Genomic DNA, 250,585 nt, shown 5'->3' on the forward strand with positions numbered 1-250,585 from the left:
CTCATTTGGGGGAGACGGATGATAAACAAATAAACATATAAAAAACTTCGGACAGCAGTAAGTGCAATAAGAGAAATAAAGCGGAGTGAAAGGGATAGAGCAGTAGGGGAGGCTATTTTAGATAAGGGATTTGGGGAAGATCTCTCTGGGGGAGGTGAGACTGAAACCAAGACCAGGAAGAAGTGAGTGAGTGAGCCAGGCCAAGCTCAGTAGCTCACGCCTGTAATCCCAGCACTTTGGGAGACCAAGGCAGGAGGATCACTTAAGTCCAGGAGCTTGAGACCAGCCTGGGCAACATAAGGAGACCTCATTTCTACAAAACATTTTTTTTTAAAATTAGCTGGGCATGATGTTTGCACCTGTGGTCCCAGCTACTTGGGAGGCTGAGGTAGGAGGATCATTTGAGCCAGGGCAGTCGAAGCTGCAGTGAGCTGTGATTGCGTCATTGTGCTCCAGCCTAGGTGACAAAGCAACACCCTTTCTCAAAAACATATGTATAGGCCGGGTGTGGTGGCTCATGCCTATAATCCCAGCACTTTGGGAGGCCAAGGCAGGTGGATCATGAGGTCAGGAGTTTGAGACCAGCCTGACCAACATGGTAAAACCCTGTCTCTACTAAAAATACCAAAATTAGCCAGGTGTGGTGGTGCACACCTATAATCCCAGCTACTCAGGAGGCTGAGGCAGGAGAATTGCTTGAACCCAGCAGGCGGAGGCTGCAGTGAGCCCAGATCAGACCACTGTACTCCAGTCTGGGCGACAGAGCGAGACTCTGTCTCAAAACAAAACAAACAAAAAAATGTATAAATAGGCCAGGTGCAGTGGCTCACGCCTGTAATCGCAGCACTTTGGGAGGCAGGTGGATCACTCGAGGTCAGGAGTTTGAGACCAGCCTGCCCAACATGGCGAAACCCTGTCTCTGCAAAAAATGCAAAAATTAGCCAGGCATGGTAGTGCGCACCTGTAGTCCCAGCTACTCAGGAGGCTGAGGCATGAGAACTGTTTGAACCCAGGAGATGGAGGTTGCAGTGAGCCAAGATTGTGTCACTGCACTCCAGCCTGGGCAACGGAGCGAGACCCTGTCTCAAAAAATATATCTATCTAAAAATAAGTAAAAGATAAAGAGAGAGTGAGCCAGGTGGTATCTGGGAAAGAGCGTTCCTCGCAGACGGAACAGCAAGTGCAGCAGGATGGGATCACATGAGACAATGAATATGACAGCCCTGGGCTGTCATGTAAACACAAGGACCCTCCAAGCTCGCCACTCCTCACTGGCCTCCTGACCCTCTGACAGCTAGCAAAGAAGTGACCAATTACAGAAACCTAAGTATTACACTTTACATTTCCAAAGGTCCTGGGTCCCCTCCCATGAGCACCACTCCAGGAACAGGCAGAAAGAGAATGGAAACAACTTTCCTCATGCCTCTATTACAGCACTTACGTCTCATGACCTCTTAACAAATCAGTCTCACCCCTGGGACATGGGCTCCTGCAGGCAGGACTGCTTCTCACTTCTTAGGGACCCTGAGGGGCACTGGCGAGCCACACTACCTTTGGAATCCTGGGTTGGAACGCTGGTTCTGTCATGTTCTTGCTGCGTGAGTTCAGGCATGTTTTTTTGCCTTTCTGAGCCTGAGCTTCCTCATCTGTAAGATGGGGGCATTTTTATAGCTAACTCCCAGAGCTGTTTTGAGAATCAACTGGGCCCAGCATATTGTAAGTGCAAAAGTGTAGGTTACTTATTGTCATTGCTCACATTCTGAATGCCTGACAGTAAGTGCTCAAAAAATTTGGTAGAATAGAACTCAAGAGTAAGAAAATCCTCCAGGAAGAATTTCATGTTTAGAGCTACTGCTGTTTCGAGGGGATGTGCTTACCCTGCAAGTACCCAGGGAAGGATATAGTCATCCGTCTGAGAACACCTGTGAGACACAACATTGACTCAAGTCTCTAATCTGATCCCTTGCTCCAGAGCCTGTTTTGATGTCCTGTTCTCAGGTAGAAACCTTGTCAAGCCATTAACATGGTATGAACAGATACAGTGTCTGATCTTCGCTGGAAGCTAAGAAGCAGCATTCACTCCTCGCATATCTTTAGCTGCCTTCCTGCTCCCACTAGCCTCCTCTGGAGCCATGTATGGGCCTTGCACTCACCCCACCCTGCCACTGGCACTGTGTTGAAGCCACCTCTGAGATGTGTGGAAAGCAGTCTTAGAATAAGGTGAGCTGGGCAGAAGATAAAGCAGGAATCTCAGGATTTAGCCTTAAGTTCTCACGTCCTGGAGGTGAGACCCGCAAGAACCATCTTGGCAATGTAATTGTGTGGGCTGGAAAAATGGAAAGAAGCAGCTCATCATCCTGGATAAGGGAGGATTTGCGGAAAAGGGAAGGAAGCGCTTGGGGCTTGGATTCTGACAGTAGGCTGATGGCTGGAGGCGGCTGGGCAGTGGAAGTGGATTCCCAGCAGCTGGCAGGAGTATATGGCAGATGGGGCTGAGGAAGGTGTCTCCCTGGGGATAGCTTCCTTGCTTGCTCAGATTCCAAGTGACCGTCAGCATTTTGTTTGCTTTCCTGAGACCCAGCCCTGGCAAGAAGAAATAATGGTGACCTTGACACCCTCAAGAAGCTGAATTACTAACCTTTGGTTAATCAATGCCAGGAATTGAGAGTGTTTAGCTCAAGTGGACAGCAGACCTAGGCCAAAATGGCATTACCAAAACATGGAGGTCACTGTTAACACTGTGCACATGAAGTTAAAGTGAAAGTAAGCTATTAAGATCTTAGTATGAGTCAAAAAGGGCCAGCTGACAGTCCTTGGCTATATGACTGTGAACAAGTGCCTTAACCTTTCTCAACATCACTTTTCTCATCTATAAAACAGGAATAATAATTCCTGCCACACCTGACTCATAGGGTTCTCATGAGACTCACATTTGAGCAAATTTAGAGCACATGATATCAAGTGATAGTACATGGCTTCCTTTATGTTTCCCGCAGAGAGTGGTTGTGAGGCTCACCTGAGCAGCTACCCGCAATGATCAGCGCATAATAGATGTGCAAGAATTATAATTCAATTGTTGCTTGTAAAAAATGCTACATGTGAAAACGTGATATAAGTGCACAGAGTGTTATAAAGTGTCAATTCTTATTTTCATCTTTTATTCATCTGCTAGTAGATAGGATTAATACACGATCCCACAGTCACCTGTCCAGCCAGGTAAATTTTTCTATCCCTGGTCCCAGGGGACCTCAGTAACTTCTTGCCATCCTCCTTACTCCTCAAGTCAGCCCCACACACGATCTCTTTCTCCTGAAGAACAATGCCTCTTACAGGCATAGGACTCCAGTCCCCTCCAATTTGGTCTTTGAAGCAAGACCTCCCTTTTCTGCTCTCAGGGTCAAGCTGCCTCTCCTCCATACCTCCGCTTCTTCCTTGAGCCATGACTGCCAGATGGAATGCCCTTGTCTCACCTCTTTTCTTTTTTCAGGCTCAACTCTTCTTCAAAATTCATACCCCTCCTTCCTCTGGGAGCTTCCTCTGATTTACCCCACCCCACAGATCACTCAGCCAGTGTGGGCTCGGTTTGTGTTGTACAATTTGGCTTTTGCTCACACTTGATTTTCTAAACGTTCTTTCAGCCCTGTGGCAGGGACTGCATCTTCTTCTGTCTTTACCTGCGCTTAGTGGAACGTACTGTTTAAAGGAGGCAATCCAGGGAGAATATTCCTTGACCAAGAGTCCCTCACCTTATTATTTGCCTTCCTAGGCCCCTCTCTAGCAGCAGAAGCTCCCCGAGGAGCAGTGCCACCCTTCAATGAACCATCTTGTTTTAGATGTCAGTGGGGGTCCCTACCTCCCACTATACCCAGGGAAAGCTTTCAGTTAGTGCCTGCAGGGGACTAATTCTTCATGACTCATGGCTTTTCTATTCAGGTATAATTGCTCTTGTTCTCCAATTTGGCAGAGGCCTTGCAGCCAAAAGAAACCTGTGCAGGGAGTAAATCAGAGCACTGGGTCAGTATCTTTGCAATGAACTGGGGTTTTTCTTCTAGTTTCTTTTTCTTTTTCTGTCTTTCTTTCTTTTCTTTTTTTTTTTTTTTTTGAGACAGAGTCTTGCTCTGTCGCCCAGCCTGGAGTGCAGTGGCGCGATCTCGGCTCACTGCAACCTCTGCCTCCTGGGTTCAAGCGATTCTCCTGCCTCAGCCTCCCGCGTAGCTGGGATTACAGGTGCATGCCACCACGCCCGGATAATTTTTGTATTTTTAGTAGGGACAGGGTTTCACCACATTGGTCAGGCTGGTCTCGAACTCCCCACCTCAGGTGATCCGCCCGCCTCGGCCTCCCAAAGTGCTGGGATTACAGGTGTGAGCCACCACGTGCCCAGCCTAGTTTATTTTTCTTTTCTTTTCTTTTCTCTTTTTTTTTTCTTTTTTTGAGATGGAGTCTTGCTCTGTGCCCTAGCTGGAGTGTGGTGGTGTGATCTTGGCTCACTGCAATCTCCGCCTCCGAGGTTCAAGCAATTCTTTGCCTCAGCATCCTCAGTAGCTGGGATTAATTACAGGCACCCGCCACCATGCCCAGCTACTTTTTTTGCATTTTTAGTAGAGACAGGGTTTCACCATCTTGGCCAAGCTTGTCTTGAAGTCCTGACCTTGTGATCCACCTGCCTTGGCCTCCCAAAATGCTGGGATTACAGGCGTGAGCCACCGCACCTGGCCTAGTTTATTTTTCTATGTATGCCTATAGACAGATGCCCAGGCTGTGTCCCCACCCACACTGTGGTGTGGTTCTAGGCATGCCCTGGGAGGCCCAGAATCTAAGACGTCTGAGCTGATGTCACTGGTGGGGAAATGCTTAGAAAGAAAGAGCAATCCTGAGTTTGCTTCAAGGTACAGATTTGCTCCCACATTTCTCTTTTATTTTCCTTTGGTTTCTGTTCCCTCTGCATTTATGTGCATGCTCAGGAGTGGAGATATAAGATAAGATCCTGTCTGTCCTGAGAGTCTCACAGTCTGGCAGAACTTCCTACCCCACTAGTGGGAAGCCTCTTAGAGGGTCCCTGGATTCCTGCTCTTCTCTATTGCGCTCCTAAATTTTGAGGTTAAAGACCATTTTAAGAATCTTATGAAAGTTATGGATTCTCTACCCTTGCTCCAAAGGCAGACATATTCAATATTTTGCATAAAACTCCAGGGGGTTTACAGATCCGGTGAATCCCATCCACAAAATCCACAAGCTCCATTAAAAAAAAAAATAGTCAACAAGGATGAGAAGGGGGAAGAAACTTAGAATGGAATACAAATAGAAACAAATGCATCCTTTTGTAGCCCATGAACATGATGATTTGGGTTTTCACACACATGTGAGATGTGCCTCTTTCAAACCTTAAGACATCAGCATGTTACCTGACGTGAAAAAAAAGAAATGAGCTTAACTCATTTTAAATAACTCTATTTTAAACAAATAATATTGTGATGCTGAAGGGAGGATAAAACCAAACAAGCCCAACAAATATTTAATTCTAGTTAGAAGGAGTTTTTTCTGTAGTGATATGGGTCAGCAATTCTGAAATACCTTTTGTGTGCTGTAGAGTTGGGCAAATGAGTAAATGTACTGAGGATATTGGAAGCTAGTACTTGCAGTTGGAGAGGAGAGTTATAAATATGGAGAAAGGGAGGACTAAAATGAATTTTGTGGTGTTGACTTGGAACTGGAGGTATCTATATGAATCCATGATTGTGTGTGTGTGTGTGTGTGTGTGTGTCTGTGTGTACAGATGTAGAAATTAAGATAAAATATGTATATTTCTTAGCTCTGTGGGCTAAAGGGCTTAGAAGTAGACACTACAGTAGCATTGAGTATACCTGGCACTCGGATCTTGGTTTCTCAATACCATTTTGTACTGAAAAAAAAAAAACTAGGGCTCCTTGGAGAAATGGCTAATTCTAGGACTGAGAGGGGGAAAGTACAAGATAAGCTTAGAATATCGTGTTGCGCCAGAAAGCAAGGAAGTGCTTTTTAAAAAATGGAGATATAGAAAAAGAACACAGGAATCAGAAGGGACCCCCATTGGCCAAATCTGGGACTATTCGAACATCAGAATAAATAATGGTAATTATTTATTATCATCACAGTAGTATTATACCACAATATTACAGTGGTAATATCACTATAGAATAGCCATAGAATAAAATAATCTATGAGCTCATACGAATATAATAAAAGAGAAGGGATAGCTCTCTCTTATAGTAGAAATGATAGCATCAGAATATCATCTTTGTGCAACCATGATTTAGACAAGAATTATCAATGGATGCTAAAACTAGTGGGTAGAAGTTTGATGAAGAAGAGGATATGTACATAGATTCAGAGCACCTCCATGAAAATAACTTATTGATTACAAAGGGAAAATTAGTAACTCCATGGTGAGTTCATCTGATGAACACAACCATAACCATTTAATCACAGTTAACAATACCAATAAAGGGATGCACTGACCTCACTGCCTTGAAAAGGACTCCATATCATTTCTATGGTACACCTGCCAAAACTGTATAACCTTAATCTAATTATGAGGTAGCATCAAACAAACCAAACTGAAAGGCATTCTACATAACAACTGGCCTGTAATCTAAAAACAAAAAAAAAAAAAATCAAGTTCATGAAAGATAAGGGAAGGCTGAGAACCTGATCTAGATGAAAGACGATTAAGGAGATATGAACAGTAAATGCAATGTGTGATCCTGAATTGGATGCTGGATCAGAAAAAAAAAACAGCTATGAAGAACACTATTGGAGCAATTGGTGAAATTTAAATATAAACTATAGCTCAGATAAGCATTTTGTATCAATGTTACAAATTCCCTGATTTCCATAAATGTATTGGGGTTATGTAAGAGAAAATTCTTTTTTTTTTTTTGAGACAGAGTCTCGCTCTGTCACCAACGCTGGATGGAGTGCAGTGGCGCGATCTCAGCTCACTGCAAGCTCCACCTCCCGGGTTCACACCATTCTCCTACCTCAGTCTCGCGAGTAGCTGGGACTACAGGCACCCGCCACCACGCCCGGCTAATTGTTTAGTATTTTTAGTAGAGACGGGTTTCACCGTGTTAACCAGGATGGTCTCGATCTCCTGACCTCGTGATCCGCCCGCCTCGGCCTCCCAAAGTGCTGGGATTACAGGCGTGAGCCACCGTGCCCGGCTGCTAAGCTGGAACTCTTATACATTGCTGGAGGGAATTCAAATTGCTACAACCTCTTTGGAACTTTGGTAGTGTCTTCTAAGGCTAAACACATATATCTCTGTCACCCATCAAGTTTGCTTTCATATTTAACCAATGGAAAAGAGTGCTTCTTTCCACTAAAGGACAGGTACAAGAATGTTTATAGTAGTAAAAACTGGAAATAGTGAAACACTGGAAGCAACCTGTGATGGTTAATTTTATGTATACTTGGCTAGGCAATGGTGCCTAGTTGTTTGGTCAAATATTAGTCTGGATGTTATTGTGAAATATTTTGTAGAGGTGATTAACATTTACAATCAACTAACTTTAGGTAAAGGGAATTATCCATAATGGCCTCATCCAATCTGTTGAAGGCCTTAAAAACAAAAACTGAGGTTTCCCAGAGAAGAAGGAATTCTGCCTTAAGACTGTGACATAGAAACTCTGCCTGAGTTTCCAGCCTGCTGCTCTACAGAGCAGCAGGATTTTTGGACTTGCCAGCCCCCCACAACCATGTGAGTCAATTTCTTTAAAAAAAAAATATCCCTCCTCTTTCTCTCTCATACATACATATAATTGGTTATATATAACATATATAATTGGTTCTGTTTCTCTGGAGAACCATGACAAATATACAACCCAAATATATTTGGGTTGTGTATTAGTCAATGAGAGAATGGATACATAAAATGCATAAATATTCAAACTACACAGCAATGGAAAAGAACAAATTGCTATATGCACATGCATAGATGAATCTTACAGACATAATGTTGAGCCAGACACAAAAGAATATATACTGTATGAATTAATTTTTACAAAGTTCAGGAACAAGCAAGACTAATCTATAATGACAGAAATCAGAATATTGGTTACCTTTGAGGGATGATATTAACTATGAGGGGACACAAAGGAGTCTTCTGGGGTTTTGGAACTGTTGTGTGTCCGCGTGGTAGTTACGCAGGAGAAAATATATGTCAAATTTCATCCAGCTGTGCATTTTATGTGTGTGTTTTTTAAAGAGGTTAAAAGAGTACTTATTTTAAATGCTCACTTTCTCTATCCCCTCTATGGCTAAGCTGTAACCTCTATACTGTATATTTCTACATCCATATTGCAGATCCTGAAAATCTACTCAGTCCCCAAATACATGTTCATAACTATATTTCTTATTCCTATCCAAAAAACTGGTTTTCCTTTTAAAATTTGCAAGCCATCCAAGAATCCTCCTTCTCTGTAACCCTAAGTACATCTGATGGCCAAGTGCAGTTGATCAACTTCCTAAATATCCCTCCACTTTGTCTCTTCCTCTCCTTTCCATCACTGCCTTTGTTTAGGCACCATAATTTCTGCTTGAGTTGCATCATCACCTAGGTGACACCACCACCTAAATTAGTGTTTAAATAACTGAGGACTGTAGCTTTGCCATACTGATGCATAAAACTGATCATCACATAGGCCTAGCCTCTACTCCAGTGCCCCCATCTGCTCAATCTATGTTTGTGAAATGAAACGGCTCATTTCTAACCCCAGTACCATCACGTTCCAGACAAGTCTTGGTGTCTGACCATGGGAAGCAAGTAGTTATCGTGCATCCATTATGTGCAGTGCAGACAGAGGGTGATTCCAGAAATACATGATTCTGGATTTTAATCTAGAGAGACAAAACAGTCAGATGAGTGCAAGACAACCTACAGGTAAGTTCCCACATGAATGTCTAAACCATCGCCAGGTGCTTTTCATCTTGTAACAATTTTTCTCAGGTTCGTCTTTGTTTAAATGATGACAGTAGCCCCTCTGCTAGAGTCCCTGTCTCTAGCTCAGGCTCTCCCTGTTCCAGGGTCTCCTGTATCTGGGCTGCTGGTTGAACTGTCCTCAGATATTACTTTAGTTATGTCCTTCCCTGCTCAAGAACCACAAGAGCTCCTCATTAGCTGCCAAGTCAAGTCTAAACTCTTTTGCCTAGCTTTCAGGATCTCCATGCTCTGACCCCTCCCAGGGTGATATGACAGCTCTCTTAATATTTTTGAAGGGCTGTCAGAGAGAAGGATTAGTCTGATTCTGTGCTGCCCCAGCAAGCAGAAGGTACTATCGCAGGTGGAAATTACAGAAAGATTTAAGTGCCTCGAAGTGTAAACATTTTCCTTTCTACTTAGGGTGGCAGAGGTGATGGTGGCAGTGGTGGCAATGCGGGGAATACTGTGTGTGACTCCAACAGAACTTATTCTCCACTTACCAGTCTAAGATTCCAGAAAATAACAAAATACTGCACATCCAGTATGTTGATGTATATATCATTATTTTTTCTATGTATAATTTTTTTGTAATTTTCAAAAATATCTCACTATAACCAATTTCTTTCACGTAACAGAATACAGTGTTTATCTTTCCACATTAAATTTTCTTCCATCATCTCAGTATAAATGGCATGCCACATTTCATTGTATGAATGTTCAATAATATCAATAGCTTATTCAATAAGTCCTCTGTGGCACTTTTTTTTTTTTTTTTTTTTTTTTGAGACAGAGTCTTGATCTGTCACCCAGGCTGGAGTGCAGTGGCACCATCTTGGCTCACTACAACCTTCGCCTCCTAGGTTCAAGCGATTCTTGTGCCTCAGCCTCCCGAGTAGCTGGGACTACAGGTGCATGCCACCACCCTTGGCTAATTTTTGTATTTTTAGTAGAAATGGGGTTTCACTATGTTGGCCAGGCTGGTCTCGAACTCCTGGGCTCAAGTGATCTGCCTGCCTTGGCCTCTCAAAGTGCTGGGATTACAGGCTCGAGCCACCATGCCCGGCCCCCTGTGGCACCTTTATAATATCAGAAACATTGCCATGGGTAGGTAGAATCTGAATGATCAAAAGGAGAGTAGATAGGTTGGTGGAGAGAGAAAGTTCAGAGTGGTGAGACAGTCTGGCACCATCTCCTGACAGGCACTGAAGAGATCTGGCCTGGAGACCAGGATGCAGGTTACAGGATAGTGGGGCTGAGGCTGGCCCTGAGAACATCTAGAACTAGGAGGCTTCTTAGAGGTCATCTTGCTTTGCAACCCTCCAGGAGCTCAACTTCACTATATAGCATCCCTGGCAGGGCTGACCAGCCCCAGCTCCTGTATTTGAGAGCTCGCTGCTGTGCAAGGCTATCCATGTCATTGCTGCAAAGCTCTGTCTGTTAGAAGGTCTTCTCTGGGTAATGGGATTCGAAGTATTTTCTTTTTATCTATGCTTTCTAAATTTTTTAAAATTAGCATGATTCAACTTTTATTGGCTTTTACCAAAGTATTTTTTAATTCTATTCATCAAAGCCAACTTCTTCTCTGTTTACTCTGACCTACACTTATCTTTCCTGTCTCTAAATCTCATTGTTAATTTCTGTATAATCCAGTACATGTCTATATACTGTCTTGTGTTATTATAAGTTTGTTTCACTCATGTTGGTCTCAGCTCTCCAATGAAGAACATTTTCCTCTGGCCAAATTGTGACTTATTTTCTCATTTTCCCTGACACATAGCACTGTGCAGGAATTGGCCACTTGATGATGGCTTGGTACTGGATTCTTCAGGTGTCACATGAACTACCTGCCTTTCCACAGAGGCTCTGGACCTGGGGATGCCCCCAAACACCCACAGTTCTCCTGGGTCTGCTGAGCCCCTTGGAAATGACCCAGGTATCCAGTCACTGGCATTGCTAATGTTCAACCTGTCACATTATTCTGCCTCTATCTCCTCTTTGACCTCTAGTGACTGGGCCAAGAGACTTGCAGAACCTAGTGTCCTGTCCAGATTCCAAACTAAATGTCCTCCAGTAGCTACAGCACAACTGGAGGCTGGAAGATCACTTTTGTATTCTTTTCTCATTATTTGTGAACAGCATTAGAGCTGAAGTGGTCTCTAGCGGCTACCAATCTTTAAGAAATTACCCCACATTCTATTCTTGAAAAACAAGCCTTATTGCCATCGTGCCTACTGTGTGTCAGATACCATGCCAGACAGTTCTGTAAAGCCAACTGCAGAGACTAGGTCCTGACAGCCATCCCTTTGCTCTCTTGCTCAGTCCATACTGGGAGGCAGCTACTCAATTACATTTTTACTAGCAAACCCTCTGAAATGACCTTTACAATGATATCATCACACTCTTTTTACTCAGCAACCACCGCTTAGCACTATTAATATCTCTCCTCTCCACGCTAAATCAGAGGGGCAGCATAGCCTACTTAAATAAAGCTTAGGAGACCCTGCTGGTTTCTCGACAGTTTTTTTTCAAGTGCATTCAGACATGATTCTCCATAGATATTGAAGGACTGTCAGGTGGGAGGAGGACAAGAGCTACTCTGTGACCAAATCGTATTGCTTCTACAATCCTAACGTGGCTCCCGGCTCCATGCCACAGTCCTGCTTCAGACCACCATGCACTTGCCTGGATTGCCTTAGCAGCCTCCTAACCAGTTGGCCTGCCTGTCCAGTCTTGCTCCTCTAATCCTTTCTCCAGAGAGCCTAAGTGATCTGTTTAAATTGTAAATCTGATCACACCACACCTCTGCTTAAAACTCCATAATGCTTCTGCATGGCCTTCAGGATAAATCTAAACTCCATAGCATTGCTTTGAAGACCCAGTGTCTGCTTGGCTCTCAGGCTGCATGTCTTGCCCAGATTGTTTCAGTCCTACCAAACCACTTGCACACCGAATCCCAAATATTTTTTAATTCTCTTACCTCCAGGTCTTTGCCCAGAACATAACCCCTCCCCTCTTCACCAAGTTAGCTCATTTGCCTTCCAGGTGTCACCTCAGATGTCACTTCCTCCAAATGTCTACCCTGGTCACCCAAGGCTATGCTGGGTATCCTTCTGTCTTCTGAGTATTCTAGGTTTATTCTATCTTCTGTCCTGTCATTTTATCTTGTAATTGCCTGTTTCCATGTATCTTCCTCTCCAGACAGTAAGCTCCTTGAGGGCTGGGATTGTTTTATCTATCATTGTATTTCCAACACCAGTGCTTGCCACAGAGACACTCAATAGTTAATGAATGAATGGCAGATGACCTAACAAGGATAGGTGGAAGACTCAGAGGGGTATATTTCTATGTACTGAAGAACTTGCTAATAACTGGTGATATTAAAAAAAAAAAAAAAAGGAACACACTGACCCACCAAGCACAGGGAAAGCCCCGTCTCCGAAAAGTCTCCAAGCAGAGCCCAACTGGTCATCAGGCAGGGAGCTTCCTCAGCAGATGGCCGTAGATGTGAGATGCCCTCCACTCACTTCCCATCTGTAGGAAGCCACGCTTAGATTCATTTGTGAGGTCAAAAGACTTGGGCTGGGGTCCCACTTCTGCACTGACTATGAGGCTCTGGACTAGTCACAGCCTCTGAGCTTTCTTGCTTGTGAAATAGAAATGACACCTGCACTGCCTACTTCAGAGATTTTGTGAGGTTCAAATGAGATCACACATGCTCAAGTACTCTGTGAAAGCCTTAAAATGAAATGTATTATTTACCATGTAATCTTCAGGACTTGCAGCTTCACTGAATAATTTGAGTTTCACAACTAAAATGGAAAACCAAGTGCCACATCGTAAAGCACTGCTGCAGGCAGAGCTGCGAATTAGAGCAGAGATCTGCCTCTTCTGTGCTGCGCTACCGCCCTAGGGAAGATAGTGGGGATCTGGAGCGTCTGGTTGGTTGGGATCTGTCAAGGGCTTGTTGTTCTAGCCATCAGGGAGATTGCTTGGGGCCTACCACTAATGTCTTAAATTGTCATGAAAATCAGCAGAAAACAAAAACTACAGACATACTCAATAAACCTTTCCTTTGGGTCCCTTGATTTATGCTTAAAGGAAAGTCAAGAACAGTTAACAGCATTTCACTTCCCCTTTAGCAAGACAAACCCAATGAAACCATTTAATTTAAAGGCTTTTTATTAGGAACCAGGGGAATGAGCTGCTTATCCCTCTATAACAGTCTAGAGCAGGTCATCAGGCCCAGGATGGAGAGAGGTTATCAAAGGTGCTGTGGTGTGCTTTGCTGCACGTGCTTAGGGCCTGGAAGGAAAGGTGGTAGCAACAGAGGTTGGCAGGAACTGGTGTTAGTCAAAACACCAAAATCCTGGGGGAGAGCCCCTCTACCTTCCTTCTAACTCCACTTGAGGTGGGAGCACTCCAGGAGACAGAGAATGTGAGCAGGATGCAGCAGTGTCATCTGAACCCCTGGCTTCGTTCAGTGCTACTTCACTTGCCAGCCCTCCACTCTTCTTGCCGTTTAGTGATTAGGTATTTGAAGAACTCATACACAGACCATGCGATGGCTGTGGAGGGGATCTGGTAAATTACTCTAGCCTGCACCCCTCGGAAGTAGGCGGTCACCCCACCTACTTGATATACCGTCCTGAAGGCACTAGCCATGCCTGTGATATGTCCTGTAATGTGTGAGTTCAAAGCCAAGGACTCCTGGGTGTTGAGCAGTGTTTTGCAAACGTCCAGTGGGGTTGTGGCTGCGGCAGCTACAGCTCCTGCGCAAGCTCCAGAGAGGACGTGGGAGCTTGGGTTGTACCGTCTCTGGGGGTTAAAGTGCTCCTGCAGGAATTCATAGGTCATGAAGTGAATGGCTTGGAACGGAACGTTCATGGTCAGCTGGGTGGTGTAGCTGCGGTAAAAGGCCCCGGCCCCTTCATTTTGCCACACTGCCCGTACACAGTCTGTCACCCGGTGGTATGGTGAGTTGTACATCTGCATCCTCTGCTTGACCACTAGCAGTGCCATCAACAGGGAAGGAAATGGTGACAGCAGCCAACCGGTGATGGAGAGTATCCAGATTCAGAGTCCCAAGTCAGCAGATCAGCCAATGGAATAGAGAGAGAAAAAAGTTTGAGTGAGCTGCTGGCTAACCTGAGAAGTCAGCTTCCCTTTTTTGAGGGGAAGGAGTAGGCAGACAGTTGGTAATGAGTCAAAAAACAATAAACCCACTTCCATCAGGACTTCTGTAAAGCCAGCCAGTTCACACACAGGACATATCTACGGTTTGGGAGCTTCAGAGAGTCTTCTTGAACTAAGTACCTATCTCTGATCTTACCCTCTAACAATTCCCAACAAGAAATGACTCCATGATAGTGATCACTATGAACACAGGCCCCTAAGAATCCCAATCCTCACATACAAAGAGCACCTAACTTTTAAAATGTGAGATGGTGATCCTCCTAGAGGGGAGGAAACAGAAGTTCTACCAAAAAGATTCTTAGCCAAAAATAGTTGGCTTTAGTCTTCAAACACCTCCCACTCTCTCAAGTAGATAACATGGTGTGAACTCTGAGGAGCTTCAGCTTAGCTTTGGCTCTTTCCACCCCATGGCCTTGCCCAGACAGAAAATGAATGTGGCAACGATGCTGTCCCCTCGTATTCGCTCATCCTCACATGGAGAATGTTTTTGGAGAATTTTCCTCCGACTGAAAAGCCAAGATCCCAGCAGAAATGCAGGGACTGAGTTCTACAATTTAACCTTTCATTCCTATCCCAACTAGCTTCATCCCAATAAGAAAGGCAATATATTTAAGTGTCAATTCCTGCAAATCATAAGGGGGAAAAAAAAGTCAGAATCCATCTTCACCTCTTTGAAGAAAAATGAATCTGCTAAACTTTCAGGAAAGATCAAATCTACTACAAAGGAGACTCCCAGGAAAGCCCAAAAACAGGCCACATGGAGACATCTTTTTCTAGGGAAGCCCCAGGGATTAGTAAAATCCCAGTGAATCTGCTTCCTGTCCAAGAGGGTGCCTCCTAGGTACCAAAAACATGGAGGGAGCACCCTCTAGTGGTAAAACAAGGTAACAGACTTTCCCACCAAAACTGATGTGCTCTTTCTTCTGCAAACTGGAAAGAAATACAGGTGCAGCTGCCCACAGAGTGATAGGTTGAGGAATCATTACCTTCCACAGGGTTCATGGCTGCATCATGAAGTAATGTTGCCACACACCCGGCCGCACCTGCAAACAAGAAAACAACTGCCACATGTAAGGCCAAGAGAGCTGACTAACTCATTGAGGTCCCCCAGTGAAGGGGAGTGGCTGTGCTACACTACAGCGGGGAAAAGTAACGTTAAGAGCTAGTCCAAAAGATGGGGACCCACTGCTCCTAAACTCCTGTTTAAGAAGGTAAGATATCTGTTCCCACCAACTTTGTAAGGTCACTAATGTATTCCACATCCATGATAGGAAGGCCAGCTCAAGTCTTATCAATAAAGATCATTCTGAGAATAAATGCAGCTCACGCCCCAGACAGGAAGCAGATACACTGCTGCCTAGGGATGCCAGCACATCACCTGCCACCAGTGGAGGGAGATACGGGGGCCAGGTGGTCAGATCTCACAGAACCTCACCACAGAATCTCACCTCTGTCCTGCTGCAGAACCCATTTGCAGAGCCTAACATTTGTCTACAAAGATCTTTTGTTCAGGTCCTGAACTATTCTGCCCCTCATCCTCTCCACACTCAACTTGGTTTCCAGCCAGTCCTAAAGCCCTAGGCTGCTATCCTTTCTCTTACTTCCACACAACCTTCTGGTTTCTTCATGCAGTTCCTTGGCCCCACCCCCATTCACTTTGTCATGAGGCTTTGTCATGTTCTCAACACAAACTGCCTCTGGTGAGTTGGGATCCTGAAAAGGTGAGGCGAAAAGCAGGGGCTTCATTAGTATCTTCCTTGGGTGGCTGGCTGGGTCGCCTCCAATCCTGCCCTAAGGAGCAGGACACCACCCAACTATCAAACATACACTGGGGGTAGTTCAGTGTGTCTCCACATTACCAGGGCATTAGAAGTTGATGCCAGGGAGATGAGAGGAACAAGTCAAGCTGGTAGGTAAGGGAGGATACTGTAACCCTTTGTTGAGGTGCCCCAAAGGAAAAGGCAGGGTTGAAGCGGCCCGTTGTCTGAGAACATCAGGTTTGGAAGTCCCTCCCTTATAATCTGGCCTATCCCAGCCCAAAGCTTCAGCTCCAAACCATGCTGAGACTGGAAAGCACTGACAGCAGCAAAGCCCAAAGAGTTGGGAAAGTGGGGGAACCAGCACAGGAAGGCTCAATACCATTGGCAATATGGCTATTGCCCCCAGGGTGGATTACATCACTCAATGTCTTTTTTAACTTTTCGTAGCAGGCAAAATAAAGGGCGTGGGCAGGCCCTGCGCCTGTTGCTGTGACGTTCAGCCCCCTCATGGGCCTCCATAGGCCCTCCGTTCTTATAATCCTCCAGAGGGCCTCCAACACATTGCGATAGCGGGCAGCTGGGTCAGGCTGTAGACTCTGCATCCGGGTCTGAAATTACAGCAAGGAGAAGCGCAATGTCAGCAATGCCAACTTCTCGCCCCACCTCAACACACTGGGCAGACCTTCTACATGGAGCTGTGCCAATCTGTGAGAGGGATATCTGGCTTTCAGCTTATTTCCAATCTATAGCTGATCTTTCTTCTAAGCCTTGGACCTTTCTTTTTCTAGTTATCTATGACCCTAAGAATGGAACACCATTATTTTCCCTGAAAAAATAATCCGACCAATTGCTAAGTGTCCTGATACTCCAAAATGATTCAGAGCCCCAGCAACAAATATCAAGCCTGTGTTTCAGAAGTTGCTTTTGTGCCTTAATACACTCAAGCTGACAGTTCTTTACAAATGGATTCTAAATTCAAGTATTTACTGTCTATGACATACTTTATGCTTTATACCTAAAGAGTGCCCTTGGCCCTGCTTCATGACCACACACTGAGGGGCGGCTAATTTTTTAATATTTTTTCAGACTATCTGGCAATGGTGGCTGGGTCTACACAGAGTCTTGGCAGAAGTAGCATTCTTAATAGATGCTTTTATTTCTTGGGAAAGAAAGTTTACCCTGAAACTGCAAAGGTGGGAGTGTCTAGTTAGAAACCACTCTAGTCTCCAATATTGAAAGGCCCTTCCAGATTTCTAATCTAAATTGATTGAATCCCAAAATTGGCATTAGCAAATAAAATCAGTCTCAGTGAAACATAATCCTTGGAATCTCTCTAAAAGATTCAATGATTGGAATAAAAGCATAGGGTAGACACTTCATATGATGTTCCTGGACAAAGTTTTGTTGAAATTTGGGAAATTAATCTTATTCGAAACACCTCCCTAAATTAGACCTTTTCTGAAGAGTGTGTCTCCCCAGGAAAATTTCTCATCTACTGACCCAATTCAAGGTAAAGTAACATGGAAACTAGTAGTTAATATAAAATCAATATCTAAAAAGAAAAATCAATGTCTGGTGCCTGACACACAATAAGCACTTCTGATTTGTTTGCTGAATGAATGAATCTTTTGTCACATAACTGTATCAGCTACAATCACTGGTGAGCCAATGGGAGCAAGTGATGCCCAAGTACAGTTTAAATTTCTGCATCAATCTAATCACTAGATTCTATTTGGATTTAAAAGCTTGAACCTTCGGCCAGGCACGGTGGCTCACGTCTGTAATCCCAGCACTTTGAGAGGCCGAGGCGAGCAGACCACCTGAGGTCAGGAGTTCGAGACCAGCCTAGCCAACAAGGTGAAACCCCATCTCTACTAAAAATACAAAAAAATTAGCCGGGCATGGTGGTGTGCACCTGTAATCCCAGCTATTCAGGAGGCAGGAGAATCGCTTGAACCTGTCAGGCGGAGGTTGCAGTGAGCCTTCGCTGGTTTGAGCCACTGCACGGCAGCCTGGGCAACAAGAGCAAAACTCCATCTCAGAAAAAAAAAAAAAAAAAAAAAAAAAGCTTGAACCTTCCTCTTGTCCAACTGGAATCCAAGAGTAATACCTTTCCTCAAGAGCATGGGAGAAAAGAAACTAACCAGACGAACAGGTCCCAATTAGCTGCAAGCAATCCACATTCCTCTGGTTATTTTCTCCTGCCTGCTACCAACAAAAAACTGGAAGCTTAAAAGGTTAGTTACTGGATGTTCAATCAGAAATACTCTATACAGTATCACTTATCACAATTTGACACATTCTTTCCTACTTCCCCCCACAAAACCTCATGTATTTCCAATAAAGGGTTTGTTTACTGATCTTTCACATCACACAAGGCATATAAAATCCATCAGAAGAGTTGTTCATAGAGACTACGGGTCAAATGCTGGCTAGAGCTACTAATAAGCAAAGATAAATTGAGCCTCTTAGCTTATCGTGTTTCCATGCATTTATTCAAAACTGATCTTGTATAGGGGGAATGTTCAGCAATTGCATTGCTCTGCTGCAGTCAATGGTGTATTTGGCTACCAATTCTGAACGGTTTGGCTTCGGAGGCCTGGAACTCCTCACCCCCAAGAGAAAACCGGACTGTGGGAAGCTACTTTGAACATTCTATATACACATCTAAATCTAACTCAACAATTCTAACTCCATAAAAATACATCCTTATGGAGAGGACCTGGGCATAAGCTATGCCAAATATAAAAATGAATATGGCTCCCCATATTTGTGGGCCAATAAATCTGCCTTTTACAGAAAGATGAAATATCTAAGTAAAAATTTCTGAAAAGCCTCAATATGAAAAACCTCTACCGGGCTTTGGAGAAAAGCCAAACGACCCAGTAGAGAAGTAAGTGGTTTGGTAAAAGACAAGCCACATTTGAGTCAAAAAGCCTGAGTCTGAGCCTCAGCTTTGCTAGTTGTGTGATCTTGGGTATGTCACTTAACCTCTTTAAGCTTCAAAATTGTCATCTATAACATGAGGCCAAGAATGACTGGCTCATAGGGCTGTTGTGGGGATTAAAAGAGAAAAGGTATGTAAAAGCCATTGGTAATTTGTAAGGTGCTAGAAATACAAAGATTTTTATTGTATTCAAAATGATTCTATATTTGTTCATATCTAAGAATTTACAGATCATGGTAGCATTGCCTCCTGTATAAGTCATTTCACAAATATACGTGGGCAACTAACTGTCCATAGCCACCAATAAATCAGGGTTAATTTTGTATTTTTTGTTTTCCTTTTAAAGTTTCTCTGTGGCTATAATGATTTACATGTCCCACTATTAATCTGAAGGTCATATGTTCAGGGACAAGCTTTACTGTGAAATTCTGTGCCTTGCCTGGTTCTTGTAATCTGCTTTTGGGAAGCTATATGGAAGACTTGAGAGTCTGATACACTGAGTTCAAATCATAAGTGTGCCACTTAAACTGTGTGACCTTGGACAAGTTATATAACTGTTCCCTAAGCCTCCTTTCAACTGTAAAATAATGAAAATGGTTTCTACTTCATGAAGTTGCTTCACAGATTAAATGAATAAATGTATGTAAGGTACTTCAGATAGTGCTTGGCACACAAGATCACTGAATACTTATTACTAGATGCAAGAAAATCAAATAAGCTAATGTTTCCATTTCCTAATCTTTCACAGGTGAATATGTATAGATACCACTGACATCTGGAAATTGGAGATTTATCTCCCTCTGCTCTTCCCCTCTTTATTATATAAGTGGATATTTGCTTTACCACTTCAGAGCCAACAAGAAGGATAGCTGCCGGGGACAAGCAAACTGGGAAGTCTTTTCTGAAGGAAGAGATTTGAATTTTACTTTCATGCCTGCACAAAAGCGTTTAACATACTCACTGACACTAAATCATACTGGCCTCACCTAGTTCTTCCCTCTAAGTCATTTAAATCCCAGCATTAAGTGCAAGTGAAAATGAGCCTTCTAAAATAAGCTTTCATATTGTTGACAACTCCTGAGCATTTTTTTCTCAAATCATTATTTCCTTAATGGAGGGCTTTCAGGCATAACTGCAATGTTGTATGACTAATTTTTAAAAAACAAAAATTCCAAAGCTTATGTAAATGAGTAAGAACTGTTCTTCAAAATAGTTACCTTGGAAGGCTACAATTGACTTATTCCAGCAATGCTGTGGTTATGCAAAACCTTTCTGGAACTTCTCTTTCAGAGGTGTTTCCTCAACGGGTTTATAGGCCTCAGAAGTAAAGCAGTCTCCTTGCTTTCCAGTCCCACCTTATTTTCACGCCAAGCAGTATTACCCATTTTGACCTCCCACTTTATTCACCATATTTGATTCTGAATAGTTTTTGTTCCTGCAAAATCAATCCCATCTTGTCACAGGGCAAAGATTTGCCTCCCTTAAGGACATGCACCCAAATATTCTAGAAGCATTTTTAACAGGGATTTATAAAATGTTTATTGCAACAATAGCACTATGTAAATATATGGAGTAAGGAGATAACCTCCCATTATGTTATAATGGAACAGTGGTTAAATTGATAAGTTACAGTAATATTTCTAAGACAAATTATTACACTGTATTTTTCAAGCCATTAAATAATTTTCACTGTTTTCATTGATCTGTTTTCCATTCAATACCCATCCAGAAAAACAGCATCCTAAACCCTGCACTCTACTCACAGTCTAAGTCTAGGGAGGTTACTCTGCAGCTAGATTATATTAACTTTTGGATATACGGCATTATTAACTCAAGTCATTCAACCTAGAGTCTATACATATAATGTGTGCATCTTTTTTATTTGTACTTACTTGTTTTACATTTCAATGTTGTTACTTCTCTCTCATGGATTTTACTGTTTATTTCTATTTCTCGCAATTGACAAGCGCATTTAACATTCTAATGTCCATTTTAGTCAAGTGCATTTACCCCGTTTTCAATGGATATGGCCCTTGTTAGGAGTTACCTTGTGTTAAAATACTCCTGCCAGTTTGCTGTCATTCACAAAGCTTAATGAGCGTTCCCCCCATTTCCTTATCCACATTCTAATGAAAACATGAAACAGTACCGGAACCAAAGGGAAGTAAAAGGGATCTACTTTGCCTTTCCCAAGTTGATTCTCTCCTCCTTTTGAATACGTAACACTTTCCTGATTTGAAGAGAAAACATACATCAAAAAGCTGCCAGGTTACTGTTTGACTATCACCCTTCACATGTAAAGGAGGCATCGGTCTTTGTCATATCAACAGTCCCCTCTAGTTTACCTCTCCCTCAATTCAGTCCTCACCTTTAATGGCTGGCACCTTTACTAATGTACAAGAATAAGAACTGTAAAGAACAATAATCTGTTTCTTTCTTCACCCAGCTTTCTTCAGAAGGACCCGACTTCAGTACACATAAATCATCCTGCTTGGTTGTGAATGCAATTAGTTTTACTTTCACAAGAATCGTGTCCTCTTGTTGATCTCATTCCATTTTCTTCATACTTACATCTACTTTCTAATACCGTCACACTTCCTTTCTAGACAACTTCTCCCTTTTTGTCAACTTCAGGTGGCCAAAGAAATACGCTATCAGTTTCATCTCTCTTGTTTGGAGGCTGATGTGCTCCCTGAACATACAGTCCTAATCCCAGCTCAATTTTCATGTTCAGGAAATAGGTGGGGTATCATGCTTGCTTCACAGAGAAACTGAAACCTTTTCCTGAATACGATCTTTCCCATATTACTTCCAGTCTGGAATTCTGCATTCTCACTGCACAATGATTTCCAATCACTCATGTGTTAAGATTTAACATGTAAGTCCTTTATCTAGCTGAGAGATCCCAGATTCGGGTTCCTGCCCCGTCAGTAAGGGAAGACACAGTAAGGAGTTTGTAAAAGCACTAGCCCAGAAAACATCTCAAGCCGTTAGATCCATTTCAGGGTCTGGTTCACGCCAGTTGGCTTCACCTTAATCGAGTTAGTAGCACTTACCTGAGCTTCGGGATACCCCATCCCACCCTATTCCTGTTTAGTCCCAGGTGGGGTCCAGGGCTTTGGCTGACAGATTTTCGATCCTGAGTCCCGATTCAGATTTCACTGACGGTTAGAAATAGGTCCTGGTTCCTGACTGGGATCAACTCCCAGCTGGGACCTTGCTTGAATGGAGTGTCGGTTCGAATCATGTGGTAGTGGCAGGAGCCAGGAAGGAACCCATGTCGGCTCCGGCTCTCAGCCGGGATCCTGGCTCCGGACAAGACCCAGGGGTCGGGTCAGCCCCAGGTCGGGTTCGAAGCCGGGTGCAGGTCTCACCTTGACGCAGTCGATGGGGTACATCACGCAGTGCTCCAGGATCCCTGCCACGGCGCCTGCCACCATGTGCGTGGTGACAGTGGCTCCAGCCGGCAGCGCCTCGTAGTCCGGGCCGGAGTCCGCATCTTGTCGTACCGGGGGCCTGCAGGCCCCGGCCTCCCCGCCGCCGGCCCCCCGGCCCACGCCCCGCTGCAGCCACCCGTCCAGCAGCGCCGACTCCCCGGGGCTCCGCCCGGGCCCTGCTGCCGGCCCCCCCGCCACACCGCCAGCACCCCGCCCCTCCAACTCCATCCACCCGGGCCAGCTGCGGCGCCCACCCCCGCCGCCGCTGCCACCACTGCCGCCGCCGCCCCCCGGCCCCGTAGTGTCCGCCTCAGGCGCGGCCCAGAGAGCCCGGGGCCTCCGGCTCCCGCTTGGCCCCGCGGACACGCCCCCCAACGAACCATTGGTGGAGACGCCAAGTTAGACCCACCCCTTTCCTTACGTAGGAAAAATCAGCCGGTAGTATTAGCGAAGTCGCCTGTCATTCCTCAGCCCTGAGGCGTTGCTAGCGCCTACATCCCACCTTTTCCCCTTTGATCTTGGAAGCTTCTTGTTTATTGGTCACTGATTGGCCGACATGTGCGATCAACCCGCCTCTGACTTTTTAGAAGGGCGGGAGAAACTTAAGGCTGAACTTTGATAGGCTCAACCACTCTTGATACTTTGACCGCGGCCATTGGCCCGCACCACGTCGGGCCCCGATTGGCTACAGAAAGAGCGACGCGCCCAGGGACTCTAGGGGCCGACTTCGGGCCCCTCACTAGCGCCTGCAGAGTTGTGGTCCCTGTGCGCGGGATCGCGTCGGGGGCGGGGCGGTGACAGGCCTTCAACGTCAAACTGCTGACGGGCGCCGTTACGACCCGCGCTCCAGTGCGCTCCTCAAATTCTGAGACGCGTGGCTGGAGAGCGGGCGGCCCTGGCCCCGGAGAGCCGTGTTCCCGCGGGATCTCGTCGCGGGCGTGAGGCGGGGCTGGCCTGGGCCGGTCATCCCCTGGCTGGCGCGACCCGCAGCCTGTCCGGGAAGCCGTTGCGACATGCGGGTCGGGAACCGCCTCACCGACAGGGGGGACTACGGCGGCCCGCTAGACTCTGGTCGGGTCTGGAGTATTGGGCCCCCTGGCCGGAGCCGGTGCTCCTCAGGCCCCAGCGCCCGGCACTGAGCCTGGCATCCACATTCGCACAGTAAACCCAGCAAGTGTTGAATGAATGAGGTTCCCCGGGCCCCGGCTGTCACTGGGCTCTGCGCCAGGCCGAGAGCCGAAGGCGGGGAAGGAAGATGTCGAAATGGGCGGGATGATTCGCAGATGACGGCCGGTGGCGAGGCGGGGCTGGAGACCGCATCCCAAAGGCAGCAGGGAAGTGCGGCGGCTGTGGGGAAGCTCGGACGCACGGCCTGGCCGAGTCTGAAGCATCAGTATCTTGTCCCTGAGCCGGCGCGCTGATGGGTCCCCCGCCTGGCGATGAGGGCTTCTCCCTCCCTCGGGTCAGCCCCGGTCCTGAAAGGCAAGGCCAGCGATTCCCGGCCTTAGGACCTCCTGCGCCAGGGAGCACGGGCGTCTTCTTCCGTTTGCCTTCCCTGAGCGTGTTGGCACAAGCCGCCCGCGGTTTCCAGCTGTGTCTTCTCTGTTTTACCCAAATGATGCAACTGTGGACTTCTCCATCTGTTTATAGGTTTTCCTGGAATAGGAAAGATGTTTTCCTTTTTTCTTTCTAAAGTTTAGCCCTTCTCTGGGCTTCCTTTTTAAAAACTTTTTCTACTCTCTTCAGCAGTTGTTATTAACCTTTGGGTCGTGACCGTTTGGAAAATAATAAAGCTACGAATTCTCCTCTCCTACTTCCACCTCCCATCTCCTGTGTGCACCCCAAATTTTGCATATCATTTCTGCGTTTCAGAGTCCCTGAAGGTGCCATGTGGACACCCTAGGGGTCCATTAACCTGGGTAACCTCTCCCTGGCCGGCGCAGTGGCTCATGCCTGTAACTCCAACACTTAGGCCGAGGTGGGACGATAATTGAGCTCAGGAGTTCGAGACCAGCCTGGACAACATGGCAAAACCCCGTCTCTACAAAATAATAATAAATACAAAAAAGTACAAAAATTCAAAAATTAGCTGGGTATGGTGGTGTGCACCTGTAGTCTCAGCTACTTGGGGGAGGATTGCTTGCGCCAGGGAGGTCGAGGCTGCAGTGAGCCTTGTTCACGCCACTACACTCCAGCCTGGGTGACAAAGCAAGATTTTGTCTCAAAAAATTTTTTTAAAAGGAACTTCTCCCCCACAGCATGTTCAGTCTCTCCTTTTCTCTAGCATATTTAACTTAAGAAATGAATAGGTCTCACAAAAACCCATTCAATCCTGCTAGAGTACTAATTCCCTTTACTGCCAGATTACTCCAGTAATGACCTATCCACCTCTATGTCCTTTCTCTCCTTAAGCTTTTTACATTTTTTACTTTTATTCATTGGTCATAAATGACCTTTCCAAATCCATCGGTCTTTTTCCTATTCCCATTTTTCTTAACACAGATAACACTTGCCGCCACCCCACATTGGCACTTTTTACTAGCTTCAGAAACCACTCTACCTTTTAGACTTCTCAGTCGCTTACACTTCTCTAGCCATTGAAGTGGAACATCCCTAAACGTTTAATGCTTCTTGGTCATCTTTAATACCTTAGAGAACTTTGCCATTCCAAACCAGTTGTCCTCATTGGAACCCTATCTTTATTTCCCTTATTGCATACTTTTAACTGAAATTTCCATGGGAACATTCAGTAATGTTTATTGAGTACCAATTGTGTACTTGAAGCTGGGGATACAGGACAGACATAGTCCATGTTCTCATGGAGCTTTTTAATGATGAGGGTGGGGAGGTGGGACAGAGAAAAACACACAAAAAATGTCAGCTCTGGATCCTATGCTGATCTTTGAAATAGGGTGGTATGATATAGTGTGACTGGGTGGCTACATTTTTATGGCCAAGGAAGGCCTTTCTGAGGAGACATGTTTGGTGAGTTCTGAATGATAGACAGGAGCCAGTCATGACAGACTTGGAGAAGGGCATGCCAGCAGAAGGAACAGTAGGTACGGCAACCCTAAGGTGAGAACGAGGTTGGTGCATGAGGAACAGAAAGAAGACCAGTGTGGCTGGAGCATGGTGAGTGAGTGGGGAGGGGCTACAACATGAGGTTGGAAAGATAAACAAGGGGTGAATATCCACCTTGATTTCTGACTTAGCATGTCCATTCCAAGCTCAGCCTTTCCACTCCCCACCCCAACCCATTCCTCCAAAATGTTCGTTTTCCATGAAAGTCTTCATTATTTGCCCAATAAATGAGACTCTAAAGCTGGAGTCTTCCTTGACTGCCCATTCAGAATCATCATCATTCTGAACTGTTTCTTCTGTTTATGCTCTCCTTTTCCTTCGTATTGATATACTTTCCCTGAATCTGATTACATCTGTATTGTCATAACCCTTTGGAAGGCCTGCCTGCCTTGAGGATCCCCTAGCTTCAGCAGTATTTTGATTCTCCTCCTTCCAGGTACACAGTAAGATGTTTTTTTCCACCTCCTTGAAGATAGGCATGGCCGTGGGATTTGCTTTGGCCAGTGAAATACGAGGGAAGCACAAAAGTCACACTTTTCCTCCTCTGCCACATGACTAGTGATTGTTCAAATGGTGGAGACTCTGTCAGCCTGGGGCCCTGGTGAGAATGACATGAAGCAGAGTTCCCTACTTGCTGCCTACTTGCTCCCAGACAGACTTCAGCATCAGTGAGAAATAAATCTTAGTTGTTTCAAGACACAGAGCTTTTAGGATTATTCCACACCATAGCATAAACTAGCCCAGTACTTCTGAGACTTTAATGTGATGATAAATGATGTTACCTGAAGAATTTGTTAAAATGCAGATTGCAGTTCTGTAGGTCTGGTTGGGGCCTAAGATTCTTCCTTCCCTCCCTCCCTCCCTTCTCTTTCTTTCTTCCTTTCTTCTCTTTCTTTCTCTTCTTTCTTCCTTTCTCCTTCCTTCCTTTTTTCCTTCCTTCCTTTCTTCTCTTTTTCTTCTTTCTTTCTTCCTTTCTCCTTCCTTTTTCCTTTTTTCCTTCCTTCCTTCTTCTCTTTTTCTTCTTTCTTTCTTTCTCTTCCCTTCCTTCCTTCTCTTTCTTTGTTTCTTTTTTCCTTCTTTCTCTCTTTTTTCTTCTTCCTCTCTCTTTCTTTCTTTTGTAGAGACAGGGTCTTGCTATCTTGCCCAAAATGGCCTTAGAACTCCTGGGCTCAAGCAATCCTCTTGTCTCAGCTTCCCAAAGTGCTGAGATTACAGGTGTGAGCCACCATTCCTACCTAGATTCTGCATTTTTGACAAGCTCTCAAGTGATGCTGATGCTACTAGACCTTGGACCACACTTTGATAGTAAGCACCTAACCTGCACACAAACCCATACACACTGTCGTACATCTCACCAGCACTAAACCTGCCTAAAAAATTATAAAAGTAAGCAGGCCAGGCGCGGTGGCTCATGCTTGTAATCCCAGCACTTTGGGAGACCGAGGCAGGCAGATTACTTGAGGTCAGGAGTTTGAGATCAGCCTGGCCAACATGGTGAAACCCCGTCTCTACTAAAAATACAAAAATTAGCCAGGCTTGGTGGCGTGTGCCTGTAATCCCAGCTACTCAGGAGGCTGAGGTGGGAGAATCACTTGAACCCGGGATGCAGAGGTTGCAGTGAGCCAAGATTGGGCCACTGCACTCCAGCCTTGGTAATAGAGTGAGACCCTATCTCAAAGAAAAAAAGTAGGCAAGGAACTTTATTGGTGATATTCTTCACAAACCCTCGTTTCCTGCACCTGCAACTCCTCAGGTACTATAGTCATGTTTTCTTGTATTCCAGTGTCTGGAATTTATTCCTTCTGGTGGATTCTTGGTCTCGCTGACTTCAAGAATGAAGCCACGGACACTCGCGGTGAGTGTTACAGTTCTTAAAGATGGTGTGTCCGGAGTTTGTTCCTTCAGATGTTCAGATGTATCCAGAGTTTCTTCCTTCCAGTGGGTTCGTGGTCTCGCTGACTTCAGGAGTGAAGCCGCAGACCTTTGCAGTGAGTGTTACAGCCTTAAAGGTGATGTGTCCGGAGTTGTTTGTTCCTCCCGGTGGATTCGTGGTCTCGCTGACTTCAGGAATGAAGCTGCAGACCCTTGCGGTGGGTGTTATAGCTCATAAAGATATTGTGGACCCAAAGAGTGAGCAGCAGCAAGATTAATTCTGAAAAGTGAAAGAACAAAGCTTCCACAGCGTGGAAGGGTACCTGAGCAGGTTGCTGCTGCTGGCTCGGGTAGCCAGCTTTTATTCCCTTATTTGGCCCTGTCCCCCCACATCCTGCTGATTGGTCCATTTTACAGAGCATTCATTGGTCCATTTCATAGAGTGCTGATTGGTCCATTTTACAGAGTGCTGATTGGTGCATTTACAATCGTTTAGCTGGACACAGAGTGCTGATTGATATGTTTTTACAGAGTGCTGATTGGTGTGTTTACAATCCTTTAGCTAGACACAGAGCGCTGATTGTTGTGTTTACAATCCTCTAGCTAGACAGAAAAGTTCTCCAAGTCCCTACCTGACCCAGAAGCCCAGCTAGCTTCACCTCTCATTCCCAGTACAATTGTTTTTTCACATTCTCCCTTCTATCTTGTAATTTTCTACATCTCTCTATGAGACCACTCATTTTTTTTCTTTAGTAACAGAAACCTCAAGTTTCACTTTGGGCGTGTGGCTTCCCAGCTAAAGCCCATATATTTTTCCCCAGCTTCCCTGGCAATCAACATTGGTGGTGTGACTAAGTTCTAGTTAGTGGGATGTGAAGGAAAGTGATGTTTGAAACACCTGGGTTGTACCTTTAAAAGAAAAGGGTATGTTCTCCTCTTGCTCATTTTCTCCCTTCTCGTCAGAACATAGACCCAGAAGATAATTATTTTTGGCCATGAGGACAAGGCCTATACCTTAGCTGGTGGCAGAGCAAAAGTTAGAAGAAACCTGTGTCCTTAACACCATGAGGCATCCTATCACCTCAGACCACTTGTGCTCAGACATGAGAGAGCTTGTTAAGTAATTGCTGTTAATGGGAATCTTTGTTACAGCAGCTGAATTTATATCCTAGAGAAGCTGCTCTTCCTTAGAATGCATTCCCCCTTTGTTCTTATCAAATTTCTCATTATTGAGGGTTCAAAACAGGTCCTACTGCTGCCTCCAGCTTACACTACCCTCCTTCTCTGAACTGCCATCATACCTGGGCATGTGATATGAGTGTAGTATAAAATGAGATTGATTCCAGCAGCCACACATGAAAATAAGACTGCTAACCTTACAGTCACTTAAAAAGAAACTGATTCCTAAATGGTGAAGAAACAGAACATAAGAGCTACAGGAATTCAGAGTTGGGGTAAGCAGTGAGGACTGAAAGGATCAGGAGATATCATTATTTATCTCATTAGTTTTCGTACTGGAGACTGCGTACAGGAAGACTTTCCAAGGGTTATTTAGGAAACATTGTTTCAAGGGAATCAATTTGCTACGCCTCATCTGGATTAATTCTTTCCTAAAATTCCTCTTCCTGAAAAAGCCGTTGAAACAATTCTTCTTTCCTTTCTCCCCTTTCTCAATCTGTCCTTTTATCTTACAAAAGAAAAGTGTGACCTGACTCACTTTTCATCTTATTATCATTTATTCGCTGGGTGCATAAAAACACCCAGGTTGTCAAACAATCCTTGTGCTGGCAAAGCCTTCAATCAAGATATAACAGTAGACTTCATGTCTTTCCCTGACTCACATATATTCCAGTTAAGGGCAAAACATGGCTTTAAGAATGGATATTTCAGCCCATGTGGGATATTCTGTGTACATAAATGTCGTACAGTGGAGCAGTGTTTTTTTTTTTAATTTGTAATTCTCATTTATTGAGGAAAATATAAGTAGAGGGCAGTTTTCTATCCCAATGTTAGTCCTTCTTCCCCAGATTTCTTATTCCACTTTTGTCTGTCTGATGAGTCACTTTCATTCTTTAACCCTGCTCTTTGTATTTTTTTTTAAAAAATAATTAATTTTATGGCCAGATATGGTGGCTCACACCTCCCAGCACTTCGGGAGGCCACAGCGGGCAGATCACTTAAGGCCAGGAGTTTGAGACCAGCCTGGCCAACATAGTGAAACACTGTCTATACTAAAAATGCAAAAATTAGCCGGGCATCGTGGTGCATGCCTGTAATCTCAGCTACTTGGGAGGCTGAGGCATGAGAATGGCTTGAACCAGGGAGGCAGAGGTTGCAGTGAGCCAAGATCATGCCACCACACTCCAGCCTAGGCGACAAACCGAGACAATCTCAAAATAAAAAAAAAAAAGTTTTTTTTTTGGATACATAGTAGGTGTATATTTATAGGGTATGTGAGATATTTTAATATAGGCCTGCAATATGAAATAATCACATCATGGAGAATGGGGTATCCATCCCCTCAAGTATTTATCCTTTGAGCTATAAACAATCCAATTACACTCTTTATTTATGTATTTGTTTATTTATTCATCTTGTTTTTTTTTTTTTTGAGACAAGATACTGCTCCGTCACCCAGGCTAGAGTGCAGTAGCGCGATCATGGCTCACTGCAGCTTCGACCCCCCGGGCTCAAGCGATCCTCTTGCTTCTGTCCCCCAAGTAGCTGAGACTATAGTCATGCACTAATACATCCGGCTAATTTTTTTGAATTTTAGTAGAGACAAGGTCTCATTATGTTGCCCAGGCTAGTCTCAAACTCCTGAGCTCAAGTGATCCTCCCACTTCAGCCTCCCAAAGTGATGGGATTACAGGCATGAGCTGCCGTACCCTGCCCACTTTTAAGTTATTTTAAAACGTACAATTAAGTTATTATTAACTATAGTCACCCTATTTTGCTATCAAATAGTAGGTCTTATTCATTCTTTCAATTCTTTTTTGGACCTATTAACAATTCTTACCCCCCACCCCCACCCCCGCCGCCCTGCAAGTTCCCTGCCACCCTTCCCAGCCTCTGGTAACCATCCTTCTACTCTCTATGTCCATGATTTCAATTGTTTTTATTTTTGATCCCACAAATAAGTGAGAACAGAGCAGTGAGTTTTTGATTTACATCACCGATTCCAATCTCTGACTATTATCAAAGAATACATTGCTTCTGGAGGGAGATTCTCCTGAAAGCAAAGTAAAGAGAGCGTAATTAAATATTAAAGGTGAGAGAGCCTTATTTCATTTAAGTGGCACATTTATGGCAAGGTTTGTGGCTTATCTCTCTTGGGACTATGATATTCAAGACTTACAATTTTTATTTTTATGCTGGGATGTAATAAAGGGCAATGATCCCTCTCAGGTCAGAAACAAGAAAAAGCTGAGTAATACTGCTCATTTACTCTTGTCTCAACTTGAGTTTCAGTTTTATATTTTGCATTACTTCTAGGAGAAGTATGGGGAAAGTACATGTTTACATGTTTTCACAGATCAACATTATGCCATCAGGTAAAAGGAAAATATGTCAAAAACAAATTTGTCTTTTATATTTTCTTGAATGTTTATTCAGGCTTGCAGTAAAAATGTTTTCATTTTCCTTTGTCAAAAGATTATTGACTATGCCACTTCATACCTATACGGATGGCTATAAGAATAAACACAATCATTGGGCGGCCGCAGTGGCTCACGCCTACAATCCCAGCACTTTGGGAGGCTGAGGTGGGTGGATCACCTGAGGTTGGGAGTTCAAGACCAGCCTGACCAACATGGAGAAACCCTGTCCCTCCTAAAAATTAATTAGCCGGGTGTGGTGGCACATGCCTGTAATCCCAGCTACTCAGGAGGCTGAGGCAGGAGAATCGCTTGAACTCGGGAGGCAGAGGTTGCAGTGAGCCGAGATCACGCCATTGCACTCTAGCCTGGGCAAAAAGAGCAAAATTCTGACTCAAAAACAAAACAAAAAAACCCACCACAATCGTTGTTGAAAATAACAACGATTGGCAAGAAAATAACAACCAATGAGGAAATTGGAACCCTCATACGTTGCTGGTGAGAACGTAAAATCATTCAGCCACTATGGAAAACAGTTTGGCAGTTCCTCAAAAAGTTAAACATAGAATTACTATATGACCCAGCAATTCCACTCCTAGGTATATGACTGCTGTAATTTGGATGTCTGTCCCCTCCAAATCTCATGATGAAATTTGATCTCCAGTGTTCCAGGTGGGCCTACTGGGAGGTATTTGAGTCATGGGAATAGATCTCTCATGAATAGATTAATGCCCTCCATGGTGGATAGGTGTGAGTGAGTTCTCATTCTATTAGTTTCAGTGAGAGCTGGTTGTTAAAAAGAGCCTGGCACCTCCTGCCCCATGCCCCTTGCCTCATCTCTTGTCATATGATCTCTGCAGAAGCAGCCTGAGGCCCTCCCCAGAAGCTGGGGAGATGCTGGTTCCCTGCTTTTTGTATAACCTGCACAACTGTGAGCCAAAAAACCTCTTTTCTTTGTAAATTACCCAGCCTCAGGTATTCCTTTATAGCAACACAAGACTAAGACAATTTCTAAAAGAATTGAACACAGGTACTCAAGCAAGTACATGCATGTTCACAGCAGCACTTTTCACACTAGGCAAAAGGTGGAAACAGTCCAAATGACCATCAGACAAATAATGGATAAACAAATTGTGTATACATGAAATGAATATAATTCAACCATAGAAAGAAACAAAGAACTGATACATGCTATAATGTGAATGAATCGTGAAAGAAGCCAAATTGAAAAGGTCACATACTATTCCACTTACATGAAATATCCAGAATAGATAGCTCTATAGAGACAGAACACAGATTGGTGGTTACCAGTTGCAGCAGGCAGAGGAGAATGAGAATAACTGCTTAATGGGGATGGGGTTTCCTATCAGGGTGATGAAATGAGTCAGAACTAGGTAGATGTAGTGGTTGTACAACATTGTGAATGTACTAAATGCCACCGAATAGTCCACTTTAAAATGGTTAATTTGGCCAGGCACAGTGGCTCACGCCTGTAATCCCAACCCTTTGGGAGGCCGAGGTGGGTGGATCACTTGAGCCTAGGAGTTCAAGACCAGCCTGGGCACCATAGGGAAACCCCCATCTCAAAAAAGAAGAGGGAAAAAAAAGGGTAGTGAGACTGTAAAGCAGTTTCTTCCTCTTCTTTCCTTTCTTTCCTTCCTTTCGTACCAGTGGCTCTCAAATCATCCAGGGGAGCTTGGATGCAAACTTTTTCTTTTCTTTTTGAGACAGAGTCTCATTCTGTCCCCCTGGCTGGAGTGCGGTGGTACAGATCTCAGCTCACTGCAAACTCTGCCCCCCAGGTTCAAGCAATTCTCCTGCCTCTGCCTCCCAAGTAGCTGGGATTAACGATGCGCACCACCACCCCCTGCAAATTTTTAAAAAATATTTTTGGTAGACACAGGGTTTCAACATGTTGGTGAGGCTGGTCTCGAACTCTTGACTTCAAGTCATCTACCCACCTAAGCCTCCCAAAGTGCTGGGATTACAGGCATGAGCCACCATGCCCCGCCTATGCAAAATTTTTGACCCTAACATAGGCCTAAAAATCATCTTTCAGAGTAAGGCATGAGAATCTGCATTTTATAAGCAGGTCATTCTGACACAGGAGGTCCCTGGACCACATTTTGAAAAATACTGCTATGATATCACCATACTAGTTCCGAACATCCAATTGGTGCTAGTTTAATAGGCTAAAAGCCATGACTCAGCAGGGGGCAGCAAAGCTTAATAGTGCTAGCCAATTCATTTATTCTCTCAATATGTGCCAGGCCTTAAACGAAGTCCTAGGGATAAAAGATGCATAAATCCATGCATGGTCTCTTCTCTGGTGGAGCTTAAAGTCTTCTGGGGAAGACAGGCATTAACCAAAGATTCATGAATGTAAAATTACAATTGGGATGTGTGAGATGAAGGAAAGGCACATGATATACTAAAAGCATATGTTAAGGGGACCTAACTTAGCCTAGGGGGTTATGTCACACAAGGAAAATGACATTTGAAGTAATATTTTAAAGATAAGAAGAGTTAATTAGGTTACATCAGATGGAGGGGTAGTGGAAGGAGTAAGGGAGGTAGTGGAAGGAGTAAGGGAAGGAGTAACTTTCTGGACAAAGAAAACATAATAGCAGGAGTCCTGTGGTCACAGGACAAGAACAGTGTTTGTGAGGCCAGATGAAACATGTCTGAGTCCTGGGAAGTAAGTAAGGAGCAGTCCTTGAGAGGTTTTGAAAGTCATGTTTCAAGGGATTGGTTTATATTTTAAGAACAATGGGATTCCATTGTGGAATTCTAAGTTGAAGTTGGGCAACATGGTCAATTTTGCAATTTGAAAAGGTCACTAGTTTCTGTGAAAAAAGATTGAGGGCAGCAACCCTAGAAGCTGGGCTATTATTCATATTTTATAGATAAGGAAATGAGCTGTAAGAAACATAGCTTCCTCAAGGTAACGCAGCTGGTAAGTGGTGAAGCCAGCTTTCAGACACTGGTCTCCTGACTTCGTTTATTTAATTTAATTTTATATTATATCTTATTTTAAATTTTTATTTATTTTTCTTTCTCAGAAATCCTTGCTCTGATCTGCCTGACTTCAGAGTGTAAACTCTTAAATACACAGTCTGCTGCCTCTCCAGATCAAGGTAATAAACTAACAAAACAGAGTTAGTAAAAATGATTTTTAAAAAGTATAAACAGAAAGCCTCATCTCTGACTCATCCCATCTTTGCTTTGGTCATGACTCCTCATCAGAAAATGAGAATGGGAAGGGTAGCCCAGGGTAGCTGAAGTTCCCTTACTTGACCTAAGCTTCACTTTTCTCATCTGTAAAGCAGTAATAATACTCTAATAGCCTGCATAGAATGCCCTCCGTATCCATGGGTTCTGCATTCGTGAATTCAACCAACTGGGACAGAAAATAATGGGAAGAAATGCATCTGTACTGAAAACGCTCAGTATGTTATTTTTTAAGCAATAAAGTATAATGACTATTTACATAGCATTTACATTGTACTAGGTATTATAAGTAATGTAGAGATTATTTAAAGTAGCTGAGAGGATGTGTGTAGGTTATTTGCAAATACTATGCCACTTTACATTAGTGACTTGAGCATCTGCAGATTTTGATATCTGTGGAGGCTGGTTGGGGGTGGGTGTGTGTCCTAGAACCAGTCCCCCATGGATACTGAGGGACAACTGTACTTCACTGGATTGTTTAAGGATTAAATTACAAAAAGAATGCTAAATGGTTAGTATACTATCAGGCATACTATATACTATGTTAGAACTCAACAAATGTGGATTATTACTATTATTATAATGATTACTTATTTTTTCCTTTATATCTGTCCATCCACCATCACTTTGGGACTAGGTCATATGTGACCTTAGTTATTGCATGGACTTTGTATCATAAATAGTAGACCAAATTCTTAAGTGAAATGGCTAGAATTACAAAGCTTTCCTTGAATGTTATCAAATAACATAATGGTCTATCATCCTTGACATACAAAAACGATAAGCTATCAGCATGGGATAAATTTTGAGTTGTTTATGGAAGTAGATGTGATGTATTTTTAGTGCTCTATAGTATTGAATACTTTATACATATGGAATGCATTATCAAAGCAACTAGCCAGTTATGAAGGCAGCAAACATGGACACAACATTTTCATTAAAAAAAAAAAAAAGTTGACCTCAACCCCATAAGCCTTGAATCCCCAAGTTATCTGTGTGCGTGATTTTCCTGGCTGTTCTCCAGGTCCTATTCCAATTTCTTACTACATTTTTATTACAGGCACATTCCCAACACTCATACCTGGTCTTCTGCCTTATCCAATGCTGATTTCTTCATTGCCTCCTTTTAATCAACCAGCTCTTTTCTCTTTATTACTTAGCCTTTCTTGGCTTCACAACTTACTCATTACAAACTAGCATATAAAAGCCTAGGCAGGCCAGGTGCAGTGGCTCACATTTGTAGTCCCAGCACTTTGGGAGACTGAGGCAGGTGGATCACCTGAGGTCAGGAGTTCGAAACCAGCCTGGACAACATGGCAAAACCCCATCTCTACTACAAATACAAAAAATTAGCTGGGTGTGCTGGTGTGTGCCTGTAATCCCAGCTACTTGGGAAGCTGAGGCAGGAGAATGGCATGAACCCGGGAGGCGGAGGTTGCAGTGAACTGAGATTGCGTGCCATTGCACTCCAGCTTGGGCGACAGAGGGAGACTCTGTCTTAAGAAAAAAAAAAAAAAGCCTAGGCTGACCTATGAGTCTTCCCTATCCACCCTAGTAGCTGAAGACAAAGGGCAAAAACTTGGGAGTTCTAGGGCACCACTCACTGCAGGTTCCTCTCCATACTACCACAGCTGATGCTCTCTGGAAAGCACCAGCTCCCAGCAGGAGGCCAACCAGCACAAAAATAAAGCACTAAACCACCAAAGCTAAGAATCCTTACAGAGTCCATTTCACCCCCCTGACACCTCCACTGGAACAGGTGCTGGTATCCGTGGCTGAGAGACCAATAGACAGTTCCCATCACAGGACTCTGTGATAACTCCCAGTACCAGCCTGGGGCTGGGTAGACTTGCTGGGTGGCAAGACCCAGAAACGAGATAATAATCATTGCAGCTTGGCTCACAGAAAGCCAGATCCATAGGAAAGGGGGACAGTACTACATCAAGGGAATGCCTTGTGTGACAAAAGAATTTGAACAACAGCCTTCAGCCCTAGACCTTCCATCTGACAGAGCCTACCCAAATGGAAGGAACCAGAAAACCAAGTCTGGTAATATGACAAAACAAGGCTCTTTTACACCCTCAAAAAATCACACTAGCTCACCAGCAATGGATCCAAACCAAGAAGAAATCCCTGATTTACCTGTAAAAGAATTCAGGAGGTTAGTTATTAAGCTAATCAGGGAGGCACCAGAGAAAGGTGAAGCCCAATGCAAGGAAATCCAAAAAACGATATAAGAAGTGAAGGGAGAAATATTCAAGGAAATAGCATTAAAAAAAGCAATAAAAATTTTAGGAAATATTGAACACACTTATAGAAATGTAAAATATTCTGGAAAATCCCAGCAGTAGAATTGAACAAGTAGAAGAAAGAAATTCAGAACTCAAAGACAAGGTCTTTGAATTAACTCAATCAAACAAAGACAAAGAAAAAAGATTAAGAAAATATGAACAAAACCTCCAAGAAGTCTGGGATTCTGTTAAATGACCAAACCTAAGAATAATCAGTGTTGCTGAGGAAGATGAGAAATCTAAAAGTTTGGAAAACATATTTGGGGAAAATTGATGAAAACTTTCCTGGCCTTGGTAGAGACCTAGACATCCAAATACAAGAAGCACAAAGAAAACCTGGGAGATTCATCACAAAAGGATCATCGCCTAAGCAACATTGCCATCAGGTTATCTAAAGTTAAGATGAAGGAAAGAATCTTAAGAGCTGTGAGACAAAAGCACCAGGTAACCTATAAAGGAAAACCCATCAGATTAACAGCAGATTTCTCAGCAGAAACCCTACAAGCCAGAAGAGTTTGGGGACCTATCATCAGCCTCCTCAAACAAAACAATTATCAGCCAAAAATTTTGTATCCAGCAAGACTAAGCACCATATATGAAGGAAAGATACAGCCTTTTTCAGACAAACAAATGCTGAGAGAAATCGCCACTATGAAGCCACCATTACAAGAACTGCTAAAAGGAGCTCTAAATCTTGAAACAAATCCTGGAAGCACATCAAAACAAAATCTCTTTAAAGCATAAATCACACAGGACCTATAAAACAAAAATACTAGTTAAAAGGCAAAGCCAAAAACAAAAAAACCAAGGTACACAGACCACAAATAGCACAATGAATGCAACGTTACCTCACATCTCAATACTAACATTGAATGTAAATGGCCTAAATGCTCCACTTAAAAGATACAGAGCTGCAGAATGGATAAGAACTCACCAACTGCTGGGCACGATGGCTCACACCTGTAATCCCAGCACTTTAGGAGGCCGAGGTGGGCGGATCACAAGGTCAGGAGATTGAGACCATCCTGGCTAACATGGTGAAACCCTGTCTCTACTAAAATACAAAAATTAGCTTGGTGTGGTAGCACACACCTGTAGTTCCAGCTACTCAGGAGGCTGAGGCAGGAGAATCACGTGAACCTGGGAGGTGGAGGTTGCAGTGAGCAGGGATCACGCCACTGCACTCCAGCCTAGGCAACAGAGCATGATTCCATCTCAAAAAAAAAAAGAACTCACCAACCAACTATCTGCTTCCTTCAGGAGACTCACCTAACACATAAGGACTCACATAAACTTAAAGTAAAGGGGTGGAAAAAGGCATTTCATGCAAATGAACACCAAAAACAAGTAGGAGCAGCTATTCTTATATCAGACAAAACAAACTTTAAAGCAACAGTGGTTAAAAGAGACAAAGAGGGAGATTGTATAATGGTAAAAGGCCTTGTCCAACAGGAAAATATCACAATCCTAAACATATATGCACCTGACACCAGAGCGCCCAAATTTATAAAGCAATTACTAATAGACCTAATAAATGAGATAGACACCAGCACAATAATAGTGGGAACTTCAATACTCCACTGACGACACTAGACAGGTCATCAAGAGACAGAAAGTCAACAAAGAAACAATGGAGTTAAACTATACCTTGGAACAAATGGACTTAACAGATATATACAGAACATTTCATCCAACAACCTCAGAATACACATTCTATTCAACAGCGCTTGGAACTTTCTCTAAGATAGACCATATGATAGGCCATTAAACAAGCCTCAATAAATTTAAGAAAATTGAAATTATATCAATCACTGTCTCAGACTACAGTGGAATAAAACTGGAAATCAACTCCAAAAGGAACCTTCAAAACCATGCAAATATATGGAAATTATATAACCTGCTTCTGAGTGAGCATTGGGTCAAAAATGAATGGAAATTTAAAAATTCTTCAAACTCAACGACAATAATGACACAACCTATCAAAACATCTGGGATACAGCAAAGGTGGTGCTAAGAGGAAAGTTCATAGCCCTAAATGCCTACATCAAAAAGACTGAAACAGCACAAACTGACATTCTAAGGTCGCATCTCAAGGAACTGGAGAAACAAGAACAAACCAAATGCAAACCCAGCAGAAGAAAGGAAATATCCAATACTGACACTGCTGAAATACAGAAGATCATTCAAGGCTACTATGAACACATAAACTAGAAAATGTAGAAGAGATGGATAAATACCTGGAAAAATATAACCCCCTAGCTTAAGTCAGGAATAATTAGGTGCCCTGAACAGATCAATTACAAGCAGTGAGATTGAAATGGTAATTTAAAAATTACCGACAACAAAAAAGTCTAGGACCAGACGGATTCACAGCAGAATTCTATCAGGCATTCAAAGGAGAATTGGTACCAATCCTTTTGACACTATTCCACAAGATAGAGAAAGAGAGAACCCTCCCTAATTCATTCTATGAAGCCAGCATCACCCTAATACCAAAACCAGGAAAGGATGTAACCAAAAAAGAAAACAACAGACCAATATCCCTGATGAACACAGACACTAAAATCCTTAACAAAACACTAGCTAATTGAATCCAACAACATATCAAAAAGATAATACACCATGAGCAAGTGGGTTTCATACCAGGGATGCAGGGATGATTTAACATACACAAGTCAATAAATGTGATACACCACATAAACAGAATTAAAAGCAAACCACATAATCATCTCAATAGATGCAGAAAAAGCATTTGAAAAAATCCAGCCTCCCTTTATGATTAAAACTCTCAGCAAAATCGGCATACATGGGACATACCTCAATGTAATAAAAGCCATCTATGACAAACCCACAGCCAACATTATACTGAATGGGGAAAAGTTGAAAGCATTCCCTCTGAGAACTGGAGCAAGACAAGGTTGCCCACTCTCACCACTCTTCTTCAACATAGTACTGGAAGTCCCAGCCAGAGCAATCAGACAAGAGAAAGAAAGGACATTCAAATCGGTAAAGAGGAAATCAAACTGTCACTGTTTGCTGACAATATGATTGTTTACCTTGAAAACCCTAAAGACTCCTCCAGAAAGTTCCTAGAACCAATAAAAGAATTCAGCAAAGTTTCTGGATACAAGATTAATGTACACAAATCAGTAGCTCTCCTATACACCAACAGCGACCAAGTGGAGAATCAAATCAGGAACTCAACTCCTTTTACAGTAGCTGCAAAAACAAAAACAAACAAACAAAAAAACTTAGGAATATACCTAACCAAGGAGGCGAAAGACCTCTACAAGGAAAACTACAAAACACTGCTGAAATAAATCATAGATGACACAAACAAATGGAAACACATCCCATGCTCATGGATGGGTGGAATCAATATTGTGAAAATGACCATACTGCCAAAAGCAATCTACAAATTCAATGCAATTCCCATCAAAATACCACCATCATTCTTCACAGAATTAGAAAAAGCAATTCTAAAATTCATATGGAACCAAAAAAGAGCCCGCATAGCCAAAGCAAGACTAAGCAAAAAGAACAAATCGGAGGCATCACACTACTGATTTCAAACTTTATTAAAAGGCCATAGTCACCAAAATAGCACAGTACTGGTATAGAATGGCACATAGAGCAATGGAAAAGAATAGAGAACCCAGAAATAATCCCAAATACTTACAGCTAACTGATCTTCGATAAAGCAAACAAAAACATAAAGTGGGGGAAAGGATACCCTTTTCCACAAATGGTAATAATTGGCTAGCCACATGTAGGAGAATGAAACTGGATCCTCATCTCTCACTTTATACAAAAATCAACTCAACATGGATTAAGAATTTAATCTAAGACCTGAAACTATAAAAATTATAGAAGATAACATTGGACAAACCCTTCTAGACATTGGCTTAGGCAAGGATTTCATGACCAAGAACAGTAAAGCAAATACAATAAAAACAAAGATAATTGGCTGAGACTTAATTAAACTAAAGAGCTTTTGCAGAGCAAAAGGAACATTCAGCAGAGTAATCAACAACCCACAGAGTGGGAGAAAATATTCACAATCTATACATCTGACAAAGGACTAATATCCAGAATCTACAATGAACTCAAACAAATCACTAAGAAAAAAACAATCCTATCAAAAAGTGGGCTAAGGACATGAATAGACAATTCTTGAAAGAAGATATACAAATGGCCAACAAACACATGAAAAATGCTCAACATCACTAATGATCAGGAAAATGCAAATCAAAACCACAACGTGATACTACCTTACTCCTGCATGAATGGCCATAATCAAAAAATTAAAAAACAGTAGATGTTGGCATGGATGCAGTGATCAGGGAACAAACACTTCTACACTGCTTGATGGGAATGTAAACTAGTACAGCCACTATGGAAAACAGTGTGGAGATTCTTTAAAGAACTAAAAGTAGAGCTACCCCTTGATCCAGCAATCCCACTATTGGGTATCTACTCAGAGGAAAATAAGTCATTGTATGAAAAAGATACTTGCACACACATGTTTATAGCAGCACAATTTGCAATTGCAAAATCATAGAACCAACCCAAATGCCCATCAATCAACGAGTGGATAAAGAAACTGTGATATATATATATATTTCTCAACATATATAAATATATATATTTCTCAATCATATATATATGATGGAATATTACTCAGCCATAAAAAGGAATGAATCAATGGCATTTGCATCCACCTGGATGAGATTGGAAACCATTATTCTAAGTGAGGTAACTCAGGAATGGAAAACCAAACATTGTATCTTCTCACCGATATGTGGGAGTTAAGCTATGAGGATGCAAAGCTGTAAGAATGATACAATAGATTTTGGGGACTTGGGGGTAAGGGTGGGACGGGGCCGAGGGATAAAAGACTACAAATAGGGTGCAGTGTATATTGCATGGGTGATGGGTGCACCAAAATCTCACAGATCACCACAAAAGAACATATGTAACCAAATACCACCTGTACCCCAATAACCTATGGAAAAATTTTTAAAAAGTAAAATAAATCCCATTTTCTCAATTTCAAGGAATGCCCAATTTTAAACTCAACCTAAAAAAAAATTCCGTGGAGAGGACCAAGCTTGATCCACTAGGTAATAACTCTTACTCGACCTCATTACTTCATGAAATCTCATTGACTCCCTGCCCCCCCATCCCCCTACTCTGCCCCAGGCTACCTTCTTGGCACTGATCTTATTCCAAAGACTGGGCCAGGCCCATGGGTACACACACACACACACACACACACACACACACACACACACACACACAGCCTAGGCATTTACATCAACTGCATCAAAAGAGATAATCCCATATTTTGGGAAATGGAAAGTTATTCTCATAGTGACAAAGGTAAATCACTTAACCTTTGGATTTAATTCACTTACTTCATGACTTACTTATCAGGCTTCAGTTATGTGTGTACCCAGCAGTATGTTAAGGGACTGAGAAGGATGAGGAGGGGCAAAGAGTACAAAAAAAGAAAAAAACAAAAAAGCTAGGAAGCTATAGTCCTGCTTTTCAAGAAACTTGAAATCTCTGGTGAAAAAAGACATGCATGTGTTATACAGCAATGGTAACTGACAGCCAACATTTATGAGCGGCTCACTATGTGCCGGCCAATGTAGACATTATTATTTTCTAATCCTATATTGTTGTATATTAGTTATCCATCACTCCATAACAAATTACCACAAAACTTGGTAGCTTAAAACAATAAATATTAATTATAAGGTTCTGTGGATGTGGCATTTGATATAATTGGCTAAGGCTACAGATACCTGAAAGATTGACTGGGGATAGAGAATGCACTTCCACAATGGCTCACTCAGACAGCTGGCAAGTTGATTATGGCTGTTGGCAGGAGGCCGCAGTTTCTCCCCATGTGGGCATCTCCAGAGAGATGATTAAGTGTCTTCATGACATGGTAGCACGTGGTACCACATTCTAAGCAAATTATTGTATGTCTTTTGATTGTATCCATTCTAGAGGATATGTAGTATCTCATTGTGGTTTTATTTTTTACTCTTAAAATTTTGTTTTAATGTTTATATATTTACGGGATACAAGTGCAGATTTCTTCTTTTTTTATTATACTTTAAGTTCTAGGGTACATGTGCACAATGTGCAGGTTTGTTACATATGTATACATGTGCCATGTTGGTGTGCTGCACCCATTAACTCATCATTTAGCATTAGGTATATCTCCTAATGCTATCCCTCCCCACTCCCGCCACCCCATGACAGGCCCCAGTGTGTGATGTTCCCCTTCCTGTGTCCAAGTGTTCTCATTGTTCAAGTCCCATCTATGAGTGAGAACATGTGGTGTTTGGTTTTCTGTCCTTGTGATAGTTTGCTCAGAATGATAGTTTTTCCAGCTTCATCCATGTCCCTACAAAGGACATGAACTCATCCTTTTTTATGGCTGCATAGTATTCCATGGTGTATACGAGCCACATTTTCTTAATCCAGTCTATCACTGATGTACACTTGGGTTGGTTCCAAATCTTTGCTATTGTGAATAGTGCTGCAATAAACATACATGTGCATGTGTCTTTATAGCAGCATGATTTATAATCCTTTGAGTATATACCCAGTAATGGGATGGCTGGGTCAGATGGTATTTCTAGTTCTAGATCCTTGAGGAATCGCCACACTATCTTCCACAATGGTTGAACTAGTTTACAGTCCCACCAACAGTGTAAAAGTGTTCCTATTTCTTCACATCCTCTCCAGCATCTGTTGTTTCCTGACTTTTTAATGATCACCATTCTAACTGGTGTGAGATGGTATCTCATTGTGGTTTTGATTTGCATTTCTCTGATGGCCAGTAATGATGAGCATTTTTTCTTGTGTCTGTTGGCTGCATAAATGTCTTCTTTTGAGAAGTGTTTGTTCATATCCTTCGCCCACTTGTTGATAGGGTTGTTTGGTTTTTTCTTGTAAATTTGTTTGAGTTATTGTAGACTCTGGATATTAGCCCTTTGTCAGATGGGTAGATTGTAAAAATTTTCTCCTATTCTGTAGGTTGCCTGTTCACTCTGTTGGTAGTTTCTTTTGCTGTGCAGAAGCTCTTTAGTTTAATTAGATCCCATTTGTCTATTTTGGCTTTTGTTGCCATTACTTTTGGTGTTTTAGTTGTGAAGTCCTTGCCCATGCCTGTGTCCTAAATGGTATTGCCTAGGTTTTCTTCTAGGGTTTTTATGGTTTTAGGTCTAACATTTAAGCCTTTAATCCATCTTGAATTAATTTTTTATAAGGTGTAAGGAAGGGATCCAGTTTCAGCTTTCTACATATGACTAGCCAGTTTTCCCAGCACCATTTATTAAATAGGGAATGCTTTCCCCATTGCTTGTTTTTGTCAGGTGTGTCAAAGATCAGATGGTTGTAGATGTGTGGTATTATTTCTGAGGGCTCTGTTCTGTTCCATTGGTCTATATCTCTGTTTTGGTACCAGTACCATGCTGTTTTGGTTACTGTAGCCTTGTAGTATAGTTTGAAGTCAGGTAGCATGATGTCTCCAGCTTTTTGTCTTAGGATCTACCTGGCAATGCAGGCTGTCTTTTGGTTCCATATGAACTTTAAAGCAGTTTTTTCCAATTCTGTGAAGAAAGTCATTGGTAGCTTGATGGGGATGGCATTGAATCTATAAATTACCTTTGGCAGTATGGCCATTTTCACAATATTGATTCTTCCTATCCATGAGCATGGAATGTTCTTCCATTTGTTTGTGTCCTCTTTTATTTCGTTGAGCAGTGGTTTGTAGTTCTCCTTGAAGAGGTCCTTCACATCCCTTGTAAGTTGGATTCCTGGGTATTTTATTTCCTTTGTAGTAATTGTGAATGGGAATTCACTCATGATTTGGCTCTCTGCTTGTCTGTTATTGGTGTATAAGAATGCTTGTGATTTTTGTACATTGATTTTGTATCCTGACACTTTGCTGAAGTTGCTTATCAGCTTAAGGAGGTTTTGGGCAGAGACGATGAGGTTTTCTAAATATACAATCATGTCATCTGCAAACAGGGAAAATTTGACCTCCTCTTTTCCTAATTGAATACCCTTTATTTTTCTCTTGCCTGATTGCCCTCACCAGAACTTCCAACACTATGTTGAATAGGAGTGGTGAGAGAGGGCATCCCTGTCTTGTGCCAGTTTTCAAAGGGCATGCTTCCAGTTTTTGCCCATTCAGTATGATATTGGCTGTGGGTCTGTCAAAAACAGCTCTTATTATTTTGAGATACGTCCCATCAATACCTAGTTTATTGAGAGTTTTTAGCATGAAGGGCTGTTGAATTTTGTCAAAGGCCTTTTCTGCATCTATTGAGATAATCATGTGGTTTTTGTCTTTGGTTCTGTTTATATGATGGATTACGGTTATTGATTTGTGTATGTTCAACCAGCCTCACATCCTAGGGATGAAGCCAAGTTGATCATGGTGGATAAGCTTTTTGATGTGCTGCTGGATTTGGTTTGCCACTATTTTATTGAGGATTTTTGCATGGATGTTCATCAAGGATATTGGTCTAAAATTCTCTTTTTTTGTTGTGTCTCTGCCAGGCTTTGGTATCAGGATGATGCTGGCCTCATAAAATGAGTTAGGGAGGATTCCCTGTTTTTCTATTGATTGGAATAGTTTCAGAAGGAATGGTAACAGCTCCTCTTTGTACCTCTGCTAGAATTCAGCTGTGAATCCGTCTGGTCCTGGACTCTTTTTGGTTGGTAGGCTATTAATTGTTGCCTCAATTTCAGAGCCTGTTACTGGTCTATTTAGGGATTCAACTTCTTCCTGGTTTAGTCTTGGGAGGGTGTATGTGTCCAGGAATTTATCCATTTCTTCTAGATTTTCTAGTTTATTTGCACGGCAGTCTATCAATTTTGTTGATCTTTTCAAAAAACCAGCTCCTGGATTCATTAATTTTTTGAAGGGTTTTTTGTTTCTCTATCTCCTTCAGTTCTGCTCTGATCTTAGTTATTTCTTGCCTTCTGCTAGCTTTTGAATGTGTTTGCTCTTGCTTCTCTAGTTCTTTTAATTGTGATGTTAGGGTGTCAATTTTAGATCTTTCCTGCTTTCTCTTGTGGGCATTTAGTGCTATAAATTTCCCTCTACACACTGCTTTAAATGTGTCCCAGAGATTCTGGTATGTTGTGTCTTTGTTCTCGGTGATTTCAAAGAACATCTTTATTTCTGCCTTCATTTCATTATGTACCCAGTAGTTATTCAGGAGCAGGTTGTTCAGTTTCCATGTAGTTGAGCGGTTTTGAGTGAGTTTCTAAATCCTGAGTTCTAGTTTGATTGCACTGTGGTCTGAGAGACAGTTTGTTATAATTTCTGTTCTTTTACATTTGCCGAGGAGTGCTTTACTTCTAACTATGCAGTCAATTTTGGAATAAGTGCGATGTGGTGCTGAGAAGAATGTATATTCTGTTGACTTGGAGTGGAGAGTTCTGTAGATGTCTATTAGGTTCACTTGGTGCAGAGATGAGTTCAATTCCTGGATATCCTTGTTAACTTTCTGTCTTGTTGATCTGTCTAATGTCGACAGTGAGATGTTAAAGTCTCCCGTTATTATTGTGTGGGAGTCTAAGTCTCTTTGTAGGTCTCTAAAGACTTGCTTTATGAATCTGGGTGCTCCTGTATTGGGTGCATATATATTTAGGATAGTTAGCTCTTCTTGTTGAATTCATCCCTTTACCATTATGTAATGGCCTTCTTTGTCTCTTTTGATTTTTGTTGGTTTAAAGTCTGTTTTGTCAGAGACTAGGATTGCAACCCCTGCTTTTTTTCGTTTTCCATTTGCTTGATAGATCTTCCTCCATCTCTTTATTTTGAGCCTATGTGTGTCTCTGCATGTGAGATGGGTTTCCTGAATATAGCACACTGACTTTTTATTCAATTTGCCAGTCTGTGTCTTTTAATTGGAGCATTTAGCCCATTTACATTTAAGGTTAATATTGTTATGTATGAATTTGATCCTGTCATTATGATGTTAGCTGATTATTTTGCTCGTTAGTTGATGCAATTTCTTCCTAGCATCGACGGTCTTTACAACTCGGCATGTTTTTGCAGTGGCTGGTACTGGTTGTTCCTTTCCATGTTTAGTGCTTCCTTCAGGAGCTCTTGTAAGGCAGGCCTGGTGGTGACAAAATCTCTCAGCATTTCCTTGTCTGTAAAAGATTTTATTTCTCCTTCACATATGAAGCTTAGTTTGGCTGGATATGAAATTCTGGGTTGAAAATTCTTTTCTTTAAGAATGTTGAATATTGGCCCCCACTCCCTTCTGGGTTGTAGAGTTTCTGAGAGAGATCTACTGTTAGTTTGATGGGCTTCCCTTTGTGGGTAACCTGACTTTTCTTTCTGGCTGCCCTTAACATTTTTTCCTTCATTTCAACTTTGGTGAATCTGACAATTATGTGTCTTGGAGTTGCTCTTCTTGAGGTGTATCTTTGTGGCATTCTCTGTATTTCCTGAATTTGAATGTTGGCCTGCCTTGCTAGGTTGGGGAAGTTCTCCTGGATAATATCCTGAAGAGTGTTTTCCAAGTTGGTTCCATTCTCCCTGTCACTTTCAGGTACACCAATCATATGTAGATTTGGTCTTTTCACATAGTCCCATATTTCTTGGAGGCTTTGTTAGTTTCTTTTTACTCTTTTTTCTCTAAACTTATGTTCTTGCTTCATTTCATTCATTTGATCTTCAATCACTGATACCCTTTCTTCCACTTGATCGAATCAGCTACTGAAGATTGTGCATGTGTCACAGTTTTCATGCCATGGTTTTCAGCTCCATCAGGTCATTTAAGGTCTTCTCTATGCTATTTATTCTAGTTAGCCATTCGTCTAATCTTTTTTCAAGGTTTTTGGCTACTTTGCGATGGGTTCGAACATTCTCCTTTAGCTTGGAGAAGTTTGTTATTACCAATCGTCTGAAGCCTTCTTCTCTCAACTCGTCAAAGTCATTCTCCATCCAGCTTTGTTCCATTGCTGGCGAGGAGCTGCTTTCCTTTGGAGGAGAAGAGGTGCTCTGATATTTAGAGTTTTCAGCTTTTCTGCTCTGGTTTCTCCCCATCTTTGTGGTTTTATCAACCTTTGGTCTTTGATGATGGTGACGTACAGATGGGGTTTTGGAGTGGATGTCCTTTCTGTTTGTTAGTTTTCCTTCTAAAAGTCAGGACCTTCAGCTGTGGGTTTGTTGGAGTTTGCCGGAGGCCCACTCCAGACCCTGTTTGCCTGGGTATCACCAGCAGAGGCTGTAGAACAGCAAATATTGCAGAATGGCAAATGTTGCTGCCTGATCCTTCCTCTGGAAGCTTCGTCTCAGAGGGGCACCCAGCCATATGAGGTGTCAGTCGGCCCCTACTGGGAGGTGCCTCCCAGTTAGGCTACTCAGAGGTCAGGGACCCACTTGAGGAGGCAGTCTGTCCATTCTCAGATCTCAAACTCCATGCTGGGAGAACCACTACTCTCCTCAAATCTGTCAGACAGGGATGTTTAAGTCTGCAGAAGTTTCTGCTGCCTTTTGTTCAGCTATGGCCTGCCCCCAGAGGTGGAGTCTACAGAGGCAGGAAGGCCTCCTTGAGCTGCAGTTGGCTTCACCCTGTTCGAGCTTCCTGGCCACTTTTTTTACCTACTCAAGCCTCAGCAATGGCGGACGCCCCTCCCCCAGCCTCACTGCCACCTTGCAGTTCGATCTCAGACTGCTGTGCTAGCAGTGAGGGAGGCTCTGTGGGAGTGGGATATCTGAGCCAGGTGTGGGATATAATCTCCTGGTGTGCCATTTGCTAAGACCATTGGAAAAGTGCAATATTAGGGTGGGAGTGTCCTGATTTTCCAGGTACCATCTGTCATGGCTTCCCTTGGCTAGGAAAGGGAATTGCCAAACCCCTTGTGCTTCCCAGGTGAGGCGATGCCCTGCCCTGCTTCGGCTCACGCTCCATGGGCTGCACCCACTGTCCGACAAGCTCCAGTGAGATGAACCCAGTACCTCAGTTGGAAATGCAGAAATCACCCATCTTCTGTGTTGCTCACGCTGGGAGCTGTAGACTGGAGCTGTTCCTATTCGGCCATCTTGGAACCTCCCCAGAAGAGACAAGTGCAGATTTCTTACATACATATATTGCATAGTTGTGAAGTCTGGGCTTTTAGTGTACCCATCACCCAAATAGTGAATATTGTACCCAACAGGTAATTTTCCAACCCTAACCCTCCTCCTACCCTCCCGCCTTCTGTAGTCTCCAGTGTCTAACAGTCCACTCTGTATATCCATAGGTACCCTTTGTTTAGCTCCCACTTATAAGTGAGAACATGCTGTATTTGACTTTCTGAGTCATTTCACTTAGGATAGTGGCTTCAAGTTCCACCAATGTTGCTGGAAAAGATATGACTTTATTCTTTCTTATGGCTGACTAGTATTCCATGCTATATGTAAAATACATTTTCTTAATCCAACCTTCTGTTGATGGACACAGTTTGATTTCATCTTTGTTATTGTGAATAGTACTGCAATAAAGACATTAATGCAGATATCTTTTTGATATAATCATTTCTTTCCATTTGGATATATATGCATTGGTGGGATTGTTGGATCGAATGGTACTTCTATCTTTAGTTCTTTAAGAAATCTTCATACTGTTTTCCATAAAGGTTGTACTAATTTACATGCCTACCAACAAAGTATAATTGTTCCCTTTTTTCCACATCCTTGCCAACATTTGTTGTTTTGACTTTTTAGTAATAGCCATTCTGACTGGTGTAAGATGGTATCTCATTGTGGTTTTCAGTTGCACTTCTCTGATGATTAGTGATGTTGAACACTTTTTCTTATATTCTTTGGCCACTTGTATGTTTTCTTTTGAAAAATGTCTGTTCATGTCCTTTGCCCAATTTTTAATGGGATTATTTGCTTTTTTCTTGTTGAGTTCTTTGAGTTCCTTGCAGATCATGGATATTAGTCCTCTGTTGTATGCATAATTTGCAAATATTTTCTCCCATCCTGTAAGTTGTCTGTTTACTCTGTTCTTTTGCTTTGCAGAAGGTTTTTTGTTTAATCAAGTCCCATTTGTCTATTTTTGTTCTTGCTATGTTTGCTTTTGAGGACTTGGTCATAAATTCTTTGCCTAGGCCAATGTCTAGAAGAGTTTTTCCCAGATTTTCTTTGAGGATTTTTATAGTTTTAGGCATTACATTTAGGTCTTTAATCCATCTTGATTTAATTTTTGTTTATGGCAAGAGTTATGGGTCTAGTTTCATTCTTTTGCATATGGCTATCCAATTTTCCTAGCACCATTTGTTGAATAGGGTGTCCTTTCCCCAGTGTTTATTTTTGTTGAGCTTGTCAAAGATCAGTTTGTTATAGGTATGTGGCTTTATTTCTGGGTTCTTTATTTTATTCCACTGATTTTTTTTTTTTTTTTCAGACAGAGTCTCACTTTGTCACCAGGCTGGAGTGCAGTGGAGTGACATCGGCTTACTGTAGCCCCAGCCACCCAGGCTCAAGCAATTCTCATGCCTCAGCCTTGCAAATAGCTGGGATTATAGGTGTGCGCCACCATGCCCAGCTGATTTTTTTTTTTTTTTTTTTTGTAGTAGAGATGAGGTTTCACCGTGTTGACCAGGCTGTTCTCCAACTTCTGGCCTCAAGTAATCCACCCTCTGTCTTCCAAAGTGCTGGAATTACAGGCATGCACCACCACACCCAGCCTATTCCACTGATGTATGTGTATATACTTATACCAGTACCACACTACTTTGGTGACTATAGCCTTGCAGTACAATTCAAAGTGAGTAATGGATGCCTCGAGCTTTGTTCTTTTTGCTTAGGATTGCTCTGGCTATTCAGGCCCTTTTTTGGTTACATATGAATTTTAGGATTTTTTTAATAATTCTGTGAAAAATGACATTGGTAATTCGATAGGGATTGCATTGAATCTGTAGATTACTTTGGGGACTATGGTCATTTTAACAATATTGATTCTTCCAATCCATAAGCATGGGATGTTTTTCCATTTGCTTAATCTATGATTTCTTTCATCAATGTTTTGTAGTTCTCCTTATAAAGATCTTTCACTTCCTTGGTTAAATATATTCCTAGGTTTTTGGTTTTTTTTTTTTTTTTTGTAGCTATTGTAAATAGGATTGCCTTCTTGATTTGGTCCTCAGCTAGATTGTTATTGTTGTATAGAAACACTACTGATTTCTGTACATTAATTTCGTATCCTGAAACTACTGCATTCATTTATCAAATCTAAAAGATTTTTGGAGGAGCCTTTGGAGTTTTCTAGATAGAAGATCATATCATCAGCAAACAGGAATAATTTGACTTCCTCTTTTCCAATTTGGATGCCTTTTATTTTTTTCTCTTGCCTGATTGGCTTGGTGAAGACTTCCAGTATTAAGTTGAATAAGAGTGGTGAAAGTGAGCATCCTTGTATTGTTCCAGTTAGAGGAAATGCTTTTAATTTTTCTCCACTAAGTGTGATGTTGGCTGTGGGTTTGTCATATATGACCTTATTATGTTAAGGTATGTTTCTTCTATGCCTAGTTTGTTGAGGATTTTTATCATGAAGGGATGTTGAATTTTATTGAATGCTTTTTCTGTATCTATTGAAATGATCATATAGGTTTTTGTTCTTAATTCTGATTATGTGATGTATCACATTTATTGATTTGCATATATTGAAACATCCTTGCATTCCTGGGATAAATCCTACCTGATCACGGTGTATTATCTTTTTGATATGTTGTTGGATTTGATTTGCTAATATTTTGTTAAGGATTTTTGCATCAATGTTCATCAGGGATACTGGTCCTTTTTGTCCTGTCCTTGTCTTGTTTTGGTATTAGGGTGATACTGGCCTTGTAGAATGAATTAAGGAGACTTCCCTCTTCCTCTATTTTTTGAAATAGTTTCAGAAGAATTAGCAATAGTTCTTCTTTGTATATTTGGTAGAATTTGGCTGTGAATCCATATGGTTCTGGGCTTTTGTTGTTGTTGTTGAGAGATTTTTTATTACTGATTCAATCTCACTACTCATTATTGTTCTGTCTGTTCAGGAGTTCTGTTTCTTCCTAGTTGGATCTCAGAAGATTGTTATGTTTCTGGAAATTTACCCACTTCTTCTAGGTATTCTAGTTTGTGGGCATATAGTTGTTCATAATAGTCTCTGATGATCTTTTGTATTTCTGTGATATCATTTTAATGTCTCATTTTTCATATCCATTTGTTTATTTGGATCTCCTCTCTTCTTTCTTGGTCTAGCTAGTGGCTTACCAATTTTGTTTACATTTTCAAAGAAGCAACTTTTCATTCATTGATTTTTTTTGGTCTCTATTTCATTTAGTTATGATCTAATCTTTATTATATCTTTTCTTCTGCTAACTTTGGGTTTGGTTTGTTCTTGTTCTAGCTCCTTGAGATGTGACATTAAGTCGTTATTTTGTAAACTTTCTACTTTTTGGATATAGATATTTAATGCTGTAAACTTCCCTCTTAGGATTGTTTTTGCTGTATCCCACAGGTTTGGATATGTTGTGCTTTCATTTTCATTCATTTCAAAAATTTTTAAAATTTCTATCTTAATTTCTTTCTTTCTTTTTCAGACAGGGTTTCACTCTGTCACCCAGGCTGGAGTGCAGTGGTGCGATCACAGCTCACCATAGCCTCAACCTCCTGGGCTCAAGCAATCCTTCTGTTTCAGCCTCCTGGGTAACTGGGACTACAGATGCACATCACGATGCCCAGCAAATTTTTAAAAATTTTCTGTAGAAATTGGGTCTTATTATGTTGTCCAGGCTGGTTTTGAACTCTCACAGGGCAGTGGGAATTGTTCTATGTATGTGTAGGAGAGCCTGGTTTCCCTGTCTGTTCTTGGCTGGGCAGCAGCTGCAGCTGCATCAGTCTGAACTCAGCCTAAGGGCAGGATGTAGCCCAACATTAAACTCTCAAAATGGTGCCTTGGGCCTGGGACCAGAGAGGGTAGGGCGCGTTCCAGGCAAGCAGTGTGGGCAAGAAGCTGTGGGGAAATACAGTCCGCTCACATCTCAGTCACACAGCAGCCCACTGCAAGGCAGTGGTATTGTCTTAGATATGTATAGGAAAGCCCGGTTTCCCTGATCCTCCTTGACTGGGTTCATGTCTCAGTCTCAACGGCAGCCCACAGAAGAGTGGTAGGGACTCTCCCAGGGGTGTGTGAGAGCACTTGGTCTCCCCTCTCCCTTTTTGGAGCAGGACAACAGCCACAGCCATGTCTGTAGATCCCCAGTATCTAGACTATCAAAATAATGCCTGGCTGAGGCTGCTGTAGTCTCAGATGCCTGTAGGATTCCATGTGGATTTCTTTTCTGGGGCAACATATCTGTGCAATTTTAGGCAGCTTCATATATCAGGCCTGAGGTCGTAAGCTGGTTGGGGTTTTCTTGCATAGCCAAGATCATAAAAGCTCTTTTTGGAGTGTGGAGCCCTAGGGATTTCTCTCTTATTGTTTCCCCGCATCCAGGAGCCTCCTGGGGCTCTCAGTCAGTCCCCAAACCCTCTCCTTATTTACTTCTGGTGCTTCCCATCACTTCTCTGGTGAGTCCTAGCATTCTCTACTAGACAATCTCTTTAAAATATATCTACTTACTCTTCCGGTTCCTCTCCATGAAGGAGGCACATACTACCTGTGTCTAGACAGCCATCTTCTCATTGTAGTTTTAATTTGCATTTCTCTAATGACTAATGATTTTGATCATCTTTTGAACAGATTGCTTATTTGCCATCTGTATATCTTATTTGGTGAAGCGCACAAATCTTTCGTCTATTTACACCTGGGTTGTTTGCTTTCTTATTATTTAATTTTGAGAATTCTTTTCATATTCTAGATACAAGTCCTTTATCAGATATGTGATTTGCAAATATTTTCTTCCACAGAAGGATAACACACTGTGTGGCTTATCTTTTCATTCTCTTAGTAGTATGTTTTGAAGAGGAGTAGATCTTAGTTGCCCTTTTCTTTTCTTTTCTTTTTTTTTTTTTTTGAGGTAGTGTCTCACTCTGTCACCCAGGCTGGAGTGCAGTGGCACAGTCATAGCTCACTGCAGCCTCGAGCTCCTGGGCTCACATGATCCTCTCACCTCAGCCTCCTGAGTAACTAGGATGAGAGGTCCATGCCACCATGCCTGGCATATATTTTTATTTTTAAATTGTTTTTAGAGACGGAGTCTGACTGTGTTGCTCAGGCTGGCCGTGAACTCCTCCCACCTCAGCCTCCCAAAGAGCTGAGATTACAGGCATGAGCCATCATGCCTGGCCTAGATCTTAGTTTCAATGGAGACCAATTTATTAAGGTTTTCTTTTGGTGTGTGAGTGTGTATCTTGCTTTTGCCGTTGAATCTAAGAAATTTCAAGGCTACCAAGATTTTCTCCTCTATTTTCTTTTACAAGTTTTATTGTTTGAGCTCTTGCATCCAGAACTATGATCTATTTCAAGTTAGTTTTTATACGTGATGTTAGATTTTTTTTGGCACTGTCAGTTTTTACTTATTAATATTTCTCTGCGATCTTATCGTATGTGTACATAAAGAGCTTCCTTTTGTTTTTCCAGGTACAACAGCAGGTTCTTTTCTGATTCCTCAAAGTCCTGCATGGGGTGGAGGCAGAGACAGAAGAGAATGTAAACACTGGGTTCCACCCCCTGGAGCTTAAGGGAAGACCCCTTACCCAGATAGGGACTGACTGGAGAGGTGGAAGGGAACAAGGTGAAAGGTAGGGGTCCTGGTGAGAGAAAGCAGGGGGGCCTGAGAACACAGAGGAAGGTGGTTGAGAAATGTTCTCTCGTATGCTCTTTAAGAAAAGCAAATGCCCCTTTTTTTGTCCCAGAAAGCATGTCTCTTTACCTAGAATTAGGCCGTGTTCCCACTCCTGAAACAGTAGCTATGACCAAGGGATGAGATTTTGCCCAATACCTCAGGCCTGGCTTGCATGTGCCATTCCTAGGGCCAGGGGTGGAGTCAGAATCCTCAAATGACATGCTACACATGAGGAGGGTGTCCATACTCAAGTAAAATTGGGATGGATACCAAGAGAAGGGGTTACGTTCCCTTCTCACAATGCCTCTGTTCAAGTACTACGGGCTTTTAGAGTTTGCCATACTGTACCCCCACCCCAGCCTCCCTCACCCTGGTCTCTCTGAGGAGGGGCCTTTTACTTCTCTGAATGACCTGTGGTATTGGTTTTCTGCATTTTTCAAATTTTCAATCATCCTATTTGTTAATTTACTTTCTGCAGATGCTGTCATCTCCCTGCTCTGCTATGTCTTCATTCCTCACAGTACCCGAACACAAAGCTGTGGTGTTATCAGACTTTTACTGAAGGTTTGGGGTCCTGAAGAGGATTATAACATAGCACAAAACTCAAAATTGAACTTTGATGATGTCATTATCAATATCCAAAAGTTCCCTGACCAAACTCATTTTAAGGACTGCGGTAATTTAAAAGTATGTCTACAAATTAGTTGATACTTCTTTATTCAAAAGGTGGAGCCTAATTCCCCTCCCGTTGAATGTGGGCTAGGAGTTAGTGACTCACTTTTAACAAATAATGTGTGGCAGAAGTGAAGATATTTGACTTCTGAGGCTAGGTCATACAAAGGATAAAGTTTCTACCTGGCTCATTCTCTTTAGGATCACCCTGGGGGAAGCCAGCTACCATGTAATGAAGGTACTCAAGCAGCCCTGGGAAAGAATCATGTGAAAAGAAACTGGGGCCTCCCACCAATAGCCAGCATCAACTTGCCAGCCATGCATGCCATCTTGGAAAGATATCCCCTAGTTCCAGCTAAGACTTTAGCCGCCTATAACCCCAGCTGACATCTTGATTGCAACCTCATGAGAAGATCCTTAGTTGAGGGGCAACCAAACTCCTGACCCACAGAAATTGTGAGAGATAATAATGCTATTGTTATTTTAAGCCACAAAGTTTTAGAGTAATTTGCTATGTAGCAACAGATAACTAATACAGAGAGTCTCTCATGGGCTGTTTTCTTCCGTCTTATCTGCCATCTTGCCTTGATCCTTCCTCTTTTTTCATCTCTTTTTCTTTTTTCTTTGCCAGAGCTCCCCAAACCCAGTCTCTAGAGGGAATGCTCAAAATTACTGTATTTCACTTTGCAGAGTAATTTAAGTCTTCTTGATCTAAACATCTCCCATGTAGATTAAGCCCAAGGGATTCCATCTTTTCGGACCAAACATACCTGTTAAGGTCCAAAACAGATATTCTGTCTTCCTGCTATGCCCAGTGGCATCAGGTCCAATCAGACAGCTGCCAGCTTGCCCTAATAGAAGTAGATACAGGCAAAGTACTATAAGAGCAAAAAATAAGAAGCATGTAAGCTGACTTGGGGGCTCATGGAGGAGGTAATATTTGAGCTGAGTTTTTAAGGATATGTAGGAGTTCATTTGGTAGAGAAGTGAATGAAAGTTAGTTATGCAGAGTAACAGCAAGTAAAAAGGCTCAGAGGTGAGAAAAGTTATAATCAATGCTGAGAACTTTAAATATGTAAGGGTTCTGGGTGACAACATCTATTAGTGAGCTTGGAAGCTGTTGGGGGCTAGATAATATCAGACATTGAAAGCCACATGTATCAGGAGACTACAGACAACATAAATCCCTGATTCACTGACTTAAAAATAAGAACAATAAGGAATTTAGTATTTCAAATAATAAGCCCAAGGTAAGACTGCTCCAATGTCTTAATTTAGCAGCTTGATGATGTTATCAAGAACCCAGTTTGCTTCTGTATTTCTATTCTGTTATCCCCAGTCTTGTACCCTCATGATTATAAGATGATTACAGCAGCTCCAGGCATTATGTCCTTAAGATTACACCTGGACAGCCTGGGCAACATGGTAAAACTCCATCTCTACCAAAAATACAAAAAACTAGCCAGATGTGGTGACGTGTGCCTGTAGTCCCAGTTACTCAGGAGGCGGGAGGATCGCTTGAGCCTGGGAGGCAGAGGTTGCAGTCAGCTGAGATTGCACCACCACACTCCAGCCTGGGAAACAGAGTGAGACCCATCTCAATAACAACAACAACAACAGAAAGATCACACCTGGAAGTAGAAAGGGGGCCTTCTCTTCTTTTTCTCTCATTATATAAATTTTTTTAAAAAGAAATGGGATCTTACTATGTTGCCCAGGCTGGAGTACGGTGGCTACTGATAGGCACAATCATAACATGCATCCAGAGAAAATTGCAAATATAATTGTAAGGCAAGCCTTTAAAGAGCAGTTAAAAACTTGTTTTGAAATATGGGTTTCTAGAATTTGTTTCAACATGTTGAGTCACAGCAAATGAAATAGAGAAATAGTCTCAATGCTTTTTAATTTGCCCTGCTGACTGGAAACCTTAGAACTCAGCCTTATGAGCTCTTAATCAGATAAGCACTGCAGGTTTTTGCAAAGAATCATGCTTGACAAATGCTTGAGGGCATATGGATTTATTGAATGAAGTATTGTCCAAACCAGACTGACAAAATTTTACGAAGAAAATAGAATTTTAAAATGTTGGGATTAAAATGTAGATCTTATCTGAGCATGGCGGAGTGCGCCTGTAATCCCAGCTACTCGGGAGGCTGAGGCAGGAGAATCACTTGAACCCAGGAGGCAGAGGTTGCAGTGAGCTGAGATGACACCACTGCATTCCAGCCTGGGGGACAAAGCAAGACCCCTTCTCAAAAAAAAAAAGGTAGTTTTTTTTCTGTTTTGAGATGTAGTTATGAAATGTAAATTAGAGGATGTTTCAATGAACTTTTGAGTTATAAGTTAATATAGTTTATAAACCATATGAATTAAGTACTATTTTAAAAATAGATAGGAATTATACTTCCACTTAAAAACACCTTGAACTCCTGGCCTCAAAGGATCCTCCTACCTCAGCTTTCTAAGTAACTGGGATTACAGCTGCATGCCACCATGCCTAGCCCCATTATGAAAAGTTTTCATTGACTTATACCTGTATTGTTTTTTTCTTTCAATAACTTTGGTATGAATGTATCTCTTTTTAAGATGAAGAAAACTTTGCCTAGAAATGTCTTCCCTCCCTGGGCATTCTTCTCAACAGCTGACTTCCCTTTCATATTATTAGCTAAAATTGTATCATATGCCCATTTAAACCAATATTTTGTGAGGGTATGGGCCCACCATGATTGACTTAGACAATCACAATTTACCTCCTGGGACTGAGGTTGGAGCCTAGCACCCTTCAAGCACATGGCCAAGCATATTCAGTGTGGTTACTTGTCAAGTTAACAAGGTAGAAGAGAGAGCCTACTTCTGGAATAGGCTATCAGCGGGATCTCCCACACCATGCTAAGGAATTTGGACCATATCTCATTGGAATAAGAAACTACTATGGGATCACAGGATGGGCTAAAAAAAATAATAAGGAACTTCTGGAATAAGGTACTTCTGGAATAGGCTGTCAGTGGGATCTGCCACACCATGCTTAGGAATTTGGACTATACGTCATCAGAATAAGAAACTACTATGGGACCACAAGATGGGCTAAAAAAAAAAAAAAAAAAAGGAACTAGTGAAGGATTTTAGATCAGGAAGTAGCATGATGAGATTTCCCAATGGTAACAGAATCAAGGGGCACTCAGGAGGGGCATGGGTCTGGAGGCAGGGCCACCAGTTGGAAGGCTTCATTAGAAGATCTTCGAGAGGATTTTAGGCACTTGAATTAAGCACCCCTAATGACTTGTTGGATGGAAAGGGAGAAAGAAAGTTAGAAGGAAGATATTCTAGGATGACTCCCATACAGGTTCCTGCTCTGGTGAATCACAGGGTATTTTGTCAAAATGGAGAATATGGACGGAGGAGGTTTGGGTGGATATGATGAGAGTAGAGAGATAATGAGTTTATTTGGGACAATGGGGTGCCTGAAAGACAGGTGAAGAGAGGTGGGTAAACTTGGAAGGGAGAGTGTAGACCACATGACACTCCTCCAAATTACTTTAGAGGGAAGGGTAGGATGGGGTGTGGAGGGAAGGAGAATCCATAAGGGGAAATGAAGCAAAGCAAACAACTATCACCTAATATGGGACCTGTTGGGCTGATTTTGCTCAGGGCTGGGCATCAAGCACATCTGGAGAAAAATTGCAAATCTAATTGTAAGGCAAGCCTTTAAAGAGCAGTTAAAAACCTGTTTTGAAACATAGGTTTCTATAATTTGTTGCAACATGTTTAGTTACAGCAAATGAAATAGAGAAATAGTCTCAGTGCTTTTTAATTTGCCCTGCTGACTGGAAACCTCAGAACTCAGCCCTATGAGCTGTTAACCAGATAAGCATTGCTGGTTTTTGTAAAGAATTACGTTTGACAAATGCTTGAGGGCATATGGATTTATTGAAGGAAGTATTGCCCAAACCAGACTGACAAAGAAAGTTTTACAAAGAAAATATAATGAAAAAATGTTGGGATTAAAATGTAGGTCTTTTCTGTTTTATGATGTAGTTATGAAACGTAAATTAGAGGATGTTTCAATGAACTTTTGAATTACAAGTTAATATAGTTCATAAACCATATGAATTAAGTACTATTTAAAAAATAGGAATTATACTTCCACTCAAAAACACTTATTTTGTGGAACACTAAAGTTTGAAATATATATATAGATTAGACTGAGAACTCACAGAAGGCAAATTCAAGAAATTTTTAAAAATTACTCCAAAACATTATTTTAGTTCTTTCCATATCTATTTTGTTCTAGGAACTGAACTGGGTTCTGAAATAATAAAAATAACTGGTATCTGTATAATGTTGTGGTTAATCCCAACTTTATGCAACTATTCTATTCGATGTGGTTTCTGGGGGTCCAGATAAAATATAACACTTGAAGCAGAGTGGGGATTGAGGGACAGAGAAAAAAAAAACTGAGAACTGAGAATTGAAGAAGAAAGGCAAATTAGGAAGTTCAACAAGGTTAGGAGAGTAGTGGAGCCAAAAAAACAATAGTCATGAGAACTGAATATAGAAACTGGACAATGGCTAGATCTTATATGACAATTAGAACTCTGACCCACAACCTCTACAGCAACCAGCCCAGAATAATCAGGACTTGGTCAATGACTCAGTTTCCCTGTTTTTTGCCACCTCCTTTCTTCAACTCAGGACCCACTAAAGACAGCCAAATATGCTACCTACCCCAAACCAATCACCGAAGAGACACTACTTTTGTTAGCCCACCTCCAGCTTTCCCATACTAATATCCTCAAGTCAGAGCATACATGAAACCTTCCCTTTTTGTTCACTACTAAGCTTTCCTGGCCAGGTGCAGCTGCTCATCCCTGTAATCCCAGCACTTTGGGAGGCTGAGACAGGAAGACTGCTTGAGCCCAGGAGTTCAAGACCAGCCTGGACAACGTAGTGAGACTCCATCTCTACAAAGAATTAAAAAAACATAAGCCGGGCATGGTGGCACGTGCCTGTAGAGCCTGCTACTCAGGAGGTTGAGGTGGGAGGATCGTTTGCTCAGGGGGTCGAGGCTGCAGTGAGCCATGATCGCGCCACTGCACTACAGCCTGGATGACAACAGAGTGAGACCCTGTAGGTAAGTAAGTAAGTAGTTTTCCTGACAGGCTTTGAGTCGGCCAAATGCAAGTGATGGTGACTGACTCCCTTGTCATAGCAAATTTTGAATAAATAAAGCATTTGGGTGGTCTTCCTCCCCGACCCCCCCCCACATTCATTTATTTGCTTATTAATTATACACTAGTTGTTTTTTATCTGCCAGGCAGTGGCCAGTATTGGTAATATGTGGAAGCAGATAGTCCCTGCCTTCAAGGATATTCTGTCTAGTGGGACAGACGGACAGACAGACACATACGTATAATAGTAATTCAATGTGCTAAGTGAAACAATAGGCATGTATAAAAAAGGTGTAGTAGGTCAAGTAGGGCTTTAAGGGGAAGGTGACCCTTAAGATGGGTGGTAAGGGATGAGTAGGAGGTGATTTGGCTAAGAGGCCCGGACGGTTATTCAAGGCAGGTGGAGCGGCAGAATGAGCAAAACAGGAAGCGTTGCTGGAGTGTGGTAAGGAAGGCAAGTAGCCGCAGAGGACTCGGTAGGGCGGATCGTGGGGCGCAATGGATGTGCCACGTTGGAAAGAGCTTGGACTTTATGCCATCCTCCTGGAAATGAGATAACGGCTGGTGTAAGCAAGAAAGAAACACACACACACCCACGCGCGCGCTTCGTTTCCTTTGTGTTATGTAAGGTCAAGGAGAGCGGCGACACAGAAATTCATGATGATTGGCATAAGTAGACATTCAATGAATGAATGAATGGACATAAGCACTTTGGTGTAAACGTCATTGTCTTCGATTTATGTTTTTCTCACGGGGCAAGACAGTGAGGTCGGGGCATCAGTTTGGGAGGTGACAGGGAAGGTTTAAGTTGGGAAAACTGCCATTCTGGTAGGGAGGGTCAGCGGGCACAAAACCAACAATAGGTTATGGGCAAGGGATGCGCTTCGGTCGCGAACACCCCGAACCCACCCACCGGAGCTACTCTGTCCCGGGAGCGGCCGTGGAGAAAGCAACCGGCCGAGAGTTCGCGCCCCTGGGAGGGAAGCGGGCGCAAGGCCGTCCAGCGCCACTCACCTGTGAGCTCTCCGCGGGCCCTGCAGGCGGAGCCTCGGTACGCCGCCTTTCCGATTGGGCGCGGCTCAAAGTCCCGGGGCGGGCATTAGAGGCCGAGCGCTCTAGGGGATTGGCCACCCTGGCGGACGGACGTGCTGCTGACGGAGCTGGTTCGCCCCCGGTTTCGGCTCGTGGAGAGCCGGCCCCTCTCCGTGGGTCTTCTGTCAGTCATTGGCTCCCTGCGGTTTCCTTGGGGACGTGGCGCCGCCGCCGGCCCGGGCCCTCCTTCCGGCTGGGCAAGGGGCCGCGGGGAGCAGCTCGGAGCTGAACCGAGCGGTGCCGAAGGAACCGGCGGGCCGCTTGATCCCGTGAGTGTGGGCGCGAGAGGGCTGTGGGACCCGAAGGGACGGGGAGAGGAAGCGGGACCCACACCCCGCCACCTGGGGACGACCGGTTCCTAGAGGGCAGAGCTGGCCCACGAGAACGCCCCGCTCCCAGGATGCCCGGGTAGGGTCCCCTGGGCCTGAGGAACCAGAGCAGACGGAGTGGGAGCCTGGGGAGGAGGTGGGAGCCGTGGAATTCCCGTGGAGGTTTGTCTCGTGGGCTCAGTCGGACAGAAGCCTGAAATCAAATATTTCTAGGCTGCAGACGTAGGAGATGCCTCGGACAAGGAGGCCACCTTCTCAGGGCAAAAGAAAAAGAAGGTGACAGGCGTTGAGACCACCGAAGGGAACCCATGGCTAGGTAAGGCTGCACACTTTCTCTCTTGGCTGGGTGCACGGCAGAGGATGGCAGGCAGGTTTTGGGGCCCTGGGAGGCTGTCCCAAGTGAGGTTTGCCCTGGAGCTGCGCTTGGACTTTGTATCCTGGTTAGTTGGATGCAGAGACGATCAAAGTTGTATTATTTCGAGGGCTGATAAATAATAGTTTCTAGCCCATAGCCCAGGGGTAGTGGAGTGAGTCGGCTTGCTCAGCTCTGTAAAGTGCAAGGTTGTAACATTGATTCAGATTTGCATCTGAGCAAGGCTAGGTGCCACTTGAGGAGGTTAAACAAAGAAGTTTTTTGTTTTTTTGTTTGCAATGAACTTTAAAAGCAGACAGACCGAGGTCCTTTTGAATCAATATACAAAGTGAACTTCACAGATGAATATACTTATCCATACATTATAATACCCTGAAGCTTTTAAAAAATATTAATGTGGATCTACATGCACCAATAAGGGACAGTTATAAAATAAAGTGGGAGAAAGATGCAGAACAGCAGGTATGGTGGACTACCATTTGTGTAAAACCGAGGGAATGGATACCCACACACACACACACACACACACACAGATATATTACTGTAAATATATTAGTGTATATTTATGCTTGTGTATCCATAGAATATCCCTGGAAAAAATACACAGCAATGGCCGGGTGCGGTAGCTCACGCCTGTAGTCCCAGCACTTTGGGAGGCCAAGGCAGGCGGATCACCTGAGGTCAGGAGTTCGGGACCAGCCTGGCCAAGTAGAAACCCGGTCTCTACTAAAAATAACTAAAAATACGAAAATTAGCCGGGCGTGGTGGCAGGCACCTGTAATCCCAGCTACTGGGGAGGCTGAGGGAGAAGAATCGCTTGAACCCAGGAGGTGGAGGTTGCAGTGAGCCGAGAATGCGCCACTACACTCCAGCCTGGGCAACAGAGGAAGACTCCATCTCAAAAAAAAAAAAAAAAAAAAAAAAAAAAAAAAAAATCACACAGCAACTGGGTAGCAATATTTGCCTCTGAGAGAGAGATTGTGGGGTCAGGACAAGAATCACTTTTCACTATACAATATATCCTTTTAAACTGTTTGATTTGTCTTTTACTATGTGCATATATAATCTGGTAAAACATTTTTAAAATCAGTTAAATAAATTTTCTGACCATCCCGTTTCTTGACAGCATTTTTGGTTGGGAATATTGTAGTTGCTCTGATTATCCAATGTTACGAGGTTGCCCAGGGAGACTAGTGATCTTTTCACTAACATGAGATTAAGTCTTTGAATTGCACTCAAAAGAGCAGTTTGGAAAAAGGGCAGATAAGGCTTTTCTGATTTATATAGTAGAAGCACCATGAGCTTCTTCTAAAATTAGAGACGACAAGAACATTTAGACTTCTGTTGGCATGGATTTTTGCCTTTATTAGGAGGGCTTTTATCCAATTTTAAAATGATATTTAAGCACTCAATTGTAGAAATGTTTCAGACTTACTAATGTTTGTCTAATTGCAGGATCAGTTTTTCCTACCTCTGCCCAGCCTCCTGGTACTTCACTGTGCCCACAGTGAGTCCATTTCTCCGTCAGCGGGTGGCATTCCTGGGACTCTTCTTCATATCCTGTCTCCTTTTACTTATGTTAATCATAGACTTTCGACATTGGAGTGCTTCATTACCACGAGATAGGCAATACGAAAGGTGAGTCAGCTTTAGATTTTGGCACTCAAGTCATAAATATTTTTATAAGCTGTTTAACACACTACTAACTTTGACCCTTTTGGGTAATACTGTACTTTTATTAGTAAAATTGCATGCCATTTATTACATAAAGAAGATCTTAAGCCCTATTTTGGCAATGCTCAGTTTGGTAGAGGAATACTGATACTGCATGAAAGGCATCTTTCTGTTTTCTTGTTTTGGTGGGCTGAAACTTATTGTGTGTATAAATGTTTAGGACTGTAATATACCCTTATGAATCGACCCCTTTATCATTATTAAATGATTTTCTTTATCCTTGATTATATACTTTGCTCTGAAATCTACTAGTCTGGTATTAATATAGCTACTCCAGCTTTCTTTTGATTAACATTAGCATGACAGATATTTCTTCTATAGTTTTAGTTTTAGCCTATTGGTGTCTTTATATAAGTGGGCTTCTTGTAGTCAGTGTTTGGTTGAGTCTTGTTTTTTTTATCCAATCTATCTCTGCAGTTAATTGGGGTGTTCAGGCCATTTACATTTAATCTGATTATTTAGTATGTGTAGTTTTAATCTTGCTATGTGTTTTTCATTTGTCACATTTGTTCTTGTTCTTTTTCCTCTTTTTCCCTCTTCTCTTCAGTTGAGCACAGTTTTTATGTTTCCATTTTATCTCTCATGTTGGCTTATTAGATATAAGTTTTTCTTTTTTTAGTGGTTACTTTAAAGTTTATAGTGTCATCTTTAATTATCACAATCTTCCTTCAAGTAATATTACTCCTTTTCACATCTAGAACAAGAACCTAACAACAGTATACTTTCATTCCTCCCTTCCCCTTGGTCTTTGTGCTATTGTCATATATTTTATTTCTACATGTTATAAGCTCCACAATGTATTGTTATTATTTTTGTGTTAGATAGTCAATTATCTTTTGAAGAGATTTTCAATGTAAGAAAAAAAGGCTTATGTATTTAACCATATTGTTGCCTGAAAGGGTCATATAAGCAAAGTGACCCTTGAATGCTGAAGGGACGGAGAAACCAAAGGAGGAGGCAGACAAAGTGTTCGTTGGTATTGATTGATTTATTGAGGGAACTTGCAGACAGAAGCAAGGTCCTGGGTAGTTGCAAGACAGGTAGATCTCCATACTGTTACTCCCGAGACCCAGGGCTTATATAGTACAGGGAGATGGGATATGCACCCTGTGCAAGACAATTAAAGACAGCCCTCCAGAACAGGTAAGAATGCTGCATGTGGCATATCCTGTCATTTGTGTGCCAACACCAAGGTTGACATGTTCTTACACTAGTAAATAAAGCAGGAATCAAGAGGCATTTACGGGACTGGGGCTAGTCAGACGTCAACGTGGCAGATTAGCATCCAAGATGGAGTCACTTTTGTCTGTATTTACCATTTCTGGGCTGCTTCATTCCTTTGTGTAGATCCATATTTCCATCTGGATCCATATTTCCATATTTGCTTTTACCTCAAGAACATTCTCTAGCATTTCTAGTAGAGCAAGTATGCGGTGATAAATTCTTTCAACTTTTATATGACTGAAAAAGTCCTTATTTTGCTTTCCTTTTGAAAGAAATGTTCATTGGGTATAGAACTCTAGGCTGATCATTTTTTTCCTTTCATTACTTTAAAGATGATGCTTCACTGTCTTTTGGCTTGCATTCTTTCTGAGATGTCTGCTGTCTTTTTAATCTTTGTTCTCTCTGTATAGAATGTATCTTTTTCCTCTGAATACTTTTAGAAGTTTCTGTTTATCACTGGTTTTAAGCAATTTGATTGTGATGTGCTTTGATGTTGTTTTCTACATGATTTTATTTGTTTATTTTTTTTTTTGAGACTATCTCACACATCTCCCAGGTTGGAGTGCAATGGTGCAATCATAGCCTGCTGCAGCCTCAATCTCCTGGGCTCAAGCTATCTTCCTGCCTCAGCCTCCCGAGTAACTGGGACTACAGGCATATGCCATCATACCTGGCTAATTTTTTTGATTTTTAGAAGTGAGGTCTCGCAGTGTTGCTCAAGCTGTTCTCAAACTGCTGAGCTCAACCTGTCCTCCTGCCTCGGCCTCCCAAAGTGCTGGGATTACTGGCATGGGTCACCATGCCCTGCTTACGTGATTCTTGTGCTTGTGATTTGTTGATTCTAGGATCTATGGATTTGTAGTTTTAATCAAATTTGGAAACATTTTGTCCATTACTTCTTCAGATTTTTTTTGTTGTTGTTCTCCCCTGCTTTTCCTCTGGGGACTCCAGTTACATGTATATTGAGCTATGTGATGTTTTCCCACAGCTCACTGATGTTCATTTTTTTTCCAGTCTTTTTTCTCTTTGTGTTTCATTCGGATATTTTTTTGCTGCTTTCAAATTTGTTAGTATTTTTTTTCTGCAGTCTTTAATCTACTGTTCCATCCAGTGAAAGTTTGACATCTTTTTTCACAGGTAGTACATCTGAATTATTTTATATACTTTTAGCTATACCAATTGCACAGAAGGTCTATATTTCTTTATAGCAGTGATTCATTTTGCTATTTTTTTGAGATTAGTTTTTGATGAAGCTATAAAATTAAATAATGGCATGTTATGTTCATCATCTTCAACATGATTTTCTTATTAAAAAATTTTTTTCTTTAGAGACAGAGTCTCACTCTGTCACCCAGGCTGGAGTACAGTGGTGTGATCATAGCTCACTATAACCTTCAACTCCTGGGTTCAAGCAATTCTCTTGCCTTGGCATCTCAAAATGCTGGGATTACAGATGTGAGCCACTGTGCCTGGCCTCATTTTTGAAATATTTACATTTTCTTTCTTTCTTTTTTTTTTTTTTTGAGACAGAGTCTCGCTCTGTTGCCCAGGCTGGAGTGCAGTGGCGCTTTCTCAGCTCACTGCATCCTCTGCCTCCCGGGTTCAAGTGATTCTCCTGCCTCAGCCTCCTGAGTAGCTGGGACTGCAAGCACATGCCACCATGCCTGGCTAATTTTTTGTATGTTTAATAGAGATGGGGTTTCACCATGTTAGCCAGGATGGTCTCGATCTCCTGACCTTGTGATCTACCCACCTTGGCCTCCCAAAGTGCTGGAATTACAGGCGTGAGCCACCATGCCTGGCCTAAATTTTCTTTTTATTGCTTCTCAGGTATGTATTAGTTAAGAGGCTTTGGGCTGCAAATAACAGCCTACATTGACTTAAACAATAAGAATGCTCACATACCTGGAAGTCCAGGGGTAGAAGGACTACAAGTTCAACTGACAGGATGAGAGGCTCTGTCTCTCCTGTCTGTTGTCCACAGTGTCAGTTTACTTAATGGTTGAAAAACAGCAGACTGCCGGGCATAGTGGCTCACGCCTGTAATCTCAGCACTTTGGGAGGCGGAGGCAGGTGGATTGCACAAGCTCAAGAGTTCGAGACCAGCCTGTGCAACATGGTGAAACCCTGTGTCTACAAAAAAATACAAAAATTAGCCAGGCATGGTAGCACGCACCTCTAGTCCTTGCTTCCCAGGAGGCTGAGGCGGGAGGATCACTGGAGCCTGGGGAGGTAGAGAATGCAGTGAGCTGAGATCACACCATTGTACTCCAGCCTGGGGGACAGAGTGAGACCCTGTCTCAAAGAAAAAAAAAGAGAAGAAAAACAGCAGACAGTAGCAACCAGGGCAACATATATATTCACTTATGTTCCGTAGGAGACAGAAAGGCTTTCCATGACTCTTTTCTAAGAATGAGAAGAGCCTTGCCAGAAACCTCTAACAACCACTTCCTGGAATCTTTTTTGGTCAGAATTGGGACACATGCCTACCCTCCTTTTTATTTCTGGATTCTGTCCCCAGATTTTCTCATTTCCCATTCACTTTGGTCATTCATTCATTCATTCATCATTCATTCATTCATTCAACAAAAATTTGAGCAGCCACTGTGTGCAGACGATAATAGGCATCAGACACCAGATACAGAGACTTTGGTGCGTTTTCTCAAGAAGCTTACGTTTTCAGCCTTGCCTTCTTCTAGCAGCCCTATTCATTCGTATTTTTGGCTTTCTTTTCTTTTTTTTTTTTTTTTTCTCTTTAAATGTTACTGAAAGAGAGATGGAGGTCTCACTATGTTGCCCAGGCTGGTCTTGAACATCTGGGCTCAAGCAATCCTCCTGCTTTGGCCTCCCAGAGTGTTGGGATTGCAGGCATGAGTACCATGCCAGCCTCAACTTTCTCTTCCTTTCCAGAAGAGGAAACACTGTTTGGATGATTATAGTAATCAACAACTGCCCTTAAGAAATATACTAAATTTGGAGACCTAAATCCATAATCTGAGTTTGTTTAATGCTTATGGAATTTTCTTGACAGACCTGCGCATAGTTTCTCACTTGAAGACGACATGGTCTAATTATGGACTTTCATGTAGGTTAGTTAATATGGCTAAAGACAATTAGGGAGTGAATGGTGAGCTGTATGGCTGGAGAGCTAGATCAAGCTGAGTCTGTTAAGCTATTTTAGAGGGTTTAGGCATTACTCTCAGGGCAGAAGGAAGGCTTTGAAAGGTTTTGAAGAATGAAAAGTTTGGAACTGCTTTTTAATTTTTTTTTTTTGAAACAGAGTCTCACTCTGTCACCCAGGCCGGAGTGCAGTGGCGCTATCTCGGCTCACTACAACCTCCGCCTCCCAGGTTCAAGCAATTCTGCCTCAGCCTCTCAGGTAGCTGGGATTACAGGCATGTGGCACCATGCCCAGCTAGTTTTTGTATTTTTTAGTAGAGACGGGATTTCACCATGTTGGCCAGGCTGGTCTCAAATCCCCGGCCTCAAGTAGTCCACCTGCCTCGGCCTTTCAAAGTGCTGGGGTTACAGGCATGAGCCATCGCGCCCAGCCAGAACTGCTTCTTGAAGAAAGCTCACTTTGGTGGGACTGTGGAAAAAGAATTGGAGAGGAATAAAAAAAGAAAGCAGGAAGAGTAATTGAACTAGAGATGCTCCTTGACTTATGATGGGTTATGTAAATTGAAATATCATAAGTTGAAAATGCATTTAATACACCTAACCTAACAAATGTCATAGCTTAACCTAGCCTACTTTAAAGGTGCTCAGAACATTTACATTAGCCTACTGTTGTGCAAAACCACCTAACAGAAGGCCTATTTTATAATAAAGTATTGAATATCTCACGTAATTTATTGAATACTGTACTCAAAGTGAAAAACAGAATGGTTGTATGGATACTCAGGGTATACTTTTTACTGAATGTGCATCACTTTTGCACCATCATAAAGCGGAAAAATCATAAGTTGTACCATTGTAAGTCAACGACTGTACCTCAATAGAGAGATGGTTGTGGCTGCAAGAGGATGGAGAGAGGTAAAAGCATTTAAATGTATGTGGGAGGCAGAGCGATCTGATAATTCTTGTCTATCACTGTATCCCAAGTGGTCAGAGCCAATAAATACTTGGTAGGTTGAATTAATTGAAACAAGTTAGCAATAGAGCTGAGGAACACGTAGACTGTGCCATTGTGGCGACTTCACCAAAGTCCTAACACCCTGGAATGCTGTGGCTCAGAGCTCATTGTTACTTAATGAAAGGTTCTGTATATATTGCCACAAATGACCATTTATCATCAAACTTCACTCAGGGCAGCCTCCATGAGTCATTTAAGAGGCAAACATTTATTGAGGGCTTGCTGTGTCCATGACTCTATGATAGCACTGGCGTACAAAGATGACTAAACATAGCCCCTGAACTCAAGGAGTTCGTAATCTAGTTAGAGAGGCAGGCATAAAGGAAAAATTATTTCCCAGTGAGATAATAGTTTAGATACGGTTGTATAGAATCAGGAGTGAAGAATCAGGAACTATGTACAAGGTTAAGAATTAGCAACAAAGTTAAGAATCAGAAATTAAACAGAAGAAGTTCTTGAGCAACCAAATTTGATATCACTAAGTTCATGTGCTAAAAGCACCTGTACTTGACTGATAAGATAGGCTCTCACATAAAGCCTGTTAGCTTTTATTTTACACACTTTCTCATTTGCATGGTTCTCACTTGTCTCAGAACACAGTAGATAACAGCAAATTGGAATGGTGGGTGGGGTGTGTTGTTAGATGTGGGCACATTATGACAATAATCAGTTATATCTGGCATCTTGACAGTGAAGCAGGAGAGAGGAAATTTAATAAAGATAGACTCAATAACTCAAAATTTCTACAGACAGTTTCTATAATGGTAAACAGTTCTACATATGTTGTTAAAACTGTTTTATTACATAGTCTAAAAATTTATGTTAATGAAATGGTAATCTCTTTTTTTTTTTTTTTTTTTTTGAGACAGAGTCTCACTCTGTTGCCCAGGCTGGAGTGCAGTGGCACGATCTCAGCTCACTTCAACCTCCACCTCCCAGATTCAAGCGATTCTCATGCCTTAGCCTCCCGAGTAGCTGAGATTACAGGTGCGCACCACCATGCCTGGCTAATTTTTGTATTTTTAGTAGAGACAGGGTTTCACCATGTTTGCCAAGCTGGTCTTGAACTCCTGGCCTCATGTGATCCACCCACCTCAGCCTCCCAAAGTGCTGGGATTACAGGCATGAGCCACCACGCCTGGCCATTAATGATAATTTTAAATCAGAGGTTTTCAACCTTTGTGTATCTAAATCACTTGGGGACCTTTAAAAAAATGCAAATGATTGGGACTCTTCTCAAGGTGAATCTAATATACCACCCGGGTTGAGAAAAACTGCTTTAAGATTCGGTTACATTTACTTAAGGAGGTATTGTGAGGTAAGGGAAAGAATATTAATTTTAGAGTTAATCAGCCCATCATTTGCTAGTTGGGTAATCTTGGGCAGGTTTCTTAATATCCTGGAATTTTATATTCTTTATATATAAAGTGAGAATAAAAATAGCTGTCTTTTAGTCTTGTCATTTGCATAAGAAGAGTAGAGCATCTAGGAATGTCAGGTGCATTGATTGACTAATCAAATGTCAATCTATTATTTGAAATAATCTTGATTTTTCTGTTTTCCAATTCTCTTCTCTGCCTGAAAATATACATTGAAGATAATGGGCATTATAATCTCTATTTAAAATTTTCATGAAATGATTAAGCAAGTAACTGGGAATTGGTAGAAACACTTACTACCTTAGTTTAACAGCTTAAAAAACTTTTAAGACAAGTGCCTGTAGTTGTGATTTTTTATATTATATTCATATATAGACATATTTTTTCTACTTAAATTGTTCCTAATTCACACAGTGATTACATCAGTACTTTGTGGTGTCCCTCAGAAAGTGTGCTGTCTTCCAGGAACCCACTTACATGTGTCTTCATGGGAGCAAGTTTGGAAACCTTTGATCAGGAAAATGTGCCTAGAGGAACACTACATTCATTCTTTATTTTATTTTATATATCTTTTTTTTTTTTCTGTAGAAACAGTGTCTCCCTATGTTGCCAAGGGTGGTCATCAACTCCTAGGCTCAAGCAATCCACCTGCCTTGGCCTCGCAAAGTGCTGGGATTACAGATGTGAGCCACTGTCCCAGGCCCATTCATTGTTTTATGGTCTTGACAAATAAGGCATTGCTTTAATTAGAAATGATAGTCTCTCTTGCACATTGCATCTTTGTATTTTAATATATATGAAAGCAGTTAATGTTTAAAATATTTTAATTACTTTTGCATTGAAAACAGATATTTCAATGTGAACTTTTTCTAGGCATTGGTGGAATTTAACATATCACTTCTCAGGGGATATTAACCAGGACTTTAGAAGCCTGTCAAGGGGTTTTCTCTCAGTAGTTCCAGAACTAAATATTTACATTTTTTTTCTTTATTGTGAACACGTATCCATATTGCTTCTGGAAAGAGAAAGTAGGAGGTTTGTATCAAAACTAGAATTTATTTGATACAAAAAAAGTAAATTTAGAGAGATGGGGTGTCAGTAAGGATAGAATCCAAAACTGTGTTTTTTTAATAAACTTTTTTTAGAGCCATTTTAGTTTTATAGCTCATTTGAACTGAAGGTGCAGAGATTTAGCACATATCCCCTGACCCTACACATGCACAGGAGACCTGTTTTTGAGAATAATACTTGTGTTAGATGTGTGTGTGTTTTTTTGTTTTTTTTTTTTTTTTGAGACAGAGTCTCACTCTGTCATCCAGGCTGGAGTGCAGTGGCGTGATCTCGGCTCACTGCAAGCTCCGCCTCCTGTGTTCACGCCATTCTTCTGCCTCAGCCTCCCGAGTAGCTGGGACTACATGCGCCTGCCACCACGCCCAGCTAATTTTTTGTATTTTTAGTAGAGACAGGGTTTCACCGTGTTAGCCAGGATGGTCTTGATCTCCTGACCTCATGATCCACCCGCCTCGGCCTCCCAAAGTGCTGGGATTACAGGCGTGAGCCACTGCGCCCGGCCGAGATGTGTGTTTTAATCAACTATTTTTCTGGCATGTGCCACATAAGACATGCTCCAATATTTTCTTCAGACTTAATACATATCTAATATCCATTTATTCATTTATCTGTTTACTTATTCAATAATTATCGAGTGTCTACACTGTGGTATCAAATAGGGTAGTCACTACCCACAAGTGGGTAATTAAATTTAAATTAATTAAGACTAAATGAAACAAAATTCAGTTCCTCACTTGGACTGGGCACGTTTCAAATGCTCAGTGGCCACATGTGGATATATGGGACAGTGCAGATACAGAACATTTTGATCATTTCACAGAGTTCTGTTGACAGTGCTAAGTGTACCATGTTTTAATTTCTGCTGTGGATGCTGGGTAATTGTTAAAATTTATTAATTTTTCATTCAGTCATGTGTTATATAATGATTGGGATATGTTCTAATAAATGCATCAGTAGGTGATTTCATCATTGTGTAAACATCATAGAATACTTACACAAACCTAGATGGTACAGCCTACTACACACCTAGGCTGTGTAGTGTATATGCTCCTAGCCTACAAACCTGTACACATGTTACTGCACTGAATACTATAGGCAACTGCAACACAATGGTAAGTATTTGTGTATCTAAACATATATAAACATAGAAAAGGTACAGTGAAAATATGGTATAAAAGATAAATTGGATCTGGTATGGTGGCTTATGCCTGCAGTTCCAGTACTTTGGGAGGCTGAAGTGGGCAGATCTCTTGAGCCCAGGAGTTCCAGACCAGCCTAGGTAACATGGTGAAACCTCATCTCTACAGAAAATTTAGAAATTAGCTGGGTGTGGTGGTGCATGCCTGTAGTCCCAGCTACTTGGGTGGTGGAGGCGGGAGGATCACTTGAGCCCAGGAGGCCAAGGCTTCAGTGAGCCATGATTGCTCCGCTGCACTCCATCCTGCGCGACAGAGCAAGACCCTGTCTCAAAAATAATAATAATAATAATAATAATAAAATAAATTGTACACCTGTATAGGGCACTTACCATCAATGGAGCTCACAGAACTGGAAGTTTCTCAGAGTGAGTGAGTGGTGAGTGAAGGCCTAGGACATTATTGTAGACTTTATAAACACTGTACATTTAGGCTACACTAAATTTATTAAAAAGTTATTTAAAAATTTTTTTCTTCAATAATAAATTAACCTTAACTTACTGTAACTTTTCCACTTTCTAAGCTTTGAAATTTTTAAAAACTTTTTGACTGTTTTGGACTAACACAACTTGAAACACAAACACATTGTAAAGCTGTAGGGAAATATTTTCCTTATAATATTCTTATTCTATAAGTTTTCTTCTATTTTTAAAAATTTAAAAATTTTTTTCCTTTTAAAACTTACTTGTTAGAAATAAAAACAGCAACACACACATTAGCCTAAGCCTGCACAGGGTCAGGATCATCAAGACGTCATTAAGTAATAGGAATTTTTTCAGTTCCATTATAATCTTATGGGACCACTGTTGTACATGTGGTTTGCTGTTGACTGAAACGTCATTATGCAGTGCATGACTGTGTAAGAGGAACTTCTAGCATGTATACATAGTGTACAAGACACTATGGTAAACTGTTCTTAAATGTTCTATTTAATACCTTTCCTTTTTCACATTCATGTTTAATATTGTTCACTTTTTGGTAGCCTCACTGTTATCTTCATTAGTGGGTAAAATTTTGTCTGGTTGAACTATTGTCTGAAGAATGTCTTTTGTAGCTATTGAAAGGTGGCGGCGCCTTCATGTTCCTTTACCATCTGGAAATAACTGAATGAGAGGTTCTGTGTCAGCAATTGGCTTGGTACTGGCCTTCCATAGGTGTTTCAATTCTGTTTAATTAAAGCGAGTCAAAGAGAAGCATTACTTTTGGTTAGAATGCTCTTTAGCATTACAGATGAAATGATTAGGTTCTTATGTGCAGTAGAACAGTTCAGAGATTTTTGATGGTGAAATTGAAAGCATTTATTCACGTTTATTTTATTATTTATAGAGTGACTCAAGCCATCCTCCTGCCTCAGCCTTCCTAGTATCTGAGATTATAGGTGCGTGCCACCGTGCCTGGCTAAATTTCTTTTTTTATTTTTAGAGACAGGGGTCTCACTATGTTGCCCAGGCTGGCCTTGAACACCTGACCTCAAGCAGCCCTTCCACCTTGGCCTCCCAAAGTGCTGGGATCAAAGGCATGAGCCACTGTGTCTGTCCCACATTTACTCAGTTACTTGATCTTTTTTTTTTGGAAACAGGGTCTCACTTTGTCACCCAAGCTGGAGTGCAGTGGTGTGATCATAGCTCACTGCAGCCTCAACCTCCCAGGCTTAAGGCAATCCTCTCACCTTAGTCCCCCAAGCAGCTGAGACCAAAGGCAAGCACCACCACACCCGACTAATTTTTATATTCTTTGTAGAGATGGGGTTTTGCCATGTTGCTCAGGCTGGTTTCAAACTCCTGAGCTCAAGCAAGCCACCCACCTTGGCCTCCCAAAGTACTGGCTTATAGCCATGAACCACCACACCCAGCCCATTTATTTGATCTTAATGGTGTTTTGAGCAGGACTTAAAATTATAGATGTTCCTGACTGCTCTGATTAATCTTGTTAGGAAGTAAGCAGTAATCTTACAATATACTTTTCTGGGTATGTATTACTATCATCAGTCATGCACAGCTACTTTAACTATAATATCATTATATTTGGTTCTGAGCTTTGAACAGAGTTGAGGAGTATGATGACATTCAGCAAAGAATTACTAGCCCCATACTCATGGGGGCTACTTTAATTGACTTTTGGCCCATCACTGAGCTCTGTTTGAACTCTAAAGTGGTATAATTAGTTTTGATTTTGTAAGCTAGGTAATGGTTTGCTTAGTTACAGCTCTAATGCTGTTAATGCTTTCAGGATAATGGCAGTGAAAAGCCATTGTCTTCCAATTCCACCTTGGGTGATATATTTGTGGGTAACTTTCTTTTCATTGACTCAGCAGTGACTAGAAGGAAACCATATTTCTTAAACAGAGGCGGAGTGTGTGTGGGTATGGTATTGGGGTGAGTATGTGTGATAGTGAATCAGACCTCTTTGGGGAAGGTGGATGTGAGGGATGCCAAGGCTTCTGAGACTTTTCTCTTGGGCTTTTGGTCCTCTTTAGAGATTGGCTAGTGTGGCATCAGCAAAACAGGAGGGTCCAGCAATGCAAGTAATTGACCATGATGGCTAAGGCCATGGCTACAAATTATATATGACAAAAAACAAAAAATTATATATGAAAAAATGCAGGAAAGGTTTAGTGATCCATTCATGTTAGGAGCCTAAATAGAGGAAGGCTTCTAGTTGGTTGAAAGTGTAAGAAGCCTGATTAGGTCATAAGAGGTCAGAGTTCCAGAAAAAGGTAATATGGTTACTGCCCAGAGGGGAAAACTGTTCTTTAGTTACTCGTTTATATACACAATGAGAAAAATGGAGACTTTCCACTGCATAAATGCCATTTAGGCCTATCTTCCTCTTTAGTGATCTAAGGTCAGCTGACATTTTAGCCAAAGCACACATGGAGACTTCGAAAGGAAGAGAAAGAAAAGTTGAGTTGCACCAAAACTGGAGCTGTAAGGTTGCTTATTTTGGCAGGAATCAGAGAGGATAACAAGATACTTTATTTGTAAAGCAATTAAAACTTTCTAAGAAAGAGACCAGTTGATTTTGGGTAGAGCTGTACAAAGACATGGAGGAGTTAACAGACCAACAGCTCCATTTTGTGAGCTCTAGGACCAAACCAGTCAATACTATTTGATACATCTTTTGGGCGGAGAAACATGAGAAACTCTGTGACAATATCAAGGTACTATAGATAAGGTAAATGTTCTTGAGAAACTTATGGTCTAAACTGGTAGAGCAAGCAAATATGAAAGAAATCTTAGGGGCTCATACTGAAATATAAACAGGGAATATTGACGTCCACATTTTAGAACAGAAGGAAGAGGCCTTTTCAAATCATTCTGGGTATTACTAGTCAGCATTGTTGAGTAGAGGCTTTTTAAGAACTGAGAAGCCATGTCCAAGGAGACAGGAGAGGGGAAGGAGTAGGTAGAGAAGCAGATGGGTGTTAAAGAGAAAAGGAAGGTTGTATTAGAACAGTGGTTCTCAAGAGTGTTTAGTGGCCTTTGGAGGGTCTCTGAGACCCTTTTGGGAGTCTGTGAGGGTGAAACTATTTTTATAATAATACTAAAATGTTATTTTGCCTTTTAAAACTATGGTTCAAACATATACAATTTACCATTTTTAAGTGTACAGTCAGTAGCATTAAGTATATTTACATTGTTGTGACACAGATCTCCAGAATTTTTTCATCTTGCAGATCATAACTCTGTATCCATTAATGAACTCTCCTTTTCTCTCTTTCCAGCAAGCCGCTGGTAACTACCACTAAATTTTCTGTTTCTACTTTAGATACCTCATATAGGTGGAATCATACAGTACTTGTCTTTTTGTGCCTGGCTTACTTACTTAGCATAATATCCTGAAGATTCATCTGTGTAGTAACATGTGACAGGATTTCCTCCTTTTTAAGGTGGAATAATATATCATTGTATGTATATACCACATTTTGTAGATCCATTTATCTGTTGATGGACATTTGGGTCGCTTCCATCTCTTGACTGTTGTCATGTTTTTTACCTTTTTCACTGAGTTGATTGATACTTGCTTTGATGGTGCAAAAGCAATGGCAGGTAAAACTGCTAATAATGCCTTAGTGCAAATCAAGATAGAGGCACCACATTGTACGAGTAGTTACTATATTCTTCATTGTCACACGATTGCATTGGAAGAAAAGATTCAGTTCCACTTATGAATATCTTTTCAATATTCTATGTGATGAAAGGGGAAATAGGTATTAAGCACTTTTGCTGTATACTGAAGTTGTCTAGAGTAAAAGCACTTGGGCAGTTTTTTGAATTATGAGGTAAACCCAGCTGCTTTTATCATGGAACACTATTTTTAGTTAAAAGAATGACTGCCAGAAAAACTAAGGTTTCAGACTTGCGTATTTTATAGACATTTCCTTGAAAATGAATGAAATAAATCTGTCACTTCATGAACAACAGTTTTCAGTATTTATTGCCAATGTTAAAATTTGAACTTCCAAGTGAAAATTAGTATTTTGGAAAACTATATCTGCCACTGTGAATTGGATAGCTTCGCAATACTTAAAAGACTTTTTGAGTAAGATTGGTAGTGATATTAATGAATGTGTGTGTTTTTTTTAAGGATTGTAGAATGAAATGTATCAATGTTAGGAAGATTTGCATAACTCAGTGAACCAATTATTTTCTAATAGATGATGTTATGAAATCATGCTTGGATAACAGCCATTCAAAGTGCATGGTAAACCTGTTTTTTAATGGATTTTAATGTAACGGAGTATGAAAAGTTTTTAGATAGGGTTTTAGATTCCAATTGCAACTCATCTTTTTTTTGGGGGGTGGGGTGGGGTTTAGATTCCAATTGCAACTAATCTTTTTTTTTTTTTTTTTTTGATATGGAGTCTCGCTCTGTTAACCAGGCTGGAGTGCAGTGGTGTGATCTCGGCTCACTGCAAGCTCCGCCTCCCGGGTTCATGCCATTCTCCTGCCTCAGCCTCCTGAGTAGCTGGGACTACAGGCGCCTGCCACCACGCCCGGCTCATTTTTTGTATTTTTAGTAGAGACGGGGTTTCACCATGTTTGCCAGGATGGTCTTTATCTCCTGACCTCATGATCCACCCGCCTCGGCCTCCCAAAGTGCTGGGATTACAGGCATGAGCCACTGTGCCCAATCGCGACTAATCTTTAAGAAACGCTACTTGTTGAGTTTTAGTATGGTATCAAAGAAGAGTATTCAGAATGATCTGAAAGGGCTGTTTAATACTCCTCCTGTTTCCAACAGTGTGTCTGTGTGAGGCTGGATTTTCACACAAATACTTCAATTTGTGTGAAAATTGAAAATGAAAATTTTCAATATTGTTTTGATATATTGTAACAGATTGAATATGGAAGTAAATGCGAGAATCTAGGGTCTTCTGTTAGTTTGGCTACTAAAGATATTTGCAAAATTATAAAACAATGCCACTCTTCTATTTTTTTGTTTTAGGAGATATGCTTATTTTTATAAAAATATATTTATATGTAATGAGTTTATTTAAATGAAATGATAAATACTTAACATTTTTATGTTTTATTTTCTAATATAGTAAATATAGATAGATATAATCTATGTCTATGAAAGCTCATTGGGTTTCAATAAGTTTTAAGACTATAAAGGAGTCCTAAGGCCCCCAAATTTGAGAACCAGTGCACTAGAGAAAAAGTTATTCATTATGCCGAAGGGGATGGGATCCAGAATCTTTCAAGAGACAAGCAGAGTGGGTGGTTTTCAGAGAAGCAAAGCAGGAAGATTATCTGAAGCATGTGAAATAGAAAGATTGCTATGATTGGAAATGAAAAGTCACTTTGGAATGGGGGTGGATTATCTTGCCTGTTTCTTTTTTATCTTTGGCCTTTTGTGAGGTCAGTATTTGCAAGAGTTCTGTGACTTGAACCCAGACTTTTGCCCAGCTCTCATATGATAGAAGTGAGCTGTTGCTAGTTGATTGATGGATTCTAGCCCAGTTCAGCTCAGTGATTTGATTTATGGGAAGATATGTGGTGAAATGGAATCTTTAGGATTAGAAACTTTCTGTTATGTAACAGATTTTTACCATCTGCTTCATTTCCCTCAACTCACTACCATTTCAGATCCAGAAAAAAAGTTCTACCTACCCCTACTCGCAGTAATAATTTACAACATTATATTGAAGCTCAGTTCCCTGTTCTTCTCTTTTTAAAAAAAATGCATTTTGCATTGTAATATAGGAAAGGTACTCTACTTTTTTATTTCAGAATTATTTCTACATGCACTTCTTTTTATCAAGTTTGCTTTTCTGCCCAAATAAGGAACAGTGTGGTTTGTCTAACAATGTGAAATCACCAATAAACACTGGGATTACAGGCATGAGCCACTGCACCTGGCCTGGGTGGTGATATTTTTGATTGGGCTTTTTGGTTTTGCTTTTTTGCTTTTTGTTTTGTATTTATATTGCTAGAATTGCATTAACTAAAAATGTAATTCATAAAAACAATAATTATTCTTTTCTACAATTTTTATATATATACATATATATATTTTTTTCTTTTTTTTTTGTATTTTTTTGGTTTCAGGAGGGTGATGCGTGGTTTATTGTTCTGATTGGGGGTGGGTTTACTGTGAAGCTAATGATCCCTATACCTTAAAGCCTCTCACTTACATGGGCTTTTTTTTTCTATTTGTAATGCTGAATCTTGTTTTTAAAAGAAGGCTTTCCAAATTCCGTTAGCTTCAGACATCACAAAAGCTGGTTCTGAGAGGTTCTGTGTAAGAGCCTTGGAGATCTAGGAGTTGGCTTTAAAGACAATGTTGGATGAGCGGGCAGATAGCTTTTTTTTTTTTGGGACGGAGTCTCACTCTGTCACCCAGGCTAGAGTGCAGTGGCACAATCTCAGCTCACCGAAACCGAAACCTCCGCCTCCCGGGTTCAAGCGATTCTCCTGCCTCAGCCTCCTGAGTAGCTGGGACTACAGGCTCCCACCACCATGCCTGGCTAATTTTTGTATTTTTAGTAGAAATGGGGTTTCACCATGTTGGCCAGGCTGGTCTCCAATTCCTGATCTCAGGTGATCCGCCCACCTCAGCCTCCCAAAGTGCTGGGATAACAGGCGTGAGCCACTGCGCCCGGCCAAGTGCTCAGAAGTATTTTAATCAACTTTTAGTCTTTATTTTCTGAACTTTTAAGCCTTTTTCCTCAGAGTCTTCTACTATTTGCTTTCCCAATGATTATTCTGTTAACAGTGGCAGCACAGTTCTGCTACGTGTATGATCTCTGTGAGTGTAGATACCCTTCACTCTCCTTGTTCTACAGATGAGGAAACAGTCTGAGAGAAGTTGATTAACTTGCCTAAGGTCACACAGCATAGAAAGCAATAGAGCTGAGATTCAAACCTTGATATGTTTCATGGAACACCTTTACTTATTTCATCTTCCTAATGTCAGCCAGCCAGATATCTTGGAATGAGAATCTGAAAAAATTCCAACACAAAATACTAATGTCCTAGGGGCCAAGAAGAATTATTATTATTTTTAAAAAGTATAATTTATTTTTTAAACTTGGTGGTAGGTACACAGGCGTTTGTTTTATTGTTATTCTTTATACCCTATACATATTTTATTATCATTATCATTCTTTTTATGTTTATAAAATATTTAGGCCGGGCGCGGTGGCTCATGTCTGTAATCCCAGCACTTTGGGAGGCCGAGGCAGGCGGATCACAAGGTCAGGAGATCGAGACCATCCTGGCTAACATGGTGAAACCCCGTCTCTACTAAAAATACAAAAAATTAGCCAGGCATGGTGGCGGGTGCCTGTAGTCCCAGCTACTCGGGAGGCTGAGGCAGGAGAATGGCACGAACCTGGGAGGCGGAGCTTGCAGTGAGCTGAGATCACGCCACTGCACTCCAGCCTAGGAGACAGAGTGAGACTCCATCTCAAAAAAAAAGAGAAAAATATATATATGTATATATATATAATATTGTAGAAAAGAATAATTATTGTTTTTATGAATTACATTTTTAGTTAATGCAATTCTAGCAATATAAATACAAAACAAAAAGCAAAAAAGCAAAACCAAAAAGCCCAATCAAAAATATCACCACCCAGGCCAGGTGCAGTGGCTCATGCCTGTAATCCCAGCAGTTTGGGAGGCTGAGGCAGGAGAATTGGTTGAATTTGGGAGGCAGAGGTTGCAGTGAGCTGAGATCGTGCCACTGTGCTCCAGCCTGGGTGACAGAATGAGACTCCGTCTCAAAAAAAAAAAAAAATCACCTCCCAGAAACACATTAAATGAGAAATCATTTCACAATATTCTGGATGCATCTATACAGAAAGATAGAAAAGAAGTGATTAAGATTGTCTCAGTTATCTAGTGTGTGTAACAAGCTACCCCAAAACTTAATGGCATATAACAAAAAACCAGTTATTTATTCAGGGCTACAAGCTCTAATGCTTGAAAAAAGATTGCTACCTCAGCCAGTTTCAGAGCTGCCCCCACATGTGGGGACATCTTTTAGTCATCTAATTTCAGTGGCCTCTAGGCAAGTGAACCAGCTATTGTCTCAAGCACATCAGTAAATCTGTCAATATTGCTTCACTCATTGGTTAGGACTGGTAGTCCCATGTGTTTGGCACATGTAGGCACTTAATGAAGATTCATGAACAAATGAAGTAAGTGAGGGTGCCTTTCATGGACCTGACTGCTTAGCACTGATTTCTCTTTTTGCCTGACTTAGGTATTTGGCTCGAGTAGGGGAGCTTGAAGCTACTGATACTGAAGACCCAAATCTGAATTATGGACTTGTTGTTGACTGTGGCAGCAGTGGTTCCCGGATTTTTGTTTATTTCTGGCCAAGACATAATGGGAACCCCCATGACTTGCTGGACATCAAACAGATGAGAGACCGCAACAGCCAACCAGTGGTTAAAAAAATCAAGCCAGGTACTAATCAGAATATATTTTGTTGTCAATCTCTTTTAAGGCATGAAAGAGGAGAGAAAAGAAGGAGAAAGCAAGCCACCCTTTTCTTCTCGAGAGTCTGGGTAATGGGAGGGATACCTCATACATTGTCACCCCCTACCTCTCAAATAAATAAATGTTTAGGACCTTAAGGAGAACCTTATAGGGTATCAGTTTCCTGAGTCTTACGTGAGCCGCTTTTTAAAGAAACTTTTGTCTGTTTGTTTGTTTTAACTTAAGGAATCTCTGCAATGGCAGACACTCCAGAACATGCCAGTGATTACCTTCGTCCTCTGCTGAGCTTTGCTGCTGCTCATGTGCCCGTGAAGAAGCACAAGGAGACCCCTCTTTACATCCTCTGCACAGCAGGCATGAGGCTTCTCCCTGAGAGGTGAGATGCAGGGTCCAGGAAACACAGGAAAACGGTGGCACAAGAGATGAAAGGCCAGTTGCATGCACTGTCCTCTGTGGTTCCCTGGTCTATACCCCTAAACCCAATTATGACACAATCATTCATTCCCAACTTCTTGTCAGTTGCTGCTTTGGGATCAATATCTATCTGGGATGACTATAGTGATTCTTAGTTTGGATTGAGGGTTGGGAGTAGTGGTGATGGTATTAGATTTGGATCATCGGGCACATAGAGAACATAATTACAGAATAAATTAGGAAGAGGGTCACCTGATGACCTGGATACCTAGGGACTAGTCGGAGAGCTCTGGTAGGAACACTACCTTTTCTGTAACTCTGCCTAGAACCCTGGCAATAACTGGGGAGTCCCTCTTCTTGCTGCTACTGCAAAGCTCAGTCTCCATTGCCTTAGGCCTGTTTTCTCAGCCCCAGCCAGTCACATCATTTCCACTTGACCTTGGCAATTCAGCCTGACACCTTGCCATCTGATCCCTCTTCCTGCATTAGAGGAAGAGGAAGAGAAGGCTGTATTTAGGCCAGACTCCTTGTTTGTGATTTCTCTTCTTTGGTACCACCTTGATCCATCCATACTTATGTAGGTCTAGGGTAAGAATGAGCTCCCTGAACTTTTTTTTTTTAATGATTTTTATTTTATTGTGGTAAGGATACAACGTGAGATCTACCCTCTAACCAGATTTTTTTCTTTTTTTTTGGAGACAGGGTCTGCTCTGTTGCCCAGGCTGGAGGGCAGTGGTGTGATCACAGCTCACTGCAACCTCTGCCTCCCAGGCCCAGGTGATCCTCCCACCTCAGCCTCCTAAGTAGCTGGGACTACAGGTGGGCACCATCACACCCAGCTAATTTTTGTGGAGCCAGGTTTCACCATGTTGCCCAGGCTGGTTTAGAACTCCTGGGCTCAAGTGATCCGCTTGCCTCAGCCTCCCAGAGTGCTGGGATTTCAAGCGTCAGCTACCATGTCTGGCCCAACAAATTTTTAAGTATACAATACATTATTGTTGACTGTGTGTACAGTGTTGTACAGTGGATCTTCCGTGCTTATTCATCTTGCTTAACTGAAATTTTGTGCCTATTTATTTCCCTTAGCATATTGTCCTTAGTGTTCATCTACCTTGTCACATATTGCAGAATGTGACAAAAAAAAGGGCTTTTTTATTTAAAAAAGTCTAAATAGTATTCCACTGTGTGTATATACCATGTTTTCTTTACATATTCATCTGTCAGTGAACATTTAGGTTGTTTCCACATCTTGGTTATTGTAAATAATGCTTCAGTGAACATGGAAGGGCTCATATCTCTTTGAGATCCTGATTTTAAATCTTTGGAATGATTAGCCAGAAGTAGGACTGCTGGATCATATGACAGTTTGTTTATTTATTTATTTATTTATTTATTTATTTATTTATTGAGACAGGGTCTCGCTCTGTTGCCCAAGCTGGAGTGCAATGGCTTGATCTCGGCTCACTGCAACTTCCACTTCACAGGCTCAGGTGATTCTCCCACCTGAGCCTCCCGAGTATCTGGGACCACAGGCATGCGCCACCATGCCTGGCTAATTTTTTGTATTTTTTTCTAGAGATGGGGTCTTGCCATGTTGCCCAGGCTGTTCTTGAAGTCCTGGGCTCAAGCAGTCTGCACGTCTTGGACTCCCAAAGTGCTGAATTACAGGCGTGAGCCACCATACCTGGCCTATATTTTAATTTTTTGAGGAACCTCCATACCGTTTTGCAGAACTGCTGCACCATTTTGCATTCCCACCAGCAATATGCAGAGTTTCCAGTTTCTGCACAGCCCTGCCAACACTTGTTGTCTTTTGTTTTTTGGATAACAGCCATCCTGACAAGTGTGAGGTGATGTGTCATTGGGGTTTTGATTTGCATTTCCCTGATGACTAGGGATGTTGAGCAACTTTTCATATGCCTGTTGGCCATTTCTATGAATGGAGAAATGTCTATTCAAGTCTTTAGCCCATTTTTACATTGGGTTAATAGGATTTTTGCTGTTGAGTTGTAGGAGTTTCTAAAATGTTTTAAAGATTAACCACTTACCAATGTATAGTTCACAAATATTTTTTTCCCATTCTGTAGTTTGCCTTTTTACTGTTGTTTCCTTTACTGTACAGAAATTTTTAGTGTGATATAGTCTTACTTGTATATTTTTTGTTGCCTGTGCTTTTGGTGTCATATCAATGAGACCATTGCCAACCTTAACTTTAGAATTCATCCTCCTGAAATGTTCATGGTCTCATAGGCATCAGGTATTTCCTTATTAGCTTAAATATTTTCCCTTGGTCAATAGCAGTTTTTTTTTTTTTTTACAACATTTAAATTTTATAGTTGGCTTTCTTTCCTTAAAACAACAGCAAACAACAAAAACCTCAGCCATACATGTAGGGCTCCAAGGCTTATGTCAGACATGCAGACAACATAACATATAGCAGCAATGCTTCTTTCAGTGGACTTTTTTTCACAGTTACTGGTTTACTGACTGGTTTACTGTCGAGAAGCAGATTATTTATATAGCCATTTGTCAACATGAGAGATTTTTTAGTTCCTTATTACCCCATACATTTCAGTCTTTAAAAAATTTTTTGTTTTGTTTTTATTTATCTTTAAAACCAAACTTTAAATATTGTAACTGCAGCCTTAACTCCTTAAGGGAAATCTTAAAAATGAACAAAACAAAACAATACAACTTACAACCCTGCTACCCTCTCAAAACTGTTTCATTTTTTTGTATTCTGTCCTCTCTGTTCACATATATGTAATTTCCACAAAGTTGCAATCATACTGTGCATGCAATTAACAGTTTTTATTTGACATAGGTAATATTCATATTGTTCAAAAATTTTAGAAACCCTGGGAAGAATATAGATGACACAAGAGCAGGTGCCACATCACAAAGTCTATAAAAAGCCAAGGAAAGGGGAGGGAGGCCAGAGAAAAAGCTGACTTGGAGGTTAAAAAGGCAGAATTGACCAGCTGAGCTGGGCAGAGGAACCCACTTGGTAGTTTGGCTACCTTTAGTGTGTTAGGAGCAAAGGAGATTGTTGCCTCACCTCCTGGCACTGTTCGGTATTACCTCTGTCAAAGAAGTTTCCATCCAAACAAAACTCACTGTGTAGCTCCACCTTTTTGTCTAAGATGTTAGTTGTCAATGTGGAAACTCTGAATATTAATATTTATTGTATCTAAAGAATTTTTAAAGAAATTTGCCTTTTTTTCTCTTTCAACTTGTTTTCTGGTCACCTCTTTAAATAATACATACATCTGTTCTAGGCTTATAAAATTATTGCTGCCTCTAAGTCCAAGCTAGTTGTTGGCATAAATGTGACTATCAGTATAAGAACCTGTTGTATGATTAATGGTTTGCTAATTTATTAGCATTTGTAAGCAGATTCAAAATAGGGTTGAATCATTTAGACTATATTTTGAATTTATTAGCATTTGGTTTTATTTCTTTGCCAAAGGCCTGGACTAACAGAATTTTTTCTACCTCCCTTTTATTTTGCAGTTAAAAAAAATCCCTTAAAAATTACAACATAATACAAGGTGGTGTTTAATAAAATAATAATTTTTATTTTAGGAAATTTCACGTGTATAAAAGTAAAGAGAACAGTGCAGTAAATCCCCATTTACCCACCACCCAGCTTTAACAATTATCAACAATTTGCCATTTTAAAGGCATTTTAAATAAATAAACTATATTGAATTTTAGAAAATGAAAGCTTTATCCTGTCACTATGTATACATGAAGAATGACTTGGGTTTTTGTTTTTTTAGCATAAATGGAATCACATTATACATACTGTTTTGTAAAACGTATTGGACATCTTTTATCTTTTCATGTCTATACATGTAGATATAAGTAGACTTCATTTCTTTTAACATCTGTATAGTATTACATTGCATGGCTGTGCCATAAATTATTTAACCAATCCCTATGGTATGGTATTTCCAGTTTTTCATTGTTATAAATAATTTTCATTGTTACAAATAATGCTGCAGTATTTCTCTTTTTTACTTTATTGTCTGATGATTTCCTTGGAATTAATTTCTAAAAGTATAACAGGTGGATCAAAGGTTAAACACATTGAAACATTTTGAAACATGGTCCTGGATTGCCCTTTAGAAAGGTTGTACTAGTAATTTATTTGTTTATTTATTGGAGATGGAGTCTCCCTCTATTGCCCAGGCTGGAGTGCAGTGGCATGATCTCGGCTCACTGCAACCTTCACCTCCCGGGTTCAAGCGATTCTCCTGCCTCAGCCTCCCGAGTGGGCTTACAGGTGTCTGTCACCATGCCTGGCTTTTTGTATTTTTAGTAGAGACGGGGTTTCACCATATTGGCCAGACTGGTCTCAAAATCCTGACCTCAGGTTATCCACGTGCCTCAGCCTCCCAAAGTGCTGGGATTACAGGCATGATCCACTGCACCCAGCCTGTACTAGTAATTTGCATAACTAACAGCAACATATGTTGGTGCCCATTCTTCCATATCATTGCCAAAACCAGCGAACCCTCTCTTTGAGGCGTTTAGAAGCATATCCAATAGGGACAGAAGAATACCCCTTCTTGATCCCCATTTGAGATTCTTATTTCAAGAATTTAATATGTATCACAATGAACTTTTTAAGAAACTATACTTGACATTATATTGGAAGATTATTACTTCAAATATAGATCTTCACTTTGAAGTGCTAACAACATTCTTCATCAAGTAGTACTGACAACTGTCTGAGCCAGCAGAATATTTTTGTAATGAATATTTTTTAATCCAAGATAACTTGTCTTATTTTAACTAACATTTTCTCTAGATTCATATTATTACTTCTAGCTTTGTTTCTTTGCTTTCCTTTGCTTGATAATATTGATTACATGCTTAAAATGTTAGAGGAAAGACAACCCTATAGATATGAAGTTTCAAATGTTTTCCCCAAATTGGAAATGTTGTTATGCCCTCTGGATTTTGATCCTGATCTAGGGTTTTCAAATGGTAAGATTTTTACAATGAAAAAAAAATCAACCCTTGAAATATGGAAAAGGAGATTAAAAAGTTAATTGTGGCTGGATGAGGTGGCTCACGCCTGTAATCCCAGCACTTTGGGAGGCCGAGGCAGGTGAATCACCTGAGGTCAGGGGTTCGAGACCAGCCTGACCAACATGGTAAAACCCCGTCTCTACTAAAAATACAAAATTAGCCAGGTGTGGTGGTACATGCCTGTAATCCCAGCTACTTGGGAGGCTGAGGCAGGAGAATCACTTGAACCTGGGAGGCAGAGGTTGCAGTGAGCCGAGATCACGCCATTGCACTCCAGCTTGGGCAACAAGAGTGAAACTCCATCTCAAAAAAAGTTAATTGTTAGCTTATGTAAAGGATTATATTAAAACTTGTGGAACCAACCGTACATCTTGTGTGGTAATGTGAAGCATTGTTTCTATGTTGTGTAAGATTTGAGGATGAGATTGTGTTCCTTAATTTAACATCTTTGTTTTACAGTAGTGAGGAATAATGTAATTACATCAATTTTATAGATTATGCAACTTGGCTGCAGTTTCCTGTGGCTTGTTTGTACTCAGCCTGTGAGAGTCATAGAACCATAGTCTCATAACCTCATCTTTTAACAGTCTTTGAATAATAACGTCATATAAGGGGAAGGTATTACTATTACCATGTTGCCTTTTAGGTAGGAGGCTATACCTGGAGGCAGTTTAAACTTTTAAAATCAAAGGCGGTACCAAAAAGAAGCAGGGCTGGACAAGTAGATGAGGTAGGTGAACAGTGAGGTCATGACAAGGCTAAGTAGGACAAGTTGAGGCAGTTTATAAGAAGAGAGTTTAGTGACTAACTTTGGGATTTTTTGTTCTTTCTTGCAGGAAGCAGTTGGCTATCTTGGCTGACCTAGTGAAAGATTTACCACTGGAGTTTGACTTCCTCTTTTCACAGTCTCAAGCAGAAGTGATCTCTGGGAAGCAGGAAGGTACTGGGCCTTAAGGGGTGTAGCTGGTACACCTCTAAGCCAACCATGGCACAGCCTCTCTAACGGGTGTTTAGAATTATTCTATATATCTGATTTTAATTTTTCTGCCAATAATTTTCTTGATTCTGCTACATAGTTGATTTGATTATTTGCATATTTTGCATTGGCATCTGTTTTAGAATGCTGGTTCTGGAAGTCAAAAATGTATATCTCTTTTTAACTTAGTGCTAAGCACTATGTTTATAAGAATGTATTAGTATTTAATGATTTCAGTTGGATATTTGGTTAGCTAACTATACTTTTGAAAACATATATAGTTCTAGGAGTTGTACTGAGTTTGTCAAAGTCAAATGTAAGGTAAATTATTAAAGTAAGGAGAAACTTTGATTTCGAGGGATGATCAGAATGAGTTACTTTTGTTTTGTTATGCCTTCATTGCAATTACTATGCAGTATTGATAATTCCCTGGAATCTCACACTATTGGGTTTGTACTTTTAGAGTGAATATGTGTTCTCATGCAGCCAAATGTGGCCAGTTTGATGAATTCTATTTCCATTTCTTATAAACGAGAAGGAGATCTTATATGTCTTCTAATTGCAGCATATACATGGGAAAAGATTTACCTTTTAAAATTTCAGTATTGCATTTTTCAGTTGTAAAATTTCTATTTCGATCTTCTTAATATTCTATTTCTTTTCTTTTTCTTTGCTGAGACCTTCTATCTTTCCATCATTGTACGACTGCTCATATTTCTTGGGTATATGGTTGCTCTAATATCTTTGATAATTCCAATATATGTGTCATCTCAGAGTTGGCATCTTTTGATTGTCTTTTCTCTTATGAGTTGAGATTTTCCTGGTTCTTTGTATGCCAAGTATTTTTATATTCCATCCTGGTCATTTTGAATATTACATTATGAGACTCCGGGTCCTGTTTAAATCAAAGAGAACTTTTGTTTGTTTGTTTTAGGAGGCAGTTGATCTCAAGTTCTGACCTGCTTTCTGTAGGCTGTGATTCTTTTTTTTTTTTTTTTTTTGAGACAGAGTTGCACTCTTGTTACCAACGCTGAGTGCAATGGTGCGATCTCTGCTCACTGCAATCTCCGCCTCCTGGGTTCAAGCGATTCTCCTGCCTCAGCCTCCCAAGTAGCTTGGATTACAGGCATGCACTACCACGCCTGGCTAATTTTGTCTTTTTAGTAGAGACAGGGTTTCACCATGTTGGTCAGGCTGGTCTCAAACTCCTGACCTCGTGATTCGCCCGCCTCAGCCTCCCAAAGTGCTAGGATAATAGGCGTGAGCCACTGTGGCCGGCCCGTGATTCTATTAGTTCATTTTTCTTTACTTTCTTTCTTTTTTTTTTTTTTGAGACAGAGTCTTGCTCTGTCATCCAGGCTGGAGTGCAGTGTCGTGGTCTCAGCGCACTGCAACCTCCACTCCCTGGTTCAAGCGATTCTCCTGCCTCAGCCTCCCGAGTGGCTGGGACTACAGGCATGTGCCACCACGCCTGGCTAATTTTTTGTATTTTTAGTAGAGACGGAGTTTCACTGTGTTAATCAGGATGCTTTCGATCTCCTGACCTCATGATCCACCTGCCTCGGCCTCCCAAAGTGCTGGAATTACAGGTGTGAGCCACTGTGCCTGGCCTATTAGTTCATTTTTCAAAGCCTTGGCCACTGCTATTTGGATTTGTCTTGTGTGTCAGCCAGTGGCTAATCTGGAACCTGGGCAGTGGCCTAGCCTGTAGTTCAGTTCTCAGAGCTGTTTGTATATTGTTTAGGGTCAGATCCATGTATTTGTAGCTTGGAGGTGAGCCCAGGGGTTCATACACAACTTTGCTCCCTACTGTCTGTGATCCCTCTGACACTTTCTGGTTCCTTGGAGCTCCCTTTCATGATCCTCCTGTCAGAATACCAGGGCTTTAATTTGCCCACTCTCTGCCATGCACTTCTCATGACTGCATCTGCATCCAGGGCCAAGCGGTGGGAGGACAGAGGGAGACAAAATAAACAATAGGATTTGTTTCACAGTCTTGAAGCTACAGCTTCTCTGGTCAGAGAAAAGAATTCAAAGCCCTCAGAGTTTTAGGTACCTGCTCAACTTCTACCTCTGTTGCCTGAGGTTAGAGAGAACAAAATAAGAAAAAAAAAAAAAGAAAAAAAAAAGCAGGAGATTTCCCTTATTTTCTCTGAACTTTTGGCATTCCTTTTTCTGTTCTTTGGACAAGAAAATGAGTTGAAGTTCCTCTGTTCACACCTGGTGTTTACTTTCATGTTTCAAGCTGCTCTTAAGTCTAGACCAGGTAATATCTGAGGGGGAAAAAATGGGATACTCACTACTGGCTTGGTGGTAGTTTAAACCCTGGTCTCTTTCCTGGTGTGCTCATTATCATTTACTTTCAGAGTTTCCAGAAAGCTGCTCCATGCATTCTATCTAGTTTATATTTGTATTCAGTGGGGAGACAAGATTGCCCAGAACTAGAACTCCAAGATTTACATTTTTTCTTTTTTTTCGATATCTTCGTGACATTCAGATGATTTCTATTTCTTAAACATTTGTTATACAATTAATTTCTATTCATTGAGGAAATTTAGAAGATGCAAATAATTTTAAAAGGGAAAAAATCACAAGATGAAAGATTTGAGATTCCTACATTGAGAGTAGGGAATAAAATACTATGATTACCAAGAAAAATAGGAAAGAGAAGCCCTAAGGGAGAGGTGTATACATGGCATAGCAGTAGAGAATTAAGTGAGGGCTTTTCTATTTCTTACTTAGGGGTTTATGCATGGATTGGAATCAACTTTGTTTTGGGAAGATTCGACCACGAGGATGGTGAGTAATATTGTCTTTTTATGACAATTTACCTAAGGGCTGAAGATTTAAGTTATAACCTATCAGTAGCATGTAAATGCAAATTTTGAGTTGTTTTTCTTTTTTCAAACATAAGATGCTTCATTTTCCAGTCCTAATTTGCTTTATTTCTTTTTAACTTTTTAATATGGAAAGTTTCAAACATTCACAAAAGTAGAATAATAAAATGAACCTCCATGGACCCATTACCCAGGCTCAATATTTACTAATGTTTTGCCATTTCTCCCCCATATCCCCCCATGTATTAAAGGTTTTTTTTTCTCCTTGAATGTTTTAAAAAGCAAACCCCAGATGTGTAATTCTTATTATCACGTATGTCAGTATGTATCTACAACAGATAAGGGGTTTCAAAATGAACAAAAAATATATCCATAATGCCATTTTTAAACAATAGAATTAACAATTTCTAATATCATACGATACCCATCTAATACCCTACCCAGGTATAGATTTTCCTGATTTTCTCAAGAATGTTTATTTGTAGTGGGCTTGTTCAAATCAGAATCTGAACAAGGGTCATGCATTGCATTTGATTAATATGTCTCTTTAGTCTCTTTTAATCTATAATGGTTAACCTTACCACCTCACTCCCCTGCCTTTAAAAGCAAGAAAAAATTGGATCACCTGGTAGAAAGAATTTGCCACATGCTGGATTTGATTGACTGCATCTTTGTGGGGTTAACATGTTTTCTTTAACATGTTTCTGATCCCCTCATATGTCCTTTAAACTGGAGGTCAGATATAGATGTTTGATTAGACTCAGATTCAATTCCATCTGCAAGACTAAATCATAGAAGGCGCTGTGTGTTTTCCACTACTCACATCAGGAGTTTTGTAATGTCTGGTTGACTCACTTTTTGTCATGCTCAGACTGATCAGGTATTGAGGGTTCAAGTATTAGATCAGCCTGATCTAATTTAGTATTAAAATTCCTTATCTGCCTTTCACGGAATGGTTGTAATAGCCAATTGTGATCATTGCTTAGACATGTTTTTCATTAGAGATTGCAAAATGGTGATATTTCTAATTCTGTCATTCCTTCTGCATTTAACAGCTAGAATTTTTATGTAATGAACTTTTCTTGATCAACTCTTTGGTTACCCTGACATATAGTTCTTATGGGAAAGACAGAATAAATCCTTGATTCTTTTTATTTGTCACATTTCTGAATAATGAGTTGGTGTCTAGCAACTTCCAAAGGTAACCAGTGGAAAAAAAGTTTTAATTATTATTATGAACTCATGGATTTTAATATATTAGATGCATTAGAGCCCATTACATTATTACTATTTTTAGGAGCATCTTTAGGTTGGCTCCCGTATCCTTTTAATATGACCCCAATACTCTTTTATATTCCCCTTGCTATCTGGTACAGCAATGTATACCAGGGTCATCTTGTATACTTTCTACCCTAGACCTGGCATTGGCCTGTTTTTAAAAGAGCCCTGGTTTCTATTAGTAAAAGATGGTATTTAGAGATTATTTATCCAGATACCACAGGTGGTCATTACTCCTGGGATATCATTGCTTCTAGGCCTTTCAGTGAACAGAGCTGGGAAATATGTACTTTTTAGAAAGAGAAAAATAAATCATGAGTTCATAGTCATATTTCTGACTCATATGTAAGATTATAGGGTGCTATTAATTTATTTGATTTTTATACCTATATCCTTTTTGTTCTGTTACGCTGAATCTTTTTTCCTAAAGATATCGACATAAACATTTATTTGTTTTATTCCACAATATATTTCATAATTTTTTTTTTTTTTGAGACGGAATCTTGCTCTGTCACCCAGGCTGGAGTGCAGTGGCGCGATCTTGGCTCACTACAACCTCCGCCTGTCGGGTTCAAGCGATTCTCCTGCCTCAGCCCCCTGAGTAGTTGGGATTACAGGTGCGCAGCACCATGCCCGGCTAACTTTTGTGTTTTAGTAGAGACAGGGCTTCACCATGTTGGTCAGGCTGGTCTCGAACTCCTGACCTTGTGATCTGCCTGCCTCGGTCTCCCTTCATAATTTTTAAATAATAAAACCAATAATATTGTTAACAAGACTACTGGGATGTAGCTTAAGGTATTTCTTTTGTCCTTAGGCTATATCCTACTAGGGATATAGTCATGTTTAAGTAATTTGCAATAATTATTCTTTGTGTAATATACAGTTGATTCAGTTAGTATACTTGTTTGCTTTCCTTTTTTTTATTTTGAGACAGATTCTCTGTCACTGATGCTAGAGTTTAGTGGTGCGATAATAGCTCACTGCAGCCTCAAACTCTTGGGCACAAATGATCCTCTGGCCTCAGCCTCCTGAGTAGCTGGGACTACAGGTGTGCACCACCATGCCCAGCTAATTAAAAAAAAAATTTTTTTATGAGAGTGTCTCACTATGTTGCCCAGGCTGGTCTTGAACTCCTCGGCTCACATAGTCCTCCCACCTTGGCCTCCCAATGTGCTGGAATTACAGGTGTGAGCCATGGCACCTGCCTGCTTTCAAATTTTTAGGGATTGCTGTTTTCGGGGTTTTTTCTTAATTTTGTTTTTTAATTACTAGAGACTTTTTGTTCTGTTATTTATTTCAGAATCAGATGCTGAGGCTACCCAGGAATTGGCAGCAGGACGGAGAAGGACAGTAGGGATACTGGATATGGGAGGAGCCTCTCTCCAAATTGCTTATGAAGTTCCTACCTCAACCTCTGTCCTTCCTGCAAAGCAGGTACTTTACCTTTCAGGGAAATTTAGTTGCTAGGAATGCTAGTATTTGAGAAGGAAGGACATTGTCTTTGGACTTAGACCAACCTGCCTGGCTCTAAATATTTGTTCAGATACTTGCTAGCTTGCGTTATCTTGAGTAGGTTACGTTTCTGAGCCTCAGCTTCCTCCTGTGTGAAAAAGGGATAATAATAGTATCTACCTCATAAAGTTATGAGGATGAAATAATACCATGTTTGTAAAGCATTTAGCAAACTGTCCAGCATAAGTGTTCGATGCATTTTAACAATTATACTATACTAGGTATCTCCTGCGATTGCTGAGGATAAACATGATAATGCATTTACATTCTGGAGCACAGTATTTGATACATATCTATTGTTCAATAAATGTTATTCCCTTTCCCCTTACTGATGATTCCATTCTGGGCCTTCTAATAATCCTTACCCCACTAGAATGTAAAGAATGTATTTTGAGGGAGAAGTTTCATCCTACACAGACACTTTTTGTATACCCATTATGTACACCTATTATATATACCCATTATGTGCAAGGAATAGACAATATTATATACAAGGAATAGACATGTTAGTTACACTGTCCCTAAAAACTTATAATTTATCTGTCAGTGGAGACAGCTTGTGATATCAGGGAGACTGTAGCAGTGCTTAACTTGATCTAAACCAGGGCTTCTCATCGTTGACACTCCTGACATTTTGGGTCAGATAATTCTTTGTCATCAGGGGTTATCCCATGCATCATATGATATCTCTTGCCTCTACCAGATGTCAGTAACAACTCTCCCCCTTCCAGTTGTGACAATCAAATTGTCTCCAGACATGGCCAGATGTGTGGGGCAGAGTGGAAATTGCCCATCATTAAGACCATCTGGTTTAAACAGAGAGCTGTGGCAATATGGGGACTGGCAGGGCCAACTCGGTTTGCAAAGTTGAATGGGAGCCATTCAGGCTTCATGGAAGGTAAAGTATTTACCTGGGCCTTGGATGAGAGTAGGTTTTTTTTGCAGAGTGGAGGCTGAGGGAAGGCCACCTGCATGGAGGGAACACTATGTACAAAGGCACAAAAAAAGCAGCACAGAGACCAGAATGTCCAGGGAATGATGAATAGCCTTTTGCAGTATAGGATTTTCAGGTGTGCTAGTAGTTAAGACTGGGAAGATAAGATGGAACTAAATCATGAGCAGTATTGAGTGCTATCATAGGGAGACTGGCTTTTATTTCCATAGATAGTGGAAAACCACCAAAGGTTTTTGAGTAAGGCAGTCACGTGGGCCTCGGTTTCATTTATAAAATAATTAAACTGTGAAGGTCCTTCTCAGCTCTGAATTTTGTGATGATGTTAATTGTGTGACTGTGATCTGATCTGTTTTTTGTAGTGAAAGAATTTTTGTGTCAGTAGGAGAAAGAATATAGGTCACGGAACCTTGAGTGAGAAGTAATAAAGGGCTGAGTTAGACAAAGTAAGTGGAAATGAAAGGGAGGGGACAGATTTCAGGGGATAGTTTGGAGTGAAAAACCAATGTAATTGAGCGATTGATTGTGGTAGTGTGAGTAGGGTGGGAGGATGGCCAGCAGTGCTGAGGATCTATCCTAGATAACCAGAAGACTAAGGAACCCAGTCACTGAGAGAAGAGCAACAGGGGTAAGGGCAGGGGTGATATTAAGCAAACAGTATTGTCCTGAGAGATCTGGATGAGAGCGTCTATCTGGTCTTCTAGTTCAGAAGTTGGAAAACTAATGACTTAAATTTTGGGTATACTGAATTTAAGATACCCAAGGAACATATGTGTGAGAATATCCACAGGACTGTTGGAAATGTGAGTTTAGCAGTCAGCAGAGAATTTCATGCTGGGGTTGGAAATGTGGGGGACTAACTAGGTTGTGATACTTTTTAGTCTATATTTGTTAGTATGTATTCAACAGGTAAAACGAAGGCATGGGTCTGATACTAAGAAATAGGTGACAAGTGGGAATGGGGCTTCAAGTCTTAAAGAAATGACTTGTGTGTGTGTGCAGATTTAGAAAGAAACACTGTTATGGAAAGCAACACTGGTACAGAATGCATACTTGCAAGCAACAAATTAGATTTACATATAGCAGGCCAGGCACGGTGGCTGACGCCTGTAATCCCAGCACTTTGGGAAGCCAAGGCGGGTGGATCACCTGAGGTCAGGAGTTTAGGACCAGTCTGGCCAACATGGTGAAACCCCGTCTCTACTAAAAATACAAAAATGAGCTGGGCAGGGTGGGCAGGCACCTCTAATCCCTGTTACTCAGGAGGCTGAGGCAGGAGAATCGCTTGAACCTGGGAGGCAGAAGTTGCAGTGAGCCGCGATCACACCACTGCACTCCAGCCTGGGTGACAGAGTGAGACCCCATCTCAAAAAAAAAAAAAAAAAAGTAATTACACATAGCAATATAATGGCTCTTCAAGATGAATCTTAGTGCTTGGTAAAAATGAAAGAAACTATGAGACAATGGCATTTAAAACATTTTAAATAATCCTGAATGCCTAATATATTTTCTTGTACAACTCACAAAGTTATGTACATTCACAAAGTTGTGCAGCCACCACTATTAAATTCCAGAACATTTCATCACCCCAAAAAGAAACCCTATATTCACTCCCCACTCATTTCCCATTAGCAGTCACTCCTCATTCTCTCCTCTCCCTACCCCTGACAACCATTCATCTACTTTCTCTCTCCAGTGGATTTGCCTATTCCGGACATTTGGTATAAATAAAATCATACAATATGTGGTGTTTTACATCTGGCTTCTTTTATTTAGCAAAATGTTTTCAAGGTTCAGCCATCTCGTGGTATGGGTATTTCATTCCTATTTATGGCTGAACAACATTCCATTGTATGACCAACCATGCTGTATTTTGTTTATCCATTTATCAGCTGATGAACATTTCAGTGGTTTTCCCTTTTTGGCTATTATGCATAGTGCTGCTGTGAACATTCATATACACATTTTTCTATATACATAAGTTTTGTTTTGTTTTGTTTTGTTTTTTGAGATGGGGTTTCGCTCTTGTCACTCAGGCTGGAGTGCCATGGCACGATCTCGGCTCACTGCAACCTCTGCCTCCCAGGTTCAAGCGATTCTCCTGCCTCAGCCTCCTGAGTAGCTGGGATTACAGGCACCCACCACCATGCCCGGCTAATTTTTGTATTTTTAGTAGAGACGGAGTTCCAACATGTTGGCCAGGCTGGTCTCAAACTCCTGGCCTCAAGTGATCCACCCTCCTTGGCCTCCCAAAGTGCTGGGATTATAGGCATGAGCCACCATGCCCAGCCCAGCTTTTGGATCTCTTGGTATATACCTTGGAGTGAAATTGCAGAGCACAATGGCATTTTCACAAATTAAAAAGAAATACATTCAAAACAAGAATCCTCATTTTATAATAACACATATATACAAAAATTATACATAACACATTAGAATGGTTGCCCATGGCAGAGAGTGGGAATGAGAGTAAGTATGAAGATAAAAGGGAATAAATAAATAAAGCAAAAGAGAGGCTTTGCCATGATAATGTGGGATGAGCTGAGGAATATGATTAATTCAGCCTTGAGGTTCAAGAAAAAAATATAGCACCTTTTCATTGGAGGTACAATAAAATTGAACTTTCCCAATCCCCAAACCTGTCACAAGGAACCTTAGGGCTTCTTGGATAATTTTAGAAAAGGCCACAGAACCGGGCACAGTGGCTCACGCCTGTAATCCCAGCACTTTGGGAGGCTGAGAAGGGCTGATCATGAGGTCAAGAGATCGAGAACATCCTGGCCAACATGGTGAAACCCGTCTCCACTAAAAATACAAAAATTAGCTGGGCATGGTGGCACGCGCCTGTAGTCCCAGCTACTCAGGAGGCTCAGGCAGGAGAATTGCTTGAACCTAGGAGGCGGAGGTTGCAGTGAGCCGAGACCGTGCCACTGCACTCCAGCCTGGTGACACAGTGTGACTCTGTCTCAAAAAAAAAAAAAAAAAGAAAGAAAAGAAAAAGAAAAGGCCACAGAATAGATCTTATGATGATCCACAGAATTCCTTAAATTTATTTTTATTAAAGGATTTTTTCCTATTAAAATAACACATTCCCATTGTGGGGAATTGGAAAATACAGAAAAATACATGTGAGAAAATATCTGTAGTAATTCTACCTCCTATATAACTACAGATAGTGTTTTGGGTTTCTAATTTCATATTTAGTTTTTAATTTAGTGTCTAATTTGTACCTTTTAGTGCAGTCTTGTCATTTTGTGTCTTTGTTTAAAATAATGCTATGAGGATGAAAGAATGCTTAAGATGTTTTAAAGAGTAGTCATAGAAATGAAGCCTGGTGTATTAGCAATGTCATAGCTTTCTAGAAGGCAACCAAAACTAAAATTCCCTTTTTTCTCTTGGTATTGTATTATAGGAAGAAGCTGCCAAGATCCTGCTGGCTGAGTTCAACCTGGGCTGTGATGTGCAACACACTGAACACGTGTACAGGGTTTATGTCACAACTTTTCTGGGTTTCGGAGGCAACTTTGCCCGGCAGCGCTACGAAGACCTCGTTCTGAATGAAACTCTTAACAAAAACAGGTACATTTGACATGGGATCTGAGTTTCTGAAATATAATGTCAAGCTGCAGATATTAGGGAGAAATATTCGCATCCTCCTAAGACAGATAAGTCCCTGCTTCCTCCTTCTTTCTGACTACCCCTGCCAATGGGGTAGCATCTCTTAAAGACCTCTATTAGCAGTCCCACTCTGGGTGGAGGGTACATTCTGATCTTTGTTATTAGGTCTCATAAAGTACAGTAGCTTATTGTGATCTCTTGCTGTTTCCCATATTCAGAACTGACATCATGGGAAAAGGGAGATGAATTAAATTGCCAATTTAAAATGTACAATATATAGTATAGCTGCTAGCAGTTCCTTCTGCATGGAAGTGTTCAAGACATGTTTGTTGAATTACAGTGCAGTTGCATCTTTTGTGGGAGTTCAGTTCTGTAGTATGTCTAAAAGATAAAAAGCAAGCATAGTTAAAATTAACTTTTAAAATGGTCTCTCATCAAATTCAGAATAGTCAGTTTTTCCTTTAGCATTGGACAGATCACAGATTCTTCATTTGAGTACCAGATGAAGTAGTTAGACCATAATGTACAAACAGTGGTGGGATTTCTTGTTTCTTTTTTGTTTTTTAAGTTTGTAGAATTATTTATTTTATCATTAAGCACATTGAAGGAAAGCATAAGAGAAAGCAGAGTTCTTTTCCATCATTAAATTTACACAAAATTCTGGAATGAAACCAGTGTAATTGGGTGATTGATTGTGGTGGCGTAGGTAGGGCAGGGAGGATGGCCAGCAGTGCTGAGGGTCTAGCCTAGGTAACCAGAAGGGTGAGAAACCCAGTCACTGAGAGAAGGACCACAGATGAAAGGGCAGGGCTGATCCTAAGCAAACAACACACTTACCTACGTATACTTAACCATTTAGCTATGAACACTAGCTTGAAGAGGTACTGGTATATCCCGTTTGTAATAATTTATCCACAGCAATCAATTATCTTATATTGACAGCATGTTGAAGAAAATATTGTCCCATAAGTCTATTTTGTTTTTGTAAGTCTTAGTCTCTAGGAGTTCAAGGTGCTTTGGGAGAATCCTGGTGCCCTGGATGATTGACTAATGCATTAAAACCAAGTGGTGTGTTTGTATTCTGAAAGTACTCCTAAATCTATACAAACATTGCTTGGGTTTAGGTGCTCAGATGTCTCCTGCAGGCACTATGATGTTTGAAGATCATTTGTTGTGAAAGTTTCACACCAGTTTTGGTTTTCCTTCTTCATTAGCTGCTGTGCTTCCTTTTCCATTTTCTTCTTTTGTTGTTCTACTCCTTTCTTTTCTGTCTGATGTTTTCTGCTGCCTCCACACTACTTCTTGCCAGACTGCATCTTCTTCTTCCCATGTGTTAGTATTTGCTTGCCAAGTAGCTAAGTCACCTACTTCAGGTGACTGATGAATAAAAGGCATATCTTGTGTAGCTGCCAGTCTACTAACCTGTTTCCTGAGATAGCAAAATGATCATTGTCTCTTCTCAATAACAATTTTCTGAGTTTTCCTTACAGTTGGTGTCACATCCTTAAAATAGTCGGTTCCAGTTGTTGTAAAGTGTTCGGTTGCACTGCCTCATTCCATTCTCACCCTCGGTCTTTACACTTGCGGGTGCATCCTCATTCTAAGAAGTCCACTCTTCAACATCTGTCTGTTTAGGAACTGATGAATAATTAACTGCAATTGGCAAAGTTACTTGGACCCAACTTAATTTCTGTCCTTGGACAGATCTTCATACTTATCCTTTTGAGGAATGAGAATACGGTTGCTAGGCAAGTATAAACTCGAAATAACTGGACCTGTGTTATGGCCATGGTGGGAATCAAAGCTTTGCAGTCTTCTCCCCACTCAGAGGCTCCAGGCTCTGCAAGTGGCTTCCTGGAGCTGGTGCTGTGCCTGTTCTGTTCCAGCACTGCTCATTCAGAGGCAGGCATGGGCTCCATCACCATTGCCAGCCATTGCACATGGGCCACTGCCATGGTCTGCTCTTCAGGAATCTCTCCCCACAGCCCTTCCCACCTCACCCGCTACCAGTTGTATTTTTAGACATTAGAACCACACTCCGCACGATAAGGTCCTTGCACTTTTAGGAGGTATGTGGGAATGAAGACCAGATGGAGAACAGCAGATTCACATCTCCAATTTCACTACAGACTAGGAAATACACATGTTGACTAAAACGTCGAACAGAATTGATCACCATATTCCTCTCTTTTTTTTCTAAATTTAACTTGCTGAAGTTAAATGTTTATGTGATGAAATTGCACTCCATCCTCGTTTCTAGAGATATCATGAAAACCAGTAGCAAGGTATTTCTGATGCACATTGTGTTTCTTAGACTAGGTTGAATACAGGCATGACGTGTTTTTTTGTTTGTTTGTTTGTTTTTGTCATTGTGGCAGATTGCTGGGTCAGAAGACAGGTCTGAGTCCCGACAATCCATTTCTGGATCCCTGCCTGCCAGTGGGACTCACAGATGTGGTGGAGAGGAACAGCCAAGTCTTGCATGTCCGAGGAAGAGGAGACTGGGTGTCTTGTAGGGCAATGCTGAGCCCCCTCTTGGCTCGCTCCAACACCAGCCAGGCCTCACTCAATGGCATCTATCAATCGCCAATTGACTTCAACAACAGCGAGTTCTACGGCTTCTCTGAGTTTTTTTATTGTACAGAGGATGTGTTGCGCATTGGTGGCCGCTACCATGGGCCAACATTTGCCAAGGCTGCTCAGGTAAATTATTAATGATAAACATGGCTTATGCTGGCAGCAGCCATTTATTGAATGCCTCACTCTGTGCCAGCTGTTGTGCAAAGGGCTTTGCATACAGAATCTCACTTGTTCTTTGCAGGAGCCCTTTGAACCCTCATTTTACAGATGAGGAAGTGGACTCAGAGAACTTAAGGATCTAGCTATGCTGTACTGCCTTCTAATTAACTAAATTTAGTTTCCATGGATGTCATATCACCCAAATTATTACCCAGGTGTAAAATTTTTGTGTTGGCTAATGGTTTTTCTTCCAACTTTCCAATAGTCTTGTTTAATGTTTATGCCCAAGAAATGTCACCTCCAGTATTTTTCCTCTTGCTAGCTATTCTCTGTTGTAATGTGCTTTTGGAGATGATATCACCCAGAGGGGCAAGTCCATCTTTCTTTTGGTTTGAGGTATTAAGAGGCAGAGTGGTATGGGGTCCCTGGGAATATTAGATGTTGTAAAAAGCAATGATGATGGAAGTTTGTTTAGATTTAAAATAGAGGAGTAAAAATTCACTTTGAGCATATATAGGACTCAAGCATCATATTAAATCACTGGTACCTGGACAGATGAAAGTTTAGCCAGCTTTCTATCATTTTCTGCTTAATTTAGGGCCATCTCTTTGAATTGTTGTGTGTCTCTATCTTTTTCATCAGAGAAACTAATGGGAGAATCTGTCCTCATATTTCTTTTTTTTTTTTCTTGAGATGGGGTCTCGCTCTGTCGCCCAGGCTGGAGTGCAGTGGCACGATCTCAGCTCACTGCAACCTCTGCCTTCTGGGTTCAAGTGATTCTCCTGCCTCAGCCTCCCGAGTAGCTGGGATTACAGATGCCCACCACCATGCCTGGCTAATTTTTGTTATTTTAATAGAGATGGGGTTTTGCCATGTTGGCCAGGCTGGTTTGGAACTCCTGGCCTCAGGTGATCTGCCTGCCTTGGCCTCCCAAAGTGCTGAGATTACAGGCATGAGTCACCGCACCCAGCCTCTCCTCATATTTCCCTCCCTCCCTCCCTTCCTTCCTTCTTCCCTGCCTACCTTTCTCTTTCTTTCTTACAATTCTCTAGGGTTCTCTTAGTGTAAGGCTCCCAGCAGAATAATATCTGCAGTATCTGTACTATTCTGTTCCCAAAAGACAGTCCTTAAGAAATACTGTGGGACACCTGGTTTGTATTTGCTCCTTTCTCTCCAGCCTCCAGGAAGACCTTCATGCTCCCTTTTTTTCTGGAGCCCAGAGCTCCCTAACTATCCATGGCCTGACTCTTTCTCTTATCTCAAAACTTCTTCAAATTCTATTCCCTTGAACACCAAAAGGCTCAAGTTATTGGGCTTAACATATTATCTTTTCCAGGTAAAACAACAATTTTTTTCCCTTACCTTTTTAACTTTGACTCAAACGTTATCTTCCCAGAGCCACCTTCTGGGACCACTCTATCCAAAATGACAACACTCCCCATATTACCTGTTGCCCTTTCCTGCTTTATTTTTCCCTGAGCATTTATGTTATCCAACGTACCGTGTGTGTGTGTGTGTGTGTGTGTGTGTTTATTGTCTGTCTCCTACCACTAGAATGTAAGCTTCCTGAGGACAGGAATTATTGTCTGTTTTATTTACTGCATGATTCCCTGGCATCTAGAACAGCACCTGGCACATAGCAGACATTCAGTAAATGTTAGTTTACTGAACAAACCAAAAGGAATGATTATTTTGGTGAGAGGGAGGCCAATGACAGGTTTCTAACCATCCTCTTCCATCTGCTCTCCCTGCTCATGTCAGTCCTATGTGGAGTAGAATGAAGCTATCTTTGGCTTTTGACGTTGCTATTTGTTAGTCCTAACCTCAGCCCCTCTGAAGCCTAAGAGGCTCAGAAGCCACATCAAGCTGGCTTGGTGCTAGACATGGGATGACGGGAATAAACAGGTATGGCGCAGTGTTTAGTGAATGAATACGCCATTTCTGTTTTCCTTTGTCAGCTGGTAGCCCACAAGTAACTTTAGAAATGGAACAGCTGTGACTGTGGGGAAGGTAGAGTTTGCCTCCAAATTCATGTTGCACTATTTCTCTGTGGTTGATCCAGGATTACTGTGGCATGGCTTGGTCGGTACTAACTCAGAGATTCAAGAATGGCCTCTTTTCATCACATGCAGATGAGCATCGACTCAAGTAAGTTACTTCCCTTTCCTCCTTAGATGTGGCCTTAAAATCTAGATGGCAGATTATAATGGAGAGAGAGTGAGCAATAATGCAGATTAGATTTCATGTTGAGGGAACATTTGATTATTCCAGACTTGATTTTCTGAGGGATAGGGGCCAAAATAGTGAGCCTATTATAGCAAAGCCAGAAGAAATCAGTGGTTACCAAACAGAGTTCTCATCAAGTGATTTGACAACAAAAGTGATTGTTTTTTTTTTTTTTTTTTGAGACAGAATCTCACTTTGTCACCCAGGCTGGAGTGCAGTCGCACGATCTTAGCTCACTGCAACCTCCGCCTCCTGGGTTCCAGCAATTCTCCTGCCCCAGCCCCCCAAGTAGCTGGGACTATAGGCATGTGCCACCATGCCTGGCCAATTTTTGTATTTTTTTGTAAAGACAGGGTTTCACAATGTTGCCAGGCTGGTCTTGAACTCCTGAGCTCAAGTGATCCGCCTGCCTCGCCCTCCCAGAGTGCTAGGATTACAGGTATGAGCCACCAGGCCCGGCCAAAAGTGATTTTTTTTTTTTTAACTTTGTATTATAGATAATATCAAACATATAGAAAAGTAGAGAGAATAGCAACATAAACCCTCATGTAATTATCACACAGCTTCAACAAATAACATTTTGCCAGTATGGTTCATCGGTCCTTTCATTTTTAAATGTTTTAGTTAAAAATTGTTTAACATTGCCGGGCATGGTGGCTCACGCCTGTAATCCCAGTGCTTTGGGAGGCTGAGGTGGGTGGATCACCTGAGTTCAGGAGTTCAAGACCAGCCTGGCCAACATGGTGAAACCCCCTCTCCACTAAAAATACAAAAATTAGCAGGGTTTGGTGGCAGGTGCCTGTAATCCCAGCTACTTGGGAGGCTGAGGCAGGGAGAATTGCTTGAACCCAGGAGGTGGAGGTTGTAGTGAGCCGAGATTGCGCCACTGCACTCCAGTGTGGGCGACAGAGTGAGACTCTGTCTCAAAAAAAAAAAAAAAAAAAATTGTTTTAACATAAACAAAACTAGAATAGTGTAATCAACTCCTGTGTACCTGTCACCCTGCTTTCCTACTAACAGTTATCAGCTCCTGGCCCATCTTGTTTTTATCTGTTTTCCCATCCACAATCCCCCTTACTTCAACTGGGTTGTTTTGAAGCAAATCCCAAACATCATATAATTACATTTGTAGATATTTTAATATGCTCTCTGAAGATAGGGACTCCTAAAAAAAAGAAAAAGAAAAACACAGCCACAGTATCATTATTGCCTTTGTGGTAAACACAAGATAAGTAGGCTGACTTAGAAATAACCCACTTAGAGGTGAGGAAGGTGAAGTGGGAGGAGGTAGGTCTTTTAATAACTGTGGGAATACGGAGTGGCTTATTGCAAAGGAAAGTATTAGAATTCTTTTCTCTTTTTTTTAAATTTAATTATTTTTGTCACACAGATACCAGTGTTTTAAATCAGCTTGGATGTACCAAGTCTTACACGAAGGATTCCACTTTCCCTATGACTACCCAAACCTGCGGACAGCCCAGCTGGTGTATGACCGAGAGGTTCAGTGGACGCTGGGAGCCATTCTATATAAAACACGATTCTTACCACTCAGGTAAAGTAAGACTGACCAATCTGGTATCTTGAGCTCAGGATATCAGTTGATGCCTCAGAATCGGTTTCTTTCTTTTTTTTTTTTAACCGGCTTAGAATAGGTCTTAAGTGACCTTCCTACCCCCTCACAAAAACAAAAACTCCTTTACTTCCATGTGAGCCACCGTTACTACCAGGCATGCTCGAACAGAAAGAAGGTTGAGCATTACTGGTCTGGAGTCTCAGCTTTGCTGTTTCAGAAATCCAGCTTTATTTGTTTACTCACAACAAACCAGTCTTTAGGACTGAGCTCTTACTAATCACTTCCAAGATACTGACAAGCTAAAATGTCATTCTTGGGTTATCCTGGAAAACACATCTGACTAAAGAACAGGGGTAGGATGTCTAGAGCAATCTTTCATAACGTAGGGAGGCACTCCAGACATTGTGTCATTGACTTAGAAGGCTTTTTGGTGGGTCAGAATTAGAATAAAGGACGTGAGATGTTTTTAGTGGGGCTACTTTCATCAAACTCTGGTAGCCTGATGCCTTACCTTTATGTACTGTCAGATATTTGGGACAATTTGTAGGTACTCTGTACCCTGGACTATTTCAGATAAACTCAGATGAATTTTGTATCTTTGATGTCTGTTCCTCTAAACTCAATACCGTCAGGAGCCAGGCAGGTAACAGAAGTGAGGGAAGTGGGCTAGGTGGGGTTGCCCACAACTGCAGCGTGTATCCCAGTTAACGGGGCTGGTTACTGTCATGCACAAGCACTGTCCCAGCATTTGCCAGTTCTCATCTGTCCAGAAAAGTCAGAAATCCATATTTTTTATGAAGTCTTTCAGTTTAGAGATTCGCATTCTAGAAGAACACTGCAGGTCAAACCAGACAAAACTAGATCTGGATCTGGACCACTGAAGAGTGGCTTCTGTTCTAGCCAGGTGGACCATTACACTTGGTTTTCATATCGCCTTATTTTTATCAGACTGCAATACAGTTGATCAGGTAACAGCTTGATTTGGATATATCCTAGATCCTAAGGAAACATAGTACCTTTATTTTTTATTATTTTTTTGAGACAGGGTCTTGCTCTGTTGCCCAGGCTGAGTGTGGTGGCAGTGCCGTGTTCATAGCTCACTGCATTCTTGAACTCCTGGGCTCAAGTGATTCTCCTGCCTCAGCCTTCTGAGTAGCTGGGAGTACAGGTGCTCGCCACCATGCCCAGCTAATTTTTTGATTTTTCTTTTGCAGAGATGGGGTCTTGTTATGTTGACCAGGCTGGTTTTGAACTCCTGGCTTCAAGCAATTCTCCTGGCCTGGCCTCCCAAAGTGCTTTGATTACAAGCATGTGCCACTGCACTTGGCTGCATAGCAACTTTAAAAAACGGATTTAGACACACTCTGATTTCTTTATTGGATTCAAGGGATACCCTATTCTCATTAGTACTGTATTTATAAGCCATATTTTAAGACTTACGTTACAGGTGATCAATCTAGCCTTTCTGTTCATTTTTTCGGATTCAATTTCAAAGGCCTTCCCATCTTGGCTTAGATTCTGGAGGGTGTAAGCTTGGAGGTCCCTTCTGGAGGCCGTGGAAAGGAAGACACAGAAGGGTTCCTGGGGCGGGGGATGTTCTTCAGCTTTGCCTGCTCTGTGGAGCTGGTGTCATAAAATGTTTATGTGGATGGAATAAATGTGATAACACTACTGGGCCTTTCAAATCAGTAAATGTCTCCCTCTGAAACTTAACAGTTTTTTCCACCTACAAATTCTTAATTCTTCCCTAGGGATCTTCGGCAGGAAGGTGTCCGACAAGCCCATGGTAGCTGGTTCCGTCTCTCCTTTGTATACAACCACTATCTCTTCTTTGCCTGTATCCTGGTGGTGCTACTGGCCATCGTCCTATACCTTCTGCGGCTACGACGAATTCACCACCGACAAACACGAGCCTCAGCTCCATTGGACTTGCTGTGGCTTGAAGAGGTGGTGCCCATGATGGGAGTACAGGTGGGGCCGTGAGGCTGGACCAGGACTAGAAAAGTTTGAGCACCCCCGCGTTGCTGCTCATTGAATTCCTCCACTTTCTTATATGGCCTCAGATGCTGTGATGTCTGACCTTGTGGATATTTGCCCTTGGAATTTCTACTTTACTTTCTACCATAATTCCTTCTCCGTACCCAGGTCTTCTCTGAGAGAAGCTATAATTTAATCTGTGAGGAACTAAATGACAGGAGATTGGTGCTAATACCAGGGACCAAGCTTTGTCCAAGTGAAGCAGGCTTTGACTCCTTCTGAGAGGTCTGATGTGTTCCTGGAATCTCACTTTTTCTTCCCTTGCTAAAGCATGAAGTTTGGCATTGGGCACACTGGAAGCCTGGTTGAAATGAAAACTTGTAGCATCTGATACAAAGCCAGAGACATTCTAGCAAGTGCAGCAGCCCCTTCTTTCTCTGTAACAGAGATATCATTTATGTGGAGATCCACAGCCTTTAACAGGGATCCAAGATCTTTGCAGTTCAATGGACCACATAGGAATTTCCAGGCACCAAAATGATATAACTTCCTTGCTTACTTGACAAAGAAGCCATCATGGGTGTGATCCAAGATCCCTGTCATAGTGTTGATGATGTTAGTACATGACTTTAAAGGTTAGAACCCCTTCTAAATGAATGGTCTGTGGAAGATTTAGTATCTATGCCTGGTATGACGAGGATATAAAATTTTTCCATTTTTATGTGCCTCACAGGCCGTTTGGGCATTAATTTTGCTTTTTGAGCCTTAAGTGTGTTAGTAGGATGGAGAAACTGTGATGGGGACTGGGAACCTGGATTTTTCTGATTTTAGGTCACTGTTCCCTGGGCCTGTTTTTGTGAGCCCTTACACAGGAAGGTACAAAGAGAGTTCTTTCATTTCACTGCGAAAATCAGTATGTAGTTTGGGGAATGTATTTGGGTTGTTTTTAAAGAAAAGGGGAACAGAATCAGGAGACTGGGCAAAGGCAATAAAATCAAAGTTCTTATTAATTATTTCTGAGAAATAGAAGTTTCTCAATTTCTGACTCTTGGAATGTCTGAAAGGGAGCAAATTTGGAATAGATCAATCTGTTAATAAGCCATCTGGCAACTTTCAGAACCTCTATTAAGAGATTGCTGAGTCACAAACAGCACTTCAATTAATGAAGCAAGAGGAAAAGCCATAATAATTACATCTTCACCCACTACCCTTCCAGAGCTTTGCTTCTCCTCCACATTTAGCCATTAAATTGCATGAGGATTTCTCTTCATCAGGGTCCGCATGGAATCTTTCTTATATTTTACCCTTTCCTACATGTAGCCTTGAATGTCCTGTCCACGAATATGCTCCCAGGGCTGGGAGCATTTTCTTTTCTTTTCGTCACCTTTGATTTCTGGGATTAGATTAATAGGGGAAAAAGTCCCTGGCTTTAAAGAAAACAAAAGTAGAATTCTTCAAAAATAAATTTCATACTGGGAACAGAAAGGAATTAAATGCTTCATAAAACAGGGAAAAAGAAATTAAGATCATCCTAGAAATAAACTAAGATAAAAATAAGTATACTGACCCTTGGTTGGTAGATAAAAAGATGACCAGTCTTGTATTGTTTTAAAATTAGATAAACATGGATTAAGCATGCAGACTCTGTTCCTTTTTTTTTTTCTTGGAGACAGGGCCTCATGCTGTCACCCAGGCTGGAGTGCAGTTGTGCAACATCATGGCTCACTGCAGCCTCAACCTCCTGGGCTCAAGCAGTCCTCCCAACTCAGACTCCAGAGTAGCTGGGACTACAGGTGTGTGCCACCACACTCAGCTAATTTTTTATTTTATTTTTTTAGAGATGGAGCCTATGTTGTCCAGGCTGGTCTCAAACTCTTGGACTCAAGCAATCCTCCCGCCTCAGCCTCCCAAAGTGCTGGGATTACAGGCATGAGCTACTGCACCTGCCCTCTGTTTCCTTTGGAAATCTCTTACCTTTCATTAGGGTTTCTTTCATAGCAATTTCCTTTGGTTTTTAAGACTTCTACATTGCTTTGATTTTCTTTTATTATCTGTGCTCCGTGAACCTTATGAACGCTGCTTAAAAATAATGTCAAAATACGTTTTAGCTGCCTACTCAGGTAACATTTTCTTTTGCCCTCATCTTGGTTTCCATATACTATTTTTGTTTTTTTTGTGAGATCTAATCAGTGATCTAGTCAGAAGCTACTTAACTGGGTAACAGTGATCATGTTCATGTGCTAAAAATGAACTTGAAACAGGGAAGTAGTGATTGGTCCAATTTGAAAGCTCTTATTAGTATTCTTCATCCTGGCTGTAATAATAGCCATTATTTGTTATGCCTTTGTTATGTAGCAGACACTCTTAAGGATTTTATGTGTATTATTCAAATTGCTATTACTGTTCTTTTTATAGTTGAGAATCTCAGGATACCTACATTTATCACTTTTTCAATATATATGTATTTCTTATTCTTATTTTGTCTTGGAGTATTTAATGTGTTATTTCCTGTTCATTACTTTAATATTATGGGATCTAGGCTTGTCTTTATTACCATGAGCAAGGTCTCCAGGAGTTCCACAGTACTGAAGGAAAATTTTATCATATCCCTCAGAAGAACTGAATATTTATTATTGGTATGGGCTCCTTTGTTTATTCTATTCTCCCAATTAATAGATTTTAAATGAAATCTCATTAGCTAGAAACAAAAGCTACTTACTCCTTGCTGAGGGCCAATTACTTAAATATATTTCTTCCTTATAATAAAATAATTTGCTTCTAGGAGGAGAAATCTATCTTGTCATACCCTTTGGTTTTTAAAGATTTCTCTTCTATTTGCATTTCTGCACTTTGGTGGTTCTCCCATGAAGATAATTATGGTGTCATAAAATTCACATTCCACTGGTTCCTTTGAATCTTACCAACCACTCTTGTTAACAGAGACAATGAACCTGAACTGTTTTAGCACTCTTGTTATTACTGAGACAGGTCACAAATGTCAAAATAGGAGTCCGTGGCTTGTAGTGATGCTTTTTAGTCTTGTGATAGCACAATCCATCACTTTCCCCAAAATTCTTGTCACAAGAACATAATGAAAAATACGTAAAATACCCATTTATGTGGCATTTCATTCACTTAAGTTGCGGTTAACTCTAAGCCAAATTATACCATTTTTTCTCTCTGTACTTTAGCTCCTTGAATTTCCTTAATCTGGGAAACTTTTGTTCCCACACCAAGGAACAAATTCAGGGGGTACAAGTGCAGGCTTGTTACATGAGTATATTGAGTGATGCTGAGGTTTGGGGTACAGATCCCATCACCAGGTGGTGAGTATAGTACCTAACAGTTCTTCAATCCATGCCCTCCTCTCTCCCGCCCTGCTATAGTAGTCCACAGTGTCTATTCCGGTCTGGGGAAGTTTCATCACTTTCCACCAATCTTCTATTTATTCTCCAAATGTCTTCCAAAGTATCCTGCCCCAACTCCTCCTCATCCTAAGAGATTCCTTTAACTTCAAGATCATATCCAGTGATTGCTGAAAAATGTCTGCCATGCACTTGCTAAGCTAGTCTTTTTAGGCATTAACATTTATTATCACATCTATATTTACATTTTTGAAATAATTTATACTTCTCACTGGTATCATCTAAACAGATGCTTCTCACAGTTTTATGTTTTGTTTTTTTGTCAGGGATGAAAGACAAGTGAGTGGTATCACTTAAGGGAAAGAACAGTAGGCTTAACGAATAGCAGACCTGGATTCTAGTTCTGGCTTTGTCATTTACTAGCTCTGGTACCCGAGGCCCATCACTTACCATCTCCGGTTCGGTTCTCATCTATCAAAGTGGCTAGACAAGATTAGAAACTAAAGGCAGAAGACAAGGTAGAAAAATCGTATGATTTTGGGAAGAGCATTTTGTCCTTTGGTTTAGAAGACCAGGCTGCCCAAAAGAGCCTCCTATTTTATCCATAACCCCGATGATAAGGTTGGTGGGAACGGAGTTTCTAATAGCAATCATAATAAATTTCAGAAGAGTTTTAAAGCTGGGATTTTAAAGGTCTTCTGGTCAACCCCCTTGATTTATACGGGTGATGAAAATGAGGCCTAGAGCAGTTGTAATATGTGCAAAGTCATACTGACTGGCCTCCTAGGCCCCAGTTTTCTCTGTAACACAGACACCCCAACTACTTTGTCAGCTACGATGAAACAGAATCTTTCTACAAGTGTAAACAGAATCTATTCTTTATAAAACAACTGGCCACAACTAACCATGCCCAATCTTTACAACTGCTTGTAACATTCATTTATGACTGCTTTGCTCACATTTAGGAATAAACTTTGAAAAAAAATACTTTTTGTTAGAAATATTGCCAAGTTTTCACTACATCTATTCTTGTTCCTGTATTTCTTTTCGTACTTTTAAATTTTATACATCTTTTTAAAACAATTTTATACAATTTCCTTTACTACAACATCCAAGCAATTCATTAGATGACTACAGCCTAGATGAAGGTATAAATGCCTATTACATCTACCTCATTAAAGAACTTCGTTGTAATTCTTGGGCAGTTTCCAGACTCTGTTACAGAAACAGAGGGTTGTTTCTTTTTGTTGTCTTTAAACTTTTCGAATTAATTCAAAACTAGTATCTAATTGTCCTTTTTGCTGTGGTATGTGGTGTAATGTTGATTGGGAATAAGAATTATGGTAGAAATAGCAGATGTTTCAAATTCTCCCATATTAGTCTCTTAGGGACGCTAGCTCCAGATTCCAGCCCCTGGGGCAATAACTTGTGAGGATTTTCCTGGTGTTACCAAAAATATTGCTGTTAAAAAACTAAGACTCAAAACCAAAAGTTGTGATTAATAATAACAGGGTTATTAGTCAATAATATTTTGATTAATACTATAGAATAGCAAGCAGATAATATACCTCAAATTGAAAACTTTTAGGTTGTGTTCTTGGCTCATTCTCTCATAACCTGGATCTAAGTTGGAAAGCTGTGGCACCCTGTTTGGGTGTCCCATCTACCCTGTTTTCTGTTTCTGCAGATGGCTTGTTCAAGCTTCATTTTAAGCCTGCTCTGTCTTACTTATCTTATATCCTAATAGACTTCTCTTGTGTTATTACACATTTCTTTTTTGCTCTAATACTTCATTATTTTCCAGTTTGTCAGTACTGTTATCAGAGGGACGAGGAAGGAATAACACACCAGTTGACCATTTTGTTTCTCTGAAAATCTGAGCAATAAGGAGATCCTTTTATTAATAAAACTGAATCATTACTCATACTACAAGGGCTTTCACTTTTAAAATGTAATCCACCATTGCTTGCCATTTTTATGAAAACCAAAGTTGAAAAGTTTTCTGAATCACAGGCTATGTATAGCCACACACGCATGACTTCAGGCTAGCATAAAGACATGTCTGCTCCTGAGCCTCTTCTTTTAAAGAAGGGCAACCACTTGTATACCCTCTGGTGGCCACTCCTCCTTCTCCACTCCAAGGCAGCCCTGGTACTTTCCTAAGTGGCCCCTCCTGCAGAGCACTTGCCGGCATTTGGCCTGCTGCTGGTGAAGACCACCCCTTATTAGCTTCATAAATGTCTTTCTGCAAGCAGGGATTCCAGACACACACTTTGGTTTCTACTGTTTCAGTTACTGTGTTGTATTTGAAATTCTCATTCCACAATTTCCCTTTAGTTGAAGTCCTGAAGTACATGCCGCGTCTCCCCCTTTACTTCTACCTTGATCAATGGCCTCTGCAGAGTGTGGTGAAAGACATCTTTTTATTATGATCTACAGCTAGACACTCTACACTTTAAAAAACCAAAGGCTGCCTGTATTACATTGCTTTGGGGAGTTGTTAAGACTGTTTTTCTACTGCTTCACATTAAACAATAATTTTGTTGAATTTTGAATTCTTAAAATTCTCACTGACAAACATTTTAGGTCAGTGTTGAGGAAAATGTGTGATGCATGTTAGAGAGGTGATGCATTCTCCCTTACGCAGGGACATGGGTATATGTGGTACGTATGCTGATATATAACCCACCATTCATCCCAGGACCACAAGCGTAGCTGTAGATAAACTGGTTATCCTAAAATCATGATTATCAGTGTTGATCTCTGCAACCAACATTGCTTTAGGGAGTTGCTAGTCATCACCCCTGCTACAATAGATAGTATTTGTCAGTCTAAGTTATAGATAAAAAATTCTAGGTTGACTGATTCAGAAAGCCATGTGTTTTAATTTCGTTCGTGTTTTAAAAACAATGGACACAAGTGCAGAGAGACCTTTGAAAATATTAAGGGAAATCTATTTAATCCTACAAGTATGTGATGACTTTTTTTTTTTTTGGGACATCAATCTGTAATTATCCATTTTCCATTCATGCATTCACTAATTCAATATTTGATATGTGTCTGGGAGTGCTGGGAATAACACAAATACAAAAAAAAAAAACCTAAGATAATCATTCACCAGAAGCTCATAGATATAATACAGTTATATAGCTAAATGCAACCAGTTTTTTTTCCAAATGTATTCATCATCTGTAATAAAAGAAAAATGAAGTAAAACATCTGAAACCTTAACTCACTCACGAGTTGCTACTTCCTTGGAGGGAACTGTAGAAGCATTAATATATGGTTCTTTGGGTTGGGTCATACTGCCCTCTGCTGACTCAATTAACTAAGGACAACCTGGGTTTGAGGATCAGGAGAGGATGGTGTGGGAACCTGCCTCAGGAACTACAGTTCCCTTTCTTTGAAGGATTCTATCCAGAAGAGACCATATCCTACTAACATACTAACAGGAGCAACATAGCAGATCAAATGATAAGGTGGGGTGGAAATTAGAAGGGAATGGGAATAAGCTAGTCAGAACTTTCTAAGGTAACTAGGCTATTAGGACCTAAGCCAGTGGTCCCTAGACTTGTCTGCACATTGGGATCACCTGGGGAACTTTAAAAATATGCCTTTTACTGCCTCCAGGGATTGTGACTTAATTGGTCTTAGATGAAGCTTGGGCTTTGGGATTTTTCTAAGATTCAAATAAGAGAGAAGTTGGGAATCTCTTCTAGGCAACAGCATAAGCCCACCCAAATTGACAAACTGTTTTGCTAAGAATCACCTGTGTTAGTCGGCTTGCATTGCTATAATGAAATACCTGACAATTTTTAGAAAGAAAAGAGGTTTATCTGGCTCACTGTTCTGCATAGAACTGTATAGGAAGCATGGCGCTGGCATCTGCTTCTGGTGAGGGCCTCAGGAAGCTTACAATCATGGCAGAAGGTGAAGGGGAGCCAGTGTGTCACATGGTGAGAGAGAGCAAGCAAGAGAGGAGGAAGTTCAGGCTCTTTTAAACAACCAGCTCTTGCATAAACAACCAGTGAGAACTCACTCATTACTATGGGGATGGCACAAAGTCATACATAAGGGATCCGCCCCCATGACCCAAATACCTCCCACTAGGCCCACCTCTAACACTGAATGTCACACTTTGAACATGAGATTTGGAGGGGACAAAACATCCAAACCATATCACCAGCTGAGAATGGCACACTACAGGTCACAGAAACTTACAGAGTACTGGAGTTGAAAGAGAACTGAGATCACCTAGTTCAGAGACTAAAAATGGGAAACGTTAGGTCATTTATGGCTCACAGACATGTTAAGCCTGCATAACATTTTTTAAAATCTTGAAATTAGTTCCCAACACTTAATTGAGAGCTTTCACAGAAAAATCTAGATATGTGGCTTATTTTTACAAAACAGAAGATTTGGTGACTTAAACACTGTAAAATTAAACATTTATATCTGAATCCAGCATCTCTTTTTGCTTTGTAAATGAGGTCAAGGATGAAATCCAGATGTTCTCCCTTTGTATTTGTATTGTCACTGTATGGAATCTAGGTATATCCAAGGAAAAATAAACTTAAGATAAACTTATTTTCCTTATTTCAAAAAGCAAAACAAAAACCCAGAAGATCTAACAACCCTGGACCTGTAGAGTGGCAGCAACAGACCAGAGCTCAGCAGTATAGTCCGAGCTGGGGCACCTGCTCGCCAGTGTTACTGTCTCCATCAGCCTGACCCCAGTGAGCATTTGATTTGGTCTACCCTACTCTTGCCTTCTACAGAACTAAAACTAACTTCCTGCAACTTTCACCCATTGCTGCCAGCTCTGCAGCATAATGGAAGCTCATTCCCTCTTCTGCATGAGATGGCTTCAACTTCTCAAGGACAGGAATCTTGCTCTCTCCCCAGATGTTCTCTTCTCCAGTTAAATATCCCTAGTTCCTTCAACTATTCCCTGTGTGATAGGGGTTCTGGACTCCTCACCATTCTGGTCTCTTCTTCTGGATACACACTTAGTGGCCATCAATATCTTGCTTAAATTTGGTACCCAGAGTGAAATGCAGTATGTTAGGGGTATTCTGACTATGGCTATGACACTTCTACTGATAAAACCTGAAGTACCACTAATTTTTCTGTGTTATATAATAACAACATGAATACTAGTTGGTTCATATTGAACCTAAGGACAACTGAAATCCCCAAGTCTTTTTTATATGAAATGATATAAGGCCAGGTTTCTTCAGCCCAAACTTATACAACTTATTTAATTTAAATGAGTATGTTACATTTCTAATCTGTTTAATTTCATCTCGATGGGGTCATTCTGGGACTGTTTTCAGTTGCCACTGTCATCTATTATATTAGCAATATTGGGTTACTCCATCCTCAAATCAGATGTTTCTGATGCCTTCATCCAAATTACTGATTTTAAAAGTAAAGTTGAATAAGACAGAGCCCTATGAAATATCAATAGAGACCAAAATCACATTAATTCAGCAGTCAACCATTTGTTTAAATATCTGGATAGATGTCCATGTACTACACCATCAAGGCCATATTTTTCTTATTACAAAGCTGTTAGGAAACCCTCTCAGGAACCAATTTATACTGTCGATTCCATTCCTCTTTCTGACCTTGTAATGTTAACAGCGTTAACAAAAGAGGAACTAGCTGGGCATGGTGGCCCATGCCTGTAATCTCAGTACTTTGGGAGGCCGAGGTGGGCAGATTACCTGAGGTCAGGAGTTCAAGACCAGCCTGGCCAACATGGTGAAACCCCTTCTCTACTAAAAATACAAAATCAGCCAGGCATGGTGACTAGTGCCTGTAGTCCCCCAGCTACTCGGGAGGCTGAGGCACGAGAATCACTTGAACCTGGGAGGTGGAGGTTGCAGAGTGAGCTGAGATCACACCACCGCACTCCAGCCTGGGCAACAAGAGTGAAACTCCAAAAAAAAAAGGAACTATTTGGCGATTACCTCTTTTTCCAAGTACTTAAAAACCATTTTGCTACATATACACATTAAGCTTGTCAAAATTTGCAATTTCCCGATTTCTGAAAATCAGGATATTAGAAGACATTAGCTTTTTTTTTTTTGCTGAAGACCAGCTGGCTACTTTGGGTATGTCAATCCTATCCTTTCAATCTTCACCTAACGGAAGTGAAGTTAAGATCATAAAGAAATTCTATTTAGGCAGAATTAAGGATTCAGGAGAACAAGGAGACAGAAATCATCCACGTAGAACCAAGAGCTTGCCAACACTGAAAAACCTGACACAAAGCCTGTTAAGCAGCAAATGGCAGACATTTCTTTCTCTACATTAAAACTGATTTTCAACATGAAAAGCAGATTTAAAAGTGAATGTTTAGGGTAACCACACTTAATGCATTCTTGATCCAGTGACTATCTCAAAACAGGAAAAGATTTTTAAGTAAGTTGACCATTTGGAAACCACTTGGTATGTCAAGGTCATCTCATAGAAAAGCCCAAGTTCTTATGATCTCTGAAGAGCTCTCAAAAGCAGTCACAGTCCCAGGAGGCTGGTCCTCTAAGAATCATTTTGGGACTCTTCGGAGTTCATTCATCAGCCAAAGAGCGCCAGTGAGCAAAGCCAAGGAGCCTGACTGGTGAGTGGCGGCCAGAGGAGTTGGGACATACATCAGCAGCGTGCTGATGCCCAAGCCCACCTGTCACAAAGGAAAGAAGGCAATAGGAAAGGCAGTAACCCAAAGTTCACATTGAAAATGGCCAGGCGTGGATAACCACACACAAACCTCCACATCCTCCTATCAGAGCACTTAAAATACACACATTTTTAATTTCACAAGCAAATATGCTTACAATGAAAGAAATTCTAACAAAATTGATAAACCTAAAATTCCCCTTATTCTTCAATCCATCCCGGTTCCCCAGAGTAGTCACTGTTACCAGTTTCTGCATACTTGTACTTTAGTATGTTTGCAGAGAAATATATAGTTTTGTGCTTTTAAAAAACATATTGTTCTGTCACTTGCTTTTTTTCACTTAGCAATATACAGTACGTATTGAGATCTTATTAAACTGCTGTGCAGTATCACACAGTATGGATATACCATAGTTTTTTTTGTTTTGTTTTGTTTTGAGACAGAGTTTCACTCTGTCTGCCAGGCTGGAGTGCAATGGCATGATCTCGGCTCACTGCAACCTCCACCTCCAGGGCTCAAGCAATTCTCCTGCCTCAGCCTCCCAAGTAGCTGGGATTACAGGCGTGTGCCACCACGCCTGGCTAATTTTTGTATTTTTTAGTAGAGACAGAGTTTCACCATGTTGGCCAGGCTGGTCTTGAACTCCTGACCTCAGGTAATCCGCCCACCTCGGCCTCCCAAAGTGCTGGGATTACAGGCGTGAGCCACTGTGCCCGGCCCATAGTTTTTTAACTATTTAGGTTGTTTCCAATTTTTCACTATCACAATTCTATGATGAATTTTCTCATACAAAAGGTCTTTGTGCATTGGACTGTTTCTAGGACAGACACTAATAAGTCCATTTGCTGGGCCAAAGAATTATCCATTTAACTTTTAAAAGATATTGCCAGCCTGGGTGACAGAGTGAGACTCCGCCTCTAAAAAAAAAAAAAGATATTGCCAAATTGCCCTCTGGAAAAAACTGTACTAACTCATGCTCTCACCAAGAATATTTGAAGGTATCCATTTTCCCATGCCCATGGCAATACCTGATTATCTTTTTTTTCACTGTTTTCCAATTTGATAGGCACAAAATGGTACTTATTTTTTAAATTTGCTCCTCTCTGATTATAAGTGAAGCTGAACGGCTTTTCATGTTTACTGGCCATTAATCATTGTTTCTGTGGTAATTGTGTATTAATGTCCTTTACTTATTTTCCGGTTATTAATCTTTTAATTTATTATAAATATGGAAAATATTTTCTCCTAGTCTGTCACCTTTCCTTTTTTTTTTTTTTTTTTAAACAGACAGGGTCTCACTCTGTTGTCTAGGCTGGGGTGCAGTGGTGCAATCTTGACTCACTGCAGCCTCAACCTCCCTGGCTCAGGTGATCCTCCTATCTCGGCCTCCCAAGTAGTTTGGACTACAGGCACACACCAACATGCCCATCTAATTTTTGTATTTTTTTGTAGAGATGGGGTTTTGCCATGTTGCCCAGGCTAGTCTTGAATTCCTGGCTCAAGTGATCTGCCCACCTAGGCCTCCCAAAGTGCTGGGATTACAGCCATGAGCCACTGTGCCCAGCCCCTTTTTTAACTTTGTATTGGGGATACTGTCAGAACAAAAAGAAGCGGTTTATACCTGTGTATATGCCAAAGCCAGCAGAGTCACTGCTGCCATCTTGGTCCTTCTAGGAAGGGGAATTCTCCGAGACAGGAAGTAGAGCACTGTAATGGCAGTGACTGAAGTGATTCCCTGCAGGGAAGAGTGAGTCTATCACATTAGATAGAAGTGCCAGGTTTCTACTCACCTTACACATATCTCCTCTAGAACCTCTCAGCAACCATGAAGTACTTTCCTGTACCAGTCACAGAGAACCTCCCTGCAGTCCCACCCTGATTACTCCTCCACAGGCTGTCTCTTCCACCGTCCTCTTCTGCTTGCCACTTAAACGTCGGTATCACCCAGGCTCCACCTAAGATTCTGTATGTACCACTTTATACACCCTCACTCCCAGTGATCTCATCCACCTTCCAATGTGGGTGTCCCCCACATTTTTAAGTCATTCTTTGCATCCTTATCCCTAACCATATCTCTAATCCTATATTCTTAAAGCAGGGCTGATCCCAGCACATGAGGGTTATTAATTTCCTGGGCTGTGAGTGGAGAAAAGTGCTGGTGCTGCCAGCTGGTGCTAAAAAAGACCTAAAGTCTCATTTTCATTCCTATCTCTTCAGAACAAGGGTCCAGGACTGGCAATAATGGTCCCCTTCCTCTCCCACGGTATCAGGGAGAATGTCTTCTATCATATTTCTACATTTATTTCACTTCGTTTCCTTTTCAGTGCTGTCCACAATGACAATTTCAACCAGGCTTTACTTATGCTAAAATACTGTGTGCAGGTGGGGACTCAGCCCACACCAGGGAACATGCCTCAGCCCAGCCCCCGTTGGACAGCTGAGCCCTCTGGCCCCCTCTCTGTGGATGTGCTGCTCTCATCTCACACTCAATATGCCTCCATCTGAAGACATCCTCCCACCTCTAGCTCCACACTCATTCCGAGGGTCCCATCCCTGTAGGTCATGTTTCAAGCATGCTGTAGAAGAAACTTTGGGATTTCACTGGATCTTTCTTCACCTTTATTCCTGACAGCCAATCTTATTAATTCTTTTCATTTATTTATTTATTTATTTATTGTAGAGATGAGGTCTCCCTGTGTTGCCCAGGCCGGTCTTGAACTCTTGGGCTCAAGCGATCCTCTTGCCTTAGCCTCCCAAAGTGCTGGGATTACAGGCACGAGCCATTGCGCCCAGTGCTCTTATTTTTAAATTAAATTTAATTTTTTAAGAGACAGGCTCTCACTCTGTCTCCCAGGCTAGAATGCAGTAACGTGATCGCAGCTCGCTGCAGCCTCAAACTCCTGCTCAAACAATCCTCTCGCCTCAGCCTCCCAAAGTGCTAGGATTATAGGTGTGAGCCACTGTGCCCAGCCTCTCTGTTCCTTTAAATTCTCTCTCAAATGCATCATTCTTCTCAAGTCCCACTCCCACCATGTAGGCCCCATCTCCATCACTCTCCCTGGCATTGCACAGCAGCACTATGCTTCTCATAGTCTCCTTACTGCTCATCTTTCCCCGCTCCAATTCATCACACACAGGCCTCCAAGCCAATCTTTGAATGGCCCATAGCAGACCCTCAAAACATATTAGCTTAAATAGAATGAAAAGTACTGGTGAAGCTCCTGGCTCCTTTAGCTTCTGGTTTAGCTCCGAGAGCCACGTGCTTAGCAGCTATGGTCTCCACATTCGCTTCTCTACTCAACCACATTTCTGCTGAAATGACTTTCTAGGTACATGCAGGATTGAGGGAGGTTATCACTTGCCAAGTGGTAAAAGGCACATTTGAACTTTAAGAAGCTGGCAACGTCCTGAAAGCTAGAATTTGGCTGGGGTGGGGGTAGGGGGACAGGGGTGAATAATGAGAACAAAGACATTAGATTAGAGAAATGGTCCTAAAATTTCTTCCAAAGAGAGCAGGAAATACAGTTCCTGCTCTACCCTCTCAGTGTTGCCATCAGTGCTTCACTGACACCCCAAAGCCTATGATAGGCTCCTGTGCTCTCTGGCAGGTAACCACCAACTACACTTACCAGAATCCGGTGATCAAACTGCACCATGGTGGGATTCTCAAAAACATTCCTCAGGATGGGGGAGAAGGTAAAGAGGTCCTCCGGGATCCAGGATTCTCCCATTTTGGGAAAGGAGTTGTAAACAAGCCCAGCATCTAGCCCTGCCACAAAAGCGCCTGTATTCCAAGGTAAATGGTATTTATTAAAATGAGAGGATGAAGAGACCAAATACTAGTTCTGACATAGAAAAAGTCTGTTATCCCAGAGTTAAACTAAGGGAACAGTCAGAGAATAATAGACAGATCTACAACAGGAGTTCTCCAACAGGGAAGATACATCACAATCACCAAGGAAACTTCAAATCTCTGCATCCTTACCTGCTCCCACCCCAAGATTCTGTTTACTCTAGAGAAATGGAGTAGAGGCTGTGGTGTGGGGGGAGGGGGAGAGGCTTATTAGCTTAGAAAAATTCCCTTAGTGATTTTGATGCCCTCCTCACCCCGCCACTGAGTGCTACTGATTTATTTTAGAAATGCTCTCCCACAGATGTCTGCATGACTGACTCCCTTACTTCCTCAGCTTCCACTCAGACGTCACCTTACCAAAGAGATTTCTCTTGATGATCCTATATAAAATGGCACTCCCCTAGCCCACTTTCTGTCTCCTGACCCTAATTTATTTTTCTTCATGGCACTAAATATCATCTAGCACATTATGTTTCTATTGTGCATTATCTGTCTTCCCCAAATGCTCAATAAATATTTGTTGACTGAACACGGAAGTGAGAAAAATCCCAAAACTTATAAACTAAATCCTGGATAAACAAATAAAGAGGGTATTCATGAATTAATGGATGTCTGATCCATTATTTATTATCAAAGAAAATCCAGAAATGTTTGGGTCACACTCCCTTTTTTCTTTTTTTTTTTTTTGAGACGGAGTCTGGCTCTGTCCCCCAGGCTGGAGTGCAGCGGCATGATCTTGGTTCACTGCAACCTCTGCCTCCAGGGTTCGTGCAATTCTCCTGCCTCAGCCTCCCGAGTAGCTGGGACTATAGGTGCCCGCCCTTTGGTAGAGACGAGGTTTCACCACGTTGACCAGGCTGGTCTCGAACTCCCAACCTCAGGTGATCTGCCTGCCTCAGCCTCCCAAAGTGCTGGGATTACAGGCATGAGCCACCACGCCTAGCCTTTTTTTCTTTTTTTGAGTCAGGGTCTTGCTCTGTCACCCTGGCTCGAGTGCAGCAGTGCAATCTCGGCTCACTGCAGCCTCGACCTCCTGGGCTCAAGCAATCCTCCCATCTCAGCCCCCTGAGTAGCTGAGACTACAGGTGAATACCACCACACATGGCTAATTTTTGTATTTTTTGTAGAGACGAGGTTTCACCATGTTGCCCAGGCTGGTCTTGAACTCCCTGGCTCAAGCAATCTACCTGCCTCAGCATCCCAAATGCTGGAATTACAGGTGTGAGCCACCATGCCCAACCCACTCCATATTTTTTTTAAATGTCCCTTATGAAGTAAAAATTCATGCTCTTATGCCAAAAATAAAAGTGTTGGGTGGCTCTCTTGGTTTGAATCAATATTATTTTTATTCCAGAGCAGTACTATCAATAGAACTTTCTGTGAGAGTGGAAGTATTCTATATTTGTGCCATCCAATATACTAGCCCCTAGCCATATGTGCCTGTGGAGCATCTGAAATGTTGCTAGTGTGACTGAAGAACTAAATTTTAAATTTTATTTAACCTTAATTAATTTAAGTTTAAATATCCACATGAGGCTACAGGCTCTTCTACTGGATAGTGCAGTTCTAGAATGAGAGCAGCAGAGGTGGAAGTGTGGTTTAAAGTATGAAAACAGCCAGGCATGGTAGCTCATGCCTGTAATCCCAGCACTTTGGGAAGCTAAGGCAGGTGGATCACCTGAGGTCAGAAGTTCAAGGCCAGCCTGGCCAACATGGTGAAACCCCATCTCTACTAAAAATACAAAAATCAGCTGGGTGTGGTGTTGTGCACCTGTAGTCTTAGCTACTCGGGAGGCTGAGGCACGAGAATCACTTGGATTTAGGGAGGCAGAGGTTGCAGTGAGCTGAGATTAAGCCACTGCACTCCAGCCTGGGCAACAGAGTGAGACTCAGTCTCAAAAAAAAGAATGAAAAAATCCTGTGTTGGTCTCTCTGTGCCAATGAACTCTCCACCTGCAACCATCTCTGCGGGCAAGCCTTTTGTCTGACCCATCTTGATGTAATGTGATGATAACAATAATGTTTATATATAGTAACAGCTAACACTTATGTAGCCTTTGCTACATGCCAACAACTATTCTACACATTTCACATTTAGCAGTCATACTGTTGTCGTAATCTCCATTTTATAGATAAGGTCTCTAAGTCCCAGACAGGTTACAGAGCTTGCAAAGGTCATATAGTTCACAGGTAGTGAAGCCAGGATTTGAACCTAGGCCATCTGGATCTAGGTAGATGTTCAATATTTTTGTTCAATTGACAGTAAACTAGAATTTTTGGAAGAGAGAAAGGAACAGGAAACAGAGGGTGAAGATAGTGAGAATGAGAGAAACAGATGTGAAAAGGAAATATAAAGATGCAGGAGGAAGGGGCAAAGCATTAGGCAAGAGGTTCCAGCTTAGAGTGCAATGCAAACAGGTCATCTTTGACGAGCTGAGTCCTACCTGAGAGGGCCGTAAGGAACACCAGACCTGCTGTTCCATGAGCAAATCGTCTCAACTGTAGGAGTTGGCGGGTTTCAGGCATCTAAATAAGAAAAAAAATCATTCAGTTAAACTGTGTTGCAGGAACAATGAGAGGCAGCAAAGATCTCCAAGGCCAAACCCAAGTGACAAATTAAGATCAGATCTTCGCTGACCCCTAGACTAGGTTAAGTACTACCGGCAGATATTCTGTTCCAACATGCACTGTATTTTATTGTAATTATACATTACTATCTGTTTTCCCTTCTACCCCATAAGTTTTGTGAAGGCAGGAGCTGCCATCTTTTTTACTAGAGCAATCTTAGCCTAGTGATTGGCACATAGATACTCATTATGTATCTGTTCAAAAACTGAATGATTTACATTATTCAGGAAACAATGCTTCATCACGGTTGAAAGGATGTAGCTTAAGATCAGGACTGGATTTTCATGTGTGTGATATTAGTGTTTAGCAAATATAGTCAGAATCAAAATTGCATAAAGTGCTTAGAGATTCCTGCATTTAGTGTTTTTGATAAAATCAAAATTTGTTTTTATTCTTATTACCAACTTCTAATACTAATAAGTGAATCATCAAATATGAATAAGAACTTTATAAACAGGTGACTATGCTACCCTCAAATGGCTTACACTCTACTATATGAAAAGTTAGGTATCATTACTAACATATTATAGGACAGTATATCAGCACTGTCCAATAGAACTTTCTGTGATGATGGAAAAGTTCTACAGTCTACCTAAGGAGAGCTTGAAACATGGCTAGTATGACTGAAAATTAAATAAAAAATTAATTTTATTTAAATATAAAGTTTAAGTAAACAAAAAGCTTATGTAAATAAATTTTATTTCATTAAAAAAATTTTTTTTCTCACTTTGTCACCCAGACTGGAGTGCAGTGGCACAATCTTGGCTCACTGCAACCTCCACCTCCCAGGCTCAAGCGATTCTCCTGCCTCAGCCTCCCAAGTAGCTAGGATTACAGGTGCATGCCACTATTGCCCAGCTAATTTTTTAACTTTTAGTAGAGATGGGAGTTTCACTATGTTGGCCAGGCTGGTCTCGAACTCCTGACCTCAAACGATCCACCCACCTCAGCCTCCCAAAGTGCTGGGATTACAGGTGTGAGCCATCGTGCCCAGCCTTAATTAGTTAAAATTTAAATAGCCATATGTAGCTAGTAGCTACTGTATTGGACAGCATAGCACTATATGGCTCATTGGCTAGCATCTCAAATCCTTTTTGTAATTAGGTGAATCTAAACAAACAGAGAAAAACAATTGATAAAGTCATCAGTAACCTTTAAGAGTACAATTTCAGTAGCAAGAGTGTGTGGGTTTATGTGTAAGTGTGGGTAAATGTGTGAGTGTGTATGTACGTATTGGGTTGGGTGAGGAAGATAATTACAGGGATTGAAAAGAAGAAATAGATTGTCAGGAAGCAGCAGCTATAGATGCAGGCAAAATGAATTCATTTTAGAAGTCTGAATTAAAATGAATTCATTTTAGAAGTTTGGCTTTGACGGGCACGGTGGCTCACACCTGTAATCCCAGCACTTTGGGAGGCCGAGGTGGGTGGATCACCTGAGGTCAGGAGTTCAAGAGCACCCTGGCCAACATGGTGAAACCCTGTCTCTACTAAAAATACAAAACATTAGCCGAGCATGGTGGTGTGCGCCTGTAGTCCCAGCTACTCGGGAGGCTGAGGCTGAAGAATTGCTTGAACCCAGGAGGTGGAGGTTGCAGTGAGCCGAGGTCACACCACTGCACTCCAGCCTGGGCAACAGAGCAAGACTCCATCTCAAATAAATAAATAAATAAATAAATAAATGAAGTTTGGCTTTGAAAGTCAGGAGACTTTCAAATAATTCCTTATTTTTCAGATGTGGAATTATTCAGTGGTTGTCTACTGTATCAATATTTCAACCCAATTTGGCTTCTCTGTGGGAATGACTGCCAAGACAATACGTCCAGTCCTTACTGGGATATAGCTACTAGCTCCAAGTACCTAATGGATGATTCGACTCAAGAGTCCTGCTGTCATCTCAAACTTTTCTCCAAGAACAGCTTACTCAGGTCAACCAATGATTTCAATACCTAATATAAGACTCATTTTTTTTTTTTTGAGATGGAATTTCACTCTTGTTGCCCAGGCTAGACTGCAATGGTGCCATCTCAGCTCACTGCAACCTCTGCCTCCCGGATTCAAGCAATTCTCCTGCCTCAGCCTCTCGAGTAGCTAGGATTACAGGCATGCGCCACCACGGCTGGCTAATTTTGTATTTTTAGCAGAGATGGGGTTTCTCCAGGTTGGTCAGGCTGGTCTCAAACTCCCAACCTCAGGTGATCTGCCTGCCTCTGCCTCCCAAAGTGCTGGGATTACAGGCGTGAGCCACCGTGCCTGACCAAGACTCATTTTAAAAAAAATTCTAGGGGAAAAAAATGTCCTATAAGGGTGTGGTGTCTTGGGACCTCTATTATTAATGAAGGCCCCAAAAAATGTTATACCTTGCTTTTAAATCAAAGCATAAAATGAAAAACTAGTACTTTCCTTTAATCAGCAGACAGAAAAATACTTCAGACAAAATCACTAAGGTTTACTATATTATTAGACTTAACTGGCAGGTCCGCATTTAACAAACAATATGGCTCTTGTCCACACCAGAAGTTCAGAAACACCTCTGTTCTGATCTTTCTCACTTTGCCATCCACCATCCCTTCTGGGAGTCAGAGGTAAAGCAACTGGGATATTTCTTGTTGTTGGTACTCCCTCCCACTCTATTTTTCAATTTGTTTCACCTTTGCCAATAGAAAATGTTGGCAAAATATTCAACTCCTATATGATCCAGCAATTCTACTTCTAGATATATATCCAAAAGAATTGAAAGCGGGGTCTTGAAGACAGATATTTGCACACAACTCTTACCTTGTGTGGAGGGAGTAGCAGTGACAGTGAGGTCCACAAGCTGGCACAATAAAGAACCAGGGCTGATCCCAGGTGGGCAGCGAGGCGGTACTGACTGACCCGAGGGATGTCATGGGAGTCTGATTTTTCTTCTAGTCCACTTTTCACCATATACCATCCCAACAGACCCTAGAACCCCCAGGAGATGAAGCAAACAAAACAAGTTAAAATCATCTGTTCAACTTTCTTTTTTGTTGTTGTTTTTTTGAGACAGAGTCTCGCTCTGTCACCAGGCTGGAGTGCAGTGGTGGGATCTTGGCTCACTGCAACCTCCGCCTCCCGGGTTCAAGTGATTCTCCTGCCTCAGCCTCCCAAGTGGCTGGGACTACAGTTGTGCATCACCACACCCAGCTAATTTTTGTATTTTTAGTAGAGATGGGGTTTCACCATGTTGGCCAGATGGTGTCAATCTCTTGACCTCGTGATCCGCCCGCCTCAGCCTCCCAAAGTGCTGATATTACAGGCGTGAGCCACCACACCCAGCCTGATCTATTCAACTTTACTGAGGAAATGAGCTATCAGGAGTACTCTCTACCCCACCCCTCCTCTTTCCATACCCTCTCCAATAAGCAGTGTCCCAAGATTCATGATTTATCCACAATTCTTCACATATCACCATTAATACTTAACTACTATTTCGATCAGAAGCCACACCGGAAGAAGAATTGTCTTGGGCCATGCATAAAACACACTAACACTAACAATAGCTGATGAGCTTTAAAAAAAAAAAAAGGTCCATGGATATATCTCATAAAACTAGATTGAATGTTTTGGAGAAACTTAATAAAGGTAAATGCTTAAAAACATCTACTGTCAAGTTAAGTTGGAATAAGACAATTATAAAAGTTTCAGGGGAAAATCATAAAAATCAATAAGGTTTTGCATGCAGATCGCTTTGCAAATATCTAAGTTCCCACTCCTCTTTAAGCAAAACCACAGTTTATGGGGATATAAGAAACCTGCAGTTGAATGCCAATCTGGGGATACATAGTCAAAGAAAAGGCCTTGATTTTGTAAAAATTGGTAATGAATGTACAGATTTAAGTTTAAAAGTTTATGTTATGTATCATACTCTATGATTCTCTGCTTTAACTGGCTTTTTCAATTAACCAAACAATTGTCAGTTCCAATCATATGAGATAAGACAGCCCTTTCACTCCCACTTGCCCAGCTCAGTAGAATCAGGTCAAAGAGGTAGACTCTGCCACTTCTAAATATATACTCTTCAGGAAATCTTTTTGGGCATTTCTCTCCCCTTTCAAGATTACCCTGGAAATTCTAATTACCTTGATTTCATCTGCAAGAGACATTGAAAGATGAAGACGTACACAGTTGATTCACTAGCCCACTTTCTTCTCCCATACTTTATCTGACATCTTCAATTTCTGCCTCCCTAATAGTCTGTTTTCAGTGTTGGCTTGTTTTTCTAATTCTAAAATGTTAACTTTCATTTTGTTCTATGTGCCTTTCTCTGGTTACTATTAGACTTTGATTATTGTTTCTGCTGCCTCTATTTCTTCTCTCTCATCTCCCTCCTTAATCCCTTCTTTATTTATTTATTTATTTTTGAGACAGAGTCTTGCTCTGTTGCCCAGGCTGGAGTGCAGTGGTGCAACCTCTTGGCTCACTGCAACCTCCGCCTCCTGGGTTCAAGCAATTCTTCTGCCTCAGTCTCCCAAACAGCTGGGACTACAGGCCCACGCCAGCGCGCCCAGCTAATTTTGGTATTTTAGGTAGAGACAGGGTTTTACCATGTTGGCCAGGCTGGTCTGGAACTCCTGATCCCCCACCTTGGCTTCCAAAAGTGTTGGGATTACAGGTGTGAGCCACTGCACCCGGCCTTAATCCCTTCTAACTGGCTCATTTTCTTACCACTTCTGAGTTAAATTAACCAATTAGCTTCCTCCTGATTAAATTTTGATGATGTTTCTTTGATGCCCTGATAATCTCCTTTAGGATCTCTAAACCTTGACCCAAATACTCCTGTGTGTCTTCTCTCTTAATTTCTGGCTGTTTCACCCAAATTTTTTTTTTTCATTCTAGCAGTACTAACCTGTTAACTGTGGGAGTCTTTCCTTAAGAGGCGCTCAACTTACATGATTTTAATTGCCATTTATATCTGAATATCTCTCAGCTACAGGGTATTCTACAATCCTTCATCCCACAAAGTGTTTCTCTCTTTTGGAATTTTCCTGTATGCTTCTGTAGCATTCTAGCATGGGGATCCCACTTTCCTATAGCAGACAAGTTAGAAAAAGAGAAGAGACAAGAACCTAGGGAGACACCCATGATGGGAAACAAACTACATCTTGCAGCACATGAAAATATACTACTGAGTGCTTACTGATTCCAGGCACTAAGTTAAGTACTTTAAATATGGATTATCTCATTTAATATTTACACAACTGTACATGGTGGCATTGTTATTATCCCCATTTACAGGTAAAGAAATCATAGCTTTCAGAGGTTAGGTAATTTAATCTAAGTGTCAGAGCTGGGGCTTGAAGCTAGGCCTGTGACACTAAAATGCATGCTCTTACCTACTCTATTAAAGTGCCTCAGAGATTATTTCCTTAAAAACAATGCCAACTGGGGCCGGGCGTGGTGGCTCACGCCTGTAATCCCAGCACTTTGGGAGGCCAAGGCAGGCAGATCACGAGGTCAGGAGATCGAGACCATCCTGGGTAACATGGTGAAACCCCGTCTCTACTAAAAATACAAAAAATTAGCCAGGTGTAGTGGCAGGCACCTGTAGTCCCAGCTACCGGGAGGCTGAGGCAGGAGAATGGTGTGAACCTGGGAGGCGGAGCTTGCAGTGAGTCAAGATCATGCGCCACTGCACTCCAGCCTGGGTGACACAGCGAGACTCCAACTCAAAAAAAAAAAAAAAAAAAAAAAAAAAAAAAAAAAAAAAAAATTGCCAACTAGGAAGCTCCTGAGAGCATTTCTGATTTCTCAACCTTGAATAAATCTTACCTGGAAGCAGACGAGGCCACAGAGAGCAAGAACACGTCCTTTCATGCCACGGCTGAGCCAGCCCTTTCTCCATAAGTAGGCAGCAGGCAGGATGTACACAAGGCCTACAAGGCGACCCCACATTCGGTGTGAGTACTCCATGTACCAGATGAACTTGAATTCTGTCAGTGTCATATCATGATTCAAGCTGGGTGAAATGGAAAGTCAAAAAAGGAGGAGGAGGAAACATCCTTCTGATTTTTATTTTCTTACGGAATGCAAAAACTTTCTTTCTCAGTCCTGCAACTTGGTAGGTCTGCCCTCTTCCTCATCAGTGACCTCAGGATGACTTTGGATTTGGAGGCTTAGAAGACAAGCTGACTAAACATAACTGAACCGAAGATCATAAAATAATCTAACCATTCTGAAGGGTTTAAGTGCAAAAGATCAAATGGGCCTACTGGGATGTTTACCTAATTTTCTCTAATACTTACATTTTAAATTCTGGAAATTGCTGGTATCTTTGGAATTCTGCTTCCCATTCCTCTTGGCTTGTAGGTGGCTTCATCTCCTTTATTAAATGCCAATCTACCATCGAGAGGCCAGACTCTGTCAACCTTAGGATAGGAAAGAAATTTTGGGGTATATGCGTGAGGCTGGATTACTCACAAAAGGTTTAGTAGCAAGAAGTGGATCTGAACTTAACCTCGTTAAAGGTAAACACATTGTTTCCTTGTTTCCTCTTTTGAGACATTTCTCTCTTACTGCTTAGAATTTTGTCAGAAACAGCTGCCATCAGGTAAAAATTTATTTACCCTTATATTCTCTCAATCCTTTTATTCAACTCTCCCCAATTCTTTTTTTTTTCCCCCCAATTCTTCCTTTCACTAGCATTCCTCGACAGGCAAAATCAACCCCTACAGCTAAAGAAATGTGTTCTAAATGCATAACCAACATTCCTTACCTAGGGAAAAGAGATCTGTTACATGTATACAGGTTTAGATTCTTGGGTGAATTTAAAGACAATAAAATTCAAATTTGTTGCCCTTGCTCATAACAACCTATATAACACATAAGGTATTTTGAAATAAGGGACGTGGAATGTGAAGAGAATTTGAGGAAGACACATTTGATTAAAACTAGAAACTTTTTCACCAAAAGGAATTAGGATTCCTAAAGTAAAAGGCTGATTTTAGGCCTGAGGCAAGAAATGTACAAGATGAGCTTGGAACATCTTGTCATACTAGAAAGTAAGGAAGCTATCAGAGGTAATTAGGGCCCTGCCAAAAAGTCACTAGAGCCAATTTCAGGAGATGCCCACTGACTAAAGATGAGACAATCTGAGCAAATCACTAACACCATTATCACAACGGACTGAAACATTATCAAGTGTGTTTGAGCCTATGATCTCATAATGAGCCTTAAAAATTCAAACGCTTTATTTGTTGCCTTTGGAGGATTTGGGGGACCAATTTATTATTTTGAAAATTGGTAAATAAAGGGAAAGAAGAATCAAGTATTTATCCTGCCTTTCCTATACAAACTATACCTTGGGATATCCAAATTGATGATGAGGGAAAGCTTTTTAGAGTTGAGCTAATAAAATATTATAATTTTGCTATGCTAATGAAATAATGGATCTAGGCAATGGTAATTAATGGCTGTTAACATCTATCATAGACACCAGATATTCATGAATGTTCTATTCACCTACTGAAGTATTTTGCTCCCTCATCCCCAATTTGAATCTGATCAAGCAACTATTCATTCACAGGAAATAGAGGGGACAAAGGAACATGTTAAATATCACACAGTTATGCAATCAGCAAAATCTAGACTGTGCATAACCATAGGACAAATGACTCGAGTTTCCTCAGCAACTAAAAGAGGGGGAAAGAGAGGAGTATCTAAATCTATAGTCTCTTCATAGATTTAAACAAACCTAAGAAACATGAACCAATTGTGATGTACAGAACTTCTTTGGGTTTAATTCAAACAAACTGTAAAAAAAGTTTTGAGACAAACTTGGACTCTGATTGAAAGAGAAAAGATACATAAACAATGCATAGGTACCAGTTAAGACATAAACCAGTCTTTATAGAAGGCTCCTACTAATAAAACACTCAACTGTTCTATGGCAGGGAAAGCCATCAGACATGTTCCTTCTTTAAGGCCTCGGTTTCTCCATCTGTATAATGAGGGAGCTAGACTAGATGCTCTGTAAAATTCCTTTCTCCAGCTGGACACTGTGGCTCATGCCTGTAATCCCTGCATTTTGGGAGGCCGAGGTGGGCAGATCACCTGAGGTCAGGAGTTCAGATCAGCCTGGCCAACATGGTGAAACCCTGTCTCTACTAAAAATACAAAAAATTAGCCAGATATGGTGGCGCACGCCTAGTCCCAGCTACTTGGGAGGCTGAGGCAGGAGAATTGCTTGAACTCAGGAGGTGGAGGTTGCAGTCAGCTGAGATCACACCACTGCACTCCAGCCTGGCCAACAGAGTGAGACTTTGTCTCAACAAAAAAAAAAAAAAAAAAAAAGTTCCTTTCTCCTCAGTCAACCTGTGCTTCTACTGATGATCCAAATACCTGACTCACTATGAGCAAATTACTCACCTAGTTACTCCACCAAGAATAACTGCTCCAGCCACTGTTCCACTGCAGACCAGGAGCCATCGGCCCACCACCCGCTCAGCAGCCTTTGAGGGAAGGGACACTGTACCCCTTCCAGATTGCAAAGCTACTTCAGAGATGGTGCTGTATTGCCCTGGCCTCAAAGGGCGCCTGATGCAGTCACACTAAAGACCAAGATAGACAAATTACAACTGGAGAAACAGGGAATGGCTGCTACCCACACTCAACCTCATTCTGATTAGTGTGAAGTACCATAGCATCCCCACAGCTATGTCTTGATAAGTCATCATCTCTTACCTGGATTACTGCATCAACCTTCCAGCTGGTTTTCCAATTGGTTTTCAAATCTAGCCTCACTCAAACCTATCCCCAACTACATGAATCTTCTCATCTCTGAATACTTCCCTCAGACTTCACTCTACTTACAGATATGGAATATTTTCTTTCACCTCTAGGTCTTTAAAGATTTCTCTCTGGCTTGTACACTTCCTTTCCCCTGATTAATACCTACTGCAGATCTCCGCTTACATGTCACCTCCTCTGGGATGTGTTCCCAGGCTCTTCAAGGTCTGCAATAGGTCACTCCCACAGCACACTGGACAGCCCTTAATATGCTGTAATGTACAGTCAAGCATCACTTAACAACAGGGGCACATGTTCTGCGAAATGCGTTCTTAAGCAATTTCATCGTTGTGTGAACCTCGTAGAATGTACTTACACAAATCTAAAGGCTGGGTGTGGTGACTCACACCTGTAATCCCAGCACTTTGGGAGGCAGAGGCAGGGAGATCACTTGGGTCAGGAGTTCAAGACCAGCCTGGCCAAAGTGGTGAAACCCCATCTTTACCAAAAACACAAAAATTAGCTGGGCATGGTGGTGTATGCTTGTAATCCCAGCTACTTGAGAGGCTGAGGTAGCAGGATCACCTCAACCTGGGAGGCAGAGGTTGCAGTGAGCCAAGGTCTCACCACTGCACTCCAGCCTAGGCGACGAAGTGAGACTCCATCTCTCAAAAAAAAAAAGTACTTACAGAAATCTAGATGGTATAGCCTACTACACCCCTGAGCTATAGGGTATGACTTATTGCTCTTAGGCTATAAATCTGTATGGCATGTTACGTACCGAATACTGTAACACAATGGTATTTATCGAAACATAGAAAAATTACAGTAAAAATATGGTATAAAAGATTTAAAAATGGGGCCAGGTGCAACAGCTCATGCCTATAATCCCAAGGCTTTGGGAGGCCAAGGTGAGAGGATCACTGGAGTCCAGTAGTTCGAGACCAGCCTGGGCAACGTAGCGAGACCCCCTAGCTCTATTTTTTCAAAAATTAGGCACAGTGGCACACACTTATAGTCTTAGCTACTTAAGTGACTGAGGCAAGAGGATGCTTGAGCCCAGGATTTCCAAGCTGGAGGCTGCAGTGAGTTATAATCATGCCACTGCACTCCAGCCTGAGTGACAAAGTAAAACCCTGTATCTAAAAAAGAAATTTAGAGAAAAAGATTTTTTTTAAAAAAAAGGTACATTTGGAAAGGCAGCTCCATTATAATCTTATGGGACCATGATTGTATCTGTGGCCTGTTGTTGACCAAAATGTTGTTATGCAGCACATCACTCTACCTTCAGGTTCATCTGTTTGTATCTCCCACTAAACTATGAGCTTTGGGGTGGCAGTGTCTGGTCAGTCTTGCTCTCTCCCTTCTGCTAGCTTTGTTTCTAACACTGTTCCTTTATGTAACGAGACCATGATAAGGATTTCACAAATGAATAAACTGACTTCCTCCAGGGCAGGAGTCTTATAATATTTATCTTTCTTTTTCCAGTTCCTAATATATAATAACCACTCAATAATTACTAGTTAAGCAAATGCATGCCCTCTTCTGTCTATACCCCTATGAGTCCAAAGATCCATGCTCGGTTTCCTACTTCTGATTAACTGAGTCACCTTTAGAAAAGTAACTTTAAGCCTCAATTTCCTTCTCTGTAGGATGCAGTTATACTTCCTCACCTGACTACTTGGAACTTTTTAAGCAAAAATAAACTATATGGGTAAAAATTACTCAGCTTTTACCATGTGCTAAAGGCCTGATGTATATTAAAGAATGTAATCCTCATAACAAACCTTAAAGTAGGTATTGTTATCCCCATTTTACAGATAAGGAAATTGAAAAACAGAAAGTTTAATTAACTTGGCCAATACCACACAGCAGGTCAATGGTCCAGATCTGAACCTAGGGGCTCTGAACACAAGGAAATGCGTTGTGAGTGCACTGTAAGGAGCTCCGGAAACGTGATGTGGGGCTCTACATTATCTTTATCCCGGCCCTTTCACTCCATCCCCGCTCCCGAGACTCGGGGTCTGCTGCAGTGCGGTACCTGTGCTCTAGGCGCTGCCCTAGGAGCCAGGAGCGGCAGATACTGCCTCCCCTTCAAGGCCCTCAACGGCGGAAAGAGCAATCGCTGCATACTGATGACAGGGCACAGCCACCTCTTCCACAACCCAGGGCTCTGTGGTCTCCCTCCTCCGCCACGGAAAAGAGAAGCACTTCCGGGTCGGGCAGCGGGAGCCCCGCCTTCTCTGGGGACCGGAGCGAACAGAAGTGCGCCTGCGTTGCGACTCTGCTTTCGCGGGGGCTGCCGGGGCGTAGGTGTCGGGGACGCGCGCAGGGGTGCGCGCGGCTGTTGACGCGCTTCTTAGCTGGTGCGCGCTGGAGCCCAAACTCCAAGTGGAAACTGCAGGCGCACGAGGGAGGAACGCGTGGAGCATGAAAAGGCAGGCGGCCTCCACTGAGCGGAAACGGGCGCGGATACCGTCCGGGAAGGCCGGTGCGGAAGGTGGCGGGGGAGGGGACGGTCGGCCGAAGGCTCCCCGGGGCGGGCCGGCGGGAGTAGTGGTCAGTGGTGATTTCTTCTGGAGTCGTTTCCTCAGCTCCTTCCAGCCCCTTGGGCGGCACCTTCTATCTTTGAGGCGTTGAAGGTGTGGAAACGGAGGGCGTGACGAGGGGGCAGGTAGCGAGAATGGCTCAGCTGTGGAGCCAAGGTTCGAGTCCCGCGTTCCCCACAAAACGGCCCTGCGACCTTGTGCAAGTTGGTTAACTTCAGCTTCACGTTTTTTCCGTCCCCACACGAGGATGCCAGTCCCTCTCGCACCAGCAGCCAGTACTCCGCTGGGATAGTTAATTGTCGAGCGCGAAGCCCAGTTCCCAACCTGCAGTTACCTGTAGCTGCCACGGCGGGGACGGGGCTTGGTCCCCAAAGCCACGCAGCTACCAAGTGGCCGAGCTTGTGGCTGCTCCAAGTCCCGAGTTCTTCCTGAGTGCCAGGGTAGCATGGCATGGCAGGTGCCAGAGAATTTGGCAAGTCCCTCTTCCTCTTCCTCCGTGAACTCTTGGTTCCTCCAAACGTTGACCTCAGGACTCCTTTACCTTCCTAAAAGTTATCAAGAATCCTCAAAGATCTTTTCTTTATGTGGATTACATCTATCTATTTTGACTGTATTAGAAATTAAAACAAATTTTTCTTTGGGAGGCCGAGGCGGACAGATCACCTGAGCTCAGGAGTTCGAGACCAGCCTGGCCAGCACGGTGAAACCCCGTCTCTACTAAAAATACAAAAATTAGCCGAGCGTGGTGGTGGGCGCCTGTAATACCAGCTACTCGGGAGGCTGAGGCAGGAGAATCACTTGAACCCGGGAGGCGGAGGTTGCAGTGAGCCGAGATCGCGCCACTGCACTCCACCCTGGGCGACAGAGCAAGACTCCGTCTCAAAAAATAAAAATAAAATTAAAACAAAATTTTAAAATATTGATTAGAAAATAACCATAGTAAACCCATTACATGTTGACATAATATTTTTTATGAAAAAGAAATGTTCCTAAACAACAACAACAAAAAAAACAAAAGAGTGGAAATATATTTTTGCAAGTTTCTACAGTATATCTTAATGGAAGACAGCTGGATTCTCATACCCGCTGCTTCATTCAGTCTAACATGTCAAGTAGCCTCTTAAAAACGCCTCTTCACGGAGGTTGCAGTGAGCCGAGATCGCGCCAATGCACTCTATCTTGGGTGACAGAGTGAGACTCCGTCTCAAAAAAGAAAAGGCCTCTCACTTGTGAGAGAATTAAAGTGAAAAAGTCAAATAAAGTGTTAGTATTATTAAGAAAACGGTTGTAGCCCTGCAGACTCTGAAAAGTCTCAGAGGCTCCCAAAGCTCTCTGGACTACTACACTTTGAGAACTGCTGCTGCTTCTCCTTTGATCCTGTAACTTTGTTGCTTGGGACAACTGCCTTGCTCTGCCTTCTGTCATAGCCTTTTTTATACATCTCTCCATCTTCTCCTGCCTAGGGTCCTTTCTTGTGTGAGGCAAATAGTCCCCTGGCAGCATCAGCATCGGCCAGTGCCACTGATCTGACAGCTGGTCTGGTAGCTACCAGGAAACTCATGGAGTTAATAATGCAGAGCTGTTGGTTAAGAACATAGATTGACACTTAACCCTTTCACAGTTTGGGACTGATAGTCTTTTTTTTTTTTTTTTTTTTTTTTTTGAGACGGAGTCTGGCTCTAGTCTCCCAGGCTGGAGTGCAGTGGCCTGATCTCAGCTCACTGCAACCTCCCGCTCCCAGGTTCAAGCAGTTCTCCTGCCTCAGGCACCTGAATAGCTGGGATTACAGGCGTCCGCCACCAGGCCCGGCTAATTTATGTACTTTGAGTAGAGATGGGGTTTCGCCATGTTGGCCAGGCTGGTCTCAAAATCCTGACCTCAGATCCGCCCACCTTGGCCTCCCAAAGTACTGGGATTACAGGCGTGAGCCACCGCGCCGGACAGGGACTGATAGTCTTAAATAAGTAAGGCAGTTGCAGTTTGATGTTAGCAGATGATAGGTTTTTGTTTTATTTGTTTTTCAAAGTAAAAATTGCTTTTTTAAATTATAAAAGCAATATTGGGTAGAAAAAATAAAGCAATAAAGAAAAGTAAAAAGAAGAAAATAAAAATAATTTCAAATCACAGCCCACCAGATGTGACCATTACCAGTATGTGAGGAACATTCTATTAAGTGTCATTGCATGAAGTGTGCATTGTTTTGTTCATTTTTTTAGATTATGTGCTCCCAGAAAAAAACTCAAAACTCTGTTTACATCACACTTTGTAATATAAATACATTAATTTTGTTGTAATTATTCAGCTTTTAGTAAATATTTGATTATTGTGTACCATGGTAGATACTGTGCTTGGTGTGGGTGATGATAAAGATTTCTCACATAAAGACCTTACTTACGAGGCCAGACGTGGTGGCTCATGCCTATAATCCCAGCACTTTGGGAGGCCGAGGCTGGCAGATCGCTTGAGTGCAGGAGTTTGAGACCAGCATGGGCAACATGGTGAAACCCCGTCTCTACAAAAAATACAAAATTAACCAGGTGTTGTGGCACATACCTGTAGTCCCAGCTACTGAGGAGGCTGAGGCACAAGAATTGCTTGAGCCCGGGAGGCAGAGGTTGCAGTGAGCCGAGATCATGCCACTGCACTTTGGCCTGGGCAACAGAGCAAGACTCTGTATCAAAAAAACAAAACAAAACAAAACAAAAAACCACTTAGGAACTCTAAGTCAAGTAGAAGTGATCAGATATTTATCTGCATAAATAATAAAAGGTAGAAAGTAATTCATATTTTAAGAAGGAACAATTGGGGTTTCATAACTCATGAAGAGTTACATGAGTTCAAAAGAGGGACATAAAATTTTCTACTTTGGGAGAGAGAAAAAATCATGGAAATGTTCCTTGAAAAATTTTATTCAGAGATGAAGCCAGAAAGAACTCTGGGTTGAGGAGAAGGCATTGAGGAGCCAGCGGTAGAGACTAGAGAGATCTGGAAGCATAAGAAGGAATGAGACAGAGTATCGCTCTGTCACCCAGGCTGGAGTGCAGTAGCACAATCTTGGCTCACTGCAACCTCCACCTCCTGGGTTCAAGCGATTCTCATGCCTCAGCCTCCCAAGTAGCTGGGATTACAGGCGCATGCCATGATGCCTGGCTAATTTTTGTATTTCTAACAGAGACAGGGTTTTACCATGTTGGCCAGGCTGATCTCCAATTCCTGACCTCATGTGATCCACCCACCTCGGCCTCCCAAAGTGCTGGGATTACAGGCATGAGCCATCACACCCGGCCAGATAACTAATACTTTTTGATTCTTGAGACTATATACTTTACATGAATTATCTAATTTAATCCTCACTACTCTGAGGTACATACTAAAATCTACCTTGTTTTATAGAAAACTTAAGTAACTTATCTAGGATCTCACACTAAATAGTTGGTGGGACATGGATTTGAAGTCTGTCCTGCTTTTAAACCTATATTCCTTATAAAGAAGTTTAAATATATTCTGCAGGCATTGAGAAGCTTTGTAAGAATCTCAGCTGGAATGTGATGATGAGGTCTATGTTTTAGGAAGATTAATTTGGCATTCAACAGACATTTTCCTCAGTGTAATTTTTTATACATCTGTCTGTGTACCTATTTCAGTCTACCGGCATCAATTCAATAATTAATGTGATATTTTATTGCATTCATGGGCCCTAGTGTACTTATCTATTTACCTGTTATTGGACATTTGCATTTTGGCAGCAAAATGTAAACCCTTTGTGGTAAATTGGTCTGGATGGATAGAACCTTTATGAACTCTTACCATACTCCATGTATTTTAGGAGCAGCAAATGGATTTCTCATGGAAGTTTGTGTTGATTCAGTGGAGTCAGCTGTGAATGCAGAAAGAGGAGGTAAGAGAAATTAGAGAGTGAATGACAATTGGCTACCCTTTTAAGAGTCTGAAAATTAATCCTGTGTGCTTATCTCGGCAGCCCTTGTGATCTCTAAGCATCCCTCATAATGCTTTCAGAAACAAACAATTAGAAACCCTACTGGAAAATTATGACCTAGTCTCTCCCTTCCTCTCCCCAACTGGGTCACATTTTAAGTCAAGTGTCGACAATAGTACTTACTCACTGACTTAATTTTTTATTGAACTTAGCAAAATTTTAATTTTTTTAAACCATTAACTTAAAGATGACTTCAGAGACTTCATCATGAGGAATTTTATCTTTTTTGCTTTTGAACATTATCTATTTTTCCCTCAAAGTTTCTGTTGTACTCTGAACTTGTTTTAATGGGAAGCACAGACATTTCCATCATCTCAGGTTCAGAAAAATTAAAAAAAATTTTATTATGGAAAAATAAACACATACAAAAGTAGAGCAAATAGGATAATGAAGCCACATGTATGCATCACTCATCTTCACCCATTTTCAACACATGGCCAGTTTTTCGTTTATTTCAGGGGTCAATAAACTTCTTCTGTGAAGAGCTGCATAGTATATATATTTTCAGCTTTGCTGGACACATTTGATCTTTGTCACTTATTTTATTTTTAAATCTTTTGAAAATGTAAACATCAGCCGGGTGCAGTGGCTTATGCCTGTAATCCCAGTAATTGGAGAAGCTGAGGCTGCCAGATCACTTGAGCTCACGAGTTCGACACCAGCCCAGGCAACATGGCAAAACCCTGTCTCAACAAAAAATAGAAAAATTAGCCAAGCATGGTGGTGAGCACCTGTAGTCCCAGCTACTTGGGAGGCTAAGGTAGGAGGATCACTTGAGTCCAGGAGGCAGAGGCTGAAGTGAGCCAGTCACACCACTGCACTGTAGCCTTGGCGACACAGCCGATCTTGTCTAAAAAAAAGAAAAAAAAAGTTAAAAAAAATCCTTCTTACTTTGGCAATAGAAAAGAATGAAGTACTGATACATGCTATAATATAGATGAATCTTGAAATATTATTCTAAGTGAAAGAAACCAGTGGAAGAAAATACAACATATGATTCCATTTATATATGTCCAAAATAGGTGCATTTATGTAGACAGAAAGTAGAGTAATAGTTGCTTAGGGCTGAGAGGCATGAGAAGGGTAGGTGACTGCTAAAGGGTGTAGGGTTGTTTTGGGGATGATGAAAATGTTCTAAAATTACTTGTGGAGACGGTTGCAAAACTCTGTGTATATACTAGAGAGTACTGAATTGTACGCTTTTAAATGGGTGAATTGTATGAGTGAATTATATGTCCATAAAGCTGTTGTTTTTCAAAAAGAATACAAAAACATTCTTAGTTTGCAGGCCATAGCCAAAACAAGCTGTGTGCCCATAGCCCACATGCCATAGTTTGCTGACCCCTGATTTATAGTCCTACCTTCCTCTCCCAACCTCAGATTACTTTGAAACAAATCCCAGACATCATGTTATTTCATTTTAAATATTTCAGTGTGTGTCTCTAAAAAACAAAGACTCTTGCCCGGCGTGGTGGCTCACGCCTGTAATCCCAGCACTTTGGAAGGCCAAGGCGGGCAGATCACCTGAGGTCGGGAGTTTGAGACCAGCCTCAACATGGAGAAACCCCGTCTCTACTAAAAAATACAAAATTAGCTGGGCGTGGTAGTGCATGCCTGTAATCCCAGCTACTCGGGAGGCTGAGGCAGGAGAATTGCTTGAACCTGGGAGGCGAAGGTTGCGGTGAGCCAAGATCGCGCCATTGCACTCCAGCCTGGGCAATAAGAGTGAAACTCCGTCTCAAAAAACAAAAAAAAACTCTTTTGTTGTTGTTTCAGTTCTTTATTGTTTTCAAAGGCCTAGTATGTATACATATATAAGAAATCCATAAATAATGTGGAATTATTAATGTATATTGTTTAAGATAAGGTCCCTTTTAAAGAACAAAACACCACAATGTCACTAACACACCTTTAAAAAAATCATTTCTTAATATCGTCAAATAACCCAGTTTTCAGATTTCTCCAGTTGACTCATACAGGGTTTGTGTGTGTGTGTGTGTGTGTGTGTGTGTGTGTGTGTGTGTGTGTGTGTGTGTGTGTGTGTGTATGTGTATGTGAACAGTTCTTTGAATCAAGAGCCAAACATTTCATTTGTTTTATATGCCTCTTAAGTCTCTTTAAATCTATAAGTTTCTCCTGCTTTTTTCTTTAATTCTTTGTTTACTTTCTTAAGATTTATTTGTTAAGCAACTGTGATATTCATCTTTTAGAGTATCCCATACTCTCAATTTTGCTAATTATATGTGTGATATCATTTAACATAGTCCTCTGACCACTGTATTTCCTATAAAGGTAGTTAGCCCAGAGGCCTAATCAGATTCAGATTTCAGGTTTGACAAAATTTATTTATAGATAACATTATGTACTTCCTGTTGCATCACATCAGAAGGACATAACATGTTGGTTTTTTCTGTTTGTGATATTAAGATTGATCAGGGAGTTCAGGTATTGCCAGCCTAATCTATCCTTAAGGTTTTCTGTCAGCTTTTCACCTAATAAATTTAGCAACCCATATTTTAGTAGGGGTTGCAAAATGGTGACATTTATTTTTCACTTATGAACTAGAATAGTTCTGTAAAGAACTTTCCCTCATCATCTGTTTGGTTATACTGAAGTATGGTTTGTATGAGAAAGGCAGAATAAATGCTTGCTTATTTTCCCTTATTTATTATAATACTTTTTAGAACAATGAATTTGTTCTCTGTCTTCCCTTGAATTGTTTTGTCATTATGAATCTACATTTAGATATATTTTGTGTGTTTTAATCCATTGTAGTTATTCTGCTTATTGATGAACAAAATGTTCTATCTTTGGCTAGTGAGAGCTTCTTCAAACTGGTTCCTGAGATCTTTTGATGCGACCTTGGTAGCCTAATAATTCTTTTGGTTTCAGCATTTTCTTATTCTTGAAATTATCTTGGTTTAGCTACTCAAAAGTAGCTTTGTGTTTTTTAAAGCTTAGAATAATAAAGACCCTTTTGGGAAATATTATGTTATTTTCTTATCAACAAAGACTCAGTATTCCACTATAGTCAGTTTTAAGAAACATCTTTATTCTATGTTACTTTCCTGTACATAGAGAGGCAACCCTATAATACAAAATTTTAAGAGAACTAGCTTAACTTTAATTAATTCTTAAATTTGAGTATGAGTAACACAATGTGGGCTGCAGAGTATAGCTGAGTTAAAAACAGAGTTTTACTCTAGTTTTATAATTTGATTTCTCTGAGATGATTTCTAAGACTGTTCTATATTTGGAAAAAATATATATAAATAGGTTGCTGTTTAATAACAGCTTATTTTTTAAAAATGTGTTGAGCAATGCTTTTATATTACAGGTGCTGATCGGATTGAATTATGTTCTGGTTTATCAGAGGGGGGAACTACACCCAGCATGGGTAAGTGTCCATTTTTCCCAGGTTTTCTGATTGGAGTTCATAGAGCCTGAAAGCAACTAATAATCAGTTTCGTTGGGGTCCTTTACTAATGTCATGTTAACTACGTTATGGATGTTGTATCAGAAATGTTTATGGTTGTAAAAAACAAAATCAAAGATTTGATCAAACATATTTCTTTCTCACAGCAAAAAGTTGAAAGGTAGGTAGGTAATTGTTAATACCAGTTCAGCTGCTCTGTAGTAACATCAAGGATTAGGCTTTTATAAAATCTTTCTATGCTGGCGTCCTTAGTATATTGAAATCCCCTCCTGGTCTTTGTGCTATTGTTGTCATATATTTTACTCATACATATATCAAAAACTCCATGCTGTATTGTTAGTTTTGTTTGAAGAGTCAGTTATCTTTTATTAAATAAGAGATTTAAATAATAAGAAAACAATCATATATTTACCCATATGCAACTACCATTTCTGGTGTTCTTCATTCCTTTGTGTAGATCCCATATTTCTGTCTGGTTTCATTTTCATTCTGCCTGAAGTACTTTCTTTAACTTTTTTTGTTAAAAAGTATGCTAGTGATTCATTCCTTCAGCTTTTATGTGTCTAAAATAGCTTTTTCCTTTATTTTTGAAAGGTATTTTTGCTGGGTGTAGAATTCTAGGTTGACAGGCTTTTTTTTCTTTGAAGATGTTTTTCCATTGTCGTCTTGCTTGTATTATTTCTGACAAAACATCTATCATCCATATCTTTGTTTTTCTCTATGTAATATGTCTCTTTTTTCTACCTACTTTTAAGATTTTTTTCTTTATTACTGGTTTTGAACAATTTTCTTATGGTGTACCTGAGTATAGTTTTTTTCATGTTTCTTGGACCTGTGCATTTACACTTCTCATCACATTTGGAAAATTTTCAGCTTGCAGCTCGCAGCTTGTTCTCCACTCCCTCCTTTAGAGACTTAAGCTATTCTTACGTTAGACTACTTGAAATTGTCCCAAAAGTCACTGATGAACTTCTCTATTTAAAAAAAAATCTCCTTTCTGTGTTTCATTTTGCATAGTTCCTATTGTTTTGTCCTTGAGCTTACTGACCTTTTCTTCTGCACTATCTAATCTGCTATTAGTCTCGCCTGGTATGTTTTCATCTCATACATTGTAGTTTTCATCTGTAGAAATTTGAGTCTTTTTATGTCTCTGATGTCTCTTAACTTTTTTGAACATGTGGAATAAAGTTATGATAGCTGTTATAATGACCTTGTCTGCCAATTCTAACATCTGTATCAGTTCTGGGTTTGTTTCATTTGATTTATCATCTAATAATATATCTTATTTTCCTGCCTTGTAATTTTTTATTGGATGCAAGATATTGTGAATTTTACTTTATTGGTTACTAGACATTTTTGAATTCCTACAAATGTTCCAAAACAGTTTGGTCCTTTTGGGTCTTGCTTTTAAGATTTGCTGGGCAAGTCTGGAGCAGTGGTTAATACAGAGCTAATTATTCCTTCCTACTGAGTCAGGATTCTTCTGTGAACTCTACCCTGTGCCCATGAATTTTGAAATTTTCCTGTCTGGCTGGTGGAATAGGCATTATTCACAGCTTGGTATGAATGACAGGCACATTATTTCTAATCCTTTTTATTGGTTCTGTCCCATGCCTTGCATAGTTTCTTTGCATGCATGCACCAGTCAGTAGTCATCTGAATATTAAAGGAGGTTCTCTGCAGACCTCCAGAGTTATCTGTCTTCCTTTCTTCTTTCATTCCTTCCTTTCCTTTCTTTTCTTTCCTTCTCTTTTTCTCTCTCTTTGCTTTTCTTCCTTCCTTTCTTCTTTGTTTTGACAGGGTCTCACCTGTTGTCCAGGCTTGACTGAAGTGGTGTGACCATAGCTCCCTACAGCCTCAAACTCCTGGGCTCAAGCAGTCGTCCTGCCTCAGCCTCTCAAGTAGCTGGGATTACAGGCATGTGCCACCATGTCCAGCTACTTTTGTTTGTTTGTTTGTTTGTTTGTTTGAGATGGGGTCTCACCATTTTACCCAGACTGGTCTTGAACTCCTTGCCTCAGGCAATCCACCCATCTCAGCCTCCCAAAGCACTGGGATTACAGGCATGAGCCACTGTACCAAGCCTATCTTTTTAAAAAAAAATCCTTTTTTTAAACCGTTGAGATAGTCTTTGCTACTCCAGTGTTATCTTTCTGTCCTCTCTGTACTCTCTCCTATAAACTCTAGCTACTTCAGTCTTCCTGAACTCTCAGCTTTGTCTCCTTAACTCAGGAAATTGTTTTGGCTCCATGTGGGTCCCCCATCCCTGTGCTTTGGCCTAGAAACTCTCAAGGCAGTAAATTGGGTCAATCAGAATTGACTTATTAACTTCATTGTTTACCATTTTCAAGGATCATTGCCCTTCACTGCTTAATGTCCAGTGTCTTGCAAACCACTGTTTCATATATTTTGTCTGTTTTTGTTATTATTATTATTATTATTATAGGTGGGAGGGTAAATCCACTCACTGTTACCCTGTCTTGGCCAAAAGCAGAAGTCCGTATATGAATTGTTGTCTCCTAAGTTATGCTACTCTGAGGTTGATAATAGCATTATTTAATGTAAAAAGTTTGTATAAGCAACAGCCCTTTGGAATCTTCACATGAAAAGAGGGCATTCCTGGCCATTCTAAAATCCCTAGAGCATGTCTGTAAATTTGAGTACAGTCTGTTTTTGTAACACCAGTTATGATTCATTGCTTGGTATTGGACAACTGCTATCCTATGCAAAATTGGAGTTCTTTTAGCAAGAAAAAAGAAGGAAATTCATACTGGGTAAACAACTGATGGGGCCTGTCACAGCCTTATACTATTGATGGTTTATGAGCTAGCCACGTATTATGGCATATTTAGGTACTTTTATGCATAGATCTCTGCATAAAATCACAAATAAGTAGAACTTTGCTCCCTTTCATGTTATCTTGTTTAAAAAAAAACAAAAAAAAGGTTTTGCTAAATGTCTTTGCCCATTAAAGGAATATGAACTTTGAAGCTGTTTAACCATCTCTCTAGTAGGTTTTAAATAGAGCTGTAATGAATTAGAAAGAAGAAATTGGATCTTGGGGAATAATGTACTGGCAGAACATCGAGCCTGGTAGTTATTGCACTTTCAAATGTCACATACCAATAAAAGGGTTCTGAGTCATAAGGATTTTTGTTGAGTCAACTGACAAGTGCTTTTAAATTGTAGCATCTTCTGTTTTCTAAATTGTTGTATTGAACCCTTTGCTATTACTTACCTTCTACCATATATACATTTTTCTTCTCAGTGTCCTCCTACCTTTTAGAGCCATCTTTGTCTGGTTTCTTTAGTTAACTCCAGCTTTTTCTTTTGGAGGTAATATGCAAGAGCAAATGTAAATGACCAATAATATATCATTGGCTTTTAGCTCACATTTGAATTTTAGTCTGCTTTCTTTTCTTGTAGGTGTCCTTCAAGTAGTGAAGCAGAGTGTTCAGATCCCAGTTTTTGTGATGATTCGGCCACGGGGAGGTGATTTTTTGTATTCAGATCGTGAAATTGAGGTGATGAAGGCTGACATTCGTCTTGCCAAGCTTTATGGTGCTGATGGTTTGGTATTTGGGGCATTGACTGAAGATGGACACATTGACAAAGAGCTGTGTATGTCCCTTATGGGTAAGAATTTGTATCTAAGACGTAAAAGCCTCTAATGATAATTGTATTTATGCTCGCAATATAGAAAAACAACATCACAAAACTGACTTTGCAGTTATAGCTACAGACACTTATACTAACCTAAGTATTTCAAATAGTTATTTAGATGTTTGGGGTGGGGTGTATGTGTGGCAAAGCCTTCTTAACTCTCCTCAATTGCTATAGATTGGGCTCTGCTACTGTTCCCATAGAATACAAATTTAAGGGAAATTTACCATGGTTCCTTTAATCACTGCACCAAGAACTTCAAAAGCTATTATAGTTGGTGAGGATGGACCACCAAGTTGGAAGATGCAAAGAGGACAGAAGCAAACTACCTGTATTACTAAACCAAAGTACTTATTGAATGACCTCAGAGGGACAAGTATTAGATGTAATGCTGCCCTTATAGTTGTCAGATTAAATGATTTTCATTTGGTGCTAAGCCATGACCATTTTTGTATAAAAATCAGAGATTTGTGGAAAGATAAGACTTTTGAATTTGTAAGGCTGCCATTTTATTATTATGTTAGTTTACTGTCTTGTTAGGCAAAGAAAGTGTTAAAAAGTTTCAGCTAACATGGAGAATTCTATATATAGTAATCAGTGATGACATCTTCATTCATGTTGTTATATGACTTTCTTTTTATAGCTATTTGCCGCCCTCTGCCAGTCACTTTCCACCGAGGTGAGTCATTTTCATTTTAAAAGTTCTGTTGAATAGTGTTAGTTTTCTAATTTCAACAACTGCCACAACCTTTTTATGGAACACAATTCTGTAATGTTCCAAGGTTACCAATTGGTTTTTTAGATCCTGGGACTAAAAGTTATAAAAGTAGAGATGTGCAATTTCTAGAAAATTTGAAGCCTTAGTTATGAAAAGTTGTTAAAAGTGGGTGTTGATGGTGGTGGGATATAAGAGAGAGAGGGAGAGAGCAAGTATTGCTTTCAAGTGTGTGTACCTATCACAGCATTCCAAGCAAGAATCCTGAGACTCATTTTAACTGAGATTGTATTAGGTCATGTGCAACCCCAAAAGAATAAATTGTTGTGGCTGGTGAAATGAAAGGTACTGTCTATCTTAAGCCAGGCAAAATCATCCCTGGGGCTAGCAGTGAGGTGAGGTTTCACAGATAGAGACTTCTTAAGGGGAGAGAAAGTTGGGTATCTGGAGAAGAATTGGATCTTATTAGGAAGGGAGAAAGGAGAAACAGATGCAATCTGTGTTGACTATCTAGTCAATGAACAGATGTCCACAATAGTATACAAAATTATTTTTCATTATAGCTTGTCTGCACCACAATGATTTTTTAATGTGATAGTTTCTTGTAAAGAAATATTTCCTATAAAAAATCAGGTAGATATAATTTTTGTTTGTTTGTTTGAGACGGAGTCTCGCTCTGTCGCCTAGGCTGGAGTGCAGTGGCACGATCCGGCTCACTGCAACCTCTGCCTCCCAGGTTCGAGCAGTTCTCTGCCTCAGCCTCCCGAGTAGCTGGGATTACAGGCGCCTGCCACCATGCCCAGCTAATTTTTGTATTTTTAGTAGAGACAGGGTTTCACCATCTTGGCCAGGCTGGTCTTTAACTCCTGACCTCGTGATCCACCCGCCTTGGTCTCCCAAAGTGCTGGGATTACAGGCGTGAGCCACCACCCCCGGCCAAAAAATCAGGTAGTTATAATTTCTATACTCTTTGGCTACACCTTGGTAAAGTGGAAGAACAAGTATCTATTTTGCCTTCAGAGAGCACTGCCATTGCACATGAAAAGAAGTCTACAGTCAAAAAAAATTTTTTTACTTCAAATTTCTGTTCTTTTCTTTATTCCAATAGGTTTAACAAAAATATTTTCATATTTTCAAAATTTGTAGAATTTTTGGGTTCCACATTTTTTTCACTGATGTATTTAATGAGATAGCATAATATAGTTATAGTGGTGAGAAGATGCTGCCACCAAAACAGGGAAATCCTCTGTGGTAGATTTAGTTGCCTACATACACTAAAGGGTGAAATGAAGGGGCCTGTCCCAGAGGACCACTACCACCTAATCCACTGCAGGCTAGAGCTTCGATATCATGTAGCAGTATGAGAACCAAAGCAGAAGTAGATTTTCTGTTTTCAGTTTTCTGATACCACTTTACTCTTTGAGGGCTCTGAGGAGGGGAGAAGTCTCTTAGAAAGTAGGATGGGGCCGGGCACAGTGGCTCACTCCTATAATCCCACCACTTTGGGAGACCGAGGCGGGTGGATCACAAGGTTAGGAGATTGAGACCATCCTGGCCAACATGGTGAAACCCCGTCTGTACTAAAAATACAAAAATTAGCTGGGCGTGGTGGCGCATGCCTGTAATCCCAGCTACTCGGGAGGCTGAGGCAGGAGAATCACTTGAATCAGGGAGTCGGAGGTTGCAGTGAGCCGAGACCGTGCCACTGCACTCCAGCCTGGGCGACAGAGCAAGACTCCATCTCAAAAAAAAAAAAAGTAGGATGGAAGTGAAACTTCATATAGTCTGTTGAAAACAACTATCCTTATGCTATGAACCTTGAGTATGTGGGGTTAATAGATTAATCCAAAATATTAGTCAGTAATGAGAATGTGAGCCAAGGCATTTTCTAGAACTGATGAGTACAGTGTTTCATTCTACCTAGTCCAGTTTTTCTGAAGCCTTAGAACAGTTTCCCAAATTTGATTCACCTGCCTATCACATTTAAAATTTTACCATATATGAGTGCTACCTGTGCACATTTTTATTTAATCATTTTCTTTAAATAAAATCTTAAGTATGCACCCATAAAAAAGAACAAGATCATGTCCTTTGCAAAGGCATGGATGGAGCTGGAGACCATTATCCTTAGCAAACTAACACAAGAACAGAAAACAAATACCACATGTTCTCACTTATAAGTGGGAGCTAAATGATGAGAACACATAGACACATAGAGGGGAACAACACACACTGGGGAGGCTGTAGGGTGGGAGGACAGAGAGAATCAGGAAAAATAACTAATGAGTACTAGGCTTAATACCTTGGTGATGAAATAATCTGCACAACAAACTCCCAAGACACGGGTTTACCTGTATAACAAACCTGCACTTGTACCCCTGAACTTAAAAAAAAGTTAAAAAAAGTAAATTTATTTTAAATAGAAACTTTTATAATTACTGTATATTGAAAACTTTTCATTTCTTATCTGCATTTAAGTAAATATACTATTTAAATGTGTACCATTATTAAAATGATTATGCACAGTGGTATGTAGACTGTGGTGTGCTGATGAACTGGCTCCTAGAAGAAAGAGCCCTGATTTGTAGCATTTTTAAATTTCTGTGGTTTAAAGACTCTACCTTCACTAATTTTTTTTTATTGTTATTAATTAAATTTTTATTTTTCTTTTGAGACAGGTCTTGCTCTGTCGTCCAGGCTGGGGCACAATGGTGCAATTGGCTCACTGCAGTCTCGACCCCTTAGGCTCAGGTGATCCTCCCATCTCAGCCTCTCGAGTAGCTGGGACTATAGGTGCACACCACCATGCCCAGCTAATTTTTGTATTGTAGATAGGGGATCTTGCCACGTTGTCCAGGCTGGTCTCAAACTCCTGGGCTCAAGTGATCTCCCCACCTCGGCCTCCCAAAATGCCAAGATTAGGCACGAGCTACTGCACCTGGCCCTACCTTCACTAATTTCAGGCCGCCAGTGGATTAACAATCTGACTTGCAGAATTCTTGAGTGTTTAATAATTGGCCTTTGTAAGCCAGTACAAGCTAGGTCCAGCATGCCACTGCATGTATACTACATTTTGGGAAACGCTGCATTAGAGATACCTGTTCAAAATTCACATCAGTTTTATTTATTTCAGCCTTTGACATGGTTCATGATCCAATGGCAGCTCTGGAGACCCTCTTAACCTTGGGATTTGAACGCGTGTTGACCAGTGGATGTGACAGTTCAGCATTAGAAGGGCTACCCCTAATAAAGCGACTCATAGAGCAGGTACATGGACTTTATCTTTTTTTCCCCTAAGACTCTTTTGTGGTTACTCCTGACATTCTGCTGTTTAGCCAATTTGTGAGACTATATATTACTGACTTTGTGGTTACTCTGTAGGAAAAGCAAGCAGGCAATAATGTATATAATTCTTATTTCTTTCACACAAGCCTTTTTAACAACCAAAGCTTTCAAGATCAAATTATATATAGATAGTGCCTAAAGATCTGATCTAACTTGGATAAGCACAGCAAATTTTACCTTTTCTCTGCCATTGGCATTGCAGTTTTTTTTATTTTTTATTTTTATTTTTTAGTTTAGATATAAGGTCTTGCTGTGTTGCCCAGGCTGGTCTCGAACTCTTGGGCTTAAGCCATCTGCCCTCCTTGCCCTCCCAGAGTGCTGGGATTACAGGCATGAGGCACTGCACCCAGCCAGCATTGCAGTTTTAAGCCACATCTTTTCGTTGTCAGCCCGTGTATATTCAGGGGATCCCATATAAAATTATCATCTGGAGGTAAATTCCAAAACTAAAACTATAATCTTATTTCTTCTCATCTGTCAGTATAAGAGGAAATATATTTTTCTATTTTATGAGTTTTTCTGGTGAGCTAGCATCATTTGTAGAGCACTCAGAAGGTGACTTTGTAATTATAGTATGTCTGTGTTTTTCTGACATCAGTCCAGAGGCATTATAAGTTAGTGAGTACAGACTCTGAGATGAGAGAGTTCAGCATTTGAGACTCGGGTTTGATACTTGCTATGTGATGTTGAGCAGGTTACTAGTCTTTAAGTCTCTCTTTCCCCCTGTGTGAAACTGAGATGAGTTTAATACTTATTTTAGAGTTTCTCAGAAGATTGCTAAAGATGGGATGTGTTAGAGGCTTAGCACAGTGGTTGGCATATACTAGGTCTTAATAATGTTAGGTTCTATTATTACTGCTATTATTAATAATATTAATGTTCCTTTGTAGACATCTGGTTATTTTCACTTTTCTATAGCCATGAAAATAATTTTCAGAAATTTCTCCTAAAGATCTGATGTGACTTTGCTATTCTGGGATGTAATGATTTCACAAACATTTATTAAATATATATTAGATGCAGGACATTTGTACTGTGGGGGTAACCAAGGGCTAAGTGTCTGTATGTAGTCACTGTCCTTACAATTTAGTGCAGAACAGGCACTTCTAATAGAGCAGGCAATTTTAATAGAGCTCTATTTTTAAAAGGTACTGTAGGAGTACATTGGAGAGGAATTAACCCCAAATTGGGGAAATGAAGGTTGGCAATAATTAGAGGAAGCTTCCTAGAAGAAAAGACATCCAGACTGCAGTGTTTTACTCACTTGAAGGATGTTTGGGAGTTATCTGTGTAAAAGTTGGGGGCAGTGGGAGTGAGGGTGAAGGGGATGTTGGTGGAATTGTTCCATACAAAACAAATAGTATAAGCAAGGGCTATAAACAACAGCAAGCATAACTTAAAACACTGAGGAATGACCAGAATATTGAATGTGGACAGAATGATATCCAGAGCCTTGAAAACCTTATTAAAGTATTTATTTTCGTGGTACAGCGGGGAGGCCTGAAGTGTTTTAAAATAGAAGAGTTGATGAGTCAGGTTTCCAGTTTTAAAACGTTACTAAGTAAGGAGTAGAAAATAAGATATAACTGCCACAGTAATGTATTGCATTTCAAAATGTGTATGTGTGTGTGTATGTCTGTTATTTGTATGTTAATCTATTGGTTAGTAGGAAGAGCTACTCAAATATTCTCATACATTAACTTTACTGAAGTAACTACCTAGTAGTGTAACATACTAGTTAAAGCATAGGCTTTGTGATTGGACAGGTCTGTGTTTAAACCCTGGCTTTGACACTTACTAATAGTGACCATGGATACATTACCTAGCCATCTTAAACCTCAGCTTGCTCTTCTGCAAAGTTAGGATAATAATAGCACCTACCTCCTAGAATAGTTGTGAGGGATTTCTTCAGGTTATAGCACTTAGTAATTGTTCTATATTATTAAATCTGACATTTAGTGACTGCTCTATATTATTAAATCACTTTGATAGCCTTAGATAAGCATATACTTCTAAATAATCTTGTGTGGAAGGCAAAAAGAAATGGTAGAATTCATTTCTTTAAAAATATTATTTCTCTATGTTTTGGAAAGCCTTGTTTGGAAGAAACAGGCAAATATGACTTCTTTCCATTCTGAAGTGATTTCAGCTTTTTAGATAGTCAGTGTTTTGTTTTATGGATGCTTTGTTCAGGCCATATGAGAATATGAAGCATCCTTTTTCCATTTATTTCCCTAACAATTTTTAAATTATTTGAAATAGCCACTCCCCTCTTTCACTCTCTCGTTAACTTTATTTTTTGCTTTATTTATTCACTTGCTTTATTTTTTCTTTGTTATACTTATTGCTACCTGGAATTTTATTGTATAAATATCCCTGTGCATTGTCTCGTCTTTCTTGAATGTGTAAGCTCCATGAGAGCAGGAACTTTCTCTTACTCACCATGTCAGGGAGGAAAAACTTTTCTTCTATCCTCAGGGTTTGTTATTGGGGGCCTGCAAATTAAACTGACTAAAGACAGATTAGCAGGAGTAAAAACAGATTTTATCACATAAGTACATATATATGTAAGTACATACAGAAGTTCACAAAGAAATATGACTTAGAATTGGGGGCTTATATACCATCTTAATAGGTGAAAGGGAGGGAGAAAATGGCACTTATTGGGGGGAAAAATGACTTTTTGGAAAGATAACCTTCTAGAGACAAATTTACTATGCTGGACATCTTACTTATCCAAGATCCCAAAGAAATAGAGAAGATCTAGTAAAAATTAAACATTAATAGTAATTTTTAAAATTTAATATATTCTGACTTATGTTTCTATTCTCACTGCCTTATTATCCCATTCAAGAGAAAGATATTAAAATTTACTTGTTTTTTTTTTTTTTCTTTTTTCAGGCAAAAGGCAGGATTGTGGTAATGCCAGGTATTTATTTATCTATCAATTCACTAGCATAACACTGAACTATAGTGGAGGAAGAGCAAAGGAGGCAGGAAAACGTGAGAGAGAGTATTAGTACATTACATATTAGTACATGATCTTCAAAGAGAAGAATATATAGTTTGATTAAAATGTTTAAAACTGGGAGATCTGTGCTAGAATTTAAAAGTTTAGATAAGAAGGAAAATATTCTAATAGGGATTAGCTCAAAGACGAACAAATAAGGAAGTAGATAGAGATTGAGGTTTCTCCATATTTGCTCTCCCATTATATAGAACTTTATGAATTTGGATGTTCATCTCTGGTGAGGCACATCAAATTTGATGCTAATCATATTTTGTTTAGGACAAATGTCCTAACAGGGTTTAAGCAAAGGTTTAGGCAACATCCTTGGGTAAAATATAATACTCTCTCAGTTCCCGAAAATCTCTGATTGCCAAATTATTTCTTGTAACCAGAATTTAGTCATATGATCCTGATGATAACCATAAGATCAGTTAAGTTCATAATGGCTAACTAGAAATGAACAGTTGGAGCAGTTTTTAAAGAATTAGATAATACAACCTAGAAGAGTGAGACAAATGTAAAGACAATCTTAATTTTTTTAATTAAGTTTCTCAAACATATAAAAAAGTAGAAAATAGCATAATGAATACTCATATGCTCATTCCCTAGATTTAACATTTTGCCAAATTTGTCTCATCTTTTTTCTATCCTGAGGTATTTTATTAAAGTTAAATTGAAAGCATCATGACATTTTATCTTTATTTATCTCTAAAAAGGGTGGGATGTTACCATAATGACAATTCCATTGTCACACCTATCACAATAAACATTTAATACTCAACTTTCTCCAGTTGTCCCCACAGTGGTTTTTATAGCTGATATGTTCAAACTAGGATCCAGTCAAGGAACAAGCATTACATTTTTGGTTATCTTTTGTTTGTTTGTTTGTTTTTAGAGATGAGGTCTTGCTTATATTGGCCCGGCTGGACTTGAACTCTTAGCCTCAAGTGATCCTCCTGCCTCAGCCACCCAAGTAGCTGGGACTACAGTTGCACGCCGCCATGCCCAGTTCTATTATATTTTTAAATATCTTTAATATAGATGTTTTTCCTTTTATTTTTCTTGCTTTTAAAAAAAGTTACATTTACAAAGTTTGGGCCGGCCCCAGTGGCTCACGCCTGTAATCCCAGCACTTTGGGAGTCTGAGGCAGCCAGATCACCTGAGGTCAAGAATTTGAGACCAGCCTGGCCAACATGGTGAAATCCTGTCTCTACTAAAAATACAAAAATTAGCCGGCCATGGTGGCATGTGCCTGTAATCCCAGCTACTTGGGAGGCTGAGGCATGAGCATCACTTGAACCAAGGAGGCGGAGGTTGCAGTGTGCTGAGATTGCACCACTGCACTCCAGCCTGGGTGACACAGCAAGACTCTGTCTCAAAATAAAATAAAAGTTTGGATCACTTACCCATAAAATGTCCTACTTTCTGGATTTATCAGATTATTTCCTCATGATATTGTTTAGCTTGTTCCTCGTGCCTCTGTATATCCTATAAACTAATAGTTAAATCATAAGGTTTGAATAGACTCTGCTTAAGTATTTTTGGTCAGAATACTTCATGGGTGATTCTGCATACTTACATCATATGACATCACATCAGAAGGTATTCAGTCTCTGGTCATCTCACTACTAGTGATGTCAAGACTGACCAGGGTTCAAAATAGTGACACCTAGATAAAAAGTAACTTTTAAAAAGAGGCCGTGAACCTGGGCAATATAGTAAGACACCATCTTTACCAAAACGTAAAAAAATTAGTTGGGCATGGTGGCGTGCTCCTGAAGTCCCAGCTACTCTAGAGGCTGAGGTGGGAAGATTTCTTGAGCCCTGAGGTCAAGGCTGCAGTGAGCTATGATCGCACCACTGCACTCCAGCCTGGGCAGCAGAGTGAGACCCTGTGTCAAAAAAAAAAAAAAAGGCCATATAAGGGGTATTGTCAGATATTTAGGAAGGCTTTGACCTATAACAAGTCCTTGAAACATAAGCAGAGAGAAAGTATATATTATCTGTCAAATTGTGGTCCTTTTTGGTTAATCAAGGAATGTTAAAGAGACTCTGAGTGTGATGCTTTTCCATTTAGCACTAAATATATATAGGTTTGACAACTAATATAGACAATTGTTGACATTAAGAGTACCTTTGTTTAATATGCAATTGTTATTGGCTGTGTGCAAGGCATTACTTGGGATGCAAAGCTACACAAGAAACTACGTTCTCAAGAAGCTGACTCAGGTCAAAAGATGTTACATACAAAAATATTTGTGATTAATTTCTTTAACAAACCTTATCAGGCAAATGTTAATTGTATGACAATTATATATATTATATGCTAATTGTGTGATAGACACAAAAACAGAAATAAAGTAATCCTACTTGAGGAGCTCACAGAATAGACTTATAAACAAATGTATTACAATTTCATTGAATAAGTACCAGCAAATAAAAACTCCTAGGTAAGTCATTCTGAATGCCTAATAAGTATTCATCATTGAGAAATATAAAGAGGTAGTTGCCCTCTAGGAACTTTCATAATGAAACCTACAACATATTTAGGCTCTGGTTTCTTCATCTATAAAGAGAAGAATATTAAACTAGTTCTGTGGGATCCTTTTTAACCATAGAGCTGTGTTAGTCTGAGTCTGGAAAGATGTATTACCTATGTACTTAAGTTGATGATAACTGAGCAACATGTGTTTCAGTGGCCAGATGTTTTGTTATTTGTTAGAAGGAAATAATATATTTGTCTCTTAATCCTTACAATAAGCTTGTGAGGTAGCCAGTATTATCCCTCTTTTATTGGCAAAAAAGTTGAGGTCAGTGGATTTAAATAATTTATTTAAGATCACATAGCTGTGAAGAGCTACAGTGATAAAGCCAGGATTTCAGTCTAAATCTACTCAGCCTGTATTTTTTCTATTTCTTTTTTTCTGAGACAGGGTCTCACTGTGTCGCCCAGGCTATGGTGCAGTGGTGCAGTCTCAGCTTACTGCAGCCTCTGCCTCCTAGGCTCAAGCGATCCTCTTAACTCAGCCTCTTGAATAAGTGGGTCTATAGGCACCCACCACCACATCCAGCTAATTTTTGTATGTTTTTGTAGAGACGGGGTTTCACCATGTTGCCCAGGCTGGTCTCAAACTCTTGAGCTCAAGTGATCCTCCTACTCGGCCTCCCAAAGTGTTGGGATTACAGGTGTGAGCCACCACACTCAGTCTTTTTTCTATTTCTTAAGGCTCAGTGATATTACTGTACTACTAAGGAAAAAAAGACAAGTTAATGAGTCTGAAAGAGTGTGTAAAAATAGGTTATTTCAGCATCTTTAATGGCTTGAGATACAAAGTACATAGTTTTAAAATACTGAGTACATCCTGTAGGGAGATAAGGATATAAAGATGAATAAACTAATTTCATATTTATGATATACTGGTGTCAATTCAGAATATGATTCTTTATATATAAATATTTAAAAGATTGTTCATCAAAACAAATGTCATAAAATATTTGGTGGTACAGTTTTAATAAAGTAGAATCAGATTCTTCTGTGAAATGAAGTATAAAGCTGATATCATAACTAATAACCTGTATAATACCTTGCATTATTCCTGTTTCCAGTGAAGTCAGTGTAGTCTTTACATCCGGGGCTAGAGACAGAACAGAGGTTCTCTTTCAGACACATCTCTGAGGTTGTGCTTTTGTAGATTTTTTTCTTAAACCTATCCTTACCTTTCTTTTTAATTTGATTTTGCTTTAATTGAGGGTAAGCAGGGATAGCATTGTTATATTAGCCAATGGACAGATAAGATTCTATCATACACGTTGTATAAACTTAATGGTACTTCCCCAGAGTCTGTAGCCTATATATCTTTTATCACTTTTCTAATCTCATTCTAGCTGGGTAGGGAGAGACTAATTTTTGAATCAATGAGAAATTCAGTTTGGGGATTCCAAGTAAAGTAAGCAGTTGTTATTATTCCTTAAATTTTATGCAAAATTCTATTTTACTTAATGTGTTACTTATTCTTTGCAACAGGAGGTGGTATAACAGACAGAAATCTACCAAGGATCCTTGAGGGTTCAGGTGCTACAGAATTCCACTGTTCTGCTCGGTCTACTAGAGACTCGGGAATGAAGTTTCGGTAAAAATGTATTCTGCGATTCAAATAAGAAGGATGAGATTAATTTTTACTTTCTCCCAAATAGAAAAACTTTAGATGGGGGCATGATTAATCAATGGACTATTGTGACTACTATATAAGTATTGTAGTTGTTTTTGTAGTTGAAAAACATTTCTAAAATGATTCTTGTCCTGTCTTAAATAAACAGGCTCTTTGAACATAGGTGAACCTTGCCTTGTAAAAGCATTGCTGAATTTAGACCAGTTAATAGTAAACAAATTCTGCAGTTGAGCTTCAAGTGAGTCAGATATGCACATGTGCCCATTCGCCTATGATTTCCTGTAGCAAAGTTAATAACTATGGTATAAGGATGGAAGAGTCATAATCATTTTTCTCCCTCCTACCTTTAGTACTTAGTCTTCCCTCACATTTGTTCTCTGTTTTCAGTTATTTTGAAATTATATTACCATTAAGAAATTGTGACTATTATATGGGGTTTTTTAAATACTTAAGAAAACTCTTACAATTTAATAGTAGTTGACTATTTCTGTTTATAAATTGAGAAAAACACAATGTAAAAGAAGCAAGATGGCTGGGTGAGGTGGCTCACACCTGTAATCCCAGCACTTTGGAAGGCCAAGGCAGGTGGATCACTTGAGGTCAGGAGTTCGAGACCAGTCTGGCCAACATGGTGAAACCCCATCTCTACTAAAAGTACAAAAAAATTAGCTGGGCATGGTGATACGCGCCTGTAATTTAAAAAGATAAAAAAAAAAAAAAACAAAGGAAGCAAGAGCCTTAGAACTTACAATTCCAGATATAAAATCAAGTATACTGTCCGGTGGATTCAGCTGCTGGATGCTTCAAGTAATTAATTGATGAAAATTGTGGAATATACTAGTCCAGCATACTTGACCTACCCTTGTATCATGAAATAGTCTATAAAATGAAGCGGCAGTAGGAGGGCCCATTTAATAACATATAATTATCTGTTCCTTTATTATTTCTATTACAGAAATTCATCTGTTGCCATGGGAGCCTCACTTTCTTGCTCAGAATATTCCCTAAAGGTAACAGATGTGACCAAAGTAAGGACTTTGAATGCTATTGCAAAGAATATCCTGGTTTAGCCAGACCTCTCTGAGAGACATGGATATCACAGGATGAAGGTAGAAGTATAATCTGCAATTCTCTATGACACAGCTTTAACCTTCTTCTCTGGCCAGGACAGTCGCAATCTTTGTTTTAAGTTTCACGTGGCCATGGAGAATGTGCCCAAGAAGAAAAAGAATTTGAAACAGAGATACAGTCACTTCCTTTGCTTAGTCTTACCAGTGATTGTCGTCATGGTTAAAGCTGGTCTATGCTTCTTCCATAGACAGAAGCTTAGTCTGTTTTCAGTGGAATTAATTGATGAACTGGGAAAATTTCAACTGCATGGTATGAATTCAGAGTGTGACTTAAGGGTCAATTCAAAGCAGTATTTTGACTTTTCATTTGTAAAATAAAAATTTCCACTCTTACAGTATAGTCTCTTATTCTTGCACTAAATACAATCTGTAGCCTACAAGTATGAAAGGAAAAGTGTTGTCTTATTTGGTTCTACACTTTCTCTTTTTATTATATGCTGATTGGATATGCTGCTTTGGGCAAGATGCTAAGGGTATAGAGTAAAATGGTGCAGTGTGAAAATTCCCAGACTTGGGAAACAGAATATCAAAGTTCCTAGACTTACAAAGACAGATGTGAACTCTGGCATTCCACAGGTTACTTCTCCGGCAAGCGGAAAGAAATGGCTTAACTCTAAGATCCATCTGACAATTTTCAAAGACCTATATAGTAAAAACTAGAGGGGGGTTAGGAAAGTTATCAAAGCAGCAGTTTCTTTCTACTGAAGTCACAGATGGGAAAGACGGATTCTAGTGATGAAATATTTTTCCTATGACCAGGTCCCAGTGGTAAAGTTCATCACTACCTGTGTCTGTCACTTTCATATTTATAATCTCATTTTACACAAACAACACACTGATAATAGAACTGTTGTTCCTATCTTAGGAGAGTAACTGAAGCATAAAGAGCTTCCCCTTGGCCAGGAAGCCTCTGAATAACATGCGCAGATTGTGTACTAATGAATGTTTATATGAAGAGTCTTGCTTTTATTTATTATTTATTTATTTTTAAGACAGAGTCTCACTCTGTCATCCAGGTTGGAGTGCAGTGGCACAATCTTGGCTCACTGCAACCTCCACCTCCCGGATTCAAGTGATTCTCTTGCCTCAACCTCCTGAGTAGCTGGGATTACAGGTGTGCGCCACCATGCCCTACTAATTTTTTATATTTTTAGTAGAGACGGGGTTTCGCCATGTTGGCCAGGCTGGTCTGGAACTCCTGGCCTCGTGATTTACCTGGCTTAGCCTCCCAAAGTGCTGGGATTACAGGCTTGAACCACCACACCCAGCCTAGATTTTAGGGACTTTGATCTTTCAGGATTTCAACATTCAGGATTATAGCATTCAGGATTGTGTCTTTGGGGATTGTGATCCAAACCCCTCTTTATGTATAAAGCAAGATATACATACAGTCTGTAACAAATATACAGTTTATCTATGGTATTAAAATTTCAGGAGAGAGGAGTGTTTAGGGAAAAGGGGTGACCAAAAAATCTCCTTAGACATGATAGTCAAGAAACACTGAACTAGGATAAGGTACCGACAAGGGAGAAAGTCATGGTTAAAGGCATAGTCATAGTTAAAGCGAAAGCAGTAAAAATGGGATATAAAATGGATTTAATGTGAACTTATTTTGCTTAAAATGTGTCATATTAAGGAATACATCATATGAACATTATCCAGAAGTACAAAAATAATGCAGGTGTTTTAAGAAATCCAAATACTGAAATAGGATGGTATTCACATCTTTTCCTGTCTTACAAAGAATTATTTATATTAAATATTTATTAATCTTTGGACGTTTTTTGGTATAATGAGGACAGTGGCTGGAGAGAGGAAAATTGGAAGAAGCCTATAGAGGCTACGTTATTTATATGAAAAGGGCATAGAGCTACCTTGGGAGGAAGAGAAGAGATCTAGGAGCAATAGGGGTGGGGGAGTAACCACAGATGAGCTCAAATAGCCTGAGATCTTTTAGGAAAAAGAAAGGAGATTCAGTGATAGGAGAACTTTGAAGAGAATGGCAAGGAAGTTTTAAAGAAGGTTTGTTTTTGGTTGACATTATCAGATGTTATAATTGCCTATTTGCCATCTCTTCAAAATACTTTAATAGAATTTTGTGGTATTTGTAAAAATTTTGGAGTGTGACACTTGAAAAATACACATGAATATGTATTCCATTGTATAAAAGCAATAATTTAGAAATTAAAAGAACATTGCAGAGATCTCTAAATAGAGCTAAAGATTTTTTTCTAAAGTAGTGTTTTTGTTTTCTGTTTCTTAGATAAGCTGTTTTTCCCCCAAATAGTAGAAAAAGCCCTTGTAACGTGGGCTTATTACTTTGCAAACCATTTTTTCTAAATACCCCTGCCAACAGTTTAAGCAGAGCATTATGCTTGATCTTATATTTTATTAGCCAACTGTTCTCCATCACTATCTGTCTTTCTGTTCTCTGCCAGGAAATCTCATTTATCAGCCTTAAATCCTAATTTACATGCATTCACTATCTTTTTTGTTTAATCTTGGTAAGTCAAAAATCAGTTAATCTGTCCCTGGATAATTGTATCTATTACAACAACTAAGGAAATATATTCTTCTGTCTTTGGAGAAATACCAGTTAAGATTACAACATAGCACTGGGAAGTACAGCTAATCCCCAAACAATGAAGGCATTAGGAGTGTTGACCCCCTCATACGGTCTAAAACTTATATACAACTTTTGACTCCCCCAAAACGTAAGTTAAATCCTGTGAAGTCATGCACAACATCTGGACAGTTTTCTCTAGTGGGAATTTGTTTTGATCTTGATGGCTTTCATGGGTTTTTCTGTTAACAATAATGACATCTTCAGTAATGTAATACCTTCAGATTTTCATGATGTTGAATCAGGGTTCTCTTCCATAGTGTTGGCAGTCCTTTTTCATAGAGGACCGTGTGTAATGATCCTTAAAGGTCCTTATGACCCCTTGATCTCGAGGCTAAATTAGAGACATTGTGTTTGGGGGCATGTAGACCACTTTGATGCTTTCAGGGTTGAACTCTTGGGGTTCTGCATGGCCAGGAGCATTGTTCAATATCAAAAGAACTTTAAAAGACAGTCCCTTATTGGCAAGGTCCTTCTGACTTAAGGGACAAAGTGTCTGTCTGAGTCCATTTGTGTTGCTATAAAGGAATACCTGTGGCTGGATAATTTATAAAGAAAAGAGGTTTTATTTGGCTTACAGTTCTGCAAGCTACATGTTCCATGAAAGGGTCATGTATTCAAAGCCAGAAGGAGTTGAGAAAACAAACGAGGCAGACAAATCCAATTTGTCAGTATTGTGTGGTTTATTGAGGGAATTTACAGACAGAAGCATGGTCTTGGGTGGCTGCAAGACAGGTAGCTCTCTGCCCCATAACCCCCCAGACCCAGGGATTATATCTTAGGAAAAAGTATAGATTGTCTGGTAAGAATGTATAGGTGGCTACAGGAATTGCAGCATATGATTTCTGCAGCAACAAGGATTGTTTTGGAGGAAACTTGTAACGAATAGGTGTTTCTACATAAAGAGTAATACATCAACTAAACATTTTGGAGGCATTCCTGGACTCAGAGTTAGCCAGGTGGATTAGCATTTAAAATAAAGTCACTTCTGTCTCCACACTGTACAAGAAGCATGGCACCAGCATCTGCTTCTGATGAGGGCCTCCGGAAGCTTCCATTCATGGCAGAAAGCAAAGGGGAGCCAGAATGTACAGATTACATGGCATGAACAAAAGCAAGAGAAGGGGGAGGAGGTGCCAGGCTCTTTTTAGCAATCAGTCTGGGGAAACTAATAGGGTGAGAACTAATAGGACTGCACCAAGACATGCATGAAGAATATGCCGCCTTGACCCAAACATCTCCCATTAGGCTCCCACCTCTAACATTAGGGATCAGATTTCAACATGAGACTTGGTGGGGGCCAAACAAACCATATCCAAACCATAGTGTTCTGCCCCTGACCCCCCAATCTCATGTCCTTCTCACATTACAAAATATAATCTTCCCATCCCCAAAGTCTTAACTTGTTCTAGCATCAATTCAAAAGTCCAAAGCCTCATCTGAGACTCAAGGTAAGTTCCTTACAGCTGTGAGCCTATGAAATGAAACATATTATTTACATCCAAGATATGGTGGTGGTACAGGCATTGAGTAAACATTCCCATTCCAAAAAGGAGAAATCAAAGAAAGGGGGTAATAGGCCCCATGCAAATCTGAACCCCAGCAGGACAGACATTAAACCTTAAAGCTCTAAAATCTACTTTAACTTCACATCCTACAACCTGAACACACTTGTGTAAGGAGTGAGCTCCCAAAGCCTTGTGCAGTTCTGTCCCCGCAGCTTTTCTGGGCACGGCTTAAGTGAGCTGCTCTCATGGGTTGGAGTTGAATGCCTGTGACTTTTCCAGGCTGAGGGTGCATGCTGTTGATGGTTCTACCATCCAAGATCTGGAGGGCAGTGGCCATGTTCCCACAACTCCATTAGGAAGTTCCCCAGTGGGGACTCTGCAGGGGTTCCAACCCCACATTTCTGCTTTGCATTGCCTTAGTAGAGTCTCTGTGGGGACTGCCCCTGTGGCAGGCTTTTACCTGGGCACTCAGGCTTTCCAATACTCCTCTGAAATCTAAGTGGAAGCTGGCAAGCCATGACTTGCATTCTGTGTGCCTGCAGATTTAACACGGAAGTCACCAAGCCTTATAGCTTACATCCTCCAGAGAGGCTGGAGCCAGAGCAGCTGGGATGCAGGGAGCAGCATCCTGAGTCAGGAGCAACACAGCAGCAGCACCTGGGCTTGTCCCCTTAAACTATTCCATCCTCCTAGGCCTCTGGGCCTTTGATAAGATGGGTAGCCTTGAAGATTTCTGAAATGGCTTCATAGCCTTTTTCTCATTGTTCTGACACCTGGCTCCCTTTTATCATTGCTAATCTCTCTAGCAAGTGATTGTTCCTCTTGGCCATATTCTTGGATTCCTCTCCTGAAAATGCCCTTTCCTTCTCTACCACATGGTCAGGCTTCAAATTCTCTAAATTTTTATTCTCTGCTTTTAAGTTCTGACTTTCATTCCTTTGTTTGCGTATTTGATTGTAGGTTGTTAGAAGCAGGCACACTTTTTTTTTTTTTTTGGAGACAGGGTCTTGCTCTGTCACCCAGGCTGGAGCAGTGGCAGGATTATGACTCACTGCAGCCTTGATCTCCTGGGATGAGATGACCCTCCCACCTTAGCTTCCCAATAGCTGGGACTACAGGTACATACCACCACACCCAGCTAATTAAAGAAAAAAAAATGTAGAGTTGGAGGTCTCACTGTTGCCTAGGCTGTTCTCAAACTCCTGGGCTCAAGTGATCCTCCTGCCTCAGCCTCCCAAAGTGCTAGGATTACAGGCATGAGCCACCATGCCTGGCCTCACCACTTATTGAACGCTTTGCTGCTTAGAAAGGCATGGCCTTTACTGTCTGTATTTCTGTCAGCACTTTGGCCACAACCACTCACACAGTCTAATAAATCCCAAACTTTCCCTTCCTGTTTTCTTCTGAGCCTTCTAAACTCTTCCAACTTTTGCCCATTACCCAGTTCCAAAGCCACTTCCATGTTTTCAAGTATCTTTATAGCAACCACCCTCTCCTTGGTACCAGTTGTCTTTCTTAGTTCATTTGTGTTGCTATAAATGCCTGAGGCTTTGTAACTTGAAAAGAAATTATATTTGGCTCACAGTTCTGCAGCCTGTACAAGAAGCCTGGTGCCAGTATGTCCTAACCACAACATCATTGATTGGACCAATCCAGAAAAAGGGTTCTGATTGTCCAGGCCCTCTTGTACAGTCAAAAGACTGGCAGCTGGTGTTTATCTTTTCCTTTCAAGGCTCAGCTCATAATAAACCTGACTGCATTTGCACAAAACAGTAGAGTTAGCTTTTCCCTTTCTGCCTTAAATCTTGATGCTCGATTCTCTTCCTTACTAATGTGTTTTGTGGCATTTTTCCCTTACTAATAAATGTGTTTTGTGGCATTTTTTTGTGGCAAACTGATGCAGACACAGAAAACCAAATACCACATGTTCTCACTTATAAGTGGGAGCGAAACATTGGCTACATATGGACATAAAGATGGGAACAATAGACACTGAGGACTACTAGAGTGGGGAGAGAAGGAAAGAGGGAAGGGCTGAAAAACTACCTATTGGGTACTATGCTGACTACCTGGGTGATGGGTTTAGTCATACTCCAAACCTCAGCATCTTGTAATATATCTTTGTAACAAACCTGCACATGTATTCCCTGAAGAGTACAAGTTGAAAAGAAAAAAAAAAAAGCCCTTGTAGGCTGGGCATGGTGGCTCATGCCTGCAATCCCAGCACTTTGGGAGGCCAAGGCAGGTGGATCACTTGAGATCAGGAGTTCAAGACCAGCCTGGCTAACATGGCAAAACCCCATCTCTAGTAAAAATAAAAAAATAAAAAAATAAATTAGCCAAGTGTGGTGGTGCACACCTATGATCACAGCCACTCAGGAGGCTGAGACAGGAGAATAGTTTGAACCTGGGAGGTGGAGGTTGCAGAGAGCTGAGATCGTGCCACTGCTCTCCAGCCTGGGTGATGGAGTGACTCTGTCTCAAAAAAAAAAAAAAAAAAAAAAAAAAAACTATAATAAACGTGTTTATATATTAAACATGTTTCCCTGAGTTCCGTTAGCTACTCCAACAAATCAATCAAACCTGAGGAGGGGGTTGTGGGAATTCAGATTTATAGTTGGTCGGCGAGAAGCACAGGCAAAATAATCTGGGGCTTGCAATTGATGTTGGAAGTTGGCTGGTGGGGAGTGGGAAGTTGAAGGACAGTCTTGGGGACTGAGCCCTCAACCTGTGGGATCTGATGCTATCTTCAGGTAGATAATGTTGAGATTGAATTAGAGTACACCGAGCTGGTGTCTGCTGCAGAAGTGATTGCTTGCTTGGTGTGTGTCAGGGAGACCCCTCACTACCCACATTTGGTCATAAAAGTCCTCTGCGTTGATTGTTGTGAGAATAGAAAAAACACTTTGAGTTTTCCTACTCTCGGAAAGATCAGTATACGAAATAAATTATATTGCTTTACACTAGCAACAAACAATCCTAAAATGCAGTTAATAAAAATTCAGTTTATAATAGCATCAAAAAGAATAAAATTCTTAGGAATAAATGTAATCAAAGAAGTGTAAGACAGGCCAGATGCAGTGGCTCACACCTGTAACCCCAGCACTCTGGGAGGCCATGGCGGGTGGATCATGTGAGGTCAGGAGTTCCAGACCAGCCTGGCCAACATGGTGAAACTCTGTCTGTATTAAAAATACAAAAATTAGCCAGGTGTGGTGGTGGGCACCTGTAATCCCAGCTACTCGGGAGGCTAAGACAAGAAAATCACTTGAACCTGGGAGGCAGAGGTTGCAGTGAGCCAAGATCGCACCACTGCACTCCAGCCCAGGCAACAGAGCAAGCCTCAGTCTCAAAAAAAAAAAAAAAAAAAAAAGTGTAAGACAGTATACTGAAAACTACAAAACATTGTTGAAAGAAATTTTAAGACTTAACAATGAAGAAATAAATGGAAAGATATCCCATGTTCATAGATAGGTAAACTTACTACTTTTAAGATTCCAACACTCTTCAATTGATCTACGAAGTCAATGTAATTGCTAGCAGAATTCCAACTGCCTTTTTGTGTAAAAGTTGACAAATTGATCCTAAAATCCATCTGGAAATGCAAATGCCCCAGGATAGCCAAACAATCTTGAAAAAGAAGAACAAAATTTGATGACATACTTCCTGATTTCAAAACTTACTACAAAGCTATGGTAATCAAGGCCATGTGGTACTGGCATAAAAATAATTACGTAGCTCAATAGAATACAATTGAAAGTCCAGAAATAAGCACTTACATTATAGTCCATTGATTTTTGACTAGGATTCCAAGACAATTCAGTGGGGGAAAGAATGGTCTTTTTAACAAATGATGCTAGGACAACTGGATGCCCACATACAAAAGAATAAAGTTGGACCCTTACCTTACACCAAATGCAAAAATTAACTCAAAGGGTCAAAACCTAAATTTAAGAACTAAAAAACCTTTTAGAAGAAAACGAGTAAATCTTTGTGACCTTTGGGTTAGGCAAAGCCTTCTTAGACATAATATCAAAAGCATGAGTGACAAAACAAAAAAATTGGATAAATTGGATTTTATCAAAGTTGGAAACTTTTATGCTTCAAAGTGGCATCAATAAAGTGAAAAGACAACCCTCAGAATGGAAGAAAATCTGCGAATCATATATACAATAGGGGTCTTGTATCTAGAATATGTAAAGAACACTTACAACTCAACAATAAAAGATAACCATTTCCCATCCTGGCTAACATGGTGAAACCCCGTCTCTACTAAAAATACAAAAAATTAGCGGGGCGTTGTGGCGGGCGCCTGTAGTCCCAGCTACTCCGGAGGCTGAAGCAGAATGGCGTGAAAGCGGGAGGCGGAGTTTGCAGTGAGCCGAGTCCGTGCCACTGCACTCCAGCCCGGGCGACAGAGCGAGACTCCGTCTCAAAAAAATAAATAAATAAAAATAACCATTTCTCCAAAGAAGGTATACAATTGACCAACAAGTACATGAAAAAATGCACATCATTCGGGAGGCGGAGCTTGCAGTGAGCCGAGATTGTGCCACTGCACTATAGCCTGGGCGACACAGCGAGACTCCATCTCAAAAAAAAAAAAAAAAAAAAAAAAAAGCACATCATTAGTCATTAGGGAAATGCAAATCAAAACCACAGTGAGATACCACTTCATACCCGCTAGGATTACTGTAACCCAAAAGTCTGACCATATCAAATGTTGGATAGAATGTGAAGGAACTGTAACCTTCATAGGCCACTGATGGGAATGTAAAATGGTGCCACTCCTTTGTAAAACAGTCTGGGAATGACTCAAAATGTTAAACATAGTGTTGCCATATGACCCAGCAATTCCACTCCTAGGTATATACTCCCAGAGAATTGAAAACATATGTCCTCACAAAAACTCGGTACATGAATGTTCATAGCAACGTTATTTATCTCTTAGAATTAGAAAACAGTTTTGTAACTAACTCCAAATGAAATAAATCAGTTAAAGATTACCAATGCTAAAACCATTTGGTAAATGTTGAATGGGAGCTGAATATCCACAGTTTCAAAATATCACCCTATAGATTACTTGCTAATCATAAAAATAGAAAATGTCATAATTGACTATCTAGTTGTTTTCACCTTAACCCAGTAATCAAACTTAACATTACTAGTGGGAAATTATACTGCTGAAGGACAGAATTAAGGTTGGACCACTTGGAAAGCAGCTGAAATATTGAAAACTTTTTTTTTTTTTTCCCCAAGACGGAGTCTTGCTCTGTCGCCCAGGCTGGAGTGCAGTGGGGTGATCTCGGCTCACTGCAACCTCCCCCTCCCAGGTTTAAATGATTCTCCTGCCTCAGTCTCCAGAGTAACTGGGATTACAGGCGCACACCACCACGCCCAGCTAATTTTTGTATTTTTATTAGAGACGGGGTTTCACCATGTTGGCCAGGCTGGTCTGAAACTCCTGACCTCGTGATCCACCCGCCTCAGCCTCCCAAAGTGCTGGGATTACAGGCGTGAGCCACCGCACCTGGCCCATTGAAAACGTTTATGGTTAGCCTTTGATCAAGCAAGAGTGAATTACAAACAGCACCAGTTCATAAGGTGGCCAGCCATCCTCGTTTGCTTGGAAATTTTCCAGTTTTTGCATTGGAAGTCCCACATACTGAAAAATTCATCAGTGGTCCCTGAGCCAGCAAAATTACTTTTGTACCCCTTCCCCAGGTTCTCACCTCCCTGCTTGAATCCTGGAATTAGGGAAGGAGGAATTGAATAACAAGGAAAAATGATAAAAAGGAATGAGACTTTGTTCCCCAGAAGTAACTGGTCCCTGAGCCAATAAAGGAGAGAAGCTTTTTTTTTTTTTTTTGAAGGAGAGATATTTTTACTTAATGAAAGCACATGTCATGACATTTTAAAAGGCAAAAGCATCGCAAGTCATAATGAAAATTCTCATTTCCTCCTTCCAAGCTTATTTATTTTCTAACAAAATATATTGTTTCAACTCCCAGGCTTAAGGGAAATAATCTTTGATATAAGAAGTTATTGTGGAAAGTCATTAAGCTGTCATGCTCAAACCAAATGTTCATATCCCACTCCTTATCAAAGAGCACCAGAAAATGCACCCACACAAGATCCCCTGCAAGCAGAGACCATATGCTTTGTTGAAATGGTTGAGCTAAGAGATCAAAGAGCTTTAATAGAAAACAAAAGCCATGCTCAAACCATCCTGCAGCTAAAACAGAATCTCAGCATGTCAAAGCAAAAAGGAAAATCAGCATGAAAAGATATTTTATTTAACACTCACAGGACGCTGCCTAGGAACCAGGCACTATTCCAGGCACCGTCCAAGTGTTCACTCATCGAATCCCTGCTGCAAACTGTGAGGCAGGTAGTATTAGCTCAGTCATCCCCATTTCACAGATAGGGAAACTGAAGGACGGAGTAGTTAAGTCCTGTGCACCCAGGTAGCTAGATCCAGAGTCCACGACATGCGTGTGACCACTCTACTACACAGCCATGTGGTTGTGGTCTAGAGGTGTTAACTAACTTGCCAGCAGTTAGCACTGAATGATTGTGTGGATTTCATACAGGACTATGACCCATCTTTTCAAAAAGTTCTTGCTAAGAATTACCACAAAAATAAACACGTGTATGGCATCTAAAAACTAAAACAGTGCTAGGCATGGTGGCACAAGCCTGTAGTCCCAGTGACTTGGGAGGCTAAGGTGGGAGGATCTCCTGAGGCCAGGACTTCCAGACCAGCCTGAGAAACATAGCAAGGTCCCATCTGTACAAATAAATACATAAACAAATAAATATAAATAAAGCATATGCAGCCTCAGCAACATTTTCGGCAGTCTAAGAACATCTCTACTATTTTTCCTTTTTTTTTTTTTTTTTTTTTTGAGACAGAGTCACTCTGTCACCCAGGCTAGAGTGCAATGGCACAATCTCGGCTTACTGCAACCTCCGCCTCCCGGGTTCAAGCAATTCCCCTGCCCCAGCCTCCTGAGTAGCTGGGACTACAGGCACGTGCCACCACACCCAGGGAATTTGGTGATTTTAGTAGAGATGGGTCTTCACCATGCTGGCCAGGCTGGTCTTGAACAGGAGAGAAGCTTTAAATTGGATGTTGGCTTTGTTGTTGTTGTTGTCGATGTTTTTGGTGGGTAATAAAAATGTTCCCAAATTGGTTGTGGCAGTGGTTGCACAACTCTGTGAATATGCTAAAAACCATTCAATTGTACACTTCAAGCGGTTGAATTGTATGTAATTTCATATTAATAAGGCTGTTTAAAAATGAATGTGAGAAAGAAGTTTCAGATTAGATTACCCTGGACCTTTTTATACCTGAGAGAGACCAAAAAGCTGTAGGATCTGCCTTGAGATGTGGTCAAGACAAGGGAAGGGGCTGGGTGCGGTGGCTCACGCCTGTAATCCCAGGACTTTGGGAGGCTGAGGCGGGCGGATCACGAGGTCAGGAGATCGAGACCATCCTGGCTAACATAGTGAAACCCTGTCTCTACTAAAAACACAAAAAATTAGCCAGGCGTAGTGGCACGCACCTGTAGTCTCAACTACTCGGGAGGCTGAGGCAGGAGAACCGCTTGAACCCAGGAGGCGGAGGTTGCAGTGAGCCGAGATTGCGCCACTGCACTCCGGCCTGGATGACAGAGCGAGACTTTGTCTCAAAAAAAAAGAAAAAAAAAAGTTAGCTGGGCGTGGTGCTGCGTGCCTGTAATCCCAGCTCCTCGGGAGACTGAGGCAGGAGAATCGCTTGAACCCAGGAGGCGGAGGTTGACACAGCTGAGATTGTACCACTGCACTCCAGCTTGGGCAGCAGAGCGAGACTTCGTCTCAAAAAGAAAAAACAAAAAAGGACAAGGGAAGAGAGTTTCACATGGCACGGTTGAAGACACTGGTGGGAGCAAAATACTATTTCTTATTTGTTCTCTAGTTTACATCTTTCAGTAAACTGGCTACACTGGTTTGATTGGATATTTTTTCCCCTACAACCAAGAGTTGTGACGAAAATATTCAATCCACCCATTCCTGTGCAGATGAAAAATTTTATCCTTTAAAATCACAATGTTGTGTATTTGGATTGTATTGCTCTGGTTCCTCACAGAATTTTTTAAAAAAATATCAGACCACATTGGCATTATGCCACTAGTCTATATTGAAAATGTATTCGAGGCCAGGCACAGTGGCTCATGCCTGTAATCCCAGCTCCTTGGGAGGCTGAGGCAGGCGGATCACTTGAGCTCAGCAGTTTGAGACGAGCCTGAGCAACATGGCAAAACCCCATCTCTACAAAAAAATACAAAAATTAGCTGGTCGTGGTGGTGCGTGCTTGTAGTCCCAGCTACTGGGCAGGCTGAGGTGGGAGAATCACTTAAGCCCGAGAGATGGAGGTTGCAGTGAGTTGGAGGTTGCAGTGAGCTGAGATCACACCACTGCACTCCAGCCTGGACAATACAGCAACACTATCTCAAAAAAAAAATTAGAAAACAGCTGTATAAAATATTTATATAGGTGTGTCATTGGAGCCCTAGAAGAAAATGTTTTTCTTAAATGTTAGCCTGAGGAGTAGCTGGGCTTCTGAATGATTGGTTTGTATATGGAATTATATCATTATAAAGACATTATTTTTTTTTTTGTCTGCCTAGCTCTTTTCCTTTCTGAAGCTGCCCCTGAATAATGATGCTTTCCTGGTGCGATTGTTAATCACATAGCTTCCCCTGCCCATGGGAGGGGAATTGGCTAGCCAGTCAGAATGCCTCATTCCTTTGTCCATATTCATTGGTCCAGAGCTGGGAATACAACACAAGCAGGGCTGTTCAGAGTCCTACGAAAGACTTTTCCTGGAGCTGTCAGGAAAGAGACACTCTTTTTGCTAGGATTACTGGTCATAAGGACCATGTAAGTCTAGAGCTTTTGTGGCCATTTTTACCACCAAGTGGGAAGAGCCTACTTGAGAACGAAACCAACACAGTTGCAAACGTCCTGAGGATGTTGTTTGAGACTCTGGACCCATCTGCGCCTAAAGCTAGATCATTCATGGGCTTTTCTATTAAATTAGCCAATACATTTTCTTTTTCATTTTTTTTGTTTATACCAGTTTGATTTGGATCTCTGTCCCTTGCAACCAAAAGAAGCCTCACTGATACAGTCTCTGATTAAGTTTCCCTCCTTTCATTGGTAGATAGGAAGGAAGCTCAGAGTCAAAATTGCAGCCCACATGTAGCAAGTGGACAGGATCCTATTGAATGAATTTTGTATAATGGGCTTGTCCCCCGTTTTGTCTTCTTTTTTCTACATTATATCTTGTTATATTTTACATGTTTTTCTAAGCCACTACAAACTCTTTTTACAATATGACAATAAATAGTAGAGATTATTTCCCACATTGTCCTGAATCTGGACTACAATAAAACTAAAGGTTTATTTCTAACGGACATCATTGGTTTTCTGTCCAGACTTCATCTCTCCCTTCTTTTCCAACCCTGGTTTTATCCTAGAAATCACTCTTCTTCCATGTAGCCCATGTGCTTTAGGGAAGGCTGACCCCCCTTACCACAGCTTCAGGATGGGCCTGATTAATCCAAGAGTAACCTCATCCTTGTAAGGAATTGATTCAGGAATTTACACCACTGAGATACCAGGAGAAGTTTGCCGGTGGATTCTACTTCTGGGAAACCTACTGAAAATGACCTTTTCCGTCTTTTACTATATGTTATGCTGTGTGGGTGTGAGTCCTGAAACTGTTGCAGCCATCTTACCCACCTATTTGAGGATTACGCTGATGGCGAAACAGAACAAAACAAAGAATGAGAGGAAGATGGAGCAGAGCCACTGGAGTAAGTCAAGCCTGAGAACTGGTCTATCTGTGGGTTCTGGTTATTTGAACCAATAAGTATTTTCATTCAAGCCACTCTGAGTTGGTTATATCATTTTTTTTTATTTTTTATTTTTCGAGACAAAGCCTCTCTCTGTCGTCAGGCTGGAGTACAGTGGCATGACCTCAGCTCACTGCTGTCTTCACCTCCTGGGTTTAAGTGATTCTTCTTCCTCAGTCTCCTGAGTAGCTGGGATTACAGGCACATGCCACCATGCCCAGCTAATTTTTTTTTTTTTTTAATTAGAGCCAGAGTTTCACCATGTTGGCCAGGCTGGTCTCAAACTCCTGACCTCTAGTGATCTGCCCGCCTCAGCCTTCCAAAGTGCTGGGATTACAGGCATGAGCCACCGTGCCCAGCCAAAGTTGGGTATACCCTTTAGAAGAATTTTAATATAATTGGAGAATAAGTTCATTTTCCTTCTAGCAGTTGCTAGCAACCTTTGTTAGTAGGGTTAAGAACCTTCCAAAGCTCTGTTACAGTATGACAGTCATTCGCAAGAGATATCCTATCTTTAGGAAAACTATCTTTTTAGAAAAACTATCTTACTAGTTAAGTCTTTTGGGTTGGCTGAGTTCAATGGCTTTAAACCACCATACAGCTTACATAAGCCACTCAGAATTCAGTCGACTTCATAAAGTACTTTGTACCTTGAAATTGTTTAGAAGTCAATTATAGTTTCTGCGAAGATAAGGCACCTGTAAATAAGTGATCCTATTTGGAGATCTTTCAACTCATTCACAAGGGTCCGCTTACAAGATACCGAAGTAATGGCCTTTACCTTCTTTATAGGTCAAAAGAAACAGAATCTCCTTCTCCTGGATACATGATACAACACAGTTGTCTCTCATGTCAGAAGTCATGATTACGAGAATAGCACACTTTAGCCCATATCCTTGTACCCAGCACTGTACTTGATGCTCTGTGGATGCAACCTCAATGGTAAAATAATTTAAGCTCAAAGTAAGATATCCTTTAAATAAGATGTAGACCTCTTACTGCAAACTCCTTTTGCAAATTACCACTTGGTAATCTGTCTCAAATATGTCCCAAAACAACAAGTTAAAAAAAAAACTAGCTGAAAAGCTAAGTGCTAATAAAAGCACTCTCAAAATTTCTACTTATATGTCTGAACATATATAAACACACAGAGAAATACATATTTTACAGTGCTAATATTTTAAGTGCTAATAAAAGCACTCTGAAAATTTCTACTTGTATGTCTGAACATATATATATAAACACACAGAGAAATACATATTTTACAGTCTTGGCAGTAGGCTTAAAGATATTTGTTCAGCAAATTTTCTTGGGCCCACTAATTTGGCCATTCTCATGTTCTCAATTCACAAAACTATCTATAATAATAGTCCAAATATAAATTATAAGAATGAATTTGTTATTATGCACTTAAACAAGTTCATAGTAAAAAGACCAACGTATGTCAAGGTAGTGTTTGATAAAAATAAACACAGCTTTGCGTTATCAACAGATTGTTTTGATCAACAGGTTGTCTTGGTGATGCTTTCAGGGAACTAATATGCTAATATCCTACAACATTTAACATCTTATATTTCTCTTTCTTTCTTTTGAGAGAGAGAGAGAGAGAGATTGAGAGACAAGGTGTCTTGTAAGGTCTGGGCTTTCTGAAAAGAAAAAAAAAAAATAGAGACAGGATCTCGCTTTGTCACCCAGGCTGCAGTGCAGTGGCACAATCAGCTCACTGCCCCTTTAAACTCCTGGGCTCAAGCAATCCTCCGCCTTTAGCCTACCAAGTAGCTGAGACTACAGGAATGCACCACCACAACTGGCTAATTTTTTTTTTTTTTTTTTTTTTTTTTTTTTTTTTTGTAGAGTTGGAGTCTTGCTATGTTGCCAAGGCTGGTCTCAAGTGATCCTCCTGCTTTGGCCTTCCAAAGTGTTGAGATTACATAAGCGTGAGACATTGCATCCAGCCCTTATATGTGTGGTTTTTCTTTAGCTTATTTTTTTCAGTCTTCTAGCTCTCCTGCAATTAACCACTATTAACAGTTTCTTTCAGAAATGTTTGATAATTTACTTGTATTTAATTCTTGTAAAGCTATATGTTTTTCCATGTGATAATTTACTGTTTATATTGCCCCCCATGTTATTTATATCAGATATATTTTCAGTTTGGTGGCTTTCAATATTAATATTTGTTTTATAACATTCTCTTTAAAAATTATGTATACATATCTCTCTTTTATAATATCATCCTTTGTTTTCAGTACTCAGAAGAGTATTTTTTTGTCTAGTGCATCTTTTTATGTTAGTTCATTTTTTTCTGGTATTTTATGACCTATCAAGGATATACTGTATGGGATGATATGAAGTAAAGACCTAAATTAATCTTTCTTTCTTTCTTTTTCTTTCTTTCTTTCTTTCTTTCTTTCTTTCTTTCTTTCTTTCTTTCTTCTTTCTTTTTTTCTCTTTCTTTCTTTCTTTCTTCTTTCTTTCTTTCTTTTTTTTTTTTTTTTAATTTGACAATCTCGTTCTGTCACCCAGGCTGGAGTGCAATGGCACAATTTCGGCTCACTGCAACCTCTGCCTCCTAGGTTCAAGCAATTCTCTGCCTCAGCCTCCTGAGTAGCTGGGATTACAGGAGCTCACCACCATGCCCGGCTAATTTTTGTGTTTTTTAGTAGAGACAGGGTTTTGCCATGTTGTGCAGGCTGGTCTGGAACTCCTGACCGCAAGTGATCCACCCGCCTCAGCCTCCCAAAGTGCTGCGTTTACAGGCGAGAGCCACCGCGCTCGGCCTAATCATTTATTTTCTATGTTGATATCCTGTTGCCCAAAAAATACGGAACAATTCAGCCCATTTGCGGTAGTTTGTCACAAGTTAAAAGTTTATCCTTTGAATATACAAGGAACATTATTCTGTACCATTGATAACTTTCATTATTTGTAAAAGTATATACTCTTTGTAAAAATTATCTAAAACTTTGAATAGTTAACTCTTTTTTATAGAACCTAAGTCTAATTCAATGAGTTCATTCATTATTTAACATATTCTTTGCAATTTATTCAAAATAATTTCACTGTATTTCAGTTTTTAATAATTACAGGAAGAATAGTTTTACAATAGAAGAAAGGTTTTTTTTTAGAATTCATGTTAATTCAATTATCTGTATGTCTTTTTTGGTCCCTGGATATTCTAAAACTATATATATATATATATATATATATATATATATATATATATATATTTTTTTTTTTTTTTTTTTTTTTTTTAAGACAGAGTTTTGCTCTTGTTGCCCAGACTGGAGTGCAATGGCATGATCTCGGCTCACCACAACCTCCACCTCCCAGGTTCAAGCCATTCTCCTGCCTCAGCTTCCCGAGTAGCTGGGATTGCAGGCATGCACCACCACACCTGGCTAATTTTGTATTTTTAGTGAAACAGGGTTTCTCCACGTTGGTCAGGCTGGTCTCGAACTCCCAACCGCAGGCGATCTGTCTGCCACAGCCTCCCAAAGGGCTAGGATTACAGGCATGAGCCACTGCTCCCAGCCTCTAAAAAGATTTTTGTTTGTTTTGGAAGTATAAAAATGTTAATATTATTCTTTGGGGGAGAATTTGGGAGTAATTATTTTATTATTTCCTAGTTACAGTTTTTAATTTTTTATAGGAACATGAATTACTAGGCTCAATTTAAAAAATGTGAAGGGAAAACAATGTTTTTACTGTTCCCACTTAAATTTGGATATGTATTCCAAGATACTGCACAAGAATGAAAATCCTTATTAAATCTATCTCTAATGATTAACCAAAAGTATACCACTCTGTGCTTATCTTGGACATTGAACTTTGGTAGATTTTTCAAAGTTATTTAAGTGCAAAACTTAATTAGTTAACATTTGCTTGCTAAATAGAAATGATACAGCATATTTTCTCCTGAATCATGTAGATGAGTCATTCTTTTCTATTGAATTATCTCTGTGCAATCAATGATTTACACTGCGGCACACCCACACTGAGTCATTAAGAAGAGATGTTTTGAGACCATTAAGAGGAGATTTGGGATCAATCTTTTTACATAGGACCAGCAGAGCTGAGTTTAGAATTCAGGTTTCCTGACTCCTTTATTTATGTTTTGCAGTGTTTCATTGTACAGCCTTCCTATCCCTATTAAAAACATCAAGGCATTCGTCCCATCTTTTGATGCTTTTATGATTCTCAGTGATTCCAGAAGATTACAGATCATGGTTCTGCAATGCTTCTGTCAGTCCTTTTAGAACCCATTTTGGGCTGCAGGAACTTTCATATTCATTCATTTCATTTTTTACATTCATTAATGTAAAAAAGAAAGGCTCAGAAGCCCCTGCCTTCCCCCACCCCAAGAATAACCACTATGAACAGTTCATTTGAATCAACGTTTATATTGTTTGAATCTGTTAAGTGTAAATATGTAATTTTTTAAATCAAAATGGAATCACACTATTCTACCACTTGCTTTTTTAAAATAGACTTTATTTTTTAGAGCAGTTTTAGGTTCACAGCAAAAGTGAACAGAAAGTATAGACTTCACACAATGCCCTGCCCCAATTATGTATAGCCTCCCTCATCATCAATTTATCAGCAGCCCCCACCACAGTGGTACATTTGTGTCAACTGATGAAACTACATTGACATAACACTATCACACAAAGCCCATAGTTTACACTAAGGTTCACTATCGGTTTTCTATATTCTATGAGTTTGGACAAATTTATAATGACATCTATTCACAACTATAGTATCATACAGAATAATTTCACTGCCCTAAAAATGCTCTGTGCTCCATCTATTCATTCCTCCCTCCCTGCTAACCCCTGGCAACCTCTGATCTTTTTACTGTCTCCCTAGTTTTGACTTTTCCAGAACGCCGTCTAGTTGGAATCATACAGTATGTAGCCTTTTCAGGTTGACTTCTTTCACTTAGTAATATGCATGTAAGTTTCCTACATATCTTCTCATGGCTCAATAGTTCATTTCTTTTTAGTACTGAATAATATTCCATTGTCTGGTATATTATGACTATTGATGTTTAATATGATGATTGATACAGTTGGATTATTATCTACCATGTTTGTGGTGACTATTTCTCTTTGTTGTCTTTGTTCTCTGTTCCTGTTTTTTCTTCCACTCTTTTTTTCACTTTTGTGGTTTAGTTGACTGTTTTATATTATTACATTTTCTCTTCTTTCTCAGCATATCAGTTATACTTCCTCTTTTTCTTTTTTACATTTTTAGCAGTTGCCCTAGAGGTTTTTGTTTGTTTGTTTGTTTGTTTTTGGTTTTTTTTTGAGACTGAGTCTAGCTCTGTCGCCAGGCTGGAGTGCAGTGGCACTGTCTCGGCTCACTGCAACCTCCACCTTCCGGGTTCAAGTGATTCTCCTGCCTCAGCCTCTTGAGTAGCTGGGATTATAGGCATGTGCTGCCACGCCCAGGTAATTTTTGTATTTTTAGTAGAGACGGGGTTTCACCATGTTGGCCAGGATCGTCTCTAACTCCTGACCTCGTGATTTGCCCACCTCAGCCTCCCAAAGTGCCCAGGATCCCAGCCATAGAGTTTTAAATACACATTTACAATGAATCCAAGTCCACTTTCAAAGAACACTATGCTGCTTTACAGGTAGTGCGAGTACCTCATAACAACAAAATAATCCTAATTCTCCCTCCCATCCCTTATGTCTTTGCTGTCATTCATTTTTATTATACATAAGCATTTAAAAATATACACAGAAATATGCATGATTGAATACATTGTTGCTATTATTATTTTGAGTGAACTGTTATTTTTTAGGTCAATTAGAATTAAATAATTTATTTTACCTTATTTCTTCTCCAGTGCTCTTCCTTTCTTTATGTAAATCCAAATTTCTGACCTATATCGTTTTCCTTCTCTCTTAAGCAGGGGTCCCCAGCACTTGGGCCACAAACTGGTACTGGTACAAGGCCTGTTAGGGCTGCACAGCAGGTGGTGAGCAGCAGGCTTCTTAGCTCCACCTCCTGTCAGATCAGCAGAGGCATTTGATTCTCATAGGAGTGTGAGCCCTATTGTGAACTGTGCATGTGAGGGATCTAGGTTGCACACCCTTATGAGATCTAATGCCTGATGATCTGAGGTGGAACAGTTTCATCCTGAAACCATTCCCCACAAAATTGGTCTCTGGTGCCAAAAAGGTTGGGGACCACTCCTCTATAGAAATTCTTTTAACATTTCTTGCAAGGCAGGTCTACTGGCAACAAATTCCCTCAGTCTTTGTGTGAGAATGTATTTATGTATTTATTTTATATATATAAAAAATATATTATATTTATATTTATATATATAATATATATATTATATATAAATATAATATATATAATATATAAATATAATATATACATTATATATAAATATAATGTATATATTATATATAAATATAATGTATATATTATATTTAAATATAATTTATATATATTAAATATAATATATATATTTTTTATATATAAATATAATATATATTTATATAAATATAATATATATATTTTATTTATATATATATATAGAGAGAGAGAGAGAGAGAGAGAGAGAGAGAGAGTTTCACTATGCTGCCCAGGCTGGACTCAAACTCTTGGCTCAAGCAATCCCTCCACCTCAGCCTCCTGAATAGCTGAGACTATAGGCACGCACCACTGTGCCTGGCTTCTCCTTACTTTTAAAGTATAATTTTGTGGGTACAGAATGCTGTTGGTGGCTTTTTTCTCTCACCACTGTAAATATTTCATTCCATTCTCTTCTTGCTTGCATGCTTGCTGAGGAAAAGTTGTATATAATTTTCATCTTTTCTCCTCTACAAGTAAGGTCTTTTCCCCCGGGCTTCATTCAGAATTTTTTATCTTTGATTTCCTGCAACTTATATATGCATGCCTAGTTGTAGGGCTTTTGTTTGTTTGTTTGGCATTTGTTCTACTTGGTGTTCTCTCAACTTCTGTGATCTGTGATTTGGTGTCTGAAATTAATATGAGGGAAATTCTCTTTCATTATTGCTTCAAATATTTTTTCTGTTCCTTTCTCTGGTTATTCTCTTCCTGCTATTTCCATTACACATATGTTATATCCTTTGTAGTCGTCCCATAGTTCTTGGAGATTCTGTTTATATAGTCTTACTTATTTTTGCAGTTTTGGCAGTTATTTCCAAGCTCAAATATTCTGTTTTCAGCCTTGTTCAGTCTACCAAAAAGCCCATCAAAGGCATTCTTTATTTCTATTACAGTGTTTTTGATCTCTAGTATTTATTTCTTTTTAGTTCTTTCTTAGAGTTTAAACTCTCTGCTTACATTGACCCATTTGTTCTTGTATGCTGTCTACTTTATCCATTCGAGCCCTTGGCATTGTGATCATAGTTGTTTTAAATTTCTGGTCTGATAATTCCAACATCCCAGTCATATCTGAGTTTGGTTCTGATGCTTGCTCTCTGTCTCTTTAAAGCCTTTTTTTTTTTTTTTTTGCCTTTTAGTATGCCTGGCAATGTTTTCTTCATAGCTGGACAGGATATACGGGGTAAAAGGAAGTGCTGTAACTAGACCTTTAGTAATGCGGTATACAGTGGGGGAGGGGGAGAGGAAGGGTTCTATAGTTCTATGAAGAGGTCTCAGTCTTTTAGTAAACCTGTGTCTCTAGACTGAATTTCACAAGTGCTTCTCAGTTCCTATCTGCCCCGATCCCTGTTAGGTGGGACGTGATGGCTAGAGTGGGCTGCAACTGGGTATTTTCAGTTTTCATGTGGAAGGCTAGAGGAGACTGGAGTTCTTATTTCCCTTCTCCTGCATCATTTAAGCTCCTATAAATCACAAGCATTAGGCTCTATTTAAACAGTTTTTCCCAAGGGCAGACTTTGTTTAGAAGGGAAGAATAGAGTGTCCAGGTATATTTCAAATGGTTACTTTTCCTATCCCCTCTGCCAGGGACATGGAAGCAGGAGATTTTTCTCTAATAAAAAGAGAACAATATTTGAGAACCTCTTTGAATTCCTATAGGTAAACTCATGAAAGTGTGGAGATCATCCCTTCCTTAGGGCTGAATCACTCTGGAATTTTTCTCTCTGAAACTTGTCTACACTGAGCCTCCGGCAATTCAATTACAGTTCAGGTTTTCCTGCCCTAGCCCTGGTTCCTGCTGAGATTTCTTTTTTTTTTTTTTTGAGACAGAGTCTCTGTCGCCCAGGCTGGAGTGCAGCGGCGTGATCTCGGCTCACTGCAAGCTCCGCCTCCCGGATTCACGCCATTCTCTTGCCTCAGCCTCTCCGAGTAGCTGGGACTACAGGCGCCCGCCACCACGCCCAGCCAATTTTTTGTATTTTTAGTAGAGACAGGGTTTCATCGTGGTCTCGATCTCCTGACCTCATGATCCGCCCGCCTGGGCCTCCCAAAGTGCTAGGATTAGAAGCGTGAGCCACTGCGCCCGGCCCCTGCTGAGATTTCTGCACCAGTAAATTGTGATTTTTGATATTCACTTGTTTATCTCTTCAGTTTGCCCTGTAACCTTATCTCTCTGCAGATCTAAGAAGAGTTATTGATTTTTCTATTTGTTCAGATTTTTACTTATTGTTAGGAAAGATTCATGACTTCCTGGCTCCTTACTTGCTTTTCTCATTCAATATTCCCTATGAGTACATATTTTATAATTTAAGCAACTTGTTTTGATGAACATTTAGATTCTCCACCCTCTCTTTTTTTGATTACTTAGAACGTTTAGGCCACACACGATGGCTCATGCCTGTAATCCCAGCACTTTGGGAGGCTGAGGCGAATGGATCGCTTGAGCCCAGGAGTTTGAGGCTCTACAAAAAAATTTAAAAAAGAAAATTAGGTGTGCATGGTGGTGTGTGCCTGTAGTCCCAGATACTCAGGAGGCTGAAGTGGGAGGATCCCTTGAGCCCAGGAGGGTGAGGCTGCAGTGAGCCGTGTGATTGCGCCGCGCCACTGCACTCCATCAAGCCTGAGCAACAGAGAGAGAGATTCTGTCTCAAAATAAATAAATACATACATAAATAGAAAAATAAAAGAATGTTTTAAGCACAAAAAGTAAAAATCTTGCTTGTTTTAAAATGATTTTAATTTCTTTTTTATTGTATACATTTAAGGGTTACATTAAATGTTTTAAATTTCTAATACAGATTTTAATTCACTTTATTAACTTCCTCCTGAGATAGATGCTCAGAAAACATTACATATTCACAAAATGAAAAAAAGTGTTAAAGTAAATAACAATTTTTTAAAAACGTATCAAACTATAATTTTATATCCAGTGAAAATACCCTTCAAAAATAAAAGTGAAATAAAGATATTCTCATTCAGACAAAACCTAAAAGAATGTGTCTCCAGTAAACCCTCACTATAAGAAATTCTCTTTTTTTTTTTTTTTTTGAGATGGAATCTCACCCTGTCGCCCAGGCTGGAGTGCAATGGCGTGATCTTAGGTCACTGCAACCTCTGCCTCCTGGGTTCAAACAATTCTCCTGCCTCAGCCTCCCAAGTAGCTGGGATTACAGGCGCCCATCAGCACACTCAGCTAATTTTTGTATTTTTAGTAGAGACGGGGTTTTGCCATGTTGGCCAGGCTGGTCTTGAACTCCTGACCTTGTGATCTGCCTGCCTCGGCCTCCCAAAGTGCGGGGGTTACAGGCGTGAGCCACCCTGCCCAGCCCCAAGAAATTCTTAAAACAGGTTGTTCAGGCCAAAGGCAGGAAGAGATGAAGAGTACCAGAAAGGGTAAATATCTGGCACATATAAAAGACCTATTTTAAGTACTTTTGTTATATATATTCCATATTTAATAAATTACGTTTGTGTGCATATATATGTCTTTTAAATATAATTAACCATTTAAAGCAAAAATAATGATGTGTAGGATTTATGATATATGCAGAAGTAAAACATAAGAAAACAAAAGTACAAAAGTTAGAAGGAATAAATGAAATTATACTATTATACTGTTGGTTGAGATTATTATTATATATCGTTACATTGTTCCTGAAATAGTTTAATGTATCTTGCTTGGGATACAATTTGCTTGAGTACATACAACTGTCAAAACTCTTTGAATAGAACACCTAAGATCTATGCGTTTGTTTGTATGTTAATTATACCTCCAACATTGTTCTTAAACAGTGTGATTGAGATTGAATTTACAGAGATGTAGGCTGTATCATATTTCAGGAGTTACTGCTGTTTTGAACAGACAATCTCATGGGTTACCTTTCTAAGGAAGTAGTTCCACAAGACTCTCATTGAAAACAGGAGAGCTGGAAAACAGGTATTCAGTATTCCTGGAGTAAATTCTTCAAATTTAGATTCCTACAAAAAGTCTTCAAGAAAGAATATTGGGCATCCTAGGTTTTATTTTATCTGTCTTTCAACAAAGATTACATAAGATGACAATGATTTTTAAAATGTAGTTGAAAAGATTTTTCTACTACACATTACTTTCTTACTATCTGTTGTGATCACCCTGCAGAGGCGGGATGGTCCCTACCATCCAAAATTTGGTTCAGATGTCAAGACTGATGATGCACACACACCAGAAGAGTATGAAAAGACTCATTATCTGTAGAATGAAGATTTTGGGTGCAGTGGCTCATGCCTGTAATCCCAGCACTTTGGGAGGCCGAGGCAGGTGGATCACTTGAGGTTAGGAGTTTGAGACCAGCCTGGCCAACGTGGCAAAACCCCATCTCTACTAAAAATACAAAGATTAGCCGGGCGTGGTGGCGTGTGCCTGTAGTCCCAGCAACTTGGGAGGCTGAGGCAGAAGAATCACTTGAACTAGGGAGGTGGAGGTTGCAGTGAGCTGAGATTGTGCCACCACACTCCAGGCTGGGTGACAGAGCAAGACTCTATCTAAAATAAAAAAGCAAAAAAAGAGAAAAGAAGAGAAAAGATTTCTGGAAAAAGCAGGGCAGGCTCCCGAGCAGAGCTTAAAGTGACTTGGGGGAACAGGAAGGGTGACAGGCTACAGTCTTTATGGTGGTTAGTGGGTGGGCTGGAGTGCAGCGTCCTCCATGTGCAGGCAGGGTGCATGGTTTGAACTTCCCACTGGTGCTAAAGAAGGGAGCACCCATGCTGTCTCATCAGCTTGTCTGGATGTGGGACAGAGTGGGAAAGAGGTGTGGTGAGGCTAGAAGGCTGTCAGTCTTGCCTTTGTCAAAACTCAGAGAACTATACTCTTAGAAAGGATGAATCTATACTCTATATAAACTATACCTCAGCCAGATGTGGTGGCTCATGACTCTTAATTTCAGCACTTTGGGAGGGCTGAGGCAGGCAGATTGCTTGAGCTCAGGAGTTTGAGACCAGTTTATGCAACATGGCAAAACCCTGTCTCTACAAAAAGTATAAAAAAAATGAGCCAAGCATGGCGGCACAAGCCTGTGGTCCCAGCTACTCAGGCAGCTGAAGTGGGAGGATTGCTTGAGCTCAGGAGTTCAAGGCTGCAGTGAGCCATGACCGTGCCACTGCACTCTAGCCCTTTTCTTTTGAGCCATATACCCTGTCTCAAAAGAAAAACAATTTTACCTCAGTAAACCCGACTTTAAAAGGAGAGAGAGAGAGATTGTTTGTAAAGAGCTTATGATAGTGCCTGGCACATAGTGAGTGCTCAGTGTTTACTGCTGTCATTTTAATTATTATTATTACCACTGCTGCCACCTCTACTGCTCCTTCTATGACCCTTGAACTGAGAATAGTACTGTGAAGAGAAATAGGACACGTGTGTCCACCCAGTCTCATGATACAATGTGTGATGTAAACTCGCAGTCTTCTTCATCTTATATATAAGGAAACTGAGGCCCAAAGACTGATCCCATTTCACCCCTTCCCCCTCAGACTTGTGCCTCTTCCCACCCTTCTTACCCCACCCCAACCCTGCCTACACTGATCAAGGTAAATAACGCAGTTCACTAAGGTGGATGGACCAATGGAAAGACACTGGAGGACATTACACAAAGACAACCTTTCTGCACGCTCTACAGCTCAAACCTCAAGGCTTTTTAGAGTCCAGAAATAACAAAATTTTTCCCCTGATGACCCAACTAGGCTTCAAGGGCAGATATCTCAGACTGGCTTCCGTGATGGCCTCCAGTTGATCATTCCGCCCAGGAAAAGAAATTTAAAACTCACTGTTCCAAGATTGATTTTGCATTTTTCCTTCTCCCTGTCCTCTACAAACCCTGTTTTGATCCTTATTCATGTAAGTCAATCTGATGATTGTCTTCCTCATATACAAGTAAATTTACTTGCAGATACCTAACTAGAAATTTCAGAGTTAATCCTTGACCTTATATTTCTCAAAGTTTTACCAAGAGTTCCCCCCATACCCCGAGTCCTACCACCAGTGCCAAGAGAAGTATGCAGCCTAAAGGTGCACCCTGCCCCAACTGAGATCTCTTAGTTCCACAGCTGACCTCTCCTGGCTCTTCTGGTGAGTGGTATGGAAAATGATGGAGAAACTGCCATATGTTTTCATAATGATCAGACCAATTTACATTTCCATCAACAGTATACTAGGGTTCCCTTTTCTCCACACCCTTGCCAGCACTTATCTTGTTTTTTTCATAATAGCCATCCTAATAGGTGTGAGGTGGTATCTCACTGTGGTTTTGATTTGCATTTTCCAGATGACTTGTGAAGTTGATTCATTTGTCATATACCTGTTGGCCATTTATATGTCTTCTCTGGAGAAGTGTCTGTTCAAGTCCTTTGCCCATTTTTTAATTTGTTAGTGTATGTTTGCTATTGAGTTGTATGAGTTCCTTATAGTATATCGTGGATATTAACTCTTCATCAGTTATATGGTCTGCAAATATTTTCTCCCACTCTGAATGCTGCCTTTTCATTTTTTTTTATGTGTATACTTGACTTTTAAAATGAGTAACAAGGTCCATACAATTCACATTTGGCTGATATGCCTCTTGATTCTCTTGTAATTTGTAAGTTCCTTTGACTCCTTTCCTTCTTTTAATTTATTTGTTAAGAAATGGAATCATTTGCACTATAGAATCTCCCACATTCTGGATTTTGACAATTGCATTCCCATAGAGTCCTTTAGCACGTTCCTGTGTTTCTTATAATCTGGTAGTTAGATCTAGAATTTGACCAGATTTAAGGCCAATTTTTTTAGCTAGGATACTGCATGGGTGGTTATGTGTACTTTTTTCATGATATCATGAAAAAAGCATGTTCTTAAAGCAATTTAAGTGAGAGTACAAAAGGTTGGGTTGGGTGGGGCATGGTAGCTCATGCCTGTAATCCCAGCACTTTGGGAGGCCAAGGCAGGAGGATTGTTGAAGCCTGGAGTTTGAGACCAGCCTGGACAACATAGCGAGACCCCGTCCCTACAGAAAACATTTTTTTTTAATTAGCTGGGCGTGTTGGCATGTGCCTGTAGTCCCAGCTACTCAGGAAGCTGAGGGAGGAAGATCTCTTGAACCCATGAGGTCAAGGCTGCAATGAGTCATGATGGCACCACTGCACACTAGCTCAGGCAACAGAGCAAGACCCTGTCTCAAAAAACAAAAAACAATAACAAAAAAAGAAAAGGTTGGGTCGATGACAGTTTCTAGCGACTGATGCCACCACTCTGTTTACAGAATCACCCCTCTCCTCTGGCCCTGATGTTTTATCATGACATCATATTTACAATGCCTGGCAAAGGCTTCATTCCCATTTGGCATACTAACTCTCAGGCAAATAGACCTTTTGAAAGCCTGTATTATGTATATAACATATAGGCTCACACTGGATAATCTATTTTATAACCTGACTTCTTCAATTTTACCTCATGTTTAAACCATGTTTTAGGTTCTATATTTTTAATTAAAAATCTAAGGAAGAAGGATATTTCACATTTCTGTAAACTCTAAGATCTTGCAGCAGAAGTGAAACTGCACATTTAGGGGTGCCTGCCCCTCTACTGATGCTGCCCTTTGTGGGCCATACGTCCTTAGGAAAATGAAGGACTGTGCACTCCTGATTTGTTAGCCAGCTCTGTTGACATCTTTCAGTGGTTCCTTTTATGTATGGCCACTCCTACAGAGGCCTCTTGTACTTTGGGAACTGGTGAGTCTCCCTGTCCCTAGGGCTTTTTAGTCACATGTCCATCCACTGTTTCAATGTAACATGCATCTAGGCAAGGTTAACGATTAAATGGTTGGGATGAAAGGTCATCCTTTACGCGGAACATCAGAATGGTAGATAATTCCTGTTCCACTTTCTTTGATGAAACAAGTAAAGAAGAAACAACACAGTCATATTAATTGAAGAGTCTTCATCCCAGACGCAGCCCAGGAATCATGCTGGAGAAGTTCTGCAACTCTACTTTTTGGGTGAGAAATTACATTTATCTTCATATTGACTCTTCTCAGACTCAGAACAAGCGGTAGTTAGTTAACTTAGGGTGGTCACCAACAAGAACCAGAAATGTTAGATGTGCAATTGGTCTAAAGCTCAGGCTTTTTAGAAAGCATAATTCATAATATCTCCAGAGGATATAAGGGATATAAGATCTGGGAAAGGTAATGCAAATTATTCTCTGTCATATGTTTTTTTATATCAGACTCTTGTGCTAGCTAGTTGCAAAATTGCCTTCTCTAAAGAGAAACAGTTAAAAACCTTCCAATTTAATCAGTGTGAGGAAGGAGAATTGTTGTTGCATACTTTGCTAGTAGAAGGAAGAGAAGGTCCGTGACTGAGTCTTGCTGAGACATGTTGATGTTGAAATGATAATGATAAGTTCTAGAAGAACTGGCAACTAATGATATGGACTAGAAGTTGAGTCTAGGGATGCAATTTTGGGCATCATGAGCACTGAAATAATTTTTGAACAATTAGAGTTGGGTAATACTGTTTTTAAGGAAAAGAAGAGACACCACTTATGGGGTGAACAAGAACAGTGTAACATTACGGAGTCATAGATAGCAAAAAATTTCAAGATAGGGGCCAATCAACAGTATCAAAGGTCTAGTGGAATAGAAAACAAAAAAGGACCTTAGATTTAGTGATTTTAGTAAGAGTTTAGTGAGAAAGTGTCATCTGCAAACTCCTAGCCTCAGCATCAGAATCACCTGGGGCAATAAATATAGTTTAAGTATCTTAAGTGATTCTTCTGAATTCTAACATTTGATAACCTTATATAGAGGTGAGAGGGGCAGGGATTAGATAGCAGAGCACCTGGGCAGCACCTCATGTCTTAGAAAGGACCTGGGTCCCAAGACCCTCGAGGCCAGGAGTGTATACCACAGCAAGGTGGATCTTCATGGGCTGTAGTATCTAGACAAGCCATCTTTTGAGAATTCTTTATGAGAACTACCTAACAAACTTTCTTGGTCAGGGCATCGCAAGCAATTCTTTAAAGAGTCTGTACAAATAACCATATAAAACAATTTTTAACAATTTATAGGAAGAGAAAAATCTACACTCATGTGACTCAGATACAAGAATTGCTGCCCACCCCCCCACCCCCCAACTTCCACTTCACAAGACACTTCCATTTATCACAGAACACAAAGACTGCACAAAACTTGCTGGTTGGAAGCCTTCTGTCCAACAATGCTGTTGTCACTGCTGTGCTGAAACTGGCCAGGTTTTTAATGTAAGCGCTCTGGGCCATCAGAGAGCAAATGTTACAGTATGACTAAGCGTTCTCCCTGCATGGCGCCTGCATGTTTGAGTATCTGCCAGTGAGTTCAGTTAGTGCCAGAAACTTGAATAATTTTTTATATCCCAGGGAACTATTCTCTCCTTTAAACTGGGGAACAGTCCTTCTTCATCCTATAATTTGGCAAATGCAGTGGCGAGGTTTACTCAGAATAGCTGGTACAGAAATTCACTTAAAATCACAAGAAGACAGGTTTTTGGAGGGTGGGTTGGCCAGAAAGTAACTACATTTGTCATTAAATGGTGAATTTGTATCAAAGTGCACAAATAGGAAAATATGGATAGTTAAAAGGTAAGGCTGGATATGGGTATGGATATGGAGTTGAGTTTAAATTGTCTGAAAGCAGTGGGATGTGCTGCAGGGTGGTTTTCTGTCTTCACAATGCATGTATGCAACAATCCTTCCCCTTTGGTCTCCAGAATTCCTCGTTCCTGGACAGTCCGGAGGCAGACCTACCACTTTGTTTTGAGCAAACTGTTCTGGTGTGGATTCCCTTGGGCTTCCTATGGCTCCTGGCCCCCTGGCAGCTTCTCCACGTGTATAAATCCAGGACCAAGAGATCCTCTACCACCAAACTCTATCTTGCTAAGCAGGTAAAATTAACACCACTGTTTCTGAACTCTAATTCCTTGGTGCACAGTAGAGACATTTTCTTGGTGGTTAGTGTCCTCTTCCTTGTCTTTAAGCAGCTGCCCCAGGTGCCATTGTCTCAGGTAGAGCCAGGCTCTAGGTTTCCCTCTCTCCATCTACCCTAATTCTCACGGGTCCCTTGCTGCATTTCTTAAATCAAAGTGACTTTGATTTTTGCATAAGAATGGTGACTCTTAATTCTTGTGGATATTGGGTTCCCTAAACACAAAGGGCATATAATCAATCAAATTATCTTTATAGCATTTGAGAAATGAACACTAGATCACCTATCTTTAAACAGCTCTAATAAATCAGTGGACTGTAATTCAGTTGGCATCTACCTCGTGAAAATGAGCTAGATAATGGATCTCCTGCCCCACTGAGGCAATCCAACTATCACTCATCTTCAAAAACTTGGGTCCGAAATAAGGTTTCCATTTTCCCCACACATTTGATGAGTCAGGATGATCACTCACAGTAGAAGGAGGAAGGGTAAGTGTGCACAGTGACAAGCACGAGTAGGGAAATAATGGAAAGGACAGGTCTGCGGGAGAGGCCCAGGAGGGGCCAGGAGGGGAGGAGCCCTCAGCCAGCTGCACCAACTCACTCAGGGAGGGGTCTTGTGGGAACCCAAGACCCTCATTCGAGGTCGTAAAATTATCTCATAAAATCTTCCATCTGCTTCCTTTCACTAGTTTTTTTTTTTTTTCTATCTGTCCTTATTATCATTATTACTACCATTTTAAATGGAGTCTCACTCTGTTGCCCAGGCTGGAGTGCAGTGGAACTATCTCGGCTCACTGCAACCTCCACCTCCTGGGTTCAAGCAATTCTTATGCCTCAACCCCTCCCGAGTAGCTGGGATTACAGGAGCACGCCACCATGCCCAGCTAATTTTTGTATTTTCAGTAGGGACGGGATTTCGCCATGTTGGCCAGACTGGTCTCAAACTCCTGACCTCAAGTGATCCCTCCTGCCTCGGCCTCCCAAAGTGCTGGGATTACAAGCCTGAGCCACCCGCTCAGCCTCTATCAGTCCTTATCTTTCAACAGGTTTTTAGAAAGGCAAACTAGATTCCATTGTTCTACTAGCATACCTAACAATGACTCAGGTTACTTGGAATCTTAAAAGGAGGAAAGAGCTTGGCCAAAGGAAGTGGATTTCACCTTGACACTTTGAGGTCAGGGTTGGTCGTGGGTTTTATTAGATTCTGATTCGAAAAAGAACAGTCTCAGAGCTTGGGGCAGTGTCACTGTCTCCCTTGTTGACCTGAGTGCCCATCACAGGACCTAGCATGTTTCAAACACTCCCATTGGAATTCAACATTTGTTGAATGTTGGTGTGAAATGCATTCTAGGAATAGTGGTTGATTCAAGAGTATGTTAGAGCTGACCTCAGTGGTACATACCTGTAACCCCAGTTCCTCTGGAAGCTGGAAGTAGTAGGATCACTACAGGCCAGCCTCACAACATAGCAAGTCCCCATCTCTTAAAAAAATAAAATAAAATAAAAATAAAAAGGAAAGAAATGTATGTTAGACTTTGAACATTCTGAACATTAAACAACTCTGAACATTTAATAACATTCTCAGTACCCTTGGAATTGGGTTATTGTTCGAGGTTAGAAGCAATCAAGTTGGGAGGCTTCTTCTACTTTCTGGAGCTTGTAAGAAGAAGCTGATTAATGAGCAAACCAATATCCCATTCTAATAAAAGCTATTAGTTAACTCTTTTACAAAATACTTTATTGAGATATAATTTACATACCATACAGTTCTCTCATTTAATACAATTCAGGCCGGACGCTGTGGCTCACGCCTGTAATCCCAACACTTTGGGAGGCCAAGGTGGGTGGATCACTTGAGATCAGGAATTTGAGACCAGCTTGGCCAACACAGTGAAACCCCATCTCTATTAGAAATACAAAAAAATTCGGCTGGGCGTGGTGGCTCACGCTTGTAATCCCAGCACTTTGGGAGGCCGAGGTGCATGGATCACGAGGTCAGGAGTTTGAGACCAGCCTGGCCAACATGGTGAAACCCCATCTCTACTAAAAATACAAAAATTAGCCGGGCATGGTGGTGGATGCCTGTAATCCCAGCTACTCAGGAGACTGAGGCAGAGAATTGCTTGAACCTGGGAGGCGGAGGTTGCAGTGAGCTGAGATCATGCCACTGCACTCCAGCCTGGGTGACAGAGCAAGACTCCGTCTCAAAAAAAGAAAAAAAAAAAAATTAGCCTGGTGCGGTGGCACACACCTGTAACCCCAGCTACTCAGGTGGCTGAGGTGTGAGGATCACTTGAACCCAGGAGGTGGAGGTTACAGTGAGCCAAGATCGTGCCACTGCACTCCAGCTTCAGACTCTGTCTCAAAAAAAAAAAATACAATTCCGTTTTTTTAGTATATTAACACATATGTGCAACCATCACCACAGTCAATTTTAGAACATTTCATTATCTTTAACCCCATCTCCTCATTCCCCTTATCCTTAGCAACCGCTAAATCTCTTTTCGGTCTTTATAGATTTCCCTGTTCTAGATATTTCATATGAATGGAATTATATAATATGTGGTCTTTTTTGATTGGCTTCTTTCACTTAGCACAATGTTTTCAAGGTTTATCTATGCTGTACCATTGCTGTACCATGTATCGATATTTTACTCCTTTTTTTTTTTTTTTCTTTTGGGACGGAGTCTCGTTCTGTCGCCCAGGCAGGCTGCCAACATAGATTCCTGCCAACAGTGTGTTAAAGTGCATGTCCTTGCACCATTGTCAGCATTGAGTTATTTTCAACTTTTATGTGTAAACATGACATCTCACTGAGTTGCTTTGCATTTTTATGAATACTAACGCAATTGTTTTTTTAATTTAAGTGTATTTCATTTGCGAATTGTCTGTTCATATCACTTCCTTATTTTTTTAATGGGGGTGTGAGTGTATTTAACTTATCTTTTGAACAGATAATTCTCAGAGGATCACAAAATTCAAAAAGTACAAAAGGAGCTGGGCATAGTAGCTCACGCCTATAATCCCAACACTTTGGGAAGCTGAGGTCGGAGAATTGCTTGAGCCCAGCAGTTCGAGACCAGCCTGGCCAACTTGGTGAGACCTATCTCTACAAAAAAATTAAAAAAAAATTCACCAGGCATGGTGGCATGTGCCTGTGGTCCCAGCTACTCAGGAGGCTGAGGTGGGAAGATCACTTGACAAGTTCAAGGAGGTCAACGCTGCAGTGATCCATGTTCACACCACTGCACTTCAGCCTGGGCAACAGAGCTAGACCCTGTCTCAAAAAAAAAAGGACAAAAGGGTACCCAGTACTCTAGTCACTCATTCCTGTCATAGTTGGCAACCATTGATACCAGTTCCTCATATCTCCTTCCAGAAATAGCCTGTGCTTTTACAAACAGCTACGTACATATATTTTTTCACACAAATGCTAGTGTCCCATATGGGCTTTTCTGTGTCTTAGAGCTCCTTCCATTTTAGCACGTAAAAATCTGCATATTTCTCTTTTTTTTGTGGATATTTTATTCATTTGTACCTAAGCAGCCAAACTCATACTGATACCACCATACAGCCAAGGTTACTGAAACCTCTTTGATTAGACTTTAGTCATATCCCACCCCCAAATCGACCCAATAGGTACAATGAAAACCAGTATCTCAAGGCAGAATACAGAGCTGTAAAACAAGAAAAATCCTATGACGGAGGGAGGGAAAAAGGAAGAATTCCGCCACTACCCAGACTGAAATTGAGTTAATATATTCATCTCCACACATTTTCAGGCTGCATGTTCATGGAGTAATTTAGGAATAAACCTATGATTTGTGAAGCATTGAAATACTTAGTGGTTTGCTGTATTACCTCATAGCTCTCCCCAGCAGTTTCCAAGACAGCTTCCAAAAACTGGCAGGAGAATTTCGCTGGAGCTGCATGCAAGACTACCAAGATTCCTCCCCACAGTTATGAAACCGATTTTTCCGGGACTGGTTGTTCGAGTCTTCTGGGTGCCAAGTCTGACTTTTCTGGGAATGGTTGATCCACACTGGAAGGCTTCCAGATGTGTTCCCCAGGCATCCCTGGTGGTAGGAAGAGTAGAGGCCTGGGTATTCTGTAGATGCTGAGTCCTGAGTTATACTGTTGCTTATTCTTTGGTCAGTTGGCTTTCTACCACCTCTTAGCTTTCATTCTCTGTAACCAGCTTGTATGCTGTTTGTAGCTAAGATTCAGGGTATTGGAAAGTTCTTGCACCTGCTGGAGGCTGCGGGGTTTCTGTCTCTGAAATCCATCATTAATTACACACAGCTGGGCCAGAGAGAACATGTTTCTGGTCTTCTGTTTCTTCACCTGGATCTTATCTTCATTCTTCACTGTGCTCTTCTCTGCAGAAGTGCGTAGTTTTACTTTGGGACTAGTGGAAGAATTAGGACTTTCCTGAATAAATAGATCCACAGAGGAAGGAAGATGAGAGAGCCTCTGAGTGGGACACCTCCTCATATGTCATTTGCAAGGATGGATAACTTTCATCAGGGCCATGAGTCACAGGCATTGGTGAAAGAGTCCCTAGAATTGGATGCTTTAGAATAAGGCAGGCTTTGGAGACAAGCTGGACTCACACTCATGTTATTGAAAAGGAGCGGGGAGGGGCGGGTGCAGTGGCTCACGCCTGTAATCCCAGCCCTTTGGGAGGCTGAGGTGGGTGGATCACCTGAGGTCAGAAGTTCAAGACCAGCCTGGGCAACATGGTGAAACCCTGTCTCTATTAAAAATACAAAAACTAGCTGGGCATAGTGGTTCACACCTGTAATCCCATCTACTTGGGAGGCTGAGGCAGGAGAATCACTTGAACCTGGGAGGCGGAGGTTGCAGTGAGATAGCACCACTACACTCCAGCCTGGGTGACAGAGCGAAACTCCATCTAAAAAAAAAAAAAAAAAAACAAAAAGAAAAGAAAAGGTGGAGGAAAATTAAATAACTTGACTGTAAAAATGGCTAAGGCATTAAGATTTAAGTATCTAGGTAGAAGATCTTAGAGAAATATGTAAAATTTCTCCAAATGTAAAAGTATCAAAAAGCCAGGATGAAGTCAGTCACCTCCACATTACCGGGAGACAACCAGCTCAATCCCACAAAAGGTCTGCTTTTTTTTTGTAATGATTCTTTGAGATGCTGTTATTTGAATGTACCATAATTTATGTGTCCTATATGACATGAATTTCGTTGGTTTCTAATATTTTGCATCATGAGCAATGCTGCAATACACAGCTTTGTATATACTTGTGTATACAAGTGTGTCTATAGGATAAATTCCCAAAAATGAAATGACTGAGTTAAGATATGTGAACTCAGAATTTTTATACACAGGGCAAACTGCCCTCAAAGAGGCTTTCCTTGGTCTCATCAACTTTGTATCACATTTTTTGATGTTTGCTAATTGGTTAGGAAAAATGTTATGTTTCAAATTATATATACTTTCAAATTGTATTCTCATATTAATGAGGTTAAGCATATATTCATATGTTTAAAAGCCTTTTGTTTTTTTTTTAAATCCATTTATATTATATACTCATTTTTTTACATTGAGTTATTAGGGTATTTTTTTAAATTACTTTGTAGAAGTTCTTTATAAAGTTAACTGGTCTTTTTTGATATGAACTGCTCAGTGTATTTCAAATCCATTGTATGAGTTTAATATATATAAGCCTATGGCAAGACCCCCTCCTTTTCCCTGGCCTGGGGAGTAGGCTGCTGGTTAGTACCCTCTAGTCATCTCCAAGGGCAGGTGCCTTAGCTCTAGCTTGCTCTATTTTACCTCCTAATTTACCTAAAGGCAGCCATAGCTTACCGCCTATAAAGCTATTTTTTTCCCCAAAACCTCATAGTCTCTTGTGAGGAAAACACCCTATGGTGTATTATATACTTGAAAAAATGCATTTCAGTTATTAACATGTCTTTGACTCTACTCGTTAATAAATAATAGCACTGATCCTATTAGTTAAAGTAAGGGCGCATTCATCTCCTTTCTTGGCTGGTTTTCATTACAAAGGGCCCATTATCTCTGCCTGTGCCATTCTGGTTAAATGAGACTTAAAAGAATGAATAAGGGTAGATGGATAGGAGCATAAAAAGATGAGGGGAGGGGAGATGGTGCCACATAAATATCTTCGTTTTGATGGCTAAGATGCTGGTATACTCAGTGGAGGCAGTAATTTCCCCCCTGATATGTGGGGATGTGGGCCTTTAGAACAGTGTAATGTGTATCATGTCTTCTGAGCTCATAGGACAAATATTGATTGGCATTATATGGGATCAAGACTGGGGCTGGGTGTGGTGGCTCATGCTTGTAATCCCAGCACTTAGGGAGGCCGAGGTGAGCAGATCACCTGAGATCAGGAGCTTGAGACCAGCTTGGCCAACGTGGTAAAATCCCGTCTCTACTAAAAATACAAAAATTAGCCAGGTGTGGTGGCGCACACTTGTAATCCCAGCTACTCAGGAGGCTGAGGCAGGAGAATCACTTGAACCCAGGAGGTGGAGGTTGCAGTGAACCGAGATTGCGCCTCTGCACCACTCCAGCCTGGGCAATAGATTGAGACTCCGTCTCAAAACAAAAACAAAAAACCTATGGCCTAAGAAAGGGAATAGTGCCTTTTAAACCTAGTACTTTCTGTTGCTGTATAACAAAATACCCCAAAACTTAGCAGCTAAAAAAGAATTCTTTAAATCTTAACAGTTTCTGTGGATCAAGAATTTGGGAGCAGCTTACCCAGGTTCTGCTTCAAGGTCTCTCAGGAGGTTGAAGTTAATATGTGCTGTCTGGGGCTACTGGCATGTGAAGGCTTGACTGGGGCTGAAAGATCTGCTTCTAAGATGACTGTCACATGGCTGGTGGCAGAAAGCCTCAGTTTCTCATTGGCTGTTGGCAGAAGGTCTCAGTTCCTTACCAAGTGGTCCTCTCCAAAGAGCTATTGGAGTGTCCTCATGACCGGACTGGTAGCTTTCTCCAGAGTGAGCAATCGGAGACAGAGAACAAGGAGAAAGAATCCACATTGCTTTTTATACCCTAGCCTTGGAAGTCACACACCGTCACTTCTGCCATTTTCTATTCACCAGAAGTACATCCCTAAGTCCCCAGCCCACACTCAAGGGAGGGGGAATTAAGCTCTGCTCTTTGAAGAGAGGAATATCAAAAAATCTGCGGACATATTTTAAAACTTCACACTCAGCATTCCTCAAAAACAATGATCATGGCATACTTTGAACATTATTCTATCACTTGAACTGTATGTATCCATTCTTTCCAGAAATATTTATTGTGTTATCTGAATCACTGCGTACCATTTTTCTTATCCATCACTGGAAACCATTCTGTTCTAAGAGCCTTATAAAGAATGATATCCTCCTAACAGTGGTCTTTTTCCCTTCTCAGGTATTCGTTGGTTTTCTTCTTATTCTAGCAGCCATAGAGCTGGCCCTTGTACTCACAGAAGACTCTGGACAAGCCACAGTCCCTGCTGTTCGATATACCAATCCAAGCCTCTACCTAGGCACGTGGGTAAGACCTATCACCACTTCTGCCCTGTTTACCTTTTCATTACCCATAAGCATCCAGCTGAAATGTACTCTTTGGGGATGAAATTAATTCCAAGGTCCTCTGTCTTTTTCACGGGATCCATAGTGAGGCAAAGCTTGGTTGGAACGGGGTGAAACAAATTTTAGCTTTTCATCTTCATTTGAGCATTAATGTATAGAGCCTTCTTCCTAGGTTAAGTATTAGCTTTCATGACTAAGATGTATATCTTATGTCCACATATCTTGCCATCTAAGGGTCACAGAAGAGAGCTAAGTTTCTTGATGTAAAAGAATATTTTAAATGCTGTAAATATTATTTCTAAATTGATTGATGACTCTAAACAATGGATCAGTGAGCTTAGAGTTTATGTAAACTTGATATCAAAAAACTAATGTCTCTCTTGTAGGCATTTTTTTAGGGGGTGGGGCCTAGACAGTGTTTAAATAACAATTGAATTAATTGCTATCAATTCAGTGGCAACTAATGACACATAATTATTTGAACTTTCAAACTTTATTGAAAAATCAGAATGTCTGGCAATCACAAACCTACGTTCAGGCAAAGCAATGTCAGCTGGGCCTCAGTAGCAGTGGCTCCTTTAGACCATGGACTCGGCACAATCCTCCCTGGGCAAATGTTATAAATCACGGCTCTTTCCCCACCAGAATGCTGTTTTAGGAGCACAGCACTAGGTCTAGGAAATCAACATTTAATTTATTATATCTAAAGTGAGATGATATAAGGCAAGATTTTTTAAAAAAATTAATTGCTTAATCTTATATTAGAAAATCAAGCTACAGACACCTTGCACCTAATTAATTAGAACCTGCCTTCCGACCTTACTACTGCAATGTCTGAAATTAATTTTCGTGGGTCTTGGAAAGGTTTTTCTAGCTCTCAAAGTAACTCCACTAAAATGAAGATAGTGACCTTCTACATTCTTGGCTAACATCCCACTCAAGTGTGGTCCATGGAGATGAGGCACTAAAAGAAAAAGCTGGATGACAAGGGGGGAACATGTTCAACCTGGCATCTGTGTGCTCTCTACCTGGCCAGATTAGTCACGACAGTCTCCTCCCTCAGCCCTCCTTTCTTCCCATGTTCTCTGACATCCTTCTCCCCTCAGTCCTCGGTTAGTGGCAGTATTCTTCAGAACATCATGTGAATTTCTCTCCAGCTCCTGGTTTTGCTGATCCAATACAGCAGACAATGGTGTGTACAGAAAAACTCCTGGTTCCTGTCCCTATTCTGGATTCTCTCAATACTCTGTGGCACTTTCCAATTTCAGACGCTGATCCGGACACTCTTACAGGTATGGAAAAAAAGAGTGGATGACACGAGGAGGTACCATGGGGCAACCTCTAACTCAGAATAAATGGCATCAAGTTGAGCTCCAGGATCAAATTGTATTAGAGGGATTTGATCATAGGCTTTAATCACAAGCATTGATATATACAAGCCATGTAGACTTCATTTGGACAAAGGCTCATTTTTCCTCTTTGTTTTTTTCTTCATAGGGTGACAATTCTAATCTAGCCTACTCCTGCCTGTTCTTCATCTCCTATGGATTCCAGATCCTGATCCTGATCTTTTCAGCATTTTCAGAAAATAATGAGTCATCAAATGTGAGATTCTAAATATGCCCATCTCATATATTACTTAATTGGATGATATCTTAATGAATATAACTTTAAGATGTCTGGGTCTCACGGGGGCCCCACAAGCCCAGAATAAGGTAGTACACACCATTTTATGACAAGGAAACAGACATGAGAGCATTAAAATACTGACTTTTACTTTCACCTACCAATTGTCAGCACAGTTAATTCATTCATATATCTATGCCAGAAAATCTGATTATCATTCTACTAGTGGCTTTAGGGTCTCCAAATAAACACATGTTGATAAGCTGACTTTAACATCATATCTAGTTTCTAGCACATTATATCATTAAAAAATCAGTTTCTGATTTTAGAGTCCCATGCAGTTCCTGTCTCCAATTGGTTTACTTTTCGATTTTTTTGTGTCTTTCAGAATCCATCATCCACAGCTTCGTTTCTGAGTAGCATTACCTACAGCTGGTATGACAGGTAGGAAATCCTGAAGTATGGATTGTCTGTATCCTTACTCTCTCACTCCTCTGAAAGTGTCAGAAAGATTTTTTATTTTATTATTATTTTTTTGAGATGGAGTTTCACTCTTGTTGCCCAGGCTGGAGTGCAATGGTGCGATCTTGGCTCACTGCAACCTCCACCTCCTGGGTTTAAGTGATTATCCTACCTCAGGCTCCCGAGTAGCTGGGATTACAGGTGTGAGCCACCATGCCCAGCTAATTTTTGCATTTTTAGTAGAGATGGGGTTTCACCATGTTGGCCAAGCTGGTCTCGAACTCAAGCTCATGATCCGCCTGCCTTGGCCTCCCTAAGTGCTGGGATTACAGGCATGAGCCACCGCGCCCAGCTGAAAGATTAATTTTTTAAAAATGCCTCTTGTGACCTCCATTTCTCTTCTACTTAGAGTCAGAGAGTGTTAAAACTTACAGACCAACTTAATCCAAGCCCTCCACTGGGCAGATTGGGATGCTGAGGAGAAGATGGAGGGGGATTTGTTTTCGGTAGCCTGGGGGTCCCACAGGAGAAGAGGAAGGATGCAGTAGGACAGGAAAGGCAAAATTTGGAGGCAGGTTTGGAGGGTAAGGGGTGAAATAGCTGGCCTGGGCTACCAGAAGATCTGGAGCAGCCACCCTTGGCCTTTATAGTTGCAGGGACCCATTTGGCAGGCTGGTGAAGTCTATGAATCCCTTCTCAGGAAATGTTTTAAATGCATAAAATAAAATGAAAGACATTGGATTCTAAAGAAAACCAAATATATTGAAATATAGTTACCAAAATATTTAAAAAACAAATGTGTGATTTAGTAATACATGTACTTCTTTATTAATGCATTAAATAACAAGATCTAGTGATGAGTCTAATAATGACCATAATTTTAAAGTAGTGATGAGCATAAGTGAGCTATGGAACATATGGGATTTCTCAGCCTGGCGCTGTAGCTCATGCCTGTAATCCCAGCACTTTGGGAGGCTGAGACGGCTGGATCACCTGAGGTCAGGAGTTTGAGACCAGCCTGGCCAATATGGTGAAACCCCATCTCCACTAAAAATACAAACATTAGCCTGGCATGGTGGCACATGCCTGTAATCCCAGCTCCTCAGGAGGCTGAGACAGAAGAATCGCTTGAACCTGGGAGGCAGAGGTTGCTGTGAGCCAAGATTGCACCATTGCACTCCAGTCTGGGCGACAAGAGCAAAATTCCATCCAAAGAAAGAAAGAAAGGAAGGAAGGAAAGAAAGAGATTTCTAAATGCTAGATTTCAGTTAGATGCTATTACAAGTAACAATATAATTTAGGCCAGGTGTGGTGGTTTACAACTGTAATCCTAGCACTTTTGGAAGCCAAGGCAGGAAAATCACTTGAGCCCAGAAGTTTGAGGCTGCAGTCGGCTATGGTTGTGTCACTGCACTCCAGCCTGGGCAGAGAAAGACCATGTCTCTAAACATATATAATTTATTTCCCATCCATATTCTCAAACTCCTGGCTAAGAGCCCTGATCAAGAGAGATGGCACAGTGGCTGGACATAGTGGCTCACACCTGTAATCCCAGCACCTTGGGAGGCTGAGATGTGCGAATCACTTGAGGTCACGAGTTGGAGAACAGCCTGGCTAACACGGTGAAACCCCATCTCTACTAAAAATACAAAAATTAGCCAGGGGCCTGGTGCAGTGGCTCACGCCTGTAATCCCAGCACTTTGGGAGGCCGAGGCAGGTGGATCACCTGAGGTCAGGAGTTTGAGACCAGCCTGGCCAACATGGTGAAACCCTGTCTCTACTACAAATACAAAATTAGCCAGGCGTGGTGGTGTGTGCCTGTAATTCCAGCTACTTGGGAGGCTGAGGCAGGAGAATCGCTTGAACCTGGGAGGCAGATCTTGCAGTAAGCTGAGGTCGTGCCACTGCACTCCAGCCTAGCGACAAGATCAAAACTCCGTCTCAACAGAAACAAAAAAAAAAGAAGAAGAAGAAGAAGCCATGTGGAGTGGTGCACACCTGTAATCCCAGCTACTTGGGAAGCTTAAGCAGGAGAATCACTTTGAAGCCGGGAGACGGAGGTTGTGGTGAGCCAAGATTTCGCTACTGCACTCCAGCCTGGGCAACAGAGTGAGACTCTGTCTCAGAAAAAACACAAAAAACAAACAACAACAACAACAAAAACACACACACAAAAAAAAAACAAAGATGCCACAGGGGCTGCTTTATTTCTTGAGGGCATCAAGGAGGCCCCCAAGGAGATGCCAGAGTGGCAGAGAGGCAGCCAGTGTTTGAGGAGGAAGGAGCAAGAGCAGGGTAAGGTGATGCTCTTTTAGCTCTCTTCCCCTTCTCTTGTCTTCTAACACATTCTTTTGCCCTCACCCATTCCTTTTGCTGCTCTCCCCACTCCTCTGTCAAGTTCAAAGGGCCAGGAGATGAGGATAGTCCCATTCTTCTGTCCCTCTATCCCAGAACCTGGAGGTAGATTCTGATAGAAGTGATGGAGATAGCCTCTGACTCAGCCTGGGGGGGTCTCAGCCTGTGGTTCGCTCTTGTTCCAGCATCATTTTGAAAGGCTACAAGCGTCCTCTGACACTGGAAGATGTCTGGGAAGTTGATGAAGAGATGAAAACCAAGACATTAGTGAGCAAGTTTGAAACGCACATGAAGAAAGAGCTGCAGAAAGCCAGGCGGGCACTCCAGAGACGGCAGCAGAAGAGCTCCCAGCAGAACTCTGGAGCCAGGCCGCCTGGCTTGAACAAGAATCAGAGTCAAAGCCAAGATGTCCTTGTCCTGGTAACTTTCCCTTGAGTGTCCGTGTGAGTGCACTGAATGTTTCAGGCAAGAATACCTCAGCATCATGGCGATTCTGTCCTTACATTTTTATAGCACTTCATACTTCTCAGTGCACTTCATATTATTAATGGTATTCACAATACTGATACTACCTTAGTGATGGATACATGGGGTGTAATGTACTGTTCTCTCTCCTTTGGGATACTTTTGAAATTTTCCTTAATGAAACGTGGTTTTCAAAAAAATAATACCTTAGCATTTCTTGATTTTGCACCCTGGTACAAATTAGCATGAGCAGCCAATTTGTTGATTCATTCACTTGAAAATATTTATTGAGCACAACTGTGTGTCAGTGACCATTCTGGGTGCTAAAAGAGTGCTCATCTTTTGAGAGCTGGAAAATATATAGTAAGCCCATACATAGGTTACTCTTTGAAAGTAATAATAGCTATTAAGAAAATAAAACAATAGTGCATTTGGAGTGAAGTGTGACTTTAGACAGGGTAACAGGGGAAGCTTCTCAGAGGAGATGACATCTGAACAGACACTCAAATGATGAGATTGGGCCCTCTGAGGGACAGTCAGAGGGAAGTGTGTTCCAGTCAGAAGGAGCAGGCATGCAAGGCTGAGAGGGGAACACGTTTGGCTTGCTCAGGGAATGGCAAGAAGATCCAGGAGAGGGTGCGCATGGGGTGAGATGGGCTCAAGGAAGTGGACAGGGATTAAGCTATGTGGACCCCTGTGGGCCACAATAAGGAATCTGGACTATGTCTGAAGTCTGATTGCCAGTGGAAGGTTTTGAGCAGAGGAGTAATGAGATTGGATTCATGTTGTGAAAAGCTCACTTGGGCGGCTCCCCAGAGGATGGATCGTTGTGGGCAAGAGTGGAAGCTAGAAGGGAGGCTGGGACAGTTGTCCCGGCAAGGGAGACCCATCAGATGGGACCTCAGCGAAAGACATTGTCAGAGAGTATCACTGGTAGGCTGAGAAGCTGGAATTTGGGGCAAGATGAGACTCAGGAGGACATAATGAGGAGGCCAAAGCATAGACAAAGAGGCTGGTGACTGAGTCGTAATGCCTCATGTATTAGTTTCCTAGGGCTGCCATGATAGAGTACACAACTGGATAGCTTAAAACAGAAATGTACTGTCCCCAGCTCAGGAGGCCAGAAGGCTGAAACCTGGAGGGGAGAATCCTCTCTTCTACCTTCTAGTGTTTGCCAGCAATCCTTGGCATTCCTTAACTTCTGGATGCATCACTCTGACCTCTGCCTCCACCATCACAGGACCATCTTCTCCCTGTGTCTGTCTCTTCTCTCCTTGTAAAGATACCAGTCATACCGCATTAGGGCCCCAGTGACCTCATCTTAATTTGGTTACATCTGCAAAGACCCTATTTCCAAATAAGGGCACATTTTAAGGTATTGGGGATTAGGGCTTCAACATAGCTTTTGGGGGTGGGGATACAATTCAACCCATAACATCTCACAGCAACCATGAAAAGAACAAGCATGAAAAGAACAGAAAGGGCCTCTCAGCCTCATGCCCAGGCCCTTCACTCTCAGGACTGCCCCTCAGGCTCCCACGCAGATGGGTCTCTGTTTTTACATGGGACTCTTACCAGCTCAGTTGCCTGGTTTTCTAATCTAAAATAGATTACAAGTATCAGTTAGGAGTGGGAGAGTGGAACAGTGAAGGCAGCTAGAAGGGCAGAAGCAACTAGGCCAGGGAGAGATGATCAAAACCTGTACAGAAAGGGCCACGGGGCTCACAGGCTGACCACCCTGGAGCTGCTTAGGCCAGGAACAGACATAACTCTGTGGACACTGTTGTTTGGTTTTGTACCTAGGAAGATGTTAAAAAGAAAAAAAAGAAGTCTGGGACCAAAAAAGATGTTCCAAAATCCTGGTTGATCAAGGCCCTGTTCAAAACTTTCTACATGGTGCTCCTGAAATCGTTCCTACTGAAGCTAGTGAATGACATCTTCACGTTTGTGAGTCCTCAGCTGCTGAAGTGAGTCCTCAGGCCTCAGATGGTCCTTTCAGGGCCTCCTCTGCCACCCTCCTTTTTGCCCCTGTGTATGCAAGCAGGAGCTTTTCTTAAATTCCCATTTTTTAAAAATGCTCATAATTTTCTTCCACCTTAACCTTACAGCATTGTGTTCATGAAGACCGCAGGCAGTTCTCAAGATGTATGATGATATGTACTTTAGCCTCTCTCTTTTCCATGTCTGTCTCCTCAAAGGGGGCCGGGTAATTGTTAGGGGCTCTTTCTTGTTAAACTGCTAAGGGCTGAGCCAGGTCCAAGTGGCGGGTAGCATACCCCTGGAGAGTAACTGACTTCATCTCTCCATCGCAGCCTTCCATGGGAGGTTCAGGTTAATCTTGACAAGACTTCACAATCTGCCATGATCTATGGAGTGAACCACCTGCAGGGAAAGACAGCGCCAAAGCATCGCAGTGGCAGCTAGGTGGAGCATTTCTGTCATTATCCATTCTCACAGCCGTGGGTTATCAACCCTAAGCTCTTGCTGCTCATCTCCAAGTAAAAGCAAGAACGCCAGGCTAGGCATGGTGGCTCATGACTGTAATCTCAGCAGTTTGGGAGATTGAGGCAGGAAGATTGTTTCAGGCCAGGAGTTAGAAACCAGGCTGGTCAACATAACGAGAACCCATCTCTACAAAAGAAAATAGTTAGCCGGATGCAATGGCATATGCCTGTAGACCCAGCTATTCAGGAGGCTGAGGTGGGAGGATCACCTAAGCCCAGGAGTTCGAGGCTTGATGAACTATGATCCTGCCACTGCACTCCAGCCTGGGCAACAGAGAGAGACCCTGTATCAAAAACAAAACAAAACAGAAAGGACACTGGTAAAAGTGTAGAGCTTAGGTCTTTCAAAGGCTTTGGACAATTCTGGTCACTTTTGTTACCTACAGTATAAAGGTAGCGTAGTCTAGCCGGCTGTGCATGAGGAGAGAGGCGTCCTTGGAGGCCTTATGGGTATAACTAACTTGGCTTTTCTCTGGCAGATTGCTGATCTCCTTTGCAAGTGACCGTGACACATATTTGTGGATTGGATATCTCTGTGCAATCCTCTTATTCGCTGCGGCTCTCATTCAGTCTTTCTGCCTTCAGTGTTATTTCCAACTGTGCTTCAAGCTGGGTGTAAAAGTACGGACAGCTATCATGGCTTCTGTATATAAGAAGGTAAGCAGAATATGGCAGGTATCACCAAAGAAAATCCCCTCAGCAAATATGAGCATTGATTCCAAGGTTGAGGAAAATGTGATGGAAATGATAACTCATCTCAACACTTGGTTTTGACTGGCCATACAGCCTCCTTTAGATGTTTCTTTGGAAATTAGATTATGAGAAGTGTGTTCACAGACGATGGGTGGAGAGGCCAGGAGGGAAAAGATACTCCCCAGGGAGAAGGTTGCAAGCTGTTCCGGTGCTCAGGATCCGCCTTGCAGCCCTGAAGGCTTGGCTACCCATCCATCTCTTCCTGCCTCTGTTGACAAGGTGAAATGCCTTGGAAAGGAATATAAGGTCAGAAAAGAAGCTGATGAAGGGTCAAACTCTTAAAACCACCAACATTTAACTCAAATACTTAATGGAACCCAGCTCAGAGACCTGGTGTATCCATCTCAAATTGCAATCTTGCCAGAGCTGCATCTCCCCAGACCAAATTTCACCTAGCAACTTCTTTTTCTAACCTTTAGTGCTAATCCAACCCTCCTCTGTCTGACTTCTTTTTTCGATTTGTAAATACATTTATGCTGATTACTGAGTTCTGCAGACCTGGAAGCTTTTTCATTTCCTTAAGATGATTTTGCTCATCTTCCCTCTGATACGTTGTTTGTTGTTGTTGTTGTTTTGGTTTGGTTTGGTTTTTCTTGAGATGGAGTCTCGCTCTATCGCTGAGGCTGGAGTGCAGTGGTGCAATCTTGGCTCACTGCAACCTCCACTTCCTGGGTTCAAGAGATTCTCCTGCCTCAGCCTCCCGAGCAGCTGGGACTACAGGCGCATGCCACCACGCCCGGCTAATTTTTTGTATTTTTAGTAGAAACGGGGTTTCACCATGTTAGCCAGGATGGTCTCGATCTCCTGACCTCATGATCTGCCCACCTCGGCCTCCCAAAGTGCTGGGATTATAGGCATGAGCCACCGCGCCTGGCTGATACATTGTTTTTAGGGGTTAACTTTCTCAAGGAAACTGTATGTTCCTCATGTCCTCCATACCAAGGTGAAGTCCCATTTTGTTCCTTAAGAAATGAAAATACAGTAGTTATGATCAGTGACTACAGGCTTGAGGAGAAAATTCATCCAGGAGGAGATAGGTTCCAATATTTTTATAAGTTGGAACACTAGTTGACTTTCTTCCTTTTTTTCTTCCATCACTGGAAAGTTCCATCATAGTAACTTCTCTATTACAGTTCCTACTTTTCTCCTTTGCTTTCCTCTCTAGAAACACCACTGTGTCTTTGTCTTCCCTGAGTAGATGTTGGTTCGTTGAGAGACAGTGGCAGATAATCCAAGTGTCTGGTCAGAAGTCTGATCAAGTCCTTTGAACTTCCAGATACCCCCACACTGGAATTTGCCTTCCTCCAGTTGATTTTTAAAATTTCCTTATTCCTTCTGGAGATACTGAGTTTCTGCTGGTTAACAGGTTATGAAGTCACTAACCAGCCTGTCTCAGCCATTGCTAGTAAAGTACACTTCTACAATTTTTTCATAATTGTGATTATTCATTCGCGCTATTTTGATTCTTAATATTCCAGGTTTTGCAACTGTTACAATCAATAAAGAGATTTATAAAATAGAACCATCAATGATACTTTTATTCAAATAAATATCACTATTAAAAGAGTGGAAGAAAATTACTAATTTATATGTTTAGACAATGTTTCACTACTTACAAAATATTTTTTACATTCACTATCAATTCACAGGGCTATTGCCCTGTGAAATAAGTACATTATACCTATTTTACAGAGAAAAATCAGGCTTAAATAATTTCAATGCCTGCAATCACATAGCCGGGAGTTGTCCCCAGACAAGGGCTACTGGGACTACATTTATTGAAAATAGAAATGTATAGTGATTACCTTCAAGGGCAATTAGATGTTGTTAGTTGTTTTTTTTTCCCCCCCTCTTCCATACCAAAGGGAAGGCATAGCAGTGGGCTGATTCCTCTAGAACCTTGGTGGTCTAACATTTTAGGAAACTTTCTTCTTTTTACTGTACAGCCAAGAATCGTGATATGTTCCAAAGAATGTATTGGTGGATTAAGATGACAGTAATGCTTCTAGGAGGAGATGGAAGTAGTATGGGCCACTTCTAGCCCGTACACTGTCATTGTGGGAATTACAAGGTGGCTCTCCTTCTTCTAGAAAGATGCAGCCTACTCCAGATGGTGCCTCGGTGGCATAGTGCAAGTTGGTTTCAGTGCTGTGGTACATTTGTGCAAGGCATTGTTGTAAGTGACAGACCTGTGGGTATCAGCCTCCTCACCTCTCTAACATGAGAACAGAAAGCCCATACTACAAGATCAGGCATCTAGATAGTGCCTGAAAAATCCTGACAATATAAAAGTCTTTTATTTTATTTTATTTATTTATTTTTCAAGACGGAGTCTCGCTCCGTAGCCCAGGCTGGAGTGCAGTGGCACGATCTCGGCTCACTGCAACCTCCGCCTTCCAGGTTCTAGCAGTTCTCCTTCCTTAGCCTCCCAAGCAGCTGGGATTACAGGCGCCCGCCACCATACCCATCTAATTTTTGTACTTTCAGTAGAGATGGGGTTTTGCCATATTGGCCAGGCTGGTCTTGAACTCCTGACCTCAGGTGATCTGCCTGCCTCGTCCTCCCAAAGTGCTAGGATTACAGGCGTGAGCCACTGCACCCAGCCTACAAAAGTGATTTTACTTCAAAGTATGAAGTCTGAAGTTTTCCTCTTCATTCTAAATTCTCTGTCCTTCTTGGGAATGATTGCAACCTCTTCATAAGAGTATGACTCCAAATAACATTGCCACATCAAAAGCCTCTGAGGTCAAAATCAATACATGCTGGTTCCCTCCTTCCCTTCTCCTTTTCTTCCTTCCCCTCCCCCCTCTCTCCTTCCATCCATCCATCCCTCCTTTTCTTCCATCCTTCAGTATTTGATTCTCTACTATGTGCCACATAATATAGTAGTGAAATAGACAGATGTTGCCCTCATCCTCACAGAGTTTACATCTAGTGGAGAAACAGAAAAAAACAAAGTAATTATGGTTCATTGTGATGAATGTAATGACAAAGATACGCTCAGGATATTATGAGAGTACACAGGATGAGTATCTAACCCCAACTTAGTAGTCAGGGTGGTTTTCTTACAAGAAGTTACATCTCAGCTGACACCAAAGGATAAATAGGAGTTTTCTGGGCAAAGAAGTGTGTGGATGGGTAGAGTTGGAGGAAGGTGGGGATAAGAGGAAAGAGTGGTCAAGAATGAGAGAACACCATGTGTAAGATTTGGAGGCAAGAAGTCACAGTGCTTTGGAGAAGCTGTGTCCATATGGAGTACATCCTTCCATTGTAATCACACTTCCTGAGCTTCCTCTTCCATTCCCTAGTATCCTTGGCTTTGTCCATGGATCCCAATTTCAACCTTTATCTTTAGGCATTGACCCTATCCAACTTGGCCAGGAAGGAGTACACCATTGGAGAAACAGTGAACCTGATGTCTGTGGATGCCCAGAAGCTCATGGATGTGACCAACTTCATGCACATGCTGTGGTCGAGTGTTCTACAGATTGTCTTATCTATCTTCTTCCTGTGGAGAGAGTTGGGACCCTCAGTCTTAGCAGGTGTTGGGGTGATGGTGCTTGTAATCCCAATTAATGCAATACTGTCCACCAAGAGTAAGACCATTCAGGTAAAGAAAAAGTCACCCAGAAGAATATATGCTTTCTTTAAAGTGTAAACCCTTTTTCTTACTCTACTCTAATTCTTAATGGGAGTTTGGGCAAGGCAAAGCTGGTGGAAGACTTTCTACCATCTCAATTGTACTTAGCTGTCTCTGAGTTCCCTTTTCATCTTCTGATGACTCTTAGGGTTTATATATACTCTTCTGCATTCATGTTAGAGGGAAGAGCCTGACTGGGGAAGGAAGGGCTGCCCCAGAGATGCTGCAATAATTCTTCCATCTTGCTCTGTGGGGCTGCCCTAAGAACAGGGATTTGGGGCCCTGCTTCTCCATTATAGCAATCTAAACCAACCACAGAGAGCAGTCGCATGAGTGATCCAAATTTCAGCCTGAGCGTTGGCAATCACCGTGCTACCGCCAGGTGGGAGGGCTCCGTGTGGACAGTCTCCTCAGTCCTGCCAGAAGTCACAGGTTGGGTGGGTGGCCTTGACAGTGTATATGATTTATTCACTCATTTGTTTTGCATTCAAGTTACAAATAATTATTTTGAAAATATTTCTTGCATATCTTACTTCTCTGAGAACACAGCAGTGAGTTAGGGCTCCTGTTCTCATGGATCTTACATTCTACCTGGTAGGGTGGTGGAGAGACAGGCAATACACAAAGAAGAAAAATGTCAGATCATGATAAGTATTATACAGAGAATTCAACAGGGTGATGAGACAGTGAGTGAGTGGGTGGTTATTTTCAATGAGTTCAGGGAAGGCCTCTTGGGGAGAGGACATTTAAGCTGAACTCTGAATGATACAAGCCTGACTGTAAAGGAGAAAGCCTTGGGAAGGTCAGGGGAAGAACAGGCTGGGAGGTGGGTACAGTCAGGCAAGGGCTATGGGGCAGAAACAAGCTTGGAACAAGCAAGGATCAGAAAGAAGATAGGTGTGGCAGGAGCAGAGTGGGCAAAGAGGAGAGTGGAGGGAGGTGAATCCCATCACTGGGCACCTCAAGTTCTTACTAAGTGACAGCCGCAAAGTAGCAGTGAGGCCTGATGTCTGCAGCAAACCTGAACCCTCTCTCATGGTAGCGTATATTGTTTTTCTTTTGCTTTTTTCCTGGCAGGTCAAAAATATGAAGAGTAAAGACAAACGTTTAAAGATCATGAATGAGATTCTTAGTGGAATCAAGGTGAGAATCTGAGCGTAGGTGGCTCTCTGTGGGTAAGGACAGAAGCAGCGGCTCTCTTGGCCTTTGCAAACCCTGGTAGAGGTGATGGATTCCTGCTTCTGGGCCGGTTGTGTCACATGACTTTTGTTTCATGTCCTCCTGTCCCTCTCAGGTCCTCCGTTGAACCCCGATTTCTATTTATTCACCCTAAATAGCTTGTTTTGTTTTGACACTTTATTGTAGAAGTTTTTAAACATGTAGAAAAGTAGAGACTATCATGAACCCCTACGAAATTTTCACCCAGCTCCAGGAATTATCAGCATGACCTAACTAGTTTCATCTATAAACTCACACCCCTCACACTTGCTAGATTATTTTAAAGCAAATCTCAGAGATCTTGTCATTTCATTCATAAATACTGTGTATGTATCTCTAAAAGAAGGACTTATTTTTAAAATATAGCCACAATACCATTATCATACCTACAAAAAAAATTAACATTCTTTGACACCATCAGAGTTCTCCAGTTGCCTCTTATGTGCCTTTTGTTTGTTTTGCTGTTGATTAGGTTGAATAAGGACCCAAAAAATGTCCATGCATGGTATTTAATTGATAGTGATTTTAATCTACAACAGTCTCTCTCTCTCTCTCTATGTGTGTGTGTGTGTGTGTGTGTGTGTGTGTGTGTGTGTCTTGGTCATTCCAAAAAAACTAGGTTATTTTTCTATTTCCTGTATTTCCTGTAAATTGATAGTTAGATCTAAAGATTTGATTGATTTAGATTTGATTTGGGGGTGGGAGTACAAAGTTGCTTTCCAGTGGTGCTGTGTGCTTCCCAAACTGCAGCAATGGTGACTTGAGTGGGCCCAGGCGGTGTCAGCCTGATCCATCCCTTACAAGGTTTCCTGCTAGTCTTTCACTAGAGCAGTGGTTTGTGATGCTGGCAGCACATTAGAATCACCTGAGAAATTTGAAGTTTGTAAAACCCACTGAGGCTGGGGGCCTACTTCAAACCATTTAAATTGGACTCTGGGAGTGAGGCCCAGACATGTATATTTTTTTAAGTTCCCTAGATGATTCTAGTATGCCACCAAGGTGAAAAACACTATTGTAAGAATTTTATGATCATTGCCTAGGTCTGTTATTTCATTAGGAATTACAAAAGAGTGAAATTTTTAAATTCTGTTATTCCCTTGACATTGATTAGCTGGAATTTTATGGAGAAGAATTATCTTTCAACTTGTTGGTTACCCTAAAATGAAGTTTGTATGGGATAGACAGAATAAATGCTTGCTTCTTTCCCTCTATTTATCAGCTTTAATGATAATGCATTTCATCCTCCAGAGGTGACCAATAAGTTCTTTTAACTAAATATTGTTTTGAATTAATGCATCTTAACATTATCCTAAACTACTTAAAAATGAAACAGAGCCCCCTTTTAACTCCTTGTTAATTCTCCACACAGAGCTCTGATATGTCCTTCTGTGAATGTGGCAAAACTAAAAGAGAGAGCTGGTTTTGAATCTCAGCTCTACCACTAGGTAGCTTAACTTAACAAAAGTTTGGCAAGGTTCCCTTGCTTCTCTCAACTTGTTTCCTTAGAGTTTAAATGAAGATAATAACTCTACAAATGTGAGGTGACTAACTCACCTCAATTTGCCCAGAACTTTTTAAGTCTTAACACTGGAAGGCCTGTGTCCTGGGTAGCCCTTTAGTCCCAGGCAAACTGGAACAGTTAGTCATACTAAGGTTGTTATAAAGTGAGATAATGTATTTAAAATGCTTTGTACATAGTAAGTTGTCAGCAAATACAAGCTACCTTTCTGTAATCATACTTTATAATCTGGATTTCTATTCCCCACATTTTGGGGACTATATCTTAAAACATGGGTGGATCAGATACACCTGGTGCCCTTTCAGGGACAATCATGTGAGCTGTATTTTTTTTTCAACTTATTAGATCCTGAAATATTTTGCCTGGGAACCTTCATTCAGAGACCAAGTCCAAAACCTCCGGAAGAAAGAGCTCAAGAATCTGCTGGCCTTTAGTCAACTACAGTGTGTAGTAATATTCGTCTTCCAGTTAACTCCAGTCCTGGTGAGTAGCAGAGGGGTCCATGGGCTGGGTATTCACCTGGACCTGCATCAGCTTCCTGAAGAGGAAGTTCACTTTTGATAGACTAGCTGGCACCTCTAGGCCTGACCGCAAGGTCCAGGGGACTTGTCCCTCTCACTGCCCCGTGCTGCTTTTCCTCCTTTGTACCATACCCCCAGCTCTAGTTTCACCTTCGTGTACTGTATGGTGGTCTGGCAGCCCAGAGCAACTTTTCAGGATGCAGAGCAAGAATGTGGTATCAGAAAAGATTGGCTTAGGAGGCTTTCTTGTCTTCTTTGGGAGGTGGTGTAGGTCTATAGTGGAAGGAACACTGATATAGGATCCAGGAGACCTGAGCTCTGGTCCTAGTAATCCATTAATTGACTTTGTGACCTTGGGGAAGATATTTCCTCCTCTCCTGGGCTCAGTTTTCTCATCTGTAACATGGGGAGGCTGGATGATCCTTAAGGCGCCTTCAACTCTGATATATGGTGTTCCTGAAACTTAGCACAATGCTGCTTGGTCCCTTTTAGGAATAAATTGCTCATGACCTTGCCCTTTCCAGGTATCTGTGGTCACATTTTCTGTTTATGTCCTGGTGGACAGCAATAATATTTTGGATGCACAAAAGGCCTTCACCTCCATTACCCTCTTCAATATCCTGCGCTTTCCCCTGAGCATGCTTCCCATGATGATCTCCTCCATGCTCCAGGTAGGTCGGCACTCTCACTGCTAACTGCCTGTCTCTGGTTAAAAGCCTTGGAGTCCAGAATGACAGGCTATCACATCCCATGTCTAACTTTTGCTGGTAAACTTTCAAGAGAGAGATCTGTTTGGTCTCTGGAGACCAATGGTTTAACCTTAATAAAATCATGAGTTTTCTGAGCCCCAGTTTATCTAACTATAAAATGAGGATAATCATACCAATCTCATCTACCTCACAGGGAGACAATCTTGTGAAAGCATTTAATGAGATTATTATGTTTAGTCCTAGTACTGGGAACATTTCCCAGCCCAGTTTCTCTCATATTTCTCCAAGGCTCTTGAGGTGTTGAGATAGCATTAGGCAAATATGGTACAAAGGGAGAAGAAAGACCCTCCCTTTGCATAAACCCCTGTGTTGGTCAAACCAAATGCAAATTGAGAGCCTCAAGCTATCAGAAAATGAGTCTGGAGTTCAGGAAACCTTGGATGGACCAGAGGGAATACCTGGGTTCTGAAAACTGAGCATAGTCACTGATATGCGACAAATAGCAGATCTGCAGAGGAAGGTCACCGGACAGGCAGCAGACTGATGAGAAGGCCTGAATGACAGGAGTGTGGTGACTTGCATTTATCCCTGAAGTGGCTGGCTTTAGAGAGCTCAGACCATGGGAAAGAGAAGGCCTCCCTGTCCTGGAGGATGTAAAGAAAAGCTGGCAGATTTGGCAGGTAAAGAAGCAACAGGATTTTTTTAGATACAATTTATTGCATGAATAGCAAAAGCAAGATCAGAAAAGGTATCAGCTCCCTGCATTCCTGGTCCTCAGGATGACATTGAATCAAAAAGGGTCAGATGGTGGCTGGGCTCACACCTGTAATCCCAACACTTTGGAAGGCTGAGACAGGCAGATCACCTGAGGTCAGAAGTTTGAGACCAGTCTGGCCAACATGGTGAAACCCCATCTCTACTAAAAAAAACAAAAATTAGCCAGGCGTGGTGGCACACGCCTGTAGTCTCAGCTACTCGAGAGGCTGAGGCACGAGAATCACTTGAACCTGGGAGGTGGAGGTTGCAGTGAGCCAAGATCGCACCCTTGCATTTCAGCCTGGGCGACAGAGTGAGACTCCATCTCAAAACAAAACGAAACGAAACAAAACAAAAGGGTCAGATGGCGATGCAATGTGAGCAGTGGGGTACTCTGTTTTTGAGGAGTTGATCCATGCAGCAGTTAAGTGGTTCTGCAGCCTGCTTCTGTACCCTAAGGAGGGAACAGGCAGAAAGCCTAAGACTTCATCAGAGCCTGGGTGGCAATGAAAAACCGTCTCATGACAGCCTCCTTGGAAGAAAGGGAAGTAGGTGAGAAACATCCTTGTAGAAGTGCCTCGAAATCTTCCGAAGTTCTCAAGTTCTGGGGACTGCAGGGTATTCTGCCAACACTCACCTCACCTGTAATTTAAGCTTTGGCTATCTGGCCTATGTGGAAGCGTGCAGGGTCCCCCTGATGCCATAGCCAGGTCCTCTTTAGAGGCTCCCAGGAGTGGCTTAGTTAGGATGCTGGATGGGCATCAGGGCATAGACTCAGTTAAAATAAGAGAAAGCCAGGGGCCTAGTTACCAGAACCAGATAGAAGTTAAGTTTTTGTCTTAGAAGGCAGGAGGTAGTTTCTGGAATTAGGGCCAAAGACTGGAGAGAGACAGCAGAAGAGTTGAACTCCATGAGTTTGCTCAAGGACTGAAATAGAGCATCCACTTCCGTCTGTCTACGGTGGGATAGCTTCCAGGGCTGAGTTCGGTGGAAATTAGGAGATGCCACCTGTGGCAAATAGAAAATCATTGGCTAATGACAAAGTCAAAATCTCTCTGCTTGTGCTCATTACTGACTTTAATTCTTGAGATCCTTTGTGTCCTTCTCTAGGCCAGTGTTTCCACAGGTCGGCTAGAGAAGTACTTGGGAGGGGATGACTTGGACACATCTGCCATTCGACATGACTGCAATTTTGGTAAATAAATTTGGAAGTTGCTTCCCAAACTTATTCGCAGTGCTGGTGCCAGAATTTTGATTATACAAGAGCTTAGTAGCAGCAAACAGAGTGTGGAGATTTGTCTTGAGCCTATGCTTGCATAAGATACATACTGTTCTTACTTGAATTATGTTTACACTTAGAGCAGATTGCGCAACTAGATTGCTAAGTAAAGCTGGGCCAGCTCTTCTGAGGATAAGCAGGGAATCCTGCAAAAGATCCAGAAAGCAGAAGTCAGGATAGAGCCAAGTGTGTGGGATTGGGAAGGTAGCCTGGAGTGAAAGAATACTCAGATTCTGAAGGTTTAAAGATTGGGGGCCAGCCATGGCCAGAGTGGGCATAGGACTGGAATCCATAGTGGGGAGGATGTATATATGGAGGTGGAATTCATACAAGGGGACTGGGCAACAGAGGGCCTGAGAGTGTACCCAGAGTATCCATAGGTCAGGAATCTGGGCTACCAGTAGGCTTGGGAGTTCTGAATCAAAAAGGACTTTAGCTGGGTGCGGTGGCTCACGCCTGTAATCCCAGCACTTTGGGAGGCTGAGGTGGGTGGATCACCTGAGGTCAGGAGTTCGAGACAAGCCTGACCAACATGGAGAAATCCAGTCTCTACTAAAAATACAAAATTAGCTGAGTGTGGTGGCACATGCCTGTAATCCCAGCTACTCGAGAGGCTGAGGCAGGAGAATCACTTGAACCTGGGAGGCAGAGGTTGCAGTGAGCTGAGATTGCGCCATTGCACTCCAGCCTGGGCAACAAGAGTGAAACTCCATCTCAAAAAAAAAAAAAAAAAAGGACTTTAGGCTGGACGCAGTGGCTCATACCTGTAATCCTGGTCCTTTGGGAGGCAGAGATGGGCAGATTGCTTGAGTCCAAGAGTTCGAGACTAGCCTGGGTGACATGGCGAAACCCTGTCTCTACTAAAAATACAAAAATTAGCCGGGCATGGTGGTGCATACCTGTAGTCCCACCTACCTGGAGGCTGAGGTAGGAGAATCTCTTGAGCCCCGAAAGTCAAGGCGGCAGTCAGCCAAGATTGCACCACTGCAATCCAGCCTGGGTGACAAAGTGAGACCATGACTCAAAAAAAAAAAAAAAAAAAAAAGGACTTCATATGCAGGCCACTTCTGGTCTCATGATCTCATTCTAGGAGATTTCATTTGCCTCCTGTTAGCGTAGGAGCCAGCACTTAGCAGAAACAATCCTGGGAGCTGATGGAGAAAGCAGAAAGAGACACGTGAGGGCAGACAGTCACGTGGGGACCTACATTGGACTAAAAGAGGGCTTTTTCTCAACAGACAAAGCCGTGCAGTTTTCTGAGGCCTCCTTTACCTGGGAACATGATTCGGAAGCCACAATCCGAGAGTGAGTTGCCTTCTTTGCATCCTAATGTTCTTTAGCATTCTCGCTGCCTGGCCTATTCTCAGAAAATTCCACGTAATAGAATACATGGGGAAATGAGCTATGTGCATGTCTTCAGTTAGATACTAGTGCAGGATAAACCCCTGGAGAGATGAGCTGAAAGCAAAGGTTCTCAGCCCCTTCCCCTGATAACTGCATTTGCCACCCTGCTTTCCTACTATGGGACCATGAATATCCAGCTGTGATCCCATGAGGACATTTGTGTGTGCAGATTGTGGATGGACGTAGTGCAGCATTGGCAGGTGGCCGGCGTCTCTGGGTATGGTAGAAGACAAACACAAGAACCTGAATTCAGTATAAGTTCATTCATTCAAGAATAGCAATCAGGAACATTGGAATCTGGCTTCTTAGTGTGTATCTTCTGCACATAGTGTGTCTCTTAAGCACCATGTGTAATAGCACACCCAATTCATCCACTGAGCACAGCACACAGAGTACACCAGGAGGCTGAATAGGCCATACCTTTCTTTCTTCACAAGTGAGCACATCTTATTGTCTTCTTACTATACTCCTGACTTCCCACTCCTCTATCTTGTTCCTACAGCCTTTAACATGGACTCCAGAGCTAGCCGCAGGATGATTTGGGGCAGGAGCACCTGCTCTGAACCCTCCTAACCCAGCAGGTTCCCTTTCCAGAGAGGAAACTGGGCAGGGCTTCCATTTCACTATTATAGGTCTGGAAGAAATTCACCTCAATGGGAAGATTCAGAAAGACTGTGAACAAGTTCCTAATGTTCCTAATGTTCTAGAAACTCAAATAACAGGGCTGGCACACACAGTTTCTGGGAACCTATCCCATTGTGGGCCCCTACTCAGCCAGATACAGTCAAATATTCAGGAGAAGGGCCAGGGAATCTACTTTCAGCAAATGTTCCAGGTGACACATTTAGTACCTAATTTGGGAAATGTTAATCTAGTCCAATCCCATTAGTAAGAAAGGAGGGGTCCTTAGTCCAAAGGAAGTGACCTTCCAAGATAACATAGCCCAGCAGTGTCAGGGTTTGGACTTGAACCAAGCCAGGTCTCCAGGCCCCCACTAGGGTCTTGTTCAATGGGTAACCATGTTAGTTCTAGGAGAATTTTATCATTGGAAATGCACATTTGACACAAACAGCTTATAGATGAGTTGGATAAATTAGGGCTCATTAGGGCTCATTCTCTAGCCTTTCAGAGCTAAGAAAAGAAAAAGTATTAAAGAAGCACTTTGGGGTCTTGTATATCCAAGGCAAATTTTCCAATCTTGAGGGGAAATCTCCTAATACCAGAATTCATGGAGACTCAGAGAAGTGACTTGAACTAACCCAACCCCTGCTATCTCCTTCAAAGACATTCCTCTCTTTCAGTGTGAACCTGGACATTATGCCAGGCCAACTTGTGGCTGTGATAGGCCCTGTCGGCTCTGGGAAATCCTCCTTGATATCAGCCATGCTGGGAGAAATGGAAAATGTCTACGGGCACATCACCATCAAGGTGAGAGGGAACGCCAATGCAAAAGCCTCTGACTCCCGAATGTCAGCAGCTTCGTGCTTTTGCCTCACTGGGGAGAAGGCACTGAGGGCTAATAGGTGAGGCCTTGGAGACATCTGGTAGATTTGTGGACTGTGATTCTCCTTCCCATTTCAGCTTTATATAGTCAGTTGCTGGGGATAAGATTTGGGAATCTGCATTTTTAATGAGCTCTAAAGGTGATTCTCATATGCATACTACAGTGTGAAAACTGTTGATTAGAGATGTCTTCCTTCAAAGTATAGGCACTTCTGGCCAGGCATGGTGGCTCATGCCTGTAATCTCAGCACTTTGAGAGGCTGAGGCAGGCGGATCACCTGAGGCCAGGAGTTCGAGACCAGCCTGGTCAACATGGTGAAACCCTCTCTCTACTAAAAATACAAAATTAGCCAGGCATGGTGGCATGTGCCTGTTATCTCAGCTACTTGGGAGGCTAAGGCATGAGAATCACTTGAGCCCAGGAGGGCTGCAGTGAGCCAAGATCATGCCACTGCACTCCAGCCTGAGTGACAGAGAGAGACTCTGTCTCAAAAAAAAAAAAAAAAAAAGTATAGGCATTTCTGCTTTATCTATGTATTTGTTTCTGAAAAATCACACATCCTGCAAAACTGTACAATAAAAATAACAGGACCCAGAGGAAAAGAATTGTAATAGATCACTAAAAACTTATATAACTTTGTAACCAAACTACCAACAAAAACCATACCAACCATAACAATAACATCAAGAGCAATAAAAACAGTAGCATTGTAAATCAACACTGGCATTTACCCACCATTGCAATTACTCTTGGGCCTCTCTCTTCCTCCTTTGAGAGCTAAATCTTTGATGGCATTTGCTTCCAAAATAAAAATCTGGTGTATGGTGCTGTCTTCTTCATCAATTATATATATATACACACACACACACACACACACACACACACACACACACATATATATATAGAGAGAGAGAGAGACAGAGTCTCGCTCTGTCACTCAGGCTGGAGTGCAATAGCACAATCTCAGCTCACTGCAACCTCCACCTCCTGGGTTCAAGCAGTTATCTTGCCTCAGCCGCCCGAATAGCTGGGATTACAGGTGTTTGCCACCATGCCCCACTAACTTTTTTTTTTTTTTTTTACTTTAAGTTCCAGGATACATTTGCAGAATGTGTAGGTTTGTTACGTAGGTATACGTGTGCCATGATGGTTTGCTGCACCTATTGACCTGTCATCTAGGTTCCCTCCCCTCGCCCCTCACTCCCCAGCAGGCCCTGGTGTGTGTTGTTCCCTTCCCTGTATCCATGTGTTCTCACTGTTCAACTCCCGCTTACGAGTGAGAACATGCAGTGTTTGGTTTTCTGTTCCTGTGTTAGTTTGCTGAGGATGATGCTTCTAGCTTCATCCATGTTCCTACAAAGGACCATGATCTCATTCCTTTTTATGGCTGCATAGTATTCCATGGTATACATGTACCGCATTTTCTTTATCCAGTCTATCATTGATGATGCCTGGCTAATTTTTGTACTTTTAGTAGAGGTGGGGTTTTGCCATGTTGGCCAGGCTGGTCTCAAGCTCCTGGCCTCAATTGATCCATCTGCCTCAGTCTCCCAAAGTGCTGGGATTATATGGGTAAGCCACTGGGCCTGGCTAATTATGATTTTTTTTTAACACAGAGGAAAATATTTTCATGGCATCTTCATCAGTACTCTGAACTTTTCCAGAGAGCTAAATTTAGGGAAAATTATAGTTATTTTTGAATTGTTACCACTACTTGTACCAAAGAGAGGTGTATCTATAGATTTTCAGCTTTTTTTCTTAAGATCTTCGTATATTGCTAAGGGTTTCTTATGAAGTATGAGAATGCTTCCTCCAATTGATTTATATAGACCTGCTTGGAAAAGAAATGTAAGAACCAGCTGTTCTTCTACAATATACTGACATCATTTCCTGATTTAGCAATCACTAATGAACTAATCTGCAATTTTAAAAACATGCGCTATAGCAGAGCAGACTACAGATTTAAGTCTGTCTTCTAACTCCTTTTGGGAAGCTGTTTTCTTGCTAACTCATAACTGGGTTCTTCCTCAAACACAGGCCTTTGTTGGTCTCCATTTCTGGTTGGTTTTGTTTTTTTTTTTTTTGAGACAGAGTCTCAGTCTGTCACCCAGGCTGGAGTGCAGTGGCGCAATCTCGGCTCACTGCAACCTCCACCTCCTGGGTTCAAGCAATTCTCTGCCTCAGCCTCCCAAGTAGCTGGGATTACAGGCACGTGCCACCATGCCCAGCTAATTTTTGTATTTTTAGTAGAGACAGAGTTTCACCATCTTGGCCAGGCTGGTCTTGAACTCCTGACCTCGTGATCCACCTGCCTCAGCCTCCCAAAGTGCTGGAATTACAGGCGTGAGCCACCGCGCCCGGCCTCCATCTCTGTTTTTTGTTTGTTTGTTTGTTTGAGATGGAGCCTCACTCTTCTCCCAGGCTAGAGTGCAGTGTCCCGATCTCAGCTCACTGCAGCCTCTGCCTCCTGGGTTCAAGCTATTCTCCTGCCTCAGCCTCCCAAGTAGCTGGGATTACAGACTCGTGCCACCATGCCCAGCTACTTTTTGTGTTTTTAGCAGAGATGGGGTTTCGCCATGTTGGCCAGGTTGGTCACTCCTGATCTCAGGTGATCCGCCCACTTCGGCCTCCCAAAGTGCTGGGATTACAAGCATTAGCCACCGTGCCCAGTTTCCATCTCTCTTTGGTTATAATCTTGATTCTGAAGATGTCATCTATACCAGGGGTCCCCAGCCCCCTGGGCCTCAGACTGGTACTGTTCCATGGCCTGTTGGGAACCGGGCTACACAGGAGAAGGTGAGCGGTGAGCAAGCATTATCACCTGAGCTCCACCTCCTGTCAGATCAGCAGCAGCATCAGATTCTCTTAGGACCATGAACCCTATTGTGAACTGCACATGCCAGGGATCTAGGTTGCATCTACTGCCTGATGATCTGAGGTGGAACAGTTTCATCCCAAAACCACCTCCCACCACCACCCCATCTATGGAAAAATTGTCTTCCACAAAACCGGTCCCTGGTGCCAAAAAGGTTTGGGACCACTGATCTATACCATTCCCTTGTCAGTGTTAGCCCTTTGTTGGTCCTAGTAAACTCAATTGGGTTTGACTAAAACCCTCTTCTAGAAGCAACACACACATTTATCATCTAATTTCCAGGATCATGGCTGGAAAACGATAGTCCAACAAAAGGGGGTGGGGCTTTTAATGGTGAAGAGGATATTGAGTCCTGAGAGTGGAATAACCACAAGCACATGAATACATATCAGATCCTCAGTCATCCTGATGCACAGTTATTCAAATTTAAGCTCCATTTGTTTCTTCCCCTCTCCAGCCACCCCGTCCTTCAACCCTGCGTTTCTGGAGGTGCAGCTGTAACATGATCTGATCCCTTTTCATCTAGGGCACCACTGCCTATGTCCCACAGCAGTCCTGGATTCAGAATGGCACCATAAAGGACAACATCCTTTTTGGAGCAGAGTTTAATGAAAAGAGGTACCAGCAAGTACTAGAGGCCTGTGCTCTCCTCCCAGACTTGGAAATGCTGCCTGGAGGAGATTTGGCTGAGATTGGAGAGAAGGTACTTGGGATAACAAGGGATCTTCAAGGGTGAAGGCATATTGAAGAGAAAAAGTGAGGACGGTGGTGAAGAACTACATGGGAGTAATCTGGTTGATCAATTTAGGTAGTCATATTTGGAGCAAACACCAGAAATCATGTGTTTGTACTAAGTGGCCACAATATTCCATGTAAATAACTCAGAATTTTAAACTTTCTGCTTGGAAGCAGATACAGGAATTATGTAATTTAAATCAAAGATGATGAGGCAAAGCCCATGAGAAGTTAATAGTGACTGGCCCAAGGTTGATCTCACAGGTGGTGGGGCAGAAGTGGGACCAGAGCCTAGGTGTCCTGATTCTACTTCTGTATCAGCGAGGCCAGAGGAAGATTCTACTAATCTGCTTTGAACACTTAGATGTTTATTGTGAATTATCTTCTGATGTTATTAAAGGCCTTTCCTAAAAATAGATTTTTAGGGCTGGGCACAGTGGCTCACGCCTGTAATCCTAGCACTTTGGGAGGCCAAGGCAGGTGGATCACCTGAGGTCAGGAGTTCAAGACCAGCTGACCAACAAGGTGAAACCCCATCTCTACTAAAAATACAAAAATTAGCCAGGCGTGGTAGCAGGTGCCTGTAGTCCCAGCTACTCGGGAGGTTGAGACAGGAGAATTGCTTGAACCAGGGAGGCAGAGGTTGCAGTGAGCTGAGATTGTGCCACTGCACTCCAGCCTAGGAGATGGAGTAAGATTCCACCTCAAAAAAAAAAAAAAAAAAAAAAAAAGATTTTTAAAGACTGTATTGTATTTATTATATAGATCTAGCATAATTTATTTTGAAACCTCTAAATAAAGACCCTGCATATTTAGGATGTTTTCATCCTCCCTCCCCATTACTAGAAATAAATGTAGCAATCTTGGGGAACAAAAATCTTGAGATGTTAGAAGATTAATGAAGATACAGCTCTAGAGTAATTTTGTTCATTAATTAGCATATGCTTATTGAGCACCTACTATGTGCCAAACACTGTTTTAAGTTCTGGAATTACATCCATGAACAAAATAGAAAAAACCTCTGCTCTACATTCTCACAGGGTGACAAGCAACAAAACTATTAAATAAGTAAATTATCTGATAGAAAGTGGTAAGTTGGCCATATCTTTAATTATTAGGCCTAAAGTTATTTATTTGAATCAATTCTTTATTTGTATAAAGGAACTTGTAAGATTTTTAACCCCTTGACACCTTATTGAGACAAATTTCTTCCTTTTACCCCTCCCTATTAGATTCTGTGAAGGTGGGTCTAGGGAGTAGTGCTTAATATAAATTATTTTCTTCTTCAGGGTATAAATCTCAGTGGGGGTCAGAAGCAGCGGATCAGCCTGGCCAGAGCTACCTACCAAAATTTAGACATCTATCTTCTAGATGACCCCCTGTCTGCGGTGGATGCTCATGTAGGAAAACATATTTTTAATAAGGTCTTGGGCCCCAATGGCCTGTTGAAAGGCAAGGTGAGAAATCATTGAACATGATGAAGATATAAAGGTGGGGTGGGAGGGAGAGGGGAGGACATGTCTGGCAAGTAAGACAGGGAAGATGGTGGACATATGGTAATCAACACAACTTCATATTATTTTTATAGACTCGACTCTTGGTTACACATAGCATGCACTTTCTTCCTCAAGTGGATGAGATTGTAGTTCTGGGGAATGGCACAATTGTAGAGAAAGGATCCTACAGTGCTCTCCTAGCCAAAAAAGGGGAGTTTGCTAAGAATCTGAAGACATTTCTAAGACATACAGGCCCTGAAGAGGAAGCCACAGGTATGTAAGAAGGATTGGGACAAGATAGAACTTGGCCCTGAGTTATTGCTCAGTCAACCACATCACCACGGTTACCGTAAGAAAATTGGGCAGTTTTCCCATGCTAATGGTAAACATTTTTTTCTGATTAGCCTGGATCTGAGTTTCTGGATTCTGTTATAAACCGCTTCTCCTTTGAAGAATCCTGTCTTTAATGTACAAAGAATAGTTTGCAAAACATCCCCGTAAGCCGTTTTTCTGGTGAACACTGAGAGAACATTTCTGAACAGTTTTGTAAGCTCCAGAGCCTAGGATGCTGCTGTGTTGGCCCTGGGATCTGGGACTTGGTGGAATGAAGAGAAGGGCAGGAGGGCAAGGTGAGCTGCACTGAGATTGGTTCTGTGTATGAGTTTCCTAATTAGCTGCCTTAACAACACATCACAAACTGAATGGCCACATATTTCTGGAGGCTAGAAGGGCAAGATCAAGGTGTCAGCAGGATTAGTTTTTTCTTAAGGTGTTAGGCAACAATCTGTTCAAGGCCTCTTGCCTAGTTTCCGGTGGTTTGGTGATCTTTGTTGTTGCTGTTTGTTGTGGTTGTTCTTCCTATTTGTTTGTTTCATTTCCTGAACTAATTCTGTTAAGTCTGTATTCTTTGTCATTGTCAGGTGTGACCACTGAAGTCTGTTTGGTTGGCTTAGTGGTGAGCTAGTGATTAGACAGACACTTCCTTAAATGCTTGGAAACAATAAGTGTCTCAGCCTTTGCTGAGAGGCTGTGTGTGTGTGTTGTGAGTGGTGGGGAGCATGTCTTCAGCACTCCAGCAATTTACATCTCTGCCTTAGCCTTCACTTCCTGCTTATACAGAGCCACATGGTCAGCCGGAAGTGAAAGATTAGAGCCCTCTTCCATCTTTCCTGGACATGTGTACAGCTCTGCATGTGTACATGGCATTCTAGATTGCTGGGAATATATCAGAGAGATCAAAGCCCCTGTGAGCATCTTATTCCCCAGCTTTTCCTTTTAAGTTTTTAGTCAGCTTCTTATTTGCCCCAAGTGTTATCACCACCTCAGGCAGCTGCTGTGATGTTAAATAATTGCTGCTGGCTTTTTGAGCTAGCTCAGTGTTAGGTCAAATAGGCCCTATAAATGGGGGTTTTCAGAGAATTCCAGATAGGTGAGATAATGTCAGTTCTCCAGGGATGGGGCTTTTGGGAGCATTCTGAACCCACTCTGCCCCCTCCAGTGGCTGCTAGGCTGCTGGTTTTCATGGCTACTATGATTGTATGGCTGTTAGTTTTCTAGGCTATAGCAGCCAAGGAGCGGGGGGACAGAAATAGGGTAAGTTAAACTGCCACAAAACTTACTGTTCTTACTAAGTTTCAGCTCTTCAAAAACACAAATGCTCTTGGGATTGTTGCAAGCCTTTGGTTAATTTCAGAGCTCTGAAAAAGTTGATTTTGACCATTTTTTTGTCATTATTCTCATTGCTTTTATGGAGGAGTAGATATCTGGAGGTTCCTATTCTACCATCCCCACTGATGCCCACACTGTGTCTTATATTTTATTTTATTTTCAGGGTATGTCTTTTAAGTGATTTAAATTAATATAAGTTTGTTAAATTATTTGAATTTCAAGATGAGCATTTTCTTTTCTTTTTTGAGAGAGTCTCACTCTGTTGCCCAGGCTGGAGTACATTGGCACAATCATGGCTCACCTTCAATCTCCTGTGTTTAAGTGATCCTCCCACCTCTGCCTCCCAAGTAGCTGGGACCACAGGCGTGCACCACCACACCCTGCTAATTTTTAAATTTTTGTAGACATAGAGTTTGCCTATGTTGCCCAAGGTGGTCTCAAACTCCTGGGCTGAAGTGATTCTCCCACCTTGGCCTCCCAAACGGCTGGGATTACAGGTGTGAGCCACCACGCCCAGCCAAGATGAGCATTTTCAATTTACAATCACGTCTTTAGTCAATTCTGAGAACGTGACTCTTCTATTTGTCTACCATAATCCTTAAAAGGTCTTTCCTCCTCCAAAGACACCTGGGCATTTCTAGGAATTTTCTTCTCCATTTTGACCATTTTCTCTTCCAGTGGAATATTAATTCATCTCTGCTTTATCCTGATATTTCTTAATAACAAGATGTACTAATCACTATTTATGGAGTATTTATGGACTAAAGTATTCCATCCTGTATGTACATCTGGGATCTCTTGCTGAAACCAGCAAGATCAGAGGAGGCTTCTCTCTCCTTGTTCATAGGACTGACAGGGATCTATGCAGCTCTTCCTCTAACCTCTAGTGTGTCTCCCTAGTCCATGATGGCAGTGAAGAAGAAGACGATGACTATGGGCTGATATCCAGTGTGGAAGAGATCCCCGAAGATGCAGCCTCCATAACCATGAGAAGAGAGAACAGCTTTCGTCGAACGCTTAGCCGCAGGTTGGCCATCTATTCAGCTGGCAGCCCTTGTCAGCTCCATATTTCCACTTGATCTTTTCCTTTTTCTTCCTGGGCTTTTCCTGTGAGGGTTAACACCATGGACACTCCAAGCTCTTCCTTTGTTTCTTTGTCCGGGGATGGGGAAAGATCGGGGTTGTGTCAGTTTCCCCTGGTCATCTGCCCTGAAATGCGCTTTGATGCCAGCTGAGTGACTGTGACATCTGCTTGCAAGAAGACCCTTGGGAATCGCCTGCATGCTCAGGGAAGCTTCCCTCTCTCAGTTCTAGGTCCAATGGCAGGCATCTGAAGTCCCTGAAAAACTCCTTGAAAACTCGGAATGTGAATAGCCTGAAGGAAGACGAAGAACTAGTGAAAGGACAAAAACTAATTAAGAAGGAATTCATAGAAACTGGAAAGGTGAACACCACACAAAAAAGTAGCATTTGAGGTGTTATAAGGTTTAGAACCCAAAATTTTTAACGTTCTGTGAAAATTGAACACATACTTACAGGAGCAATATGTCATCTGTCCTTTGCAAATCTTCAGACTCATTATTAACCTGTTAGCAGAGGCTGTGGGCTTTCTACCAAGTCATATTTCCATAAAGAATGCTATGTTTCCTGTGAATGTCCTCATCCTACACTTCATGAGTGTTTGATTGCATTCTGATGTGTGGAGGAACAGGAAAACTCAGACCTAGAGCACATAATTCAAATTAATGAAATTTAACCACAAATTTCAAGGTCGGCAGTAGAACCCCATCATCTGTTCCACTCTGATTTTTTGTTTGTGCGTTTATTTTAGAGACAGGGTCTCACTACGTTGCCCAGGCTGGACTAAAACCTCAGGCCTCAAGAGATCCTCCCACGCCAGCCTTCTGAGTAGCTGGGACTACAGGGGCATGCTACCATGTCTGGCTTGTCCCAATCTGTTTTTATATCTTCTCCTCTTAAATGCCTTTAGCTTTGATGATTATTTACCCTGCATTGTATTTCAGCATTGTTCTATTATCCTTCCTGGCACAGTGCAGAAACGGTGACCACAGACTACCAAATTTTGCTACCTGCTACCCATGCTCCCAGGGGACTCCACTTCTCCTTGTGGTTGGCATTCTAGGTGATTCCTCACCAAAAGCCATTAGGGAGTTCTACTAATATTGAGGTGGGGACTTTGCAGGTGAAGTTCTCCGTCTACCTGGAGTACCTACAAGCAATAGGATTGTTTTCGATATTCTTCATCATCCTTGCGTTCGTGATGAATTCTGTGGCTTTTATTGGATCCAACCTGTGGCTCAGTGCTTGGACCAGTGACTCTAAGATCTTCAATAGCACCGACTATCCCGCATCTCAGAGGGACATGAGAGTTGGAGTCTATGGAGCTCTGGGATTAGCCCAAGGTATGTCTGATGGCTATGACATCTTACAGAATCTGTCTGGACCCTGTACTTTTCCCGGACTCAGGAATGCATTTGCCATTATGTCCTGGGCACAAGTCTTCAGGGATTCCTGTGCATGGTGCTGACAAAACTGCTTCCATCTCTAGGTATATTTGTGTTCATAGCACATTTCTGGAGTGCCTTTGGTTTCGTCCATGCATCAAATATCTTGCACAAGCAACTGCTGAACAATATCCTTCGAGCACCCATGAGATTTTTTGACACAACACCCACAGGCCGGATTGTGAACAGGTTTGCCGGCGTAAGTATCTCAAGAACTGTCAGGTGGTATGTTTATATACTGAGGATCTTTCTGACTGGGAGGAATTATTGTGTCCCCCTAGACAAGACTGTTCCGTTCCAGTTCTTTTGTCACTCAACATGCAAGTGTTTCTTGAGTACCTGCTGTGAGCTCCCAAGAATCCTGGAGATTGAGGGATGAACATCTCTGACCCTTCAAGTAGCTCAGCATCTAGTGAAGAAGACAACCAAGGAAGTGAAGGATTATAATAGAATATAGTAAAACCAGTAACAGCAGTGTGTAGAAAGGTGGTCTGGGAGTACAAAGGAAAAAAAGGCACTAGCCCAGCCTGCGTGATAAAGGTGGGCAATGTCGGAAAAGGTGAAACTTAAGTCATAGAAGCAAGCCAGGGAGATGGCAAGGGTTGGGGGCAGGGATGGCAGTGGAGCAGGGTGAGAAGGATTATTCTGCAGAGGAAGGAACATAAATAAAAGCACTGTCACTGCCTGGGACAGGAAATACAAGAGATAGTAAGGTAACCCTTTGATTGGCCTCTGCCTCCATTCCTGAAACTTCTATCTTGAATGCTTTAAGAATGAGTAAATTTGGTCTGGACTATGGAATAGAGCCATCAGTGATTTTAAAAAGTTCTCAAATATTGTTTCCATGTACCACAGATCCTGGAACCCTTGGCATTCATTCACTCATTCATTCAACAACCTTTATTGAGCACTTTCTATGAGCCAACTACTGTACTAGGCACTGGGGCACTCAATGAATGTGAAGATCATAGATGTCTCTCTTCCATGGGCCAGACCCAACTTATTGATTTTTTAGTGTATCTGAGATGGGAATTCAGGAACAGAGGCAGAGATCAGGCAATTCTGAATGATAAGTAACTATCACCAGCACAGTTTTTAGCCTTCTGCTTATGGAGCAGCTCTGGACTCTTGTTTGTTGGTCTTGGGGCAGACATAAAAAGTATAGCTCACAGTCCACAGCCAGGTTCTGGGGACACAGTAACCACTTCAAAAGTGGGCCGTTAACTGGTCCCCTTGTGTCATCTTCCTCTGGGGCAGAAACAGTGGGGATGATGTCACTAGAGACAACTTCAATGGCCTTTCTGCTCTTTACTAGAACCTAAAAGAACACTCAATTTTGGGTGAGAAATTTCTCATAGTAATTTTGCAAAGATCACAGTTTTCCCCATGTTGTAATATATATAATCTTCTGGGAAAGAGAACACAGAGGTTTTCTTAGGCAACAGTCATAGTTTGAAGACTGCTTTTGCATGAAAAAGGAAGCTGTCATTAATTATATAGTATGTTTCGTTGGGGAGGTTGCTCAGACCTATTAAGGGGAGTTTGATCAAGGGGCCTCTGGGACCAACAGCTGAGTTAAGAGGAGATGGAGTGGAGGAAGGAAAGATGGAGACTCTGTGCCAAGTAAGGATCAAAAGTAATCTGCATAGAACTGATAATTGATAGGGATTTCTTTTCTCTGCTAACTGTGGGTATAGTTATTTGCATTCTGATAGGACTTTGGGAAAGGTAGGTTAGACTCAGGACTCATCCATGATTCAGAGCTTTCCTGGAAGACCGTTATCCCTGATCCAGTTTGAGAAATTCCAGAGATAACTTAAACTCACTTTGGTCCTCACATATTACCAATCATAGAATCAATATAATCCTCAGAAATTTAGGCAAGGGCAACCCAAAATATAAACCAAGCTTCTTGAATGTTCTCCAAACCACCCATCTATTCATTCATTTTTCTCATTTGTTCATTTATTTCACATGACACAAAGGCAACATGGCAGTAAGACACATCTGTTCCCACTGGGTTCCTTGGTTAGAACACTGTCCAGGCAGGCTCACGTTCGACCCCAGCTCCCTCCCCCTTGGTCCTCTATGCTTGGCAGAGGAAGCAACTTCCTGAGTATTTTTAGTAGAGATGGGATTTCACCATGTTGGTCAGGCTGGTCTTGAACTCCCGATCTCAGGTTATCCACCCGCCTCGGCCTTGCAAAGTGCTGGGATTACAGGTGTGACCACCACACCAGGCCTAAATGAAGAAATTATGGAAATGAAATTGGTTACTGGGGCGAGCAATGCAGCCTATTGCAAATGAACATAATGAAATGATTACATGAAGGAGTACTGGGAACACACAGAATCCAACAGATTCCTTGCTAGAACTAGGAAGATGTAAACTATCTTAGGAAGACCTCAATGATGGTGTACCTCTCCTAATCGTTTTCCTAGGATATTTCCACAGTGGATGACACCCTGCCTCAGTCCTTGCGCAGCTGGATTACATGCTTTCTGGGGATAATCAGCACCCTTGTCATGATCTGCATGGCCACTCCTGTCTTCACCATCATCATCATTCCTCTTGGCATTATTTATGTATCTGTTCAGGTAGGTTTGGAAATGGCTAAGTCATCCTTCCTTCCTCTCTATCTATAAAAACCTGGCCTTTTTCCTGAGAATCTTCTCTCTGATTCATTGCTAGTCACTCACTCCTCCCCTCAGCATCTTTGCCATTTAGTCATATGTTGACATACCCAGAAGCCCACAGGCCACTGTCTGAAGCTGAAGTGAGAGCATCAATGGGTGCACCATTCATGGCAAATGTCACCCTAACTGCTGCCCACCCTTCACTCCCTGGAAGCTTAGGTGGGACAGATTTACGTTTGGATCCAAGACTACTTTGAGATTGGCTCTGGACACAGTCTTGCAGCTCCATAAGAACCCCCATGACGATTAGGTCGGTTCCAGAAGAGCCATGCTATGGTGCTTCCTTGGTTGATTTTCGACAGGCATAGCTGCTTGGAGATGTCTCTCAGCAGCAGCTGGGTCTGTCTTTTTACTTCGGCAAAGTTCTAGTTTCACTGGGGTGTCTGTGGGTGGTTTAGGCTCAATTCCAGTGTATTCTTCGAGGGAATGTGCAGCTTGAAAGCAAAACAGGGAAACTGAAATGAGTGGAAGGAACCCTATTCCCACAATGAAATGGAGAGGGAAGGGGAGGCTGTGGAGGAACTCTGGTCCCACCAGCTGCTTTTGTGGTGAATTGTTTGCCTGGGGAAACAATTCTGAAGACACTGTGGTCAGGAGCTCGTGGCCTTGTGGCCTGCGATTGGCAGCTTGCCTCCATGTCCGTGTACAGTTCCTCAGGCACATGGTCACCATAGCAGCCTTTTAACTATTAATAACAAACCAACAAACAAGAAGCAGGGTTACTGGAGGGAACATCTGTACGTCCATGTATAACATTTTGCATCCCGACTCTCCAACGCCCCACTCTTCCCAGGTTTCAACAAATCCTCACAGAATCTAGTAGCAGCACGGACCCATTCCACTCCCCCTTGCCCTCAGGCCACAGGGTTCTTCCTGCATTGGATTCTACCCTGTTCCAGTTCTTACCCCCTCAGCACTCTGCATACCTCCAGAATTCTCTGTACCTTCACACACCACCGAGGCACAGTTTTGGTCACTTCACTGAACAGATTCTTCCGTTTTTACCCAAACCTAGGCATGCCTTTTTCTGGCCATTTCCTGCCCATCCGCACTTTACACACCCCACGGGCCCCGCTGCCTTTACAAAATCCTTTTGGGGACCTTTTCTCTAAGGAGTACAGAAACTGTCACATGGACGATAGCCGTAGATCTGGGGGATATGGGTTAGGCTGATGAAACTCCTCAGAAGGTTTGGAGACTCAAAGCTCTGAGGCTGCGGTGTGGTCTCCTCACGTTCACCCCACTCTGTTCCCCACTAACCCCAGTCTTCTCATTGGTCTCCTCCTCGGAGCCTCTCTCATCATTCTGCTCCCAGACATGGCACTGCAGGCTTTTGTCTTGTTCAGATGTAAGCTGTGGCCGTCAAGGGGAAAAATGCTGGGTTGTGGCCAGAAAGGAGGAAGATGGTGGATGCCTCATGACTGCGGGACTGGCTGATTCTTTACTTTTTGTGTCCAGATGTTTTATGTGTCTACCTCCCGCCAGCTGAGGCGTCTGGACTCTGTCACCAGGTCCCCAATCTACTCTCACTTCAGCGAGACCGTATCAGGTTTGCCGGTTATCCGTGCCTTTGAGCACCAGCAGCGATTTCTGAAACACAATGAGATGAGGACTGACACCAACCAGAAATGTGTCTTTTCCTGGATCACCTCCAACAGGTGAGGCTTCCCCTGGGTATTTACCCATGTGTGTGCTTTGGGGTTCTATATATTTGACATTAGCTGTGGGAGGGCAGGCATGGCTAGTGGTGTGAAATTCACTCTGGCCACACACACTGTCATGCTGTGTAAGTGGAGAGAAGAAAGCATGAGCCTTGGAGTCAGAGACTGGATCCCCATGCCCGCTCTGCCGTTTACCAAGCTGGGTGAATTGCCTTGACTTCTCTAAGGAGAATCTCCATTTCTTTGTTTTTGTAATGGCCAGAACACACCCTATCTCACAGGGTTCCACCTGTCTCATGGTGGAAGTCAAACGACATTTGTGAGCATTTTGTAACCCAGTACCAAACAAGTGCTAGGTGAACTGAACATCCTCTGTTTACTTTTCTGAGAACGGTGTGAGATTCTCCATAGTCATGACACTCTTTCTGGGTAGTGAAGGCAGTGGAGGTTGGAGAGAGGAGAGTTAGGAATTTTTAGGTAAGACCATTGATGACAGAAAGGGAAGCTTCCATCCTGTGAACAGGGTGAGGATTATTCTCCAGTATCCTTAAGTCCTGGCAAGCAGTACGTCCTGGAAAGAGGAAGATCTTTTTCAGGAAGAAAAATTCTTGAGTGGCTTCCAAAGTGTCTTGAGGCGCTAAAGATGCTCAGTATTATTTGGAATGTGGACAGGTCAGGAGTTTGACTGTAAAGATATTTTATTTCTTAGAGACTTTCGAAGAAGGAAAAGGCATATAAGTAAATCTTATTAGACCTTCACTGTAAAGGACATATCATATTTATTCATACACATGCTGGAATTATTGGTGCAGACATTTAAATACATTTTCTTTGAGAAAGTCCTTTTTTTTTTTCATGGAGTTTCCCTCTTGTTGCCCAGGCTGGAGTGCAATGGTGCAATCTCAGCTCACCACAACCTCTGCCTGCTGGGTTCAAGCAATTCACCTGCCTGAGCCTCCCAAGTAGCTGGGATTACAGGCATGCACCACCACGCCCAGCTAATTTTTTTTATTTTTAGTAGAGACGGGGTTTCTCCATGTTGGTCAGGCTGGTCTTGAACTCCTGACCTCAGGTGATCTGCCCGCCTTGGCCTGCCACAGTGCTGGGATTACAGGCGTGAGCCACCACGCCCAGCCTGGGAAAGTCCATTTTTATAAACTATGTCCATACACATGTACTCTTCACTTCTCTATGAAACCCCAGTATATCTCCCTGTGGCCAACTCTCACCTAACTTCCTTTCACCCTCAGCTTCTTCTTCCCCTTTTACAAATACTGAAATCAAACAGGGCACGTTGACCCTTCCTATGGTGCTTACTTTTTAATCTTACACATGGATTCACTATGGCATTGCTTCCCCAGCCTGATCAAAAGAAGTCATTTGGAGCGTTCATTTAAAATGCAGATTTTTGGCCAGGAGCAATGGCTCATGCCTGTAATTCCAGCACTTTGGGAGACTGAGGCAAGCAGAACACGTGAGCCCAGGAGTTCAAGACCAGCTTGGGCAACATGATGAAATCCTGGCTCTACAAAAAATATAAAAAAAATTAGCTGGGTGTAGTGGTGTGCACCTATAGTTCCAGCTACTTGGGGCTTGAGCCCGGGAGGTCGAGGCTGCAGTGAGCCATGATCACGCCACTACACTCTAGCCTTGGTGACAGAGCAAGACCTTGTCTCATAAAACAAAAACAACAAAAAAAATGCAGATTCTTGAATCCCATTCTAGGCCCCCTGAAATCAGAATCTTAAGGGAAAGGGTCCAGGAATTTTCCACATGAATTTGTAACAGTGTATATTAACAGTTGCCCTAGGTGGTTCTTATGATTTGGCCAGTTTGGTAGACATTGCACTGTAGGATTCCCTTAGTCCAGCAAAGACCTCTAGGATCTTTAAAATGCAATTTATTTTCTTAAAAAATATATCAATAGGCTTTTAGGAATACATGGTGTTTCTAAGTCAAATTGAGGCATCACCTAAGAGTGCGGCCTGATCAAGTCAAACCCTCTGAGAATGTTCTGTGAACGCCAAGGTTGCTGGTTAAGATGAGGACGTGATCAGTGACACACACTCTCTGGTTCTGTTGCCCCACAGGTGGCTTGCAATTCGCCTGGAGCTGGTTGGGAACCTGATTGTCTTCTTTTCAGCCTTGATGATGGTTATTTATAGAGATACCCTAAGTGGGGACACTGTTGGCTTTGTTCTGTCCAATGCACTCAATGTGAGTTTGAAGGTTGGGAGTTTGGTTTCGTTAGTGCGCTTATTCTTAAATTAAGCCTGATGTATACTATGGAGTCTGTGCTCTTGATTCCTTCTTAAACCTAGAGGGACTAAAGGAGACCGAGGTTCAAATCCTGGCTCCATCTTTTACCCATGGATATGTTCCTTACTCTTCCTAAGTAGACATGAATGCCATCTAGAAAACTGGACATAAATATTGACCTTAGGGCTTAAGAAGGCAATTTCATATGTTTCAATCTAATTGTTCCCTGTCTGCCTCTTTGCTTGGTTCTAGTGAGGGAATAAATAACTTTCTTCTCTAGAATGTAGCAGTAATCAGAAAGGCTTTTTGAACAAATAATTCCTCCTGTGTTTATTTTTCTTAGATCGTAGAATAATTGGAGGTAATTCTGATAAAGAACATAGAGTCTGATAAAACTATAGAATGTGTCTCACTGCAGCATCCCCAGCATGACTAGAGGATACATGGCAGGCATGATTCTTTTCTAGCACCTAAGACAGTGGCTGGCACTACCGTAATTATTCAATCAATATTTGTTATAAATGAGTCATTTGACCATCTTTTTGAACTAATTTTTTTAGTTCAAAGAGATTTGCGTAGTTATATGTGGGCTTTATATAATAGTGCTGTCTTCATTAGAAGTTAAGAAGGCTGGTGGAGCACAGTGGCTCACACCTGTAATCCCAGCACTTTGGGAGGCCGAGGCGGGTAGATCACCTGAGGTTAGGAGTTTGAGACCAGCCTGGCCAACATGGTGAAACCTCGTCTCTACTAAAAATACAAAAAATTAGCCAGGCGTGGTGGCGAGCGCCTGTAATCCCAGCTACTGGGGAGGCTGAGGCAGGAGAATCACTTGAACCCAGGAGGCAGAGGTTGCAGTGAGCCAAGATCGTGCGATTGCACTCCAGCCTGGGCAACAGAGCAAGATTCCGTATCAAAAAAAAAAAAAAAAAAGAAGTTAATAAAGCCCAATGTGTTCCTGCCAGGGCACCTAAAAGGACTTTGTTATTCACTAGAGTCACTTAGTTCCTTGTGTCACTGCCCTTTCATCCCCCTATTTGTAGGCTTTTTAGCCCAGGACAGACAAGGCAAATAGGAAATTATTAGATTGAACCAAAACAAAATGATCAAATACCAGCAATTACATATGCTTCAATCTACACAAAGTGGATACTCTGAGTCCCCATGATTCTGTCCTCTGCTGTCTGTGGCTCCCTTTCTCTAACCACCATTTGCCCAACAAGAACTCTCTGTGCATATATGCAAACTCCTGAGTCTTTTCCTGAGAGAAGTTTGCATCTGAGTAATCTACAGATTCCCTGGCCTGGATCATGCCTTTCCCTGATTCACAAAGAACACTAGGCATACAGGCAGGAGGCCTGAGCTCTGCTCCCACTCCACCCATTGCCAGACTCTCCAATTCCAGCTTTAGTCCCAAACCACTAGACACTCACGTTGCCCTTCGCATGAGCACCTAATTGGTCTGCAGCCATTCAATGCACTGCTCTTAATTCCTTCCCCAAGGAGGCAAGGATTGTCTTTCTTACACTTTTCCTTATTCCGTTGTAGAGTCCAGCACAGTGCTGGGTACAAAGTCGGCACTGGATTGTCCTTGTGGTTTGAGTGGTTGAGTTGGTTTCTGTACCTATGATGATTTTCAGTCTTCTGGTTTTTCTGTAGATCACACAAACCCTGAACTGGCTGGTGAGGATGACATCAGAAATAGAGACCAACATTGTGGCTGTTGAGCGAATAACTGAGTACACAAAAGTGGAAAATGAGGTAAGGAGGAACTGGAAAAATCCAGGAACAAGGCAAAAACAACATGCAACTCCTTCAAGAGTACATCTTTAGAATTTCTCCATATTTCACATGGGCCCATAATGGGTCCCTAAAGTTTCCTTTCCTCTAACTCAAAGGACCTAATTTCTTCAAACTTAGAATAGGAAATGGTTTAGGGGATGTCAGGTCTTGGAACATACCGAGGAGATCTACAGCACAAGCTCATGGTATATTTTTCTTTAACTGAGTAAGGTAGGAACTTTCCAAAAGTACAAGTCTAGTTCAGTCTATTAAATGCAGAGGCCATTAGGTAGCTGGGACACTGCTACCCTTCTCCTGTTCTATGACACGAGTCTTGGGCAGACTGTTCGGCTGAGTTGCCACCTTATAAAACTTACTTATCTTGTCTCCTTGCCAGGCACCCTGGGTGACTGACAAGAGGCCTCCGCCAGATTGGCCCAGCAAAGGCAAGATCCAGTTTAACAACTACCAAGTGCGGTACCGACCTGAGCTGGATCTGGTCCTCAGAGGGATCACTTGTGACATCAGTAGCATGGAGAAGGTAGGTGGAGTGAAGGAAGGCCTGGATGGGAGGCCTTGTGATCAGACAACAATTGGACAGAGTGGAGAGCAGCTGGGCCCCAAGCCTTCATCATTTGGATGGAGGGAGAGGGTCAGGGCACTTCCTCTGCCCTGGGGAGGTGTGGGGACACAGTATCAGAGGGAAGGATAGCAGCCAGGGATCACACAGACTTACTGCAGCTGTTGGGGCCTCCTGCTCAGCTCCCCCTTGCCTCTTAGCCAGCTGACCAGGGCCCCTTTCCTATAAGGTCCACAGTATGCAGAGAGGAAGTCAGCAAGGAAGCAAGGGGGCGCCAGGCCTGGTGATGGAACTGTTGAGAATAGCAGTGTGGAGGGTTGTCCCTGAAGGAAGAATGGCCCAGTTCTCCTCCCAGTCTTCAAAGTCAGGCATCCTCCTCAGGTGCTGTTGTTCTCCGAGGGCTTGGGGTCTGATGAGCAAGGACGCTGAGGTCCAGATCAGAGTCTGGCTCTCAGCTGGTGGCAGACCTAATCTTTCCCTTCTTCACTTCTAAACAAGCATTTTTCTTTTTTCTTTCTTTTTATTTATTTATTTATTTTGAGATGGAGTCTCACTCTGTCGCCCAGGCTGGAGTGCAGTGGCACAATCTTGGCTCACTGCAACCTCTGCTTCCCGGGTTCAAGTGATTTTTCTGACTCAGACTCCCAAGTAGCTGGGACTACAGGTGCATGCCACCATGTCTGGCTAATTTTTTTTGTATTTTTAGTAGAGACGGGGTTTCGCCGTATTGACCAGGCTGGTCTTGAACTCCTGGCCTCAGGTGATCTGCCTGCCTGGGCCTCCCAAAGTGCTGGGATTACAGGCATGAGCCACCGTGCCTGGCCTAAACAAGGATTTTGTTTTTATCTATAATTTCCAACAATAATTATAACAACAGTTGCCAAGAGAGTCCATTTCAAACAGTGACTATATAGTTCTCAGCAAACAATGATTTTTGACATCTTTTTCTGACATCTGGGTACTTTTTTCCTCACCAAAACCAAAATCAGTTTAATATCTTAGAGATGGAGTAGCCAGTCACTGCCTCTTAACCTCCTGCGACTGTGAAAGCCCCGGCTAAATAACTTTTCCCCAAGAATTATTTGTGAAACTAATGTGTAAGGGAACTATATTCACAGATTGGTGTGGTGGGCAGGACAGGAGCTGGAAAGTCATCCCTCACAAACTGCCTCTTCAGAATCTTAGAGGCTGCCGGTGGTCAGATCGTCATTGATGGAGTAGATATTGCTTCCATTGGGCTCCACGACCTCCGAGAGAAGCTGACCATCATCCCCCAGGTGAGCTGTAGAACTTACTCGGGCACATGCCGTGGGGAGCAGCTTGTTTTACAGGAAACATATGCAGCTTCTTCTTGATGTCTATTCAGTCAGCACTGTCAATTCCACGGTCTACTCGGGGTACCTGAGCTAGTTCCCTAGGATGGACACGTCGTTTCCAGAACTTAAGTTTTGGAATGTTTGGTAATATGCATTTGTGGCTGCCTGTATCTGACCACTAGGTGGCAGCAACACAACAGAAGTCAAGTACAGCCGATGATTATTTAGCGTTGCTATAGCCCATCACGGTTTGCAAGACTTTTGCAATCAGCATTAGCAGTTTTGCCGCTGAAGCTTGAAGCCATTAAGCTTTATACTCCCCATTTGCTATGGTTAAAAGATAGAGGAGGGAATTTGCTGCAGGTTTCTGCCGGCAAGCGGAACGCTTCGTGCATCAGCAAGAAAGATTTCCCCTCGGCTTCCTCTCTGGATCCTGCCAGATAAGGACTGCCGCGGGGCCTCACCGTTCCCCGCAGCGGCTCCTCAGGAGAACCTTTCCTCCTCTGCCCACTGCAGCCTAATTCCTCTGGGGGTAGTTTTGGTCTGTCTGGTGTTTGCTCAGTTCGATAGTCTTTTCTCCAGCCTCTTCAAAAGCGTCACACCTTCTTCTCATGCATCTGTACTATTCTTTCCTCTACCCTCCTCTGATTCCTCTACCTTGACACCACGAGTTTGGGTTTGGGAGGCCGAGGCAGGTGAATCACTGGAGCCCAGGAGTTCAAGATCAGCCTAAGCAACATGGCAAGAACCCATCTCTACAAAAAATTTTAAAAATCAGCCAGGCATGGTGGTACGTGCCTCTGGTCCCAGCTACTCGAGAGGCTGAGATGGGAGGATCACTTGAGCTAAGGACGTCAAGGCTGCAGTGAGCGGTGTTCATGCCACTGCACTCCAGTCTGGGCAACAGAGTGAAACTCGGCCTCAAAAACAAAAAATAAACCGAGAACTTCTCCTAACCCTGTGCCTAGCCCCTGGCTGGTAGCCACTCCCAGCCTTAGGAGGGAAAACCCTGTGGAAGCTCAACCACAAACCAGCTTCCTGCCTCAGGAATCCACCTCAGGCCAGTCCTATCCACCATCTCCCAGTCCTGAGGAACTCCGAGGTCCTTTTCTGGCATGAGCCCCAACAGCCCCCTTGTCCTTTCACTTGCAGGACCCCATCCTATTCTCTGGAAGCCTGAGGATGAATCTCGACCCTTTCAACAACTACTCGGATGAGGAGATTTGGAAGGCCCTGGAGCTGGCTCACCTCAAGTCTTTCGTGGCCAGCCTGCAACTTGGGTTATCCCACGAAGTGACAGAGGCCGGTGGCAACCTGAGGTAATGTTCCATAGCCTGCTTCCCTTGCAGGCAGTGAGAGGATATGAGGGGGCCACTCCTCGTGTTCCTTGTGTTAGGTGATGCCTGGCATAGAATTTTCATCCAGGTCTGATTCCTAAAGTGTAAAATGAACCTGTTGTAAAATGAACCTGTTGTAAAGTTCACAAGATAAAATAGATGTGAAAGTGCTTCAAAACTCTTGAAAACTGGTCGAGCACAGTGGCTCACGCCTGTAATCCCAGCACTCTGGGAGGTTGAGGCAGGTAGATCACCTGAAGTCAGGAGTTCGTGACCAGCCTGGTCAACATGGGAAACCCTGTTTCTACTAAAAATACAAAAAGTAGCCGAGCATGGTTGTGGGCACCTGTAGTCCCAAGCTACTCAGGAGGCTGAAGCAGGAGAATCGCTTAAACCCAGGAGGTGGAGGTTGCAGTGAGCCGAGATTGCGCCACTGCATTCCAGCCTGGGCGACAGAGCAACACTCCGTCTAAAAAAAAAAAAAAAAAATCAACTCTTGAAAACCTTTGTTATCGGCTGGGCGCAGTGGCTCACGCCTGTAATCCCAACACTTTGGGAGGCTGAGGCCTGTGGATCACGAGATCAGGAGTTCAAGACCAGCCTGACCAAGATGGTGAAACTCCATCCTACTAAAAATACAAAAAATTAACTAGGCGTGGTGGCAGGCGCCTATAATCTCAGCTACTCAGGAGGCTGAGGCAGAGAATTGCTTGAACCCAGGAGGCGGAGGTTGTAGTGAGCTGAGATCACACCACTGCACTCCAGCCTGGGAGACAGAGCGAGACTCCATCTAAAAAAAAAAAAAAAAAAAAAAAACCTTTGTTATTAAATGTACTCCTCATATGACATTACACAATGTGAGCTTACACATCCCACAGAAAGCAGAGGCTCCCAGCTGTGCATAATCAGGATGAAAATAGTCTGGCTGCCTGGTCCAATCCTAGAGTCTGATTTAATTGTATGAGGCTAGACTGGACATGGGGAGTTTTAAAGGATCCCCATGAGGCTGTTAGGGGCATCCCAGTTTAAGAACCACTGATCTAAAGAGCATGCGGATGACAGGGAACGTGACATCTGTAAAATCCTTAGGCACTGTTGAAACACCTGAAATCAACAAAAGACTCTCTTGGCTTTCACAGTTATTTTTACCTTTCCAAAACATTTTTATATAGTTGACAGTTCACTTCTGGCCTTCACTGTATGTTTGCCTGTCCATTAATAAGTTGACCTAGCATTGTTCCTATAACATTTTTGTTTTTCCTTCCACACACTGAAGTTCTGCCCTCAGCCAAAGCCCACTGCTCATAGACAGGTCTTGCTCCTGCCCCAGGGGCCTCAGTGGTGGTAGGCAGGGAATAGGCCATTTGCAAGTTGAAGCTCGGGAAGGAAGGGAGGGCTCAGTAACTGATTCATGGACCAGCCACTCTGGCTTCACCTGGGAGCTTGTTACACATGCAGAATCTCAGGACATAGACCTACTCATCAGAATCTGCATTTTAGCAAGATTCCCAGGTGATTTGTGTGCACACTACACTTGAGAAGCACTGCCTAGAGTGTTGTGATTAACTAGGCTGCAAGCTAAAATCACCCAGGAAGCTTTAAAGCTCCCAATGCCTCAAATGTAGCCCAGACCAACTGAATGGAGGACCCAGGTGATTTCAGTGTGTAGCCCCAGGGAACAAGCCCTGGTAGAGAACATCGCCAGTTTAGTTTCCCTCCACGACAGATCTAGCAACTAGCAGGACTCAAGTAGGTCTTTAGGCCAGTATAAAAGATCATTCAAACATTCAGTCAGCAAAAATGTAATAACACCGGCCGGGCGCAGTGGCTCATGCCTGTAATCCCAGCACTTTGGGAGGCCGAGGCAGGTGGATCACCTGAGGTCGGGAGTTCAAGACCAGCCTGACCAACATGTAGAGACACCCCATCTCTACTAAACATACAAAATTAGCCAGGCGTGGTGGCGCAGGCCTGTAATCCCAGCTGTAATCCCCCGGGAGGCTGAGGCAGGAGAATCGCTTGAACCCGGGAGGCGGAGGTTGTGGTGAGCTGAGATTGCACTCCAGCCTGGGAGATAAGAGCGAAACTCCATCTCCAAAAAAAAAAAAAAAAAAAATATATATATATATATATATATATATATATAGTAACACCTACTATGTGCCAGGTACTGAAAATACAGAGGCAAACAGAGACACAACCCTGACTTCCTAGCACTTACAGCATAATGAAGACAGACCTCTGTCAGTAAATGCCAATACGGTCTGTGCTACAGAGGGGACATGTGGGACGCTATGGTAGGGTGCAATGGGAGGCCTTGACATTTCTGGTTTGTAAAAACAAAAATCATGCCATCTTTCTCCTGTCCAAGCTGAGAGATGCTTAAATGGTATTACCAATGCCTTGATTTCAGACCTGAGTTTCAAACCTGGCCTGGGGGACTAAAACTTACATTTCTCTGTTGAATGATGGCTAAGTTCAGCTTGGAGAGAGCAGCTGAAAGACAAAGTGTCGCCTCAGCAACAGTCTGTTACTCTAAAGTCCAAAGTATACATTACACTTTGGGCCAGGCAGGAGTTTGGTACAAGCTAAGTAAATAGTTTTTCAGTGTCTCTGATCTTACATTATAGGGGAAAACTGGAAGTTCATCTTGGGTGACTTCTCATCTCCTGCAGAAATTTTCTTACAGAGAATTATAGAACTTTGGCCACCCCCTGTTTAATATGTTCCCTAATGGCCACAGCAGGAAAGAGCAATTAGCAAATTCCTGAATATTTCCTTCACATCATTTCCCAAAGCTTCTTTATGTAAGTAAGAGGTCCAGCCTTCATTACAGGCTTTTAGCAAATTAAAGCTATTTGCATTTTAGAAGCATATTTGAATTCCACATACATTGCATCTCACACCAAGACATCACGTTCATTAGATAGCTTCATCTCTAATCAAAGCAGAATGCCTTGAACATATAATTAGCCTTGAGACTAGAATTACACATTAAAATAATAAATGGATTTGCTAAGGCCACAAAGAAATGCCACTGGGGCATTCTAGTGTTGTTCCACCCTATATTAATGGTTTCAGGTCAAATACTGCTAAAGTAAACTCGGTGACATTCATGTTGTTTTGGAAATGTTGATATCACGGCAACCAAATACAAAGCATTGTTCCTGGGCCATTGTTATCCAAACTTGTTTAAGCATAAAAATGGCCTGGGGTGCTTAGTAAAAAGGCATGTTCCTAGGCTCCTGCCCACTCTGATTGAGCAAGGCAAGGGCCCAGAAATATGACTTTTTAATTAAGTACTTGGGGTGGGTCTTCAATTGGGAAAGTTTGAAAAACGATGCTCACAGCAGCAAGGTACAGCTAGTTGAAGAGGCCCAAACATTCCAGGGGAATTTTGGAGGGGGGGTTTTGGAAGTCTGATCTGGAACATGAAAATGGTCCCCCCGCCCTGCGTCTTTCCTTGGTCTTTAGGAGCTAACACATGGTTGCTTCTATTGGCTGCAGCATAGGCCAGAGGCAGCTGCTGTGCCTGGGCAGGGCTCTGCTTCGGAAATCCAAGATCCTGGTCCTGGATGAGGCCACTGCTGCGGTGGATCTAGAGACAGACAACCTCATTCAGACGACCATCCAAAACGAGTTCGCCCACTGCACAGTGATCACCATTGCCCACAGGCTGCACACCATCATGGACAGTGACAAGTGAGTGTAGGGGGACAGGGCTTGACACGGATGGCTTAACCCTTGCTCAACAATAACAGTGTCAGCCGGGAAACACCTGACGGCAGAAGGTTTAACCACCACCATATTACTGATGAAGAAACTGAGACTTAGAGATGTCAAGTAATCTGGCCAAAATTTTACATCATGCGAATGAAAACGAACAAGGTTAAGGGAACTATTCATATCTTGAGGGCAAAATAGGAAACTGTGTGTTGTAACAATTAACTGGGTATGGGGAGGTGGAAGCTCAAGCCGTGAGAGGCAGATGTTGACCATAGACCTTCCTAACTGTCCTGAGCCTCAGCTGCTGCTCTGTAAAACAACTAGAAGCTTTCTGTTCCTTCCAGCTGTGTCATATTACAATCAAAAGTCAGTAATCTTAGAAAGCTATTTGGAGATGATAGGCATCCTTTGTAAACCAATCTATCCTTAAACAATGTGCACTTCTTTTAAAAACTCATGTAAATGGACTCATACTGCCTGTATTCTTCTATTACTTGATTCTTTTGTTCAATATTATTTGCAGAATTCATCCATGTTGATGTGTGTAGCTGTGGCTCATTGATTTTCACTGCTTTGTAGCCTTGTCTGACTATACCACAACTTAGTCCTGGTTATTCTTATAAATGCCTAGACTTGAGATGCTGCTTTCTAAGACTTTTATTTCTTTCTTCCTTGTTTCAGGGTAATGGTCCTAGACAACGGGAAGATTATAGAGTACGGCAGCCCTGAAGAACTGCTACAAACCCCTGGACCCTTTTACTTTATGGCTAAGGAAGCTGGCATTGAGAATGTGAACAGCACAAAATTCTAGCAGAAGGCCCCACGGGTTAGAAAAGGACTATAAGAATAATTTCTTATTTAATTTTATTTTTTATAAAATACAGAATACATACAAAAGTGTGTATAAAATGTACGTTTTAAAAAAGGATAAGTGAACACCCATGAACTTACTAACCAGGTTAAGAAAATAAATATCACCAGGTACTTGAGAAACCCCTTGATTGTCTACCTCGATCGTACTTCCTTGCTACCCACCCCTCCCAGGGACAACCACTGTCCTGAATTTCATGATAATTATTCCTTTGCCTTTCATTTTTGTTTTATCACCTTTGTATGTATCTTTAAACAACGTATACCCTTTTTTACTTATGTAAATGGACTGACTCATACTGCATACATCTTCTATGACTTGATTCTTTTGTTCAATATTATATCTGAGATTCATCCATGGTGATGCAAATAGGTGCATTATTTTTTTTCACTGCTCTGTAGTCTGGCATTGTATGAATACAGCACAATGTATCAGTTTTAATATTCATTAGCTTTATTCTCAGGTTTTTAAAAACTATAAACAGTACTACTGTGGACATTCTGGTCTACATCTCCTGACACATATGTAAGAGTTTCTCTAGGGTATAACCTAGGAATGGAGGGTATGCACATGTTTACATGCACAAACCAGCTGATGCCAAACTGGTAATGCCAACTGAAAACATTGCTGTCAATCTGATGAATATGAATTGATGTATCATTGAGAATTTCATTTGCATTTCCCTAGTATCTATTGGGGATGAATATATTTTCATGTTTCTGGGGCATTTGCATTTCCAATCGTTTTTTAAATATTGTGTCTGATAATTCCAATGTCTGTATTCTTTGTTTATCTGTTGTTTCTGTTGGTTTTTACTCATGGTATTTTATTTCCTTGTATGTCTTGTGCATTTTTATTATAAGCTCGTTCTCCTTCAAACTTTATCTGTGGACATTCTTTGAGGCCTAAGTTGACTGTGAGTTCTTCCTAAGGAATTGGGAATGCTTTAGCCTGTTGCCTGGGGCATTACCCAGAACCTCTTTGAATGAAATTCTTCACTAAGGGGTTTCAAACCACAGTGCAACTTCAGACCACAATCCTGTACAAGAGCCAGCTTGTGATTTACAAATTCTCGAGGGAGAGTGACAGGTTGGAGATAGGCGTGGGGTTTTGTTGTTGTTCTTGTTGACTCCTGCATTCTGCATGGCAGGACCTAGGCGTCTTTACCTATACATTGCAGGTATAACCCTTTCATGACACAGGTTCATCAGAGGGTTTTAGTCTGCACCATGGCAGACCTTGGCTTTATCTCTTGCCTTGGCATCCTACATTATCAACAAAGTGAGAGTTTAAGATCTCCTGGGCAGGAGATTTCAGAAGCCAGCCTAAGTTTTGGGCCTTCGTCACCTCCTAGGGCCTTTGTGTCAGGTTCTTCTGGGTTCTTCATATTCCTTACCTCCCTTTCAGTGATGTAATGATAAAGATTTTGATTTATTCAGCATTTCACGGTCTGTTTAGTGAGGTGCTTAGCGTTAAACTTCTGAAATGAAGGGCATATAGCTAGTGTAAGCATACCTCTGGTTTGCCCTGAATAGTTATGGGTTACATCTGTTTTCCCAAAACAATAATAGCTCCCCCTTTCACACACACACAAAAATTGTCTCATTTGTATGACAAACTTGTGTGCCTCCTACACATAGCCCTGTGAATTAGATTTTGAATCACAGCATGGATGGCGATCAACAAAGTTGTATAAATATTGAAGTGTTTGCTGGGGGGGCGCTATTCGTGGAGAATCCCCTTCTTAATTCTGCAAACTAGATCTAGTACATTGTGAATATTCTATAATCATTGGCTATTTTTTACAGCTAGTTTTTCAGATCTATACCTGCTTATGTATATGAAATGTAGCTCCTGTAAATTGCAGATTAGTGTATATTAATCTAAGATGCCATCAATTGTAAAATACCTGTTATTTTCTATACCACGAAGAAAGGATACTGCCAATTAAACTTTGGTATGCATTGTTGGTAAAATGCATCCTATTTGTGGAAAAAAATTAGCATTTTAAGATTAATACAATATAATACCTGTAAAGCTCTATAAGAGCTAAGTCATGTCCTTTATTTCTGCTATTGATCTTTGTTCTTTTTTCCTGATTGTTCCAGTCTCTATTGCTCTTTTAATCCAATATCATCATCACCATCATCATCATCATCACTTCCCTTATCTCTTTTTCTCAACTATTTCACTGCTAGGTAGCTAACTACTGTTTTCACCATCTATTCTTTCTAATCATTAGAATTTCAAAAACTGCTTTTTTCTTTTTTTAGTGGTGTTTTAAAAATTTATTTATTTATTTATTTATTCAGTGTTTATTTTGAAAGCACATTCCATACATGCAAACTTTCCAACTTGCTTCTTTTTTTTTTTTTTTCCAACTTGCTTCTTAAATGAGTTTTTAGACATAGAGCATTTAGGGGGGCAGGAGGAACTTTGGAAAACAAAGGAACTATTTATGCTGACTGCAGAAGCCAGAGAAATGCAAGCTAGGTAAAGCACCAATGGTAAAAGTGAAACTAAAGGAGAAGCCTGACACTTTCTCCATTTGTTTCTAAAAAAAAATGGTCCAGGCTGATGTCGATATAGTTATCACTGGAGAATTTGAAGATTATCGACCATCACTTATTTATTTAGCTTCCAGTAAATGTCTGACACTGTGCCAAAAAGCTATTTAGGGCAGGTGCTGTGGCTCACACCTGTAATCCCAGCACTTTGGGAGGCTGAGGTAGGCGGATCACCTGAGGTCAGGAGTGTGAGAACAGCCTGGCCAATATGATGAAACCCTATCTGTACTAAAAATACAAAATTAGCCAAGCATGGTGGCACATGCCTGTAATCACAGCTACTTGGGAGGCTGAGGCAGGAGAATCGCTTGAACCTGGGAGGCGGAGGTTGTAGTGAGCTGGGATCGTGCCATTGCACTCCAGCCTGAGCGACAGAGCAAGACTCCATCTCAAAAAAAAAAAAAAAAAAAAAGCTATCTAATATAAACTAAATAAAGATTACTTTCCATTGTGGCCTAATTAATATCCCTTTCACAAGCTTTATTTCACTTACCGATTTCAGGGACAATTTTAGATAACTACCTAAAACCATACATTCCCAAATTCCACCATATCTTCACTGTTTTTCACTGATCTTTTGGGCACTTTCTGTGCCCTTCCCAATTCTTCTGGGTGCATGGAATCATAGTGTTTCAGAAGTAAAGGAGCCTATGCCCATTGTTAAGCTACTATCTGTCAGTTTCAAACCTACCCTTTTAGATTTTGCTCTGTGATGCTGGGACTTATAAGTCTCATTGCTGCTTTGCCAACTATTCCTATTAAGTTCTGACAATAGACGGTGCTGGAGGGACACTGGACGCAGGCTGGATGAGGAAGGAAACGTGCTCCTTCTCGTTGGCTCTGTTGCTATTAGCGTCACTCTAACAGTTTATCTGCAGCAGCAGTTCTCACAAGGAGCCACATTGATTTTAGTTTGCCGTTTTTCAACAGTCACAGAAACAGTGTCATCAGGCCCAACACCAACACCAGCTGAGCAGCGTCCCCTTTTTCAGAAGCAATAAACAGACTGAAAGAAAACAAACTAATTTTACCTTGATACATTGGCACAAACAGGAAGAATAAGTCTATAAAAATATAAAGAATAAACCTATAAGAATAAACCATCAGGCCTACATTTCTGGCAGAATAATTTTGCGTAAGCACTTTTGGAAACATCCTCAGAATAAATTTGTTCTGTTTATATGATAGAATGAGAATACATTTAACCACAAATGCATACTGATCATGAATTTATTTTAGAATTAGCAAACAATATTGTACAAACATTGATATTTAAATCTCTAAGCTCCTGCAACTTAGATTTAGTTAGCAAAGACTATAGTCTACTCTGAGTTTGGTCTTCCACATGGACTAGACACTAGACTGGTTTTTTGAAAGGTTCATATTGTTTGAAAATACCATGAGTAGGCCAGGCACAGTGACTCACACCTGCAATCCCAGCACTTTGGGAGGCCTAGGCAGGCCGGAATGCTCGAGTGCAGAGTTCGAGACCAGCCTGAGCAACAAGGTAAGACCCCATTTCTACAAAAAAAAAAAACACAGAAAGTTACCCAGGTGTAGTAGTGCGTGCCTGTAGTCCCAGCTACTCAGGAGGCTGAGGTGGAAGGATCGCTTGAGCCCAGGAAGTCGAGGCTGCAGTGAGCTGAGATCACACCACTCCATTCCAGCCTAGGTGACAGAGTGGGACTCTTATCTCCAAAAAGAAAAAAGAAAATATCATAAGTAAAAGATTGTAAAAATGCATAAAATAATTGGCTGTAAAAAGCACTCCATTGTCATAGCCCTCCTTTTAATTTCATATGCAAGTAGTTAGTTATGCTGTAGAATTTAACTGTTACAATATAAAAAGCAACTATTTATGGAAAAAGTAGAAAAAAGGAGAAAATGGCCAGGTGCAGTGGCTCACACCTGTAATCCCAATACTTTGGGAGGCTAGGCAGGAGGATCATTTGAGCTCAGGAGTTCAAGACCAGACTGGGAATATATGTATGGCAGTGTTTCTTTAAGGTAAATGAACATAAAAATAGAGTTTTAGGAAGAGAAGAAAAACTAGGCTAGTTTGGTTCTTACTGAATTTTGAAAATGGACTAGAATAGAGCTCCTTCTTCAATTCTAACAATCAAGGCCTTGGTCACCATACTGGTAATCTCTTGATTAATCCTCTTGGTTCTCACTTGATTTCCATCTGGCGATTATGCCTGACAAACACTATCACGGATTTCAGATCCATCTGCCCTGTTCCTTGGCAGCCATCTTTGGGACAATTACTTGCTGCTCACGCCTGGAGACCAGGGGTGTCCCATCTTTCGGCCTCCCTGGGCCACACTGGAAGAAGAATTGTCTTGGGCCACATATAAAATACACTAACACTAATGATAGCTGATAAGCTAAAAAAAAAAAAATGGCAAAAAAAATCTGGTTATGTTTTAAGAAAGTTTACAAATTTGTGGTGGACCACATTGAAAGCCATGGGCCACATGCGGCCCACAGGCCATGGGCTGGACAAGCTTGCTATAGACACTCTTTCTTCTCTGGGAAACAACTTGGTTGTCAGGAGATTGTGGATAGCACTGGTTGTACTATTATCTCTGGTCACAGGTATTGCTCTTGATACCTGGTGCTAAACAATATCTTTGCCTGGTGGCTTCATTTTTAGTGCTCATCTGCAGAAACTTGTGGTCTGGTTTGTCAGGATTTGCATTCTGGTAACATAAAAGCACCTTCTGGTATAATAAATATTTGCCTGGTTGACATGATTATTAGGTGCAATCTGTAAACCAATTACTCTTTGGCCGGCTTTTCATTGTCCTTAATCCAACAGTCTAATTTCTCTGCATACTTGACTCCAGTGTTAATGCTTGAACAGAATTCTTTTATTTTAGTTGGACCTAGAGTAGGGGTATGGTTCTGGGGCCAAATTTGCCCTGCTACCTGTTTTTGCAAATAAAGTTTTACTAGAACACATCCATGCTCCTTTGTTTCTTTGCCATCTATGCCTGCTTTCATGTTACAATACAGAGTTGAGGAATTGGCCCACAAAGCCTAAAATATTTACTATCTGGCCCTTTAAGAGCAGGTTTGCTGACCACTGCTCTAGAGCCACCAATGTAGTCTGGACTGGGTCATGATTCCATGCTCAAAAAGACTATTTGCTGGCTGGGCACGGTGGCTGACACCTGTAATCCCAGCACTTTGGGAGGCTGAGGTGGGCGGATCACCTGAGGTCAGGAGTTCGAGATCAGCCTGACTAACATGGAGAAACCCCATCTCTACTAAAAATACAAAAAATTAGCCGGGCATGGTGGTGCATGCCTATAATTCCAGCTACTTGGGAGGCTGAGGCAGGAGAATCACTTGAACCCAGGAGGCAGAGGTTGCCATGAGCCGAGATTGTGCCATTGCGCTCCAGCCTGGGCAGCAAGAGCAAAACTCTGTCTCAAAAAAAAAAAAAAAAAAAAAAAAAACTATTTGCCTTTAAAATGTCATGTGGCTTCATACCTGTGATAGAATAATGGTCCTCAAAGATGTCCACATCCTAATCCTCAAAGCCTGTGAATATGCCACCTTCCCTGGAAAAAAGGACTTTAACTGATGTGATTAAGTTAAGGGTCTTCAGATGGGGAGAGCACCTTGGATTGGCCAGGTGGGCTCAATGTAAACACAGCGTTCTTATAAAAGAGGCAGGACAGTTGGCGTGAGAGCGTGCTGTGATGACGGATGGAGTGAGACAATTGGAGGTGCCATGCTGCTGGCTTTGGAGACGGAGAGAGTGGCCGCAAGCCAGGGTATGAAGACCTTAGGAGTGGGAAAAGGTAAGGAAATGAATTCTCCCTTGGAGCCTCCATGAGGAACCAGCCCTGCCAACACCTTGACTTTAGCCCGGTGAGAATAATTTTGCACTTCTGACCTCCAGAATGCTGAGATAAATTTGTTTTAAGCCACTAAATTTGTGATAACTTGTTATAGCAATAGGAAACTAATAAAAGTAAGCCCAAGTAGCTCTGATAAAACTGCCACAGTTCTTCAGCTAAAGTCAGTTTAATAACAATTCATGGATCTTCTTCATTAAATCCCACTGTAGTTTGAATATGTAGAGGGTCATGCTGCCTTTTAAGCCCAGCTAAAAGTTGGTTGCAATACTCGTGCCTGGCATCCCTTCTATCAAATTGCAAAAATCTTATTCAGTTTGAACAGAGTTGCAGGTATTTTCTTGATCTCAACTGAAGGCTGTAGTGAGGGCTCTTGTCAAAGTGAGTCCTGTTTTTGACGACAGCAGATTGAGAATTTCTCACCCTCAGCTTTCCTAATTCTGGACCTCTGGGGTGGTTGCTGTGAGAAATGCTTGGGTGAGACGCTGAGGTGTGGCGGTTCACAGGCATTGCTGTGTGCCGTGGTCCTGCTCCGTCTAAGGACCTGTCAGGGTGGCTGCAGGGTCTCACCCACCTGCCTGCTCCCCAGAAATGTTTCCTGAATGAATACATTGCCGAGACTCTAACCAGAGGCTTGCTCCCTTCCACCACCATCCCACAGCCTATCACTGGGAAGGCACTAATTCTGCCCCTCTCTCCTTGAGGGTCATCTCTTGAGTGTTAAGGTGTAGGTATCCCTATGTAGCTTGCAAAATCTGCAACTTGTGGAAAACTCCCTTCTTGACATATGTAAAATACCAATGCTGACCTGCACCAACAATTGCAGCAAAGTTCTAGCAGAGGCTGTGGGACATAAGCCAGGGGCTCAGACAGATCGGAGTCCGCTGCCCCTGCTCTGAAGCACTGGGTGATCTGCCACACACACGGCAAAGGTAAAATCGTGAAGACTTCAGCAGTATCATGTACTGACAGGCGGGAGAGTTGAATGCCCCGTGAGTTATGTGGTGACCAGAGAGGGGATTTAGCATGAAGTATTTAAAGCTGGAGGTTTCTCAGTCCTCAAGCGTAAGGTTCTGCAAATGAAACACAGTTCAGAGCACAACTGTTTTCTTCTAAGGCCCGTTTGTACTCCTGACCCTGAACTAACACCCTCCAACAGAATCCAAGCTTCACAATTAATTAAAATGGGGTGACACAAAATTCAATCCTTATTGAAACTGAGCTCCTCTGGAGCTCACATTTCATGAAAGTTTGTGGACATCATCTCATTGGATTCTCACATCTCATTGGATCTGTTCCTGAGAGGAAGAGATATCTATATACAATAATCAGAGAGGAGGCCCCATGTCTATGTTTACACATGATAGGTTCCCACCATCAGTCCCTGTCGTGGGACTCGTGGATGAAAGCACAACTGAAGAGCTACTTCCAGACGGAAGGGGAGAAAAATCAGGAGGTAAGCCAGCAAGCTGGGTTTAAGAATTTTCTTTGACATTTCCTTCTAGAGTGTCTGAAACATCTGACACCCTCTCCTTCCTTGGTTTTTGTAAATCCTACTTTTCTGACAGCAAAAAGTCCTACTTTAAAAAGTTGTCTAAACAGGTGCTTCTCAAACTTTAATGTGCACACAAGTCACCTGAGGATCTTGTTAAAATAGACTTTGATTCATTAATGCTGTGGAGGTGGGTCCCTTGCAGTTCCAGCGAGCTCACAGGTGGTGGCAATGGCAATGCTGCCGGCCTGGAGACCTTTTTTTTTTAAAGCGGTGGGTTTGGGTAGGGCCAGGCACGGTGGCTCATGCCTATAATCCCACCACTTTGGGAGGCCAAGGCAGGAAGATCACCTGAGGTCAGGAGTTAGAGAACAGCCTAACCATCATGGGGAAACCCTGTCTCTACTAAAAATACAAAGCCAGGCGTGGTGGCACATGCCTGTAATCACAGTTACTCGGGAGGCTGAGACAGGGGAATTGCTTGAACCCGAGAGGCAGAGGTTGCAGTGAGCT

At 41.5% G+C, this 250,585-nt stretch overlaps 5 protein-coding genes, 1 non-coding gene and 1 pseudogene across 14 annotated transcripts; 4 read left to right on the forward strand and 3 right to left on the reverse strand.

The window, feature by feature from the left end:
- Positions 1 to 5,315: 5,315 nt before the first annotated feature.
- LOC129007033 (small nucleolar RNA U13) lies at positions 5,316 to 5,416 on the forward strand. Its single transcript, XR_008492212.1, has one exon. It is a non-coding gene; the product is annotated as a small nucleolar RNA U13 (small nucleolar RNA).
- Positions 5,417 to 13,120: 7,704 nt separating this feature from the next.
- SLC25A28 (solute carrier family 25 member 28) lies at positions 13,121 to 61,151 on the reverse strand. 3 transcript variants are annotated; one of them, XM_054503570.2, is made up of 4 exons: positions 61,033 to 61,151; positions 16,292 to 16,520; positions 15,139 to 15,195; positions 13,121 to 13,965 (listed from the first exon to the last, which is right to left on the reverse strand). In XM_054503570.2, exons 2-4 carry the CDS (start codon positions 16,512 to 16,514, stop codon positions 13,448 to 13,450), a joined length of 798 nt encoding a protein of 265 aa, XP_054359545.1. In that variant the 5' UTR covers positions 16,515 to 16,520; positions 61,033 to 61,151; the 3' UTR covers positions 13,121 to 13,447. The 3 variants fall into 3 exon arrangements, with proteins under 3 accessions (XP_054359545.1, XP_054359542.1, XP_054359543.1); XM_054503567.1 differs by lacking the exon at positions 61,033 to 61,151 and adding an exon at positions 22,234 to 22,628; XM_054503568.2 differs by lacking the exon at positions 61,033 to 61,151 and adding an exon at positions 21,916 to 22,450.
- Positions 61,114 to 109,124, forward strand: ENTPD7 (ectonucleoside triphosphate diphosphohydrolase 7). Of its 2 annotated transcripts, none has more exons than XM_054503560.2 (13): positions 61,114 to 61,379; positions 61,653 to 61,755; positions 63,268 to 63,450; positions 81,267 to 81,472; positions 81,731 to 81,881; positions 87,796 to 87,899; positions 90,678 to 90,734; positions 93,351 to 93,484; positions 97,927 to 98,093; positions 100,511 to 100,835; positions 102,934 to 103,019; positions 104,488 to 104,649; positions 106,422 to 109,124. In XM_054503560.2, the coding sequence occupies exons 2-13, from the start codon at positions 61,748 to 61,750 to the stop codon at positions 106,651 to 106,653; spliced, it is 1,815 nt and encodes a 604-aa protein (XP_054359535.1). In that variant the 5' UTR covers positions 61,114 to 61,379; positions 61,653 to 61,747; the 3' UTR covers positions 106,654 to 109,124. The 2 variants fall into 2 exon arrangements, with proteins under 2 accessions (XP_054359535.1, XP_054359536.1); XM_054503561.2 differs by having other exon boundaries at positions 61,223 to 61,518.
- LOC129045182 (cytochrome c oxidase assembly protein COX15 homolog) lies at positions 96,883 to 134,160 on the reverse strand. Of its 4 annotated transcripts, none has more exons than XM_054503564.2 (9): positions 133,964 to 134,137; positions 131,563 to 131,744; positions 129,441 to 129,563; positions 128,968 to 129,154; positions 125,953 to 126,120; positions 122,992 to 123,073; positions 120,324 to 120,478; positions 118,316 to 118,429; positions 96,883 to 98,513 (listed from the first exon to the last, which is right to left on the reverse strand). In XM_054503564.2, the coding sequence occupies exons 1-9, from the start codon at positions 134,051 to 134,053 to the stop codon at positions 98,448 to 98,450; spliced, it is 1,167 nt and encodes a 388-aa protein (XP_054359539.1). In that variant the 5' UTR covers positions 134,054 to 134,137; the 3' UTR covers positions 96,883 to 98,447. The 4 variants fall into 4 exon arrangements, with proteins under 4 accessions (XP_054359539.1, XP_054359538.1, XP_054359541.1 ...); XM_054503563.2 differs by lacking the exon at positions 96,883 to 98,513 and adding an exon at positions 111,871 to 116,697 and having other exon boundaries at positions 133,964 to 134,160; XM_054503566.2 differs by lacking the exon at positions 96,883 to 98,513 and adding an exon at positions 111,871 to 115,465.
- Positions 98,525 to 100,512, reverse strand: LOC129045185 (receptor-binding cancer antigen expressed on SiSo cells-like; annotated as a pseudogene).
- A 14-nt stretch (positions 134,161 to 134,174) lies between the features above and the next one.
- Positions 134,175 to 158,272, forward strand: CUTC (cutC copper transporter). 3 transcript variants are annotated; one of them, XM_054435842.2, is made up of 9 exons: positions 134,175 to 134,413; positions 138,298 to 138,369; positions 141,806 to 141,865; positions 145,331 to 145,540; positions 146,211 to 146,246; positions 149,416 to 149,549; positions 152,529 to 152,556; positions 156,663 to 156,768; positions 157,763 to 158,272. In XM_054435842.2, the coding sequence occupies exons 1-9, from the start codon at positions 134,353 to 134,355 to the stop codon at positions 157,875 to 157,877; spliced, it is 822 nt and encodes a 273-aa protein (XP_054291817.1). In that variant the 5' UTR covers positions 134,175 to 134,352; the 3' UTR covers positions 157,878 to 158,272. The 3 variants fall into 3 exon arrangements, with proteins under 3 accessions (XP_054291817.1, XP_063526210.1, XP_054291818.1); XM_054435843.2 differs by having other exon boundaries at positions 134,211 to 134,360; XM_063670140.1 differs by lacking the exons at positions 152,529 to 152,556; positions 156,663 to 156,768 and having other exon boundaries at positions 134,207 to 134,413.
- A 13,587-nt stretch (positions 158,273 to 171,859) lies between these two features.
- Positions 171,860 to 243,077, forward strand: ABCC2 (ATP binding cassette subfamily C member 2). Its single transcript, XM_054435844.2, has 33 exons — positions 171,860 to 171,931; positions 186,246 to 186,342; positions 188,093 to 188,266; positions 195,736 to 195,861; positions 197,057 to 197,191; positions 197,397 to 197,504; positions 197,914 to 197,969; positions 200,529 to 200,763; positions 202,612 to 202,775; positions 203,792 to 203,969; positions 207,421 to 207,675; positions 208,783 to 208,848; positions 210,788 to 210,925; positions 211,488 to 211,634; positions 213,540 to 213,624; positions 214,947 to 215,013; positions 216,414 to 216,540; positions 220,018 to 220,194; positions 221,516 to 221,683; positions 221,815 to 221,995; positions 224,291 to 224,417; positions 224,699 to 224,834; positions 225,594 to 225,813; positions 225,960 to 226,114; positions 228,358 to 228,513; positions 230,071 to 230,270; positions 232,364 to 232,490; positions 234,192 to 234,293; positions 234,712 to 234,855; positions 236,013 to 236,171; positions 237,363 to 237,529; positions 241,055 to 241,249; positions 241,955 to 243,077. Exons 2-33 carry the CDS (start codon positions 186,310 to 186,312, stop codon positions 242,082 to 242,084), a joined length of 4,638 nt encoding a protein of 1,545 aa, XP_054291819.1. The 5' UTR covers positions 171,860 to 171,931; positions 186,246 to 186,309; the 3' UTR covers positions 242,085 to 243,077.
- Positions 243,078 to 250,585: the final 7,508 nt, after the last annotated feature.

This window comes from Pongo pygmaeus, chromosome 8, assembly GCF_028885625.2.
Source record: "Pongo pygmaeus isolate AG05252 chromosome 8, NHGRI_mPonPyg2-v2.0_pri, whole genome shotgun sequence".
In the NCBI taxonomy this organism is placed as follows: domain Eukaryota; kingdom Metazoa; phylum Chordata; class Mammalia; order Primates; family Hominidae; genus Pongo; species Pongo pygmaeus.

What these genes read in the sequence shown, in the direction of transcription:
- ABCC2 (XM_054435844.2), top strand. Translation starts at nt 186,310, where the DNA reads ATGCTGGAGAAGTTCTGCAACTCTACTTTTTGG. An exon ending in TCGACATGACTGCAATTTTG is followed by an intron (nt 213,625 to 214,946) that starts GTAAATAAATTT and finishes TTTTCTCAACAG; the next exon opens with ACAAAGCCGTGCAGTTTTCT. An exon ending in CCCTGAAGAGGAAGCCACAG is followed by an intron (nt 221,996 to 224,290) that starts GTATGTAAGAAG and finishes GTGTCTCCCTAG; the next exon opens with TCCATGATGGCAGTGAAGAA.
- ENTPD7 (XM_054503560.2), top strand. An exon ending in ATGAGGCTTCTCCCTGAGAG is followed by an intron (nt 81,882 to 87,795) that starts GTGAGATGCAGG and finishes TCTTTCTTGCAG; the next exon opens with GAAGCAGTTGGCTATCTTGG. An exon ending in AAGATTCGACCACGAGGATG is followed by an intron (nt 90,735 to 93,350) that starts GTGAGTAATATT and finishes TATTTATTTCAG; the next exon opens with AATCAGATGCTGAGGCTACC.
- LOC129045182 (XM_054503563.2), bottom strand. Translation starts at nt 134,053, where the DNA reads ATGCAGCGATTGCTCTTTCCGCCGTTGAGGGCCTTGAAGGGGAGGCAG. An exon ending in GGGCAGCGCCTAGAGCACAG is followed by an intron (nt 131,745 to 133,963) that starts GTACCGCACTGC and finishes CTTGGTCTTTAG; the next exon opens with TGTGACTGCATCAGGCGCCC. An exon ending in ATTCTTGGTGGAGTAACTAG is followed by an intron (nt 129,564 to 131,562) that starts GTGAGTAATTTG and finishes TCCTATCCTAAG; the next exon opens with GTTGACAGAGTCTGGCCTCT.
- CUTC (XM_054435842.2), top strand. Translation starts at nt 134,353, where the DNA reads ATGAAAAGGCAGGCGGCCTCCACTGAGCGGAAACGGGCGCGGATACCG. An exon ending in TAAAGCGACTCATAGAGCAG is followed by an intron (nt 149,550 to 152,528) that starts GTACATGGACTT and finishes TTCTTTTTTCAG; the next exon opens with GCAAAAGGCAGGATTGTGGT. An exon ending in CAGGATTGTGGTAATGCCAG is followed by an intron (nt 152,557 to 156,662) that starts GTATTTATTTAT and finishes TCTTTGCAACAG; the next exon opens with GAGGTGGTATAACAGACAGA.
- SLC25A28 (XM_054503567.1), bottom strand. Translation starts at nt 22,524, where the DNA reads ATGGAGTTGGAGGGGCGGGGTGCTGGCGGTGTGGCGGGGGGGCCGGCA. An exon ending in ACCCCATCGACTGCGTCAAG is followed by an intron (nt 16,521 to 22,233) that starts GTGAGACCTGCA and finishes CTGTAATTTCAG; the next exon opens with ACCCGGATGCAGAGTCTACA. An exon ending in CAATAGCCATATTGCCAATG is followed by an intron (nt 15,196 to 16,291) that starts GTATTGAGCCTT and finishes TCTTGTTTGCAG; the next exon opens with GTGCGGCCGGGTGTGTGGCA.